The sequence below is a fragment of the Leguminivora glycinivorella genome, chromosome 7 (genome assembly GCF_023078275.1).
Source record: "Leguminivora glycinivorella isolate SPB_JAAS2020 chromosome 7, LegGlyc_1.1, whole genome shotgun sequence".
In the NCBI taxonomy this organism is placed as follows: domain Eukaryota; kingdom Metazoa; phylum Arthropoda; class Insecta; order Lepidoptera; family Tortricidae; genus Leguminivora; species Leguminivora glycinivorella.
In genome coordinates this window covers 16,429,079-16,662,245 of record NC_062977.1, presented here as the reverse complement: position 1 = coordinate 16,662,245, position 233,167 = coordinate 16,429,079, and the positions used below count along the sequence as shown (strand labels likewise).

Sequence of the window (233,167 nt, the reverse complement as noted above, 5' to 3'; positions counted from 1 at the left end):
ATGAGAAAAATATATTTATTTACATGATCATATTTACATAATTATACGCTCATTGACAATTGCCATGGACTGTCATCGCAACCAAGTTACAGCGAACATGAGCATTTTCAGAATTTGTGTCCCCCCAATTAGCAAAAGTTGTTAACAAAAATTAACTCGCTGTCAGTTTTGTGGCTACAATTAAGCATAAAATCTGTCTAAAAATTTACTTTTTTCACATTCTGAATATAGATTATCGCTTAAAGTTTATGTAATTAACACAAAAACCATGTTTTTATTGAAATTTCACGATTAATTATTATCGTCACAAAACTGAGAGTGAGTTAATTTTTGTTAACAACTTCGCTACTTAATTGGGGGGTCCCAAATGCTGAAAATGCCCACATTGCTGCTGAGAACATTAAATAGTTATTTGTTATACAAGGGGGCAAAGTTGTATTTTAACGCCGAGTGTGGAATTGAAAAACGAGCAAGTGATAGGATTCTATAGTTCGAGAATAGAATCCTGAACTTGCGAGTTCTTTAACACACGAGAAGTAAAATACATTTGCACCCGAGTGTAACACAAAATTTTCCCCTCACTATAGCGAGGAAACTACAACGCAAAAAATGCGTTTATCACTGCTTCCAGTAGTTCCACAGGTGGTAAATCATCTTTATTACTAGATTCACCTATGTACTTTCATCAATTTTAAAGCAGTTAATTTGACTTTATTCAAGGTTTATTTACCCACTAGTGGATAAAATGCGTTTTTACCCGATGGTACGTGTTTCCGAGCTAGTGAGGGGAAAAATATATTACGGGGTGGAAATTAAGAGTAACGTCATTAATTAATGATAACCAATGAAATATTTTTCTGGTTTAATTTATCGCAAATATAAGATTTAGCATCGCAAATATAAGTTTAATTTATCGCAAATATAAGACAAGCAAACGCATCTACTTACGAGTGTCAGAACTCAGTCAAAGCGTCTAGGTACAAGTGGAAGTCAACGAGAACATAAAAGGCAGGTACATATTTCTTATAACAGGTAAAAAATGTAACACGCTCGGCCTCTATAGGTGCCCCTACAATTAAATCTTATTTCTTGTCTCTAAATATAGCCCTATGGGTCTAGCCTAGTCAGTAGTGAAACCCTGCTGCCGATACTCCTGGGTTCAAATCCCGGTATTGGCATTTATTTCTGTGACGAACTCAGGTATTTATTCCTGAGTCATGGATGTCTTCTATGTATAATAAATACAATATCTGGGCGACCGAGCTTCGCTCGGTTCTATTTTAATATATCACGTCTTTAGATAAAAAAAACTCTTATAAATACAAAAACAAAAAAAAGGCAAAAAACAAAAACTTAATTTCTGGCCGGGATTCGAAACCCTGACACCAACGATCTATCTGCGTACATTAGGCCGACCTCGTACGACTGAGCTAAACGGAATCAATGCGCGCGCGGCGAAATTAACGACCATATTTTACGTTTACTAACGCGAAAGAAAAACTCATGAAAACTCGAAAATTCGCGTTTTCCGGAATCTAAGGCTACGCTAGATCGATTTTTCACCCCCGAAAACCCCCACATAACAAATTTCAGCGAAATCGTTAGAGCGGTTTCCGAGATCGTCGGTATATATAAATAAATAAATATACAAGAATTGCTCGTTTAAAAGTATAAGATATGTTGTCCTATATAAGTATGCACATCTTTGCCTAGCACCTAAGTACAACCTTTGCTTAATTTGTGGCTAGGTTAACCTGCGTAAGGTGTTCATAATATGTATTTATTCACCTCAACACCTTTCCCTTATCCAATCGGCAACAGAACGTCCGCAATCTTCCGTTTCCAATAACCTTCATCATCCTACGACTCGGCGGTCCCTTTCATCTCGGCAGTAAAACCTTGTATCGAATTTTGGAAATGAATTTTTCACCTTCTTAAATTAGAAAAGATATTGCAGAGGATTCAGCTGTTGAGTTTTATTACTTTTATTAGTCGCGTGTCGAAGGATACGACGATTTTAATTTCAACTCATGAACATTCTGAAAACAGGAGGTTTTTTATACTTCAGTCGATATTTTCACTCCCAAATCTGACAAAATGTTTTTTTTTAATTCGATCGATACCTAGATATCTCATATTTATTTTGTGTAACAACAGGTGACATTGAAATATGGGACGAATAATAGAATCGGGCGAAATACTTATATTTTTGAATAGTTATTTCAATTTGATGTCTCGCAGTTCTCTGTCTCTGATCTACTCGCTCATTAATCGGTTTCTTCAAGAAAGCAGAAACAATCTAGAATCAAGGAGCTCAGCTTACACACGTTGGTACTGAGTAAGTTAAAAATGTTTAGCAATAAATCCACCCAAGGCCAAGTCGATTGCCGTTCAGAAGGCTTCTCCACAAAATGAATTGGACGATTATTTACATTAATGTCGCGATGCCTTTACAGATGCCATGAAGTTGTTTATCTTTATTTTGCAGGCTTTGGCTGTATTACTGTGATAACACGAGTGGTGAAACATGACACTTTATCATTTTATATTTTATTGTTTAGTTGTTCAATGTAGCATGTATAAATAAGTACTAGTGTGGGTATGTTAATATGTACTGGTGCCGTAGCCGAATGGCATTTCTGCGATGCGAAACGAAAACGAAACGCCGCGAAAGGTAGTCTGGCTCTGTCGCGCCAATACGCAAGAGCGTTACGTTTCGTGAGCGTTTCGTGAGCGTTTGTGCCATTCGGCTACGTACCCTGTACTGTTAAAAGTTCTGCAAACTTATGTAAAGAATCTTAGAATATAATGAATTGCGGCTTTTAAGCTAAAAGTCACTAATTGAAAAAATCTTGTTTCAATAGCAGTCCCTACACCGTTCTATGGCTTTTAACTTGACTTGGAATTGCAAGAGAGAGTTTTATTTGTCACCAAAACATAATAATTACAAAGATGAGGTAATATAGGTTAAAAGGTTATAAATAAATTAAATGTAATATAGGTCATACAATCTACGACTAAAGATAAGTAAAAACATTTTTTAAATACGACTAAAGATAATTAAAAACATTTCTGATTCTCGTACCTAGTTAATTATTTTTAAGGGTAAATTTATTCGAGCTGTTGTTGTGTTATGTTAACTTTCCCGGATTTGCTTATCTCTCCTTTATTTGAAGGTACTTCATAAGCCACTTTTATTTACATTTGTGCTTTATTAAGTTAGAAAGCCGTTGAAAGAAGCGGAAATTCAGGTTACGACGGATTAATTTTGTTCTTAAAGGTGCTGACAAAACAAATAAACTGATACAATTTTTAACACAATCATATACCTACTACTTACTTTAACTTCATAAAGATAATAAGCACATAGTAAGTACTCGTAGTTGGGCTTTGATTAATTTTTATTTAATATTGACAATCTTTATACTAATAATCGTACCTAAATTATTTAGCGCCACTTATTAAATACTATCATAACTACACTGATAATGCCTACAACTTTTTTTTTAAATGTGTATTGACGTGATATCATGATATTAAAGTAAAGAAATATGTCAGTTGCTCTTATAATTAAAATTTTGAGAACACCTCGACTTAGTGGAACGATTTTTATGAAACATAACTAAGAACACTCCCGACTAATTCAGCTTTCAAACAAAAATAAATAAATCTAAATTTATCCGTTCGGGAGCTACGATTCTACAGACAGATACGCATACAGACAAACAGTCAGACAGACAGACACGTCAAACTTACGTCGTTTTTGCGTCGGGGGTTAAAAAAACACGCAAAAATATTTGGGGAAAATATAATTTTTGCCACATCCAGGCTGCGAAACAGCACCATCTAGTTTTATCCCTAAAAGGCCTATACATTTCAGAGGTACATTTTTTTGTATAGGCTTTGTCATCAACATCATTCCCTTGCCCTTTTCCCATTATTTGGGGACGGCGCAGCAGATCATCTTCCTCCATTCCTCTCTATCAGCCGTCATTGCCATACTAATCTTTCACTCTCAATACTCTCATTAATTATTATTGTTCACACATTCCATCCATCTTTTCTTAGGCCGTCCACTACCATTGTATCCATCCACCTTCATCTTTACCACTCGTTTTATAACATTGTTTTCATCCCTCCGCATTGCATGGCCATACCATGCTAATCTACTTCCTCTCACCTTCTCTGTCACTGACGCCACAGTATAATAAATAGTACTATCGTACAGTATGGCCACTCCCGCTCCCCGCTGAAAGTGCCGCCCACCCCCTGTCGGTTACCTGACAGTTGCCGCCTGTCAAAAACGCGAACAGTCGACCTAGGGTTTCTGATTTCTCGACCTATTAGAAGTCTCGAGTTTCGAGAAATCTCGAGCCCAAAGTCTCGAGTCTTCTCGAGTCTCGAGTCTTTTTTTATAAATGGTAAAATTTTGATAAAATAATAAACAACAATATGATTAGTAGTTTTTATTGCACCACACTATTATAAAAAATGCGTAAGAGCAATAAAAATCTTCTTTGAAATAAACATAAATCAAATTTTAACAAGAAAACTACAATTATAGTCTTGAAAATAATACCTAATCCTTTAACTTCCCCGCCTGTGCACGGGTTAAGTAAATTAAAATGTCATGTATTAAATCATAATGTCATTGAAATTAAACGTTTAAAATAACTTCTTCTTCTTCCTCGTTTCCTCATTGCCGAGGATCGCGACCACAAGTAGCGTGTCTCCATTGAACGCGGTCATAAGCCATGTGGACTGCACAGTATACGCTGTCGCCACACGATTTCTTCACACAGTCAGACCATCTCTTACGAGCCCCACCCCAAGAATGTTTACCATTAATTCGCCATATTATGCATTGGTGCTCTCATAATGTGTCCGAAAAATCTGAGGGTCGCTCTTGGCATATTTTGGAGAGCCGTGTGGTGATATTCAGTTCTTGCAAAATAGAGATGTTTGTTAGTTCTTCTAGCTTTTCAAGTTATACTCGTAGCAGTCTTCGCCAGCACCACATCTCAATAGCGTCAATCTTACACAAGAGATCGAAATAATCGCACTTTATTTTGACGTCGGATTCCTCTGTTCTTCCAAATCTTGTTGAAATTAGCCATAGCACTCTTCGCAGGTTATCAATGACCCAAGATACATAAACGCGCTGACTTTTTCGTAATGACGAATAGCTTTTAAATAACACGAGGCTGTCAAAACTAGCCAAAGTCGCTGCCAGCTTACGTTGGAATGAGAGGTTAGATCGCTTTATCTCGTTATAATTTATGGCCGCCGTTCGACACCGTCCCCACCGCCTCGCGATGAGACCGGGCAGAAGGTAAAAAGTTGCATTTCACTTCAGGTCGTACTTTACATTCGGGACTCGAGACGTCTCGATTACCTGTCATTTTTTTCTCGTCTCGAATGAAGCCGAAATTCTCGAGAAGTCTCGAGTTCGAGACTCTCGAGCAGAAACCCTAAGTCGACCTGTCACATCTCACTCATACAAGCATGGTACGCGTTCACCTACACGAGCTTAGACTGTGTGCTAGGAACGCGCCTCTTTCATATATGTATTTAATCGCCAGTGTCCGAGGTGTGCTGGCGCTACTCTCTGTATAGGCTTTGTCAGTCCCGGTATATAAACATTGTATGCATTTTATTCTAACATTATATAATGCTCAATATTCCTTAATGTAATTTAAAAATGTATTAACGTATTTCGATATATCTAACTACGAATACTGATATAATAATTTTAATTTTAATATACCATAAAATAATTATGTACCTACCTAAATCAATTGTGACGTGTAATATGTAACAATCTGGGCAACTCGCTCAGACAAAGCTCGCTGGGCAGACGACATTGAGGCCGTGTCGAGCAACTGGCTCACAAAGGCACAAGACCGAAAACGGTGGAAGAGGTTAGAGGAGGCCTATACCCGGAAGGGGTCCTAACCACTACTATACTTATATTAAAAATTAGTTTATAAGGAAAATTTTAAGTGTTTATGGAATAAAAAGGCTTTTTATTTTATTTTATTAATTTATAATATGTAGCAATATTATAAATAAATGAGTATGAGTATGAGTATATCGTCCTTGCTACCAATAACATCCTTATTCCTTACATATGCACCGACCTACTTTTGTTAGAAGGTTTTCTCAAATTAGAATAAATACCAGTTATGTAGAGAAAAGCTTCTCGCCTCTGTGTATGCAGTAGATTTTTTAAATATAGACCTTATCCTGTTGAACTTGAGTTTGTTATTATAACGAATGATTTTTACTTGTCTGTATACAGTGGTGAAATAATCGTATAAGACCATTTTTTTCAGTTTAGGGCAGCTGTGGGAAAAGTTCACCTGCGGGCGTAGCACACAAGTTTTATAAACTTTATCGCATCGGTGCGAAAAGGACGGCCTGCACGGGAAGCATGGTCGCGCGATAGACGATAAAATATCAGGCCGTCCCTATCGCACTTACAAATAGTGCGATAGGGACGGCCTGCTATTTTATCACTTATCGCGCGACCATAATTGCCTGCCTGATGTTATATCGTCTATCACGTGGCCATGCTTGCCTGCCTAACACTATTATATTAAAGAACATTACGAGTAAGCCAATGTACATACTTCCATGAACTAGAAGTTTTAGAGTATGGACGTATGTTTTAACCTCTCGCATGCCTCGATTATTTTCTTCATATTGGTTTCCTCGTATGCGGATTTGGCATACGAGAAGTTAAGTGTCAATAAGTTGTATTTAAACAAATTGTGACTTTGTTTTGGGCTTTCCATAACTACCTGCTGCTGAAATGACAATCGTTGACGCTAGACGCCGATTGAAACGCAGTCATGCTCTGTCGCGCTAACGGCCCAGCCACGACATTGGTCTAAGCGCGACAGCGGTGAGCGGCGGCCATACGTTGGAGGAAGAAACAGCAATGGGACTTTTCATTCGCACGTATGGCTGCCGCTCACCGCTGTCACAGTATAATAAAGAGTACTATCGTACAGTATGGCCACTCCCGCTCCCCGCTGAAAGTGCCGCCCACCCCCTCTCGGTTACCTTACAGTTACCGCCTGTCAAAAACGCCAACAGCCGACCGGTCATATCTTACTCACACAAGCATGGTACGCGTTCACCCACACGAGATTAGAATGTATGCTAGGAACGCGCCTCTTTCATATATTTGATCGCCACTGTCCGAAATGCCGCTGTCGCGCTTAGACCAATGTCATGGCCGGGCCGTAATACGGAAGATCGATAGAGATAGCAAGAGTTACGATAACGATATTATCGTTAGTGTTTGTGCATTTGACGTACCTAGAACTGTCATCAAAATTTGTTTACCTATCTACGTTTTTATGTGATCGGCGCACTTCTCACATGACTTTTATTTTATTTTGCATACACCAATTGGCATGGCCTTATTTAAAAGTCGCAATAAAACCAGTTTCAAACTATAACAAATTTCCAAATCAGGCTCACGTACAGATTTGATGCAACGGCACACAAAGCAACAAGTATGCTACGCGCTACGATGTGCTACAAAGCGTAGCGCAACAATTCTATGATCATATCCCTATAGGCCTATATTCTATAAAAATATAGTTTTAGTCGTTGTTCACTCACTTTTATTTACATTTTAAATATAAAGATATACCTGTAAGATACTAGGGGATTATCATATAAATGGTTAGAGTAAGTTATCCGTAAAATTATTTCGAAAAAAGGGATGAAGAAGTTGAAAAAGAGAGATAGGGATAGCGATAGCGATAGCGATAGCGATAGCGGCACCTCTGGGTCGTCTTCCATCTGAAACTTATGACAGACTGTCTTAGAATAGTGTCTCTAGCACTTGAACAAGGGCATATCTCTCTACTCACGAGTAACTCCACATAAAATTCGATTCTACATAAAATTCGGCTCTACATAAAATTCGGCTCTACATAAATTCGGCTCTACATAAATTCGGCTCTACATAAATTCGGCTCTACATAAATTCGGCTCTACATATAATTCGGCTCTACATATAATTCGACTCTACATATAATTCGACTCTACATATAATTCGACTCTACATATAATTCGACTCTACATATAATTCGACTCTACATATAATTCGACTCTACATATAATTCGACTCTACATATAATTCGACTGCGATTGCGATTGCGATAGCGATTGCGATTGCGATTGCGATAGCGATAGCGATAGCGATCATGAGCGGATTGCGCGCGCATCGCGCGCTTCCCGCCAGCGTCCGGCGGGCGACACGCCGGCCGCCTGCGGGCGTCACGCCGGCGTGTCGCTCCGCTGACGCGACGCCGACGCTCTCGAAACGCGCCCGTGTGGCGGAGGCTTAAAGATAGACATATTTTTTGTAGATCTATGAGAGAGACAAATTTCACCATACATTGTTTTGATAGCTCAAAACGGTTTGGGCAGCGTTTTCGATTAAAGCTCTCGGCCACTTGATTAGGAAATATTGTTATATTTCAACCAATTCAAACAAAATCTCAACAAATTATATACTTAAACCTTCCTCAAGAATCACTTGAAAAAACCGCATGAAAATCTGTTTAGTAGTTTTTGAGTTTATCGCGAACACACACAGACAGACGCGGCGAGCGATTTTGTCTTAAATATAAGGTGTAGAGATGCGATTCAATTCGAACTTTCACATAATCTTTAGATACGGCAAATTAGCTTAAATACGATATAAATATTTTTTACTAAATACATATCTTCCCCGCCCATGGATACCAGAAACACCAGAAGGCAAACAGGAACAGGAAGGTATGACCAAGTCTTATCGTCTTTTTGTGTATACTTAACAACCCTACCCAGCCCTACACCGACTTGGGAAGTTGGGATTCATTTATCTCTCGACTAAAACTTTGCCAGATGTGTCCAGATGTCGCCGCTGGAGGGACAATTAACTTGTCACACCTAATGTTGTATGAGGATCATATTTTTGCTACAAAACTAGCATTTCTATTATTTTCTATATACATATAATTATAAATAACCATGTAAAGAGTACACCATAAAATATAAAGACTTCATTATGACCTAACTAGCTGTTGCTCGCGGCTACGATCGCGTTAAATTCTAAAATTACAGAATACTCCAACTTTCACCCCCCATTTTAGCGAAGTGGGGGGATAGAAAGTGACAAAAGGTAGCCTATGTCACTCTCTATCCCTTCAACTATCTCCACTTAAAAAATCACGTTAATTCATCGCTCCGTTTTGCCGTGAAAGACGGACAAACAAACAGACACACACTTTTCCGTTTATAATATTAGTATGGATGTACCTATGTATCTAACTTTGTCAAAGTGGACCCCAGGCAGGCAGGACAAGTAATATGATGATGATGAACACCTATCTAGTATCTAACTTTGTAGAAAACGCCCGTCACAAAAATCTGTAATACGTTATTTTTGATCAACTTTATCTCCCAATAACACGCAAAATAAATTATTTCAACCTTCATTCACTCCATCACCGTATAATGGTTGCTAAACTTAATATTATAGTCAATCTAGTAGATCGCAGCATGCATGAAAGAAGTCGCTGAACCGAAAACATCTGCCCAGCGAAGTATAAGCGACCAATACGTCTTAAGTTTAAGGGGCTCCTTACGGTTTTCATCGATTTTTGACAAGTTTTGAGTTGAAACTCCTTGCACTACAGATAGAATTATAAGACAAACGGCTATTAGTTCTTCAATATTTTACCTCTATTCGTAATCTAGAACCATATTTTGAATAAAATGAATACTTAAAAAAATATTTTAAGCGGGTTACTCACGTATTAAGTCGATATAGCGTTCGACATGTTTCGGTTCAATTTCGAGAACCTTTCTCAAGAGTAGCGACACCCCGCCGCCCGCCGGCCGCTATATCGACTTAATACGTGAGTAACCCGCTTAAAATATTTTTAAATATGTATGAGTCTTACGGGAGTTTTATAGTTAAAAATGAATTACTTATTTTTTTATGATTTTTTTAAACATGGTCTAAAAAAACACTTTCTTTTCGAAATTTCATTTTAGTGAAGCGTCTTACATACATGAAATCGGTATGCTTGGATTTATCTTTGACTTTTCTAAAAATTCAAGAGAGTTTTTAATTTTAAACTAATATAAACAAAAGTTATGACCAAAAAACCAGTTTTTGGCCCTAAAATTGTTCAACTTTGATGCCAAATATCACAGAAACAATGAGCTGTGAAATAATTATGTAGATACTATTGTATAAAGACGATGCTGTTAATTTTTTAAAGACGATGCTGTTAATGATATGCTTTAGGAACTATCATAATATCAATGGATTCAAAACGAAGGTCATTGGTGCAGGATACCCCCTTAAATTTAATGAATGCCTACATTAACGCACCTAACCTTGGTCGCTCGAGCGAGTAAATCTTTCATCTTTTAGAGGTTAGACCTAAATCTATATCAATAGTTTTTATATTTTATAATACACTAGCGAACCGTTCTGGTTGCGTAGTTTTAAAGATCTTAGAAGAAACAGCGAGAAGTGACTTTATTCACTCTAATCACGTAAAAATATGTAATTATTTGGTTTTAGTAACCGTTCGGCACTGTTCAGTTTCTTCATACAATGAAGGTCAATTCCATGACATTTACACTATTGAGTATAACGTATTCTAAAATGTCAAAAACTGGCTGTAGAGGAGTTACTGTGGGCGTCAGTTTGAATGAACTTATGAGCTTTGAACCAAAGATATTATTTACTTGTGCTATACTGAAATATTTATTTATTTTAATTATTTATTATTCAAATAGGTTACTGTAAGAGAGTCGGCCTATCAGTGGAGAGCATCCAAACATTTAAACAACGCTTTGAATCAATATTTTTTTATATTTTAGGAGCTAAGTACAACCGTTCACTCTCAATCGCTGCTTCTATATGAATGCCCCATTGAAGTGTCGTTTTCCTTGACGTTCTTATACTGTTCCAATTTTAAATCAGGGACTGCCAGTCAATGAGAAACCAAAAACACATATCCCTCCCCCTTATGTTAAAAGCCATTGTTCAAATACTACACCCTATCCTATCCTATTCTATAAAACCGGTTGGCCCTACCTAAGCCAGGCCCCCCTAACAAAAAAAAAAATCTCCTAACACCCAATAGTGACAGCCTCATTCAAGGTACAAATCTAACGCTCTTTGCGTGGTTGCCTGGTCCACGGTTGAGACCGAATACAAAATAATTTTACTATGGTTAGGAAAACCAATGGCAAAAACCTTGCCCATCGACTAAACCCTTTTATTTTGAACTTTCTGACAGACGTAATAGAAACAAAGCACTGTGGCAAAGAAAAAATAAACACATACAAAAAAAGAATACAAAATAATTTTACTGATTTAGGTGACGACGTAACAGCGTGGCTCCGTTGCGTAGGTAATATAATAAATGTGCACCAACTGATAGTGATAAGTAACAAAGAAGTAAAGACCTCGAAAATCCGCAATAAATTAAATATAAATATTAAGGACACCTTACACAGATCAACTTAGCCCCAAACTAAGCAAAGCTTGAACTATGGGTGCTGATGTAACTATCTTAAATCGCATGTCGTCTAAATGATCTTTTACTAAATATATTTACCAAAGTTTAGTCTAAATAAGCACAATTGTGCGAAAACAAGCAGATAAGAAGGCTGAAAAGGCCAAGATGGAGGCTCAAAAGCAATGCCTAAACTTTGTGCCTATAACTTGGAAATACAGGAACAGTCTAATTTAAGCAAACCTATTTCATCCCTTCCGGAAGGAGAGGAAGTTTGTAATCGGTTTGTTAGAATGCCTGCTAAAATTATTCAGGCGCACTAGAATTAAATGAACCGAAATAGTGATTAGTTCTATCTATTTGGTTTCATGAAATTTGTTTCAACAAATAACTGGTTACTATGATTTAAAATTTAAAATGGCTCAGATTATAATTAAGAAAAAGGGCATAAAAATACCAACAAATATGTATCTGTTAAACTAAAAGCATTTATTATATAGGCACTTTGGCAATACATTCCTACTATTGTACCAGTTACCAAGGTAGAGTGCATTAGGGTAATTCCGAATGACAAAAATGCTCTGGTAATTCCGAAAGGGGAATTTTGATATTCAATGGAAATAATGGTGATTTTTGTACGACTTTCGGAATTACCCTAGTGCACTTATTATACTTTCAGACAGACAGACAGTTGTTGGCAACATTGGTATTGGAAATATTCCTAATTCAAAATAGTTTCCGATTGTTTACTTGTTTCCATGAAAACAATACATCTGTCTCTTCTAAATTAGTCTCCAAAACTGTCGGACGTGTATCTAAATTTTTCCTACCATGGCCTGGTGGCAGTGCCTGCGCAATATGCAGTGTATTTGCCATATGGTCCTTCTTTGGAAATTTTAACCAGCACCTAAAAGAACTTCCTGAAAGACATGTGAGAAATTTGAAGAGCGGCGCAGTTCCTAGAAGAAATGCAACAAACCATCATTCCTTCTCGCCTAAAACTGAACATCATGAAGTAAGCGACGCAATTTATATAGAAAATGTGCAGTAAGTAGGTACATATCCCTACGTCATATTTTTCTCGTCGCTACCATATAAATTCTTGTGACGCACTTTCAAGAAAAGATGTGTTAGTGTTGTACGTCATTTTCTTCGTTGCATAGAAGCACATTCAGATTCATGTGACGCATTACAAGAAGAGATGCATTGAATATTGTATTATACATCATTTTTTCTCGTCGTATTGAAGAACGTTAAAATTCATGCGACGCATTTACAAGAAAGGATGCAATAAGTATATACACCATTTCTTCTCGTCATATTGAAACGCATTAAAATTCATGCAGCGCAAATGAATGAAAGAAAAGATGGCATGAGTATGATACACCATTTTTTCTCGTCACATTGAAGCAACTTCAAATTTAAGCGACGCAATCTTAAAAAGAAAAAGTGAAACTTTCCTTTTCTTTCGTCGGCTTAAAAAACAAGCGTCGTGTTTCGTCGTGCTCAACTATTGAACGCATCCCTTCGTGCTCGTGCGGGCGGCAGCATTGGGCAGACATCGAGTTCGTCGACCAATCGCAGCGCCGTACTTGAACGCAACAGCGGGCCGTCAATCAAGCATAGTGAAGACGCCATTATTTCGTTTGCATTTGAACAATTTCGCGAATGTTTTGTGTAATTTTCGTGCATAAGTATTAATTAGGCTCTCTAGTAGTGTGTTGTAATTATTGTTTAGTGATTTTGTATTTAATCTGTGAAAATGTCTGAAGCTGAATGCCATAGGCGACGATGGACTAGAAATATTTGACTCATTCCACGTGGACCGCACTAAAGAAACGTTAAACTCAATTTTACTTAAATTTGACCAGAAATTTAACGAATGTAGAAACACCACCGTCGAGAGATATAATTTTTTTACAAGATTTCAAAAGGAAAAATCTTTAGATGAGTACGTCACATGTCTCAACAATTTAGCAGCATCATGCAAGTTTGAAGATCTGAAAGAGTCGCTCGTAAAAGACATGTTCGTCATAGGGTTACGAAATAGCATCATTAAAGAAAAACTTCTACAAAACGACGAGATAACCACAGTGAGTGAAGCAGTCCAAATTGCGAAAACTCTGGAATTGTCAAGCAAAAGGTCTAAGTTATTAAACGAAGGTAATCATCAGGCTCAAGAAGTGCAAGAGATTTCCAACAATAGAACCTCAAAACATCAGTCAAGATCGAATTTCAGAAATAACTCCCAAAATGGACAATCAAGAACACGATCAAGATCTAAATACAACACTCGAGTTGGTCGAGACCGCAGCAGTTCAACGCCAAACAACAGCAACTACAACAACGGGACCTGCAGAAGATGTGGCCAGGTACACCGATACAAATGTCCAGCGCAAGGCAAGACTTGTGTCATTTGTAAAAAGCAAAATCATTTTGCTCAATGTTGTTTCAACAACAAAAATAAAAAAGTAAGTGCTGTAACTTCTAGTCATAGTAGTCATACTTGTTCAGAATCAGACCCTAGTCAAAATTATAAATTATGTTATGCTAGTCAATCTAATTTTATCATTGAATCTATTAATACAAATGTAATGTCTACTCGAGAAAAATGGAGCGTAAATTTTAAATGTCATGATTTTGTATTAACTTGTCGACTTGACACAGGAGCAGATCCAACTGTTATATCCATTCACACGCTAAAACGCCTAGAAAAGGCTACGAATATAAAAATTCAAATCCAAAGATCGCATAATAACATATTCTCATTTTCAGGACAACAAGTAAAAAATTTAGGTACTATCACACTGTCGGGTACTTTCGAAAATGGAAAACTGGCTGACATAAACTTCATAGTTCTGGATTGTGAATGCTCAACCATTCTGAGTGCAGATACGTCTGAAGAACTTGGGTTCGTCAAACGACTATATGAAGTGACAACTGACAGGTCAGTAAAAACTTTGTTGGACTCTTACTCAGACACTTTTGAGGGTTTAGGCTGTCTGCCTCAGAAGGCACATTTACATGTTGACACAAATGTTCCACCGAAAGTTTGTCCTGTCCGTAGAATTCCATATGCTTTACATCCAAAACTTAAGACAGAGTTAGATAGAATGGAGGAGTTACAGGTCATAGAGAAAGTTACAACTCCTACAGATTGGGTAAATGCCATAGTTCCTATAGAAAAATCGAATGGTCAATTACGCATATGTCTAGACCCGAGACCTCTTAATAAAGCCATTAAAAGACCTCATTTCCCATACCCTACATTAGATGATTTACGTTCTAAAGTAGCAGGTGCGTCAGTATTTTCAAAGTTAGATGCTAATTCTGGCTATTGGATGATACCGTTAGATGAAGAAAGTAGTAAACTTTGTACATTTAATACACAGTTTGGCAGATACAAATTTCTTAGACTTCCATATGGTATAAACTCAAGTGGAGAAATATTTCATAAAATAATGTCAGACATATTCAGTGATTTGCCTGGAGTACTTATTTTTGTTGATGACATCCTAGTATTTGGCTCAAATCAAAAAGAACATAATGAAAGGTTAGAAAATGTTTTCAGAAAAGCTCGAGAAGTAAATTTAAAGTTTAATAAATCAAAATGCATGTTTGACAAGTCAGAAATTACTTATGTAGGTCATGTTTTTAATAGAAATGGCATTTCAGCAGATAAATCTAAAGTCGAAGCCATAGTCAAAATGCCACGACCAGAAAATGTCAAAGACTTGCAACGTTTTCTGGGAATGGTAAATTATCTAGGCTCGTACATACCAAATTTAGCAAATGAAACTAATCTACTCAGAAGTTTGCTTAAAAAACAAAATATTTGGCAGTGGACAGATAGTCATGAAAAAGAATTTATAGAATTAAAAAGCCTTATCACACAGTCACCAGTTTTAGTTCATTATGATGTTAACAAACCTATAAGAATGTCAGTAGATTCATCAAAGAGTGCAGTCGGTGCAGTCATATTTCATGGAAAAAACCCAATTGCTTATTCATCAAAATCACTTACAAGCGCACAGCAAAATTATGCTCAAATTGAGAAAGAACTTTATGCAATTGTATATGGTTGTAAAAAGTTTCACCAATATATATATGGTAAAACCATACAAGTAGAAACAGATCATCAGCCCTTAGTCACTCTATTTAAAAAACCTTTGTCCGATGTGCCAGCTCGTCTGCAAAGAATGATGATTACATTACAGGCATATGATTTAATTGTGTCATACACAAAAGGTACTGAAATGTATGTTTCAGATACATTATCAAGAGCTCCAATATCATCTGGCCCCGTAGCCGAATGGCATTTCTCCGACGCCAAACGAAAGCGATACGCCGCTGGCTCTGTCGCGCCAATACGCAAGCGCGATAGAGATAGATATCTACTAGCGCTTCGTTTCGTGAGCGATTGTGCCATTCGGCTAGCCACCCAGGTAATATAGAGAAATTTGATGCTAATGAGTTAGAAAATAACGGTTTAGGCCCAGTTCTACAGATTTGTATTACAGATTTCTATCTCTACAGACTCCCAATTCTACATAATTTAAATTTTACAGAATCTTGATTCTACATATTCACAATTCTACAGATTCCCAATTTTACATAATTTAAATTTTACAGAATCTTGATTCTACACATTCACAATTGTACATAATTGGTATTCTACAAAATTTCAATTCAACATATTCGTGATTATACAGACTCCCATTTCCTCAAACTCCCAATTCTACAGATTCCCAGTCCAACAGATTTCCAGTCCTACAGATTCCCAATTCTACAGATTATAACTATTAGTACGGCCATATTTGAAAATATGTATACTATTTTCAATTTTACTCTAATACATATATTTATACAATATTATTAAATATTATAATAGCACCATAAAAATATGATATGTTATTTGAGTATTGTTGCGGACTCCTTTCTACGAGTGTAACCTGCGTCACTTACCTTTTTATAGACATATATGTTCTGTTATGAATTTAATTATTTTTGACTTTGACATGTGTCGTATGAAAAAACTGATACGGAAAATAAACACGCAATATGTATGAAGTCGTTTATTTCGATCTTAATAGTTACGTAACGTAAATATTATCGTGTTGCCGCGAGTCGGCAACATAGTGGTCCATCGAGCCGCACGATCCAGCGCCGCGCCGCCGTTTGACTCCCCCAGCAAACTGAACCGAACTGAACTATGTCGGGGCCAGTCACGAGGAGCCGCGCCAAGAACATGCAAGAGCCAGAACCGGAACCGGGTACGTCCGCTGAAAATAAAGAACCGACCACGTCTACCCCTGTCAAAGATAATTCTTTAAGAGTAAGATCGAAGACAAGCACTGTCAGCCACAATATATCTGAACGAGAACAAACCATTCGATCTAACGTTAGTAGCGTAGTCGTTAGAAAGAAGGAGGCTGAACTAGCAGCCGCGAAACGACTAGCTAAACTAAACTTAGAACAAACCCTCATACAGAAAGAACTTGAAGTAACATTGGCACGTCTAGACGCCGAGGGAAGCCGTCGCTCGCAATCAAGCCGCACTAGTCGTAGCCGCGTTCAAAAATGGTTGACAACGGAGCTACACGCCCACGAACAAGACGAACCAGCCCGTCGCTATGAACCAGCAAACCACGTGGAACGTCAACAATATGTCGAACGAGTTCAGACACGTAAACCGCCAAATGAGGAATTTATCCATGCCCGTCCCGACCCTACGGTTTCGGATATACAACTACTAGCTCGAGAGATAGCTAATCTTCGCCGTCCAAGCGAAGTAAAAGACTTGCCTTACTATAATGGAAACGTGAACGAATGGCTTTCGTTTAAAGCAGCCGTTGCAGACACCAGAGCCTCGTCGACCGAAAACGAAGTCATCTCCAAACTCCGCCGTTGTTTAAAAGGAGAAGCTCGCGTCACTGTCGCCGCGCTTTTAGATACTCATGTTTCTGTCGCCGAGATCATGGAAGCCCTCGAACTACGGTTTGGCTTACCGGAACTGATACTCCAAGAGGAAATACAGGCACTCAAAGACTTACCTAAGCTTGTTGACAACACAGACCAGCTCAGTAAATTTGCCTGCAAGGTTCGAAATTGTGTCTCAACTATCAAAGCCCTTAAAAAGCCTGAACACCTACACAACATGGAGCTTTTACGAACCCTGAAACAGAAGATACCCCACCTCAAGACTCGCTGGCTTAGTTACGCCCTAGAACATGAACACCAGACAGAACCTGAACTTGTCAAGCTGTCAGAGTTCTTAAAGAAGGAAGCCCAAACTACCTCAAAGTACTGGATGCACGAGACTACCCGCACTGCAATAAAACCGATGCAACAGCACAAGACTCATTATGCGATATCTGAAGATAGTGATTCTGATCCTGAACCTGAACTTTGTTATGCTTCAAGTCAGCCCAAAGCTCCCCTAGAAATGTTATGCCTATACTGCAACTCCAAGACTCACCTTCTCAAGAACTGCGAACAGTTTCTCCGCCTGTCGATTGATGAACGCTGGGAATGGGCGAAAGAGGCTAAGGTCTGCTTTAAGTGTTTGAAGTCTAGGCACCATAGAGAGAGCTGCCGAGCCCGCCCATGTGGCACAGAGGGATGCCGGATGTCTCACAATAGACTACTTCACTCTCCAACACCTCGTCAACCCGATTTATCAGCCTTCGTACACCCATCAACATCGAGCCCTCAATCAAACCCGGAGGTAGAAACTGAGAAACCACCACAAGAGACAACGGCTTGTGGCAGAGCTAACAAATCTCGGGTTCTATTAAAATTTATTCCTGTCCGAATCCAAGGACCAATAAAGTCCAAATTAACTTACGCCTTTTTGGACGGAGGAAGTACACTAACTCTTCTAAAGCAAGATCTCGCAAATGAAATTGGCCTGAAAGGGATCGCCGAACCAATGAGCCTGACTGGAATGAACGCGACCGCCGATCATCACGGATCTCAACGTCTTGACGTAGAAGTTACTGGACCCTCAAATGTGCCACTAAAATTATACGACGTCAGAACAGTTGAAAAATTACCGATTTCACCACAAACTGTTGCCAACATCGACGAATACGAACATCTAAAGGACCTACCCAAGACTGGGCTATGCTATGAGTATGGAGTCCCAGAGCTCTTGATCGGCCTGGACAACTGGCAGGCGACCATTACGAAAGAGGTTCGTAAAGGAAAAAGAACCGAACCATTAGCCACTCTGACTCCACTTGGGTGGGTTGTGCATGGATTTTCCCATTCACACACCAACACTGTACATTTCGTAGGCCACACTGACGAGGATTTACATCGATTGATTGAAGACTATTTCAAAATTGACGCTCTAGGGGTCACGAATAAGATGAAGTTGAATGAAGATGATGAACGAGCCATTGCGATTCTACAAAAGACAGCGAGAAGGGTAGAAGATGGCAAAAGATGGGAAGTAGGACTTTTATGGAAAGAGGATAACCCTGTAATGCCCAAGAGCTTTTCCCACGCCTCAAAGAGATTATTATCTGTAGAAAAGAAAATGGATAAAGACTTGGTGTATGGCCAAAAATACAAAGACAACATGGACAATTTTTTGAACAGTGGGTATGCTGGTCCCTGTGAGCCAGTTCAATCGCCAAAGAAGTGGTATCTCCCTCATTTTGGAGTTACTAACATTAACAAACCAGGAAAGCTCAGAATCGTGCACGACGCTGCCAGTAAAGTGCAAGGTATATCACTGAATGACAAACTGCTCACCGGACCCGACTTATTACTCTCACTGTTAGCAGTCATTTTTAAATTCAGAGAAGGCGAAGTAGCCGTATCTGCGGATATAAAAGAAATGTTTCTTCAGATCCGTATAAGACCAGAGGACCGTCCCGCTCAACGCTTTCTTTGGAGAGAATTTGACAGAAAAGGGCCTATGAAGGAATTCGAAATGAAATCAGTAATTTTTGGAGCCACTTCTTCGCCAGCAACTGCAATATATATAAAAAATAGAAACGCAGAAGATTTCACTGAGGATTATCCGGAGGCTGTGGAAGCAATAAAGACCCGATTCTACATGGATGACTATTTACACAGCTTCCATTCCGTAGAAATAGCTCGTAAAATCACTAAAGAAGTTGCGCATATAAACAAGGAAGGGGGTTCACTTTAACACAATGGGTATCGAACAACGAAAGCGTTATGCAAGAAATTGAAGAAAGCAAAAGAGGCTCAGGAGGCGTTAACCTCGATTTCAATGTAAATGTCAAAATTCTGGGACTAAGATGGAATCCGTGTGAAGATACTTTTGGGTTTAATTTAAACCTGACAAAATTGCCCACCGAAATTATTGACCACACGCGAAAACCCACAAAGCGAGAAGCGCTAAAAGTTGTCATGAGTGTGTTCGACCCACTTGGTCTTTTGACGCCTATTGTCATTCAAGGAAAGATCCTTCTTCAACAAATATGGCGATCTGGAATAGGTTGGGATCAAGATGTGCAAGATGACGATCATCTTGCACATCTATGGAAGCGTTGGATTGGTCGTCTTATTAATGTTTGCACATGTAAAGTTCCACGGCACTACGCACCAGAGCCTACTAGTTGCGCTATTGAACTGCATATTTTCTGCGACGCCAGCGAGAAAGCATACGCATCAGTGGCGTACTGGCGTTTTGTACGAGAAGATGGAAAGATATGGGTTGCGCTTGTCACCAGTAAATCCCGCGTGACCCCACTAAAACCAGTCTCTATTCCCAGGCTTGAACTTCAAGCTGCTGTTCTTGGGACACGACTTGCTTGTGCAATAGAGAAAGATCATGACACCATTAAACCCGCTAAAAGGTATTTTTGGACTGATTCCTCAGCCGTAATCTCATGGATTAAGGGAGACCCGAGAAACTACAAAACCTTCGTTTCTAATCGGTTGGGTGAAATCGCAGATAATACGAATAACAGAGAGTGGAGATGGCTTTCGACGTCACATAACGTAGCAGACGACGCTACCAGAGAAATTGAAAATTTAGATCCCGAACACCGATGGTTCAAAGGCCCGTCATTCCTATACCAACAGCCTGAAAGGTGGCCCTCTCACAGTGAAGTTGCTGCACCAACGAGCCTATTGGAAATTAAGAAACCTACCTACGATGTCCTCCCAGTGAGTGCATATACTACTACATGTTTGCCTGACATCACCAGATTACCTAAATGGCTCAGACTCATCAGAGCCACAGCACATGTTTTTACATTCCTGGAGAGTATTCGAACGAAGGAACGTACTGGTCTTAAATTGGAACATATCAAAAGAGCTGAAGAGGCATGGGCAAAGCAATCTCAAAGTCAAAGCTTCCCGATTGAATTGGAAGATTTCAGAAATAATAGGCCTTGTGATAAGAACAGTCGACTACATGACTTGTGTTCATTCATTGACAATCATGGATTATTGAGATTGCGGGGAGAGCCGGCGCTGTTAACGAAGTAGATCAGAATCTCACTCAGCCCATTATATTGGACGGCAAACATCCATATGTTAAATTACTTATTATGTATCACCACGAGCGAGCTAACCACGGAAATAATGAGACTGTTGTGAATTCCTTACGCCAGAAGTATTGGATTCTCAACTTGCGCCCCAGCGTGAGGAAGGCTGCCAAATCTTGTCAGTTGTGCCGAATTCGCAAAGCCCAACCGACGCGACTTCCGCTTGGAGATTTACCTCCAGCTAGACTTGCACATCATCACTCACCATTCAGTCATTGTGGCTTAGATTATTTCGGACCCATGATGGTGACTATTGGACGAAGACACGAGAAGCGATACGGTGCTCTGTTCACATGCATGACGAGTAGAGCTGTGCACATCGAGTTGGCCGCATCATTATCTGCTGACTCCGTTATACTAGCTTTACGCAGGATGATAGCGCGCAGAGGATCGCCAATGGTTATTTATTCAGACAACGGTTCGAATTTCCACGGAGCTGACACCGAAATCAAGAGGTCTATCAAGGCAATCGATCAAGGCTTGATTAAGGATTTTCTCCTCAATAAAGGGATCGACTGGAGCTTTATACCACCTGCATCAGCCCATATGGGAGGGTGTTGGGAACGACTAATTCGCTCTATCAAGAGTGCGCTGAGCATAACCCTTAGAGAACAATTCCCAACAGAAGAAGTTTTGAGAACTGTGCTAACCGAAGCGGAATGGACAGTGAACACGCGCCCTCTGACACATGTTTCAGTGCATCCAGATGACCGTGAGGCTATAACCCCGAACCATCTACTCCTTGCGGGACGAAACAATATGCCACATTTTGGAACTTTCACTGACCAAGACCTAATTACACGAAAACAGTGGCGAAAGGCCCAAAGACTTAGTGATGTCTTCTGGAATCGTTGGGTCCACGAATATTTGCCAACGTTATTACCCAGATCACATGTTCGCGAACGACCGAACCTAAGAGAAGGCGATGTGGTTGTTATTGCCGATCCAGGATTACCACGCAACATCTGGCCAAAGGGCATAATAATTAAAGTGTTCACAGGAGCTGATGGACGTGTACGAGTCGCCGACGTCCGCACTGCCGGGGAGTGCTGCGGCGCCCCGCTGTGAAGATCGTCCGCCTTCCGACTGATCCTGAATGCGCTTACTCGCGCATTGCCGGGGAGTATGTTGCGGACTCCTTTCTACGAGTGTAACCTGCGTCACTTACCTTTTTATAGACATATATGTTCTGTTATGAATTTAATTATTTTTGACTTTGACATGTGTCGTATGAAAAAACTGATACGGAAAATAAACACGCAATATGTATGAAGTCGTTTATTTCGATCTTAATAGTTACGTAACGTAAATATTATCGTGTTGCCGCGAGTCGGCAACAAGTATGTTGTATCAAATTAGATAAAAAACTATTTCTTTAGATGAATATAATTACTGGCTGTCATTTTGAAGGATGCTAATCTGTAGAGTTTAAAAATTTAACCAAAGTTTTTCATCTGACTACAAAGAAAGCGGCTCTGTTTTATAATAGATAATAAATAAACTAAAAAATCTGTGCATTTAGGAATTTGTATAATTGGGAAACTGTAGAGATAAGAAACTGTGGAATAAAGAATTTGTAGAATTGGGAACCTGTGTAATTGGTTATCTGTTAAATTGGGAATCCGTATTATAGAGAATCTGTGGAATTGGGAATCTGTATAATTGGTTGTCTCTTAAATTGGGAACCTGTGTAATTTGTTATCTGTTGAATTGGGAATCTGTATAATTGGTTATCTGTTAAATTGGGACTCTGTAGATTAGAGAATCTGTAGGATTGGGAATATGTAGTCATGGGCCTAAACCAAAATAACATCATTTGTCAAGTAAAGTCACTCACTTCAAACTTAGCCATAACTGAAAATAAATTAGAACAAATTAGAAATCATACTAAGTCAGATTTGACTCTTGTAAAATTACAGGAATATTATTTTGAAGGTTGGCCAAATAGTAAAACTCAATGTGATCCTATAACTTTACCATACTGGAATATTCGTGATGAAATCCATGTAATTGATGAAATACTATTTAAAAATCAGTCTGTGATCATACCAAAGTCAATGCGTTCTGAAATATTGAATATTTTACATGAAGGCCACATGGGTATAGAAAAAACAAAAAATTTGGCCCGTGGGTTAGTTTTTTGGCCAAACATATATCATGATATAGAAATGAAAGTTAGACAATGTGAAACGTGTATGATGTTTAGTCCAAATAAAACAAAAGAAACTTTATTGTCACATGAGCAACCAAGCCTACCATGGCAAAAGGTGGCGACAGATCTATTTGATTACAATAATAAAAAATACCTACTAGTCGTCGATTTTTATTCAAATTACATAGAAATTGCTCAATTAAATACAGATTCTAGAAGTCAGACTGTAATTCAACAGTTAAAGTCAATATTTTCCCGGCATGGCATCCCATTGCAACTAGTTAGTGATGGTGGTCCGCCATATAATAGTCAAGAATTTCACCAATTCCTCAATGATTGGGACATTGAACATATTAGGTCAAGTCCTCACCTTTCAAGGTCGAACGGATTATCTGAAATATCTGTAAAAATAATAAAGAACATTTTGAGAAAATGTCAAAATTCAGGTATAGATTTTCATTTGGGGTTGTTACAATATAGGACAACACCTAGAGGAAATTTGAAGTCACCGTCCGAATTACTCATGTCAAGAAAGCTTAGAACTAAGTTACCTACAAGTCTAGAAAGTCTAAAGCCCAAAGTCATTACATTTGCAGATCATTCTAAAAATAAGTCAGAAATATTGGCAAAAAGAGAAGCATACTATAATAGGAATGCATCTCCGGCACAGGAATTTCATGATAATGACATAGTCTATTTCAAGAAAAATCCTAGTGATGTAACATGGACAAAAGGCACAATTATGTCTAAAACTAAGTTTCCTAGATCTTATTTTGTCAAAAAGTCAGATGGGACAGTGTATAGGCGGAATTCTCAACACATTAAGTTGTTTAAGTCATGTCTGTTAGGATCAGAGTCTGATTCTAATAATGATGTCGAGTCTAAGTCCAACAAGGTCAGTCAGTCATGTAGTCATAGGCACCCGAGTCAGCCTGGTCAAGTATTTACAGACAGAAATAGTCAGTCAGTCAGTCAGTACAATAAAATGTCATGTCATGTTCAAAAAGAGAAAGAAAAGGGAGATACAGGTTATTATATCCCAGATTGTTTGTTATTTCAGTCATGTCAGTCAAGTCCAAAAGTTAATGTAGATGTCAGTTCAGAGTCGAGTTGTAATGCTAACAATAATGAAAGTTTCAGGTCTAATCAGTCTCATGAAAACTTGTCAAGTCCAATCACTAGTCTAAATAATGAGTCTTTGTGTCAGTCGTCAGTAATTAGTGATATAAGTAATGATGTAGATGATGATGTAAACTGTGAAAACTTACCTTGCATGTCAACAACAGAGAAACAGATTGAGGAGCCTCGATACAGTTCTAGAGGGAGATTGTTAAAGAAAATAGACAAATTAGATTTATAAGTGTTTATTTAATAAGTTTGACATGTAAACATAACATAATAAAATAATATATTTATTCTAGAAGAAGTAATGACGAGGTTTCCACTGATGTAAATTGTAATTAACGTGTAAGTTTCACAAATGTTTAAAAATGTTGACTGCAATGCTATGTATACTAATTGTAATGTATTTGAAATAGGATAATGGAATTTGATACTGTGATAATATTTCAATTTAATGATAATTAATGCTAATGTTTGCCTAGCGTAAATAGGTTAGCTGCCAAATGACAAAATAATGTGAAATGTCAAAAGTAGCTGTCAATGTCATCTGTCATATTATTTTCTTTTTAAAAAGGGGCATGTTGTATAGTCTATGGTTGGTCTGTGGTCGCATGAGAAGAAAAAAATAAAAATTGTCTTTGATCTGAACTGGTGTTTGAATAGCTGCGCTCCCAATTCCCAAAATTGAAATAAATTAACTAAAGCCATCCATGGTCAACGCCTATCGCCAAGGAACAATACACTGAACAAAAAGAGGCCATCGCAGCCCGAGGCCGTGCCAAAGCCTCTATAACTAGGCTGAAAAATAGTTTAGACAATAACGCGCTATTAAATTCTCCCGTTTAACTTGTACAAGCTAAGCGAACTAGGCTAATACAAGCGTTTAGTGAGTATGAGCGTCTTACAAGCAAGATAGCCTCTCTCTTCTCTTCCCCACCAGCCACTTTAGCTACCGACGACGAAGAAGTAGAAGAAAATTACGTCATGCTGCTGGCGCAGTTAGACAGCATTATAAATACTATTCGCCAGGGAGACAGCCAACAACCAACGAACTCCAGCAGTGACGCTACTACTGGGAGTTCTCCAAAACCGAACCAACTTAAGCTACCTCGAGTAATTATATAGACATTCACAGTTGTTAAGCAACACGTAGCTGCTCTGAAGAATTTGGGTGAGCCTGTTGACAAATGGGACAACATAATCATTTGCATCCTCGCAAGGAAGATTGACCAGCAGACATACAGGGCTTTTCAATTGGAACGAAAAAGTGATGTGTCACCTACGGTAAAGAAGTTACTAGGTTACGTTGAAAAGCGTGCCCTAGAATTCGAAAACACGGACGTGCAGAAGGGGCCCTCGCAGAGATTTGTCAGCCATCATGTAGCTGCAAAAGAAAAGCCAGCTGCGCATCAGCCTCCGCTACAATGTTTATATTATTCTCCTACCTCGGCCTGAGTTCATCAACAAAGAGATGGCACACATCCAACCTGCAGTGACTTCAGCCAGTGCAAGTACTTCAGCATCGAGCCTTACAACATCGGGTGCCGCAGCAACAAGTACTTCAATAACATGCACTGACACCGAAGGCCCTACACTAGTGCAGATACCGTTCGGAGTGATCATCGCTGGACGCACGCAGCTGTCTGCAGTAAATTGTAATAAGAAAATTCACCTATTCCCACCGAGTTGCCTGAGTTGAAAGCTGACCATACCAGCGACGCTCTGTGCCTTACAACCACAGTGCATAACCCTGATCTTTATGAAACAAAATGGCAATCGGTTATGCCTAATGTAGCCATCGCTAGTTTAGTAATACTCCGTAGTGACAGTTCTCCTCCCCTCGAGTGGCCCATGGCGAGAGTGACCAACTTGTTTCCTGGGAAGGACGGTATAGTACGCGCCGTAGAGGTACGCTTGCCTAACGGTCATACTCATAATAGGTCTATTACAAAAATATGTGTACTGCCTATAGACACATAGCCAAATTTAGTTTATGTATAGAAATATATACATATGTGTCTTTCTTATAGTGTAAATAAACAAAGGGTTTATTTACATTACTCAACTTTGTTGAATTTATATGCACGCGGTCTTTGTGCAATTTAATTTACTTGTTATTGTAATTCTGTTATCTCATATAACATGTGTTATGTTAAGATTTATCGATAGGAATAATATGACTTTAAAATATTGTCATACAATGTAATGTGCATAGCATTAATGTACTTTATTTTAACTTTTTTCTAGCATAGTAGTTATACTTCTAGAGGTAGAATCTTTCTTGTGCATTTATGTTAAATGTTGCTCACGTTAATATGCTTTTAATTTAACTGAATTTCATTTCACTCTAGAGGCGCAATAATGTTGGCAACATTGGTATTAGAAGTGTTCTTAATTCAAAGCATTTTTGATTGTTTACTTGTTTCCATAAGAACCAACATCTGTCTCTTCTAAATTAGTCTCCAAAACTGTCGGTCGTGCTGACCAAATAAAACCAATTTTCTCCTTAACAAGAATTTAATTTACAGTCCACTTACCATGGCCCTTACATAGTGTATTTGCCAGTCCTTTTATACACATCACACACAAATAAATACCTTCAAAAGTACAAAGAACGGGAACGTAAACAACTCCGATGTTTTTGATTATTCAAACAGATCCAGGGAAGTCACATTGTACTGAATTCTTAAATATCTTCACAAACCAACTTGCCAGAAATATATATACAAGTTTCTAAGACAATGACAATACTATCCTATATAGGTACATAAATTTGGAATGGTGATTTGTAGAGATGTTTGTGAACTTGAACTGTACCTTCCCGTTTGGGTCCTTTTGAAATTTCCGTCATTTAGATTTAGACCGATGTTCAACTCGGGTCGCTTTGTTTCTGTCTATTTATTTAAGGGGCCCGTAATTAAATGACCCTTGTCACTGAATGGGTAAACCGTAGACCCATACGAGTACAATGTAACAAAACGGGACCTCTAGCAAAATGCACAATCGTTGACACTCCGTGGCGAATAGCCGCCTTTACACAGACGCTATATCGCGCGTGATACAGCAATTGCGTATGAAAGAATGCGCGTGTAATGCCGACGGAAGGGGAAGGGAAAGAACGCGTGATTGTGTGCGCTGGAGCGGGCGCGCAATCGCGTGGTTGATGTTGTCTTTACACGTACGTTCATTCGCGCGCGCAAGATGGCGGACATACGCTCGTGGACAATGGCAATTAGTGGTTGAATTACTTGCTCTTTACAAATCGATACTATTAATAAACAATAATAGCGCGGTCTATCGCGCACGATTAGCCTTTAATAGCGCGCGTCGCGTCTATCGAAAAAGACGCCGTCAGGCGATTACGCGACGCTCGCGAGACGCTAGATGTGGGGGGACCTTTACACGCACGCTCTTCCGTTCTCAAAAACTTCGACGCGCAATCACGCGCGAAGGAACGTGAACCTTAAAAACTAACAACGCAATCGCGCTTTTTGTGCGTTGATTGCGCGCACAGGCTTAACCGCGCGCTATCCTGTACGCTCCGAGAACGCGCGATAGAGCGACTGTGTAAAGGCGGCTAATGATACGCAACTGGAACTACTGTCGCGCCAATATGGATGAACGACGGAGGAAGAAAACTACGATATGATATAGAGCGACAAAGATTGCACTCTTGGCTACAGACTCTGTGCTTGTTTGTCTACTGGCTGCTAGTTGGCCGAGGGGTTTGTTAGGATATATAAATGATGTACGAGCACGCTTGAGTTTGCTCAGCTTTTTGACAATTTACTGTACCCACAGTTATTTTTGTTGAAAAAAAATATTAATAGGACACTATTAATATTTCCCTTCTCGCGGCTCAATAGAATTCAATCTCGGCTGCTCGTGTGCGGTCCGTTTGTTAATTTAGAAAGGCGGCATTTTGTGAATATCAAAGGAGTGAACCTACTGTACTTGTACTAATATATTCTGTACTATTATGTATTCATGCATCATACAGACGCATGCAGAGAACCCAATTTCTACTGATTTTTAAATGTTACTCGAAACACCCATCTTAAAGGCCGACAACGCACCAACACTCCTGGTGTTTCGGGTGTCCATGGGCGGCAGTGATCGCTTACCATCAGGCGACCTGTCTGCTCGTTTGCTACCTATCCCATAAAAAAAAATGATTAGGCTACTACCTACTAATAACTACTTAAGCACGCGGTTAATTGTTTTGTGCAATAGATGCAACGTTGAAGGCGATCACAGAATAAATGTGGCTTAAAATAAAGTAATCAATGATCAGATTTAATTTAATTCTGATTTTCCAACAAGCATTTCTAACAGTTCACTGAAAAAACATACAAAAAGTAATTTTAAAATGCAATGGATTAAAAATTAGATACCGAAAAAAAAATGCAGAAATTAAATGGGTTTAATCAAAGATTTCAAAACTAAGGATAAGGCGATTCAAATAATATCGACTCAATATTGGACGCTTGACTTGCATTTGTGCAGAGCGGTATTGGTACCATATTAATAAATAATAATGAGAGTACCCGGTCCCTTATCTAGCGACGGGCTGCAAGTAACAAATGTAAATTAGCAAATTATATACTTTCCGTGGTATCATTTGCTATGGCCCTGACGGAAGATAAGCGTTGGCCCCCCAGGCTAATACCATGCTGAGTCAGGACCATCTTCGTGGCAAAGATGCGTTTCCTACTTACCTTAGTGATGTTATGTGATGTGTAAATAATTTTCTGTTGTTGATCTGTATTTATGTGTAGTTTTTTTTTATTTTGCCATGAATATAAATATTTTTATTTCTAATTAGCTAAATGTCTAACATCATGCAGGCTGATTTTTAGGGTTCTGTACCAAAAAGGTACAAAAGGAATTTATGGCGCCGCTCTGTCCGTCTGTCACATTACTTAATTATTCGAGAACTGCTTAAGCTATCAATTTGAAATTTGGAATAGTTATGAACATTGTTAACCTCTACAAATTGAAGATACATATTTTTTTAATTTATTAATATTAATTACCGACCGGTCTGGCGCAGTCGGTAGTGACCCTGTCTGCTACGCCGCGGTCCCGGGTTCGAATCCCGGTAAGGGCATTTATTTGTGTGATGAGCACAGATATTTGTTCCTGAGTCATGGATGTTTTCTATGTATATAAGTATTTATATATTATATATATCGTTGTCTGAGTACCTGCAACACAAGCCTTCTTGAGCTTACCGTGGGACTCAGTCAATCTGTGTAAGAATGTCCTATAATATTTATTTATTTATTTATTTATTTAATTATAGAAAATGGTCAAAATGAAAAGGGGGCAAATTGTAAATTTCAAGTGAAAGATCAAGTGGGGTATCGTTACAAAGAGCTCAAAGTGTACATATCAAATCTATTTTTTATATTTTTTTTGTTGTCGAAAAATAATTGTTTTTTGAATAAAAATGCGAAAAAAATACCGTTACCTCCCCAAAATTCATGAAATTTTTAACAAACATGGCTATTATAGTAAATATTACAGGAAAAATAAAATCAACAATCAATCTAAAAAACCTTTCAGATTTTCATTAAATGTTGGGGTTGGTGATATAGTAACAGTTGTTCAGTTTATTATATTATACACCCCGTGAATTATTGAAGTGACTAAGAAATACCCTGTACTGCTATCTATTTAGCTATTCCGAATTCTTCATTTACAAAAGTTTTTCGAACGAGTACCACGTCCTGAGAAATTAATATACAATTCAATGGCTATAATAGAGAAGTTATGCAATACGGTGTCTGCACGGACTCATTTTATCTTCCGTAATGGCTTGCTTAGGGCGATTAGGAAAGTTCGCTCCATTCCGTTTTTAGGTTTGTTCAGCAGAAATATTCAAATTATTTAACTTCTGTCATCATCGTCCTTGCGTTATCCCGACATTTGCCACGGCTTGGGAGCCTGGGGCCCGCTGTCATAACTAATCCCAAGATTTGGAGTAGGCACTAGTTTTACGAAAGTGACTGGCATCTGTGTGCGTAGCCGAATGCACAAACGCTCAAAAAACGCTCACGACAATATCTCTTTCGTAGCTATCTATCTCTATCGCTCTTTCGTATTGGTGCGACAGAGCCAGACTGCATTTCTGCAGCGTTTGGCGTCACAGAAATGCCATTCGGCTACGGGGCCTGACCTTCCAACCCAAAGGGTAATTTCTCTTCTTCCTCGGTTCCTCATGGCTGAGGGTCGCGACCACATACAATACAATACAATACAATTTATTTATTGTTCGAATGTGAGTGGTTATAAATGATGATAGGGTTAGTATTTTGTAACATCACAATCTGCCAGAATTTGGCGTAGAACACTCTTGACTCTCAATATGCATGTCATTAAACCAATTAAAAATAAAATTAGATACCGCAATGTCAGATTTGAAATTCATAATAAGAAAATAAAAATTGTAAAGAAAATAATAATGATAGGTAAATGTCATGCATACAGAAAAGTGGCTCGTATAGAATTTTCATAATGTTAAAAGAAGTAATTAATCGTTTTAATCGTTTTATTAATCTCCTTTTAATAAGTGGTGCACAATAAAGTATATATTATTTATTATTTATTTATTTATTTAATTATAATAAAATACAATAAAAAAATACACGTTAGTGGATACAAAGTGTTCACCAACTGAATAGAACATTTTTTGTAAACACCACTTAAATAATTTGGTTTTGAAACCTTGACAATCTATGGATTTTAAATCATTTGGCAAGTTAAAGATGGGGTAGACATGAGGTTGTTTTTTTGCGCACCAAAGCTCTTCATTGATCACGGTCTTCTGCAGTCCTAATAATAGGCGCCTGTGTCAATCCCTGGTAAGCCTTCTTACGCCGTGTCTTGCATGGGCGACGGTCGCGCGACCGTCGCCGTCGCGTCTCATACTTCCATATCGATAAGGTTTGATTTCGTATGCGTCGCATCGCCGTCGCGCGATCATCGCGCGACCGTCGCCCACGCAAGCCACGGCGTTAACGCTGTCCACCCAGCAGGTAAGGGTAACTAGGCTTTATTATTTAACTTCTGTATTACCAGTATAATTCGTAGTAAAAGAAAATGTCTTAAAATTCGTACAAAACGGACAATAATTCAATTTGCTTTATTTATATGGCTCTTTTGACCTATCCAAGTACATATTTAGCGGGATCCCTTTCTTTCCCATAAACTTATTGGTCATAATTTCGTTAGTCAGAAGTTGTTATTCATATATTTTGTGGTCATAAACATCACTAGTCATAATTTTTGTTACTAATAACGTTTAATGGTTCTAACAATAACAACAAACCATAATATTGGATATCATAATCTCAAAAGTCATAAAGTTGATGAGTATAAAATTGAAAAGTATAACAATAATTATTCAGAAATATTATTAAGCATATATTTTGAAGGCCTACTAATTGTTCTGCATATATATTTGATGTCTAAAATTCCTAAAGTATATTATATTTCCGACATACATATAATTACACAGAAAATGTTTATACATAAAATATTATTTATGACTTCAAAACAAAAAGTAACCCTATTCCTCAGGTAGGTCGTTAGTTTCCTTTGATTCCTTAGAGCGGAAATAGGAGCCCCGCCGGGGCTCCGTCTACTCATAGGTGGAACAAATATTTTTTTTAAAATAACCCTTTTCCCCGTGTAGGTTCGTTAGTTTCCTTTTGTACTTTAGAGTGGAAATAGGAGGCCCGCGTAGCGGGGCTCCGTCGACTTATTGGCGGAACAAAATTGTTTCAAAAAGCAACCCTTTGCGTCATGTAGTTAGTTTCTTTAGTTTCCTTTTGCTAGTTATCCTTTGTCCTTAAAAGCGGATATAGAAATTGTCGACGTCAGCTCCTTGGCGAGACCGTTTAATAGGTGCCATGAAAATTTAATAAATACTGAGTAAGTTAGTAAGCCAAATTACAACTTACGAAAATGCAGACGAACCTTTTTTTGGGAAACAATAGAGATCCCATTGAAAGCTAATAGTGAAGAAACACATGGTTATTAATCATTATGACTTGTGATAAAATCCTTAGAACAATTATTCCGAATTTTAAGTTTATTTCCTTCGACATTATGGATTTGTACAACTATGGACTTTGATTATTATGACTAATAAATTTTATGACTCACAACTATTATGACACAATTATGACTTTCAAAAATCGTAAATACAATTTCTGAAGTTTAATTTTATGACTAGTGATAATATGACTAAGAAAAATTATGACGGAAAACGTTATGGATAGTAAAAATCGGATATAAAAAATTATGGGAACCAATAGAGACCCTATTTAGCACCTTATTAAATTATTCAAATTTATCTTTGCTCTGCAACACTAAAGATGAGCACGATGTTGGGTTTTATACTTTTGAATGTCGTTGTTAATATAGGTAAGTATAGGGTTCATTGGGGTAATTTCGAAGCACAAAAATGCTCGGGTAATTTCGAAAGGGGAATCTTCATATGATGGAAATAATGGTGATTTTTCTGTGACTTTTGAAATTAAACGACTTTCAAAATTACCTCAATGCACCCAAATTACGTTTGTAAGGACGTTTCTCAACTAGATCTGGCTAAAATGAGCTCCAAGCGTTTTTGAACTTAGAATCTTAAACATTAATATACATTACAGTGCGAAACTTTTGTATTGGTATAAAATATTAAAAAAAACTGAAATGACAAAATTAACCAAAATAAATTCAACATCGGCTGAGCAGAACTTATTTCATTAATCGGAATTGATTTTAAGCAATGCGAGCTAGGTCTCGTTTTATTTGAAAAGTTTCCTGATACGTATTTCAGTAAACGTCAACGTTTTCCCACAATAGAGCGTTCTCTTCGTATGATAAGCACCAGAAGCCTACTGCACCACAGTGACATTCTGAGTTGATATTACAGGTGCCGTAGCGGAATGGCATTACTGCGACGCGAAATGAAAACGAAACGCCGCGACAGGTAGTCTGACTCTGTCGCGCTAATACGTAAGAGCGATAGAGATATATATCTACGAGCGTTTCGTTTCGTGAGCGTTTCGTGAGCATTTGTGCCATTCGGCTACGCACACTGGGTTGATAAGTAACATTTACTCAGTTATGATTTCTTTGTTGAACAGGCAAAATGAACGGCAAAGTGTCACTATCAGATGACAGTTGTCAGTGTGGTGAAACAGGACACAGCTTTTTATCTATATACTTACGTATAAATGCATATTTCCTGACTGACTGATTTATCACTGTAGTGCCGATACTACAAAAGCTAGAAAGTTGAAATATGTACACTAGGTTGCATTTATGAATTGTACAAGAAATAAAGAGGCATTAAAAATCCCTCCCCTAAAAGGGTTAAAAAGGGGATGAAATTTCCTATGGGGGCTCAATTTTATTTTGAGTTAGGAACTTGAACTGAAGTGAAACGGTATTAAAACTAAATTGGAGAAAATTCAATTTAACATTGCTCGAGTTTCGCCCCTTAAGGGGATTAAGATGGAAATGAAAAGTGTATATGGGGTTTAATTTCATTTCAAGTATATTACTAGGTATAAATATCCTAAATTAATTCATACATATCGGGAAATAAATCCACGCGAACGTAGTCGTGCGCAACAGCTAGTCTGTATTTAAACCTTTCTCTCATACGTTTGTGGTGCTTCATACTTGAAAGGTCCTTATGTCAGAAGTATAAGGACCCCTTTACTGTGAATATGGTACACTCTTGGGTCAACACGTTCGTTTTTCGTCGCGTTCCTATTGTCCGATTCTGCTTTCGCCAGTTATTCTTTATTCGTCACGATCGTCGATGATCTTTCTCAACTACGGTCAATTTCGTTGTTTATCTTTATCTTCATCCATCTCGTTATTTACTCGTCATAATCTTCTTTGGGCACATTGGCTGTCAAATCTATGTTTTTCGTGTTTTTTCGTTGTCTTCGGTCGGTACTAACTTACGAGTAGAATGTGACCAAAAACGAAATTACGAAAAACAATTGAGAACAAAAAAAAACAAAACAAACAACAACACACACACACACACACACACAAACTAGTTTAGGTTAATTAGTTTAGGTTTAGTGAAGTACTTAGGGTCCGACTGAAAACCAGCGTTGCAGTAAAAAATTACTGCAACATTATGCTGAGTCGCGCCCCTTTTTAATATCCATGTTTGACCTAATTATTTTAATTTTAACATTGTAACATTGTGAAATTTGTGATATTAAATAAAGCCATTCTATGTCTATGTCTATAAAAATAAGAAAAAGGTCAACAACTCGTTATGGTCATGACGACGATCGATCGTGATGACGGTAATGACTGCAGACTAAGTTGATGAATGAAGAATGACTGACAATAGTAGAATCGGACAAATTTAGGAACGTGACGAAAAACGAACGTGTCGACCCAGAGTATACCGTGAATATGGATAAAATCATACCATTCATACCTAAGTATTCTGTTTTGTTGCTGTTCCACGTGTAACCTTGCACGCTTAAATGGAAACAATTATAAACGATTATATTTAATTATGCGCATAATTTCTACGGTTATTGTGCGATTTTGGCTTGTTTAAAAGGTTGTAAGCAAATTATAAACCTATAATATTGCGATTCCAAAAATGTAAAAATTGTGAAGTTTGGTTTTATAGGGTCTCAAAAAAGATCGCCCTGTAAAATTATATTTTTGCATTTGTGTCGCTTAACTTCAAACTTGGGTAAATCCATTCTGCTATAAGGCTGATTATCTATCAGATCAATATTATATTTTTTATATATTCAACCTTAAAGTACAATGGATTTACCCAAGTTTGAAGTTACGCGACACATTTTTTGTTGCACAGTATTTTTAGGACTAGGTACATGATGGCCCTGAACTTTGATTCACGTTTTTTTTAAAATTTTGCCCGATGAAGGGTTAACACACACAAAAGAAGGGTTATTCACGTTGCTCCATTCATTGTACTCATGAAATAAAAAGCCACAAATGTATACAAAATAGTTGATAAGTTCCAATTTCCGTTGCGGATAAAGACGTAAATAGTGTAAATACCTCAACCGCCGACCGCTCTTGTTCTTAAAGTAACCTTCGATGTGATTTCATTCTTTAGTATACACTTGTTTATTTCTACTTATGATTTCTTTAATGACAAAGGTTCGCGTAGGTCTACTGTTTGATTCTGAACAGTTTTTTTCGCCAGGAGGCGATACGGAGGCACCAGGTCTTTCTGACAGTAAACTCACAAAACTCCAGCAATCATACCGTCCCCTTACTGCAAATACCGACTATGTGCAAAAAAGTGATTTTGAGATAATGCGATTTTAATGTTTGAAGGTACGATTTCATATGAAAACATGAAAAAAATTACTATTTGTATACAGCATTCTACAGCCTGAATTGTTTTGTTTAATACTTAATCGTAAAAAATATCCAGGCTGTATTTGATTGCCGATAAAACTACGATTTAAAAAAAATAGTAGCAAACTTAGTTGGTTTTTCCTGTAGAAATAAAAAATTGTATATTTCTCTTATTAATACATATAAAGCAGTGTTTCCCTTTGATTAAGCTTTGCTTTTCATACACTTTACTTATGATTTACAAAAAAAGAAAAAATATACAAAAGTTTTGAACTTATTTCAAAATATATTAAATATTCTCAATAACATAGGCGGTTTTAGCTGCAGGAAATATAGCTGCTCTAATTTTATGTTACAAAACTTCACTTATCATTGTTAATTGAAGTGGTACGTTTTTAATAAAAAGTTTTTTAACATTACTAACCATTAATAATAATTTATTTGAGGTTTTGAAGGGTTTTTCTCAAAAAAAAATTTTTGAAAAAAATCCTCTTCAACCGGTTTTAGGAGATTTTTCACAAAATACTTTAACCGATTTCAGTAAAATTTAACAAGAAGTAACGCAATAGCATTGTCTTGAAATCACAAAAAGAATTTTACAAATCGGTTGATGCGTTTTTGGGTAATACCATAATATGCATAGGTACTTACTACATACTAGTTCACTGTCTCAGCAATCCGAAGTCCGCCATAATTTATGTCCAAAATTTATGATACCTTTGTCAAAAAGTCGGCGTAAGTCCATTTTCTTGAACGCAGAGATAGCTAGTTGTTTATCGAGCTTTAGACCGAGATAGAAATAATTGGTATGATACGTTAAGAGGTTTGAGGTGGTTCTATTGAACTGGAGTTCAATTTCTGGCGTTGATTTCCTTGCCTTGTGCTACATCCAGATCTCGACATGAGCTTGCACTAAGCTTGCCGAGTCGAATCTCATTAATTCGCCTTCTGCATTTCTTATGAAACTACGTCCATTAGCGACGCGTCGAATCGGATTCATCGTTCATTGTAAATGTATGCTGGGCTCGATTCGACGCGGCTCGACTCCAACTAAGTGTCTTCAAGGCTTTATGCAGCCTTTGTCACAGAGATTTCATACCTAAAGAGTACCATGGGTGGTTTCAATCACTTAATACTGCTGTTGGTGAAGTGGTACACAGTTGTGACATCTGAAGTCTACTTGTACCGTAGATAAGTAAAGTAAAGTAAAGTTAAGTTTATTCATTGTTAACTGTGTACATAAGATGGTATAATATACAGGAAATACAGTATCAACAGTTGCCAATTTTGAACGTACAATATTCTTAAAAACTACTGACTATATTAGCTTACTGGCTAACTTATAATTATTACCCGGGATATTTCAGAAAAAACTCATTTAGGTTGTAGAAAACATTTTCTATAAACCAATTTTTTAACTTAAGCTTATATCTATTACCCTCCTCAACTGGTAAGGCGTTAAAAATAGATGCTAGATGTCGCTGTATGGGAATCAGCAGCGATGAAGATGACGTTTAATAACTTTATCACTACTTTACGTCTACAAACCAGTGACTTTGGCGCAGTGAATTTAGTTTCGTAGGCCAATTCCACTTCGAGTTGTTAAAACAACGATACATGTTATGCGATTACTCACAGACGTCTGAACCGATTTGTATTATTTATCGTAATTCAAAGGTTAATTTAAGGTTTTTTGCCAACCAACTTAGGTTACCAAATTAAAATTAGTATGAAATAACTTTGCACTAATGCAATCCACAAGATTTTATGGATAAAATGCAACTCTCTCGTCCGTTTTCGAAGAACTAAGAGAGCCTTTGCCAGTCGGTGAAGTGTAAAATAAGATTTGATTTAAATGTAACACTGTAATTAGTAACGGTCATCGAAGTTATGAAACATAAAATTACACTAAATTCGATTCCTTCAGCTTAAACCGTTTATGTTATTGTATTTTTAAACGATTTAAAAAAAAGGAGGAGGTTCTCAACGCACTTTTTGCTAATCACGAGAACATCATATGAAAAACGAAGCTTTATTTAAGACAAACAATGGGTTATATGTATAAAGAAGAGAAATATGCAAACATTTATTTCTACAGGAAAAACCAACTAAGTAGGTATTCGACTGTTTCATTAAATCGTATTTGATCGTCAACTAAATAGATTCTGAATATATATACGACAAAGTAGTAAACAAAAAAATATAGGTTTTAAAATGCCATACACATAACGTACATTTCTTCATGTTTTCATATAAAACATGCCTTCAAACTTTAAAACCGCATTATCTCAAAATCGCCTATTTACACATAGTCGGTATTTGCAGTAATAGACCGTTATCCTTTCCTTCGTCACATCACATGCAAAACCAATTATAGTCCCTATACAACTTTTTGGTAGAATGACATTGCTGATGTTTGTAAACTAACATCTTCTGGAAGAACATCTTAAAGACTTTTGGTGTATTTATCCTGGCTTAAAATAAAGAATTTTGTTGATAGTTTTATTTGCAAAAATCAAATATGTACACATTAAACTTTTTTGTAGAACATAAGATGGCTACTTTAACAAAATGTTTAAATGCAAAAAAACACTATACACCATTAAAAGGTTCTACTTGGCGGATAAAGCATAAAAGTTTATATTAAATATTCATATCACATTCTAGCAGTTTATAATGCAACAAATTGACCATTAAGTAACTTTATGCGAAAGCTATCTTTTGAATGCAGCGTCGTATCAATACATGGGTTTTAACATATTGTAGCCCTTGAAAACCTTATTCTATAGGTGCTAAAAACTCGATTTCGTCAAAAAGTCACTTAGTCGGTATTTGCATTAATGGGACGATACTATCAGATCGACATTTATTTGATTGGTAGATTTTGAAGGTTGAAGACCTGGGTGCGTAGCCAAATGGCACAAACGCTCACGAAACGAAACGCTCGTAGATATCTGTCTCTATCGCTCTTGCATATTGGCGCGACAGAGCCAGACTACCTTTCGCGGCGTTTCGTTTTCGTTTCGCATTGTAGAAATAAAACGCCATTCGGTTACGGCACCAGTATCGCCGCCTGGCAAAAACAAAACAAACTCAGAAAACTCTCATTGAATACCGAGGCAGATCGTATATACCTTTAGGTACCGTAACAAGAAAATCATAATTATGTATGGGGTCCTACTAATTTGTATAGTACAGTCAATGTCAGTTCCTTTCGCTTTTGCGTCCGCTCGCTGTGTCTTTACTCATGAGTTCCGTACACGGCTGATGAAATATAATAATTACTTGATCGGAACCAGTTCCATACAGGTAAAAAAAAAAGCCTCGTAGGGAACCAGTTCCATACAAGTAATTTAAAAGCCTCGTACGGAACCAGTTCCGAAACTCCGGTTCTGTAGACGGCCGAAGGGGTTTCTGTACCAGCAAAAATTAACTGCAGTAGTTTTGCGGCTTATAAATTTATGATTAAGAACTGCGCAATAAGAGCGATCATAAAACTCCTGCAGCAAATGTTAGAAAATTTAATGTAAGGTGCATTAGGATAATTCCGAAAGTCGTCTAATTTCGAAACTCGCACAAAAATCACCATTATTTCCATCATATCATGATTCCCCTTTTCGGAATTACCCTAATGCACCTTACAATTAAAAATGATTCTTTGCAAACTTACCAGCCTGTCTAGCCCAAATGACACTCGTTAACGCTGGACGCCGATCAATAATGCAGTCTGGCTTTATCGCGGCAATACGGAAGATCGATAGAGATGCCACCGATAACGATGTTATCGTAAGCTTTTGTGCATTTGGCTACGTACATACCCTGTAAAGAGATAATTTGTATTAGACAATACAAGACATAATACAGAGCAAATAAAATAAAATAATAAATAATAACATACTCTAAGAACAAATTAAATTATTTTCTATGAAAATATTTTAATTTGTATTTTAAGAAGTCACACTACTATCATACTTCATAAACATGAAATAAATGTCATATATAAGGTCCTAATTTATTAAATGCAGATATTTTTACAGCTGATAGTACTCGGTCTCTGGAGTATATTAAACCGTGAAACATTATAGCTTTTACGATCTTTTTTTGGAGAAAACGGAAAAACAAATTTGCTACGTAAAAACACCCTGTTTATGTGATTATTAAATGAAAACTCATTGAACAGATTCTAGTACCTCTTTTACGTACCACTTAACTGTAACTGGCCACTTCAATGACATGTGCAGTTTTCCCGCCGAACCTTTACGACATTTACAACAAACAATTGTTGACATGACAGACAGTGTTATTGTGACATGTGATAATGCGCATGATGATTTTTTTTAGACGAAATTATAATTAATTTTTTTGTTAGGAAAATGAAATCAAAAAAGTTACATGAAAAGATTTCTTAATTTATATTTAAAGTTAATTATTTTAATGTAAAGTATCATGTGTTAAAATATCTGCAACTAATAAATTAGGACCTTATATAAAGAAAAAAAAAACCATCGATCGCATTAAAAAAATCATCGATTCCAACTCGGAACACTTGGAGGCCTTGGTCACTTTTTCTTTGTATATGACATTTATTTCATGTTTATAATAGTAAAATACTTACTTGGTAAAGGCAGCTTTTGTCTTCCGTTGTGTCTCATAATGTGCGTCCGCAGATTTCAGCGCGAACTTTCAATTAATGGTAATCCTTAATCTGATTAAAGGATTGAAGAAGCGGTCCAATGATGTCCTTTGTGTACAATCGAGTTCAAAAATATGTGTACATTTTTCACCTTATTGCAACGAATTAAAGTCAAGAAATGTACACATATTTATGAACTCGACTGTACTTAGAATTTATACTCGTAATACTGTATTTACTGAAATAACTCTATTATAAACATTAAATAAATTTAATGTCATATACAAAGAAAAAATTACCAATGTCTCCAAGTGTTCCAAGCTGGATTCGAACCAGCGTACTCCGTTAACCGGACGGATGCCTGAACCATTCGGCCATCGGCCACGAAAGTTAATGTTTATAGTATAATAGTAGTGAAACTTAAGTTCTGAATAAAAAAAAAAGTGGATTATTGTTATACATTTTTTTTTGTTTTGTTTCTACTTAAAGAAAGTTGTTTGAATCCTAACAAAATCATAATGATCGATATATGTTGAATTATTAGTGGTAAACTTGTTTTTTTATTCTAACTTTCTTTATCCTGCCACGTTTTACCTGCTACCCTGTCTATTGTAAGTCGATAAGAAGATCGGTAGAACAGGTCAGGGAGCTATGTAAGAAGGCGGATATCGTAGCTCTGCAAGAGACGTGGCTACTTCCCCATGACCTTGGCTTCGTTAACGAGATAAGTGATGAGTTTGCATGCCACGCCAAATCGTCTTAAACTTAAAAATATAAATTAAAATATTTCCTATGAGGAAATAGTTTCATTTGATCAAAGGAACTTTATTATAGTTTGTTATAAAAGAAACTATGAATTTCAACGTATATAGTCAACCAATTGTAACCCTAGGCCACTCTACAACCATGTCAAAATGACAAGCAGGAAGAGATTTCTTACAATCTGATTTATAACGTCATTATGACATAGTTCTACAGTGGCCTAGGGTTCCAATTGGTTGACTGGCCTATTTATCCTCCTGGGTCCTGGTGTATAAGGTTTGAACTTTTACAAGAATAAAATAAAGTACAAGGTTCCAATTGATTGAGTTATTAACTACTATACTGTAAATTGAGTAGGTATACGTCTTTTATAATGAACAGTCCTACCCTTACCTTAACCTAAATATATTTACAGTCTTTGATGTGCCATGGAAAAACTTGCTTCAGTAATTTCAACGCTACAATGGAGTTGATTTTTAGTATAAAAACGGTTCGATGTTTTTTTGTATTTTTATACTAAAAATACAAACTGAAACCCTTCTTTCTAACGTCCCTGTGGTCAGATAATAAAATAATACTTACTCCACACGTGATCGTAATCGACGCAAGTCCGCGCCGTCAGCACATCGTTATAGAAACCCATTATAGCATAAGCACTAAGGTAAGTTCTCTTGGTTACGATCACAATCCCACGAGAAACGTTCTTCTAATAAAATTTATAATTTATTGGGTGCACGTAACATGCTTTCTCAGTTTTAAAGCTGCAGTAAAACGTCATAACATGCGCGTCAGTGCACGACAGTGCGCTTTTCAGCCAGACTGTATAATTTTTACGTGTTCATGAATTATGGAGGTTTAATACAGAAGATAAAATATCTATGTCCATTTCATTGGTTGCTGACAATAAAGACAGCATTTAAGTCAATGGCGGCATCGGTGATAATAACCGAGTAGCAGAAACCATAGATTAAATATAAGAAGATCATATACCATCCCATACATTAAAATGCGACCGCCTAAGAACGCGCATACACTACACCAGTTACACCACACATAGATGGTGAAAATGTCTTGTAGCTTTCGATTATACTTCTAGATGGCGTTATGTGTCACTTTTGACATACATTTATGGCTCGGTGGTGACACTTAACGCCAATCTACAAATAATCGATGGCAACAAGCCATTTTTTTGTGGCGCCATCTATGTGTAGTGTAGTGTATGCATGGGATGGTATGATCTTGTTATATTTAATCTATGCAGAAACGGATACTTATAGATCATGCCATAGTTGGTATTGCCATGCTTTTGAAATTTTGAGTTGACAAAGTCATCATGAGAATATACGATGTTCTTGTATAAATGGCTTCTCTAGAACAGCAACTATTATGGGCAATTATAGAAGATCATGGTAGTGTGATTGATAAGATACCTACCCTGTACCGTTGCTTACTCTTAACATTTTCGGCAATGATGGACCATTATCGCCATTCTGTTGGTTCTTCGGGCAATCATCAAAAAAAGTGGCAGGCATGATTGTGCGCGTGTTCAGACGATCTGCCGATTCTCTATTCAATATGAATGCCGATGGTGGGGCATTCCACGAGAATGTCACTTACAACATGCTTTTGCCTTGTATGGCAGCTGTTTTAATCAAACCAAGTCAAAGAAAGATTGTCAAACACAACTTCGCTTCGCTTTCTTAGCGTTTTCAGAAGTATTAGAAGAATTATATGTCATAAGCGACATTTTCGTGGAATGCCTCTGGTGGAGAAATAAAATTAAGATAAAAACGTTTATTTTCAGGCAACTACTGGCTTATGGACGAATACCCTAAAATTAGACTACTTCGGAGCCATTCATAAACTTAAAAAAGGGTCAAGTGTCAACATATGCGCTGTCGACCCTTTACACGTTCCTAATATATGAGTATTGTGAAAAGAATTATTGTAGTAAAATTTTAATAATAACAGAACCGTGAAAGGACTTGGCGTCTAACCAAAATCTGTATTCATATTTCCAGCACAGCACAAGCTTCAGTATTCATATATTTGCAAAATATCCTGTCTTGGCAAGCTGCACAAAGGATTGTACATTCATATCAAACCCAATTCAAGTATTAAGGCACTGGATATTAAACTTTGTTAGCAGATTTAACAAAAATATACTTAATATATACGTTAACCTTTGTACCGTACGATATGTTCTTTTATTTATTATTTAAAGTTAGTGCTAGGATAAACTCCATATTAAAATGATAAAAGCTACTCTGGGTGAAGTATCCTATCAGCCGCCATCTCATAAGTCATTACACAAAATGCGGCTCAATGCTGATAGATGTGACTTCTCCCTTATATATAGATACTGCCGCGGGTGAGAATTAGATCGGTACCTAATTCATTTTGAAATATCTGTCAATGAAGAACAAATACAAGTATGTAAGTACAATAAAAAAAATACAATTCAATGAAATCTCAAATAATTACGTGCCTACTCCTATTACGCTTCACGCGGCAGGATACTGAAGTAAATAAATCACTCTAAGACCAAATTAAATTATTTCATAGGAAATATTGGGTTGGTAAGAAAGTAATGAGCGATCGATTGAATTCCACATAAAATTTTTGAGAGAGTTCTAGAATCTTCTATGGTCGAAAGTATATAAAGGGCGAGTCGCACAGTTTCTCGTCAGTCATTCACTAGCTGTCGCTTAGGAAGAAAATGGACGAATTAAAAGTGCATGTAAGGCATTGCTTACTATATGAATTTCAGTCTGGCCATTCAGCCGCCGAAGCAGTGCGTAATATATGTCAGCGTGTTGCTCCTGAAGTTGTGTCTGAGGCCACGGCGAAACGATGGTTCCAGCGGTTTCGTAGTGGCGACTTTTCATTATCAGATCAACCTAAGTCTGGTCGACCGGTGAAGATTGATGTAGCTAAATTAAAAACCTTAATTGAAGGAGATCCGAGGCTAACGAGTCGTACTCTTGCTACCGAGTTAGGCTGCTCTCATGTCACCATAGAAACAAATTTACACGAGTTGGGAAAAAACTACAAATACAGTGTTTGGATACCGCACGAACTTGATAGAGATCAACTAAACCGCCGTGCCGATATCTGCATACAACTTCTGTCTTTTCGCCGCACATTCAACTGGTTGGACCATCTTATCACTGGAGATGAAAAATGGGTCTTATATATAAATCACACACGCAAACGTCAGTGGCTAGCTCCAAACGAAAAAGGAATAGAGGCACCAAAAACAGAGCCTCACCCGAAAAAAGTTATGCTGTCCGTTTGGTGGGATATTCATGGTATTATTCACTGGGAACTCCTACCAAGTGGAATGACTGTTACCGCATCAGTATACTGTAATCAGCTTGAAAATTTAAACCAAAAAATCTGTCAGAATCGTCCACAGCATGCTAAAGTTTTTTTCTTACACGACAATGCTCGCCCACACATTGCAAAAGTGACTCGGCTATTGGAGCTAGGTTGGAAAGTGATACCTCATCCACCGTACTCTCCAGACTTGGCACCTACGGATTACGCATTGTTCAGATCGCTAAGCAATGCATTGAATGAAAAAAAGTTCGATGATCAAGCCCATCTACGACAGTAAATAGGTGAGTTTTTTGAATCTAAACCTAAGAACTTCTTCGCCGATGCTATTCATTCTTTACCAGAACGATGGAGACAAGTAGTAGATAACGAAGGCCGTTATATTTTTGATAAATGATTAAAATAATAAATTAAATAAAAATTACAATATTGGTTATGATTCGCTCATTACTTTCTTACCAACCCAATATTTTAATTTGTGTTTTTTAGTAGACATACTACTATTATTTTAACTATAAACTGAAATAAATGTCATATACAAAAGCGCCATAAGCCTTCGGTAATTGTGTCATATACTTGAAAATTTCGACCCTTGCCGCCGTGACCGGTTGACTGAGTGGTTTAAGCATCCGTGGCTATCACGGAGTACGCTGGTTCGAATCCAGCATCGGACACTTGGAGGCCTTGGTCATTTTTTCTTTGTATATGTCATTTATTTCAGTTTATAGTAAATAAATCAGTTATGGATCTTTTCTGCATTGGTTCATATATGTACAAATGTGCATTTTTTCAAATAAAAAATATCTAAAAGTTATCTGCGGAGTCTTGACAGTCCACTTATCCGACGGTAAACGACTTTTGAGGTCATAAATGTCATAATAAACAAGATTTCAGTCAGACCCCACATGGAGTAATGCTGTCACCCTTGGGCAGGAGCATCTGGATATCAGCTTGCACCATTTGACTCGGTCCAGAGACGCGCTGCGCGAATTGTCGACGATTCCAAACTTATAAGCAGTATTGAGCCCTTAAGTCTAAGGAGAAAATTCGCCTCCTTATGTGTATTCTATCGCCTGTACAATGGGTTGTGTTCTGAGGAACTGTTTGACATGATGCCAATGTCCACTTTTCATCATCGCACCGCTCGCCATCGACAGGGCGCTCATCCACACATCTTGCAACCTAAATGGTCGCGTACCGTGCGGTTTCAGAGAAATTCCCTCCCGGCTCCGGCTGTGGAATGAGCTCCCTGCCGAGGTATTCCCGATGATGGGGTTCTTCAAAAAAGGAGCGTACAAGTTTCTAATGGGTCGGCAACGCACATGTGACGCCCCTTGAGTTGCAGGCGTCCATAGGTTACGGTGACCGCTTTCCATCAGGCGGACCGATACCTGTTTGCCACCGACGTGGTATAATTTTTTTTTATTATGGGGCCAATGCTGAAATCGCAAAAAAATTTACTGTTTCATACATTTCGACTGTCGTTTCTATGGAACAGCCAAGTTTTTTTTCGCGATTTCATCAGCATTGGTCCCATAATAAAAGTTGTTCATTATGACCTCAAAATCACTGCAAAGTTTATATAAATAAATATAAGGTCCTAATTTATTAGTTGCAGATATTTTAACACATGATACTTTACATTAAAATAATTAACTTTAAATATAAATTAAGAAATCTTTTCATGTAACTTTTTTGATTTCATTTTCCTAACAAAAAAATTAATTATAATTTCGTCTAAAAAAAATCATCATGCGCATTATCACATGTCACAATAACACTGTCTGTCATGTCAACAATTGTTTGTTGTAAATGTCGTAAAGGTTCGGCGGGAAAACTGCATATGTCAATGAAGTGGCCAGTTACAGTTAAGTGGTACGTAAAAGAGGTACTAGAATCTGTTCAATGAGTTTTCATTTAATAATCACATAAACAGGGTGTTTTTACGTAGCAAATTTGTTTTTCCGTTTTCTCCAAAAAAACATCGTAAAAGCTATAATGTTTCACGGTTTAATATACTCCAGAGACCGAGTACTATCAGCTGTAAAAATATCTGCATCTAATAAATTAGGACCTTATATATAAATATAAGTATTTAATGTAATCTGTTTACTAAGCTCAAAATTTTATGTACAGCGAGTTTTATGTGTACAAGTATGTGTAATATAAATTCGTTTTGCCCTAAAGTGCCTAATGTTGTATGAATATTGAATATCCATCGCTGATGTGTCTCACTAACGAGCTTCTTGATTAGCCTGTTAATATGAACGTAATGCTAATGACGGTAAGTATACATGCATTCGAAGTACATAGTTTACTATCGATGTAGGGAAAAAATCAAATTATTTTATTAAATATTTTTTGATTTGTTTTTTTAAGTAGTAACACTACTATATATAAATTATAAACTGAGATAGATGCCATACACTAAAGAAAAAGCGATCAAGCCCACTGGTGGCGAAGCCGGGAATCGAACCCGGGTCTCCAGCTAACGCGGCTGACGTGATAAACCGCTACACCACCTCGACCGCCGAGGTACCCGTCGAAATTTCTCTAGTGTATGTTATCTCTGAAGGCTAGGCGCCTATGACCAACTCCAAGACCAATTCTTTAGTGTATGGCATCTATTTCAGTTTATAGTTTACTATCATTATTTTATGTTCTAGTATAAGACTTTCTTCTGACGTCAGTAAATAAACATACTGTACATTGCGATTATAAATAAACTAGCATTTACCCGCAGCTTCGCTCGCGTTAGAAAGAGACAAAAAATAGCCTGTCACTCTCCAATTAAAAAATCACATCAATTCTTCTCTCCGTTTTGCCGTAAAAGACGGACAAATAAACAGACACACACACTTTCCCATTTATAATATTAGTATGGTAATAATAGTAGGTAAGTAGGTATGGATAAATATATTGGGGGACACCTTACACAGATCAACCTAACCCCAAACTAAGCAAAGCTTGTACTCACGGTGTTAGGCGACGATATAGTTACCTACTTATACACACTGTTTTTATTGAATTCCGTTAACTTTAAGGGATGGTTCTTTAGATCAAATACAATTAATTTCTTTAAGAAACTAGCGTATTAACTCTTGCGGTTATCGAGTTATTAATAGTATTTTATGCAACAGGCGTTTAAAGGAGGTCAAAAAAGACGAGTGGCGTGGGTAACAATTTGAGGCGAAGCCGAAAATTGTTATTAAGACGCCACAAGTATTTTTTGACTCAGTTAAACACCGTTGCATACAATACTTTTTCTACGACCATGCACTTACTTTTTAATAGTTTTCTAGAATAACTTTCGTGAAATTCGCACTGTTCACTGTATTTTGACTTGTCCTCTGTAATGATCCTGCACTAACCCTGTCACTCGCACTCCCCCGCGCCGCCGCCGCCAGCCCCCGGCGTCCCGCGCGCCGCCACTATATCCCTTAAAGGCTACCTAACAATACTTTAAGAGCTATATCGTATGCGTGGGTGCGCAGGGCGCCGGGCGGGGGCGGGCATCTTTTATGTAGGGTTTTAACGATCTGTGCACGACACTGTAAATGACGAATAACAGTTCGGGAGGAGAAAAAATTATTACTGAACATGTGTGTTGTCAGCCTTTACCACTTCCCAATGTTATTCCTTAGAATATTATTCTTAAGAGTCTCTCAAACTAATTACTTAATTCATTTATTATGAATGAAAACGACGAAATTTTTTTTTGCGAATTTAACTAAAATTGATTACAGGTTCCGATATCAGATAACAAACCTATTACCTTATATATAATATAGCCACTGAAATGAAACAAAATACCTACAGAAATATTTTGACAAAATACCTACAGAAATATTTCGACGACTAGTCTGGCGTAGTCGGCAATTTCTAATGACAGACGGCAAATGATTCAAATCCCGGTGAGGGTATTTATTTGTGAGAACACAGATATATATTTGTTTTTGAGTCATGGCCGTCATGGGTGGTTTCTGTATATCTTACTTTTAGCTACTTACATATATGCATCGATTTAGTGTTCAAAATCCCTATTTATATTTTATTTGTTTATTAAAATCATATTTTGTAACTATAAGAAATTTTATATTAAGCGTGCGTATAATGAATCTGCTGGCGCATACAATTCGATTAACTTCTCTCTTGGAAACCTCCATATGAAACCAATATCCGATACAATAGAACGATTAACGTTACCATTTGTGTGCTGTAAATTAATGATTGATGATAAGTAGGAGTTTAGAGAGCTGCAGCTGGGCACCCAACTTAACCGCTGCTGCAATAATATTATTATTATATCTGTGAGAAAATACAGTCGCAACAGAAGTGATTAAGCGGAAAATATTGATTTTTAAGCCAGATCGGAATCTAAGTAAAATTTAAAACTCTTTACTTATACCTACCCACCCACACGGGTGTATGCAAAATTTTCTGCTTAAAAATCATAATCTGCGGACACAAAAATAAAAACATCTAAATTCTGTTTCAGTCCTTTGTTCATGCCCACATCCCTTTTAATTTGATTTAATCTAAACACATCAAAGGTCAAAGGGAATTAAAGCCGACCTCATGTCACAATCATACCTAATATGTATGTACGAGGTCTAAATATCAACTCCGGGTCCCAGGCGGGATAAAGTATTGAATAGTGAAAGGATTTGCTTCCGTCTGAGTGCTTCCCAGCCGCGCTTGATATCGAGACGACTAACTTCGTAGAAATGAATATATTTTTCCGTAATGCCTTCAAATTTTCCTATTTAGAGATGTTTTGTAAATGAAAAGCGACCTAATATTTCGTCTGGTTTTCATTTAATAGTGATACAAATTAACACTGACAAAAATCTTGACCTGACTGAACTGACCAACAATCAAGCCAAAAGAATCGACATTCGGTTGTGGCGTCAAGTACTATCACAGTATAATAAAGAGTACTATCGTACAGTATGGCCACTCCCGCTCCCCTCTGAAAGTGCCGCCCACCCCCTCTCGGTTACCTCACAGTTACCGCCTGTCAAAAACGCGAACAGTCGACCTGGCATATGTCACTCATACAAGCATGGTACGCGTTCACCTACACGAGCTTAGACTGTGTGCTAGGTACGGTCCTCTTTCATATATATTTGATCGCCAGTGTCTGAGGTGTGGTACAGTCAAGTGTAAAAATATGGGTGCGTACAACTTATCAAAAATATGTCCCATAGCACTTTATGTCGGCGGAATAAGGTCTCGGTACATATTTTTGAGCGGATAAAATCGATACGTATTTTTGCACTTGACTGTATTATGCCAATCTACTCCCACATACGGTCAGTTCTATCACTTCTAACTGATCCAATTAGTAGCGTCATACCGTTTTGACGACAGGAAGTATCTTGGAGGCCAAAGGTTACAGGTAAAGGTTACAGTCAATTTACACGTAATGCCACCCATTGGCATTTCTGCGACGCGGAACGAAAACGAAACGCCGCGAAAGGTAGTCTGGCTCTGTCGCGCCAATACGCGATAGACATAGAATAGTTACGAGCGTTTCGTTTCGTGAGCGTTTGTGCATTCGGCTATGCACCCTGATCCTATAACGTTACCACTAAAGGCTACCTCAACCCATCCGGTCTCATGAGTATTTAGATACACAACGATGATGCGGCAAAACGCTACAAAGGTAGGAAACTAGAGCACACATGCTTCGAGCTACGCCAGTGTAATCTATGTATATTTAAATAATCCTAGCTCTTAGCTTAAACACAATATCTACTTAGATACTATTGTGATAACTAATAGATAATTATCACTAGTTTGTACCTGGAAATCCAATAGTAAATTAAAATGAACGTATTTTTATGTGTAACAGGGTAGACACAGGCAAAAAAGGCAAAACACTAAACATTTCTTGATACAATATTTATAAGAGTCCCAGCTAAAAGGTGAATCACTTACAAATACAAAATATAGTATTTCGCAATGCAATTTTTCTAACGGGGTGGCAACGCGCATGTGACACTGTTTGAGTTGCAGGCGTCTATAGGTAACGGTGACCGCTTTACATCAGGCGGGCCGTATGCTTGTTTGCCACCGACGTAGTATAAAAAAAATGCAAATTAATAGGCCACCGAGAAAATATGTCCACAATAATTTGATTTGAAAATATTAATTGTACCTACAAGTAAAATATAAAACCACACGTCAACGCAAAATGTGCAGGTATCGACCAATCTCTCTAAGTCTTTCAATTCCCTTAGCGATTCGATTTGCCTCGGTCTATCCTATGCATATATTCCAAGCTTCTGTGAGGAAGAACAATAGTCCTATCAGTGAAGAAATGAACATTAATTAAAAATTCAGGAAGTGATAACATTAAGGATATGAATACTTTAAAGCGACGATTTTGATAATATAATCAGTCCGCCCATAAAGCGTACGAAACAAAGTCGTTTTATTTCATTGTCACGCATGGGAGGGCTTTCATTAGGACCCATCCCCGCCGCACTACGAAAACGCCGTATGTACTTTTAAAACATCATTGGATTTTTCACCTTTTGTCAAGAACAATATGCTACAATACTGTTTAATGTTTTAGATGTAGTTAGAAGTAATGTTCAGTGTAGAATATTGCGGGCTGCGACCGAAACAATAAGCTTTGTGTCGACGTCCCGCGAGCCGCAAGCAACGAGGCGTTCAGGCCTGTACCTAAGAACACAACTGATATAGGTATCGTAGTTATCTCTCTCTATCTTTCTTCAATATTGGCGCGACAGAGACAGTTGAGCATCGTTCGCCTCGGAGCATCAGCGATTGTAACCTTTTCTATGGACCCTGGGTAACGAACCACCAGCGATACGCCGAAAATTAACATTTATCAATCTTTTCGTTTGTGCTTTCCGTTTTCAGCGTTAATTAAATATTTTGTTACGAGTCTGGCCTACCTTTATACACGGTGTTTCCGGTATCACTCAAAACCTCAGACACCCCAACTGATTTTTATTTTTTTAAACTCATCTAGAGTATTCATCTTTTAATCTGATCGTTACTTTTTTTTTAATTGAATTTTTAATTTTCTGTACAGCTCTACTTGACTTTTAGCTCTACACTCAATAAAATAATTGCTAACTACCATCATAAACCATAACACTATTTATTTGTGTACGTTACTGCAACGACATAAGGTTTACCAATAGACAGCTAAGATGTCACTGTAAAACACTTTAAAGCTTTGTCACAGTAAACTTCAAATTGGACAGGTAATCGCAGTAAGCAAATAAACTCAATATTCAAAATGACAAGGTTGTAATTAGGTACGAGTTCAATTTGTTATGACTTATGATAAACATTAAGATTAAACTGACAAACAATGTCAAACTAGTAGCGGAAAAAATAATCGTCCAAGTAACCGGCCAGTATTAATACCCCTAAATACTGAAAAAAGGTAAACAACCTCTAGCAATGCGATATACACAATGTTGTATTACGAGTACAATAGAATGGGCACGTAAAAAATAATTAATAATACTAATTTAAATAAAAATATTACCCCCATCAAGATATAGCTCAATCGATTCTACTCTCGATTCTGAACAAACTGTTTTCAGGTTTTTAGTGTTAAGTGAAACACGGTGTAGAAACAATAAGTACCTACCTACCAAATATTGTTGTAAAATATTGAATGTGAAAATTCAGTTATCTGTTCCAATATAACATTTAGTTAAGACAGAACGGACAGAAAGATAAGACTAGGTACTTAAGACACTCTTTTTTTAGACAAATTAATTGTATTTGACATTTAAAGAACCTTCCCTTAGGCCGTTTTCACATTATCCGATCCGATATCGGATGTCGGAAGGATTTCAATAGAAAAAATCCAAGATGGCGCCTGTAATGTATGGGATATCGGTCCGACATCCGATGTCGGATCGGATAATGTGAAAACGCACTTAAAGTTAACAGAAATCAATGATAAGTTGTAGAAGCACAGAGGGCAACATGAGGAACAAAAACGTGAATGCATCATTAACTTTGTTTCTTTTTACTCTTTTCTTGAAGAGTGTTCTTGTAATGTCAAAAGTCGCAATCAATAAACGTCGGTTCCTACTTCGATAACTTTTATTTGCAATCCGGTGGACACAAAGTTAATAAACTGCCTATAATAAATAAAGTGCCACTTTCCGCGTTTACAGAGATCCTTTCTGCGAATAAACATTTGAATGAAGAATCTGTATATAAATTGGTACAAAGTTTCTGGGCTTTTTCGCGAAAGAAGATTCAAAACCTTTTTTCCAAAATAGGTAAATTCAGTGGTTAGCCTACTCAGAATCACGAGCCCTTTCGATCTTATTAGGTAAAAAAATCGTCCTAAATTTAATTTTTCCACTTCGTTACCATTTTTCAAACATTTTGTACAGCGATTACAAAGTGTGTGAAATAATTCAAAATTTTAGGACCATTTTTTGTCTCTTGTTTTTGTCCTAGATCGAAAGGGCTCTAAGAGATTCTGAGTAGGAAAAACATAAAATTTATCTACCTTAAATTTTTTTTTTTTTTTTATCGCGAAAATGCCCGTCTTACAAGTTACAAGAAAACTGACTCAAAGATGCCTCTTTTTAAACAAAGATGGATAAAATACAGAAAATACAGGAAGTAGGATTTTTTTTTTTTTTCTCTTGTTTTGTAGATTTAACTGACCCGGTATCTGTTAAATCTGATTATGAGCCAAACTTTAGGGAAGCAAGCAAGCGCGGCATTTTTAGATAATAGTTGTTGAACGATAAGTCATCTCAGAAGTCGAAGTGCACCTCATCATAACTTCAACTCGGCGATCTTTGAGCTCTTTTAAGTAGCAAATGGTGCTCACCATTAAGACAGAACCCGCTCTCGGCACCGATCAAGCTTGACAACCTTCATTAGGTTTCAGTTCTACAAGTATTTGTCAAAGCGGACCCCAGGCTCTCATGAGCCGTGGCAAATGCCGGGATAACGCAAGGAGGGTGATGTTATCGTTATCATAACTTAAACTTGGAAAACTTCGAGCTGTTTTAAGCAGTAAAATGCAAAGAGTGATACATTACCTACAGCTGAGAGAACCCGCTCTCATCACCGATCGAGCTTGGCAACTTTCATTAGGTTTCTGAGTTCTGGCTGAGCTGAGAGACGAGTAATACAAATCTATTTTACGTCCCTTATTGAATCCAGCCGCTATAGCAAATTACAGGGCGCGTCGCCTGATTGTCTTTGAAGTGAAAACTGAATTTAAGTACTAACTATGACATTATCGTATCAGATGAAATATATTTAAGGATAAAGCAACCTCTTAGATTTAAGAATAAAGCTTATATTTCAAGTTTTTTTGGTATGAAGGGTGAGATTGGGAAGGATAGTGACATTTCTAGCTGTTACCTAGATGAGTTTGTGGCGTTGATGCAGGTGATGATGGTAATGATGCATCACTTAATAAGGCAATTAGATACTCTTTACTTAAATGTATAAATACCCAGATCATTATTCATACATTATTTAAAAAAAAAACTTGATTTACTTGATTTAAAGTCCTAATTATTTTCCCCATGTGGCGCAGAGTCACCTATTTCTGTCTTGCCGAATTTTGAATACGAGTCAGCTGTGATTTTAATTCATAAAAAGATCGTACGCATTTGCGACATGCTCAGTGACTTTCTTCTTCTTTCTCCTAGACCGTTAGTCCCATTTACTTGGGGTCGGCCCTCCTCGCTTCCAATGCTTAGTGACTTTACATCATTTTAATGACATTTAGGGCCACTTGAAAATGAAGGGGTAACCCACCATTTTATATGGAATTTGACAGTTGACAGCCCACTAACCCTTTTTTTTTACGAGGGGAAATGCGTTACGCATGCCATCCCAGGCGCAGGGACCGGCCTGGGATGGTTATGTGGGACTCCATATAGGCTAATGAGACCCAGGGTTTACCCACTAAAACCCCTCGATTGCCGCCTCAGGGCTATAGGACGAGGTTGCAGGTACGTTTCGGCACTCCTCCGCAACCTCGCCAGGGTGCGTAGCCGAATGGCACAAACGCTCACGAAACGCTCACGAAACGAAACGCTAGTAGATATCTATCCCTATCGCTCTTGCGTATTGGCGCGACAGAGCCAGGCTACGTTTCGTTTTCGTTTGGCGTCGGAGAAATGCCATTCGGCTACGGGGCCAGAGACCACTAACCCTGACTTAAGTGGTTGGTTCAAGTGGGCCTTAGTATGAAATAACGCACAAAAATATAATCTCTGTTCATAAAGAATGTAGCTACGTATAAATTTAAAATCTGTGTATTTAGAGGTAATAGTATTTTTAGATTTAGCAAAATATTATTATTTATGTTTATGATGCGCGTTATGCAATGAATCTCAATGAAGTTCATAAAAATTTATGTATAGTGAATAAACAACGAGTCTGTAGGAAATCTCTATAGTAGGAAATAATCTTTATTTACATGAACTTATTTACACAATTATACACCGTGTTTCACTTAACACTAAAAACCTGAAAACAGTTTGTTCAGAATCGAGAGTAGAATCGATTGAGCTATATCTTGATGGGGGTAATATTTTTATTTAAATTAGTATTATTAATTATTTTTTACGTGCCCATTCTATTGTACTCGTAATACAACATTGTGTATATCGCATTGCTAGAGGTTGTTTACCTTTTTTCAGTATTTAGGGGTATTAATACTGGCCGGTTACTTGGACGATTATTTTTTCCGCTACTAGTTTGACGTTGTTTGTCAGTTTAATCTTAATGTTTATCATAAGTCATAACAAATTGAACTCGTACCTAATTACAACCTTGTCATTTTGAATATTGAGTTTATTTGCTTACTGCGATTACCTGTCCAATTTGAAGTTTACTGTGACAAAGCTTTAAAGTGTTTTACAGTGACATCTTAGCTGTCTATTGGTAAACCTTATGTCGTTGCAGTAACGTACACAAATAAATAGTGTTATGGTTTATGATGGTAGTTAGCAATTATTTTATTGAGTGTAGAGCTAAAAGTCAAGTAGAGCTGTACAGAAAATTAAAAATTCAATTAAAAAAAAAGTAACGATCAGATTAAAAGATGAATACTCTAGATGAGTTTAAAAAAATAAAAATCAGTTGGGGTGTCTGAGGTTTTGAGTGATACCGGAAACACCGTGTATAAGAACTTAAGGTTAACTTGATAATTAAATTAACTTAACAAGTTAACCTTAAGTGTTATAAAATTGTGTAAATAAGTTCATGTAAATAAAGATTATTTCCTACTATCAAATGGATATGAGACAGACTTATATTGACCGGGATATAGACCGTGATTACCTTTTTGATTTTTGTCGAGCTCCCGATATTTTGACACAGTTGCATGCATCATGATCACGGATAATATGAGATATTTAGTTACCTACATAAACTTTTGTTTTAATCCAGCGTTCTCAGCTTCATTACAACAGTTCCTAATGTTCCTATATAATTATCATCATTGGTTCCTATCCGTAACCACCTACCACTCTTAACTTTCGGATACATAAGATAAGGGACATTTGATTAACAATACAAAAGCTACTCAATATAATCAATACAAAAGGTACCTACTCAATATATCAATAGCTCCTTATTAATATAGCACTTTGCAACCTAAATGGTCGCCCACCGTGCGGTTTCAAAGGAATTTCCTCCCGCGGACGCTCCGGCTGTGGAATGAGCTCCCTGCCGATACACCATCCGATGAACTACAGTATGGAGTTCTTCAAAAAAGGAGTGTACAAGTTTCCAATGGGCCGATCCCTGCGGATATACCATCCGATGAACTACAGTATGGAGTTGTTCAAAAAAGGAGTGTACAAGTTTCCAATGGGCCGGCAACGCGCATGTGACACCCCTTGAGTTGCAGGCGTCCATAGGTTACGGTGACCGCTTTCCATCAGGCGGACCGTATACCTGTTTGTATTAAAAAAAACATCTCATAGCTTAATTATAAATCTATCAATTGTTTGCGACGAACAAAGCGTTGCATTTTAATTAAAACGTAACATTTCAGAATCTTGTTTTTCCAATAAAATAGTATTTATTTCTACTTTTTTAAATTTCCGGTTCGAACTATGGCACTTTTGTAGTGCAGAGGGTACACGAGGCATTTTCAATTAGTTCGTCTGTTAGTTCAGCTCAAAGCTACTAAAGAACTTTCTAGATAGCTCGTCTCTTGACAAACACCGAGGGGAGATTGATAATAGAAAATAGGTAAGTACTTAGGTAGGTATTCGCTAAGGGCCACCCGCTTAACTCAAGGTTAGTGGGCTGTCAACTGTCAAATTCCATATAAAATGGTGGGTTAAACTTGGGTAACCCTCCATTTTCGATGGTTCAAGTGACCCTAAGTTAAAGAGAATATAATACTCCCCAGTGCTTTAAAAATCAAATTCAGTAATAAGCACGTGTTTTTTTTTTTTCAATAGTTAATCTGTGAGTTTTTTGTTCTGTTTTATTTATTTTTGATACCTGGAAACAGTGGAAACTGTTCAGTGTTGTGTAATTGCATGACTTTGGTGCCAAAAGGTGATGAATATTCATACTATTACTGTACATGACTGTTTCAATTATAGTAGGAGATAGGGCATAGCGAATGATATTCCGCTTTGTGTGGTAGGGCACAGCACAGCGGATACCATCTCGCTCGAATCTAGAGCAGAGCCCAACTGGGGAAGTACCTCCGCCTTACAGAAGACCGCAGTCAAATAGCACTAGACCCTACTCATAATGTTGTGTTCCTGCCGGTGAGTAAGGCTGCCAGAGCTCAACGAGGGTGCGGTGTGCTGATGACGGAAGGATCTACAGAACTGCTTAATTTGTTCCGTCTATTGTCCTTTTGAGTCGTCGGCAACCCGAACCCTCCTTGGAACTTGTACACTCTTTTTTGCTGTGTACTTAACACAGCAAAAGGGAGTGTACAAGCTTCTAATGGGTTGGCAACACGCATGTGACACTCCTTGAGTTGCAGGCGTACATAGGTTACGGTGACCGCTTTCCATCAGGCGGACCGTATGCTTGTTTGCCACCGACGTAGTATAAAAAAAGGTACAAACAGGTACCACTCTATATATACATTTATTGAAATATTTTCAACACTTAATTTTCCTGACACGTGTTGTCAATGAAAGAGGCGCGAGTAAGTAAGAAAATTAAATAAAGTAAGAAAAAATATATATCGAAATAAATACCTATGATTTTTTTCTGAATAACAACACATACACAATAAGGATACTGAATATTAAACCTTGATAAAGAAAACGTTTTCATTAATTTGATTGTTATTTTAGAAGAATCAGAATGGTTTTATTTTCTTCTATTACAAATTCGTAGAAAAGATTGTCATGTTTAGCGTTATGGCTACCGCCACCGCCTTAGAAATTCCCCGAATAAATTAAAACAAAATTTGAGACGACAAAGCGGTTAACCACTTTTGTAAGTCGAAAGAAAAACAAACTGGAGAGTCAAAGTTTTCACCTTTAATTTTTACGGCGGCAAAGCGCCGAAGTATCGAAAACATCCAATACCTACTAAGTTAATATAAATTATAAGAAAACATCGTTAATATTATATTGCACTAGCTTTTGCCCGCGGCTTTGCTCGCTTCAAATTCGAAAATTGCGGAATGCGGAATGCGGAATGCGGAATGCGGAATGGATTGGAAACTTTCACCGCCTGTTTTAAGGAAGTGGGGGGTCAGAAGGAGGCGAAAAGTAACCTATATTCTCCATCCCTTCAAGTATTTCCAGATAAAAAAATCACGTCAATTCGTCGCACCGTTTTGCCGTAAAGACGGACAAACAAACGAACACACACACTCTCCCATTTATAATATTATAGTATGGATTTGAAAGTGTGTCTGTCTGAACATCTGTTAACTCATTACGCTTAATTTTGACACAAAGATGTATTGAATCCCGGGGAGAGACATAGGATATTTTTTCTACAGAATATCACCCCTTAATGGGGTAAAAAATATACTGCAGCCACAACGAAAGTTTTAGGCATCCCCTGTTAATTGATGTGAGCAATTTACACATATTGCATTATTGCCTTCATTATTTATCAGGCGCCGTGTATTCTGAGTTTAAGCAGATGATGAAGTCGTGGGTAAAGACTAAGTAAGCTATATTTTATCGCTGACTATTGGCGCACGTGTCAAAGCAAAACTGTGTAAATATTTCCACATAATATTATAAATGCTAATATTGTTATTCAAAGCATAATCTGCTGCGCAGCGGTTGTTTGCCAATATCGAGGGATGAGACGTGTGTGAGACAAAGTGCCGTTGGAATTCAAATAAGAAACAAAGCATTGACGTTTGGGTATTTTGCGTTTCGAATTGTTGAAGGACATTCTACACATAAAGACGTATTTATTGAAACTTTAAGGTCGTACATACATACACATATCTCTCTTAGTGGATATACGAATACATCTCACCTGTAAGTTTGTCACTTTTTTTATATCCTTCATGGTTGTGATTACCAGTACGAGTTACTTCATAATATAATCGTTCATACTACGAAGCTTTTAAATTTGCCGCTTTGAAGTGTTTCATGCCACCCCACCTGGGAACAGCTAAGATTGATTACTTCACGGAGGATCTTTGTTAAAATGAGTCTTTGCTAAGTTTCTTTAAAAAGCCTCTAAGGATTAAAATAAAATACAAAAAAATATTCAGTATGAACGTAAAAATAATAAGAAACCTGCTTTCAAGTATCTACTTACTTCCTGGAAAATGGATTGGTTAATGGTGGAAACACCTGCTGCCGTAGCCGAATGGCATTTCTGTGACGCAAAACGAAAACGAAACGCCGCGAAAGTTAGTCTGGCTCTGTCGCGCAAATACGCGAGAGCGATAGAGATAGATATCTACGAGCGTTTCGTTTCGTGAGCGTTTGTGCCATTCGGCTACGTACTCCTTAAATACAGGGTCCAGTTTTTTAAACAAATGCCCTACCCTGAAAATGTATTAACCGCTAACGTGGGTCGTAGCCACACAAACAAAGGAACCTTTGTGGCACAATTAAAACTGAGACAATTGTACTTGTCAGAAATATATGTAGGTAGGTAAGTACCTATTTAATCAAAGAAATGGATCTCTTTTCTCATCTTTTACATCAAAGCGCGTGCCATGTCCTGATGTCGCGAACAATATATTATAACAATATAATATATATTTAACATATCGATACCTTTGGGTTCAATTGGCATAAAGGACAAAATGCAGGTTTTCAGGAGAAGCAAAAAACAACTTTTTTTTAGAAAAATGTTTATATCTTTTTTGTTTTTTGACCTATATTTGTGACGTATATAGAAAAATATGTAGATTTTTAGTATCCTTAACCTAGTGTAGCAACCGTAGTGATAATCTAAACGGTTTAGAAGTTAGATGGTTGTAAAGGACACGTCAAAATGCTATGAACGTCCTTTACACCCACGATTTTTTTGAACAATTAGAGTTGATAGGGTCGTAAATGACGGTCTTAGATGATTTTTATACAAATTCGGGGCGTAAATGTAACCGGAATGGTACAAATGGCAACTGTTTTTAGCTTAGTTTACAATTGAGAAACTTGAAAAATGTATCAAAACGTAGTTAATATGGCATAGAATAGCCAGAACAGTGTTACAGTGTATATTTATCTAAATATTTAGCAAAGACAGAGAACAAGACTATTTTATATCCAGTTTTGCAATAAAGAAACAACATTTGCTTAAAAACTATCTAATATTTTGGAAAGTTATTATTTTAGTACTCGCCGCTGTCTCAATAAGTTACGCATTCAGTATTTAATTCTAGCAGGGAAACGCTTTCATAGTGTAAGTAAATTTAAAAACACTTATGGTAATCACGTAAACTTTAATCAGCAACTGTGAACAGTAGACTATATTAATACGACAGTAATTTTAAGTCTAAAGTAGAAAGAAGTTCTAAGAATAACTAAAGAGTTAATTATTTATTTATTTATTTAATCTTTATTGCACAAAGAAAATACAATTGTACACAAGGCGGACTTAATGCTATAAGGCATTCTCTACCAGTCAACCTTCGGGCAAAACAGAGAAATTGTAGGCGGTGCAACATTAAATTATATTAAGAACAAAATAGTTAAGTTATTTGCACAATATTATTAAGCTAACCTATATGTAATATATAAAAGAATAAACATACTTACACACAGACAATAATATACATACTATACAATATATTTAAATACATAAAAAAAAAATACATACATACATATGACATCAGATGAAACTTACAAAAATGAAATACTAAGGATTTGTCATTCTACCAGCAAAGTACTTAATCAGGGATTTTTTAAATGCAAATCTATTCGGACATTGTCTAAGTTTGACTGGGAGACTATTCCAAAGACGAGACACCTGAACGGAGAAAGAATTGGACATAAAACCTGTTCGGTGAGATGGTATTGACAAGGAAAGGTTGCCAGAAGAGCGCAGTTGGCGAATCCGAGAAACACCGTAGTAGTTGAAGAAGGATTTAAGATATTCTGGAGATTGAGGATCGTTAATGATAGAAAAGAGCGTGCAGAGCATGCGAATGTTGCGACGTACACGTATAGGGAACCAGCCAAGTTTAACACGGAAAGATGATACATGGTCGTATTTACGAAGACAGAAAATGAAACGAATGCAGTTGTTAAGTAAACGATCTAACTTGTTCAAGAGCTCTACATTTAAGTCGGGATAACACACATCGCCGTAGTCAATTATGGGTAGAATCAATGTCTGCACTAACAGTATTTTTGTTTTGATGGGTAAGAAGTGCTTAAGTCTATTAAGGTCATGTAGTGATCCAGTAACTTTACGGCATATTTCAGCTACCTGTGTTTTCCAACTCAAGGTACTGTCCAGATATACGCCCAAGTCTTTTACGCTCCGGCTGTATGGTATGGGAGTACCGTTAAAATAAACGGGGCGTGTAACTTCTATTTTCGAGAGCTGGCGCTCGCTACCTATTATTATGGCCTGACACTTGGATGAATTGACAAACAAATCGAACTTCTCAGACCATCGCTGGATGTGCAAAAGATCGAGGTTTAATTTGTCAATAGTAGCAGGTAGATCAGTAATGCTACAGTGGTCATAGAGTTGCAGGTCGTCAGCGTAGAGATGGTGCGAGCAGCGAAAGTCCGGAGTAATGAAATTGATGAAGATGGAGAAGAGCAGTGGTGAGAGGATACCTCCTTGAGGCACTCCCGTGGCCAGGTCACACCATTCCGACAGAGTGCGATCCACCCGTACCGCTTGCTGACGCCCGCAGAGATAGGTCGAAAACCACTTAAGGGCACTAGACGTCACGTTGAGATGTTCAAGAAGGGCAAGGAGAATCTGGTGATCGACGGTGTTAAAAGCGTTAGAAAAATCTACTAGGATAAGTACAGTGACCATTTGGTTCTCCATGCCACGCCTGATGTCCTCGGTCACCTTGAGCAACGCAGTACAGGTGCTATGGCCCCGCCGAAAACCTGACTGAAAGGGGCTGAGCAGATCGTGTGTAAAAATGAAATTTGACAACTGCTTGTGAGCAACGGCTTCAGCAATCTTCGACAGAAATGGGAGTATGGAAATTGGCCGGAAATGGCTAACTAAAGATGGGCTATTTATTTTTGGAAGAGGTATGACGAACGCTCTGCGCCAGATGGATGGAAATTCTCCACTAGAAAGCGATGAGTTGATGATATCAGTCAGCATAGGAAGCACACAGTCAAGAACAGATACTATCATATGCCGACTGATATCATCACAACCAACTGCCTTAGACTGAATCGACTTGATGATAGCCCTGACCTCCGATTGGCTAGTAAGTGAAAAGGAGAAAGGGACAGTGCCAACTGAAGGTAGAGCCAAAACTTCGAAGAGAGTGTTAATTTTGACATTGTCATCAACGGAGAGGGCAGACGAGAAATGCCTGTTAAGGTCCGAAAGTGGGAAAGAAGTACTATCAAGGTGACTAACAGGTTTTCCCAGACCGAGAGACTTTAGAAACTTCCAGGTGTCAGCCATGGAAGATGAAGTTACATTTTTATGGATAAACTGCCGCTTTGCTGACCGCACCAGTTGGTTACACCTATTTCGGGCAGTTTTATAAAGTGTCCAGTTTCCGTCAGTCCGGTTACGCTTAAAATTTTTAAAAGCACGGTCTCTTTTTCGCATGGCCATGCGCACACCTTCAGTTATCCACGGCGCCGGAGGCCGCTTGACTCGAACCCTGTGCAAAGGCGCATGCTTGTTAAAAATATCTAGTATTGCAGCATTAAAAAGAGATACTTTCGTTTCAGTACTAGTAGTATTGAACACTGGGGACCAATCGATTGCCGCGGCGTCGCGGAGCAACGCATCGGAGTCGACTTTAGCGAAATTACGCAAGTATATAACGGCAGGTTTACACTTTCCCGGTTTGATATTATAAGATGCAAATACTAAGTCATGGTGAGAGAAACCGGGCGCAAGAAGCTGACCGTGCTTTATAACATTATTAGGAGCAGAAGTAAGAATGACGTCCAGCCAGGTATCGGAGGAAGCAGTATGGTGAGTTGGACTTAGGGGCAAAATAGAGAAATTGACAGACTTAATTAAGAATTGCAGTTTACGACTTTTTGGAGTGTCTTTGCAGAGATCTGTGTTAAGATCACCCATAATGACATGATGCGTGTAATCGGAGCTCAATGATTCTAAAACTCTTTCTAGATCAGAAAAGTAATCGATAGTAGGGGGGCAATAGACTACACCCAGTACGGCCTTGACTCCTTTGACATTCACCTCAAGAAGTATCCATTCCGCAGAACCAGAGTATAGAGAAGGAGACAAGCTCAGAATTTTGTACGGAATGCTACTTCTGAGGTAAATGGCTACACCGCCGCCGCCCTTACCCGTGCGATCGTTTCTAATTAGAACAAAGCCGGGCAAAGCATAGGAAGTAGAGTTAAGGGTGGGCTTCAGCCAGCTCTCCGATACAAGTACAGCGTGAATGAAGTCAGTCTGAAAGGTATCTAAGAGGTCTGTGAAGTGAGAGGGAATGCTTTGGGCATTGATATGGCACACGTTAAAGTATTTGGAGTTGAGAAATTCACGTGACAGCAAAGTGCCCAAATTATAAGAAGTGTCGAGAGAGTTAAGTGAAACAAAAGACGAGCTATCATTGCTGGCAGAATAAAAAGTTTCATCATCATCAGACATAAATATAATAATAACAAGGACCATTTAATACTAGACTGATATAGCCCATACAAAAAAGCGTACCCCTGAAAAAAGCTTAGTTTTTGCTTTAAAACTAGATGGCGTTGTTTCGTAACCCGGGAGTGGAAAAAAACATATTTTCACACATATTTTTACTTGTTTTTATATTATACTATGAATAACTATCAAAAAACTTTATTTTAATATCAAAATATTGGCTCAAAACACAATTTTTACAAATTATATTTTTTGGTCGGCCTCGACGTAGTTGTGATCGCTTCGCTGGCTAAGTTTGTTCGCATGTTGTCTAATTATTGCCAAATAAAATGACTAGATGACGTTGGTGGACTAGGAAAATGTCACATCCGTTTCGTTGTTCATTAATATAATATACTTAGTGATAATAAACCTATATGTTGAGCTCAAATACGTTCAACAAAACGCAATCATTGTGCCAACAGATGTGACATCTGACATCCATGTCACATCACAAATGTCATTGTATGATTTATTGAATATTCATAATATATGGATAATATTTTAGAATCGCAGCAGCAATGCGAGTAGAGATACATAATTAATAACTGTATAAATTAATAATTGTATGACCATTGACCAATGACCTCATACATAAAATTACCAGTTTAGGTGACAGAAGGCGAATCCAATTTGTAAACATTAAATGTGCTAAGGAAAAGAATCTTTCCGATTTTCAACGGGACACGGCTGAAGGGGCGAGCTGGTTTCGACTGCGCCCATGCATCTCAATTGTCCAGAAAGTTCATTCGAAGATCATTTTGCTTATAATAATCTGAGTAATCACAGTGAATGGTTTGACAGTATTTCAGCTAACATGTAGAGAGACTTGCTAGCTTAGTCGGTCACGGTCAGGCTTCGTCTTGGACACAACGCGGATAGTTAGGCCGCCAGGTGTGGCACTTTGGATTACGTTTTTATAATAAATTAATGATAGTTTGTATTGTTTTGGTAATATATTTTCTACTCGTATACTACTCGTTTGGTACTCGTATAAACCTAAACTGAGATAATAAATGAATAAAAGGAAATAATTAGTGAAACTCTGACATAAGTAATAATTAATGAGACTAAATGCGTTTTCACATTATCCGATCCGATATCGGATGTAGGACTGATACCCCATACATTACAGGCGCTATCTTGGATTTTTTCCATTTAAATCCTTCCGACATCCGATATCGGATCGGATAATGTGAAAACGGACTAAGACAATAGATACCTTGTTAGTGTTATATACCTATGCCTATGTATATCCCACCAAAAACATTCTGTAAAAAATAGCCGTCTCGATGGAGCTGCTTGTTTATCTCTAAAAAGTAATGAAATCTACATAGAGTTCCTTACTGCGATTTCTTTATTATTATAGTTAACTAGCCTTTGCCCGCGGCTTCGCTCGCGTTAAATTCGAAAATCTCTCCACAAACTTCCATCCTCCATTCTAAGGAAGTGGGGGGATATAAAAAGAGACAAAAAGTAGCCTATGTCACTTTCCATCCCTTCAACTATCTCCACTTAAAAAATCACGTCAATACGTCGCTCCGTTTTGCCGTGAAAGATGGACAAACAAACAGACACACACACTTTCCCATTTATAATATTAGTATGGATGTTGTGTGACTTGGCCGTTGAAGTGTAGCGGTGCTGGCGACAGATTGGTGCAATGGTGTCATGGAGCACCTGGTTATAAACTTCTTTATACCCTTGTGTATAAAGAAGTTTATAAGTTTCATATTCGATGGTCCGAGCTAAGGTTCGTAAAGCCATGAAGCCGAGCTGATAATTATTGACGCTAAACGCCGATCGAAACGCAGTCTGAAATGGGTGATAGACGTACGATACGAGCAAGTATGCGTACTTATGGCTCGACGACCTTTTTCGATTTTGTGTCACCCTAAGTACGCGTAAAAACCGCCGCGCATAGTAGTCGACCATCCAACGCGTACTTGCTCGTACGCCTATCATTCACTTGACGTCGCGCCAACACTTATGGAAAAAGCGGGTTTTCGACAACTACCAATAAGATTTTAGACATTAAAAAATCTTCAATAATACTCAACTGTTTCGGTCGCACTCGTTCAAATATAGGATAGGATTGGTGTGAGCGAGACGGTCAGGAGATTGATTGTCAACATGATATCTATCATAAACACCGTTCGAAATGGCCTCATTAAAATCTAAATTTTAAATATATTGAAAGTAATATTACTAATCATTGACGTCACGCTCAAAATGAAAGAGATAGAAAATTTGACAGTATGGTACTCTTTTGCATGATTTTCATAATTCAAAATAAGAACGATGGCTTGCGTTGTAAACAGGCTGTAAACAGGGACTGAAACATGACACGGGCCCCTATAATTATAGCGTCATCTATATACTTTTCACTGTATCACTTGTAATGCCGTTGAACAACCGCGTGCGTATTTAAAAAAAAAACGACATTTGTATTCAAATGACACTCTTAGTGACATCTAGTGACATAGATTTACGGCTGCCAACGAGGTACGGTATTTAGTATGGACTCTGCTGGTCCTTTATAATCGTCCTTGATAATAATATACGAATATATACTTAATATAAAATGTATAAACTAAAATTCAAAAGTAAAACTACGCCTAACTCTGCTAATCCTGCCGGTTGCTTAGTATGAGAAAAAAAAAACATTTTAGAATAATGAAGTAAAATTACACACAGAAGCCATGAAAGGAACTAAGAATTACATTTAGTAACACACAGGCGGTAATAACAGTGACTTAAACACAGTCAATCTGACAGTGACAGACGTCAGATCAAGTAAACTCGTATACCTGTATTAAGCTTCTGTACCGTTATTTGAAGCCTATTTAATATATTGAGAGACAGCGATACTGTTTGTAGATGCGTAGCGGTTCACAGCAGGTACCTACAGCTGAACACCTGTAAACAACTTGCAACTCCAGTTTTACGATTCAGGTTTCCCCTTCCCCCAGGCGACCCGTGCCGTAGGGACGGCAACGATGTTTCATCATTGGCGTTCTGTTTGTCGGAACGTTCGGTTCACTACAAAAAATTCTTAGAATTCTTTAATTCTTGGAATTTTTTGTAAGTTTAATCAAAAATATCGTTTTAGAAAACGGTTTTACCGTTCGTTTACTATTATAAATTAAATGTTTTAGAAGCTGAGCACCTGGTCGATTCACTTTGAGCGCAGCGTGTCGCGTAAGTAAGCGATTTTTTATTTCTTTTTCAGTTATTTTTTTTTTCAGTGAATCGATTCGTCTTAAGCACGGAACAGGTCAAGAAAGTAAAAATTGAAAAATGATCTCATTGTCCTCTTTGAGACTAAAACAGTCCTTATTAAAGTCGTAATTGACGCGATCAGTGTTTGTTTTGCCTTGCGGCCGAAGATGAGCCTGTGCTGTGACCTGATAATTTCCGTGCGTGCCCATTGTGGTAGGTACTGTGCTGCGGGATAAAATTCCTTTACAATCTCTTTAAATAGATCGATATTCTGTAACGGAATTCAGAAATAGATCAAAAGTCGAAAGGTAAAGCCTATAGCTGCCGGACTTGGCAAGGGCGTCAATAAATATGTATTGATTCTAAGTGTCATGTTGGCTTTTATATCCGATCCCTGTGTGCCTTAAAATCGACTTTCCGCTCTAAAGAAAGGTAACTAACAAACCTATATCATTAGCGTCTTTGTGGAACAAAATGTTCCGTAAATAAATATGGGCAATTTTAAATGCACAGTACGGTATCGTCAGGGATACCTCTGAAAAATGTAGTTTGGTAATGTTCTTATGCCTTAATCAAATCTAAGCCGCTTGCCAGTGGAAGTAAAGGATTAGCATACGAGAGAGTCACTCTTTAATTCTTAACTATAATAATAGCGTTTAATAACGCAAGGCGAGCGTATTTGATTAATTTGATTACTTGGCTGCTGCTTAAGCAGAGTAAAAGGATGCATCATTGCACTAGCTTACTAAAAACTTCTTACCTGCGCAAGGTGTGAAGAAATTTACAACCAGTATGTTTTTATTTTGTGTATAGGACTATACACAAAATAAAAACATATATAAGGATATAAAAGGCTGGTATAATAATTATTATTCTGTGGAAGCAGGCATGAGTGGAAAAATTATCAAGTGTTAAGACGGTGTAAAAGCACTAGTCTGACCCAGTAGGCAGTGACCCTGTCTGCAGAGCCTATTGTTCTGGGTTCGAATCCCAGTATGGGAATATATTTGTGTGATGCACACAAATAGCGGGACGTAGTTGAACGAAAGAGAGCCATCCTCTGAAAATAGCCTTTTATTTGAATGGCTTTTCCCTTTTTACGTTGAGATTATATTCAAATATGTTTGTGAATTGGATCTTTTTCCTTTTACTACGTCCATTTTTTCCCGAGTTACGGTTGTATTATTATGTATTTAAGTATACATATGCCTATAATAAGAGTATTATGTCGCCTTGCTACCATAGTACAAGCCTTCCTCAGTTTTTGGAAAAATAGATTCCCCAATGGCTATTTATTTTGGTACCGATAATAAATTTCCCGCTTATTAAGGCTTATGAGTATTACTATTTATCTAGATAATAAACCGGCCGTCTGCGCAAGACGTGCATCTTCCAATTTTCATATTTCCCGCCTGCGCAAGGCGTGTGAAAAATATGATTGTTAAGACAGCTGAAAATTTTGCAGTCTGCGCAAGGCTTGCAATTTTCATGACTCAATTTTCTGCCTGCGCAAGGCGATTAAATATTTTATTTAGCCTGCTGAAAACCTGCCGCCTTCGCAAGGCGCGTGTTAACATATCCTGCGTCACAAGCAGATCAAGCAGATGTGGTATAATAGGTATAATACAATTAGCATGGTTCTAAAGCGGTTTTTGTCGGCCTACGCAAGGCGTTTTTGAAACTTACGTGTGATGGAGGAAACAACACAAGATGATAACGCCTCCTAAGCTTAGTACCAAGCCCTTAGTTTGTTAATTACCAAGTCATTTTGACAGTGGTTATATATTTCTACTGCGGAATCACTTCCCAGTAAACATTAAATAGTCTCGAGAAGACTTGTCAAAGCGGACCCCAGGCCTTCACAGGCCGCGGCCAATGCCGGGATAACGCAAGGAGGATGATGATGAGTCTGGTGAAGACTAAAAAGATTATCACAGTTATTGCTGGTGACTTGATAAACGTGGTTTCCTTTTTAGTGGGAACTTTTTCCACTATATAGTTATCTACTACATATTTTATCCTTGTCGTTAACGACGTTTGAAACACCTAGCTCACGCTGACGCGGAGTGGGTTGACACGATAATATTCAAAATTAACCACGGTTTTATCAGCCTACTGATTTAGGTTTTAAAGTGGGATTTGAGGTCATTTAATCATTTAAGTAAACCTGTTGATAGTGTTGATGCATATCAAGGCCGCAGTATTCTTTGGTTCAGGATATTAACCGTTTCCCAAACATCTTAAATGGGTTATTCATCTATTATTTTAATCAAATAGTTATCTAGCCCGCTGGCCGCTCCGGCGCCACATGAGGCCAATAATCTAAAGATCAGATTGCTTTGGACTGTTTTAGGTCATTCATTTGTTCAGTTAAGCCCACGTGGGTTGAACACATTTTAAGGAATTGGCTATGTGGATGAAATAGCAAAAATTTTTGCATAGTTTTTCGCTATGTAATAATGCAGTTGTGATATGTTATTACATATTTTGAGGCTCCAGGAACGACCTGAAGCAATGTTACAAAGAAGAAGAACCATTACATTAAAATGTGTTCACATCCTCATAAAGTAGCACGGGGTGACTCGTCTACTCATTATTTAGTCTGAATGAAACAATACGTATTTAAATTATGAGTTTTAGGTTAAGATTACCGCCATAACACGTTTTTAAAAATAAAAGAGGGGAAAAGGACACCTATGTAAGAAGTGATAAAATGTATGGGGTAATAAACCCACCTACAAACTTAAAACGCTGTCATATTACAGCTTTTCATCAGCATTTTAAATAAAGTAACCTCTATGGTTAATAAATATATCACATTCATTGGGTATTCGGAAAACTATTTCTCATACCTAATCATTGTTTTTGGTAACAATATTTTGCAGGATAAGTACTTGATGTGGTTTCAAAATGATTTTAATACTCATATAAAGATGGACCGTCAAAACAATTTTTAAAGCTATGCCGAATAAGCCCATGACCCATGACCCATGGGGTTTGATGAGTATCTCAAAATTTTGTTTGGAGCTCAGATCTCGGAACTACAGATCTAGGTACCTTAACCTCAATATCATATTCTTCATTACAAAACCAGAAGGCTATGTCATGCCATATAATGGAATGATTATATATCTTTATGCTTCCAACGAAAATCACGGGTCTTACCCGCATACATACGTATCCTTAAGGAGAAAAATATTTGATTGTAACATCTTGCGCTTCCATAAGCTGGTTACCCAAAACAAAAAGGCATTTATATACGAAGAAAATTCTATCATCAGCATTGGCTACTACATGTGTACAAATTACAAATAAAACGCTTCGCACACGCGCGTCTAGCCGCCTAGGCGTTGTTAGCCTATGGCAAATCCTTGGCTTAACAGAAAGTACATACATATTGGGTAAATAGCTAACAAAAAATATTAGGAAACTGGGAGAGAACTCTCCAGACAAAAAGTCTAAGGTTAAGTTGTAGCCTGTTAACCAAGGCAATTAAAAGTTGAACTGTTGTAGTACAAATACTACCAATTGCACAGGAGGTACTTTGTTTAGGACTGTATTCATACTTGGATTCATTGACCTTAATACGTATACTCATAATGTATAACGAATGACTAAGTTATACTTATACAAAGCCTCAATAGTCTTGTTACTTGATATACTTTACACTTCCTTTCTGGATGATAGATTCGTTTACCAAAAGAGTATCTTATGCTTAGGAGATTTCAATGATGAAAAATTCACAAGTGTGCTTATCCTCACTATATGATAATAAGACTTTTTAGAATGATTAGATTATTTTTTTTAGCACTTACCAAACGTGCCCAGATTATTATTTCCGTTAATAAAATTGGAACCACGTTACACATGGGTTCAGTATGGGTTATACTCAAGAGGCCAAGAATATTTCCGGCATACTAGAATGCTCGGGAAAATTACTAAAATTAGACTTCATAAAACGAATTAAGTACATCACGAAAGAACCATGATTGTTGGAACATTAGTCATACCATTGGTATTAAGGTTTTCAATAGCTGCGCACATTAGTGTTATACACTTTTAAAGTTGTAGCCGATTGAGCGAAATTTTTCTTCGCTACCAAATTTTGCCATGTCATAGCCATAAGGCAGTAATTATAATATTCACTGTCTATTATGTAATGCTGTAATTGCCAGAAATAAATAGTGACTATTTGGATAAGGCATTAATGAATGGATCAGTTCCTTAACTGTTTTCTATCTTAATCAATATATTAATATAATGTACCTATGTCATGTCGATTATTCTATGATACTGAAAAGAGATAAACGAGTTGCGAGGAATTTGACACACAATCCAAAACTTAAGTTTTTCGCTTTTACTTACCCTAAAAGAAATGATACTGCAATAACCCTACTTACTGGCAATTGCAGAGTCGGGGTCAAAACATTAAAAACATACTAAGATTGGATATAATAATGAAATAAACGTAAACATAAGTCATGACCTGACCTTGTTAGGGGGATGAAATAAAAAAGTAACAGGTTTTTTCATAATTTATTTTAATATCATTATGGGTCCGTAATCCGTATACATAATAGGTATATAGATAAAATTTAAAAATGTTTCAAACATTCCTTACCGACTAATAATAAGTTACAATAGAAAAATAGGTCACTGTGCACTTATCAATTCAGTCACTGCAGCTGCTGTCAGCTGCAATTCACATTCCTCCATATAGGTACACAAGGTATCTGATGTGTGAAGTGCACTTGAAGTTGTTATTTCCATTGGCGATTCAATTAATCACATTGGCGTTTCTTGACCACCAGGCGAATACAGACACGTCTCAATATATTAAATAGGCTTCAAATAACGGTACAGAAGCTTAATAGCAGCGTTTTACCTTACAATAAAACGCATATTAAACGAAATACCTTATTTGAAGCCTATATTTTTAACTACGCCTGTGGCTACAACACTCAGTTGCAATAAACCAAGGCACATTTATTTTCCCATTTGAGGGTATTTTTTGTTCGCTGCTAGTAAACAACATTTTTAGACTATTCAGTTTCGAAGATACGTCTTTATTTCATTTCACATTTGAATTTATAAATGATGCAACCGTTTGGTAAGTGGTATATTGCAACTTCGGTTAAATTAATATTTTGAGAACCAATGATGAAACATCGTTGCCGTCCCTACGGCACGGGTCGCCTGGGGGAAGGGGAAACCTGAATCGTAAAACTGGAGTTGCAAGTTGTTTACAGGTGTTCAGCTGTAGGTACCTGCTGTGAACCGCTACGCATCTACAAACAGTATCGCTGTCTCTCAATATATTAAATAGGCTTCAAATAAGGTATTTCGCTTAATATGCGTTTTATTGTAAGGTAAAACGCTGCTATAAAATAATAAAAGAAGTGCAAAACCAGAAATTGTTTTTAAATATTACACTTAAAACGGTATGAACAAAAATTTTAAGTTACCTGCAAAACTGAAAAAGTGAATTTATACATTGTAAACAACGACGGCTGCATAAGATAAACTACATGAGACTTGCCGTATATAACTAACTAAACATTGCGCTAAATCTCGATTGTGTCGTAAAACAACACTACTGGCCTAGGCTATCGGCTTTTCACGACGAGACCGGCCAGCGTTACTGCCGTTGCCGGAGTCAGCGGCGACGGGTTTACTCTGCTCCTCGGCTGCCTCAGCATCGGGGGTCGATGTAATTTGTGGTTGCCGTACGATGTGATGTTCTCTGAGACGCTGAATATCTTCGTCCGACTCGATGCGTTCACGCACCCCCGTGGACAACCTAACAAAAATATTCCCTTCGAGCGACCAGCAGCACTTCATGCCGAAAGCTCTTCGTGCTTGACTAAACAGCTCTTGCCGATGTGGAGTAAGGAACTCGGATAAGGCAAAAGAAGTTCCTTTGAGAGCCGTCTTTTTCTGCCAAATAAGGGATTTCAGACTCAGGTCTTCAAAGCGCACAAGAATTGGTCTTGCTCGGCCATCAGACAGCTTGCCCAGCCTGTGGCAGGCCCTAAGAGAAGCGGCTGTGACATCGGGGATCTTCAGTTGGTCTGTGATAATACTGGTGATAGAAGTAGATGTGTTTTCACTGGAGTCCTCCGGCACGCCTTTGAAAAGTAAATACTTTCTTCTGTGCCTCATTTCCAATATGTCTTGAGAACGACTGAGAGAATTTATTTGGCTGCCCAGAAGTTTCAATATGCCCAGTGTGTATTCTTTAAAGTTGGAAAATTCTTCACTCAAGGTACTCACGGTTGCTCTGGCCGCTGGTGACTTAAGTTTGGCCTCGAACTTTGACATCATCTTACTACCTACTATGTTGATTCATATTTTTGATAATTTTAAAACAGAAGATTGTTATTTAGTCTAAAACCTGTTAAATAAGAATAATCTTAATTATGAGTTCAATCCTAGAAATATTATAGTCAATGCTTTAAGTACCTGGGTACATAGCCAAGTCACCAAACGCTAATGCTCATTCGCTAGCGAAACGCACCTGTTATTGTCGCACTAAATGTTAGTATAGTCTACTGTTAAAGTTTACTGCCGGCGTAACTGAATGGCAATCGTCGACGCCAGACGCCGACAAAAATGCAGTCTAGTGCAATACGCAAGAGCGATAAAGATATATAGCTACGAAATAGATATTATCGTGAGCGTTTGTGCATTTGGGTACGTACCCTGATTACCATAGTGTTTTTTTTATTACCTACAGTAGCAGTCGCCGCAGTATAATAATACTACGAAAGCGTTTCCCTGCTAGAATTGGCTGAATGCGTAACCTACTGACTATTCAGATAGCGGCGAATACTAAAAAAATAACTTTGAATTTGTTGCCAAAGTATTAGATAGTTTTAAGCAAATATTGTTTCTTTATTACAAAACTGGATATAAAATAGTCTTGTTCTTTTTTGTTGCTAAGATAGCTTAGATAAATAATAGGTACACTGCATTAAACTAATGTAGCTTTTCTATGCCATATTAAGAGGCCTTATTCCTAAAGACGAGCGTTTTTGGCAAAATGTAACCTTTTTCATTCAAAATTATAAAGAAACTATAAATGATTATTAAAAAACTGATAATGTTCCTTAAAGAACATATCTTAAGCTAGGTAATAATTAGGTAATATTTTAAAATATGTCTTTTTATACTTCAAAAAAATCAGTTTTTTCGGAAGACGTTTTCAAATTTCATAGTGGGATAACTCGTTTCGAATCGTGATTGTGCTGTTAAAAATGTCATTTGGGGTAATAAATGATCACAATCCTATTTACTATATCCTATACGAGGTAATCAACTATTGACATTTTAAGATTTATTTGAAATGGATGATAAATAACCTTCCGTGTCTTCCCCATTTTTTCGATAAAAAGAGGTTTACATTATATATTTTTCCTGCGGATCCTGCGTATATTATAACTCGTAAACAAAAATATCCTAAACTAGAACTTCTTGTTGACATAATAAAAAAAAAAACATACATATAGGACATACCTTTCTGTCGATAGACATTTTTTTAAAGCACCTAAAATTCGAATAAAATACACTGTGCTGACACGGGCCCGCTCAGTCTGCGCCGAGCGCTCGTAGACAACGGACTTGCGTTCGATCGTCCGGCTCTCCTTGCTTTCGTAAGCAGCTAGATAGTTCCGAGAAATGCTGTATACTGCGACTAAACAAATCTTGATCCTGTCAGTGGCAAACAAGCATACGGTCCGCCTGATTTTTATACATGCAATTTTTTGCATTTCAGATGGTTATATGGATTTTAATTTTTACTTGAAATCTGATGAGAGTTTGAATTTTTACTATATTTCGGGACCAGGACGAGGTTCTGGTTCTCATGATGGAGTCAGGAGATGGTCAACAGAACTGCTATTCTCACATAACTCCATCTCATTGGAACTCGATCTAGATGAGGTCACCATGATTTGGGTGGTCAACAGAACTGCTATTCTACTCATCGGAACTCCACCATGTTTGGGCTCATTGGATTTGGGCTGATTAGTAGGAGGTAGGGCATAGCGAATGATATTCCGCTTTGTGTGGTAGGGCACAGCACAGCGGATATCGTCTCGTTCGAATCTAGAGCAGAGCCCAACTGGGGTAGTACCTCCGCCTTACAGAAGACCGCAGCCAAATAGCACTAGACCCTACTCATAGTGTTGTGTTCCTGTCGGTGAGTAAGGTTGCCAGAGCTCAACGAGGGTGCGGTGTGCTGATGACGGGAGGACTTACGGAACTTACTTGTTCCGTTTATTCGTCCTTTCTCGAGTCGTCGGCAACACCTTCTGACAGCCCGAACCCCCGCACTTGGTTTTGATTATCAACTTGAACTGTTGATAATCAAAACCAAGTGCTTTTCGAAAAACTCGCGCGGCTGAAGGTGTTGATGTCATTTCAAGCCAGTCTTCTCCGAACACAGCCGTCCTTGAAACGTTGGAGGGTTTAATATGTACGCGAAAGTTTTTAAAAATAATGATGTGTAATAATCGTAATTTAAATCAGTAACTTGTTCCGTTTATTGTCCTTTGAGTCGTCAACAACCCGCGCATGTGCTGTGTACACTGTTTTCTAATGAACGTTGACACTGTTTGAGTTGCAGGCGTCCATAGGTTACGGTGACCGCTTTACATCAGGCGGGCCGTATACTTGTTTGCTACCGACGTAGTATAAAAAAAAAATCGATCTATATGAGGTACAAGGTCTCATGATGGAGTCAGGAGATGGTCAACAGAACTGCTATTCTTCTCATCATAACTCCACCATGTTTGGGCTCATTAGATTTGGGCTGACGAGCAGAATCGATCTAGATGCGGTCCAAGGTCTCATGATGGAGTCAGGAGATGGTCAACAGAACTGCTATTTTACTCATCATAACTCCACCATGTTTGGGCTCATTAGATTTGGGTTGACGAGCAGAATCGATCTAGATGAGGTCCAAGGTCCCATGATGGAGTCAGGAGATGGTCAACAGAACTGCTATTCTACTCATCCTAACTCCACCATATTTGGGCTCATTAGATTTGGGTCGACGAGCAGAATTGATCTAGATGAGGTCCAAGGTCTCATGATGGAGTCAGGAGATGGTCAACAGAACTGCTATTCTACTCATCGGAACTCAACCATGTTTGGGCTCATTGGATTTGGGCTGACGAGCAGAATCGATCTAGATGAGGTCCAAGGTCTCATGATGGAGTCAGGAGATGGTCAACAGAACTGCTATTCTACTCATCATAACTCCACCATGTTTGGGCTCATTAGATTTGGGCTGACGAGCAGAATCGACCTAGATGAGGTCCAAGGTCTCATGATGGAGTCAGGAGATGGTCAACAGAACTGCTATTTTACTCATCATAACTCCACCATGTTTGGGCTCATTAGATTTGGGCTAACGAGCAGCATCTATCTAGATGAGGTTCAAGGTCAGGACTGTCAGGAGATAATTCAAGTCCTGAAGTGTGGTTCTGGTTACTTATAGTTAAGGGGCGTTCATTAATCATGTCATATTACATTTTTGGCCTATTTTAAACTGGCTGACAATAATAATGAAATCCTACTTACTGGCCTAAAAATCTTATCTTACTTGACTAAAAGTGATTTAATATTGGAATGGCTTGACTAAAAGTGATTTAATAATGGAAAGTGATTTAATATTAAAATTGGAATTACACAGAAACTTTACACTGGTGAGCCACAGTACACTATTTTTTGGAAAACTTAGAATAGGAATCATTCCTTCCATCACTCACACATAGACAACTTTCAAAATAACAGCAATAAATTGAAAAAATAAGGATTAGAAGTAAGGTATTTCACCTACTGTATCGTGACGTATTGAATGAATGACATCTCAGACATCTGACATTTGCGTTCCGTTTCGCACGACGGCAAGATTAGATAAACTGGATACATAAAGGATACTTGTCAAGAAAATTTAACAACAATAAGTTCAACACTGTTTATTCAGAGTACTTAACGTAATAACATTGAAATAAAAACAGAAATCTTACAACTACTTAATTATAATATTGAATCGACAAACAATAACGATTACAAGGAAACTTAAAAAATGCCACCGAAAAAAATCCCTATTGTTTGCACACAATGTAAAAACACAATTAAGACTAGGCAGTTCTTAAAATGCTTATCATGTAAAAATGTTTATGATGTAACTTGCACAAAGGTCAATGAAACTCAATTTCGAAGTATGTCTAAGGAAAGTAAAGAGCTCTGGCTATGCACTCCTTGCACCAAAGCTAAAGAAATCATGGAAAGGTCAAAAAAAAGTAGCTCTAGTACATCGCAGTCACCCTCTCCACTTTCTAAGAAAGATAATAAGAACAAAAAATATGACATTACACTATCAACTAAGAACTCCTTTGAGTCTCTGCCAGATGAAGATGATCTAAACTCATCATCAAACTCTGCCGAAGATTGCAGCAAGATAAATAGGAGCTGCCCAGAGATTGGCGAAGGTCTTAGGGACAAAATTGAAGTTCTACAAACCAAAGTCGATGACCTTCAAGAAAAACTAGTGATAGCTGATCATGAGATAGAGAATCTGCTTGCTGAAAATAAATCCCTAAAAAATACTATTGATAATTTAAAAAGCAAGGTCATAAACTTAGAAGTTATTTGCAAGTCCAGCACGAAAAAAAGCAAGAAAAATCAAAATAAGTCGACCCTGATCTTTAAGCCAAATGCAAACGCGACTAGGCAAAATGATAGTATTGATGAGCTGATTCCGGTCGATAAACCTCGAACTGTTACTGATATGGTCAACGACCTAGAACAGAGGGAAAAATCATCGGTACCACAAAATGGTGAAGATATGTCTAAGTTGTTGCCGCAAGAGGACGCTCACACAGCTAAAGAGTTAAAAGGAATGGACGACCCCGGTAAAAAATCACTGGCAAATGATGATGCTCTACAGGAGGACCCTAATAACATAGAAATTAGCAGAAAGAAGGCCAATAAAATATGTATGATTAGTTCTCACAAGTACAATAGAACCTTAGAAGTTGCCAATTGTCACCTAGGTGAAAACTATAATATGTGCCACTATCTCTATCCGGGTGTTGGGATTCGTACACTTTTTTGTGACCTGGAAAAGAAGTTGGTAAACTACACAAAAGAAGACTACTGTATAATTTTTATTGGTGAAGAGGATTTCAAATATTCCCAATGTTATGACAATTTAGTGCTCTATATAAGGAAGATAACTACCGCATTAATGCACACAAATGTTATTGTATGTTATCCTACTTACAATATTGGTTATTTTAATAATATGTTTAATTCTAGAATAGAACTGTTCAACCAACTATTGTACAATGACAATTCAAAGTATAATTATGTATATTTATTAGATAGTAATCGTAACTTAGCCTATGATCACGAAATGTTTTACTTTAAGTCGGGTCGCATCAACAAGTACGGTATTAATATAATTTTTAATGATCTAATGACCCTTATACATTTAATTCAGAATGATAATAATGACATCTCATTACATGACCATTGTTCGTGTCAAAGCAGCCTAAAAGAAGTAGAGTTTTTTCGTGAATAATGATTACATAATTTCTGACATGAATGGTTCTAATAAACTGACAATTTTCCATCAAAATATAGGGGGACTATTAAGTAAGCTAGATCAGCTTCAAATTGTAATGAGCGATTTCCACACAAAAAACCAAGAGATAGATATAATTTGTCTTAGTGAAACGTTTCTAAAAAAAGGTTCAGAAAAAATGTCAACATAGAAAACTACGCACAAGGAGCCTTTTATAGTAGACACAAATGTAGGGGTGGAACTGCTATTCTTGTGAACAAAAATTTACAGTTCAAACAAATTGTGTTTGAGCCAAAATTGGTGTCAGATTATTATTTTGAATCCTGCGGTATAGAAATTATTGGTTTGGATGTAATAGTCATAGTAATTTACAGAATTCCAGTACAAACAAAATCCCATGTCGGAATATTTTTTCACAAGCTAAATAAATTATTATTTCAGCTAACCTCCAAATACAAGAAAAAGAAAATTGTAATTTGTGGAGACTGGAATATAGATGTGTTAAAAGATAGTCCTCACGCAAAAGATTTAAAAAGTACATGCCATAATTATAATTTTACATTGCACATTAATTCGCCCACTAGAATAAATACATGTATCGACCAGATAGCTAGTAACATAGAGAAAGTTAAGGTAGCTACACATCAATTATGCTTATCTGATCACGATATGGCTCAAACTATCACTTTTAGGGTAAAGCAAAAAAATATATGTCAAACATGGTTTGAATACAAGAGAGATTTTAATAAAGAGAATATTGATAAGTTCATACAGTGTATATCTGCGTTATCGTTCTACGATGTTATGTCTTCAACTGACCTAACGGAAGCATTTAATTCTTTTTATGACATAGTGTGTTTGTTTTATAACTTATGCTTTCCAATCGTAAAGGTCAAGATGAATAATCTCTTCAGAAGAACTGCATGGTTAACAAAAGGACTACGAAAGTCATGTCACACTAAACGAAAACTGTATTTAAAATATAAATTTTCCAAGACAAATAAATCAATTTATAAAAATCAACTAATACATTACAATAAAATTTTAAGAAAATGTATTTACAAATCGCAAAAAATTTACAATTCAAACCATATATCTTGTAGTAAAAATCAGTCTAAAGCTACATGGGACATTATCACAAAAAAATTTGCAAGCATTAACAGTTATAATGAAATTGATTATTTAAATTATAATAATATGACATTTAGTAAGCCCGAAGATATTTGTAATTTAATGAATAATTATTTTATTGACATAACTTTATCAAAATCTAATCCAAATGGCAATGTGTATAATGTAACAAATAATATAAATAACTTTCCTTCTACAATATTTTTAAGACCAGCTGATGCCCAAGAAGCTTTCAAAATCATAATGTCCCTTAACAATTGTAAGACGTCCGGATATGATGACATTACAACATACATTCTCAAGCTAAGCGCTCTATGGATATGTCACCCTATAGCCCATATAATCAACCTATCATTAGACCAAGCGGTTTTTCCCGAACAGTTAAAACTGTCTGTGGTAAAGCCCTTATTCAAGAAAGGCGACCGCAAAGATCCCAATAATTATAGGCCCATAACAATTGTTCCAGTTATTTCTAAAATAATTGAGAAGGCAATGTGTGAAAGGCTAACGGGATTTCTCGAAAGAAACAAGTTATTGCGACCAGAACAATACGGTTTTAGAAAAGGTCTTTCAACTGAACTGGCGTGCTTTGATTTTATCAGATATGTAACTGAAAGTCTAAACAACAAATTACCTGTATTGTCAATATTTCTGGATTTAAGCAAAGCGTTCGACTGCGTTGATCATAGTATACTACTAGCCAAACTTGAGTATTATGGTATTAGAGGATTGGCGAATAATTGGATAAAAAGCTATTTGTCACATAGAAAACAATGTACAGAAATACTAAAAATTGAAAAGGTCGGGAAAACCTTTACAAAAATTAATTACCGTTCAACAGTTCGTGAAGTTAAATCAGGTGTCCCTCAGGGGAGCATCTTAGGGCCTCTTTTATTCTTAATATACATTAATGACCTTCCTCTAGCCATCTCACATAAGTGTTTACTTTTCGCGGACGACACAACTTTATTAGTAAGGGGTGAAGACGCTGATTCCTACGAAAATACTGTAAACAATGCGTTAGCTGACATAAAAAATTGGACATGTAACAATAATCTAGATATTAATATGACTAAGACATTCTATATTCAATTTCATTCGTATAACAGTGTGCCAATTCAATTAAATATAGATTATAATAGTGTACCTATATCAAAATGTGAAAATATAAAGTTTTTAGGATTAATTATAGATGAGCATCTAAATTGGAAGGAACATATCAATAACGTTTGCAGTAGATTAGCCAGATTCGTATTTGCATTAAGAAAACTGAGAAATACTGTTAGCATGGAAGCAGCACTCACTGCATATCATGGTGTTGTGTCGTCTGTGCTCAATTACGGGCTATTACTGTGGGGTAATTCGGTGGATGTCGACAGAGCCTTAATATTACAAAAAAGTTGTGTCCGTGCAATCATGAATGCGTGGTTTGATGATCATTGTCAGCCGCTCTTTAAGAGATCAAATATATTGCCACTGCCATGCATGTATATAAAAAAAGCATGTATACTTGTAAAAACCCGCCCAGATTTATTTAAAATGAGGTCAGAATTTTTCTGCAGCCAGAGATCACAATATCTAAATCTTTTACACCAACCTCGATGCCACTTAGCCATTTACAAAAAGAACGCATATAATATGTGCATAACTCTATATAATGCCTTGCCAAATAGTATAAAACTTTTGAATGGTACGCAATTTAAAAAGAACTTGACTAGTTTTCTCTTGGAGCACTGTTTCTATAGTGTACAAGAATATACTGACTTTAGTAAGCGAATGGCGCAATAAAATCACCCTCGTGCATCTTTTGGTCCGGCAGGGGTACATGTTGGCTGTCTATTTCACCCGGTTTCTCGTCCTGTAACAAGGGAAAACATAGTTAATTTCATTTATTTCACATATATAATTATTTTTTAGTAATCAACGGGTACTCTCATCTTTTAAATCTACAAAGATCCAAGTATCGTATAAAGTAAAAAAGATTAATGACTTACCCTGTAGTCTCGACGAACACTTGAAGACGGTCTTTTGTAGCATGATCAGCCTTTTCTGGGTTCACAAAATCTCGATTTGTAAGTTAAAATTAATTTTTATTTTTAAGATAATTTTACAAAATGGAGGATAATAAAAATGAAGAAGGAGCCAACTTCAAAGGTATGTGTGGCTACCGCCAATATCGTGGAATGAATGAGGGATGGATGGTAGTGGAACGGGAAGGAAGCATGAACGAATGAACGGAAGTGACTGAATGGAATATTGTTTTATTTTATAATTTTTATTTTTACATCCTAGTAATGATATATTGAATTTTATAAATCAATTTGAATTTTTTTAATTGTAATTTTAAAACATATTGAAATATTGAATAATAATAATTGTGATTAACGTGAGATTAACTCTTTTAATTATATTTAGTCGTTGACATACTTTTTTATTTATATAACAATGGAATGAAGTTAATTATTATTGTTGTTGAATGTGTAGATTTTAATTTTGTAATTTTTTAATATTAGTTATATATTTTGTATAATTAATAAATTTAATACTTAGTTTTAAGAAACATTTGCATGTCGTCATGACGATGACTGAATACTTTTACTTGTCTTCTTACACGAACATCTGTACCTTAGTTATAAGTATTCTAGCAAATAAATTTCTTATTCTTATTCTTATTCTTATTCTCTATTCTAGAAGGTACTGGAATTCCTGGTAAGCTCTTCACTACAACTCTTGAATAAAGGCAATGAGCCGACATTCGTCAATGCTAGGCGAGGTGAGGTCATTGATATAACGCTAGCGTCCAACAACGCAAGTAATAAAGTTAGTTCATGGCATGTCTCTGGGGAGATTTCTTTATCGGACCATAGATATATATGCTTTAGGTATACCACTAAGATCAAAGTAGAAGTTATACTAAAACGGAATCCCAGGAATACCAACTGGTTATCGTTCAAGGATGACCTTAAGGCGGACCTGGGAAACCCCAATGGTAAGCTAAACTCTATTATTGACATAGAACTTGAAGCTGACAAAATAGGGCAAGCCGTCCATACGGCTTGGACAAATAACTGCCCGGAAAAGAAAATCCTGGCGAAGAAGGTACCCTGGTGGAATCCGGAGATAGCAAAACTCAGGAAAGAAACTAGGGCTGTCTTTAACGATGCCAAAAGAAGTAATGATTTTGAGCTCTACGCGCGAAAACTCACAGAGTATAGCAAGGCAGTGAGAAAAGCGAAAAGGAAAGCGTGGAAAAACCACTGCGATCAAATCGGTTCCATTCCGGAAGGCATGAGACTCACGAAGGCACTAGCCACAACGAAGTCAGTCCCACTCACCTCTATTAGAAGGAGTGATGGTGGAATGACTGAAACGGGGCTAGAGACCCTCAAGGTGATGTGTGCCACACACTTTCCAGGCTCGATAATAAATCAGAGTGTACCAGACGATGAACCAATTAGTGTTACGGAACAGTGCACTCGCACGACCAGGCATAATTGGGACACGTCGAAAAAGGTAGTAGACCACAACAAAATACAATGGGCATTATCGACATTTCAGCCATATAAAGCCCCGGGGCCAGATGGAATCTACCCCATACTACTACGAGAAGGCGCTAACGTACTTATACCCCACTTGAGTAGACTGTACAAAGCGTGTATTGCCTTCGGACATGTACCACGTGCATGGAGGTTAGTAAAGGTAACATACTTGCCCAAACCAGGCAAAGAGGATTACACAGAAGCCAAATCATATAGGCCCATAAGTCTATCATCATTTCTCCTTAAAACTTTGGAGAAACTGGTGGACAGACACATCAGGGATGGTCCGCTCAAGAGACATCCACTACACCGCTTGCAATGTGCATACCAGCCGGGCAAGTCCACGGAGACAGCACTACACCTGGTGACAACTAGAGCGGAGCAGGCCATAGAAAACAAAGAACTATGTCTTGCTGCATTTCTGGATGTCGAAGGTGCCTTTGATCGCACCACATATGGTGCAATCAATAATGCTGCACTCAAACATGGCATAGAACCTACCATCTGCCGCTGGATAGGTAATATGTTGAACAGCCGGCTAATTAAGTCCTCCCTCATGGGGGAAGAATTACTAGCCACAGCAACAAAAGGTTGTCCACAAGGTGGGGTTCTCTCTCCGACTCTATGGAGCCTGGTAGTGAACTCACTTTTGGAAGAACTAAATAAGGGCCCAGTATATACAGTGGGTTATGCAGATGATTTAGTGATACTCATAAACGGGAAATTCCCGGGAACGGTGTCAGAAATCATGAATACAGCACTGAGGCAAGTGGAGAGGTGGTGTAACCACCAACAACTCTCCATCAATCCAGGCAAAACAGTGGTAGTACCGTTTACCAGGAAAAGGGCCCTTACTGGCATGGAGCAACTAAGGCTCTATGGAAGGGTACTTGAACTTTCCAATGAAGTGAAATATCTAGGGGTAACACTAGACAAAGAACTGAACTGGAAAAGACACGTCGAACTGACCACAGCCAAGGCACTTAGAGTGTTTGGAATGTGTAGGTCAGCTTACGGCAAAACATGGGGTTTAAACCCAAAGGTACTAAGGTGGATCTACACCATGATGGTGAGACCTATAATCCTGTACGGAAGCCTGGCCTGGTGGCCAAGGACATTACTGAGCACATGCAAGGATGTCCTCATGAAGGTACAAAGGACAGCATGCATGGCTATAACGGGTGCGTTCAGAACGACGCCAACAGCAGCATTGGAGGTACTATTGGATCTCCCGCCGCTACATCTAGTGATACAGTCTGAGGCACTGAAATCGCTACACCGGCTGGCTTTAACAGGCCTCTGGAGCGATAGCATGCCGAAGACTAAACACACAAGCATGGAATACAACAATTCTATGGGAAGGCTGATGAGTATGGGCTGCGACAAAATGCAACCGAAATTCATCTTCCACAAAAACTTCAAAACCAAAGTCCATACTAGAGCCGAATGGAAGGAGGGGCTGGAGACACCCACCCCTGATGACAACACCATCATCTGGTATACAGACGGGTCCAAGATGGCATCTGGTACGGGCGCAGGCATCTATGCAAATGACTACAGTGGTAGTATCAGCATGGGCAATTATGCCACGGTCTTCCAAGCCGAGACATATGCAATAATTGCCTGTGTACATGAGAATATAGTTAGACATGACAGACGGACAGACAGAGGCACGAGTGATCCAATAATTCCTTTTTCCTGTTTGAGGTACGGAACCCTAAAATAATAGCGCCGAAATATGATTTTTTGTTTACTACCGTTTACCACTACTATCCATACAGTGTACAGTCACCGGCATAAATAAGTGATGATTTCTGTACCTTGTCATATACTCTTTGAAATGTCATACGAAATTGTCGAACGATCTATAGCGACTAGGTATAGAAATCTCATCACTCCTTTATGACGGTGACTGTAGCACAGAGAAACAAAAAAGTAATATGTTTCAACCCCAACCATCCCCCTTCTCCATCATGATGACAGTTTTTACCCCCTTAGGAAAAGAGTATCCAAAAACGCTGCTGAAATCACTTTTCTCTTATTCTCTAATTTCAAGTCTATAACAAAAAAAAATCATCCCCCTACAAACTTGCACCCCATTTTTATGCCCTTATGGGTGGAAGTTTTCATAATCTATTCTTATCTCTGGTAAACTTTAAAAAAGAGTCCCCATGTAAAACCAAAAGAATTGTTACTAGCGATTAAATTCAAAACTATCAAGATTATTCTTGCCTGTGTTGAAACACGCGTTGCGTTGCCGGTGCTCGCGTACCGAGCGTCAACGCCATCTCTCGATGGCTATTTCACGAATTTGATGAGCGCTCAAAGGAATAAGGGCTCTTAAGTACGTTTTGATACATTTTTCCAGTTTTTAATTGTAAACTTAGCACAACATTTGTAGTACCATTTCGGTTACAATTCCGCCCCGACTTTGTATAAAAATCATCTAAGACTGTCATTTACGACCCTATCAAATCATGGGTGTAAAGGACGTTATAGCATTTTGACGTGTCCTTTACAACTATCTATCTTCTAAATCGTTTAGTTTATCACTACGGTTGCTACACTAGGTTAAAGATACTCGTAATCTGCATATTTTTCTTATACACGTCACAAATATCGGTCAAAAAAACAAAAAAAGTGGGTTTATCTTTCTCTTGAAAACCTGCATTATATGTCCTTTACGACAATTGAACCCAAAGATATCGATTACAGTTGCGGTTAAAATATTTTTAGTGCTGGTCGTAAAGGACGAAGAACAAAAAAACTTGTCCTTTACGCCAAACTTTACCACACTACTATAGAAAGTGATCCTTAAAAAGTAAGGGCTTAAAGGACAACAATATATATCAAGGTGACTTACGTCTATATTTTTATTTGTAGATTTCCTTTACGACACAAATAATAATTTATAATTAATGACTTGATATTTACGCCCCTTCAGAAAAGCTATTTTTGCAAGTCCATAGTAGATAATCTTGGCCGTAAAGGCAACTTTTTAAGAGATATCGAAATTTTAACTACACAGATCGATAGCGCTTGAAATTTTGAACAAAACTGTATATATAACTCATTTTCGCCAAAATGTCCTTTACGCCAATTGAACCCAGAGGTATCGATATATTTTATCTTTGAACCAGAGCCGTCAAAAGCGCGATATAACCTAATTTTTGTAGTAAACTGAAATGAAAGAGCCTCGCTTTAAAGGAAAATTGAGTATGCCCGAAAAATGAATATACATTTTCACCATTGGCATGAGCTTTATCGAACAGTAGGTAAGTGCAGGCTTTGTAAAGTAAGTTTATATTTTCATTGATTTTTCCCGCACGGGTATCTAAAGTTTATTTACATACAGGGTGTAAACCTAATACGGGTGAATGTCTTAACGGTTGTGAGTATACGACATAAGAAATGTAATTAGATATTTTTTTTATTTAAAATTGACATCAAACAAAATAATTCGGCCCGCAATGTAACGGAAACACACTCACGTTAAATGCTCGTTGACAGTTGTCATTGCTGCTGGGATTCTTTTTCAAAAATTCATGATGAGGTGAAAATTAAGAGTAACTCATAGACACTTTTTGAATCACCATTAATGATAACACTAATGAATTAAATGCCTGGTTTAATTAATCGCCCGTATTACGTTTACACGCTGTATACTGACGCATGTTTACCAAAAAGGAGTAGACAAGTTACATCAAACGTGGAGAGTAGGAGTTACATCAAACTGCTCAATTTTCTTAAACCACCAATTTTCAGAAGCGTTCGGTGACACGGGAAGATAATTACATGGGTGTTCCACATTTCTGCTGACTAATAGGAAAGACTCATAGCTATTTAGATGCAAGCACATCCAATGCGACCGCATCCTCCCTAAGAATGACCCAAAATAGCAGTTACCTTCTTTAGACAAGTTTCAATAGCTATGCTTAATACATTTAATGGTCCTTTGAAACTTAAAGGAACTGTCCTAGCATTCAGTCCCTAATGTCCAAAGGGTTCACGTGATTTATTCTCTATCAACATCAAACTAGTTACGATTCCCTTTGGGTTACGAAGACAAACAACCTTGATACATCTTAAGTGATGTGTGAGAACGGGAAATGTATTTGCAAATTAAGTCAGTACGGTTAGGGTTGAATGCAAGACAATCCATGTTTACATCATCATGTGTTTACCCTGACAGATCAACGGTGAGAAACTGACTGATGTCTCTCAGACCTACTGCGAACGACCGGTCCGCAAATTCCGGGTATCTTTCCCTGACGCCTCACATTATCCGATCCGATATCGTATGTAGGAAGGATTTCAAAGGCAAAAATCAAAGATGGTGGCTTAAGTGTATATGGGATATCGGTCCTACATCCAATATCGGATCGGATAATGTGAAAACGCACTTTGAGTAAGAAAAATATCTACACCTTGCGAACTTCGTAAACCCACTTGCTTGGCGCGAGTTACCTAAGTTTTTGGCATATTTTTAATTCCAATCAACTCACTACCTCCCACAAAATAAATAACTAGATGCCGAGGAGAGATATAATGTTGCCGAAAATTGTATGACTACATTAGCAGGTACAATTACCGCGTAGTTTTCAGTTCGTTAGTTGTATACCGAGTACACAATTAATTAAGCGTTAGTGTAAAATGCAAATTTCCGGCAACAAGCCGCCACAGTCGTCTTTGTACGCGAATCCACAGAGGAATTAACTTACAGAGCAACTGTTGCATACAAGCAGCGAAGCATGTTCTACGCCTCGCTAAGCTCTAATTTGCTTTGCAAGTCGCAAAAGAGCATCCCTCTCGCACAGCTACAATCCGGTCAGTATACGGTCGAGTTCACAAACATCTTTAGTCCGTTTTCGATATCAGATGCCGAAGGATTTCAATGGAAAAAATCCACGATGGCGCCTGTAATGTATGGGATATCGGTCCTACATCCGACATCGGATCGGATAATGTGAAATCGCACTTACACGCTAAAATTGAAAAACACAGTTCATTGCGTAGGTATAAATCACTATCGGCGATAGATTTCCAATCAAATTGGTTGATTCTTCTTCAAAAAATGCATGCAGCGGCGAATGCACGGAGTGTAACAGCCGCAGGCAATCATGTCATTGCCAATTTGATTCGGAACACGTCACCAATAGCGATATAATTAAGGTGAGTAGGACAGTGTTTTTCAATGAATACAATATTACTCACGAAAGTTTAATGAAGGGGTAGGCAGATTTTTTTTTAATTATTATTATGAATGGGCTTACTCTTGACCACAGACTAGCCAAAGGCAAAGACGTGGCCTACGATGGAGTGAGCTCGCCCAGAAGATGCCTGTTCACCCTTGATTTGAAGGTTGTCGGGTTATATGAGCTCGGAAATATTCCACTTGAAACTGATTAATTGCCACTGCCAATGTTAGCAATCAGGGTTCAAAGAAAACAGAATTATGACCATGCTATAACAAGTTTCCATCATCTACGACACCCACGGAAGGAAAAGGGGTGGTGAAATTCTAACTTGTCACCACACGGTTCATACATATAAACTGTTTAAATACTCGGACATGGCCTCTGGCGTCTGTATGCGCCGTGTTTGGAATTATAATATAAAATGGAATAGTAGAATTCTATGGTTACTTGAAGCTTAATCTCTGTAAGTTTACTTCTCTGTGGTACTCTTGACATATGAAACTAATAAAACTTACGCGAGACGGATTTCTCGAGACAAATACCGCATGTGATGTATCATACCTTATTGTAACACCTGTGTTACTCATATTTCTAACATGAAGAGATATTTGGTTAGTATAATATTTGTATTTTGTATTATATAATTTATATGTTTGTACACAAACCGTAAGTACATACTACAAAAAAAATGATATGAAGGTAAATATGGAAAATATTTTGAATAGAATAAGTACGAGTACATAATATGAGCACAGATATTTGTTCCAGAGTCATGGATATTTTCTATGTATATAAGTATTTATATGATGAATACTTTTGCATGTTAAATTGTATCTTGTTATTTAATGCATGTTAATTATAAGGTGTCTAATAAATAATTTTTGGAATCTGAAAAAAAAAAATATAAGGTGTAATGTTTTGAAAAGAAGTTGCCCGCCGAGTTTCTTGCCGGTCCCATAGTGGATACCCCCCTCCCAACTGAGGGGGGACTGAAATCTTCTCGAGGCTGAGGCGTAGGGTTAGAGCCGGCGTAGCTTTATTTGATGTTCATAAGCGCATTGTAATATGCCTACTTGAAAAATAAATATTTCATTTTCATTTTCATTTTTTCATTTTCAATTCAGTCTATTAGTGTCCTATTTTACTGAATATAAGCTACCCGTCTAGTGGACACTGTCCACCCATTGTGCTTTAGTGGAGCATTCACCCTCTCAACTGGTTTCGCGCCATTTACGGTTGCCAGCTAGCGACAATCAAACAATACAACCACGACCACTTTGTAGACGCGTAACCTGAGTTTTCTTTTGTTAGAAAAATATATTTAAAATAAATAAATATTGAGCTAATTCCGAAAGTCGTCTGATTTCGAAAGTCGCATAAAAATCACCATTATTTCCATCATAATCAAGATTCCCCTTTCGAAATTACCTGAACATTTTTGTCATTCAGAATAACCTTACCTGCACCTTAAAGGACATTGTTATACAGATTGACTGAGTCCCACAGTAAGCGCAAGAAGGCTTGTATTGCGGGTACTCAACTAAGACAACGATATACATAACATACAAATACTTATAAATCCATGACTCAGGAACAAATGTCTGAGCTCATATTTATTTCAACTTCATTTCAAAAAAAAAAAAAAAAATGCATAACAAATAGCGGAATTAATGCCAAAAGGCATTCTCTACCAGTCCACCAAATCAAATTACCTTTATTAATATTTTGTGTAGGAATGATGTAATTTCTCTTCCATTTGCATATCTCATTTATTCTTACCTACAACAATTTTGGGAAGCAAATAGGTACTTCGTATTTAGTTACTTTATTATCACTACGATTAGCAAACTTATTCGAAAGACTGATTTTGTATTTGCCCATACTAAAAATTGTCCATTATTCAGTTTTTCAGTCAGTTTTGTTACTCATATATCCTATCGTATCTAGATTTAATTTATTAAAATTTGAATCGGGCTGTAAGTTCTGGATGTAATAAACTTTACTCTTCATCAAAAAATGTAAATTCAAGGAAATGTCCTTCAATTTTATTCATTTAAACCCAATTTTGCCCTTTATCCTTGAAGTTGTAATCGAATTCCTATCAGATTTAAAAACGCTAACTTATTGTTTTACTTCGGCAGCCAAATTGATAACTTCTTTAATTCGATTGGAAATTGGTAAAAACTGGCCTATATATTTTTGTGAAATTTCGTGTACTTTAAACGCTCCTATGTATTGTTTAACTTTAGTATAGGTAAATAATAAACTGTACACGTATTATTGGAGTCTTTTAATTATATCCGGATCATTAATAATACTGTTGCATACTTTTACATAAGTAAACAAAAAAATTCGTACTATAGCATATACATGTCTTCCACTTGACTGTCATACTAAATAACATTATATTATAACAATTCAAAACTAATTGATTGTTACACTTATTATAGAAAAACGATCAGTAATAGTTATAAAATATAATGTATACAATACAATAAGTTTTAGGTTCAAAAATATGTGTCTGAAAAATCGAATATAATTTATATACGTAAATAAAATATTATGCTTTGTCAACCAAGTCTGTCAGTAAATAAGAACAAAGAAAACTTCTTATTAATTGCTAGAGAAAAGGTTACACTTATAATTACTGACATACATTTTTAAGTATTCTTATCAATTAAGGCACATAATTACGTACATTTTTCTTCTTACGTAAGAGAATTTTTCTTTAAAAAAATTGATTTATGCAGAATACGTCAGTCAGGTAATGTGTCGGTCTTGCAACGTCGCTATAATAAAGGTGCATTATACTGAAATATTAAAAAAAAGAAAAATCATCAATTACTCAAAAACTATCCCGAAACCAGCTTACTTTGTATGACTTTTTATTTTCTAAACATGGGCAAACAGGAACACGCTGGCAAAATTATTTGGGTTCCTCAAAGCACCCTGTATATTTCATTTTTTACCTATTTAAAACGCGCGTACTAAACTGACGTCCAGTTATATGAATTATTACTTATTAACTTCCATGTACCAGACACATACACAAATCAATTATTCGACATAATTATGTTGTATAATAAGTCAGTTATTGACACGTACAACGTAGTCAAAAATTGTATATAAAAAATACCAATATAATAAGTATCTAAGAAATATGCAAGGATGACTAATTAAACTAAAATACAATATTTTAATAAATACACGTTACGCGATCGAGTAAGACCTTTTATACAAAATCCGCTTACTCCTACAAAACTTCCGCTTAAATTTCCTTCTACTAGTAATAGCTTTAAACTTCTCACTCTGCGATATCACATCCACAAGTTGCGTCCACTTATCATCAGGGTCATCTGGAGGTCTATCATTGACTAAGATTATAGGTTTAATGAAATGACGAGTTTCGTAAGCCTGGCTCACGTTGGAAGGGGCCCTGGATAGGTCCTTATGCACTGAGTTGCTGGGTGATGGTCGAGGGCTGTTTTTCCCGCTGGATTGTTCCCTCTTTGCTCGTTCGGCGGCTAAAGCTTCTTGTCTTTGTTTTAAATGGTTTGCGGTGATTGCTGCTTCCAAGTCAAGGCGCTGGAACAGAAAAAATTGAAAATTATATAAATTACTTTATAACCACTTGCACCAACGAAAATGGAGGGTTAACCCACCATTTTATACGGAAATTGACAGATGACAGCTCACTAACCCCGAGTTAAATGTTTAGTGCAAGTGGGCTTTACTGTTACAGAACAAAAGTCGATAAGGCGATAGTTTGATACAAATTATAAGAAAAATAGCCCTTAATACCTGAAATACGGTAGTGACAAGTGACAATTAAGATTTGCTACTTTAACCTATAAAGGGTCGCATACACGGTACGATTCATCTTTGCTATGCACCCGTTACTAATTAAGGTGCGACCACAGCGCTGCCTAAAAAACGGTGACGGTACGGAATCGCAGTGACGCATCGTATCCGTACCGTTTTTACCGCATGGTCCACAGACCGCTGATTATAATACGCAGACGGTAGGTACGGAAACGCAGTGACTTTCGTATATGGGACACGGTGTGGGGAGCATGCAGTAAAAATGGTACGGATACGATGCGTCACTGCGATTTCGTATACCGTCGCCGTTTTTTAAGTCACGGTGTGGTTGCACCTTTAATCGAAACGACCTACTTGGTACCTACTTGAAATTCTCTAGAAGCCTCTGATTTAGGAGGAATTTTTAACATACTCTGTTTTAGTTCTTTTTCTTTTTATCTTTGGATATAATCGTAGCCGAATGAAAGAATATAACGCAACATACAGTAGAAAAAAAGTTCGTAAATTATAAATCCATTTTTAAAATTGAGTACTTAAAGTGACTTCATTATTCCGTTTCGTAGGAGTAAATGATCCATCGTAACGTGTATTGCTTCGTGTACGGCTCGAACGTAACGATAAATTGCTTCGTGTATGGCTGGCAATTTCAATGCGATCGATCGCCACGATATTCGTCCAGTCGATCAAAGCGATTAATCGTACCGTGTATGGGGCCTTTAATAGGGACTGCACTGTCATATTTTTTGCAATATGTTTAATTGAATCTTATCACTGAGCCATAAAGTCGTCTGTATCGAAAACGGTCCACGTGAGAGGGCGACGAGATTGGTCTGGTGCCTCACTCGCACAATGTCTATAATGTGCATGTGAGACACCAGCCCAAACTTTGTCCTCTCATGTGGCCGAACCTGGGACCGGAAATATAAAATCTATGGACCAAACAAACTTTTTGGCCAATATTCTCTGTCCGGTTTAAGCCAAGTCTTTATTTTTGATAGTGACTGTCACTAATAAAGTTACCATTATGTTACCATTATTAATAAATTAATTTAGTTTATATTAAAGTAGCTAACAAACCGCCGCGCTAACATCTGTTTATAATACTGACAGTTCATGAATGACAGTAATTAGTTGTGGCAAAAATGTCTCATATAAAAGACCTCGTGATTCGTGCTTTTACGTTCTCTCTAATGCTAAAAAAATGAGGTATAATGGTAATCGCAGGTAATAATCGTTTCAGCTTAAGACGAGAGTGAGCGACATCATTTGCCATTTCTGTCACACCTATGCACTGTGATTGCCAAGCGAGGTGCGTGCGCGCAGGAATAAAATGTACCTCATCTCTTTGAGACGCCGCCTTAATCTAAACAAACAATACTCATATCTTGTGAAACACGAATCCAAATTTACATTCACAGCATGAATATTTATGTATTGAAACTTTTACGCTTGTTGAAGAAACTTAAATAAAACAGATTATAACTATGGCAACATTACTTCCATATACTTACTTGTATCTCTATTCCTACAAATTGTATATTTAGACTGTTGTACACAATACAGTAATTATTACTACTACTACTATACTTTTTGTTCAGGTTTTTGTAGAGGATTATTTGGAACTTATTTACAGACCTTTTATCTTTTAGACTTTGTATTATGACTGTGGGTATATGTCTACCAATACATCTGCCACCAACAACATGGTAATGCCAAGGAATGACACTGATTCCGTATTGTTAGGAACGAGAGCTCGTGCGCGCCTAAGAATAAATCAGATGCAGTGGTGTGGTCTCATCTCAACACAAGAAGTCTATATGGCTTGTTGGGAAGCTAACCGATGTCACCGGGGCCATCAGCTACACGTATTAAGATAGTTAAATATTTTGCATACATAATAATATTTTAGGGTCTGCTTGATAAATTATTTATAACTATAGATATTGCACAATTATTGATCAATCCATCATTGATAACTCATTAAATATTATTTGTACATAAGTATTTAATTTGATAACTAGAAATATTCAACTGGCAAAAACATTATTTTGAAGTATTTTTATAACATGTCTACAAAAGAGTATGAAAATAAATAATTTTGTATATGAACAACTAGATAATTTGAAATATTTATTTATGTTCACAGTATTACAATCAGAATATGTGGACATATGCAGTTACTCAATCCTATCAAGTGATGGTACTTAATTTGATATATGGATCTATTCAATAAGTTTCCGTAATATTTTACCGTGCAAATGTTGATAACTTAAAATATGCAATATAAGACATTTGTTTACCTAAAAGATGTTATAAGAGGAACACGTTTTTCTATTGATCAATTGAGTAAAATATTAAGTAACCGCTTAAAATTAGCTCGTTGTGATCTTAGCTGCACTTACAGTTAATAAAAAAGTTTTCTGCATACACCGAAACAAGATATTTATACATTTTAGGCTTTTATTTTCATCTTTTTTTCAGATAAGTATGGTTTATTACACAATTAAAACATTAAGGCGGTTTATTAGATTAATAGTCATGTTCATATCAGTAGAGGTTTATTTTATTGGTATGATCATGACTGACATGATTTACACTACACTTGTTTATAAGGAATAAGTGATCATCTTGGAAGGTCAATATAAGTACACTTAGTTGGTTTTCAATAGATATTTTGACATAGTATGATTAACATTTGATGTTAATAATTAATTACAATTGAATACAGTTTTACTAAAGAGTTTACACATAGGCTCAGGAGTATGTGTAACTTGATTGCTCCATAATTTTAGTTTGAACCTCATAATGTCCTTCGATGTTCAAATCCTATTACGCATTTGATTTCTATTTTGAGCGCCAATTGACATTTAAATAAATATTCACATTTTAACAGAATAGCATTGAGGGCTACGCTTTGATATCTCAGTTTATCATTTTTTTTTATTCTATTCAAACAATTTACTATTTGTACAAGTAGGTTTATACGATTATGCACTGTGATTCGCATTTGAACTTTATTTCATATAAAGACATGTTCAAATGTTAGCGGAGGAGCTTAATAAGTCCATTTTGATATCTTAATTTGTTCGGTTTTGCACGCTTAGCATAATATTTCACTTAACTTGATATGTCGTTATATCATAGCATAACATTTCACTAAACTTGATATGTCGTTATGTCAAAATGCAAGTTAAGAATACAATGATTGTGACAAAAAGCATAAGTAAATATGTCAAATGATGTACTATGTTATAAATTTTAGCGAAGTTTAACAGTAAGACATGTTCATGTATGAACCGAGAAGTGAATGACTTATTGGCCAAGACTACCACGCAGTGGGAGCCCCTCGAGTGAAACCGAGGATCCGGCAGACCTTGTCGGCGATGGCGGGATAATTTAGACTCATTTTTGAGAGACTGGTCAGATGTCGCACAAAACCGAGAGGAATGGAAAAAGAGGGGAGAGGCCTTTGCCCAGCAGTGGGACACAATAGGCTCATAATAATAATATAAATGACTAAGACTTATACAATAGATGCCAATATAATTATTCGTGACATACACATAATAACAATAAGACAGAAAATCATACAAATGGCCTCATCTCAGCGTGTTGCTGGGGACTATTCTGCAAGTTCTGTATTTCAAGTTCTGCTGATAAGTCAAAACAGGTTTCTCATAAAATAAAGGATAATAAAAACGGAAAAGTTTGTATATTGCTCATTTTGATTCTTTCTAATTTGAGGGGATCACTTAGTTAGAGGTATAAAAAATTAACAAAGATTTAAAATAAAAATTAGGTAAGTAGGTAACTAATAATTTTAATAATTCTACTACCTCAGAATGAATGATTCTGCGAAACCGTTATAGCGTAGGTAGGTATGTACATAGAGTTTGCTGATTATTAATAGAAATGACGGTTCGTTAGCACAATGGCAATAGAATTAGCATTTCTGATTACCATTATATAATACTGAGAAAGTATAGGTACCTAAATATGAATATAGAATTTAATTATTAAATTCGTAAGATAACTTCAGCGAATTTAAAAAGGTTTATCCCCCCACCACCACCCCTTTTCTTCCCGTGGGTGTCGTAAAAGGCGACTATGAGATATGGGTTAAATTGTGGCGTAGGCGAGAGGCTGGCAACCTGTTACTGCAATGTCACAGTTTCGCTTTCTTTCAACCCTTTATTTGCCAGGAAGCTTTGGTAGTTTCGTGTGCTCTGCCTACCCCTTTATGGGATACAGGCGTGATTGTATGTATGTATGTTATCCTATCCCAGATATCAAGACTAATTTCAAGATAGGTATATTTTCATGGAATACTAGTACTAGTATACGTACCTACTACTTTTTTAGTTCCAAAACTTTTCCCGAGTGGACGCTCGCTTGGAGCGTTCTGAGGATTCTACAGAGTGGGGCCTGTAACAAAGGCGAAGAATTGAACTGTAGGCTATTCTCCTTATACTGATCAACATTTGTTCAGTGACTTTTAAAAAATATGAAGTCTTTAAATTTTCAATTTTTCATACAAAATAAATATTAGCTTCAATGTACGCCATTATTGTTGTCATTGACGTTGTCTGTCACACTTTAGACTTAACAGAATTCGCAATACATTACCTCTTAGAAAAAACTTTCAAGGGTGATAAAAATCAAAATACAAGTTATTTTTAAAAGTCGCCGAACAAATGTTGATCAGTATAAGGAGAATAGCCTAGAGTTCAATTCTTCGCCTTTGTTACAGGCCCCACTCTGTATTCTAGGTTATACTTAATTCCATATATTCCCATTTTTACTGTTTCATACTTTGCGACCGGTCTGGCGCAGTTGGTAGTGACCCTGCCTGCTACGCCGCGGTCCCGGGTTCGAATCCCGGTAAGGGCATTTATTTGTGTGATGAGCACAGATATTTGTTCCTGAGTCATGGATGTTTTCTATGTATATAAGTATTTATATATTATGTATATCGTTGTCTGAGTACTCACAACACAAGCCTTCTTGAGCTTACCGTGGGCCTCAGTCAATCTGTGTAAGAATGTCCTATAATATTTATTTATTTATTTATTTATTTATTTATTTATACTTTACGCACCTACTTAATTGTAGCATTTGTAACTAACCATATTAACCCCAAGCGCGGATCCAGCTTCGTGCCCAGGGGGGGGGGGGTCACGTGGTAAAGGCTCAGGCCCCAGAAGGGGGTCACGTGGTCTATTTGTATGGCCAACCTAGGCTCCAGGGGGGTCATGACCCCCATGACCCCCCCCCCTGGATCCGCGCATGATTAACCCTAAGATCAAAGGATGAGCCACAAAGTTTCAAAATTAGATTAACATGAAATCTCTCGCAAACCTAGACGAGGTAATTTAATTTCCAAATTTTAGGAGCAAACGTTTTCATTAGTAGGTAATTAAATTATCTACGTTTATAAAGTGGGTAAGGTGCCTACTTGAGTGTCCCAACTTTTAGGTTTGCCAGTTTAAGCGCATTTTTAAAATTATCTACTTATATTAATAGAGTAGGTAATTAATAAAATAATGTATGTATGTATGTATAAGCTTTATTGTACATAAAGGAAACAAAAGAGACACAGTTACAGAGTCAGTAATATACAATGTAGGCGGACTTATCCCTTAATGGGATCTCTTCCAGTCAATAATCATACATGATCCTAAATATTGTAAGAACAATCATGACTAATGCTTATATAATTATACTAGCTTTTGCCAGCGGCTTCCCTCGCGTTAGAAAGAGACAAAAAATAGCCTATGTCACTCTCCATCCCTTGAACTATCTCCACATAAAAAATCACGTCAATGCGTCGCTCCGATTTGCCGTGAAAGACGGACAAACAAACAGACAAATACACTTTCCCATTTATAATATTAGTATGGATTTAACAAAAACTTACAAAAATATAACAAAACGATAATATAAAAAAAAAATATATTTTTATGTCACCTTACCATTTGTATAAAACCACATCCAAAATTAAATAAATAAAATAAACGTCTAAGAGTACCGAACTATAGTACTAGTACGTACTCCTTTACATATTCAAAGAAACGTTTGTTTTCTTTCCATTTAATACTATACGTAGGAGGTTCCTTTCACACGCTAGTATCATCTACTAAAACAATTTACAACTCTTAAACAATAATCCAAGAATAGACGATAGTTAATACTAAATACTAGCAAGAATTTATGTGCCATCAACGTCTTTCGACGACAATAGTACCGCAAACAACGAAACAAACAGCCATGGAGTTAATACTAGAGATGCCATGAATTCGCTATTCGGCCACTTTAACGAATCTTGCTACTATTCGGCCGAATATCAAATATCTGATATATCGTTGTTTGAGTACCCACAACACAGGCCTTCTTGAGCTTACCGTGGGCCTCAGTAGATCTGTGTAAGAATGTCTTATAATATTTATTTATACATACATAAATACAATAAATAAAAATGGCAACTTAATATAGAGATAGATAGTATTTATAATTAGAAGTACCACGCCACCAGTGACACCGAAGGTGTTGTTAACTTGTTACACCTACCTAAGCAAATTGACATACTCTTGTACCTTCGGTGTCACTGGTGGCGTGGTACTTCTGGGACACCTTGTACAGGATTTCAAATAAGGTGACGAACCCAATCATGGACAGTTTAAGAAAAAAATTCGCCAGTTTTTGATATTTCACTGATAAATGTAAAAATTCTACCGCCAAGCGTGTTAAATCTTGAATGTCCTATCCTTCTTCTACATTTCAAGCGTATTGCAGAATAGATATTCCTATTGGTTTCTTCATAGTTAACAAATTAAAACTAGGTGTTTTTTCTCCAATTATGGACGGCAGTTCTCCAGTAATGGATCCCCCATTATGGACAGTGAAATAAGTTTAAAATTTTACTTTTAAAGCCAACTGATATGCAATGAGTCAATTTTATACACCATAAATACAATTAGTTTGGGTTATTTTAACATAGGATTGTTTCTTGTAATTTTTGGTTTTGTAAATTGTTCCTTGTCCATCATAGGAGGTAGGCAGTTTTTCGGGTCCAGTAATGGACACTTGCAAAATAACATCATTTCTTTATATCTTTGGAGCAACAAACTAGTATGTTTTATACCTTATATCATGCTTAATGCAGTAAGTAAAACGCATTCAAGATTACACCGTGCGTTATTTTTTTATTATTTTATACATGAACTCATCTCTCTTAGCAACATTACTAAGAATTCGTCTTGATATTTTTTTCAGTAAACTGGTGAATTTTATCTTGTCTCCAAATCCTTCAGAAATAACCGAATTAATTGAAACTTCAAAATTAAACAGCTCTACAACTCTAGTTTATGGTACATAGCCGTCAGTTTTTAGAAACGTATTTTAGATACTTATTTTTAAGGATTTGTGTTTTTTTGTCCATAATGGCATCACCGTCCATTATGGGGTATTTTACCTTAATTTTATTTTTATTTATTTATTTAAATTTATACTCGAATTATAAATACTATCTATCTCTATCTTAAGTTGCCATTTTTATTTATTGTATTTATGTATGTATAAATAAATATTATAGGACATTCTTACACAAATCTGCTGAGGCCCACGGTAAGCTCAAGAAGGCCTGTGTTGTGGGTACTCAGACAACGATATATATAATATATAATTATACTTATATACCTCTACATAGAAAACATCCATGACTCAGGAACAAATATCTGTGCTCATCACACAAATAAATTCCCTTACCGAGATTCGAACCCGGGACCGCCGCGTAGCAGGCAGGGTCAGTACCGACTGCGCCAGACCGGTCGTCATGTATAAATACGAGTAAATGAATAAATATTATAGGACATTCTTACACAGATTGACTGAGGCCCACGGTAAGCTCAAGAAGGCTTGTGTTGTGGGTACTCAGACAACGATATATATAATATATAAATACTTATATACATAGAACACATCCATGACTCAGGAACAAATATCTGTGCTCATCACACAAATAAATGCCCTTACCGGGATTCGAACCCGGGACCGCCGCGTAGCAAGGCAGGGTCAGTACCGACTGCGCCAGACCGGTCGTCATGTATGTTTGTATTATGTGAATGTAAGGTACCTATATTTATTTATGTATTCGGCATATATGTATGTGTGTTTGTGTTGTTTTTCTCTATACTTTTTGTTCTTGCACTGCATGTTAGCTTTTGTTTCTGTTCCGTTTTTCCAGCTACCCTAAGGTTGTCTGGAAGAGCTCGCGTTTAGCTACCGTTCAGTTAGGTACACTTCCTTAAGGGGCTCCATACGGTTTTCATCGATTTTTGAGTTGAAACTCCTAAATTTTCACAACAGATAGACCAACGGCCATCGGTTCTTTAATCTTTTATATCTCTATACGTTAGAGCCATATTTAAAAAAAATACTTATTTTTTATATTTTGTTAAATATGCTCTGAAAAGACACTTTTATCGAAATTCGATTTTAGTGAAAATACACGAAATCGACATGTTTGGATTAACCTTTGACTTTTCTATAAGTTCAAGAGAGATTTTAACTTTTAACTAATTAAAACTAAAGTTATGACCGAAAAACCAGATTTTGACCCAAAAATTGTTCAACTTTGATGCCAAATATCACAGAAACAATGAGCTGTGAATTGTGAGATACTATTTTGTATAAAGGCGATGTTGTTGATATGATAGGTTTTAGAAACTATATGGTATTCGGCTAAAACCATGCACTATTCGGCACATCCCTAGCTGATACGCTTTAAAACGTGTTTCCGATGGCAGTTAAATTGGAATCGTCGAACAAAGCCACTAGTGATGGTCCGATTGGCGCCGCTTCTGCTTCGAAACTGAGCCGATTCGAACTTTAGATTTAGCTCTAGATTAGATAGGGATCGGATGTGTCCGTGGCAAAATTGACGACGTGGCAAAAGTAAAACAAAAAGTTTGAAGAGAAGTCAAATAATCATAACTTAAAATATTTACGGAGGACTTTCTACGCAAGATTTTGTTGTGATTAGAGGATAACCTAACCACAAAATTAGAATTTTGAAAAAACCACCGACCGCGACATAGTGGACCGATTTTCATGAAACATGGCTAAGAACACTCCCGACTAACTCAGCTTTCAAACAAAAAAGACTAAATCCGATGCCACAGACAGATACACACACAGACAGACAGACAAACAGACAAACAGACAGACAGACAGACAGACAGACAGACAGACAGACAGACAGACACGTCAAACTTATAACACCCCGTCGTTTTTGCGTCGGGGGTTAAAATACACAATAATGGGGTTAAAAAATACACAATAATAAATATCCTCCTCCACCCGATGTGTCTATCCGTTTTATTAAATAATTCATTTTAAACTCAAGTAAATACCCCCTTAATAAAAAAGTATTGTGTATTTTTTAGTAAAACAAGACCTGGGGGGTTACCATGACGTACTAAAGACGAAAGAGAAAAATTAAATTCCATGTGGCGGTTTTATTAGCGATCCGTGATATGAAAGATCAGGGGGGTTACCTTGACGTGCTAAAGCCGTTCAGTTTAGGTTGAGAGAAAGGGACACAGCTATAGCAGTTACATAGCTCCGTCCCTCTCTCTCAACCTAAACTGAACGGCTTTAGCACGTCATGGTGGTAACCCCTCCTGATCTTTCATATCACGGATCGCTAATAAAACCGCCACATGGAATTTAATTTTTCTCTTTCGTCTTTAGTACGTCATGGTAACCCCCCAGGTCTTGTTTTACTAAAAAATACACAATACTTTTTTATTAAGGGGGTATTTACTTGAGTTTAAAATGAATTATTTAATAAAACGGATAGACACATCGGGTGGAGGAGGATATTTTATTATAACCCCCCAGGCCCCGTAGCCGAATGGCATTTCTCCGACGCCAAACGAAAGCGATACGCCGCTGGCTCTGTCGCGCCAATACGCAAGCGCGATAGAGATAGATATCTACTAGCGCTTCGTTTCGTGAGCGTTTCGTGAGCGATTGTGCCATTCGGCTAGCCACCCTGATCTTTCATATCACGGATCGCTAATAAAACCGCCACATTGAATTTAATTTAACCACTTATCCCAAACGTACGGGGAGCTAAAATGTTCCGCTACACACTTGTCAAGCTCAATAACGCGCTCTACTTAATTAGTTCACTTAGCTGAGCGAGCAAATATTACAAGCGTCACTTAATTTACGAGTGGGTTGGCCGTGGCAACCCAGAGTAGCGTCTTTTGAGCATCGTCGTCTTGTCAACTGTATTTATGGGTAATGTTCAACGCAATATTTACACAACTACGCAGCGAGCTACATAACGATGACGCCGAAGCTCAAAAGACGCCTATTAGATATAACACAGAATAAATGAGTGTGCTACTAACCATAAAGTAAGCATCTTACAAAACTAAAATTTTACATTGGGTTTTCAGGGTCAAATTGTTTTATCCCTTTCTAATACATGGCTGTTAAGAAGGCCTACCAGAAATTAACATGGGCGCCTCTATTATTAGGACTGCAGAAGACCGTTCTGAATGGAGAGCTTTGGTGCACAAAGTAACGACCTCGTGTGGTCGCGCCCCTCAACCATAAGGAACCGATGAAGAAGAAGAATACATGGAACTTTCCTTTTCGACTATTCAGGGTTGTCAAAAGCTTTGAAGTTCGAAGTTATATCTGTAGTAGGACATGGAAAGGGGCACCAAGGTGTTACAACTCTAATAATTGCTACCGTAAAACACCCTATTCTCGCCTATCAAGCATAACTTCGCCTAAATTTAAAACTTTCAATTATCTAGTAAACTTGGTATCAAATGTGACATATTAAACTACCATATCTATTGCAAAATTTATTTGTGGCAATATTCCTGCAACAAACTTTTGTCTACCTACTGCCTATTCACTTTTATAGTGCCTTAAAGAGTGGTGGGTGTGATAGATATTTTCATTCTCTCGAATACTTTTGTGCCCAGCGCCACATGGTGAAAAGGTGAGTCCACAAAATTAATCAGTCTGTAATCGAAATTTAATGGTCTTTCACGTGAAATCATTAGTTTTCACATTTCACTGTTATTTAAAGAGATATCTTATAAAATATCGCTAGCTAGGTCAAAATGCCATCGTCCTTCCAAACTTCACCTACCCCTAGGGCTGTCACTTACATGAATAGAAAAATTAGACTGTGCTTTTTACTAGTTAATATTTCAATATTGTTAGTAATCTACAAGGTGCACCGAGGAACCCGCATAACTTTAACTACGCGTTTCTGAGGCCAAAAAAAAGGAAAAAAAAATGAATTTAAAAAACATTTTACAAAAAAAAATTTTTGTTAAGTTCCTCAGACACGCCAAAAAAATACTCGTTTGGCCTCAAGTAGATGATATAGCTTTTGTTCTTAAGGAAGACATCGCCGCTTTGTTGGCTTTTGCCAAAGGAAGATCGAAGAGGCAAACTACATTCTTCCTTTGACTTTACAAATCATAATGTTTTATAGGTAGGCTCATGATAGAAACAGTGTTTCATTTAGTAAGATAAAATTCGCCCGGTAATTTTCATCGGAGCAAAGAACTTTTTTATTTTATTTTAAATGTCAGACTGTAACCATTGGTATGTGTCTAGTAAAGATTGCTGTTAATTATTTGTGTAGGTACATAAAACTGTAGTCTATTCCATTCAAGATACACCGAAACAAAATCACCACGTGATGTGATTCGGCCATCCTGCTAACTAATGGTGTGGCACCTGAGGCATGTGATGTTTTTGTCGTCATTTTTTTATTATAATCGTTCTATCTTGTATTTGTAAATACACGCAGTATTTTAATGTGTCGTGATACTAAATATATACATATATACCTATTAGGTGGTGATACTATGGTGGTGATACTAGACGGGAAAAGAAATGGGGTGGGTGTAGTTCTGGATAGAGAACTTAAGAACAAGGTGATGGATGTAAACAGAGTGAATGATAGAATGATTTCCGTGAAAATAGAATGGTCGATAAGATGATAAAAATGAATGATATGGCGGAGATGAATGAATGCTGGAATGAAATGGCTGTAAGTTTAAGAAGTGTGGCGAAGGACGTACTTGGTGAAACAAGAGGGAAAGGAAAGATTGATAGAGATACATAGTGGTGGAATGATGATGTGCAAATGGCTCTGAAAGAAAAGAAGAATGCTTTTAAAGAATGGAAAAGTGTGGAAGAGGGTAATGATAGAGAAAAGGAAAGCAAGAGGTCAGCTTATTTAATAAGTAAAAAGAAGGCCAAGAAAGCAGTCGCAATAGCAAGGGCCAAGGTCCAAGATAAGCTTTATAAACATTTGGAAAGCCCACAAGGCCAAAAAGACCTTTATAGAATAGCAAGAGAGCGGGAGCGGAATGCAAGAGATATCAATCACATGAAATGTATGAAAGATGAAGCAGGAAAGATTTTGACAGATGACAAGAGCATAAGAGAGCGCTGGAAGAACTATTTCAATAAACTTATGAATGAAGAGCATGACTGGACAGGCGTGCTAGAAAACGCTAGAAGTAATATCGGTATGGTGAAAGAGATTACTGTAGAAGAAGTAAGGATGGCAGTGCAAGGTATGAAGAATGGAAAAGCGGTTAGGCCAAACGATATACCTGTGGAAGTATGGATGATTCTGAAAGCGGATGGTTGGAAGTGGCTGACTTTATTCTTCAATAAGTTGTTGCAAGAAGAGGCGATCCCTGATGAATGGTGTAACAGTGCTTTGGTGCCCATTTTTAAGAATAAGGGTGATGTACAGAGTTGCAACAACTACCGGGGAATAAAGCTGATGTCACATAGTATGAAAATATGGGAAAGAGTGGTAGCGAGACGAATAAGAAAAGAGAGTGAGGTAACACAGAATCAATTTGGGTTTATGCCGGGTCGGGGAACCACGGACGCCATATTCGCACTTCGCCAACTATGCGAAAAATACAGAAGAGCAAAAAAGAACTTGCACATGGTGTTCGTGGATCTGGAAAAGGCATACGATAGAGTTCCTCGTAAGGTTTATGAGTTCCACCAGGTGGTGTATGAGAGAGAAGGGAGTGCCAGAGAAGTATGTGCGGCTTGTTCAGGCGATGTATGATAGAGCTAGTACTCACGTCAGGTCTGAAGCTGGAGTCACCGACAAGTTCAATGTGGCGGTAGGTCTACACCAGGGGTCGGCTTTAAGTCCTTATTTGTTCCTCCTGGTTATGGATGCTCTGACATCGGACATACAGGAGGAAGCACCCTGGTGTATGCTGTTCGCCGATGACATTGTTCTTGTTGGGGAAAATGCTCTTGAGGTCCAGAGCAGACTGGGAAAATGGCAAGAAAGACTGGAAAGTGTGGGACTGAAAATCAGTAGAACCAAAACGGAACATATGTTCTGCGATTTCGGTGGTCTATCCAGTTTTTCCCCTATTGCCTTAGATGGTGACCTACCAGTCTGCTCCGACTTCCGGTACCTTGGTTCATTATTCCAAAATGACGGAAGCATCGACCGCGACGTGAAAAACAGAATAAATGCGGGATGGATGAAATGGCGACAGGTCTCAGGGACAACATGCGATCGACGGATGCCCCTTAAACTTAAGGGGAAAATCTACAAGACGATTGTGAGGCCTGTTGTATTGTATGGATCTGAATGCTGGGCGACAAAGGTGGAGGATGAAAGGAGAGTGCACGTAGCGGAAATGAGAATGTTGATATGGATGTGTGGAGTGACCAGAATGGATCGGATCAGGGAATGAGTATATTAGGGGAAGTTTGAAAGTTGCGCCTATAACGGAAAAGATGAGGAGTGGCAGGTTGGCGTGGTACGGCCATGTTATGAGGAGGGATGAATGTCATATAGGCAAAAGAATGTTGGAGATGAAGGTTGATGGATGGAGAGGGAGGGGTAAACCCAAACAACGCTGGATGGATTGTGTGAAAGAGGATATGAGGAAGAAAAATGTGAGTGTTGAGATGACGAAAGATAGAGGAGAATGGAAGAGGAAGACGTGTTGTACCGACCCCACATAACGTGGGATAAGGGTAGGAGGAAGAAGAGAGAAAGAAGAGGTGGTGATACTATGAATAGTATGAATCTTGATATATAGGGACTATAGGGAGGTATGTAGTTACTACGATAGCTAGGATAAATCGAACGTGTTGGATTACGTCTCACGGATTGGGAGTGGCAACGATGTGAAGGTATAATTGGAGCCAAAAAAATATAACATGGAAATGGAATGCTTCGCCCATACAGTTGTGCAACGTGATTTATCTATTTTCGACCTTTAGATCAGCCATTTTTTTCTGTCGAAAATTCAATTAATATTACTTATTAAAAATATTTTGCCATTGATTTTGAAATACTTATATTTAGATGAACCCCAAAAATTATCTTTAGTTTCAGACATTTGGGTAGGTAACATGATTTTTGACAACCCTGAAGTACCAGCGTGTTTTGTATGAAAACTCTCCGGATGCCTTCCTATCTTTGCCTATGATGAACATTTGTGCTTATTTATACCTTAATAACTCCTGCATACGATTCAATATAAATTATGTAAATCATATAGAGGGTAGAACTTAAATCTGATGTCATGTGCCTCTGTTCACTCATAATTGATAGGGTAGGCAAAGTTAGGCAAAAAGTCAAAACTTTGCCTACTCACTTTAGGCTCGAGTTTTAGGTAGATATATACATACAATTGAATCGTTTTTGTATTAAGCTTAGGTATTGCCACATTATATATCATTTTGACACTAGTGTTACCATAAAAAATATTCAGTTAAAGAGGAAACTTAAAATATATGAGAAAAAGTAGGCGAAGATATGGTGTTTTACGGTACTGTAAAATCTTCGCTGGTCTCAGGTCTTCGTAGTGGTGGTAGTAATAATAAGCGGACTGTAGTTTGGTTTTAATCCGAATTGTGCAAAGACAAAGAAAAGTGGTACAGTGGATAAAGTCGTTGGAGAGCCGAGCGGAACAAGCGAACAGTAATAACCGGTGTCCTATCATTTGACCAAAACTTGTTTAGCAAATTGACACTTGACAACCAACTACTGGCAAAATTATATTTTGGCAAGTCTTCACTTAACAAAAACATTTTTGACAAATTATTCTCATACCTAACCAAATATTTAACTTACAAAATAACATTTTATAAACGATATTTTTGACAAGTTCATATTTAAAACCGAAATAAATTACACATATGAAAGAAAAAGTGACCAAGTCCTCTGGTGCCTGAGGCTGGAATCGAACCACCAGACCAGGCACAGAGGACTTGGTCACTTTTTCTTTCATATGTGTAATTTATTTCGGTTTTAATTTATATACATAGTAGTGTGACTACTTTAAGACAGCACAAGTTGAAATATTTTCAATAGATTATAATTTAACTTGTGTTCATTAGAAGTTCATATTTAACAAATATGTTGACTAATAAACCTACGATTAGCCTAATAATGTTTGCTGTAATGTATTATTTGACAAGTGAATCTGTAATAGTAATTTATAATATGGGTCAAATGAAACACATAATAGCGAATCAAATCATACCTATTAATGTTTCATAGAAAATCTTTACAATATTTTTTTACTCAATCCCTGCTTTTTGGAATGCTACTACAAAGTAGATTTGGTTAGAACTATAAATCTCACAAAACCGAAGTAATACTAGAAAAGTGGGTTAGGTTAGGTTAGAGCTTTGACCTTCACAAAACCGAAGTAATACTAAAAAAGAGGGTTAGGTTAGGTTAGTACTGTGACCCTCCCAAAACCGAAGTAATACTAGAAAAGTGGGTTAGGTTAGGTTAGAACTGTGACCCTCACAAAACCGAAGTAATACTAGAAAAGTGGGTTAGGTTAGGTTAGAACTGTGACCCTCACAAAACCGGAGTAATACTAGGAATGTGGGTTAGGTTAGATTAAAACTGTGATACACACAAAACCGCACTGATACTAGAAAAGTTGGTTAGGTTAGGTTAGAACTGTGACCATCACAAACCAAACTGATCTAAAAAAGTGGGTCGATCAGTTTAGCCTAGGCTAGAAGAAAAGTCTGGAACCCAAAGGGGTTACAAGGGTAGGGGATAACAATTTATTACATGACATTTGGTAAATGTATCAATTTGTCAAACATACTATTAGGTAACATGAAAAATATACAATTGATAGTTTATTAAGTAACACATTGTACTAATAATGTATTAGTTACTAAATGATTATTTGTCAAGTAAGTTTTTGTAAAATGATACATATGCGGAATAACATATTTGCCAATTACTATATTGATGAAACGTTTTTTGTAAAATGAACATTTGCTAAAATTGTTTTGGTCAAACATTAGTGAACCGTAATAACCGTAAGTTTTTAAAAAGCCCTAAAAAGCTGTCAGATTTGAATTTTGAATATTGCCATTTGTAAATAGTGATTTGAAATATGATTTTAGTTATACATTCCAATGAATATTTTATTTGAAAAATATGCAAGTAGTATAAATGAATTATATGCTACGTAGTAGGTAATGCTGAACGTAACGAACCGGAACCGCCAAAATACACAGTATTTGTCCACTGGGGTGGCCTTTACTGTGAACAACACAGTCTCTAATTATTATGCGCACAATAGGTACCTACCTATAAAGGTCCAACCCCCACTGGAATTGTTCCGGAGTGTACTCCTGGTACGTTTTTATTTTACAAGCTTTTAAAGGCAAAATGATAAACAGGGTAATTTTTTTATAACATCGCCTGCGGCAGGAACAAGAAGGATTATGTTTCATATGTCATTTTTTATAACAGCTTGAGCATTTAATCGCGTATGACTACATATTCAACTGACCTGCTAGACAAGCATGCTCGCGCGATAACTGATAAAACAGCAGGCCGGCCCGGCCCTATCAAAACTTACAAATGGATCGATAGAGTCGTCCTGATTTTTTATCATTTATCGCGTGACCATACTTGCCTGCCTGGTCTCGGAGAAGACCACGGGGACAACGCCGTTCCTAGTAACGTTGGAGGTCAGTTTATAATATGTAGTCATAAGCGATTAAGTCCCGATTTAAAAATAATTATGTGTACTTACTAATCGTGAAAGTTTAAATCAGAACTTGAACAAGACAAGTACTCTACCTAACTATTTTGGGAATACATGCGTGAGTTAATGTATGTATGATCTAATTTATAGACCAATATAGGTACTTATATTTTCTGTATCTTAAAATTACATTGAATGATTACAAATCATCAAAATTATTGAAGGAATGTGCAGCAATCGAATTTAATTCTGAATAAGTATTATTATGTATATTAAGTAACAAATGAGCCATACTCACTTCCGGAGAATTTATGTCAAATGATTTATAACTTAAAGGAACCAAATGAAAAAGCGTTAAGAGTTTTTTGTTTTAAGTTTGTGAAATTTTTGACATCGTGTGACCTTGATACTCAGCGCGACCCGTTCACACTCGGATTTTTATTCAAGAGATAAGAAAAGCAATGAACTGGATAATAAATTCCGCTCTTTACCTGTCTTCACCCAGATTTCGCAGTAAATGCTAATGAAATTTACCGTCTGAGCAATGTTATCGTTTTGCCGTTTCGTAGGAGCCTTTATTACGCTCCATGCTGGGCCCCTAATGAATTAGCTTTAATGAAGGCTTTTTCATGAAATCGTCTGACTTACTCAGGTTTTTTTTTATTTATGGCTTCCTCTTCCGCCTTTTGGCAGGAGGGATTTGGCCAATGACGATGTTTAGGACATGCACGGTAAGAAAGTGCGATTTACAAAAGCTCAATAAGATCATTGTGTTTGCTGCACATAGACCGAACCATAAATTTTAGACGTTTTCCAAGACTTGATATGGTAAACGTTGCGGAAAATGACACTCACTGTGTGCATGAAGTGAACAGCGCCACCTAACGGTTACAAACTAGAACCAAAAAATACATACATTTTCCATACTTAGGAATCATGCCTACTTAGCAAACAGTCCTTCTGATCTACTTTTAAGAACCAATTTGTACAAGTTTTTGTTCATTAAAATAAATAATTATTATTACATACATTTTCCGTGACGTACGCGATTGAGTAACGCATGGTACCTAGAGACTCAGGTAAAATAATAAGAGGCATTAAGTGAACTATCCTGTAGTTCAAACAAAAAACGTTTACGTTGAACTAAAATACGTACGTATTGAAGTACTGATCACGAATCATCAACGGTAGTGTGACAATATCGTTGTTATGTAATAACAAGATATTTCCTAAAACAGTTTTAAAAAAATACACTAATTATGGTGACTTTTTAAAATTTCCTGATTCCAAAAAGATAAACCAACATTAACTAAAAGGAATATATACATATATATTTCAACAGTTCAGTCTCTTTTCACCTCGCTAAGTTTATATTTACTATCAGTGCTCTCATTAAAATGTTATAGCTCAATGAACAATTTTATTGCACATGCATGTAACGATGATCCAGGGCAAGCGACAAGCGAAGTATTGAAATAAAATGAAAATATAAACTTGGTAAATATAACTATTATTATAAAAAAATATTGGTTGTATTGAAGCTCAAGTGTCAAGCTCAAGAAGTGTCTTGAGATGATGCTGCATAGGGTAGACGCACGCTCGCCCGCTCCGCTGCGCGTCACACCGAATTCTCCGCTCCAAGAGTCCTAACTAAAGTATTCTAAAACTCAACGTATTATAAGGCTCAGACCATACAATTCACGAAACGATTTATGCCATTTAGTTTTATATTATTTTCAAGAGCAACAATTTTCTTTTCACCACACCAACTGTTAAAGGCTTACTTTGCTATTCGAAAACAAATAGCAAAATTGCATTTTATCCACAAGAGTGCAAAGTAATTTCATACAAATTTTAACTTGATTTCTTAAGCTGATTGGTAGAATTTACCTATAAATGATGATTTTGAATCATAAATATTGGATAAATTGATGGATTTGATTTAGATTGATGTTTTATAGTTAGTATTTTGTTCGTGTTGGTGTGGTGAAATTTTCTTTATTCTTTTACTAAGGGTGACAGGTTACCGTCTCACCTCCAACGGACCAAGATAAAAGCGGGCGCAGCGGCAGAAAGTGCCAAAATTTTGAAACGTAATAAATGCAAAAGTCTTGGCAAAGAATACCTTTTTGTACCCTTTGGCGTAGAAACTCTAGGTCCATGGGGTCCCAGCGCGAACAAGTTGTTCACAGAAATCGCGAAGCGGCTGGTTGAGGTAACTGGTGACCGAAGAGCTGGCGACTTCCTCGCACAACGTATCAGCATTGCGATACAGCGAGGAAATGTCGCCAGTATCCTTGGTACAATGCCTCAAGGGCCTATTTTAGACATTAGCTAGCTTTTAAGTTTAGTCTTAGTTTCTTATATAATTATGTAAATATGTTCATGTAAATAAAGAGATTTAAAAAAGGGTGAAGATATAAACTTTGAAATGATTTGAAACACCCATCGTCGCTTCGCATCTGGCGTCAGGGGGTTACCATGACGTGCTAAAGCCGTTCAGTTTAGGTTGAGAGAGAGGGACGGAGCTATGTTACTGCTATAGCTGTATCCCTTTCTCTCAACCTAAACTGAACGTCTTTAGTACGTCATGGTAACCTCCCTGTTTTCAAAAGTGAGCCGATATTTCCCCAAACTCGTAGTCGTATTTTAACCGACGCCATTTAGGATTTCAAAACAAGTTTGGACAGATGGTATCGTTCATCCGAGAGGCAAGTTAGACTTTCGGCCCGATTCGAACAAGTGAAATAGAACAGTGACGTCTTTATTCGAAGAAAAGAAACGATGTTTTTGATACATTACATATTCAATCAACATCGTATCTAGATCGATACTCCAGCGCTCTGCCAACTGAGCCACCAAGACTTCAACCAAGCCAGCGAAATTTTCCACTACTAAGGTACCCGAGTCATCTACCGTAAGAGTGTTAAACTTCTTGCAACCGGAGTTCCAAGTTTAAATTCACCAGTTCGATGCGCTACTTAAAACTTTTAATCGTATCGATGCCGTTAGGCAACTTGACTTGAGACTTGACACTTCGGTAGATGTCGTTGATTTCAGTAGTGGAAAATTTCTCCCAGTCTTGGTGGCGTTGGCAACTTATCGAAAGTTCAAGTCTCACCCAAGGCAACATTTTCCAATTTTAAATTTATTCTAAGCTAGATCGATTGCAGACGTTTCTGCTAATCAGAAGTTAAAAATCGTATCTAAAGTCAATTTATTGCCATAATTTAAAGTTCGAACTTAAATTTAATCTATGTTCAAACAGAACTTCCGTATTTCAACTCCCAGTTCAAACTTTAAATTATGGCAATAAATTGACTCTAGATACGAGCATAGATAACAAGATCATACCATCCCATACATTAAAATGCGACCGCCTAAGACCGCGCTTACACTCCACCAGACATAGATGGCGCCACAAAAAAAATGCCTTGTAGCTTTCGATTATTAAATACTTGTAGATGGCGTTAAGTGTCACTTTAGACATAGATTTACGGCTCGGAATTGACACTTAATCCCAATCTACAAATAATCAGTGGCAACAAGGCATTTTTTTGTGGCGCCATCTATGTGTGGTGGAGTGTAAGCGCGTTCGTAGGCGGTCGCATTTTAATGTATGGGATGGTATGATCTTGTTATATTTAATTTATGGTTTGAGTGACTGGAATTTTGCTTGTAGGTTGTACCTATCTATATATTATTTTACATACTTTCCATAATTATTCTCAATACTACCAGGGGCGGCTCACTCCGCGATCCTTTCACCGCGCTACAAGTACATGCCGGCGGCCGCGAGTTCGCGGCCCATTCACTGGCGACGACCGCGCGGCGCAATAGAAATCAATGTCGTCTGCACGCGTGCGGCCCGTTTGTTAATGTAGGTAAGAATTTAGAATGGCGGCATTTTGTGAACATCAAAGGAGTGAGCCTTCTGTACTTGTACTATTATATATTCTGTGATACTACTACATTTTTAAAGCTAAATAGCAATGAAGTTAGTTAGTATCTTAACATCACCACTCCAGTCATTTGTTAACATATAGCAGCTGTAGCCAAGACAATATAGTTATTTGTTATACAAGGGGGCAAAGTTGTATTTTAACGCCGAGTGTGGAATTGAAAAACGAGCAAGTGAAAGGATTCTATAATTGAACCACGAGCGAAGCGAGTGGTTCGAGAATAGAATCCTGAACTTGCGAGTTTTTTAACACACGAGAAGTAAAATACATTTGCACCCGAGTGTAACACAAAACTTTTCCCCTCACTATAGCGAGGAAACTACAACGCAAAAAATGCATTTATCGCTGCTTCCAGTAGTTTCACAGGTGGTAAATCATCTCTATTACTAGATTCACCTATTTTTATCAACTTTAAAGCAGTTAATATGACTTTATTCAAGGTCAAATTACTTTACTCACTAGTGGATAAAATGCGTTTTTACCCGCTGGTATTAAGGGACAAAACACGTGTTTCCGAGCTATTGAGGGGAAAAATAAATAGTACAGTCGTTGGCGCCGCGTATCGTCGTTACCTCTCTCTATCACTCTTAATAAAATTGATGCGACAAACCGCTACGGAGCGTCAAAGATTTTACTCTTAGCTACAGGCCCGTCAAATAAATTGTCCATGGCAGCTTTAAGACGCTACGGGAGCGAAAATGCTAAAATGGAAAGGAGTCCCCCTTTCAATTTTGAAATTTCAGTTAAATATACTAGTGTTATTAACTAGATTTAACGAAAAAAAATTCATTCAGAACAACTCGGTTAAAAGATATTGCGAAAAAATCTTTAAAATCAAGGTTCCGCTCTCGACTGTTTCCTCCTTCAAAACTTATTTCAACGGAACGAATTTTTTTGGCTAATTGTTACCGATCATGAGTATCACACCTTTTTTGAACCATGTTGAAATAAAAATTTCTAGTCTTTGAAAATAAATATAGCAAAAAAAATCAAAACGGTCCGACACAGATAAAAATAATAATAATCTGTGTTGAAAAAATCATTGCTCTATCTTCAAAAACCAGGGAGGAAATAGTCGAGAGCGTTTGTATGGAGAATTGACCTGTATCGTATTAATAAGGTGGTCTTCACATATGGATACTGATATCTTTCGGGTGATTCCGGAACCATTCGGCTCAGCAATGCAACGTAGGAATTATTAAAGTTATAGCTAATGAGGAGGCACACTCAAAAGTTGTGACAAATGGCGCCACCCTATTAGCCCATTGCACAGATATAAATAATTTGATACGTGCGAGCGAGAAAACGATATGTTCTTTCTCTCTCTCACATATGAATGACAGTGACATGCCTAGGCACTTGCACAGGCGCCGCCTGGCGGGATAAAATGTCAGTGTGCCTCCTCATTGTTTTGACAAATCTAAATAGACCTATGAATAAGGAATAAGGAACATGGAGATCGACCATACGTGCTGTCATACTTCGATTTTTTTCAAAGTATAATCTATGAACGGTAGTAACACCTGGGTGCGTAGCCGAATGGCACTAACGCTCACGAAACGCTCACGAAACGAAACGTTACGCCGATATCTCTCTGTCGCTCGTGCGTATTGGCGCGATAGAGATAGACTAACTACTGCGGCGTTTCGTTTTCGTTTCGTCGAGCGATTGTGCCATTCGGCTACGCACGCTGTGCGGAAAGATAAGAGTCGTGGAATATAGGGGAATTTGACTCTTTTCGCTGACTATACTATTAGGTATTATGTAGTATCTTTTTTCCGCGGCTTCGCACGCATTGAATTTGAAAATTGCGGAATGTTCCATACAACCCCCCCCTTCCCTTCAACTATCTCCACTTAAAAAATCATCAATTTCTCGAGACGTTTTGCCGTGAAAGACGGACAAACACACAGACACGGACACTTTCCCATTTTATAAAAGGCGAGACGACTAAAAAAAACTAATTAGTCCGTTAGTTACATTATCAAAGAATTTTAGACACGTATTTTTTCCTTTTTTCTCGTAAACTTTGATGCTCTATATTTTTGTATTTTTTCATTAATTAGAAAAAGCGAAAAATATGTGTTCAGTATTAATGGACGATCTAACTGATGGACTAAACAGAATGCCAGTTTTTTATGTAGTCGTCATCCCTATTATAGATGGATGTATAGTGAGGATGACCAACGGTGTGATAACCGCGTAAATTGAAACTGGGCGGTTATTGGTCGCGGTCTGCGGCCGTGGCTTCGTTAGACACACGCCGGTCATTAAGAGGGCATGCGATCACAGAGAAAAGATAAAAATGAGGGATGTTCTTTATTACTTAGGTTCCTATTAAATCTATGCATTGCATATGTATGTCGCAATTAAAAAGGTAGTCGTTACAAATGACGTCGTAATTTACCAACAAAAAAATTATAGGTTTGTGTGATTGTGGAACTTCGCTGCATACATACATAATAATGTATAGCTTACACATGCGATCACAAAGAAAAGATAAAAATGAGGGATGTTAATTTTTTTATTGGTTACCTATGGGTTGTTGACAAATGAAGCTGTAATTTACCAAAAAAAACTAAAAATAATCTTAAATATCTTTTCATCACACCCGCACTTTAAATGTGCTATTGCGCGCAGGCGGAGAGTGAGTTATAGAAAAATCGTTCTCCCAAGGGAATAATGAAATTTCTTGTACCGTACTTAACTTTTTTACATCTATTTACATATTTTTTACATTGTGAGTGTGATGAAAAACATTGTGTGTAACTCGGGGAGTATGAATATTACTAACTCGAGTCTTTAAATCGCTCCGGCAAGCCGTCGCGATTTAACTTACTCTCGTTAGTAATATTCAACTTCCTCCCCTTGTTGCACAATGTACTATAGTCCCAATATTTCACATGTTTTACCAAGCAAACCTACGAATGTCAGTAAAATATTAAGTGTTTCAAAACATAAAATAACAGCTTAACGGTTCAGGCTATTACTTTTATGTTTATAATGTGTCAAGCCGGCAGCAGATAATGTGAAAAATCATAATGCACTGAGTTCCATACAATTTTGCAACTGTCCACACACACTTAGTATGAATTTTCAGATTGATGAACTCTCCTTTTTTAGGTTATGAATTTTAAGACTGTCTGTTGTTCCCGGCCTTATTCAATCCATGTACAGCAAATCCAGAGTCCCTTTAAGTATTGAGGCTGCCAGTGCCAGTGCCACGTTTGGAGCTTCGCCAAACTATTATCATATTATAGAATGGGGATCTAAATTCTGTTTCCCACTAAAAGTATATAAAATTTTTACTCGTAGTTATATAATGTACTAGCTCTTGCTCGCGGATTCGCTCGCGTTAGAAATCTCTCCATCCCTTCAACTATCCCCACTTAAAAAATCAGGACAATTCGTCGCTCCGTTTCGCCGTGAAAGAGGGACAAACAAACAGACACACACACTTTCCCATTTATAATATTAGTATGGATGACGGAAAATATTGTATCCACTTACTTATTTCTCATTGCTAAGATTGTGACATAAACACTCAATCAAATTACAGTCTGCGTGTCACGAATGTGTCTTGTTATTTCAGTCAGTCACAGACTGAGACTCTCAGTACAAGAAGTACCTACTAACGTCACAGTATAATAAAGAGTATTATCATACAGTATGGCCACTCCCGCTCCCCGTTGAAAGTGCCGCCCACCCCCTCTCGGTTACCTCACAGTTACCGTCTGTCAAAAACGCGAACAGTCGACCTGTCATATGTCACTCATACAAGCATATTACGCGTTCACCTACACGAGCTTAGACTGTGTGCTAGGAACGCGCCTCTTTCATATATTTATACGCCAGTGTCCGAGGTGTGCTAACGTTGACCGAAGGAAAAGCATTTCTCACTACATCTGTACAAACCAGACCTGCACGGGAAGCATGGTCGCGCGATAGACGATAAAATATCAGGCCGTCCCTATCGCACTTACAAATAGTGCGATAGGGACGGCCTGCTATTTTATCACTTATCGCGCGACCATATAGCATGGTCACGCGATAGACGATAAAATATCAGGCCGATGTTTTATCATTTATCGCGCGACCATACTTGCCTGCCTGGATTCAAAACGAGCTAGCATTATAGTTGAGTAAAAAAACCGTGCTATCAACATTATCAAGAACTATATAGAATAGGTATGTATATTGTATAACCCTTTTCAACTATGAAAATCCGTCGTCAAATTGGCTTTGCGCATAATTTTGACGTTAATGAATTTGCAGTCTATTAGTGGTCCGTTTAATATCAAATTTACCGACAAAATATTAAAACCATCAAAATTATTAACTCACTACATACAAGTAATTGGTGGGGGTCGTTCATACGGCCGATTACCAATGGGAAGAGGAGGGGCATGAATAATAGTTATTTGTTATACAAGGGAGCAAAGTTGTTATTTTAACCGAGTGTGGAATTGCAACACGAACTAGCGAATGGATTCTAGGGTTGAACTACGAGCTAGCGAATGGATTCTATGGTTGAACCACGAGCGAAGCAAGTGGTTCGAAAATAGAATCCTGAGCGAAGCGAGTAGTTCAAAAATAGAATCCTGAGCGTAGAGAGTGTTGCAATAGGTACACACGAGGTAAAATAACTTTGCAATCAATCAATCAATCAATCAAATAATTTATTTGCCAGAATACAGTTACATTGTGTTGGTGTTACATAATTTTGTGTTCAGTGTATTCGGCCCACATACAGGCATGCAAATGTTGATTTAAATATAAACCTAACACATAATTTACCAAAACATTTTGAAATTAATAAACTAACATAATACATTCATTATACATTATGCATCCCGTGTGTAACAAATAACTTTTCACCACACCAACTGGTAAAGGCTTACTTTGCTATTCGAAAACAGATAGCAAAATTGCATTTTATCCATAAGAGTGCAAAGTAATTTCATACGAATTTTAACTTGATGTCTTAAGCTGGCTGGTAGAATTTATCTATAAATTATAATAATTTTGAATTATAAATATTGAATAGATTGATGGATTTGATTTAGTTTGATGTTTTATAGTCAGTATTTTGTTCGTGTTGGTGTGGTGAAAATTTTTGTGTTTCACTCGGTGGCAAAGTTTGTTTAACCTTCGTGCCTTGAAACCCTCGCAACGCTCAAGATTCCACTTTTTGAACCACTCGCTACGCTCGCGGTTCAATATTGGAATCTTTCGCTTGCTCGGGTATCAATATTGGCACGTGCGGTTAAACAACAACTTTGCCCCCTTGTAAAACAAATAACTATTTATTCTCCTAGGGAATAAAATTGCCGCCTTCGTGGCAACGTCAACTTAGAGATGTTTAAAGTTTAAGTTTTAAAAGTGTAGGTAAACTAAGTGTATTTATAGTTTATCTAATCTATCCAGGTGATCTGAGCTGGGTTAACAAAGTTGAGTACAGACTCACGCCGTGTCTTGTCATACTTGGAAGTATGACGTATATCGATAAGGTTTGATTTCGTATGCGCATCGCCGTCGCGCGACCATCGCGCGACCGTCGCCCACGCAAGCCACGGCGTCACATATTTAGAAAGAAAATCTGTAATTTCATATAGGTACCTATTTTGAAATTAAAGGAAAAATGGAGAAATTCACACCTCCGGCAGGACTCGAACCTGCGACCTCTGGCCTTGCGGGGGGTGTTTTCATATACCTAGTTTAATTCGTCATTGCACACAAGTTAAAACACTTATTTCCAAAGTTCTAAAACGAAAAAGTAAATTATATTTTTATCAAACAATTTCTTGTATTTTAGTTGACAATGTTTTTATAAATTACTGCTAAGTGTACTCTTTAAAAAACATTCGGTATATAAATTCTTAGAAAGACGAAGACGGTTTCCTAGGTTTCCACGTGTCTGTCTGGGGCAGGCAAAAAATAAAGTACAAACCTTTTTTGTTCAATTAGAAGAAGGAAAGAAAAATGTTTAGCGTTAAACGTGTTTTGTCAAGCAAACATAGCCGCTTTGATTCGTCACAATCGCTTACACTTAGCTAGCTCTCTCGCTCTTCTCTAGTGCGACAGGGCCAGACTACGACCGTCTCAATCGCCACGTAGCGTCAATGATTGTCACTTTGGCTAGGCCGGCAGAAATAAATAAGTAGTTAAAATTATAAATTGAAATAGATATCATACACGAAATAAAAAACGACAAGGCCCACTGGTGGCCGAGCCGGGAATCGAACCCGGGTCTTCAGCTTACGCTCGGCACTAACGTCTTCACCACTAGACCACCTGCCCGCCGTGGTACCCGACGAAATTTACTATTAAATATTTATGTGTATGTTTATTTTAAACTCTGATAAGGACTAGTTTTAGGAATCGCCTTTTAGTTTGACCAACTCTAAGGGCGAGCAATTAGTGCTTGCACTCTTCTCTAGTACGAACTACGACCGTCTCAATCGCCACGTAGGATTACGATATAGCGAAATAGTTAAAAGCTGTAACTTTAACAAAAGGTATCATTATCGTCATATCGTCACATAAAATGCATACGTGTTTCGCTTCATGATGTTGCGATAAGACACTACCTAGTACATTTTAATTTATAAATCACTTAACTCCTAAGGACCAAGGTCCCACAGTACTTATTCAGTTCGATGAAATTTAAATAATATTCAATTGGAACAGAGTAGCATTTGTTTTGTTTCGTTAAATTTTCAAACAAAACCAAAATTAATTCTACTCCCTGGACTAAAGGTTCATATTTCAGTGGCAAATTCTGGATTTTTCATTTGTATGGCTGGGCCTTAGGAGGCTGGGTTTATGAAACATAGTCTTCTCCGCGTATGTTTGCGATAAATTAAAAAAGTGCTCAGTGGCTTTTCATTCGGATTTCACCAACAAATATATTGATATTTAAAATTGCAAACGGCCCTTAATCGCGTATTACTATGTTTTAAACACTAACCTCCGACGTTCCGTTGTTTGTTCGTTGTTCTGACGTTGAGTCTGCTCCGAGACCACGGGGACAATGACGTCCTTGAAACGTCGGAGGTTAGTGTTTAGAACATAGTGTTTAAAACATAGTAATACGCGATTAAGTCCCGTTTGCAATTTTAAATATGTGTATAAATCGTGAAAGTTTAAATATAATTATATTGATTCTTGATGATGGTATTGATAAATTGAATAAGACAATGTTTGACTGACTACAATAGAAAGTGCTGCCAAATCCGTTTGAGATCACATTAAGTTGGCTTTTTAATCGATCTACAAAAAAGGTTGCAATAACTTAAGTCTATCTTTTAAGGTATAATAAAGAAAATGTATTGTTATGTATAGAGTAAACTAGGACCACTCCTTTGACCGCTCTAGTATTGGATGGTACGTCCCACCTGGGGCCCGTTTCTCGAAAGGTACAGGCCTTGTATTACAAGTGCGCGAACTGTCAAATCGTATGGGTTGTCATGGAAACACACTTGTAACACAAGGCTTGTGCCTTTCGAGAAACGGGCCACTGGTGTTTGATAAGAGCTATTTCAAACCTATAGCCAAGTGTACAATATTTGACGATGTGTATCGTTATCGTAGTTATATCTCTATCGCTCTACCGAATGGACTAAACGAGCTCCAACACTGGCTATCTTATCTTTTTTTAATATCTTTAAATGAGAAGTTCTTGTGTATCAGTGGCGGGGCGTGAAAGTTTTCGTTGGTAAAGCCGGAGGGGTTTTTGGAATCTGTTTTGTATGGGCTTCTACAGATTCTAGAGAATTTTAGGGAACCCGTTGGGAATCGAGTTGTATCGACGCTCCGCCACTGTTGTGTATCCACGAACGCTGTAAAGAGTTCGAAACGTCGGGATGTATTTTAAATTCATTATACGCGATTTAATCCGTTTCCATAGTTTTATTTCTTGTGTATTTATTTATTTATATATACTGGCGATCTCGGAAACCACTCTCGATTTCGGGTTTTGTTCTCGGGGGTGCTAGCTTTGTCTTAGATCCCGAATAACGCGAATTATCGTGTTTTCGAACTTCGAGCGAAGCTCGGTCACCCAGGTACTAAGGGCCACTTGCACCAACGAAAATGGAGGGGTAACCCGAGGGTTAACCCACCATTTTATATGGAATTCGACAGATGACAGCCCAAAAACCCTAAGTGGTTGGTGCAAGTGGGCCTAAATGTTGTATAACATCGTGTCACAGGGATTTTTTTTTATTATTATAAATGGGCTTACTCTTGACCACAGACTAGCCAAAGGCAAAGACGTGGCCTACGATGGAGTGAGCTCGCCCAGAAGATGCCTGTTCACTCTTGATTTGAAGGTTGCCGGGTTATATGAGCTCGGAAATATAGCCGCCGGCAAGGAATTCCACTCCTTGGCAGTGCGCATAAGAAAAGAAGAAGCAAAGCGCTTCGTGCGGATTCGTGGAATATCCACCAAGTAAGGATGGAGACCTGCCGTGCGTCTAAGAGTCCGATGGTAGAATGGGGACGGATAGCGTAATGTCAATGCCATCGGGCCAACCATCACCATCGCGCCATCACCAACGCGCACCATCAGAGCCCAAAGCCGCGAGACCTTCCTAATTTTCTCGAAGATAAAGTCAGTATGACATAGTATTGACAAACATATAACACTTTAAGGATTATGTATAGTTAGCGATAATTAACATTATTTTTACCTTTTTTCCCAACGTTTCGACCAGGTACTGGCCGTGGTCGCGGCAAAAAAAGTAAAAATAATGACGTTTGATTTATATCTACATATTAGCTAGTTCGGCCCGATGACCATTTTTTGCTACAAGATTAAAAAAAGAACACAGACATTCCTAAATTCTCAAGGCTCATTTTAAGGGTTATAAATTGATAATCGCCATTTCCTGACCATTCACTCCTGCCGTAGCTTGAGAAATTAGGGTAGGTAACTGTTAAGCGTCTGGCGTCTGGCGTCTGGTGGTGTGGTGTCGGGTTAAGAATTTCACCACCCCCTTTCTTCTCGTGGGTGTCGTAGAAGTCGACTGTGGGATATGGGGTAAATTGTGGCGTAGGCGAGAGGCTGGCAACCTGTCACTGCAATGTCACAATTTTCATTTTCTTTCAACCCTTTAATTGCCAAGAGTGGCACTGAGACTTTTAGTAGTTTCATGTGTTCTGCCTACCCCTTTTAGGGGATACAGGCGTGAATGTGTGTGTGTGTGTGTGTGTGTGTCTGGTAAAAGTTAGGAAGGTCCGGCGGCTCTAGGCTCGGTATTGGTGTGACAAAGCCGATTGTGTATCGTTTGCTAAAAATGTCAACTAATACACTCTTGGCTAGATGCAGTTGCCTCTGAATATTAATTATATCGCCTTTAGGTATTCGTAGTGCAACTTAATTGAATTCAGTTTCAATTTACTGTTCAAATACAATAGCTTCGCCAATTAACCACAAACGTAACTAATAAATGAAAATTGTAATAATCGCTTTTGTCTTAGTGTGGTGTTTGTATTTTAGTAAAGTGTCTACAGCTGTTTCATATTATAATTATATCATATTATTATATTATATTATTTGATACACTCCAGAGCGCACTACAGTGCGTACTGTACATATTGTCGACAAACCCAAACTCACAGGCGGTATTGAACCCTTAAGTCTAAGGAGAGACTTTGCCTCCTTATGTGTGTTCTATCGCCTGTACAGTGGGTTGTGTTCTGAAGAACTGTTTGACATGATGCCAACGATCACTTTTCATCATCGCACCGCTCGCCATCGACAGGGCGCTCATCCACACACCTTGCAACCTATTTGGTCGCGTACCGTGCGGTTTCAGAGGACTTTCCTCCCACGAACGCTCCGGCTGTGGAATGAGCTCCCTGCCGAGGTATTCCCGATGAACTACAGTATGGGGTTCTTAAAAAAATTGTGTACAAGTTTCTAATGGGTCGGCAACGCGTATGTGACACCCCTTGAGTTGCAGGCGTCTATAGGTTACGGTGACCGCTTTCCATCAGGCGGGCCGTATACCTGTTTGCCACCGACGTGGTATTAAAAAAACACTAGCAGCTGATAGCTGATACGTGTATTTCACTGCACTTGTTTTCTATAGTTACTGTTTATATTTTAGTTTTAAATGTTTATCAAGTCTGTTTTTGAAACTGTTCACTGAAGGAGCACTTATCACTGTTTCTGGTAGTTTATTCCACTCGCATACGACACGGTTTGATAGGAAGTGGTTTCTAGAATTGCTTGTGCTGGGAACGCGAGTAATTTCATATTGTTTCAGTTTTTATAGTTAAGGTATTTTTTCTTTATTATTTTTCGTGCACGAGAAGCTACAGTTTAAAATATAAATAAAGGTAAGATGAGTAAACAAACACTGGGACAGGACTAACACACGCGTGAGAAATTATCATACTATAAACTGATTTTTTTTATGTATGATATCTATTTTAGTTTATAATTCCTTACACGTATCACAGCCTAATTATGTTCATAGAAACTTTGTTCCTAAGGAAATAATTATCCCTGCCTTTTAATAATTACGGCTAGGTACATGTAAAAGGCGTGGAAAGAGTAGTAGTGGGGTGTATGTGAACAGAATAGTACATTACGATACAAGTGCGTAAAAAAGGAAATTCGTAACTCGTGTCGATTTAAAACGCTCCCTTCGATCGTGTTTTAATTTAATTAAAACACGATCGAAGGGAGCGTTTTAAATCGACACGAGTTACGAATTTCCTTTTCGCATGTGTATCGTACGACGTTTTTCAGTACAGATGGCCACTATGAAGTTTCGGATATAATGAACCACTTCTCGCACTAGTGAGTAAAAAAAGCACCATCTGTACTGAAAACATATTTTTCAGTACAGATGGTGTTTTTTTTACGCACTAGTGCGAGCTGGTTCATTTCTTGTCAGGTCGAAACTTCGGATGGCCATCTGTACTGAAAAACGTCGTACGATACACGTGCGAAAAGGAAATTCGTAACTCGTGTCGCCACACGTTTCGAACTTCCTTTTATACGCACTTGTCGCACTTGTATCATAATGTATCTACTTTTTGGGGAATAATCGTGCAATCATAATATTATGGATGGTAGTGATGTGCAAATCGCGGAAACTTTCCAAAAAAATCTTACATTTCTTGAAAAATTCACGAAAAATAAAGGGAATTTAAATTTATGAAATGGAAAGTTTCCGTCCATACAATTGTCCGTACAAAGTATGAAAAGTTTCTGAAGTTTTCCTATGTGAATATTTCAGAATTTTGGAAACTTTACGTCGGCACATCAGTAATGGATGGACATTTAGTGTAGATCATGTAAAAAAGTTACATTTCTACCCCCATCTAAATAATTGCAGAAGTTTAGTGAATGTTCATTGTCTGTAGTTATAATTTGTCTCCAATTATATACCTAACTGAAGTTTAATTTATTTTAAAGTACAGTCAGTATCAATAATTCGTATCATTGGATAAAAAAATCCGAAAGCATCGTTAGCCACAAGCCATTCCTTTTTGCTCATTTTATTTTTATTTATACAGCCGTGGCACTGAAACTTGGGTAGTTCATGTGATCTGCCTACCCCTTTATCGGATATGTATGTATGTTAAACAGCCGTTTATAATTCTAAATGAAGATGTAAAGACATATTGATTATACTAAAGAATAGTAGATATTTTTGACGCATATAGTATGCACGTTGTGTTACTTGTGTTTCATGCTGACTGCACTACTTACATTGTAATGTTTAACATAAAATAGTTTTTATACTTTGATAATTAATTTGAACAATAGGAATATTAGATACATTAATGCACGTAAAGCCAGAGATAGTAAACGGGGTGTGTCTGCCTCCAGCTACTATCATACCCCCCGGGGCTGTAACGTAATGAGAACATTGCCTACTACAATAACTTGTCATATTTAAATTACCTGCTAAACTAGCTTCTATACGTTACATGATATAATAAACATAATTTTACTTTCCTTTTTTGTTACCGAAAATGTATAGAAATTTGGTAACAAAAAAGGAAGGTTTCATACAAACAACCTAGGACATTTTGGGAAACCTAGTGGATCTTGCTCAGCATCATGGACTCTATCAGCCTACCAATTTTTATCAAAATTGGAAACGTGATCGAAACGTACAAACTTTTCGGCATACATCAGTAAATGCGGGTTATTTGTAGTGACATCTAGCGACAATCACGCGTCAAATTATCAGTACTACGCCGCGTCGCTACGCCGTTAGGTCGTAGCGAGTGTCAAAAAGTCGTAGCAATGACCACTCGTAATTCGCAGCACTGTAAAGCGGGCCACAGACCACCTGTTCTAACTGCACAGTTTTAATTGTTCAGTCAAACTGTTCAGTTAAAACTGAACTAATGAAATTTCGATTAGATCATCAGTTCAACTGCGTTCAAAGATTTGCCTACACACGATGCCTACATATGATGAAGCGTCACGCATACAATTAAAATTTTAACATAGAGTTTGACCTAGTATAGTAGTGATAATCAAAAAGTCATACTCATGTCTTATTTCCGCTATTTAACATAGTATTTACATACGACTACGGAACAAATCAAATTATTTTGTTGAGTATTTTTTGATTTGTTCTTTTTTCAAGTAGTCACACTACTATATATAAATTATAAATTGAAATAGATATCATACACGAAAGAAAAAGCGACAAGGCCCACTGGTGACCAAGCCGGGAATCGAACCCGGGTCTTCAACATACGCGGCTAACGTCTTCACCACTAGCGGCGGGCGGGCGATTGGTCTAGTAGTGAAGACGTTAGCCGCGTAAGCTGAAGACCCGGGTTCGATTCCCGGCTCGGCCACCAGTGGGCCTTGTCGTTTTTTCTTTCGTGTATGATATCTATTTCAGTATTTACATATTTATACCCATTTTTTAGGGTTCCGTAGTCAACTAGGAACGACCACGGGCCCTATGTCGAAACTCCAAAATAATAAGGGTACATTTTTTTTAAACGTCAGTACAAAAAACCGGCCAAGTGCGAGTCGGACTCGCCCACCGAGGGTTCCGTACAAACTTTTAATGGTCAAAATAATCTAATACTACTCATACTCATTTATTTGTAACGCCATTTTACACGTCAAGATTTGATTTAAAAAAATAATATTCATGCAACAATAATACTTAGAAAATAAATAGACAGAAGATTGAAATTACAAAAAGTTAGGCAATATTCACATAAAAAATTAACAAAAATATTTTTCTAATTAGGTAATAAAAAAATTGTCATAAGTGTAGAACGGGTGCGCGACCAGCCAATTTTTTAAGCAATACTTAAAGTTCGACACTCTAGGTACTTCAACCACATATTGCGGCAATTTATTATAGACGGCAGGGTCCATCACATGTGTTAACTTGTTGGATTTCGCCAATATACGGTCGATACCTACTAACTTTCCGGCATTTAGAGTGTTGTACTTGGAACACATGTTGTTAGTGTTGTGACAGAATATATTCAAGTACAGAAGGCTCACTCCTTTGATGTTCACAAAATACCGCCATTCTAAATTATTACCTTCATTAACAAACGGACCGTCCGCGAGCAGCCAACATTGCATTTTATTTCGCCGCGCGAAGGTCGTCGCCAATGAATGGGCCGCGAACTCGCGGCCGCTGACATGTACTTATAGCGCGGCGATAGAATCGCGGAGTCAGCCACCCCTGGTTTTGTATGCTTCCAAGTTCTCTCTTACATAAATGGCTACCCGCATGATAACTATTGCAAGCAGTCTCAGGATTCTTATTTTTTAAAGAGTTCTTTGGCCGGGGTGTCTACAGGTACCTGAGTAACGATCCTGATAGCTCGTTTCTTAAAGCGAAAGACCCTCTTTCATTCAGCACAACGTCCAGTCGCTAAGAGCAAGAAGAAGTATTGCATAGAATTCATCGAGGGAACCGGCCCCTTACCCTTCTCTTTGTAGGGAGTAGTCACGTGCGATTTCATGACTATTGGGATAAATCGGATCAGTTTGACCCAAGGAACAATTTTGCCAAGCAGCATCGCCACAGGCAAAAGTGCAAAGTCGCGGGCCTTACTTATCCTACTGGTCACCAAACACGAATATGGCAAAGGGAAAATGAGCATAGTTTGAAAATTATAAGTTCTAGCTATATACTTCCAAAGACAGTATTGTAGAGAATTTTATAGAAAATATACTTCTCTTAGACGTTATTGTTGTAGCTTTTACGGTTTTCATGGAAATATAAAAAAACTGAAAACAGGCATACAAAAGTGGGGAGAAGGAGGGGAAACATTGACGCCTCGGCGTGTTTCTACTTCAATTTTTTCTTATAACCCTATAAGCTATATACATGCCAAGCTTCATGCTTTCTGCCAGACGGGACTATACATTCATACTAATGCTCTGTTAACGCTCCGCACTATTCAAGTATTTTCCCATTAATATGAACTATCAACGGCGTGGTCATGCGGCCCGAAAGATTAAAATGCACAAAGTGAGTCTTTTTGAGATTTGAAGCTAAGCCATTCCATGCGAACCATTGACGCCGTGGCTTGCGTGGGCGACGGTTGCGCGATGGTCGCGCGACGGTGATGCGACGCATACGAAATCAAACCTTATCGATATGGAAGTAGACGATGCGATGAGACGCGACGGCGAGTTATAGTAGTCTTTGGCTAGAAGTATAGGTACTCTAATGAGCATTATTGTATTTAGCGCCATCTCTCGGCAAAATTTACTAAGTAATTTACGCGACTTGAGACTTGTGTGAACCTTTAGGCATGGAAAGTCACATGAAAAGTTGTCGAAACTAATAATAGATGACGCTGCATTTGAATATATTGACTGATAACTCTACTAAATTGAATATAATCTAAGGTAGAGCAGAGTCTAACTGGGGAAGTACCTCCGCTTTACAAAAGACTGCGGTCAAATAGGACTAGACCTTACTCATTGTTGTGTTCCTGCCGGTGAGTAAGGCAGCCAGAGCTCAACGAGGGAGGACCTACGGAACTAATTAGGATAATAGATTGTCCTTTGAGTCGTCGGCACCCAGGCCCCTTCTAAGTACAGGTTTTTACAAGTTTCTAATGAGTCGGCAACGCACATGTGCCACTCCTTGAGTGGCAGGCGTCCATAGGTTACAGTGACCGCTTTCCATCAGGCAGACCGTATGCCTGTTTCCCACCTACGTGGTACAAAAAAACTGTCGACGAATTCACCTTAAACATTAAAAACTAAGTCAAAATCGATTGATTCGTTCGGGAGCTATGATGTCACAGACAGACATGTCAAGCGTCAAACCTTAAATTATTATAAAACACTCCGTCGTTTTTGCGTTGGTGGTTAAAAACAAGAAACTTCCTTCAAAACTATAATAAAACACAACTTTCTATGAAAATTGGTCAAGTGCGAGTCGGATTTCGACATTTCCATACAAACAGGTCATGAGCGCCTGACGAAATGTAATGGCAACGTACACTAAATTTCGTACTTAGATTTCGCGTATATTTCGGAAACGATAAGAGATAAAGCAAAATGGACTTCTGATTTTGGTTGTCGATGGCACAATTTTTTTGTTTTCGTATATACACCTTTTTTTGGACCTATGTGGGCAATATTATGGTCAGTGAAGTTCTAAACGGTCTTAAGCGCCTCCTTTTTAGTAGGAACTTAAGTCATTTTGGAAAATGATTTTTTTTTTAACAATTTCTATAACAAACGAAACAGAAATTAATTTCTTTATACCTGTCCAACGCGATTACAACATTTTAAGACGTTTAGTAACTACTTGCAGCGGCAGTGAGTGAAATTCGTAATCTGAGTTTTTTTCTCTTAAGTCCGACTTACGCTTGACTGTAGATTTCTAATAGGTTTTCCTGTAATCTACAGGTAGAGGGCTATCTCGTGTATTTTTTTGAAAATTTTACGCTAAGTAATTTCGGAGATAAGGGGGGGGAATGGTCATTTTTTGCGTATTTTCTTAAATTACTTCTAAATTACCAAAATAAAAAAAATAAAAAAAATATACTTCAAATTCTTATAAAATGTTCTTTCATTTGATATGTAACACAATATAGTTTTAATAACTTTGATTTTTAATTTTCAATGTTACCCCCCAAAAGTGGCCCCTGTGATTAAATTTCATTTAATTAAATTACATGTCCGTCTTTGGGCCACAGGTTTACATATGTGTGCCAAATTTTAAGTAAATCGGTCCAGTACTTTCGGAGAAATCGGCTGTGACAGAGGGACAGACAGACACGCGAGTGATCCTATAAGGGTTCCGTTTTTCCTCTTTGAGGTACGGAACCCTAAAAGTACATTATTTTTCGTGAATTTGTACCGCATCAGAATTAATAAAATCATCCGTGGTCGTGCTGTATAGTATCACACAAAAAAACGTAGACCGAGTCAAGCAAAACAGTTTGGTGAGACCTTTCATATTGGCTATGACAAAGAAAACAAACTGAGGAACACCGCACCCTCAAAATAAACAATAATATTAATTTCCTTTCGCAACGCAATAAGCCAGCCTAGTCAACATGTCTAGTAAATAGGGCCCGTAAACAAGTCGCCAACGCTCCATAGTAAGCAATATGGAACTGTACCATCCTCCTTGCGTTATGGCATTCGCCACGGCTCATCGGAGCCTGGGAAGTTTAATAACTAATTTATGAATTATCTAATCCTAACTAATTCGTAGCATACCGAAGGCTTTATTGGAATTTTAGCCCTTTCCTCACGATTCTTTCCTTCACCGAAAAGTGACAGGCAAATGACATTTTGCACACAAGTTTCAAAAAACTCATTGGTACGAACCGGGGTTTGAACCCGCAACCTTGTTTCACGCTTACCACTACGCCTCCACCGCTTTATTTAGATACAGAACTGCCTGTGTTGCAATATTACGAAAGAGCAGTACTGGGTACGTAGTCGAATGGCACAAACGCTCACCAAACGCTCACGAAATGAAACGTTCGTAGATATCTATCTCGATCGCTCTTGCGTATTGGCGCCATTCGGCTACGGCAGCAGATAGCTCGAGTATCGTTCGCCGCGAAGCTTTAGCGATAATAATCTTATTTATTTTCACTGGGTACGCTATCAAAATTCGCTCGCAGATTTTAAATCCAAAAATAAAACACGTAAACACTATAGATCACCGCCTCACCTGTCATAAATTTATAAACTAACATGAAAACTTAAACAAGCGGTACATTTAATGGCGCACTTGACTTTGTATATATAACCTTGGCGCAAAGTATCTACTTCCTCATCCATGAGCCGTGAACTTCTAGAGGTTCAGAATCTTTTCGACGCCAGACTAGATTATGAGGCTGATTTAGACGGTAGGTACCAGATCTAGCAGTGAGACATATACTGTAATTTCAATAGTCCGCAATGTACCTATTTACAATCGCATGCGATATCGCGCCGTCTAGTTGAGCCAAAAAGTTCTTGTTAAAAATATTAAATCGATTTCAAGTATTATGTTGTTAAATGTATAAGTTGTGCTAAGCTTATTTAGCATAATTTCATAGAAGTAATATTTACTTGCATCGGCAGAGCTATCATAATCGATAACAAACTTAACTTGATATGACGTATGACTACGTTGGCCGTCAATTCTGTCTACATATTTGTTATAAGGTGGATGTACCACTGCTCGACAGGTTAAGGGAAAATATTTATGTGTTTCGTGATATTACGATAATTTACCCATCTATACAAAACATATTCATATTTTTTGGGAGATGTGACCTTTAACTTTGTTAAATGCAATTAGTTTCATACAGTGATAATATAAAAAAATCTCAAAATTAAATAAAACATAAGTCAATACGCTTGTCCGAATAACTGACAGGTGCTTTTGCTGGCAGTCCTAATAGATGACATCTAAGTATGATTCAGGAAAAACAGTAAAAAACAAGTGTTTTGGGTTAAAATATACTACAAAATTGAATAATTTAATAAAAAAAACGTATTCTGTTGATAACATTTACTTTTTACGTGTTACATTTATGTAATAAAATATGTAATTTACATTTATGTAATTTCTTTGGTGCCGAGGCGATGGACGAACCCCTTAACACATCTTCTATGGCCTTTTCTAAGTCTTCTTGAGAATATCTCTTCCACTGACCTTTATCAGGCGGCATTTCTGAAAATATACCCAAAGTTTTGTGAAAAATGACATGTCAAGCACTACCCAAAGAAATTATACAGATTTCACTACATTTAACGAGAAAACATATCAATAAAACCGTAAAAGATATACAAAAAACTGTCTATGTGCATGTAATTTGTTTTTTTCAGTAAAGTTAATGTGACTTACAGAAAAATATGCTGATAATATGAAACTGTAAACGATTCGTTTTGGCTACTTTAATCGTGATATCCTGAAAAAACGGCTCGACAAACATTGGGACTTGGAAAATAACGTAACAGTCCCAATAAATGCCAGCCGTGTCGAGTTTTAGACTTGCGACGGTTTTCAGTCCTAATAAATGACACGCTTGTTTATCACAGTAACAATGAACGAAATCGACATTTAATTACTTAAATATCTTCCCGCACATTCTAGCACCAACACAATTATAGAATATGTTCACAACTTACCGTGAAAGTATTTCAAATAAGTCAGCAAATACGAGCAAAGCTTTACCAAATCGCTAACAAAATTGAGAGATTGATTGCTCATGACAATGTCATCACATATATTATTCATTAATTGAAAAAAGTTTCTATATTTTATAATATGGCGTATGAAATGTGAAGGCTACAAACATTTCTCATCTAATAAATCTAATTGCGATGAATGTAACGGTAATCTTATCTTATTAATCGCTATTTAAACCATGGGTGACGAGTACTAGTACCGCGTCGAGCACTAGTACATCCACCTTACGTATGTTTTTATCAAAACTCCTGGTATTTTTTTTTTGGCTAAAACAAATACAAACCTGTCTAAATCTATTGATAACCCAAAATTATATTTGTCAGCTTATTTATGAACTAAATATTATATCAAATATCATAGGTAAACATTTTTTTATATATTTAAATATAACGATTCGTTATATTGACGACATAAAACCTTGCCTTGGTTATGAACAACTACCTAGTATGAACACTGCGACTCTCCAGTGTCTTTGAGGACCAGAGAGACAGTAACACAAGTAACACAACATTACATTTCCGTGGAAGACGTGAGAATGGTAATGGTCTAAGAGCCGGAATAAGGAATTTGTATCCTCATACGTACCTTAGTTGTGACGCTTTGGCACGTTGTAAATATATTACGTAGAAAAATGTGTGGTGTCTTTTCTTAAAACAATGTTTTTTTCCGTATTCCGTCCGTCCGTCCGTCCGTCCGTCCGTCCGTCCGTCCGTCCGTCCGCGGATAATCTCAGTAACCGTTAGCACTAGAAAGCTGAAATTTGGTACCAATATGTATATCAGTCACGCCAACAAAGTGCAAAAATAAAAAATGGAAAAAAATGTTTTATTAGGCTACCCCCCTAACATGTAAAGTGGGGGCTGATATTTTTTTTCATTCTAACCCCAACGTGTGATATATTGTTGGATAGGTATTCGAAAATGAATAAGGGTTTACTAAGATCGTTTTTTGATAATATTAACATTTTCGGAAATAATCGCTCCTAAAGGAAAAAAAAGTGCGTCCCCCCCCCTCTAACTTTTGAACCTTATGTTTAAAAAATATGAAAAAAATCACAAAAGTAGAACTTTATAAAGACTTTCTAGGAAAATTGTTTTGAACTTGATAGGTTCAGTAGTTTTTGAGAAAAATACGGAAAACTACGGAACCCTACACTGAGCGTGGCCCGACACGCTCTTGGCCGGTTTTTATATTTCATGTAACTGTTCTGGGTTGCCTTTTAAAAATTTGGTCTAGACCATGACTGACAAGTTATATATTTTATAAAAATTGGTTAATCTATAGCGAGACCAACTTATTAATATTAATAAGGCAATAAAATTGGTAATAAAAATATTTGTTCCTAATTATTCTCTCCGTACGTAATTTTCGAGAGCTAGTGTCCACCACCAAATCCTGATTATGAGTTACCAAAGTGGGCCTCAGACTCTCAAAAGCAGTGGCAAAATGCCGGGATATCGTTAGGAAGAAGACAAATACGAAATTTTTGTGGGAAACCTATTTGCAAAGTGTCATATTACCTATCATTTCATTCTTATCGCAAATGAATAACGTATGAGTGTAAATATTCCTTGTCCCGTATCTCCTACTATAACAACACGAACTATGGTATGTTGAACCTAATTTGTATGCGGTTGCGGTTGTGTGTCTACGCATTAGTGGCATATGGCTGGGATTATACCTGACACGTGCAAACTGTGCCGCGATTGTTCTAGGCTAGCATTTAGACAACTAATCAATTAGAACTAAATTCAAATTCCAACATATTAACTGTGTTAAAACATGTGATGACTCGACAAACTACCATTTAGCGTTTGACTCTTATGATTAACTACTTGCGGTTTCGGTGTTTAAGCACAATTAAGTAAGTTTTAAGAGGTGAGTTAAGTATTTAGACTAGGCAACTAACTTACAAGACAACAAAGTTTTCTTACTAGATTATTAGCTATAAAATGACAAAATGTAGGTACACAATGAGTATTTTAAATTTAAATTATAGGTGACTGTTTTATGTGTGATTGTGTTTAATTTAATGTGTGTAATAATTCCATATTTGAAATAATATGTTGTACCTAAATACTAAAATACATTACGGAACTTTTGATTGTAAAATAAAAGTAGTGGACTCACAGACAATATAATTATGTACCTAATTTTTAGCTTACTTTATGACTATTACTCTATGACTTTCTCCATAATACTAAAAAAAAAATATAGGTGCATATACAGTTAGGCAGGTAGTAAGTAGTAGGCAATGCACAAATAGAATATTCTTAAAATTTCCTTAAATTAATAAAAAAAAATCACGTAAGTTGCCATTGAGAACATATGAAATGTTCTCAACAGCTGATGATCGCTTCGTTTGATGTTTGACACACAGGCGTTTATTATGAACTCATAAAATCCCATACAAATTGACCTTTAAGATTAGAAATTAATGTGCGCAGAACAATACCGAGATCTTTATTAAATACCTAGCACGTGAAAATTTAGTCGAACGGGATAAAATATTTTTTTTTCACCTTTTTTCCAACGTTTCGGCCAGATTGCACTAGCCGTGGTCGCGGAAGACTGATGTCCCAGCAAAGTGTCAACAGAGATGAAGAAACAACACTACCCGATATTTTATCGAGTTCCCCAACAAACAAAATATCCTTATAAAATCAATCTATAAGGGCTAAACACTCATAGTAGTTTTAAAATAGCATTTATTATGCCAGAGTTCCTTATAGCGGCTCATTATAAGAGAATTTGGCCTAATAGTACATTTACTCTTATAATTTGGCCATGTATACGTTAATAAGTCAAATTTATATGACTGCAATAAGGGTTTAAAAATATTTACTCTTATAGTAGCTCATTATAAGAGGATTTGGCCAATAGTACATTTACTCTTATAACTTGGCCATGTACACGTTAATAAGTCCAATTTATATGACTGCAATAAGGGTTTAAAAATATTTACTCTTATAGTAGCTCATTATAAGAGGATTTGGCCAATAGTACATTTACTCTTATAACTTGGCCATGTACACGTTAATAAGTCCAATTTATATGACTGCAATAAGGGTTTAAAAATATGTATTCTTATAGAAGCCATTTAAAATGCCTTTTCGCTGTATAATATTCAAAGCACTATAAAAGCTTTTGTTATGGTCAATTATTCTTATAAAAGTAATGCATAAGATAACTATGATGCTTTATGCCTCATAGGAGCATATTATAAAACGACTATCCAGCAAACAAATTATAGCATTTTATAAAGTGTTTAAAAGAATTAAAGCAATACATTTTCTCATATACAATAATTATAAAGGCATTATTCTTGAAAGTGTCGTATTAAAAGTTTTTATAAAACTTGATTCGTCATTTTGAAAATCCAGCGAATGTGAACAATCTGATCCCAACTTATCGATTAGTGGTTCCGTAGAGGATGCCATTATGGAATAATTATAAGAATATTCAGGCAAGCAGCAGTGACAGTAATACAGGTATATCGTTAAATGATGAATTGAGTTTGGATTTAGCCTAATAATTATATTTTTTTGTTCTTATTTAAGGTGTCTGTAGCTCTGCGGTGAAAAATGTTAAGGTATATACAGCGGGGCCGCGGGGCAGATCTCGACTGGAGGGCAAATGTAACTGGTCCATTGTTTCCATGTTTTACAATGTTTACATTATTAAATAGAGTGTCCACCGGTTATATCAGACTAGCATGCACTCGGAGGTGGCCAATTATACATAACTGAGCGTATAAGAGACTATTACTAAGGCACTCAGTTTTTTTATCCATCAGTACCTACTAATATTAATTTTTAAGATTAACTTTATTAGAATAAGTTCCAAAAGTGTATTCCTTACTTTATGGACTTTGGTCTGAAATAAAAAAAATCTTTTATTGCGGATTATCATTGTGAATGTTGGACGATCTGAATAAGTGAATACAATGTTCGGCTATTTTAAAAAGAAACCGATTTTATATGTAGTCCTTTTGGGACTAAGACAGATTAAAATTGAGGACAAATAAAGACAAACTCACTGTTTTTAAGATATTTATTTATGTGCAACGAAACCAAACCGAAACAAGTAACTTTATAAGATTAATATTTTCAGTTCTATTGCTCACGATGTTGCTGTTTCAATGAGTCTACATACTTCAAAATATTAATATATTCTTCAGAGCGCCTACACGGTGGTAGAAATTGTCATTAACCTATCAGTATATTTCTAAAATAATAAGTAGTTTCCTTTATCGAGGTCTTCATCAAATTCACAAAAGATATATTGATTTTCGTTTTCTTGTTTTGAATTATCAGCGCCATCTTTGCTTGGTGTGATTTTCTTACAACCTAAACTATTTCCTGCGTCCTCTTCCATTTTGCATGTTTTTTGATCCACCACTCCGGGCTTATTTTTGGGTGTAAGTAATGATTGTGACTGATTTTCTCCATCAGAATATGTGCCGTTTTGTAGTTCATCTGTAATATAAAAAAAATATTTGAAGTCTTAGGCTAGGCTGTTTATAGTTATCGACACAAAGTCCATTGTGATGGCGGTACTGAAATCGTCTGTGGTTTTCAGTAGCACTTACTTACTAAGAGGAGGAGAAGAGTTGTCATCTTCACGTCACTAAAAACGGCTGACTATGTATCTCATCCACAGATTCTGTAACAATAACCATAATAATAAATATCAAATAGAGTATTTGACTCAGCATTTACAATAAATCAATGGGAAGTAATAAAATAAGGCACCAGACCAGAAGATTAAATATTCCGAAGCACAAGTTTGTTTTAAATTGAAAATTCTAGGTATAACTTCCTAATGAAATATTGAAAATATCAGTATTACCTGACATGCTGCGGACTACACGGTTTTATTTTGTTCTATGCCGGTTAATCAAACCAAACCTTTATCAAAGCGTTCCCCAAAATACCGGTTTAAAAAGAACGGTCTTTCGAACAAAAATGCAATTTCAAAGTTTTGCGCCAAATACATGATAACTAGACAGCGGATTTCAGGTAGCGATTTAAATATTAATATGGATATGACTAGTGCAATTTTTTAAATACATGTCATGTGGTTTATAATCTATTATTCTCTTTATTTCTTTCAAGTCTTAGGCTAGGCTGTTTATAATATGAATATAAAAGTAAAATACAAAACCACTTACAAAACAATATAAAACACATATAAACACATTATAAAAAACCTAACCTAGGGTGCCGCCAGCAGCGGGGCAGGGCCCAAGCTGCCGGTGGTTAGGGCTGCAGAGAGAGGAACCGTCGAACTATCCGCGCTGTGTCCAAGATCACCGCCTTCTGCATCTGGCCCTTGATCCAGCCACCTAGCGAGAGTCTCTTAAGATGTTGGTCGAGACTCTTCGCTATGAGACCGTTCGCTGAAACGACTATCGGAACAATAATCGTTGATTCAACATCCCACATGGCGGTTATCTCGTGAGCCAAGTCTAGGTACTTACTGGATTTGTCCTTCTCGGCTTTCACGAGATTATAATCTATTATTATTACCTACATCGCACACCACAAACTTCACTGAATAATTAGATTAAATTAATGTTATTTTTTCAACAAACTACATTTAAAAAAAAGTATTTTATTCTAAATAATGGACTTTCAATTTAAATATATATAAGAAGCGAATTATTTTCATTTTTATTTTCTTTGAGCCATAATAGAAGTTTTTACTGTGCAATGCGCAGAAGAAATATTAAAGAAATAAGTATAAATAAATATTTTTTTTATTTTTATTTATTATCATTATAATTTTTGCCCAATATTCACAAAAGCATCCAAAAAGGGTTTTACTTTTATGTTCCCATACATTTTTTCGTGTGTAGAAAAAATAATAAATATTGTATGCGAGTCATATTCATATTAATATTTAAATCGCTACCTGAAATCTGCTCTCTAACGATAACGTTATGAATTTTTAACTGGTATCCGTTACAAATATTTAACTAGATGGTAAGGTTCGGGATTTCACTAATTGTGAGAAGGAACCCTAAAGATATATAAAATGGCGAATCTTAAGTAACACCGGTGGCTATTATAAAGTGTTTACTCTTATAGAGTATTTGTAAATGATGTGCTTACTGCTTTTACTCTTATAACAGCCTTGCTTAAGAAATGTCAAAATTAATTAACCGCATTTTTAGTACAAAACCGTTGAAATACAAGGGCGCATTAATAATACAACACATTTTATATCACATTTCACCATGAAATTGGATTCCCACACAGTTTTCATAATAAATAAGCAAATAATTGTAATATGTAAAAGCTAACTTACCGTTTACTAACTTGCAAAATGGATGACTTTATGATGATGTACACATAAATCACTACGAAAAGCACAATAAACTTTTAAAACAGCATCCTGTTTCGCCGTTATGAGTTTTACTCCCTTATATCTGATGATCACAAAACGTGTACAAGAGCTATTGCCCTTATAAAAGCTTTGAATATGATTCTTACAAGTATAATTGCCTTTATTAAAGCTTTAAATATGATTCTTATTAGTACATTAGCCTTTTAAAAGCACTTTTCTTGCCATTATAAGGTTAACTTTCTTATTGCATGCCATAATAAAGCACGTACAAGATAAGAAAGCTAATAATATAGTCGACCCGTGTGTGACTTCAACAAAACCGGCCAAGAGCGTGTCGCTGTCTCGGGCCACTCTCAGTGTAGGGTTCCGTAGTTTCCCGTATTTTTCTTAAAAACTACTCAACCTATCAAGTTTAAAACAATTTTCCTAGAAAGTCTTTATAAAGTTCTACTTTTGTGATTTTTTAAAAATATTTTTTAAACATTTATGGTACAAAAGTTAGAGGGGCAGGACACTTTTTTAGGGTTCCGTAGTCAACTAGGAACCCTTATAGTTTCGCCATGTCTGTCTGTCCGTCCGTCCGTCCGTCCGTCCGTCCGCGGATAATCTCAGTGACCGTTAGCACTAGAAAGCTGAAATTTGGTACCAATATGTATATTAATTACGCCGACAAAGTGGTAAAATAAAAAGTGAAAAATAATGTTTTGTTAGGGTACCCCCCCTACATGTAAAGTGGGGACTGATTTTTTTTTTTCATTCCAACCCCAACGTGTGATATATTGTTGGATAGGTATTTAAAAATGAATACGGGTTTCTGAATATCGTTTTCTAATAATATTAATATTTTCGGAAATAATCGTTCCTAAAGGAAAAAAAAGTGTGTCCCCCCTCCTCTAACTTTTGAACCATATGTTTAAAAAATATGAAAAAAATCACAAAAGTAGAACTTTATAAAGACTTTCTAGGAAAATTGTTTTGAACTTGATAGGCTCAGTAGATTTTGAGAAAAATAGGGAAAACTACGGAACCCTACACTGAGCGTGGCCCGACACGCTCTTGGCCGGTTTTTTTATTAGAGGAGCGATTATTTCCGAAAATATTAATTTTATCAAAAAACGATTTTAGTAAACCTCTATTCATTTATAAATACCTATCCAACAATATATCACACGTTGGGGTTCGAATGAAAAAAAAAATCAGTCCCCACTTTACATGTAGGGGTACCCACCCTAACAAAACATTTTTCTACTTTTTATTTTACCACTTTGTCGGCGTGATTGATATACATATTGGTACTAAATTTCAGCTTTCTAATGCTAACGGTCACAGACATTATCCGGACGGATGGACGGACAGACATGGCGAAACTAAGTGTTCCTAGTTGACTACGGAACCCTAAAAATGTGAACAAATCGCGAGAATTTAAAGTCATATAATTCTTACGTGAAGATTTTGCCGGATTGCCAGGTCGTTCATTATTGATATTGCCTGTACAGTAAACTAAATGAATATTCTCAAACAATATGCATCGGACTATGTTGCAAACTCGAGAGAGACCGGAAGGATGTTATGAAGGATGCTGCTATGGCTATTATTGGAATAAGTTAAACTTTGAAACTTTACTGCACTGTGCTACTGCAAATGTCATATATGTGGCTTTCTATGTCTATAGGATCTATAAGTATATTTCAAATGCAATAAGGTCCATTCCATCCGGAATATTGACAGAAATTCTGCTAGACGTTAAATTTTCGTGAGATATACTCAAATTTGTACTCAGGTTAATATATCGCGATTGGCGATGTCGACATATACACAGAGTCTAGTCGCGGCGAGCACTCATGCCCCCATATGACTCAAATCTTGGCGCCAATCGTACATACATAGGTTTAGTTACATGAACATATTTGGGCGTTTTCCAAATTAAATCCCAAATATCGAATTTCATGTTTGGGCTCATTCTTCTCAGAATCACGAGTTGATTTGATCCCGACGATACAAAACTGTGTCCTATTTTTTTTCCTTTTACGTTGGAAACTCGAATTTTGTATGGAAAATTTGGGACACATTTTTTAGGCCCTTGAGGCATTCTACGACTACCAAGGATACTGGCGACATTTCCTCACTGTATCGCAATGCTGATACGTTGAATTACGTTGTGCGAGGAAGTCTCCAGCTCTTCGGTCACCAGTTACCTCTACCAGACGCTTCGCGATATCTGTGAAAAACTTGTTCGCGCTGGGACCCCATGGATCTAGAGTTTAGAAGGTACAAAAAGGTACTTATTCTTTGCCAAGACTTTTGTATTTATTACGTTTCAAAATTTCGGCACTTTCTGCTGCTGCGCCCGCTTTTATCTTGGTCCGTTGGAGGTGAGACGGTGCCAATGTGTCTACGCGGGTAGCAGTAGGTACAAAAATAATTATATTAAAATATTTTAAAAACAGATTCAGGTAAGGAGCGCCACATATATGTGTATTCGATACACGTGTTCAATCAATATCTATTTAGAGGTTGAACTGAAATACTAACCACATAACCCACACTATGGTGACATTATGAATTTCAAATGAATTAGTCAGATTTAGTACTAAATTTAACAAAATCCTGCATCAATCTGTGAAAAGCTGGAGGCGTACTCTGATTGGTATAGCTTTCGTGAATTTACCTACCTCTGCCGCAACCTTTTATGTTTCAAAATACATTACTTGATAGCATATACGCCACGGACATTCATTCACTATTCATTGTAGTAGAAACATTCTACTACAATGAATTAGGGCTTGTGATATTCTACTAGAAAGTGAACAGCACACTAAAGCGGTTACTTACTAACTAGAATCAAACATTGCATACTTTTGTTTTCCGCAACGTTTGCGCATTCGAGTAACGCATTCTGAAACATCAGACAAGCACGATAAAGGCTTAGCACTAAATATTTATAAATTTGGGATAGAACCCCGACTCGCACCAATGAGTTTTTCGGAACTTATGTGCGAAATGTCATTTGATATTTGCCAGTCGCTTTCGGTGAAGGAAAACATCGTGAGGAAACCGGACTAATTCCAATAAGGCCTAGTTATCCTTTGTGTTGGAAGTTCCGATGGCTTTCGTAAAAACTAGTGCCTACACCAAATCTTAGGATTAGCTGTCAAAGTGGACCCCAGGCTCCCGTGAACCGTGGCAAATGCCGGGATAACGCAACGAAAGGAAAATGATGATGTGGGATAGCCTATTGTGACAGGCTTTATAAAATGGAACGAGAAAATGAAACAACTATTTGCAACTTAACGCAATAACGAAAATTATAATACATATTATATTCTCATTGGTTAATCTAGAATATACATATTCGCAAGACTTTCAGATAATATTTCTAATCGTATAACAATGCAAGTAAAAGTCGTATTTTACACCCCAAAGCGTCGAGCTCATTTAATAATTTTAAACGGGCACTTATCTCCATTAGGTACGCCCTAAATTTTTACGATAGCCCAGAAAACGGGGTCATTACCGTTTCAAATATTTACAAACAGATCTTTCTTTATCATTGCGAAACTTAATTAGCGACGCAATAAAGGGAAGGAAGCGTCTAAAAGCTTCAACCTTCGTAACAGAATAAACGGGATGCCAATAAAAGTTAAAATAACGAAGCAAACGTGCAATCAGCGACGCTTCAGGTGACCTGGATAATGGAACCGTTTTGTGTCGATGTGTCGACGTGATTCAGAATGTGCGTCACAATAACTCGATATTGGGCACAGGGTTGGCGATACTGAGATCATTTTTAATAAGTATTTGAATGAATTAACCATTGGACGGCAGTAAAAAACAACTTTTTTAATTGACCTAAGAGTCCTCTCTCCATTTTAGAGCCAAAATCCGGGCAAACTGCTTTCTTATGCCCGGATGTTTTCATGTACAGGTCGCAATCCTCAACCGATTCTGGTGCAACATGTGTTAGCAGGTGTATCAGTTGTGTATCATTTTAGTTTAGGTGGTTTGCCAATTTGTATGAAGGACTCAATCATATAAGCACTTAAAACCATCGTATGATGATAATGTAAATTGATGACTGAAGTAAGTGAGTAGGTTAGTCTGTGCGGAAAAGCAACTGTAAAATGTATGGTATTAAATATATTCTACGAATATTTTGTTTCTAAATATCACATATTCGGATCAGCCAGTTTAATACATTTTTAAAGCTTTCCTACAAAGGAGTCTAGGGAATGTGGCGTTTTTCGGCGCGTCACTAAACTCCCGACATGACAAGCCGTTACCGCCTGGCAGACTGATAGTATACGGGCCGCTTTAATCTTATCGCGAAATCCATAACTCACAGAACTAGTTAGCCAGTTATGTACTGATAAATAACTCTATTACAGTGTCCCATTTGCTGGGCAAGGGCTCTCTCCCCTACTCCATCTATCTCGGTTTTGTTAAATGTTGGAGATATACCTACCTATAGAATACATCCAAACAAAAAATATTTGCACAGTAAAATTTTCCTTCAAGTCAAAAAGTCTAAAATTTGAAAATGGATCATCTTTGCCGAACTACCCACAAGAATGGAACATTATTTAATTTAGGTTTAAGTGGTCTAGCTTGCAAATCAGACTTGGAATTGTTGTATGAGGAACTCTGAAATGCAATTAGTCAGTAATTTTCTAGATCCTCGGCTGGTTTAATAAGTTTCTGACTGGCTATTATCTTGGGATGGTTAAAGTTAGAGGTAGTGTTTATCGTTTATCGACAATGGTCTAAGGCGGCGAGCGGGGCGGCCGGGCTGCGCGTAGCCATGCCACGTACTTTTAGAAGCGGCGGCAGGGCCTAGGAGCGGCCAGAACGTTTTCATATTTAAAAACATGTTTTTTACTGTCGAATATGACTCTAACGTGCATAGAATGCTTTAATTAGTCAATTACGTCTTGTACAAGAGAATATGTGTGAGACTAAGTACATGGAATTTATTTTATGGCTAGTTAAATGATACTTAATATAAATAAACACTTAGAAAAAAATTAACAGTAAATACGAATAAATACTATACAAAAATATGTTTGAAAACATTATTACATACTACATACGCGAAAGTACAATTCAATTTTCATTAAATAAAGGTTTTGGGTTCAAGACGCTCATAATAAAAACAAAATATTTTGTTTCGCGCGGAATCGCTAGCCCCATCTAGCCGCCTAGGCCGGTCGCGCCGCTGTAATGTCGTGGCGGTGCGGGCGCGGCGCGCTACAGTTGTTTGAGTCGCGCGCCGCCCCGCGCGCCGCTCCCGCGGGTAGGCCCGTAAAAACCCGCGCGCGATTTCGAACAGCGGCAAGGTCGTGGCATGCCTCGCGCGCGCTGCGTTTTTGTTTTTGTGACTTACCGCTTGCCGCTGCCGCAAGACGCCTTAGACCATTGTCGTGGCTAGGCCGTTAGTTGTTCCTAGCCGGAATAATAAACGTTGGTAGGTACATCAGTCGAGTCTTACATAATGCATGAAAATAGTCACGTGACTTTTGTTAGCATTTGTGTCATAACAATATCGTATATTATTTCAGCCTCTATACGTGTCCCAGTGCTGGACTTATGCTTCCTCCCATGTGTCAGAAGGCAAGTCCCTTTGCTAGAATATGTGGGTTGGGGGACTTCACATACCCCTTTGAATGTCTTCACAGATGTTCCTCGAAATACTTTTCTTCACCGAAACGCTAGTGGCAATTGTGGCAAATAATATCTAATTATATTTCTTACATAATTCTGAAAAAGTTGTTATGTACGAGCCAGAATTTGAACCCGCCATTTCCGGATTGAAACTATTGAAAGTCCGGCGGCACCATATCCACTCAGACACTGCTTTTGTTATACCTATCGACACAATTTTATTATTAATTAACATCTTGGCTAAGTAAAGATGTCTGTCTACTACCTATTTAATCTCGTTTGTTCAAAGTTTAACATCTCCCACGGATATAAGACACAACCTTAAACCTGTAGGAATAATCCCACGCGAACAGTATTTGGCAGTATTATTTACAACTTGAGTATCCTTAAGGACTTGTGAAAGGAAAACTTGTGTCAACAAATCTCTCGACGACCCCATTTTCGCTATATATCCGACAAGCTTATCTGTAAACTGAAATAAATGTCATATACAAAGAAAAAATGACCAAGGCCTCCAAGTGTCCGATGCTGGATTCGAACCAGCGTACTCCGTTATAGCCACGGATGCCTCAAACCACTTCACGTCGAAATTTTCAAGTATATGACAAATCTAAGGCGCCCCCTCGAGGTAGAACGAACTAGTTCCCTCCTAACTGAATCAAACCATGTGATTACGAGTTAGCGAAGAGAGATGGCGCCATATATCTAAGACCAAATTAAATTATTTCATAGGAAATATTTTAATTTGTGTTTTTTAGCTTATCTGAAATTAAAATACAAACACAAATTAAAATATTTCCTATGTAATTTAATTTGGTCTTAGTGTGAAGCTTATCTGTATTGTCAATATTGTAAAAATACGTGATTATTTATCCGGGCACTATCTGTTCTTTGGTATTTATTTATTTACTTGGAGTTTACAGTAAACGGCCATAAAGAATGCACACCGGCCGTCTTCGTAGAGCGTTGTCTCTTTCTTGCTTATGTGACGTTAATTGTCTCTTTCCAAAGACCGATGTGGATTCTTTATGGCCGTTTACTGTACCTATATTAAAAATGTAAATATAAAAATAACGATAAGCCATATGTATTTTATGCGCCTGTACTTTACTTATAAAAATAGAAAAATATACATTGATAGATCGTCACTACTTTTAAAAAAACTTGTATCTTCGTCTGTCAACGAAAAGAAAATTGTAGTAAGTATGTATGTAATGCATATAGACTTACTACGTTTTAACTTTGAGGAGCAGCGTGAGATACGAGATTTTTTCAAAGTTGTGACAAGATAATATACTTACGCATTTATTTTCATTAATTTGTTTTTCAGATTATTGGCTTTCAAGTGATCTAAAAAACAAACAAAATAATGGTAAACAGTTTAGTAAATGAGGATATTTTTATATCGAAACTTTTCTTTCTATGTTTTCCTTTGAATAAAATATAAATTAGCATAAAATAATATAAGTTTATCTGCCTTCTGGCGATATTATCCCTACTGATAAAACAGCGAAAACAATTTGGAAAACAACAAGCATGGGGCATATTTAAACACAGAGGGTTCCGTTTCAAACAAAACGTTTCCTTTATTTTACGTATTTCCATTAGGCAGATAGCCTAGATTAGCATATAGGCAGATTCCTATTCTGGCAAATACCACATGTCAGTCAGTAAAAAACTAAGAATACTGTGTATTCTTTATTACTAGAGTGAGACAAAAACATTCTATTATGTTTGAAATTAGACACCTTGGGCTACACCATAGTGTACAGTCGCGATCAGTTAAATCTACATACACATTACAAATACACACACGCTCTTGTGCGCATAATATTTGAGTCGCGTTCATATATATATAATCGGGTAACTCTGTAGATGTATCTGAACGCGGCCATAGGTACTAGGTATTTTAAGTGTCATTCTGCAACTTCGCCAATAAATAAATAATATAATAACCCCAACCGTCCGAATCCATCACCACTAATAAACGTAGCCTGTGTACGATCCTTCTATATCCTTCCGGGAAATCAGGAGAAACCAATCAAACACATTAATCCAATTTAAACTGTAATCCTTCTTCAATTAAATCATACAAAGTGCACAGATGGTCACCGCTTGAGTGTTTGTTTAGGAATGGATCAAATCCCAACGGAAGTATATAAAAATGGCGCCATAGCCATGAAGCTCATGAACCAATCAGAGTCGAAGACATTTTTAAATGCCACTCCAGCGATGACCAATCACAACAGTACAAAAATCGTTTTCTTACTCTTTTACCATAATTGTTACCGGAAGACAAAGGATTAAAAATTAACATCATCAACAATGTTGCCAGTTTAATAATTGATTGAATCCAATTGCTAACAAATTCGTCCATCCTGACTAAAGGTCACGTCCTCGTGACTTATATAAAAATTAAATTAATTTGTTTTCTAAAATTCAAACAATTATTCAGCAAATAGGCCACAGTGGCAATTTTACATATCAACAATGCATTTAAGATTATAATTATTAATATGAATTCACTAAAGCATAACACGATTGTAATTAATTAGACATGTATAGTCTCTAAATGTCGAATCACATATAAAAACTAAAGATTTTATAAAGAAATACAAACTAAAGTAAATAATACTTTGATATGACATCTTTCATTTATGACAATATACTGAGTATTTATATTTACACAAATTTATTTATTGTATTCATTTTTTTTATTGTTTTATTATTTTTATATTTTTCTTTTTTGTACAATATCTGTTATAAATATTCAAGACTCCAGTGAATCAAAATAAATAAATTATAACAATCGAAAAAACAAACTTAAATTAAATAACTTATTATAGTTTTCATGTCATCTTTCCTGTAAATATCCTTCCAATATCATTCCATTATCCTTCCAAAATTTTATCACTAATTATCCTTCATTATTGTTTTACTTTTTACTCATCCTTAACAATAGACTTTTCTAACCAAAGCCTATATAAATTATCATTCTATTCCCAACATTAATATGCCGTTAATCAATCCTTCCGCTTTTGATATTTAATCACCATTCCCAAATAACTCGCGTACCCGAAGTACATATATAATTTATTCGCAACTATCCTTTTCCGTTTCCTCTTCACTAGATTCACTATCATCCGTTCCCTTAAAACTTAACCACGGGTGTACCCTCTCTACTGGGTGCACCCCTTTATAAGTAGCTTTACCCTTCCTTTTTGTCAACGGTGTATCCTCCACCATATACCGATCATTGGGTAAAACTTCGACTACTCTATAAGGACCGTAACATTTAGCTTTCAACTTTTTACTTTTTCCGGGGCAAAGCGTATTTCTTTCTACTCGAACTAAGTCCCCGACAGAGAAATTACGTGGCTGGCATCTATTTTTATCAAATCTCTCTTTCTGTTTGATTTGAGACTCTATTATGTGTTGATTAACATCTGTTCTAATATTCTCAAAGCTAATCTCTTTCTCCTTTAACAACTCTTCATCATGTAAAACTGAAACTATTTTTCCTTCCGTCATTCCTCTTAATTTCAACCCAAAAAGAACCTCGGCAGGAGTTTTCCCAGTTCCCTTGTTAACCGTATTATTCAATCCCCATTGTACATCTATAACTTTATCATCCCATAATTCTTCACTCCTACCGTGATTCATTGCCGTGAGCGAATTAAGAATGGTGCGGTTGTACCGCTCCACTTGCCCATTTGCACGTGGAGTGGCAACCGCATTCATTACATGATGAACGCCTAACTCTTTCAAAAACGATTTAATTTTCTTCCCAGTAAATGAAGAATATCTATCAGTTATAAGTCTTGTTGGTAAACCAAACGTTCCGAAATATTCCCTTAAAATTTTGGTTGTAACAGTAGCTTTCGTACTTTTAACTGGTTTCAAAACAATAAACTTCGTAAAAGCTTCAATGATCACCAATAGATAACGATTTTTCGATCTACTAGGATTAAAAGGGCCCAAATGGTCAGCATGCAAGGTGTGAAATGGAGTAGACAATTTCGGTATTGGGTGTAAAAAACCTGATTTCTTTCCTGAAGGTGCCTTGCTTAATGCACATTCCAAACATGCCCCAACATACTTTTTTATAAATCTTCGCATCTTCGGAAACCAATAGTTTTCGCTAACTTTTTCGAATGTTTTGTCAACTGAGAAGTGACCTATGTCATCGTGACACGTCCGCAAAATCTGCCATCTCACACCCTTGGGTACTAACCATTTGGGTCCATCGGAAGTTACCTTAAAAACATTATTATTTTTCAAACAATAGTTATTCTTGACCTCGACCACATTGTTATTATTTGGATCTGATAATATGTTTTTTATTCTTTTTACTTCATCGTCATCCATTTGAACTGTTTTTAAAAAAATGTCGTCTATTTTAAATACCGTGGGAAGTTCTAAATTATCAGCTTCATCTGACACCGGATTTCTGCTTAAAGCATCTACGTGCATCATACCTTTTCCCGATTTATATTTTATGTCACAGTCGAATTCTTGTATTAAGCTCCACCAGCGAGCAACCCGTGGTAACATATCCCTCTTTGTAAACGTAGCTCGTAACGAATTACAATCTGTTACAATTATAAATGGCATCCCTAGCAGATATGTTCTAAATTTTGTCAAAGATGAGACCACCGCTAAAGTCTCCAATTCATATGCCGAAAAGTGTTGCTCCTCTGGAGAAGTCTGTCGACTATAGTATGCAACCGGTTTTAAATCTCCCCCCTCTTGTCTCTGTAACAATATCCCTCCTACTCCCCATTTACTAGCATCAGTATGCAATTCTGTATATAGAGAGGGATTGTACAAAGCCAAAAGGGGTCGAGATACCAACTGTGACTTTAACTCTTGGAAAGCCTGTTGCTGTGCCTCCTCCCAGACCCAAGGTGTGTTATTTTTTAGCAAAGTTGTTAGTGGTTTAGCAATTGTAGCGAAATTCTTTATGAACTTCCTAAAGAAACTCGCTAATCCAATAAACTGCCTAACATTGTGCACACTCTTGGGTACAGGGAAATTATTAACAGCATCAATTTTTTTTGTTCCGGGTCTAATACCATTTACGCATATTTCAAAACCAAGAAAATCTACAGATGTTTGAAAAAAATTGCATTTCGTCAATTTTAGCGTTAAACGTGCCGCTCTTACGTTTTTTAATATCGCTTCTAATTTCTGTAAACCTTCATTGATAGTCTTTGACGGCACTAGGATATCGTCCATATAGGCAACTGCAGTATTGAACCTAAGGGGACCCAGGGCTTTATTCACCGCGCGCTGGAATACAGCGGGTGCATTTGCTAAACCAAACGGCATCCTATTAAACTCCCACTGGCCATCTGGTGTAACAAATGCAGTTTTAGACTTAGCGTCCTCACTTAGTTCAATCTGGTAGTAGCCACTTGCTAAGTCTAATGCCGAATAGTATTTATTATCCGCTAGCCTATTCATTTGATCTTCCATACATGGCAATGGATAGTGTTGTTTAATGGTCTTCTTATTGAGTTGCCTATAATCTATGCATATTCTTTTGTCTCCCGTCTTTTTTCTGACCAAAATTATAGGACTCGCATATGGCGAGTTTGACTCGCGAACAATTCCAGTATCTACTAACTCGTCTACCATCCCTTGCACTTCCTGCCTTTCATTTGCTGACATACGATACGGTCTGTATACTACTGGTTCGTTATCCGTCAAATCTATACTCATTTTCTCGATATCAGTACATCCTAACTCCTGTAAACAAGTGGCAAAACAGTCTCGATAACTGTTTATTAAATCAAGAAGTCTGACTTTATCCGTTAGAGGAATATCCCCGACATTTAAATCATCTAAAGTAAAGGGCTTAAACGGCTCAACATTGCAATCAATCTCATCAATTTTGTGAATACCAAAAGATTCTAAAACGACTTCCGCCCTAGCAATTAATTCTCCCGACTTGAATTGTATTGGTTTTGATATGGGGTCTACAATAATTACGCCCTTCCCTTGTACTAATTTATAAACTCCTTCTCGTAAATAATATTCTTTGCCTGTCTGTCCCCTGTAACCCCCGTTTATATAAAGAGATCCATTGTAGCCGGTATCGCAACAGACATCAACATGCCCAGTAGCATGTACTGTGGTATCTCCACCAACCTTCAGCTCTATCCTACCTTTACAATTCTGTTCGGTTGAGTCCACAAACAACAATTTATCTTCTGTTTTTATAATTGTCACGTGTGGCTGTTCCGTTAACGTCTGACCTATTAGGACTGAGTACTTTAGAAATCTGTCCGGTACTACCAAACACGTGACCTTGAATTTAACATCTTGTACTTTAATGTCAGCAGTACATGAACCAAGGGACTTTACCAATCCTTCACCAAATCCTACCATAACGTTCAATTCAGAGGTGTCCCACTGTTTAAAAATGTCCTTGGCTGCACTCTCGCGTATTAATGTTAATTCACTACCCATGTCAATAAACGCGTCAATTGAAATATCATTAACAAAAACATTTTGGACATACTTGGAATTTGATTGTTTTGACATATTTACAACCATTACAGTCTTTTTTGGTTCATTATTTGAATTTTTCATTTGTCGAAAGCATTCTACATCCGTGTGGCCAACTGCCGAACACTTGGTACACTTCTTAATTGGTTTAGGACATTTTGAAACAGGATGACCCTCTTCCTTGCAGTTATAACACCTAATTGGTGGTTTATTTGCGGTGTTGGGTTTAAACGAGGCTTTGTTATTTCCCCTTTTAAAGTTAGAGTGATCGGACTTTTGCATGTTTACTTTCCTTAGGTACGCTAATAACTTGTCACAATCGTCGAATTGTGCGGCTTCCGCGCCCATCCGCACCGATCTATCGTCTATGCCATGTACTATACATTCTACCGCTCTTCTACCGGTTACTACATCTAATCGATTTATTAAAGTTATCTTGTCGTAAAAATATGTCTCTAACGATTCACCGAATTTGGCACGCCTATTAAGCATATCCAACATCATCTGCCCGTAATTTTCATTAGCCGGAAAAGCACTTCTTAACTTTTTCTGCCAATCTTCCCAACTTAACAAGACAGTCGGCAAGCCCTCATACCATTTCTTCGCGACACCTACAAGTTTTGGTAGATCGTAATGTATGGTTTGCCTCTCTGTCCAATCATATAGAGCCGCAGTCTCATTTACCTTTAAAAGCCACTTATCAACGGTTTGATTTTTTAAGGCAGGGTCGAATTCGGGAATGATATTGTTGTTTGAAAAAGTTTCTCTCTTAATTCTACTATTACTGGTCATGCACTGAATCATATCTTCAAACTTGGTCAATAAATCCCTATCTCTACCCCGTTCGTTATATGAATAATCTTTAACCGGGCTACGTGATCGATAACTTCGACGACGGTCTCTATATCTTTCACGAGGTGTTTGACTAGATGTACGTTCATCACTACGTGAAGATCGATTACAATGTACAACAGCAAAACGATGCGCACTCTCGTCCCGTGTTCGAGTCACCCTACCACGTGACGCCCCCCGTCGAACCCTACTGCGACCCCGATTTAACCGGTCTCGAGACTCTCCACGTTCATCTACAATGGGTGATTGTCTACCCTGATCGCTCCTCCTAGATGCCCTGCTACTGGTCCTGTCTTCACGACTGCGTCGATCCCGCTCGGGTGTCCGGAGTCTCCTTCGTCGGGATTGCTCGCCTCGACTACCGGTACCATCGCTTCTCCCACCACATGGGAGAATCGGGCTGCGCTGACGTGGTCTGGATTGCCTTCCTTGATCCGACGTACATGAATTCCGAAGTCGTGATCTTGATCGCTGATCGTCATCCCTTCCTCTTGAATTCCACCGGCGTGATCTAGAACGCCGCACTTCATCCATAGCACTGAAAAATCAATTGACAAACCGATGACCAATTCATAAATAAAAAATAAGTTATATTACATGTAGCAAAATGAATTATTTGACGTCACCCATACATGCCCTCTGTAGGTGTCCCCCACAGGCGACTCCCATGTGTCACCCACAGATGACCCCCATGTGTCACCCACTGGTGACCCTCATTGATGTTCCCCACAGGTGACCCCCATTGGTGTCCCCCACAGGTGACCCCCATTGGTGCCCCCCACAGGTGACCCCCATTGGTGTCCCCCACAGATGACCCCCATTGGTGTCCCCCACAGGTGACCCCCATTGGTGTCCCCTCACAGGTGATCCCCATTGGTGTCCCCCACAGGTGACCCCCATTGGTGTCCCCCACAGGTGACCCCCATTGGTGTCCCCCATTGGTGTCCTCCACAGGTGACCCCCATTGGTGTCCCCCACAGGTGACCCCCATTGGTGTCCCCCACAGGTGACCCCCATTGGTGTCCCCATTGGTGTCCCCCACAGGTGACCCCCATTGGTGTCCTCCACAGGTGACCCCCCATTGGTGTCCCCCAACTTAATAACCGCCTACACACCAAGACGTGTACCCACAACGGTTTAGAAGTACAAAAAGAAAGAAGAAAAAAGAAAAAGAATACAAGAAGTCTTGCAGCAGAAACTAAGGTCTGATTTAGACGGCGTGCGAACTCGCATGCGATTCCAGTTACATTGCGAACTGTTGAGGTTACATACAATTTTGCACAGCCATCAAATACCGCAATGTAATAAAACTCGTATGCGAGTTCTCGTACCGTCCAAATGGGCCCTAATACGAATAAACAATATTTTATTCGAATCATATCTACGTACTGCGGTACTGCTACTACCTTGATTATTTGTATGTTTAAGTACCCTCGTTGTAGGCGACAGGACATGTTGCCGCCTACTCTAACTAACTCCTTTTTACTGTTTTTACTGACAACCTTTTACCAGGGGCGGCTCACTCTGTGATTCTATCGCCGCGCTACAAGTACATGCTGGCGGCCGCGAGTTCGCGGCCTAATCAGGGGTTGCGCGCGTTCTCGCGGAACGCACGTTCGCACTTTCTATTGTTACTTTACGTTGCGAATTTTTTTTAAGGTTCATATGCGTTGTCCTCGTGTGGAATGGCTAATAATGTTTACTTAAATAAATATCTTGAATAAAATAAATACCATAGGACATTTTTACACATATCTACTATTGATTAAATCCCCCGGAAAGGTTCAATAAGGCTTGTGATGATGAAACTTAAACAAAAATATATAAATACTATATATATACCTAGAAAGTACCCAAGACCTGAATATAATAGTATAACATTTTATTGAGTATTAATTTGTTTTAATCCATAGGCAACCCTATCGCCGAACGCCGCGCACGTGCGGCTCATTTCTTTGTTAGAATTTTGTAGGCATTTAAAAAGGCGGCATGTCGCGAACATCAAAGTAGTGGGCCTTCTGTACTTGTACTATTATATATTCTGTGCTTTTACTAACCACCTATGCCTAGAGCGTGCGAAACTTAAATATCAGATTGATCCCAAGTTAGGGATAAAGTTGTGGAAAAAAAACTGACCAATCACAAAGCAGAAATTCATCTCAGTGGGATTCTAGAATATTCGGAAGCGACATTGGATGCGCGGGAGTTGCTATTCTACTCTAACTAATATATATTTTATCCCTTTCTTGTTCTAGATAGTAGTACTGGAAAGTTTTAATGATTACATCCTTTGTGGAACATTCTGAATACTAAATTCTACCTTATCACTCAGACATGAAGTCGCAATTAGTTTAAGTAACTACTTGAAATATTTTTTTGTTAATTACTCTGAAGTTATTCAATATTATCAAAAGTTATTACTCTTAGGGCATTAAATATGTGTTTCCACAAAAATCTGTAACACTATCATATTAATTAAAGCCGTATTGTAAAAGGTATAAGACAAACACGACATTATTTATATGGCGCTATCTATCCTTTTCTTGCGCCGGAAACAATTGTCTGCGCTTGCGACCTTCGTCGCTATCGCTGCGTTAGGAATGTTATGCTTTAGATTATAAAAACTAACGGTATTTCCAAATAGTGAATGTAGTTAGCTAAACTATTAATATTATAGAGTTTAATTCACATCTCATCAATCACCTAGGGCATTTAGGCCCATAAAATAACAAAAACCTACTTAAACCTCAATGGCTATCAACAATGTACACACCAACACAATTAGTATCCATACCTTGTGAGCGTTAAGTGATCCTTGCTTCTGAAATTTGTACGATCCTTCTATATCCTTCCGGGAAATCAGGAGAAACCAATCAAACACATTAATCCAATTTAAACTGTAATCCTTCTTCAATTAAATCTGATAGCAATTTCCGCACGAGAACAGCCGGCCTAGCCAAATGACAATCGTTGACGCTAGACGCCGATCGAAACGCAGTCTGGCTCTGTTGCCACAATACGGAAGAGCGATAAAGATAGATAGCTACGGAATAGTATTTTATACAATTTTCAGTCGAGTACCATGTTTAGGCCACGAAGCTTGCCGAGTGGTCTAATAGTACGGTACGAGAGTAAAAAGCTTAATTATATCACTATTGTATACAATACTTTTTCTATAAGTCATCATCTTCATCATAAATGGACGAAAAATATCATCATTCAAGTCAAAATTAATGTTAATAGCGTCGTTCACCGTTGTATCAACATCGAATTACCTGGCAACCAATTGTTTGTAATAACCGTCTCTGATTGGTCGACAACGCGATAGATAAAAAAAAAATGTTTCAGATGCAGAAAAATTTGCCAGGTATCTCAAATTCGAATAGAACTTGTATGAAGTTCTATTTTTGAAATTTTTCAGTTAACTAAAGTGAAGTGTAATGAAATATTAAAGTCAGCACGTATAGTTTAGTCTGTGGTGTCCTAATTGACAGATTAAAGTCGACGAGTAGAAAAACGTGAGAAAAACTATATTATAGTGAGCGTTTGTGCATTTGGTTACACAGTGTACACTGTTCTCCACAGCGCCCGCACATTATAATCCAGTTTCATAAACAAACTGTCAAACGATCAGTTGATCGAACGTGTCGTGTTTACGTTTCGGCAGACGGTGTGTGAATCAGCCGAATGTTTGTGGAACGCCTAACCGCCGATGTACTTACTAGCTCTGCCTATTACCGTAACTTACAGCGTGGTGTTTGGGATTTATAAAATATGATGCCAATTTGATTACAGTATGTTTATACATGCAGAGGAAAGCGGAGATCAAAGCCTTTGTTTTACCAACCCGAAACAGGATGGACAAACCATGACAATGGTAGCGCCATGTCATTAGGTACCAAATATTTGAATGCCTGTGGGTTAATGGGAAATGATGGGGAAACCCATCGGCTACGCTTCTACGAGCCCCGGTCGGGTTCTTGGTATGTTTGGGAAATGCTTCCAATTTTATCACTAAACTGCGTGGATAAAGCATCTGTCACGTTCGGCAAGTATGTCAGTGTAAGAGTGACAGGTGTCTTATCCACGCAGATAAGTGATAAAATTGGAAGCATGATACGCCGGCTGGCAGACAGGTCGCGCGATAAATGATAAAACATCAGCCCGTCCCTATCGAACTTTCAAATAGTGTGATAGGGACGGCCTGATGTTTTTTTCATTTATCGCGCGACTATACTTGCCTAGTCCAGGGTACGTAGCCGAATGGGAATGGGACAAACGCTCACGAAACGAAACGCTAGTAGATATATATCTCTGTCGCTCTTGCGTATTGGCGCGACAGAGCCAGACTACCTTTCGCGGCGTTTCGTTTTCGTTTCGCGTCGCAGAAATACCATTCGGCTACGGCACCAGGATAAAACAAAGATGAAGGAGTAGTACAAAAGAGGATCTTGTCACAGTATGGGACAAACTCTAAAACGACCACCAATACGACCATCCTCCACGAAACCTTTAAGACCCCATTTAATGCCAATTACATTACGTTGCAATTTGGTTGATCAACGGAATAATTTGCAGGTACTAGTTATTCTGCAGTTGTATTGAATGTAGCAATGTATTGCATAGCTTCAGAGTCCTTAAACTGTTTAAATGTGGATTAACTTTGTGTAGGATATTAATTCGTGAGCTAAAACTTTCATGATACCTATCTGATACCTGTCAAATACAAAATTACTAATATTATAGTATCCTATTCACAACGCGTCCTACTTTTGCGCACAACTGCACACTGACAATATAAGAGATGCGAAACGTAGCTAGTATACGTATTAAAAGAACACCAAAGTTCTCAAACTTGACTAGGCCACTACTCCACAGCTCGGCAAGGCATAGGAACATCACTCCAGCTAGCTACACCTACTTTGATGTTGCGTCGGTTTAATTAACAATTTGATTGGGCTAAACAATGCCGAGTTTACAATATTACGATAGAATTTACATAGTTTGATTACGAATGCTCGGTAGCGTATGTCGTAAACGCAAACAATGGGAATCTGATCAAATTACTGTTGTGAAAATAGGATTAAAATACGAGTAAGGCGCTTAAGATTGCTCTTGCATATTATCAGAAGAATATTATTCTATATTAAATGTAGAAAAAAAAGTTTGGTAGCCCAGCGGTAAGAGTATGTGACTTTCTATCCGCAGGTCGTGTCTTAACCCTGGCCAGTCACTTATGGGTAAAGGGAAACATTATGAGATAATCTGCATACTTAAATCCACAAAAAAAATCAAAGGTGTATGTGAAATTTCCAGTACGCTTTAGACCAGCAAGGGGACTATACCACAAGCCCTTTCCCGTTGAGAGGAGACCTGTGCCCAGAAGTGAAGTGAGTAGTGACAAAATAAATGTAGATAGAATTATTTGTTTTTTCTTTCAAAAGGAATGCTAAATTAAAATATGGCTACAAAGCTTTTATGGTAGTATGTTATGTATACATATACACTACATAATTTTAACATCACTTCTTCATAGTAAATACGACTAAAAAGATGTTAATTTAGATGTTAAGTTTAAGATTATTGTGTTTATTTATATCGAACGAGGGTTATCTTAGGCAAATAGACACACAACGGAACAGGTGAAATAAATAAATCTACGTAAACTCTTGATAATCTTGATCTACATATAGTACAATTCGACCTGACTGACGCCGTAAGAAACTGATGAGAGGCAGAATTGCTTAAAACATTTTGTTATTTATACTGTCTACTATTATTTAGAGTATGTCTAGGTAGGCAAAGCAAATTTTTTTTTTAATCTTATTTATTTTATAAGCCATACATCTAATTTGATTAAGTCGGCTTAGGCAAAGCAAATGTTTAAAACGAAGCTTTATCGAAATTCGTAATATAACATTTTACGCAAATAAATGAGGGTACACTGACTTTTCGAACTACCCGCACTTGGCAAGTTGATAAACAAAACCAAGTGCGGGTAGTTCGAAAAACTCGCGCGGCTGTCAGAAGCTATTGATGTCTTTTCAAGCCAAGACAGTCATCTTCTTCGAGACCAAACGGGGACAAAGCCGTCCTTGAAACGTCGGAGGCTACGTTTTAATGTAGTGTTACGCTAATGTTAGGCTCACTTGCACCACCGAAAATGGTGGGTTAACCCGAGGTTTAGGGCCCATTTAGACGATACGAGAACTCGTATACGAGTTTTACTACATTGCGGTATTTGATGGCTGTGCTGAATGTATTTAACCTCCACAGCCCGCAATGTAACTAAAATCGCATGCGAGTTCGCACGCCGTCTAAATCAAGCCTAACCCAACATTTTATATGGAATTTGGCAATTGACAGCCCATTAACCTTGAGTTAAGCGGTTGGTGCAAGTGGCCCTTACTATGTTAAGTTCCGATTTAAAAGTTATTATGTGTAGGTACGCGAAGGTTTAAGGAAAAAAAGGGAAACAATTTCCAAAAATGAATGGAAATAAATTTACGTGAACGAAGTCGAGGGCAACAGCTAGTTTATTATATTTTACTGAAATTGAATACTCATAATATGATATAAAATACATTATCCTTGTATCAGTAGACGGATCACATGACAAGACCTTAGTACTAGGTTGAGCTGGGTACGGTCCGCAATAGAAGTTGTTATTCTCTTTAGTCATTGTTGTCCACTGAAATGCCTACAGCCGCAGACTATGTATACTTAGGTAACTATTAAATGATATACCTATTTTATTGTAAATTAGTAACGGTAAGACGCCAGTTTTTGGTTTTAAAGCCTTTTATTACCTAGAACCAAAGACATTATGTAACTCCGTATAGTAGACGGATAAAGTCTAAAAAAAAACGTACCTCAAAACCATAATGAAAAAGGAACGGTGGCCAAGATGGCGTTACACCTTTGGGGAACGCTCGGCTAGATGGCGCTAGTAAAAATATTTGACATTTTAACACATATCAAGCTAAGAATATGTGCCAAATTGTCAAAGCTAAGGTTCAAAAGTTTTAAGCCTGAGTCGTGAGATGGCAGTCTATGCACTGTGATTACACATTTTACTTTGACAGTAACTCTCTATAATACTCAATCCTCTTTGCCTAGAACCTAAAACTAGTTGCCTTCACACAGGGTCAATTTGTTTGCCCAATAGAAAAACATAATTTGTATAATACCTACATATTTTTGTTTAAACGCGAATGGTTACCCAAGAAGTCATTTCACTTCTACGACCAAGATTTGAACTTATCATACACTTGGAACTTGTTACATGAACACAACGTCCGAAATCGGTTAGATCATTCTCGATTTACTTCGGTAATAACTATTCCTGTTTTTTTTTTTTCATTAAAAAAAGTAAATGTCGAAGTAAAATGTGTAATCACAGTGCATAGACTGCCATCTCTTGACACAGGCTTAAAACTTTTGAACCTCAGTTTTAACAATTTGGCCCATATTCTTAGCTTGATATGTGTTAAAATGTCAAATATTAATATTAGCGCATCTAGCTGAGCGTCCCCCAAAGTTGTAACGCATTCTAGGCCACCGTACCTTTTTCTGTATGACACTGAGGTGCGTTTTTTTCTTAGACTTTATCTGTCTATATGGAGCTATATATGTCTTTGGTAGGTATAACAAAATATGATAGCTATTCACTTTCATTATGTATGTAATATCCAGTCCCTACCTGTTGGGAAGTGGCAGAGCGCGGCGGAGTGGTTGATGGGAATTTCAAATAAAATATGATGATCACATCAGTCCTATTTATTAATAGAGATTACATGTTTAAAACGTGTTGCCCATTAGGCGGCTAGAGACGGAGAGAGCGAGTGACAGTTATTGACAGGTTGTGTTTGACACATAGCACAGATTATAAACTAACATAGGTAAAGGGTGGACATTTCAACATTTACTACTTTATTAATACGCATTTTTATGACATCTACAAAACTAATCTATAAAACAATTTCTTTGAATTTCGTCTAATATTTTCTAAGCTAAACGAAAACCTACATGATTATATTCAAATTACCTTATCTTTTTCCAGAAAAACCTCGAAGGAAAAGAGGACAGGGGAACCGTCCTACAAGATGTGATTACGAATGCGTCCGTCGGTTGTATCAGAAACTGTTTACCTCCAATAATAGGATTTTATACAACTAGGGAACAAATCAAATTATTTTACTGAATATTTTTTGATTTGTTTTTTTTTCTTCAAGTAGTCACACTACACTATATATAGATTACTAACTTTTGCCCGCGGCTTCGCCCGCGTTAGTAACAGATAAAAAGTAGCCTATGTCACTCTCCATCCCTTCAACTCTCTCCACTTAAAAAATCACGTCAATCCGTTGCTTCGTTTTGCCGCGAAAGACGGACAAACAAACAGACACACACACTTTCCCATTTATAATAAGAGGATGGATAAATTGAAATAAATATCTTACACGAAAGAAAAAAACAGCAAAGCCCACTGATAGCTGAGCCGGGAATCGAACCCGCTGAACACCCAGCTTACGCGGCTAACGTCATTACTACTAGACAACCCGCCCCCCGTGGTACCCGACGAAATTTCTCTAGTGTATGTTATCTTTGATAAGACTAGGCACTTTTGACCAACTCTAAGACGTTATGACGTTAGCCGCCTAAGCTGAAGACCAGGGTTCAATTCCCGGCTCGGCCACCAATGGGCATTGTCGTTTTTTCTTTCGTGTATGATATCTATTTCAATAATATATATAATTAATAATAGGATTTATTTTGTAGTATATCCCTAATTAACACTTTAACAGTATCTAACTTATAACGTTACTATCTGCACGTACCTATGTCCTATATGTGAATAAAATAGCATGTAAGCAATAATTTACTATATAAGGTATGTTTAGTTTTACTTGTCTCTCTCTCCTGTATTGAGTATCGACAATACAACACACATCATCCATAATGACCAGTTTTACTTAACCTCAAGTCCTCCATTCAACCCTCCAACTTCATTCATATCTCAATTTTTTCTTTGGGTATAATATTTTATCATAACTTAGCTCTAAAATGGAATTTGGATTATGCATGATTCCTTATAAATTCGTGAGTTACCTATGCAAAGATCATAAAATGCAAAGAGGTATTGAATCGAAGCGGCTTTATATTCAAAAAGTTGAATGTCAAATGTGAAGGTTGAGTTGAGTGAGATGTCCCTTAATATTTATTTATTTTATATATTTAAACGGACGATTCTTGTGATCCAGGGGATAAACGGCTGATTTTATAAGTATCTTAATATGGCATTTCGATGTGATATGACAATTCGTCACTACTTTTAAAAAATCTCGTATCTCACGCTGTTCCTCAAAGTTAAAACGCAGTAAGTCTATATGCATTCCATACATACTACAATTTTCTTTTCATTGACGGACGAAGATACAAGTTTTTTTAAAAGTAGTGACGAATTATCACATAACTAGCGGCCCGTCCTGGCTACGCGCGGGGACTAAATCAAAATGGTGATAGTAAGTTATCCATAAAAGTTACACGTATTCCGTCGCAGACTTTTTTGAACCTGCAGGGTTAGCACATGATTGCCGCGTGAGTATGTCGCCGCGAGATAGACTACCCGTCCTTATGTCATTAATACAGTTAGAAGAAGACTTGTCATCTATCTCGCGGCGATATACTCTCGCGACAATCATGTGCTAGGCCTACTGACCTGACGCAGACCTGTATTTGAGAACAATTCGACTATACATTGTTTTGTTAAATCTTAGTGGTACTACCAAATCATACTTATATTTCAATCAATTTAAAGTATTTAAACCAAACCCTTAACAAGCAATATTCTTAAACCTTCCTCAAGAATGCATATACGAAAACCGCATAACAGTCCGTTTGAGTTTTTCGCGATCACACACACACACACACAGACGCGGCAGGCGACTTTGATTTATAAGGTGTAGTTATCTACAAGAGAATGTAAACAAAAATTTCAATGTAGAAGTTGTGGCAAATCCTAGAGATTTTTTCAGTCACAGACTCAAAGAGAAAACAGAAATGAGGAAAAATCAACATCCTTTCGGTTGCAGCGAAATGCATCAGCAAAATGCTTTTAGCATCCGACTACTCGCAAAAGATAATGGCTTCACAGATTAGAACTTCAGCTTACTAATCATGCAATACACATACCACAAGCTAAGTAATACCTACATGACGCAGCGGAATGTTATAGGTATTTTATATAGTGAACTATTGTCTTGCAGACACTTTTTTGGCATATATTTGATTCGTATAGTTCATGGCAGAAATCACGTTTGGCAGAAACACGTTACGCAGAATATGCTTTGGCATAAATCATTTCGCAGATTTTTATAATACGAATCGTATGTCGTCATAAAGTTGATGAACATAATAGTCTTCTAGTCGAATAGTAGGTACTTTCGCAGATAATATTTGTGCATAATATTTAGGCGGCATAAACTTGCAATTTGCTTTTTCATAGCGAGTCGGATGTGTTAGGGATGTAAGATAACCTAACACTCCTCCTCGCTTCCCTCGTCGTCATACCTGAAGGTGGCTCTGGCTCTGGGACAGTAGTTTCTTTTTGATGGCGTGTCATAATTCTGCTCTTGTAATACATAGTATGCTATACCTTCGATTATTATGGTTCATAAAATTATGCTAAATCAAAGTCGACCAAAGTAATGTTCTGTAAAACAATATTCTGCCAAATGTGTCGTATGTTGGTAGAAATAATGCCAACTAAGTTTTCTGCAAAATTACCATTCGACCGAAAGTTTTTCTGCGTAACATGTTATGCGAAGTGTATTTCTGACCAGGCCACAAATTATAGGAGGTATATACACGTCACCCAATCTCAAGTTGCTTCTAAACCACGCTTACGGATCAAGTCGTAAGTACATTCACACATTTTACAAAATACTTAAATTGAATTTTTTTCTCCTACAGAGCCGCCATTCATAGAGTCTGACCGGAAAGTGAAGAGTCGTGAAATGTATGGGGTCTAATACATTCCACGACTCACGACTCCTCACTTTCTGTACAGACACTAGTATACAAGGGGTTTGCATTGCAATTCAATGAGGAGGCACACTCGAAGCTTGTGACAGATGGCGCCACCTTCAAGTCCATTGCACAGACAAAGAATTTAATACGTGAGAGTGAGAAGAAGATATAGTTTTCTCTCTCTCACACATATGAACGACAATGACATGCCCATTATTACACTTGTACAGGCGCCGCCTAAAATGTCAGTGCCCGGCGGGATAACATGTCAGTGTGTCTCCTCATTCACATTGACAAAATAGCTTGAACATGTTAAATCCATTAAACTGCAATTGAAATTCCTATCTTTTTTGTGCCAATGTTTTTATTTCAATGACATACAAACACAACTATTAAATATGCGTTTGTATTGTTTATATTTATCAAGAATAAATGATTTGTATTATGATAATAATAATGATTTGTATAAGGCGGAAATTAGTTTTTCACACACACAAAAAGGGACTTTGCTTTTTTGCTACGAGGGAGCAAACTGACAATTTTCTGTTCGAGAACTTTGTTGTCAGTACAGAATATTAACGCAACGAGTTTGCATACCTTTAAGAGGCCGTCAATGTCAAAAAGTAGAAAATCGCAAAATTGGTAGTTTTCTACGTCTGGTTTTAGTCTCAGGATATACTTATTGATAAGATCAGTACTTGTTTTAAATTGCGCGTCTTCTTATCTACAAAATCAGTAGTTGACATCAAGGAAAAGTTACTCCCTGAATTAATTATGAGTGTTTTCCTGACGCTCGTTTAAGAAAACCCGCAAATAGTGGTCACGTCTGAGTTAGCTCATCTCAATTGTGTATGCTTTAGACTGCTAGAATTGATGTTGTCGCATTATTTATATCCTAAACTAAAAATTTAGTAGTTTACATGTGTAATATCATGCTACTAAAATACAGTAAATGGAAGTTAAACGAAATCAATTTCTGTCTGAAAATACTTCGAATCAAATGGCAATTACTTCGAAAACCTTTTAGGCAAACAAAAGGCTTTCTTGATCATTATAAACTTTAAGTATGTGTATGCAAAATAGTGTGTAATACAAATCAGGAAACACTTCCAATTTTAGATACATACTTACTTAAAGTTGTAACTAAAATGCGGTCGGCCCCTGTCGGCATCTTCATAAATTTGAATATGTACGACCGTGTTTTAGTTTTAAAATAATGTTATTTTATAAGCTAGATAACTGGACTACAGAATTATTACCTTTTCGTATTTTTCCTTACAAAGAGAACGAATAAAATCAATGTTGAATATAAACTTTCGTAAATTTTCCATACAAACGTCAAAACTGCGAACAGATTCTGTGGAGTCAGACGCTCGTTCGAGCTCGTTCGGAGCGGACGTGTCGCCAAATTTGCTCCAATGACATTTGTTTTTGACACTAGAAGTTGTATACGGATACGAAAAGATTGCCAGTGCTTTAAATGTGTTCAAAAGTAATAAGGTAAATAAATACGTGACATGTAAAAGAGTCTCAATTTAAAATTGTCTTCTTTTGTTGTTTACGACTTATTATTGTTGAAATATTCAAAAATATATGTTACTTTAATAGAATTATAAGCAAATTAGGTATTTTTTGTCTTCTAAACTTTATTAAAATGAAAAAGTTTTAAAATTAATTTTAACTCGTTGGACTTTATTTTCATTATACTGGTCACACTATTTAGTGTGTCAGTGTGTGTGACATTCTTCCGCGAAGAGACATTCAGTGTGGCGTGTGAAAAAACTAACAGAACTAATCATTATAATTATATTCTATAAACGATTATTTACGTAAATGGCGATTTTATTATAATAATACATTCTCTTATCACAAAATTGTTCTGTCAAGTAGTAATAAATGCTTTCGTTTGATATTTTTTTAAATAATTGATGTTTGTTTAGATTTTCTGTTCGAGTAATTATTTTATATTATATATCTCTGCTTTGACAGAAATGCATTAAAAAAGTAATACGTAGTGTATTACATTTTTCTTATGTCCAACATAATTTTTAAATGGTGTTTGCACACGATACACGTAACCTTAGATTCAGACAACTTTAACTAAATTTCGAAAATTATTATTTTAATTTTAATAAAATAGGCTTTATAATTAGAATAAATAAAGCACTTTTTTTTAGACCAGAGTTATACTCTGTCAAACAAGTCTGTCAGTAAATAAGAACAAAGAAAACTATATGCGTCCTTTTCTTTAGGGTGCTAGAGAAAAGGATACCTATAGTTTTATTTGTTCTTATTTACTGACAGACTTGTTGGACAGAATACATTTTGATTTTATATGGTGTTTGCACAAATAAATTTTGAAAAAGAATCGGAGTGAATTCGTGTGATATAGTAACACTAGATTGACACTGTTCGCAGTCTAAACACGCGGCAGCGTGTCAAGCCAAGTTCAAGTAACCGAACTGGCAGACAGCATCGTGTGTAATATTACACGAACCATTTGGAGCCTCTTTGGGCGCCCTCACAACTCAAAACTATTTCACATAAATGTCAAATTTGGCTCTTAAGTATATTGATATTTGCGACATACATAATTATTATGTGCATATATAACATTAGGTGAATATAAAGGAAACAATCTGAAACTGGTATTTCTTTATACCTTTAGTAGAATTTTTCACGTAACTGGTTCTATTAGGACATTTTACTTATACTTAGTGCCAGTAACGGGTCCATATCGGGTCGCATACCTATGTTTTAGTTATATCTTCCATGCGCATACCAACTTGCGGCATAATCATCAGTGCGCACTGCGCATACATATGGAAGATCATATTTTTTTAGCCCTAGTAATTAGTTTCATACTCAATAGATGTCATTTGGAAAATGCATGTGCGCGCTACTGTTTCAATATTCCATTGAGAGCCCACGTGACTCCCTTCCTTAATCAGCATAATTTACTCAAAATGCTGCATCGTCGTAAGCTTCATTTGGCTTGTCTACTCTTCGGAGTCTTGAAGTATAAATCGCCTGCATATCTTTTTAATAAGTTATCTTGTATTAAGCTTAGCGACCGCCGTCAATGTTGAATCCATTTGCTGACGCCACGCCACGCTTCGGCAGCTTTCTGAGGAAGTTATAAATACCAAAGTTCGAAGTGTTGGAATAACATTCCGCCGCCCTTGAGGAATCTGCAAAGTATTCACACTTTCAAAACAAAGCTTAAATAATACTTGCACAGCCACCAACTTAACCAGGAAACCTGTATACATGACACAAGTTGCCTGTAGATTACCTACTTATATTTCTACTTGCCACTTAGGTCAAGTTCCATTCGCATTATCTTAGCTCTTCTTGTAATTCTCGCCCTTTATGATTCTTCCTATAAATAAAATATAAATAAAATAAATATAAATATACATAAATATTATAGGACATTCTTAATACACAGAGTGACGGTAAGCTCAAGAAGGCTTGTGTTGTGGGTACTCAGACAACGATATATATAATATATAAATACTTATACGTGGAAACTGTATAAGTGGAATCGCAAGGGACCGGCTGTTTAGTTTCGCTTATCCAGGTTTTCCATTTATCCAGTTTTCCACTTAACCAGGTTCAAATAAAACGTTTTCTCACTTACAGAGGCTCTCGCTTATAGAGGTTGTCGGTGCTAGTAATGTCGCTTATAGAGGTCAAATGAATATGTATCTTTTATTTAATATGCATGTAGATATAAATAAACAAAAAATGGTTTTGTGATCCTGACTTCAAAAAGCAATACTGTAAATAACCTACAATACTGTTATACAAAACAATATTTTTCCTTTGTTTTGAAGTAACTTACTTATACATAAAATCACTCCTAATATATTTTATTTATTCAAGAGAAACCAGTATGGTTGAATAAATCAATATACCGTACCGATTGTACTTTAATGAAAAAATCAGATTTTTTTTAATTTATCCCGAAGAGATAAATACTTGATTGTGTGCTTAGGCATTGCTTATCCAACAGCACGGTACCGCACCGCAGATAAAACTAAACTGAACGATGTGTAATCTCAAACAAAATATATTATAGTTTAAACACAAACCATAATGTTAACGAAATAAACTACCCTCCTTGTGGCGGTTTATTGAAAAAAAAATTATAACGCCAAGCTTTTCCACTCATAGAGGTTTCGGAGACGACTGCTTCCAGTTGCAGAGGTAAAAATAAGAAATGTACGAAAAAATGGATTCCGCTTATAGAGGTCCCAAAATTACTCTTATAGAGGTAATTCGGTCCTGAGGGACTGGGACCGAGAACTTGGGTCCACTTAAAGAGGTTTTCCACTTACCCAGGTTCCACTTATCCAGTTTCCACTGTAATACATAAATATACATAGAAAACATCCATGACTCAGGAACAAATATCTGTGCTCATCACACAAATAAATGCCCTTACCCGTATTCGAACCCGGGACCGCGGCGCAGCAGGCAGGGTCACTACCGACTGCCCTATGTAGCTATGCTGCTCCTATGTAGTTAAATGTATAATTTTGTGTGTAATTTGATAAAATCCATTTTAGTTTTGCAAGAATTTCACCACCTCCTTTCTTCCCGTGTGTGTTGTAGAAGTCGACTGTGGGATACGGGTGAAATTGTGGCGTAGGCGAGAGGCTGGCAACCTGTCACTGAAATATCACAATTTTCGTTTTCTTTCAACCCCTTTTTGCCAAGAGTGGCACTGAAATTTGAGGAGTTCATGTGCTCTGCCTACCCCTTTATGGGATACAGGCGTGATTGTATGTGTGAATGTGTGTACATAGTTTCGGTTGCTGGAAACCACTGGTCCCGTCTGGCTCAAAATAGAAGCTGGCACGAGATGGAGGAGGCCTTCGTCCAGAAATGAATGCTCCCCAATTAAAATTAGGTTTAAGCTTACTTATATTCTAAGTCTTAAATTAATATAAATTTTTATGGCTATTTTTATTTTTTATTTTATTTTTATGTGTGTATTAGTTTTGCAGTTCTTTCGACTTGTTTTGTTTGTCACGTTAATGCACGTAGCTACCGCATTACACTGTGGCGCAGCACGGGAAGCATGGTCGCGCGATAAATGATAAAACATCTGGCCGTCCCTATCGCACTTACTGATAGTGCGATAGGGACGGCCTGATATTTTATCGTCTATCGCGGGACCATGCTTCCCGTGCTGGTTGCAATGGCTGGTTTAATGTTCAGCCAAGCGGTGTCTGACTCGATATGATGGTACGATACAAGTGGTAATATTTTTAATACCAGTTTTAGGTTAAAAAGCCTATAGTACTATTTAGTATAATTAGTGTTTTTGTTTTTTTTTATATATAATGTAACTTGCTTCTATAATCTATATGCTTCTGTAATTTTCTATAATGTATGTTTTCTATAATTTTTGTGACCTATCGCGATTGTTTCACCGGATGGTCTGATCGGAAGATTAGACCATTAGCATCGTCTTCTTGTTTACGTCTTCTTATTGTAACGTTTATTTTGTGTGTGTGTTAACGAATGAATGCATAAGAAATAATATTTTATGTTATAAATTGTTATAAAAAAAATTGAGGACTGGCCATTGAACTGGGCACCCTTTAGATCTCAATGATTTTGTCGTTTACGTCAACATTATCAACAACCAAGGCATACTTATATAATATTGAACTTGGCTCACATTTCACATTAATGTTTTTGATGGGATTGTAACGTTACAACTGATCTTCAGTAAAACTATAGACCTGTCTTAAGTTCCTCTATGAGGGTCACTGACCTCTTCCAGTAAATTGCGGTAGTGTGCGAAAAGTATGTTGGTGAGTGTGACGTGCGTTAGTGTGTGTAAATGGGGTAATTTGACAGATACTGAATTTTTACCCATCGAACCGGCCTCTTAAATGTCTGTCACATAATTAATAATTTACATCATGAGCGTTAACATTTCAATACCTACTATTTAATTATCGAAATCCCTCGCTACGCTTAAAATTCAATGTGATTGCCATGCCCACAATATTGCTGCCGATATACAAATATAACTATACTCTGTCAAACAAGTCTGTTAGTAAATAAGAACAAAGAAAACTATAGGTATCCTTTTTTATAGCATCCTAAAGAAAAGGATGCATATAGTTTTCTTTGTTCTTGTTTACTGACAGACTTGTTTGACAAAGTATAATACGCACTTACCTACAAAAATATTGACAAAAATGTGCTAACTCTTTGTTGCGTTAGTATTTTACACTGACAAATTAATTCTACGACACAAAATATTGTACCTATGGTAACACCACATTTGGAGATACTTTTGCATTCGATCGTAAATATAATAGAATATGCCCAATAAAACAACTGAACAAGCTTCGTTAAACTTTATTTGATGTCTTAAATGTTTGTGTCACAGAACACATTTGTACATTTATTTAGTCGCATACATCTGTATACTCCACAACTATTGTTACTATTTACAACAGGGGAAGACAATTAAGTATATAACTCCGTATAGACAGATAGGAAGAAAAAGGCCAAACTCAGAACTATAAAGAAAAAGGTACGGTGGCTTAGATGGCTTTACACCTTTGGGGGGTGCTCGGCTAGATGGCGCCAATATTAGTATTTTACACTTTAACTCATATCAAGCTAAGAATATGGGTCAAATTTTCAAAACTGTGGTTCAAAAGTTTTAAGCCTGTGTCGAGAGATAGCAGTATAGGCACTGTGATTACACATTTTACTTTGACAGTAACTCTTCTTCAGCTAGTAGATATTCCGTGCCGCGACCGCATTATTTACCGCATGTTTGATTTGAAGAACCACTGCAATTATTACAAAGGGAGAACCTAAGGGCACAGTACAAGAAAGAGCTCTATCTACAGTATGGCCACACCAGCAATAAACTCTGAACTAATGTAGATACTTACTACAATTTAAATACACGTGACTATCAAATTAAACAAATATCGTGACTATTATTTTGAAAAATCTTATCTCACACTGATACTTAATATTGAAACGCAGTGCCTCTACATGGACTTCATACATAGTTACTATATTCTTCTTTTCATTGACAGAAAAACAAAGTGATGCTCTCCAGCAATGTATTTAAATACAAAATGCAAATACTTTGGTTTTTTACCTATTTCAAATAAAAATACAAAATAGTTTTAGAAAAAGGTATTTGAAATACAAAATGCAAAATAGGTATCTTCAAAATACCTTTATTCAAATAAAATACTTTTTTGACATAAGGTAAAGCTTTTATTCTAAAGATGTGTTTAAAACACAGAATCACCAGAGAGCCCAGAAACCTGGCTCTATAGAATTAGCACGTTAACAAGTGAAGCCAAAAATTGGCTGTCTCCATTTATAAAATTTACCTAATATTATAAAAATCTAATGAAAGAGTTATAGGGGAAGGTTGCTATCATTGGACCACTTCGCTGCTCTATATATATAGTCGGTGGCAAAGTTCCTTTTACCTTCGTGCCTCGATACCCTCGCAACGCTCAAGATTCCACTTTTTGAACCACTCGCTACGCTCGCGGTTCAATATTGAAATCTTTCCCTTGCTCAGGTATCAATATTGGCACGTCCAGTTAAACAACTACTTTGCCCCCTTGTAAAACAAATAACTATTATTTTTTCAAACTCGGTAAACGTAACAGTCAAGACGCTAGCTCTTTTGAGAAATTAATCGTATTTAATCTAAAGAACCTTCCCTTAAAGTTAACGGAATTCAAAAAAGTAAGTAAGTAAACACTTTATTGTACAAGAAAAGAATACAACACATATAATTTAAAATAAAAACAGGGTGTATACTTAGTTTGCTAACTGGACACCACCGACTAGTCGGGGCAGAGGTAGACCAAAAAAAACGAGGCGAGATGACCTCGACGTATTTTGCAGCGGCTAGCCGAAGCAGGCGGCAAAACGTGATGGGTGGCGGAAGAAAAGAGAGGCCTTTGCAGTGGGTCACAAAAAAAATTGTTTGCTCTTGCCTGGGGGTTTTTATCTAGCACGACCACAACCCATGTCGAAACTCCAAAACCATGCAGAGTGCGTTTTTTAAAAATGTAAAAAAGTACCTACAATTTTTTTTTTCATGAATATGTACACTGTACTGTAAACACCACAATCAGAAAAGGTATCCGGGGGTGGCACATGAGGAGCCCACGACGGTCCTGGTCAGTTCCATGTCGCTAACAGGTCCGGGTCCTCCATTTCAGTAGTAGCTAGGTGCTCCGCATTCCTGTGATAATGGTGATTTAGTCAATGAACATTAATTAACAGTTATTTGTTATACTAGGGGGCAAAGTTGTATTTTAACGCCGAGTGTGGAATTGAAAAATGAGCAAGTGAAAGGATTCTATAGTTGAACCACGAGCGAAGCGAGTGGTTCGAGAATAGAATCAAACACGAGAAGTAAAATACATTTGCACCCGAGTGTAACACAAAACTTTTCCCCTCACTATAGCGAGGAAACTACAACGCAAAAAATGCGTTTATCACTGCTTCCAGTAGTTCCACAGGTGGTAAATCATCTTTTATCAATTTTAAAGCAGTTAATTTGACTTTATTCAAGGTCAAATTACTTTACCCACTAGTGGATAAAATGCGTTTTTACCCGCTGTTATTAAAGGACAAAACACGTGTTTCCGAGCTAGTGAGGGGAAAAATGTTTTTTCATCGCACTCTATTGCTATTTTGCACTTAATACATGCCAAGTTTCGCTTTCGCTTTCTCCCAGACCGGACTGTAGCTCCGGTTAAAAAGCCGTAATATAAGTAGTTCTCGAGATATTAAGTTATGTGACAGACGGACGGACACACAAGACGGACGGAACGGCACCATAAAGGTTCCTTTTGTACCTTTTTGGTACGGAACCCTAAAAAACCGCTACTTGCCTCCTAGTCAAATCAGCTTCCCTTTAAGAACTGTCAAAACGAATTTTAACGTTTTGCTAATATGAAATCGAATTGAGTGACGTCACGTTCAACTGATTTACTTTATATATTTCTACCTGACGAATTAAATAGAATTTGTATTTAAAAATAACTTCTATCCATGTTTTCCTTATATTTATCTGATGCTTTATTTCATGCATGGTATTAAATATTTTATTTTAAGTACAGTCAAGTTCCATGTTGTGTAGAAATGTGTATTTTTTAAAACTGCTTTCAATGTCTGGTTATTTGATGGAAATACAAATGAATACATCAATAACGTATACCTACCGTTAAGGTTTAAGGAGTTCCCTCAATTCGTCATGAATCCAATATCCGACTACCTATAAGAAATCGAGTTTGACAAAATTTGAGTTAAAAACTCAATATGCTTAGCAAACAAAGATAATATCCCTTTGTGTCGTCTTTGAGAAGTTTCGTTCTGATCATCATAAGCAGTTCCACTGCACCAACCCCAAACTCAAGTAATTTTGGAGAAAATAGGCTGTGACAGACGGACAGACAGGCGCACGAGTGATCCTATTAGTCCTGCGGCGCTGGCTATATTTTGGGCCCTAAGTTAAAAAAATATTAAAGTCGATTTTGTTTTCGTTTATAAATACATTGATAACATATAAATTTAACATTTCGTTTTGGGTCACATTCCTAGGGTGCTTTTTTAGTAATTTGGTAATTTGTGGTTATAATTTTTAATTTGACCTAATGTGGTAAAAAAAATATTCGAGAAAAAAAATGTAACTGTATTGCATTTAGAATAATATTTTTAGCGTGTATACGTAGTTTGGGTCAATTTACTCGAGTGCTATATGACAATTTGTCATACCTAGCGAAACAGACACAAAAAAATATTCATGTTAAAAAAAATAAGAAACGTCGCATTGCCTCCTTTAAATATATCAATAAACTGAAATTGTGTTTTCCTACTCCAGTGCTTGATAAAATTTGCGATAATTTAGCAAAAATAGGTTTTTACCATTCCAAAAAAATATTAAAGTTACTAGAGTTCTTATCTTATTAACTAAAAGACAAGATAAATAAGATACGTGAATTTGGGTAAGTTTAATAGAATGCTTCGAAAAATAATACGGTATTAATATTTGCGTTCGATCAAGTCAAGCGAGCGCAGTGACGCGGGTAGTGTAGGTATTATGATACCGACCGCGCGGCCGTGGCGCGGCAGCGGGGAAGGGCAATGACCTCTCTCGACATTCGACAAACCGCACGTTGTGTACAAAACGCCAAAATTTATTTCAACTGTGCGCATCACGCTATTTAATGCTAAGCCTGAAAGGGTTGTATTTGATAAGACTACTAGAGTAACAATTTTAACTTAATATACCTATTTTCCACATGCGTCAGTAAATAATTTAATTTATAAATAATAAATTTAGTATACATCGTGGAATCTACTACTACTACTGCCAAATAAAATAATGCGATTTATCATCTAAGTACTTTAGACTTATATTTAAGCGTGTCACTCACTATGCAGGTAGCTGAGCGCTTATCTTTCAATATGAATCCACATACATAAAATATATATAATTCAATGAGCTAACACACGCGCCGCCGATTATTCATATTTTATTTTGAAGTACATGTGGGGATCGACGTTGGTACGTGATCATATTATATCGTAAAATGGTGAGGAATTTATATGTAGAAAATACAGGATTATAAAGCAAAATACAGGATGTACTTTTTATAACCGGCAATATTTAACGTGGTGAAGTCATATAACTGATATCGAATACAAAACACTAAACGCCCAATGGACTTGCCTTGCGTGACGTCACTTAGTGTTTTTAGGGTTCCGTAGTCAACTAGGAACCCTTATAGTTTCGCCATGTCTGTCTGTCCGTCCGTCCGTCCGTCCGTCCGTCCGTCCGCGGATAATCTCAGTAACCGTAAGCACTAGAAAGCTGAAATTTGGTACCAATATGTATATCAATCACGCCAACAAAGTACAAAAATAAAAAATGGAAAAAAATGTTTTGTTAGGGTACCCCCCCCCCCCTACATGTAAAGTGGGGGCTGATATTTTTTTTCATTCCAACCCCAACGTGTGATATATTGTTGGATAGGTATTTAAAAATGAATAAGGGTTTACTAAGATCGTTTTTTAGGGTTCCGTAGTCAACTAGGAACCCTTATAGTTTCGCCATGTCTGTCTGTCCGTCCGTCCGTCCGTCCGTCCGTCCGCGGATAATCTCAGTAACCGTTGGCACTAGAAAGCTGAAATTTGGTACCGATATGTATATCAATCACGCCAACAAAGTGCAAAAATAAAAAATGGAAAAAAATGTTTTATTAGGGTACCCCCCCTACATGTAAAGTGGGGGCTGATATTTTTTTTCATTCAAACCCCAACGTGTGATATATTGTTGGATAGGTATTTAAAAATGAATAAGGGTTTACTAAGATCGTTTTTTGATAATATTAATAGTTTTGAAAATAATCGCTCCTAAAGGAAAAAAAAGTGCGTCCCCCCCCCCTCTAACTTTTGAACCATATATTTAAAAATTATGAAAAAAATCACAAAAGTAGAACTTTATAAAGACTTTCTAGGAAAATAGTTTTGAACTTGATAGGTTTAGTAGTTTTTGAGAAAAATACGGAAAACTACGGAACCCTACACTGAGCGTGGCCCGACACGCTCTTGGCCGGTTTTTGATAATATTAATATTTTCGGAAATAATCGCTCCTAAAGGAAAAAAAAGTGCGTCCCCCCCCTCTAACTTTTGAACCATATGTTTAAAAAATATGAAAAAAAAATTTTATAAAGACTTTCTAGGAAAATTGTTTTGAACTTGATAGGTTCAGTAGTTTTTGAGAAAAATACGAAAAACTACGGAACCCTACACTGAGCGTGGCCCGACACGCTCTTGGCCGGTTTTTTAGATAAAAATTAAACGAAATCTTTCCTCAAATTACTATTAAGCCAATCTTATCCTATCCTACCTGTCGTTTAAACAAAGATGAAATTAAATAACTTAATTCTTTGCATGTTAATTTGGTTAAATATAACTTATATATTTTCTTTAAGAATATCATATACTTTTAAATGAGCAATTCTTGTATATTCATTTATTTATCAATTCTATATTCTATTCTATTTTTCTATATAATATAAAGCTGCAACCCGACTGACATTTTTCCAAAAATAGCCAGGAGATTTTGCAGGTGGCAGTATTTGGTGTGGCTGTGGTAGTATAGAGGTTGATCTTGCGACCCCGGAAAAATCCGACCGTCGGTCTACCGGTTCCGGGTAAAAAAATGTTGAACGGTCTGGCCAAACGGCAGGAGATAGCCGGGGGGTGCTAGACCAAAATGTCATAGAGGACCCTGGGCAGTTTTTGACGCCGTCATTTTTTTTTCAAAATGGCCGACTTTTTTTGAAGATTTTTCAAGTTTGTCGTAGAGTGCTCAAATTTTTGTTGTAGAATCTCCAAGAGGCCTTGATTGGAATGAAATAAAAGAAATTGAAAAATACTACAAATGTGAGAAAACTGGCCACTTTTGTTTTGTATGGCAACTTTTAAACGGTAAGAGATAGCCGGGGCTGCTCGACCAAATGTCATACAGGGTTTTAAGTAGAAAAAAGTTTCATTAAAAAAATCAATATGGCTGACTTTTTTTTTGAAAAATTTCAAAATGGTCCTAGCGCGCTGAGATTTGTCACACGGGTGGACGGCCACCCGAAGATTAGCTTCGCTGAAATTTGTTATGTAGGGGTTCTCGGGGTTGGAAAATCGATCTAGCGTAGCCTTAGGTCCCGGTAAACGGCGAATTATGGAGTTTTAATGAGTTTTTCTTTCGCGTTAGTAAACGTTAAATATGGTCGTTAATTTCGCCCCGCGCACATCGGCTGCGCTTAGCTCAGTCGTACGAGGTCGGTCTAATGTTCGCAGACAGATTGCAGGTGTCAGGGTTTCGAATCCCGGCCAGAAATTAAGTTTTAATTTTTTGTTTTGTTTTTTTTTTGTTCTTGTATTTATAAGTTTTTTTTTCTAAATACGTGATATAATAAAATAGAACCGAGCGAAGCTCGGTCGTCCAGATGTTTTAGGATATTATTTATTGATTGGCTGCAAGAAATGCCTAGGAGTATTGGCCGAACGGTAATTAACAAAAATTACACAGTCAAAAGGTTAATTGTCATTAACCATTAAAAATTAATGAACGCCAATTGTCATTAAAGTTAATGTATTTCGAAAAATAACAAACAAATTATCATCGTAATTAAAGAAATCGTCACGGTGAGTTCGTGGGTGAGCAGTATCCAAGATAGAGCTGACACTGGCTCGGCTGTACCTAGTAGAACTCAGGTTTGGTACAATATAGAGATTATATAAAGACACGCTGTTTTGGTATGACTCATCATGATAAACGCTTGGGAAAGTAGTACCTAAGCTTTAGCTCATGCTGAACCCTCAGTCCTGTTAGCGTAGCCAGCGTTTTTGGGTATCTCTTTATGATATCACTGAATGATTTGTTTTGTTGATTTTTACGCTGGGTGACGTTTGCTCTTAACGCGGTTGTACAAAATGGCCGAGGCGATGCCAGTCACGGACGTCTGAAAACTGTCACGACTTCGAAACTAGTCTCCAAAGTACTATATAAAAAGTTTTCACAAAACAATAGTTAAAGCTTTTGAAATGGTTGATACTGTAGGTATCTCGAAAATAATAGATACATCATTTCCTTATTGAGGAATTATACTATGAAATAATAAAATCATCCCCTATCAAAAATAAACACGCCAGTGTTAAAGCCTGTTAAAGGTATGGCAAAAACCATCGTTTTGAACTATGATTTTAATATATATCCATAATTTTAAACAGGCCTATCACAGCTCTCGTTAAATATTACTTAGATACGAGAGACTAATACGATTGGTCGGCCGAAGGCAAGACAACTCATTGTGATTCGCTGAGACGCTGCTGCAAAAGAATACAAATAGATAAACCTTTTCATTAAACTTAACTATCTTATAATTTAATCTGGGGGCACGGCAGTACCCCCGCCAAGTCGAGCACGAAGCCAACACTGCCGTACCATCCTTTACTGGAACCATTTCGCCGCATTTTCAGGCCCCTATTTGAGAACCTCTGGATAAGACCGGAACGCAGAAATTTTCGTCGTCTAGTAAGCTATAATAACATACTTAAAACTCAAAATTGCAAGTCTGTACGTCGCAACACGGGTGGATAGCCGCCCCAAGATTAGTATACAAAAAGAAAATTTCTAAAAATTCAAAATGGCTGCCTTTGAACGCCAATTGAAATTTGTATGGAGGTTTTTTTAATCGCCATAGCTCCGTAACGGTAGGAAAAAGGTTAAAGTGCTTGAACTAATGTTGTACAGTTATCTTAGGTCCATCGAATGGCATTTACGAAATTTCAAAATGGCCGACTTTGAATTATTTTTTTTTATCTTCGGTCCGAGCGCGGTAAAATTTGGCACGTGGTAAAAACGGGGGCCAAAAATAGGAATGAGAATTTTTTTTTGGAAAAGTCAAAAACGGCGGCGAGAGGGGACAAAGTCAAATTTCCCAAAATCAAAGTCGGTCATTTTGAAATTGTGTAGTTCAAGCTTTTTTGACCTTTTTCCTACCGTTACGGAGATATGGTTATTAAAAAAAATCTTCCATACAAATTTCAATTTGCCCACAAAGGCCGCCATTTGAAATTTTTCAATAATATCCTTTTTGAATACTAATCCGACGGCCGTCCACTCGTGTGCCAAATCTCAGCGCGCTAGGACCATTTTGAAATTTAAAAAAAAAGTCGGCCATTTTGAATTTTTTTTAATACAACTTTTTTCTACTCCGAGATCTGTATGACATTTGGTCGAGCACCCCCGGCTATCTCTTACGATTTAAAAGTTGCCATACAAAACAAAAGTAGCCAGTTTTCTCACATTTGTCGCATTTTTCAATTTTTTTTTATTTCATTCTAATCAAGGCTGCTTGGAGATTCTACGACCAAAATTAGAGTGCTCTACGACAAACTTGAAAAATCGTCTAAAAAAGACGGTCATTTTGAAAAAAAAAATGGCAGCGTCAAAAACAACCCAGGGTCCTCTATGACATTTGGTCGAACACCCCTTGGCTATTTCCCGCCGTTTGGTCAGGCCGTCCAACATTTTTTTACCTGGAACAGGTAGACCGACGGTCGGATTTTTACAGGGTTGCAGGACAAACCTCTATACGGCCACACCAAACACTGCCACCGGCGGAACCTCCTTCTGGCTGTTTTTTGAAAAATGTCAGTCGTGTTGCAGCTTCATATTACACTAGCTTTTGCACGCGGCGTCGCTCGCGTTAGAAAGAGACAAAAAGTAGCCTATGTCACTCTCCATCCTTTCAACTATCTCCACTTTAAAAAATCACGTCAATTCGTCGCTCCGTTTTTCCGTGAAAGACGGAGAAACAAACAGACATACTTTCGCATTTATAATATTAGTATGGATAGATAAATGTAAGTAAAAAAAATACATACGTATTTTGATTACCATTTTTCTAAGGTAGGGTTAAATTCGAAACCAATTGAGGTAATGTCGAAAATCTGTAAAAAGGATACTAATGCCATATAATGAGAATAATTACAATAATGACTACCGCAGTCTCACCACCTGTGTTTGCACACACGCGCGCGCACAGAGACACACGCGGCGGGGGACTTTGTTTTATAAGGTGTACAGATATATTATGCCGCCGTGCGCTTCGTGTCCATTATAAATGAAAATTAAGGAAAATATAGGAAATAATATTCAAGTTACAATTTATTGTTTTTGGGTTTTGTATCCATTTGCATCCATAAATATTTCCCGTCATAAAAATTACACCCTGTATTGTGGAACTAAAAACTGAAATCAATAGTTACAATAATATAATCACGGTGTATGAATAGGAGCGCCGGATCGAATTAGGTACTTCAATATCGGGACAAAAGGTTCTGGAGTTTCGAGGATTTCGTAGGGAAATGTAAAATAATAGTGCATTAGGGTAATTCCGAAAGTCGTCTAATTACGAAAGTCACATAAAAATCACCATTATTTCCATCATATCAAGATTCCCTCTTCGGAATTACCAGAGCATTTTTGTCATTCGGAATTACCCTAATGCACCATAATAAAAATTTACGATAGTTTAGCTAGTTTACTTCGTTTATTTTAGATAGTAGACCTTTACGTGTTTTCGACATTTATAATTGGTCTGTTTTCGTTACTAATGTAATAAAGTTCTTAAGGTTACCTACTATGTATAAGTTTTAATTGGGAAGACTTACAAAAAAATCGGGAGAATCCCGCCAAAGCCCGACCCTCTGGCAATCTTAAATTATGTATGACTGCGCACGAGAAGTAGGTACCTACGCCTCGTGTCACAGCGCGGCGTCGCGCCAGCGGCATGCGCCAACCTGATTGGCTATCGGTTGCGCGCCACACAGCGCAAAAATTTAAAATACTACTCTATTGCGTTGCGTTTTATTCTGCCAAATATTGAAAACCCATGGATGAAAGTGACCCAAATTAAAAATGATGACTTGATATCATTTTATAATAATATAGACGTCAACTTATTAACATGAAAATTTTTTTCAGGCTTTGACAGGGTTTTTATTAAAAAAAAATTTTTTTTTATATATAAGCAATGGATAAAATGTGACACACTTTAAGAAAATATATATATAATAATGTCCTGAATGGTATAAGACTTCACTTACCAACTCTAATATTTTGTTAGGTGTTTTAGGGCCAATATTAGACATTTTTAAAATATCATTAAACCCATGGATGAAAATGACCCAAAATGCATATGTACATCGGCAACCACGTTGTTTTTATATAGATACAAATAATTTCTTCTCGAATATTTCTTTGACTGAACACTGCTTAAAAATAGAAATACCTAAATTTCGAGCTAAGCAGGTACCTAGGACGACCCAAAATATTATTTTTATATTTGATCAATAGTCTAAAAACTATATGCAAAAAAGAAGCAACGTGAATATTATCGAAACCTCAAAAGCTATCGCTACCCGACTATACAGTAGTGAGAAACGGGTGATTTCAATCTTGATTACAATTAATATAATTCCGCGTTAGGTATATATACTTAAGTGTTGTAAATACCTACTTACTTTTCAAAAAATAAAATCGACTAATAAGATAGTATGTAGAGCATACTGTTTAATATTTTTTTATCCAAATTAGTTAAATAAATATACACATTTTGTTGATAACATTTCTTATTAGGTACTATTATATTCTCTAGAATCTTGGTAGATACTAACGTATTTTCAAATCATCTCCTAATTAAATAATATTATTATCTCGATCATGCAATTGTTCTTACACACAAATGCTGAATGCATTTAAATATCAACAACTTTAGTCGAAAACACACATTACGGCCTCGTCCAATAGCTTACCTACCTGGAACCGATCTACATGAAAATATGGAAGATCCTTAAGTGGCAGGTGGATGGCCTTGGAGCCATCTAGGTACATGAACCATACTCGCCTATACATACGTAATAATTAACTATAAGTACTGTGATATATCCTTCCACACAAAAACGTCCAGTCGAATTTGGTCCTTGATGAAATGACATGAGGTATATGTATGATTGGAGTCTACTGCCGACTAAATGGATACTGATCTACGCATTTGTTAACGTCAATTAAGAACCGATTGTGACTAAGGCCTGCCTACGTTTTAGGGTCCCCCCACATCTAGCGTCTCGCGCACGTCGTCGCCTCTCCAACGCTCGCGCGGCGTCGACGCCGCGCTCCCGCAGCGCCGACGCGGCGTTGCGGCGCCTCTCGAACGTCGACGTCGCAGTTAGTCCTGCGGCGCTGGCTATATTTTGGGCCCTAAGTTAAAAAAATATTAAAGTCGATTTTGTTTTCGTTTATAAATACATTGATAACATATAAATTTAACATTTCGTTTTGGGTCACATTCCTAGGGTGCTTTTTTAGTAATTTGGTAATTTGTGGTTATAATTTTTAATTTGACCTAATGTGGTAAAAAAAATATTCGAGAAAAAAAATGTAACTGTATTGCATTTAGAATAATATTTTTAGCGTGTATACGTAGTTTGGGTCAATTTACTCGAGTGCTATATGACAATTTGTCATACCTAGCGAAACAGACACAAAAAAATATTCATGTTAAAAAAAATAAGAAACGTCGCATTGCCTCCTTTAAATATATCAATAAACTGAAATTGTGTTTTCCTACTCCAGTGCTTGATAAAATTTGCGATAATTTAGCAAAAATAGGTTTTTACCATTCCAAAAAAATATTAAAGTTACTAGAGTTCTTATCTTATTAACTAAAAAGACAAGATAAATAAGATACGTGAATTTGGGTAAGTTTAATAGAATGCTTCGAAAAATAATACGGTATTAATATTTGCGTTCGATCAAGTCAAGCGAGCGCAGTGACGCGGGTAGTGTAGGTATTATGATACCGACCGCGCGGCCGTGGCGCGGCAGCGGGGAAGGGCAATGACCTCTCTCGACATTCGACAAACCGCACGTTGTGTACAAAACGCCAAAATTTATTTCAACTGTGCGCATCACGCTATTTAATGCTAAGCCTGAAAGGGTTGTATTTGATAAGACTACTAGAGTAACAATTTTAACTTAATATACCTATTTTCCACATGCGTCAGTAAATAATTTAATTTATAAATAATAAATTTAGTATACATCGTGGAATCTACTACTACTACTGCCAAATAAAATAATGCGATTTATCATCTAAGTACTTTAGACTTATATTTAAGCGTGTCACTCACTATGCAGGTAGCTGAGCGCTTATCTTTCAATATGAATCCACATACATAAAATATATATAATTCAATGAGCTAACACACGCGCCGCCGATTATTCATATTTTATTTTGAAGTACATGTGGGGATCGACGTTGGTACGTGATCATATTATATCGTAAAATGGTGAGGAATTTATATGTAGAAAATACAGGATTATAAAGCAAAATACAGGATGTACTTTTTATAACCGGCAATATTTAACGTGGTGAAGTCATATAACTGATATCGAATACAAAACACTAAACGCCCAATGGACTTGCCTTGCGTGACGTCACTTAGTGTTTTTAGGGTTCCGTAGTCAACTAGGAACCCTTATAGTTTCGCCATGTCTGTCTGTCCGTCCGTCCGTCCGTCCGTCCGTCCGTCCGCGGATAATCTCAGTAACCGTAAGCACTAGAAAGCTGAAATTTGGTACCAATATGTATATCAATCACGCCAACAAAGTACAAAAATAAAAAATGGAAAAAAATGTTTTGTTAGGTACCCCCCCCCCCTACATGTAAAGTGGGGGCTGATATTTTTTTTCATTCCAACCCCAACGTGTGATATATTGTTGGATAGGTATTTAAAAATGAATAAGGGTTTACTAAGATCGTTTTTTAGGGTTCCGTAGTCAACTAGGAACCCTTATAGTTTCGCCATGTCTGTCTGTCCGTCCGTCCGTCCGTCCGTCCGTCCGCGGATAATCTCAGTAACCGTTGGCACTAGAAAGCTGAAATTTGGTACCGATATGTATATCAATCACGCCAACAAAGTGCAAAAATAAAAAATGGAAAAAAATGTTTTATTAGGGTACCCCCCCTACATGTAAAGTGGGGGCTGATATTTTTTTTCATTCAAACCCCAACGTGTGATATATTGTTGGATAGGTATTTAAAAATGAATAAGGGTTTACTAAGATCGTTTTTTGATAATATTAATAGTTTTGAAAATAATCGCTCCTAAAGGAAAAAAAGTGCGTCCCCCCCCTCTAACTTTTGAACCATATATTTAAAAATTATGAAAAAAATCACAAAAGTAGAACTTTATAAAGACTTTCTAGGAAAATAGTTTTGAACTTGATAGGTTTAGTAGTTTTTGAGAAAAATACGGAAAACTACGGAACCCTACACTGAGCGTGGCCCGACACGCTCTTGGCCGGTTTTTGATAATATTAATATTTTCGGAAATAATCGCTCCTAAAGGAAAAAAAAGTGCGTCCCCCCCCCCTCTAACTTTTGAACCATATGTTTAAAAAATATGAAAAAAAAATTTTATAAAGACTTTCTAGGAAAATTGTTTTGAACTTGATAGGTTCAGTAGTTTTTGAGAAAAATACGAAAAACTACGGAACCCTACACTGAGCGTGGCCCGACACGCTCTTGGCCGGTTTTTTAGATAAAAATTAAACGAAATCTTTCCTCAAATTACTATTAAGCCAATCTTATCCTATCCTACCTGTCGTTTAAACAAAGATGAAATTAAATAACTTAATTCTTTGCATGTTAATTTGGTTAAATATAACTTATATATTTTCTTTAAGAATATCATATACTTTTAAATGAGCAATTCTTGTATATTCATTTATTTATCAATTCTATATTCTATTCTATTTTTCTATATAATATAAAGCTGCAACCCGACTGACATTTTTCCAAAAATAGCCAGGAGATTTTGCAGGTGGCAGTATTTGGTGTGGCTGTGGTAGTATAGAGGTTGATCTTGCGACCCCGGAAAAATCCGACCGTCGGTCTACCGGTTCCGGGTAAAAAAATGTTGAACGGTCTGGCCAAACGGCAGGAGATAGCCGGGGGGTGCTAGACCAAAATGTCATAGAGGACCCTGGGCAGTTTTTGACGCCGTCATTTTTTTTTCAAAATGGCCGACTTTTTTTTGAAGATTTTTCAAGTTTGTCGTAGAGTGCTCAAATTTTTGTTGTAGAATCTCCAAGAGGCCTTGATTGGAATGAAATAAAAGAAATTGAAAAATACTACAAATGTGAGAAAACTGGCCACTTTTGTTTTGTATGGCAACTTTTAAACGGTAAGAGATAGCCGGGGCTGCTCGACCAAATGTCATACAGGGTTTTAAGTAGAAAAAAGTTTCATTAAAAAAATCAATATGGCTGACTTTTTTTTTTGAAAAATTTCAAAATGGTCCTAGCGCGCTGAGATTTGTCACACGGGTGGACGGCCACCCGAAGATTAGCTTCGCTGAAATTTGTTATGTAGGGGTTCTCGGGGTTGGAAAATCGATCTAGCGTAGCCTTAGGTCCCGGTAAACGGCGAATTATGGAGTTTTAATGAGTTTTTCTTTCGCGTTAGTAAACGTTAAATATGGTCGTTAATTTCGCCCCGCGCACATCGGCTGCGCTTAGCTCAGTCGTACGAGGTCGGTCTAATGTTCGCAGACAGATTGCAGGTGTCAGGGTTTCGAATCCCGGCCAGAAATTAAGTTTTAATTTTTTGTTTTGTTTTTTTTTTGTTCTTGTATTTATAAGTTTTTTTTTCTAAATACGTGATATAATAAAATAGAACCGAGCGAAGCTCGGTCGTCCAGATGTTTTAGGATATTATTTATTGATTGGCTGCAAGAAATGCCTAGGAGTATTGGCCGAACGGTAATTAACAAAAATTACACAGTCAAAAGGTTAATTGTCATTAACCATTAAAAATTAATGAACGCCAATTGTCATTAAAGTTAATGTATTTCGAAAAATAACAAACAAATTATCATCGTAATTAAAGAAATCGTCACGGTGAGTTCGTGGGTGAGCAGTATCCAAGATAGAGCTGACACTGGCTCGGCTGTACCTAGTAGAACTCAGGTTTGGTACAATATAGAGATTATATAAAGACACGCTGTTTTGGTATGACTCATCATGATAAACGCTTGGGAAAGTAGTACCTAAGCTTTAGCTCATGCTGAACCCTCAGTCCTGTTAGCGTAGCCAGCGTTTTTGGGTATCTCTTTATGATATCACTGAATGATTTGTTTTGTTGATTTTTACGCTGGGTGACGTTTGCTCTTAACGCGGTTGTACAAAATGGCCGAGGCGATGCCAGTCACGGACGTCTGAAAACTGTCACGACTTCGAAACTAGTCTCCAAAGTACTATATAAAAAGTTTTCACAAAACAATAGTTAAAGCTTTTGAAATGGTTGATACTGTAGGTATCTCGAAAATAATAGATACATCATTTCCTTATTGAGGAATTATACTATGAAATAATAAAATCATCCCCTATCAAAAATAAACACGCCAGTGTTAAAGCCTGTTAAAGGTATGGCAAAAACCATCGTTTTGAACTATGATTTTAATATATATCCATAATTTTAAACAGGCCTATCACAGCTCTCGTTAAATATTACTTAGATACGAGAGACTAATACGATTGGTCGGCCGAAGGCAAGACAACTCATTGTGATTCGCTGAGACGCTGCTGCAAAAGAATACAAATAGATAAACCTTTTCATTAAACTTAACTATCTTATAATTTAATCTGGGGGCACGGCAGTACCCCCGCCAAGTCGAGCACGAAGCCAACACTGCCGTACCATCCTTTACTGGAACCATTTCGCCGCATTTTCAGGCCCCTATTTGAGAACCTCTGGATAAGACCGGAACGCAGAAATTTTCGTCGTCTAGTAAGCTATAATAACATACTTAAAACTCAAAATTGCAAGTCTGTACGTCGCAACACGGGTGGATAGCCGCCCCAAGATTAGTATACAAAAAGAAAATTTCTAAAAATTCAAAATGGCTGCCTTTGAACGCCAATTGAAATTTGTATGGAGGTTTTTTTTAATCGCCATAGCTCCGTAACGGTAGGAAAAAGGTTAAAGTGCTTGAACTAATGTTGTACAGTTATCTTAGGTCCATCGAATGGCATTTACGAAATTTCAAAATGGCCGACTTTGAATTATTTTTTTTTATCTTCGGTCCGAGCGCGGTAAAATTTGGCACGTGGTAAAAACGGGGGCCAAAAATAGGAATGAGAATTTTTTTTTGGAAAAGTCAAAAACGGCGGCGAGAGGGGACAAAGTCAAATTTCCCAAAATCAAAGTCGGTCATTTTGAAATTGTGTAGTTCAAGCTTTTTTGACCTTTTTCCTACCGTTACGGAGATATGGTTATTAAAAAAAATCTTCCATACAAATTTCAATTTGCCCACAAAGGCCGCCATTTGAAATTTTTCAATAATATCCTTTTTGAATACTAATCCGACGGCCGTCCACTCGTGTGCCAAATCTCAGCGCGCTAGGACCATTTTGAAATTTAAAAAAAAGTCGGCCATTTTGAATTTTTTTTTAATACAACTTTTTTCTACTCCGAGATCTGTATGACATTTGGTCGAGCACCCCCGGCTATCTCTTACGATTTAAAAGTTGCCATACAAAACAAAAGTAGCCAGTTTTCTCACATTTGTCGCATTTTTCAATTTTTTTTTATTTCATTCTAATCAAGGCTGCTTGGAGATTCTACGACCAAAATTAGAGTGCTCTACGACAAACTTGAAAAATCGTCTAAAAAAGACGGTCATTTTGAAAAAAAAAATGGCAGCGTCAAAAACAACCCAGGGTCCTCTATGACATTTGGTCGAACACCCCTTGGCTATTTCCCGCCGTTTGGTCAGGCCGTCCAACATTTTTTTACCTGGAACAGGTAGACCGACGGTCGGATTTTTACAGGGTTGCAGGACAAACCTCTATACGGCCACACCAAACACTGCCACCGGCGGAACCTCCTTCTGGCTGTTTTTTGAAAAATGTCAGTCGTGTTGCAGCTTCATATTACACTAGCTTTTGCACGCGGCGTCGCTCGCGTTAGAAAGAGACAAAAAGTAGCCTATGTCACTCTCCATCCTTTCAACTATCTCCACTTTAAAAAATCACGTCAATTCGTCGCTCCGTTTTTCCGTGAAAGACGGAGAAACAAACAGACATACTTTCGCATTTATAATATTAGTATGGATAGATAAATGTAAGTAAAAAAAATACATACGTATTTTGATTACCATTTTTCTAAGGTAGGGTTAAATTCGAAACCAATTGAGGTAATGTCGAAAATCTGTAAAAAGGATACTAATGCCATATAATGAGAATAATTACAATAATGACTACCGCAGTCTCACCACCTGTGTTTGCACACACGCGCGCGCACAGAGACACACGCGGCGGGGGACTTTGTTTTATAAGGTGTACAGATATATTATGCCGCCGTGCGCTTCGTGTCCATTATAAATGAAAATTAAGGAAAATATAGGAAATAATATTCAAGTTACAATTTATTGTTTTTGGGTTTTGTATCCATTTGCATCCATAAATATTTCCCGTCATAAAAATTACACCCTGTATTGTGGAACTAAAAACTGAAATCAATAGTTACAATAATATAATCACGGTGTATGAATAGGAGCGCCGGATCGAATTAGGTACTTCAATATCGGGACAAAAGGTTCTGGAGTTTCGAGGATTTCGTAGGGAAATGTAAAATAATAGTGCATTAGGGTAATTCCGAAAGTCGTCTAATTACGAAAGTCACATAAAAATCACCATTATTTCCATCATATCAAGATTCCCTCTTCGGAATTACCAGAGCATTTTTGTCATTCGGAATTACCCTAATGCACCATAATAAAAATTTACGATAGTTTAGCTAGTTTACTTCGTTTATTTTAGATAGTAGACCTTTACGTGTTTTCGACATTTATAATTGGTCTGTTTTCGTTACTAATGTAATAAAGTTCTTAAGGTTACCTACTATGTATAAGTTTTAATTGGGAAGACTTACAAAAAAATCGGGAGAATCCCGCCAAAGCCCGACCCTCTGGCAATCTTAAATTATGTATGACTGCGCACGAGAAGTAGGTACCTACGCCTCGTGTCACAGCGCGGCGTCGCGCCAGCGGCATGCGCCAACCTGATTGGCTATCGGTTGCGCGCCACACAGCGCAAAAATTTAAAATACTACTCTATTGCGTTGCGTTTTATTCTGCCAAATATTGAAAACCCATGGATGAAAGTGACCCAAATTAAAAATGATGACTTGATATCATTTTATAATAATATAGACGTCAACTTATTAACATGAAAATTTTTTTCAGGCTTTGACAGGGTTTTTATTAAAAAAAAATTTTTTTTATATATAAGCAATGGATAAAATGTGACACACTTTAAGAAAATATATATATAATAATGTCCTGAATGGTATAAGACTTCACTTACCAACTCTAATATTTTGTTAGGTGTTTTAGGGCCAATATTAGACATTTTTAAAATATCATTAAACCCATGGATGAAAATGACCCAAAATGCATATGTACATCGGCAACCACGTTGTTTTTATATAGATACAAATAATTTCTTCTCGAATATTTCTTTGACTGAACACTGCTTAAAAATAGAAATACCTAAATTTCGAGCTAAGCAGGTACCTAGGACGACCCAAAATATTATTTTTATATTTGATCAATAGTCTAAAAACTATATGCAAAAAAGAAGCAACGTGAATATTATCGAAACCTCAAAAGCTATCGCTACCCGACTATATGAGGGTTCCGTTTTTCCTTTTTGAGGTACGGAATCTTAAAAACCAAAGTCATAATAAGTGTCTCGTTCAAATTTGAGGAGTTCCGTTCTGATCATCATCAGCAGTTCCACTGCACCAAATGTCACTGTTCGGTACAGTCGACTACAAAGAGATGTATCCATTTTTTCACCTTATTTCGATGCAATAAGCTGAAAAAGTGTATACATCTCTTTGTAGTCGACCGTACGTAAACGCATGCTGTTCTTATAATAACACAAAAACCAATATATGTATACCTGAATAAATTAAAGTTATGGTCTTTGGGAGCCTGGGGTCTGCTTTGACAATCAATCCCAAGATTTGGCGTAGGCACTAGTTTAACGAAAGCGACTTCCATCTGACCTTCCAACCCGATGGGTAATTAGAGCTTTATTAGGATTGCCCGGTTTCCTCACGATGCTGTCCTTCAGCGAAAAGCTACTGGCAAATATCAAATGACATTTCGCACATAAATTCCGAAAACCTCATTAGTGCGATCCGGGGTTCGAACCCGCGAGCTCTAACGCGACCACTGTTCTGAACGTAAATGCATACTGTTCTTATAATAATACCAAATTAAGTCACAAGTGTGTCGTCCAGATTTGAGGAGTTACTTTATGACCATCATCAGCAGTTCCACTGCACCAAATGTCACTGTTATGAATGTACTTAAATTAAAGCTATTCTCATATAAATACCAAATTCATTATAAGTGTGCCGTGCAGATTTGAGGAGTTCCATTCTGATCCATTTTCATCATCATCAGTTCCATTGCACCGAGTTCCACTGTTCTGAACATAAATGCATGCTGTTCTTATAAAAATACCAAAGTCACTATGAGTGTGCCTTTCAGACTTGAGGAGTTCCGTTCTGACCATCATCAGCAGTTCCACTGCACCAAATGTCACTGTTCCGTACGTATATGCATGCTGTTCTTATAAAAACACAAAAATCACCACATGTATGCCTTCAAGATTCGAGGAGTTGCCTTGATTTCTCCAGGATCCCATCATCAGAACTGGGTTTTGATAAAAATAGGACTAATCTCAAATCTGTATACATATATACATTCAATCAAAAAAAAATGAAATCGGTCCAGTAACAACGGAGAAATTGACAACATAAAGAAACCGGTCAAGTGCGAGTCGGACTGGCCCACCGAGGGTTCCGTATCCGTACAAACTTACAAAAGTTAAAATAATCTCATGTATCTCATATGTACCTATAACTTTAAAAATTTGACTATAATTACCTATAGGTATCGGTGAATTCGCTAACTAATTTGCGCGACCTGTTTAGTATGTTAGTTTTTCAGGGATAATTCTTTCTTAATGTTAACTCATTTGCATAGTTTAATCTTTATTTAGAAGAGATTTTTTTACGTATAATCTCGTATTCATTTGTAGTTCGATCTGTTCGATAAAATCCGCAAGGGTGGTTAAATTGAATTTTAAATCTGATTAGTTTTTAAAACCGAAATAAATTACACATATGAAAGAAAAAGTGACCAAGGCCTCCAGTGCCTGAGGCTGGAATCGAACCAACGTACCCTTCAATCGCGGCAGATGCCTATTTCCGCTCAGCCACCCAGGTCAGAGCTGCTGAGGTCGAAATTATCTCTCATATGAGTAATCTATACAAGGACTCGCAGCGCCCTCTGACCATCCCTAGAACCTTCCTTCCTTAACAGATTTGAGGCGGCGGTTAAAAATAGTTTTATATGTACAATTTGAGCTTTTTCATACGATACCCCACTTGACGTAGTAGCTTGACATGATTTACAGTTTGCCATTAGAAGTTAAAAATGTTCATACCTGTTCCAAATTTCAAATCGATAGCAAAAGTACCTAGTTCTCGAGATATTTAGAAATATGACAGACAGACAGACATACGGACAGAGTGGGACCATAAAGGTTTCTTTTGTACCTTTTTAATACGGAACCCTAAAACCAAAAAAAATACAGACGAATTGAGAACCCCCTTCCTTGAGATTTGGAGCGGCGGTAAAGTTAAAGAAAAACATGAAGCCTAATAATTATATAACCTCCTTTATTTTCGATAAAAAAAGTCTGTTAAAAAATAAACTTTTTTAACAAAAAATAAAACCGCCTTCAAAAATAAGCGCGTGACAAAACACGGAGAAACTAAAAAGCAAAAAATAATAAACCTTTGAATTCAGATTTCTTATCGTATTGCAATAATCTAAACATCCAAATTATAAACAAATCAATTATTTTTGCAGTCGGTACCAGACCTGTTCGTCGCCTTGCTCTGTTTGCCCCACCCAACTCATACGCAGGCTGGCACCGACTCCAAAAATAATTGATTTGTTTATAATTTGGATGTTTAGATTATTGCAATACGATAAGAAATCTGAATTCAAAGGTTTATTATTTTTTGCTTTTTAGTTTCTCCGTGTTTTGTCACGCGCTTATTTTTGAAGGCGGTTTTATTTTTTGTTAAAAAAGTTTATTTATTTGTTGATTTTTAGTGGTTCCTATTGATATTATATGTATCAGGCCGAATACATGTACACTAGTGAAAGAATTATCCTTTAACTCCTAACCATTGAGGAGTTGACCTTCCATCATCAGCTCAGCCACATAAAATTATTACCATCAGGCGTAAATACTGGTTTACCTTTGAAAAATACACTGAAAACATTACATGTGCCTATAACATTTGAAGAGTTCCCTCGATTTCTCCAGGATCCCATCATCAGACCCTGACTTGGTGCCAATGGGACCATCTCGGGGTTATACCCGTTCGATCAAAAAAAAAATTTTGAAAATCGGTCCACAATTCTCGGAGATATCGAGGAACATACATACAAAAAAAAAAAAAAAAAAAAAAAAAAAAAAACATTCAGTCGAATTGAGAACCTCCTCCTTTTTTTTTGAAGTCGGTTAAAAAGGGACATAACTCTTTTCAACTAATCAGTTCAGTATTTTTTTATGAATTCAAGCTTTTATTTTTATAAATTCTATCTATATAATATAAAGCTACAACCCGACTGACATTTTTCAAAAAATAGGCAGAAGGGGGATTTGAAGGTGGCAGTGTTTGGTGTGGTCGTATAGAGTTTGGTCCTGCGACCCCGGATAGATCAGACCGTCGGTCTACCGGTTCCGGGTAAAAAAATGTTGGACGGCCTGGCCAAACGGCTGGAGTTAGCCGGGGAGTGTTCGACCAAATGTCATAGAGGACCCTGGGCAGTTTTTGACGCCGCCATTTTTTTTTTCAAAATGGCCGACTTTTTTTTTTGACGATTTTTCAAGTTTGTCGTAGAGAGCTCAAGTTTTGGTCATAGAATCTCCAAGCGGCCTCAATTCGAATGAAATAAAAAAAAATTGAAAAGTGCTACAAATGTGGGAAAACTGGCCACTTTTATTTTGTATGGCAACTTTTAAACCGTAAGAGATAGCCGGGGGGTGCTCGACCAAATGTCATACAGGTATCCGAGTAGAAAAAAGTTGCATTAAAAAAAAATTCAAAATGGCCGACTTTTTTTTTTTGAAAAATTTCAAAATGGTCCTAGCGCGCTGAGATTTGGCACACGGGTGGAAGGTAGCCCCAAGATTTATATTCAAAAAGAAAATTTTGAAAAATTCAAAATGGCGGCCTTTGAGGGCCAATTGAAATTTGCATGGAGATTTTTTTTTTAATCGCCATAGCTCCGTAACGGTACAAGGAAGTGAAAAGTGCTCAAACAAATGTTATAGAGTCACCCGAGGTCCATCGAATGGCATTAAAAAAAAATCAAAATGGCCGACTTTTTTTTTTTGAAAAATTTCAAAATGGTCCGAGCGCGCTGAAATTTTGCACACGGGTGGACAGCCACCCTAAGATTAGTATACAAAAAGAAAATTTTGAAAAATTCAAAATGGCGCCCTTTGAAGGCCAATTGAAATTTGTATGGAGGTCTTTTTTTTAAATCCCCATAGCTCCGTAACGGTAGGGAAAAGGTTAAAAGTGCTTGAACTAATGTTGTACAGTTATCTGAGGTCCATCGAATGGCATTTACAAAATTTCAAAATGGCCGACTTTGAAATTTTTTTTTTTTTATTTTCGGTCCGAGCGCGTTCAAATTTGGCACGTGGTAAGAACGGGGGCCAAAAATAGAAATGAGAAAAAAAATTTGGAAAAGTCAAAAACGGTGGCGAGAGGGGACAAAGTCAAATTTCCCTACCAGTTTGTATGGAGGTTTTTTTAAATCCCCATAGCTCCGTAACGGTAGGAGAAAGGTTAATAGTGCTTAAACTAATGTTGTACAGTTATTTGTAGTCCATCGAATGGCATTTACAAAATTTCAAAATGGCCGACTTTGAAAATTTTTTTTTTTATTTTCGGTCCGAGCGCGTTCCAATTTGGGACTTGGTAAGAACGGGGGCCAAAAATAGAAATGAGAAAAAAATTTTTTGGAAAAGTCAAAAACGGCGGCGAGAGGGGACAAAGTCAAATTTCCCTATCAGCCTGAGGGAGCGTTCCACAGCCCAACGGTCATTGCTCCGGTCCAAGTTCCGAGCTGCGTACAGACAGTGCTCCCAAGCAAGAAAATATAAGTAAAAGTGTCTAAAAAGCGACGCGGCGGGCCGGAGGCCGCAGGCCGGAGGTCCAACTTCCCTACAAATCCTACAATCCCCACAGTAACTACGCGGAGGACCGAAGGCCCGGAGCGTGTCTGACAGGCTCCCAAGTACGCGAAGGCCGCAGGCCGAGCTGCGGGCAGAGTGCTCCTAAGCACGCGAAGGCCGCAGGCCGAGCTGCGTGCAGACTGTGCTCCCAAGAAAACAATAACAAAAAGTATCTAAATAAGCGAAGCGGCGGGCCAAAGGCCCGACGCGGAGCTTCGAAACCCAGCGAAGGCCGAAGGCCGAGCTCCGCGTAGGGCCGAAGGCCCGGAGCGTCCCTGATCGGCTCGCCGGCGGACCGGGAATTGGAGCTTAAACACGACCCAATAGTAAAAGTGTCTTGAGAAGCGAAACGACGGGCCTACGGCCTGCAGCCTCCGGCCCGTCGTGAGCTTCTCAAGACACTTTTACTATTGGGTCGTGTTTAAGCTCCAACTTACCTACAACTCTCACAGTAACTACGCGGAGGGCCGAAGGCCCGGAGCGTGTCTGAGAGGCTCTCAAGCACGCGAAGGCCGCAGGCCGAGCTGTGGGCAGAGAATGCTCCCAAGCAGAACAATAAGTGAAGTGTCTAAAAAGCGACGCGGCGGAGCCGGAGGCCCGACAGACTGTGCTCCCAAGCAAAACAATAACAAAAAGTATCTTAACAAGCGAAGCGGCGGGCCGAAGGCCCGACGCGGCTTCGAAACCAGCGAAGGCCGAAGGCCGAGCTCCGCGTAGGGCCGAAGGCCCGGAGCGTCCCTGATCGGCTCGCCGGCGGTCCGGGAAGTTGGAGCTTAAACACGACCCAATAGTAAAAGTGTCTTAGAGAAGCGAAACGACGGGCCGGAGGCCGCAGGCCGCAGGCCCGTCGTGAGCTTCTCAAGACACTTTAACTATTGGATCGTGTTTAAGCTCCAACTTCCCTACAACCCCCACAGTAACTACGCGGAGGGCCGAAGGCCCGGAGCGTGTCTGACAGGCTCCCAAGCACGCGAAGGCCGCAGGCCGAGCTGCGGGCAGAGAGTGCTCCCAAGCACAAAAGGCTAAAGCAAAAAAGCAAACAAGTAAAGCAAAAAAACAAACAAGCTAAGCAAAGAAACAAAGAAGCAAAAAAGCAAAGCAAAAAAACAAACAAGCAAAGCAAAAAAAAACAAAAAAGCAACAAGAAAGACCGCGGGGCCCTCGGGCCCCGCGCACCTTTAAAAAACTAGTCTATATAATATAAAGCTACAACCCGACTGACATTTTTCAAAAAATAGGCAGAGGGGGTTTTTGCGGGTGGCAGTGTTTGGTGTGGTCGTATAGAGTTTGGTCCTGCGACCCCGGATAGATCAGACCGTCGGTCTACCGGTTCCGGGTAAAAAAATGTTGGACGGCCTGGCCAAACGGCTGGAGTTAGCCGGGGAGTGTTCGACCAAATGTCATAGAGGACCCTGGGCAGTTTTTGACGCCGCCATTTTTTTTCAAAATGGCCGACTTTTTTTTTTTGACAATTTTTCAAATTTATCGTGGAGTGTTCAAATTTTGGTCGTAGAATCTCCAAGCGGCCTTGATTCGAATGAAATAAAAAAAAATTGAAAAATGCTACAAATGTGGGAAAACTGGCCACTTTTATTTTGTATGACAACTTTTAAACCGTAAGAGATAGCCGGGGGGTGCTCGACCAAATGTCATACAGGTATCCGAGTAGAAAAAAGTTGCATTAAAAAAAAATCAAAATGGCCGACTTTTTTTTTGAAAAATTTCAAAATGGTCCTAGCGCGCTAAGATTTGGCACACGGGTGGAAGGTCGCCCCAAGATTTATATTCAAAAAGAAAATTTTGAAAAATTCAAAATGGCGGCCTTTGAGGGCCAATTGAAATTTGAATGGAGGTTTTTCTTTTAATTACCATAGCTCCGTAACGGTACCAAGAAGTGAAAAGTGCTCAAACAAATGTTATACAGTCACCCGAGGTCTATCGAATGGCATTAAAAAAAAATCAAAATGGCCGACTTTTTTTTTTTAAAATTTCAAAATGGTCCGAGCGCGCTGAAATTTTGCACACGGGTAGACAGCCACCCCAAGATTAGTATACAAAAAGAAAATTTTGAAAAATTCAAAATGGCGCCCTTTGAAGGCCAATTGAAATTTGTATGGAGGTCCTTTTTTTAAATCCCCATAGCTCCGTAACGGTAGGGAAAAGGTTAATAGTGCTTGAACTAATGTTGTACAGTTATCTGAGGTCCATCGAATGGCATTTACAAAATTTCAAAATGGCCGACTTTGAAATTTTTTTTTTTATTTTCGGTCCGAGCGCGTTCAAATTTGGCACGTGGTAAGAACGGGGGCCAAAAATAGAAATGAGAAAAAAAAATTTGGAAAAGTCAAAAACGGTGGCGAGAGGGGACAAATTCAAATTTCCCTACCAGTTTGTATGGAGGTTTTTTTTTAAATCCCCATAGCTCCGTAACGGTAGGAAAAAGGTTAATAGTGCTTAAACTAATGTTGTACAGTTATCTGAGGTCCATCGAATGGCATTTACAAAATTTCAAAATGGCCGACTTTGAAATTTTTTTTTTTTTTTCGGTCCGAGCGCGTTCAAATTTGGCACGTGGTAAGAGCGGGGGCCAAAAATAGAAATGAGAAAAAAAATTTTTGGAAAAGTCAAAAACGGCGGCGAGAGGGGACAAAGTCAAATTTCCCTACCAGCCTGAGGGAGCGTTCTACAGCCCGACGGTCATTGCTCCGGTCCAAGTTCCGAGCTGCGTACAGACAGTGTTCCCAAGCAAGAATATATAAGTAAAAGTGTCTAAAAAGCGACGCGGCGGGCCGGAGGCCGCAGGCCGGAGGTCCAACTTCCCTACAAATCCTACAATCCCCACAGTAACTACGCGGAGGGCCGAAGGCCCGGAGCGTGTCTGACAGGCTCCCAAGTACGCGAAGGCCGCAGGCCGAGCTGCGGGCAGAGTGCTCCCAAGCACGCGAAGGCCGCAGGCCGAGCTGCGTACAGACTGTGCTCCCAAGCAAAACAATAACAAAAAGTATCTTAACAAGCGAAGCGGCGGGCCGAAGGCCCGACGCGGAGCTTCGAAACCCAGCGAAGGCCGAAGGCCGAGCTCCGCGTAGGGCCGAAGGCCCGGAGCGTCCCTGATCGGCTCGCCGGCGGACCGGGAAGTTGGAGCTTAAACACGACCCAATAGTAAACGTGTCTTAGAGAAGCGAAACGACGGGCCGGAGGCCGCAGGCCGTAGGCCCGTCGTGAGCTTCTCAAGACACTTTTACTATTGGGTCGTGTTTAAGCTCCAACTTCCCTACAACCCTCACAGTAACTACGCGGAGGGCCGAAGGCCCGGAGCGTGCCTGAGAGGCTTCCAAGCACGCGAAGGCCGCAGGCCGAGCTGCGGGCAGAATGCTCCCAAGCACGCGAAGGCCGCAGGCCGAGCTGCGTACAGACTGTGCTCCCAAGCAAAACAATAACAAAAAGTATCTTAACAAGCGAAGCGGCGGGCCGAAGGCCCGACGCGGAGCTTCGAAACCCAGCGAAGGCCGAAGGCCGAGCTCCGCGTAGGGCCGAAGGCCCGGAGCGTCCCTGATCGGCTCGCCGGCGGACCGGGAAGTTGGAGCTTAAACACGACCCAATAGTAAAAGTGTCTTAGAGAAGCGAAACGACGGGCCGGAGGCCGCAGGCCGCAGGCCCGTCGTGAGCTTCTCAAGACACTTTTACTATTGGGTCGTGTTTAAGCTCCAACTTCCCTACAACCCCCACAGTAACTACGCGGAGGGCCGAAGGCCCGGAGCGTGTCTGACAGGCTCCCAAGCACGCGAGGCCGCAGGCCGAGCTGCGGGCAGAGAGTGCTCCCAAGCAATTAATCAAACAAGCAAAGCAAAAAAACAAAAAAGCATAGCTCAAAAACAAAAAGCATAAGCATAGCTCTAAAACAAAAAGCATAAGCATAGCTCAAAAACAAAAAGCAAAACAAAAAAAGAACACCGCGGGGCCCTCGGGCCCCGCGCACCTTTAAAAAACTAGTTAATATTATATATAGCTGCAACCCCACTGATTTCATATATAGATGTTTTATTTGGAAACGGTGGGGGGTAGGGGGAGGGTCGATACGGGGTTGTATAGAGACGATCGACGCGTGGTCCGGAAAAATATGGATTTTCGTCTCCGACTCCTGGGTCAAAAAATGTTGGACAGCCTGGCAAAACCGGGGGAGATAGGTGGGGGGTGCTCGACCAAATGTCATAGAGGACCCTGGGCAGTTTTGGAGGCCGCCATTTTTTTTTCAAAATGGCCGACTTTTTTTTTTGGTGATTTTTCAAATTCATCCTAGAGATTTGAAATTTTGGTCAAAGAATCTCTGGGGGGCCCTGATTTCAAAAATAAAAAAAATTTTTGAAAAATGCTACAAATGCGGAAAATTTGGCCACTTTTTTTTTGTATGGCAACTCTTAAACGGTAAGAGATAGCTGTAAGGTGCTCGACCAAATGTCATACAGGAGCCCGAGTAGAAAAAAGTTGCATCAAAAAAAATTCAAAATGGCCGACTTTTTTTTTTTTTTTTTTTTTTTTTTTTTCAAGTTGGTCCGAGCGCGCTCAAATTTGGCATGCGGAGAGGTATGGGCCCCCAGATTACAAATGTCAAAAAAATTTTTTCGAAAATCCAAGATGGCCGCCGTTATGGCAAAATCAATTTTTCAAGTAATTTCGCGAGCCCGAAGGGCGAGCTTCAGGGTGGGAGGCCGAAGGCCGACCCGCGGAGGGCCGCAGGCCCGGAGCTCGACTTTAGGCTCCCACCCGGGCCAAATCCAAGTAATTTCAGGCGAGGCCGAAGGCCTCGCCGCGGGTAGAAAGTGCTCCCATACAATTTCCTTACAAAAGTGTCTAAACAAGCGTAGCCGGCGGGCCGAAGGCCCGACGGCGGAGCTTCGGAGCCGAGCGAAGGCCGAAGGCCGAGCTCCGCGTAGGGCCGAAGGCCCGGAGCGTCCGTGATCGGCTCGCCGGCGGTCCGGGAAGTTGGAGGTTACACACGACCCAATAGTAAAAGTGTCTTAGAGAAGCGAAACGACGGGCCGGAGGCCGCAGGCCGCAGGCCCGTCGTGAGCTTCTCAAGACACTTTTACTATTGGGTCGTGTGTAACCTCCAACTTCCCTACAACCCCCACAGTAACTACGCGGAGGGCCGAAGGCCCGGAGCGTGTACGAGAGGCCCCCAAGCACGCGAAGGCCGCAGGCCGAGCTGCGGGTAGAGAGTGCTCCCAAGCAAAACAAAAACAAAAAGTATATAAATAAGCGAAGCGGCGGGCCGAAGGCCCGGAGCGTCCCTGAGAGGGGCCGGCACGTGAGCCCGGCGGGCCGCAAGGCCCGCGGGGCGAACCCACGCGGTCAAACTGCTCACCCCAAGTGCCTTAATAAGCGTAGCGGCGGGCCGAAGGCCCGACGCGGAGCTTCGGAACCGAGCGAAGGCCGAAGGCCGAGCTCCGCGTAGGGCCGAAGGCCCGGAGCGTCCCTGATCGGCTCGCCGGCGGTCCGGGAAGTTGGAGGTTACACACGACCCAATAGTAAAAGTGTCTTAGAGAAGCGAAACGACGGGCCGGAGGCCGCAGGCCGCAGGCCCGTCGTGAGCTTCTCAAGACACTTTTACTATTGGGTCGTGTGTAACCTCCAACTTCCCTACAACCCCCACAGTAACTACGCGGAGGGCCGAAGGCCCGGAGCGTGTCGGAGAGGCTCCCAAGCACGCGAAGGCCGCAGGCCGAGCTGCGGGCAGAGTGCTCCCAAGCACGCGAAGGCCGCAGGCCGAGCTGCGTATAGACTGTGCTCCCAAACAAAACAATAACAAAAAGTATCTAAATAAGCGAAGCGGCGGGCCGAAGGCCCGACGCGGAGCTTCGAAACCGAGCGAAGGCCGAAGGCCGAGCTCCGCGTAGGGCCGAAGGCCCGGAGCGTCCCTGATCGGCTCGCTGGCGGACCGGGAAGTTGGAGCTTAAACACGACCCAATAGTAAAAGTGTCTTAGAGAAGCGAAACGACGGGCCGGAGGCCGCAGGCCGTAGGCCCGTCGTGAGCTTCTCAAGACACTTTTACTATTGGGTCGTGTTTAAGCTCCAACTTCCCTACAACCCCCACAGTAACTACGCGGAGGGCCGAAGGCCCGGAGCGTGTCTGAGAGGCTCCCAAGCACGCGAAGGCCGCAGGCCGAGCTGCGGGCAGAGTGCTCCCGAGCACGCGAAGGCCGCAGGCCGAGCTGCGTACAGACTGTGCTCCCAAACAAAACAATAACAAAAAGTATCTTAATAAGCGAAGCGGCGGGCCGAAGGCCCGACGCGGAGCTTCGAAACCGAGCGAAGGCCGAAGGCCGAGCTCCGCGTAGGGCCGAAGGCCCGGAGCGTCCCTGATCGGCTCGCTGGCGGACCGGGAAGTTGGAGCTTAAACACGACCCAATAGTAAAAGTGTCTTAGAGAAGCGAAACGACGGGCCGGAGGCCGCAGGCCGCAGGCCCGTCGTGAGCTTCTCAAGACACTTTTACTATTGGGTCGTGTTTAAGCTCCAACTTCCCTACAACCCCCACAGTAACTACGCGGAGGGCCGAAGGCCCGGAGCGTGTCTGACAGGCTCCCAAGCACGCGAGGCCGCAGGCCGAGCTGCGGGCAGAGAGTGCTCCCAAGCAATTGATCAAACAAGCAAAGCAAAAAAACAAAAAAGCATAGCTCAAAAACAAAAAGCATAAGCATAGCTCTAAAACAAAAAGCAAAAGCAAAACACAAAAACAAAAAGCAAAAGCAAAAGCAAAAGCAAAGCACAAAAAGCAAAACAAAAAAAGAACACCGCGGGGCCCTCGGGCCCCGCGCACCTTTAAAAAACTAGTTAATATTATATATAGCTGCAACCCGATTGATTTCTAACCTCTCCCTATTTCTGGAAAACGGCTGAACCGATTTTCATGGTCGATGTGTCGTTGTATAGAGGGAGTCGGGAGACATATGGGAAAAATACGGGATCTGGTCTCCGACTCTTGGGTCAAAAAATGTTGGACAGCCTGGCTAAACTAGGGGGGTTAGTTGGGGGGTGCTCGACCAAATGTCATAGAGGACCCTGGGAAGTTTTGGAGGCCGCCATTTTGTTTTCAAAATGGCCGACTTTTTTTTTTGGTCATTTTTCAAGTTTGTCCTAGCGACCTGAAATTTTGGTCATAGAATCTCTCTAGGGTCTAGATTCGAATGATAAAAAAAAATTTTGAAAAATGCTACAAATGCGAAAAATTTGGCCACTTTTTTTTTGTATGGCAACTCCTAAACCGTAAGAGATAGCTGTAGGGTGCTCGACCAAATGTCATACAGGAGCCCGAGTAGAAAAAAGTTGCATCAAAAAAAATTCAAAATGGCCGACTTTTTTTTTTTTTTTTTCAAGTTGGTCCGAGCGCGCTGAAATTTGGCATGTGGAGAGGTATGGGCTCCCAGATTACAAATGTCAAAAAATTTTTTTCGAAAATCCAAGATGGCCGCCGTTATGGAAAAATCAATTTTTCAAGTAATTTTCGCGAGCCCGAAGGGCGAGCTTCAGGGTGGGAGGCCGAAGGCCGACCCCGCGGAGGGCCGCAGGCCCGGAGCTCACCTTTGGGCTCCCACCCGGGCCAAATCCAAGTAATTTCAGGCGAGGCCGAAGGCCTCGCCGCGGGCAGAAAGTGCTCCCATACAATTTCCTTACAAAAGTGTCTAAACAAGCGTAGCCGGCGGGCCGAAGGCCCGACGGCGGAGCTTCGGAGCCGAGCGAAGGCCGAAGGCCGAGCTCCGCGTAGGGCCGAAGGCCCGGAGCGTCCCTGATCGGCTCGCCGGCGGTCCGGGAAGTTGGAGGTTACACACGACCCAATAGTAAAAGTGTCTTAGAGAAGCGAAACGACGGGCCGGAGGCCGCAGGCCGCAGGCCCGTCGTGAGCTTCTCAAGACACTTTTACTATTGGGTCGTGTGTAACCTCCAACTTCCCTACAACCCTCACAGTAACTACGCGGAGGGCCGAAGGCCCGGAGCGTGTACGAGAGGCCCCCAAGCACGCGAAGGCCGCAGGCCGAGCTGCGGGTAGAGAGTGCTCCCAAGCAAAACAAAAACAAAAAGTATATAAATAAGCGAAGCGGCGGGCCGAAGGCCCGACGCGGAGCTTCGAAACCCTGCGAAGGCCGAAGGCCGAGCTCCGCGTAGGGCCGAAGGCCCGGAGCGTCCCTGAGAGGGGCCGGCACGTGAGGCCGCAAGGCCCGCGGGGCGAACCCACGCGGTCAAACTGCTCACCCCAAGTGCCTTAATAAGCGTAGCGGCGGGCCGAAGGCCCGACGCGGAGCTTCGGAACCGAGCGAAGGCCGAAGGCCGAGCTCCGCGTAGGGCCGAAGGCCCGGAGCGTCCCTGATCGGCTCGCCGGCGGACCGGGAAGTTGGAGCTTAAACACGACCCAATAGTAAAAGTGTCTTAGAGAAGCGAAACGACGGGCCGGAGGCCGCAGGCCGTAGGCCCGTCGTGAGCTTCTCAAGACACTTTTACTATTGGGTCGTGTTTAAGCTCCAACTTCCCTACAATCCCCACAGTAACTACGCGGAGGGCCGAAGGCCCGGAGCGTGTCTGAAGGCTCCCAAGCACGCGAAGGCCGCAGGCCGAGCTGCGGGCAGAGTGCTCCCGAGCACGCGAAGGCCGCAGGCCGAGCTGCGTACAGATTGTGCTCCCAAGCAAAACAATAATTAAAAGTATTTAAATAAGCGAAGCGGCGGGCCGAAGGCCCGACGCGGAGCTTCGAAACCGAGCGAAGGGCGAAGGCCGAAGGCCGAGCTCCGCGTAGGGCCGAAGGCCCGCAGCGTCCCTGATCGGCTCGCCGGCGGACCGGGAAGTTGGAGCTTAAACACGACCCAATAGTAAAAGTGTCTTAGAGAAGCGAAACGACGGGCCGGAGGCCGCAGGCCGCAGGCCCGTCGTGAGCTTCTCAAGACACTTTTACTATTGGGTCGTGTTTAAGCTCCAACTTCCCTACAACCCCCACAGTAACTACGCGGAGGGCCGAAGGCCCGGAGCGTGTCTGAGAGGCTCCCAAGCACGCGAAGGCCGCAGGCCGAGCTGCGGGCAGAGTGCTCCCAAGCACGCGAAGGCCGCAGGCCGAGCTGCGTACAGACTGTGCTCCCAAGCAAAACAATAACAAAAAGTATCTTAACAAGCGAAGCGGCGGGCCGAAGGCCCGACGCGGAGCTTCGAAACCCAGCGAAGGCCGAAGGCCGAGCTCCGCGTAGGGCCGAAGGCCCGGAGCGTCCCTGATCGGCTCGCCGGCGGACCGGGAAGTTGGAGCTTAAACACGACCCAATAGTAAAAGTGTCTTAGAGAAGCGAAACGACGGGCCGGAGGCCGCAGGCCGCAGGCCCGTCGTGAGCTTCTCAAGACACTTTTACTATTGGGTCGTGTTTAAGCTCCAACTTCCCCACAACCCCCACAGTAACTACGCGGAGGGCCGAAGGCCCGGAGCGTGTCTGAGAGACTCCCAAGCACGCGAAGGCCGCAGGCCGAGCTGCGGGCCGAGTGCTCCCAAGCACGCGAAGGCCGCAGGCCGAGCTGCGTACAGACTGTGCTCCCAAGCAAAACAATAACAAAAAGTATCTTAACAAGCGAAGCGGCGGGCCGAAGGCCCGACGCGGAGCTTCGAAACCCAGCGAAGGCCGAAGGCCGAGCTCCGCGTAGGGCCGAAGGCCCGGAGCGTCCCTGATCGGCTCGCCGGCGGACCGGGAAGTTGGAGCTTAAACACGACCCAATAGTAAAAGTGTCTTAGAGAAGCGAAACGACGGGCCGGAGGCCGCAGGCCGTAGGCCAGTCGTGAGCTTCTCAAGACACTTTTACTATTGGGTCGTGTTTAAGCTCCAACTTCCCTACAACCCCACAGTAACTACGCGGAGGGCCGAAGGCCCGGAGCGTGTCTGACAGGCTCCCAAGCACGCGAGGCCGAAGGCCGAGCTGCGGGCAGAGAGTGCTCCCAAGCACGCAAAGGCTAAAGCAATAAATCAAAAAAGCATAGCTCAAAAACAAAAAGCAAAAGCAAAACACAAAAACAAAAAGCATAAGCATAGCTCAAAAACAAAAACAAAAAGCAAAACAAAAAGAACACCGCGGGGCCCTCGGGCCCCGCGCACCTTTAAAAAACTAGTCTATATAATATAAAGCTACAACCCGACTGACATTTTTCCAAAAATAGGCAGAAGGGGGATTTGAAGGTGGCAGTGTTTGGTGTGGTCGTATAGAGTTTGGTCCTGCGACCCCGGATAGATCAGACCGTCGGTCTACCGGTTCCGGGTAAAAAAATGTTGGACGGCCTGGCCAAACGGCTGAAGTTAGCCGGGGAGTGTTCGACCAAATGTCATAGAGGACCCTGGGCAGTTTTTGACGCCGCCATTTTTTTTTCAAAATGGCCGACTTTTTTTTTTGACGATTTTTCAAGTTTGTCGTAGAGTGCTCAAATTTTGGTCATAGAATCTCCAAGTGGCCTCGATTCGAATGAAATTAAAAAAAAATGAAAAGTGCTACAAATGTGGGAAAACTGGCCACTTTTATTTTGTATGGCAACTTTTAAACCGTAAAAGATAGCCGGGGGGTGCTCGACCAAATGTCATACAGGTATCCGAGTAGAAAAAAGTTGCATTAAAAAAAAATCAAAATGGCCGACTTTTTTTTTTTGAAAATTTTCAAAATGGTCCTAGCGCGCTGAGATTTGGCACACGGGTGGACGGTCGCGCTAAGATTAGTATTCAAAAAGAAAATTTTGAAAAATTCAAAATGGCGGCCTTTGAGGTCCAATTGAAATTTGAATGGAGGTTTTTCTTTTAATTACCATAGCTCCGTAACGGTACAAAGAAGTGAAAAGTGCTCAAACAAATGTTATACAGTCACCCGAGGTCCATCGAATGGCATTAAAAAAAAATCAAAATGGCCGACTTTTTTTTTTTGAAAAAATTCAAAATGGTCCGAGCGCGCTGAAATTTTGCACACGGGTAGACAGCCACCCCAAGATTAGTATACAAAAAGAAAATTTTGAAAAATTCAAAATGGCGCCCTTTGAAGGCCAATTGAAATTTGTATGGAGGTCCTTTTTTTAAATCCCCATAGCTCCGTAACGGTAGGGAAAAGGTTAATAGTGCTTGAACTAATGTTGTACAGTTATCTGAGGTCCATCGAATGGCATTTACAAAATTTCAAAATGGCCGACTTTGAAATTTTTTTTTTTATTTTCGGTCCGAGCGCGTTCAAATTTGGCACGTGGTAAGAACGGCGGCCAAAAATAGAAATGAGAAAAAAAAATTTGGAAAAGTCAAAAACGGTGGCGAGAGGGGACAAAGTCAAATTTCCCTACCAGTTTGTATGGAGGTTTTTTTTTTAAATCCCCATAGCTCCGTAACGGTAGGGAAAAGGTTAAAAGTGCTTGAACTAATGTTGTACAGTTATCTGAGACCCATCGAATGGCATTTACAAAATTTCAAAATGGCCGACTTTGAAATTTTTTTTTTTTATTTTCGGTCCGAGCGCGTTCAAATTTGGCACGTGGTAAGAACGGGGGCCAAAAATAGAAATGAGAAAAAAAAATTTGGAAAAGTCAAAGACGGTGGCGAGAGGGGACAAAGTCAAATTTCCCTACCAGTTTGTATGGAGGTTTTTTTTTTAAATCCCCATAGCTCCGTAACGGTAGGGAAAAGGTTAAAAGTGCTTGAACTAATGTTGTACAGTTATCTGAGATCCATCGAATGGCATTTACAAAATTTCAAAATGGCCGACTTTGAATTTTTTTTTTTTTTTTTTTTTTTTTTTTTTCTTTGATCCGAGCGCGTTAAAATTTGGCACGTGGTAAGAACGGGGGCCAGAAATAGAAATGAGAAAAAAATTTTTTGGAAAAGTCAAAAACGGCGGCGAGAGGGGACAAAGTCAAATTTCCCTACCAGCCTGAGGGAGCGTTCCACAGCCCAACGGTCATTGCTCCGGTCCGAGGTCCGAGCTGCGTACAGATAGTGCTCCCAAGCAAAAAAATATAAGTAAAAGTGTCTAAAAATATAAGTACTTACTAAGACTTGCGCTGCACTAGGTCGTTCCCTTAGTATTAAGTTTATAAGGTTCTGACGGAAGATCAGCGCTGCGGCTTCCGTAGCATGTATGCTGAGTCAGCGCCTATTCTATACCACAACTGACATTCCACGACCAATACTTCAGTTAAATTAATAAGTGTCCTAATTATTGTACTTTTTAGTATTTCGTCTTTCTTTCTTTATTTTTTAAGTTTATAAGGTTCTGACGGAAGATCAGCGCTGCGGCTTCCGTAGCATGTATGCTGAGTCAGCGCCTATTCTATACCACAACTGACATTCCACGACCAATACTTCAGTTAAATTAATAAGTGTCCTAATTATTGTACTTTTTAGTATTTCGTCTTTCTTTCTTTATTTTGTTTTGTGTTGCAAAATGGTTGCAAAGCATGTAAGTTTGTGGTTGAATAAAGAATTTATCTATCTTTCTATCTATCTATCTAAGTAAAGTGCCGCGGAGGCCCGACGCGGAGCTTCGAAACCAAGCGAAGGCCGAAGGCCGAGCTCCGCGTAGGGCCGAAGGCCCGGAGCGTCCCTGAGAGGGGCGCCAACTTCCCTACAACCCCCACAGTAACTATGCGGAGGGCTGAAGGCCCGGAGCGTGTCTGAGAGGCTCCCATCAAGCACGCGAAGGCCGCAGGCCGAGCTGCGGGCAGAGAATGCTCCCAAGCAGAACAATAATGAAAGTGTCTAAAAAGCGACGCGGCGGGCCGGAGGCCCGACGCGGAGCTTCGAAACCAAGCGAAGGCCGAAGGCCGAGCTCCGCGTAGGGCCGAAGGCCCGGAGCGTCCCTGGGAGGGACGCCAACTTCCCTACAACCCCCAGTAACCACGCGGAGGGCCGAAGGCCCGGAGCGTGTCTGAGAGACTCCCAAGCACGCGAAGGCCGCAGGCCGAGCTGCGGGCAGAGTGCTCCCAAGCACGCGAAGGCCGCAGGCCGAGCTGCGTACAGACTGTGCTCCCAAGCAGAACAATAATTAAAAGAGTCATAATAAGCGTAGCGGCGGGCCGAAGGCCCGACGCGGAGCTTCGAAACCCAGCGAAGGCCGAAGGCCGAGCTCCGCGTAGGGCCGAAGGCCCGGAGCGTCCCTGATCGGCTCGCCGGCGGTCCGGGAAGTTGGAGCTTAAACACGACCCAATAGTAAAAGTGTCTTAGAGAAGCGAAACGATGGGCCGGAGGCCGCAGGCCGTAGGCCCGTCGTGAGCTTCTCAAGACACTTTTACTATTGGGTCGTGTTTAAGCTCCAACTTCCCCACAACCCCCATAGTAACTACGCGGAGGGCCGAAGGCCCGGAGCGTGTCTGAGAGGCTCCCAAGCACGCGAAGGCCGCAGGCCGAGCTGCGGGCAGAGTGCTCTCAAGCACGCGAAGGCCGTAGGCCGAGCTGCGTACAGACTGTGCTCCCAAGCAGAACAATAATTAAAAGTGTCATAATAAGCGTAGCGGCGGGCCGAAGGCCCGACGCGGAGCTTCGAAACCCAGCGAAGGCCGAAGGCCGAGCTCCGCGTAGGGCCGAAGGCCCGGAGCGTCCCTGATCGACTCGCCGGCGGTCCGGGAAGTTGGAGCTTAAACACGACCCAATAGTAAAAGTGTCTTAGAGAAGCAAAACGATGGGCCGGAGGCCGCAGGCCGCAGGCCCGTCGTGAGCTTCTCAAGACACTTTAACTATTGGATCGTGTTTAAGCTCCAACTTCCCTACAACCCCCACAGTAACTACGCGGAGGGCCGAAGGCCCGGAGCGTGTCTGACAGGCTCCCAAGCACGCGAAGGCCGCAGGCCGAGCTGCGGGCAGAGAGTGGTTCCAAGCACACAAAGGCTAAAGCAAAAAAGCAAACAAGTAAAGCAAAAAAACAAACAAGCTAAGCAAAGAAACAAAAAAGCAAAAAAGCAAAGCAAAAAAACAAAACAGCAACAAGAAAGACCGCGGGGCCCTCGGGCCCCGCGCAGCTTTAAAAAACTAGTTCTATATAATATAAAGCTACAACCCGACTGACATTTTTCAAAAAATGGGCAGAAGGAGTTTTTGCAGGTGGCAGTGTTTGATGTAGTCGTATAGAGGTTGGTCCTGCGACCCCGGATACATCAGACCGTCGGTCTACCGGTTCCGGGTAAAAAAATGTCGGACGGCCTGGCCAAACGGCTGGAGTTAGCCGGGGAGTGTTCGACCAAATGTCATAGAGGACCCTGGGCAGTTTTTGAAGCCGCCATTTTTTTTTCAAAATGGCCGACTTTTTTTTTTGACAATTTTTCAAATTTATCGTAGAGAGCTCAAATTTTGTTCATAAAATCTCCAAGCGGCCTTGATTCGAATGAAATAAAAAAAAATTGAAAAATGCTACAAATGTGGGAAAACTGGCCACTTTTATTTTGTATGGCAACTTTTAAACCGTAAGAGATAGCCGGGGGGTGCTCGACCAAATGTCATACAGGTATCCGAGTAGAAAAAAGTTGCATTAAAAAAAATTCAAAATGGCCGACTTTTTTTTTTTTTGAAAAATTTCAAAATGGTCCTAGCGCGCTGAGATTTGGCACACGGGTGGAAGGTGGCCCCAAGATTTATATTCAAAAAGAAAATTTTGAAAAATTCAAAATGGCGGCCTTTGAAGGCTAATTGAAATTTGAGTGGAGGTTTTTCTTTTAATTACCATAGCTCCGTAACGGTACAAAGAAGTGAAAAGTGCTCAAACAAATGTTATACAGTCACCCGAGGTCCATCGAATGGCATTAAAAAAAAATCAAAATGGCCGACTTTTTTTTTGAAAAATTTCAAAATGGTCCGAGCGCGCTGAAATTTTGCACACGGGTAGACAGCCACCCCAAGATTAGTATACAAAAAGAAAATTTTGAAAAATTCAAAATGGCGCCCTTTGAAGGCCAATTGAAATTTGTATGGAGGTCCTTTTTTTAAATCCCCATAGCTCCGTAACGGTAGGGAAAAGGTTAATAGTGCTTGAACTAATGTTGTACAGTTATCGGAGGTCCATCGAATGGCATTTACAAAATTTCAAAATGGCCAACTTTGAAATTTTTTTTTTTAATTTTCGGTCCGAGCGCGTTCAAATTTGGCACGTGGTAAGAACGGGGGCCAAAAATAGAAATGAGAAAAAAAAAATTTGGAAAAGTCAAAAACGGTGGCGAGAGGGGACAAAGTCAAATTTCCCTACCAGTTTGTATGGAGGTTTTTTTTTAAATCCCCATAGCTCCGTAACGGTAGGAAAAAGGTTAATAGTGCTTAAACTAATGTTATACAGTTATCTGAGGTCCATCGAATGGCATTTACAAAATTTCAAAATGGCCGACTTTGAAAAATTTTTTTTTTTTTTCGGTCCGAGCGCGTTTAAATTTGGCACGTGGTAAGAGCGGGGGCCAAAAATAGAAATGAGAAAAAAAAATTTTTGGAAAAGTCAAAAACGGCGGCGAGAGGGGACAAAGTCAAATTTCCCTACCAGCCTGAGGGAGCGTTCTACAGCCCGACGGTCATTGCTCCGGTCCAAGTTCCGAGCTGCGTACAGACAGTGCTCCCAAGCAAGAAAATATAAGTAAAAGTGTCTAAAAAGCGATGCGGCGGGCCGGAGGCCGCAGGCCGGAGGTCCAACTTCCCTACAAATCTTACAATCCCCACAGTAACTACGCGGAGGGCCGAAGGCCCGGAGCGTGTCTGACAGGCTCCCAAGTACGCGAAGGCCGCAGGCCGAGCTGCGGGCAGAGTGCTCCCAAGCACGCGAAGGCCGCAGGCCGAGCTGCGTGCAGACTGTGCTCCCAAGAAAACAATAACAAAAAGTATCTTAACCAGCGAAGCGGCGGGCCGAAGGCCCGACGCGGAGCTTCGAAACCCAGCGAAGGCCGAAGGCCGAGCTCCGCGTAGGGCCGAAGGCCCGGAGCGTCCCTGATCGGCTCGCCGGCGGACCGGGAAGTTGGAGCTTAAACACGACCCAATAGTAAAAGTGTCTTAGAGAAGCGAAGCGACGGGCCGGAGGCCGCAGGCCGCAGGCCCGTCGTGAGCTTCTCAAGACACTTTTACTATTGGGGCGTGTTTAAGCTCCAACTTCCCCACAACCCCACAGTAACTACGCGGAGGGCCGAAGGCCGGAGCGTGTCTGAGAGACTCCCAAGCACGCGAAGGCCGCAGGCCGAGCTGCGGGCAGAGAGTGCTCCCAAGCACGCGAAGGCCGCAGGCCGAGCTGCGTACAGACTGTGCTCCCAAGCGAAACAATAACAAAAAGTATCTTAACAAGCGAAGCGGCGGGCCGAAGGCCCGACGCGGAGCTTCGAAACCCAGCGAAGGCCGAAGGCCGAGCTCCGCGTAGGGCCGAAGGCCCGGAGCGTCCCTGATCGGCTCGCCGGCGGACCGGGAAGTTGGAGCTTAAACACGACCCAATAGTAAAAGTGTCTTAGAGAAGCGAAACGACGGGCCGGAGGCGCAGGCCGCAGGCCCGTCGTGAGCTTCTCAAGACACTTTTACTATTGGGTCGTGTTTAAGCTCCAACTTCCCTACAACGCCCACAGTAACTACGCGGAGGGCCGAAGGCCCGGAGCGTGTCTGACAGGCTCCCAAGCACGCGAGGCCGCAGGCCGAGCTGCGGGCAGAGAGTGCTCCCAAGCACGCAAAGGCTAAAGCAAAAAAGCAAACAAGCAAAGCAATAAATCAAAAAAGCATAGCTCAAAAACAAAAAGCAAAAGCAAAACACAAAAACAAAAAGCAAAAGCATAAGCAAAACACGAAGAGCAAAGCACAAAAACAAAAAAAGAACACCGCGGGGCCCTCGGGCCCCGCGCACCTTTAAAAAACTAGTTTAACCCTTAAATGCATGACCTTGACAAAGATTAATTCAAATTTGTATTTTGACATGCTGTCATTACAGTCAAAAATACATACATACATACATACATACATACAATCACGCCTGTATCCCATAAAGGGGTAGGCAGAACACATGAAACTACTAAAGCTTCAGTGCCACTCTTGGCAAATAAGGGGTTGAAAGAAAACGAAACTGTGACATTGCAGTGACAGGTTGCCAGCCTCTCGCCTCCGCCACAATTTAACCCATATCCCATAGTCGCCTTCTACGACACCCGCGGGAAGAAAGGGGGTGGTGAAATTCTTAACCCGTCACCACACAGGCAGTCAAAAATAGATGATGCATATATACATCGCTGTGCATTAAAGGGTTAAGTCGTTTTTCCTCTATTGTTGGCATTGTAGATACACAGATATTTTCAATTTTGTTAAACTTATTACCTGGCTCTCAGATTCTCCGCTCATTGTAGCTGCTTCCGTGAACGTCGGCGATTCTTGACGTTTGGGTTCCGACGCGCCGTCATCATTAAATCTGCAATAATAATGATCACGAATAAATCAGAAGTTTCCAATCATTGGCGTGTGCAAAGGGCTTGGCACTAATAGTTATTTGTTATACAAGGGGCAAAGTTGTATTTTAACGCCGAATGTGGAATTGAAAAACTAGCAATTGAAAGGATACCTGCGTTTCACGATAAAATATCAAGAGCCAACACCATGACAGCTCCTCGAAACAATCACTAGTCCTTGTTCCAGGTAGCCCAGGAGATCCGAAAATTGGTCCTGGACAAATCGGCCTTGGTCCGATGAAGAATCACTGTAACATAAAAAATAAATGTGTTAATTTACAAGAGAAAATGCTTGAGTTGCTAAAAAATCCCTCAACTCTTCATGGATTCCAACATCAGAACAGCGCAGGTTTCGACATGTCACAAAAGAACGCCACCTCAATAAGTCAATACGTAGGCAACAGAACCCTAGGCGTTACGGGGCCCGAATAGAAGGGGCAAACTAAGAAAGAGGTAGCGCAATATCATTTTTAAATTTGTTTTAGAATAACGTCACTTTTATTCGAAAACTTTTTTACAAACCTATTTAAGTGTAGAGAAAAAAGTTTTGTACCGAACCGAACTTATCCAACGACCATAAGGTAACGGGCCCAATCATGGACAGTTTAAGATGAAATTTTGCCTATTTTCGATATTTCACTGAAACATGTAAAAATTCTACCGCTAAACGTGTTAAAACTTGAATGTCTTATCTTTCTTTTACATTTCCAGCGCATTGCAGAATAGATACTCCTATTGGTTTCTTCATAATTAACAAATTAAAACAAGGTGCTTTTTCTCCAATCATGGACGGCAGTTCTCCAGTAATGGATCCCCCATTATGAACGGTGAAATAAGTTTAAAAATTTACATTTAAAGCAAACTAATACTCAATGAGACAATTTTATATACCCCAAATAAAATTAGTTTGGGTTATTTTAACATAGGATTGTTTCTTGTAAATTTTGGTTTTTGTAAATTGATTCTTGTCCACGGAACGGAAGTACGCAGTTTTCCGGGTCCAGTTATGGACACTCGCAAAATAACACAATTTCTTTATATCTTTGGAGTAACAAACTAGTATGTTTTATACCTTATCTCATGGTTAATACAGTAAGTAAAACTCATTCAAGTTTACACCGAGTATTATTTTTTTATTAATTTATACATGAACTCTACTCTCTTAGCAACCTTATTTAATGAGAATTGTTACTAATATTTTTTTTTTCAGTAAACTGATGACTTTTATCTAGCCGCCAAATCCTTCAGAAATAACCGAATTAAATCAAACGTCAAAATTAAGCAGCTCTATTACTCTTGTTTATGGTACAATGCCGTCAATTTTTAGGAACTAATTTCAAATTATTATTTTTAAGGATTTGTCCATAATGGTATCACCGTCCATTATAGGGTATTTTACATTATACCAAGAACCATTTAATACAGGACCAGCAGAGTCCATACTAAATACCGTACCCCATTGGCAGCCGTCAATCTATGTCACTAGATGTCACTAAGAGTGTCATTTGAATAAAAATGTCGTTATTTAAAAAAAACGCACGCGGTAGTTCAACGGCATTACAAATGATACAGTAAAAAGTATATAGATGACGCTAGGGGCCCGTGTCATGTTTCAGTCCCTGTTTACAACGCACGCAAGCCATCGGCATCGTTCTTATTTTGAATTATGACAGTCATCCAAAAGAGTACCATACTGTCAAATTTTCTATCTCTTTCATTTTGAGCGTGACGTCAATGATTAGTAATATTACTTTCAATATATTTCAAATTTATATTTTAAATGAGGCCATTTCGAATAGTGTTTATGATTATGATAGATATCATGTTGACAATCAATCTCCGTCTCGCTCGCACTAATCCTATATTTGTACGAGTGCGACCGAAACAGTATTATTTGAAGATTTTTGAATGTGCAAAATCCATGAAGAATAGAGATAAAGGAGCAACCTCTTTAAGTATCAGAAGTGCACATATAAAAGAAAAGATAGGTGGCGCTGCAATCGCAGGTGCATAAGGGTTTGACAATCTCTTTGCCTTCTCGGTAGTGAGTGACCCCGCCTACGGAGCAAGAGGTCCCTGGTTCAAATCCTGGTGAGACCTTCATTATTTTTTCTACTAATATTTTTCTTGAATTATTTTATTTTTTTAATGTCCAAAAATATTTTTTTGTTTTGTTACAACTTTTTTAAATTTCATTTGTAAGACTTACAACATTACCGAAGAATCCTAAGATGGGGCAAACAATGTAAAAGGGCTTAAGTTAACATTTGTATGAATAAAACAATAAATAAACACAAATAAAATACACAAAAAGAAAATTAATGTATAAAAAAAAAACAAAAAGCAGAAAGATCGCTGTCAGAATCGAACCCGAGAACATCTGCGTACGAAGCCAGCGCACTACCACGGGACTACGTCTTGACTTGCTCAGTCTGACGAAATTAGCCTAGAGAAAAGAACGTCTAATATCATCTCACATCGCTGATCATTGAGCGAGACATGCGCTCCAAGCGGAGATATTTGTAACTGCAATTATAAAGGCTCAGCCGGTCATTTTTGCGACTGTTCTACTTCGACAGACTTTCCTCCTTATCTCTAGTCTCCCTGGCAAAATCTTATTGGTAGTTGTCACAAAAACCTACTTTTTCCATAAAGCCTGGCTTCCACATATGCGGAATCGAGCGGCGTCGAGTCGAGTTTTTATCTTATACATTTGAATGCTATTCGACGCATCATTAGAAATGCAAAATTACGAAAGTATAGCTATTAGTAGCTATAAGTAAATTACGTAATAATTTATGGCAGAAGGTCCTTTAAGTATTAGGGACTGAATAAATTAACCGACTTGGTATTACAGGGATCTCAACTCTTTTTACGCCAGAAGAACTGTGTTGAAGGACCAGCGAGTACGTAGTTCCTGACGAACTATTGTAATATAAAATAAAATAAAACGGAAAAATAAAATTATGGTAATTGATGCGTGCCGAACTTACTGCTGTTGTTTTCTCGACAGTTCAGCGGGCGGCCACCCTTTCGAATATTTACTTGGTTCACTCTTTCTTGTGTACACTCGCGAATCGTTATTTATTTAATTAATAATTATAACTTTATTCGTCGTTGCGGATATTTTTTCACATTGACATCGAATGTCTTTTAGTTTAGCAGATTGACGTATTTTCTTATATTTTTTAAGAAGGTCGGCAAAAAGGCGGGTGACATGACAAATAAAAATGAGGTTGAACCTATCATAAGGAAGAGCGAACGGGATGGACGATATGAATGATAATGAATGAAAAGGGCGCAAACAAACTGAGTTGCGAAGACTTGGTGTTTTTACAAGTTTTGTTTTTGATGGGATACATCAGCGATTGTTAATATACCTAGATGTCTAAAGAGCTCTCAAAAATGACCCCACGAATATTGTGCCACGGTAGGCGGGGCGGTTTAGGCGTATAATGTCCCACTCGCAAAACGTCTCTTGGTCCCTTTCGCAAAAGGTCCCTTTTATAAAATGTCCCATTGCCAAAACGGCCCTTCTGCAAAATATCCCGTTCTCAAAATGTCCCTTTATATAAATTACGTCCCTTTCGCAGAAAGTCCCTTTCACGAAATAACCCGATCGCAACACGTCCCTTTCGCAAAATGTCCCGTAAAAAATGGCTCGTACCAATGAGTTTTTTGGAACTGTGTACGAAATATCATTTGATATTTACTAGTTGCTTTTCGGTGAAGGAAAACATCGTGAGGAAACCGGACTATATTCAAGTGGCCAGTATTGATAACAATCTGTATTATTACCTCTTTAATCCATAAGAACCTGGCTATTTGCAAACGGGACGTTTTGCGAAAGGGGCATTAGGCAGCCGTGACTTTCAGCGATAGGGGTATTTTCAGAAGGGACATTTCGCGAAGGGTATGGGTCATTTTGATAACGGGACGTAATGCGAATGGGGTTTTTTGCATAAGGGACAATTAGCAGAGAAGACGTTTTGCGTATGGGACGTTATTATAGCGGAGGGACGTTTTGCGAGTGGGACATTATACGCCTAAACCATATTTAGAATATATGTTTACAAAAAGAATATGCCGTACTGTTTTGTAATATCATGTGCTAGTCGTTCCAACAAATACGTAGAAAAATATGGGATTAAGTTTCATGTGTAATTTGGCGAGGATCATAATTATTTCGATTTATTTTGTACGAACTACTTTTGAATGGGGATGATGTTATGCAATATTTTTAATAGCCATAATTGATATTTAAAAACTTTCATTTTTGTATAATTTTACCTACATAGACCAGTAAACTTGTTTGAACACGCGTACGTGTCAGTGGCATAGGAGTTCGATTATTTTGATCACAGACCTTGTGTCACCGGCATAGTGGTTTAAATGGCCAATCTGAACACATTCGTGGACACGTATGGTTAATGGTATAGCATACGCGTAGTCATTTGTTTCCTTTAATTTATGACAGATGACGTCACCAAGCGTCCTTAAACGTGTTAATTTAGAAGCTTGTAGAATAGAAATAGACGTGACCTATGGTCCGGTGTCAGTAAGGCGTATTATGATCTTGGAACCACTTTTCGGCTGGCATTTTGTTTGAAAGAAGTGTTCTATGTTATTATCTTTCGGTGGCGACATCTAAGTAATTACATATTTAAGGGCCGGTTTTTCAAACGCCAGATAAATATATCTACCAGATAAAGTTATCACTATCCTTTTCATCACACGTATAAATGACAGTGACAGCTGACATTTATCTGACCTGTACTGTACTAAAAACCAGCCCTGAAAAGGTAAAATTTATAAAATGAAAGCCTACGTTTAACACCTGTTAACAATAGATGGCAACTGACAACAATCTGAACGTGACTGTACATTGTTATACAGATATAAATTGAATTTATCTAGCCATAAAAATACTTATTATAGCGGAATATGTGTACGACATAATTATTATTTTCATATGAAGGATGTTACTTCATAACAACAATTTAATTATGTAGTTATATTTTAATATGCGTAAAATTAAAATTATTTCTGCTTGGTTCTTTAATGTATGACATAAACCCATCCCTTTTTGTGTCAAATTTTAGTCAAATATGAACAGCGAATTCTTAGCTGCCAGTACGTACAGCAAGAAGGTTTTTAGCCGAATAAAATAGCTGATTGCTAGTTAGTGACATTATATGCATTTCAGCTACACTTATCTGTGTGCATTAGTATAAAAGAGATGACTATTGTTTTGTTTACCAGTTTTGATTACAGGGCCTGTAAACGTATTGTCTTGTGTAAATGTAGGCGTAATTGTGTATGTGTGCTAAACGGTGCCAAGAATTTGAACGGTAATGTTCTTAAAAGCGGCTTCCATGTTTATCTTACTTCGTTGGGATACATACATAACACTAACAAAGTATCTATTGTCTTAGTCCGTTTTTATCCGATTCGATATCGGATGTCGGAAGGATTTAAATGGAAAAACCGGCCAAGAGCGTGTCGGGCCACGCTCAGTGTAGGGTTCCGTAGTTTTCCGTATTTTTCTCAAAAACTACTGAACCTATCAAGTTCAAAATAATTTTCCTAGAAAGTCCTTATAAAGTTCTACTTTTGTGATTTTTTTCATATTTTTTAAACTTATGGTTCAAAAGTTAGAGGGGACGCACATTTTTTTCCTTTAGGAGCGATTATTTCCGAAAATATTAACATTATCAAAAAATGATCTTAGTAAACCCTTATTCATTTTTAAATACCTGCCCAACAATATATCACACGTTAGGGTTGGAATGAAAAAAAATATCAAACCCCACTTTACATGTAGGGGGGCAAACTAAGAAAATATTTTTTTCCAATTTTTATTTTTGCACTTTGCTGGCGTGATTGATATACATATTGGTACCAAATTTCAGCTTTCTAGTGCTAACGGTTACTAAGATTATCCGCGGACGGACGGACGGACGGACAGAAAGACATGGCGAAACTATAAGGGTTCCTAGTTGACTACGGAACCCTAAAAACAAGTAAAAATATAGGTGAAATTATGTTTTTTCAACTCCCGGGTTGCAAAACAATGCCATCTAGTTTTGAACCAAAAATTGAGCTTTTTTCAGGGGTACGCTTTTTTGTATGGGCTATGTCAGTCCAGTATTAAATGGTTCTTGATTATACTAATATAATATAGCAATACCCATGACGAATTTGTGTCAAATGTCAGATTCCAAATTGAACATTAATTTTGAAATCAGCAGCCCCGAAACCTAATTTACGACACTCCCATGACGACACAAAAGTTAGGAAAAAATGGGTTCTGTAATGAAATTAATGATAATTATACTAATGGTTAAGATGTGAACTTAAAATATAGCTTTTTTGGCTCACCTTAACTATAAACTGAAATAGACCTACCATAACTACTTACATAATTTGCTAACTGCCGGACAAGCGCTTGACGAGCAGCGCGACCCAGCTGCAGCTCTTTGTTTAGCCAACACCTGTCAGGAGCCATTGCCAAATAAATATCAGCATTCTGCTGACGGGCGTCAAACTCCGCCGCTAATCTCTGCTCCTGCTGCTGCTCCTGTTCTTCGTGTCGGTTCAGCGGAGGCAGTTCACAATTCGCTTTGTTAGCTATATTGTCAAGCACACAACACGTTTTAACGATCTTAGCTGCCGCTGCTGGCTTGTAGTGCAGTTTCTCCATTGACGACAAACACTGCCAACTGATTTTTAGTCGCCCAAAACACCGCTCTATACAGTTGCGGGCTCGAACTTGTAAAGCGGTATAACGAGCTTCTGGAGATCCTACAGGTGCATCCAAAAGTCAGTGCATCCATCAGTAGTGTTTGCCTCTGTGGGTAAGCTGAATCACCTGAAAGAATATAAAAATGTATGGCTGTGATATATTGAAATATACAATTATGCTACGAGATAAAGTGTTTTGTCTAACAGTTCTTACTTAGAGTGATATTTAAATTGACTAAACAATAAATCACACGTGCACGGAAGAAGATATTACACAGAAGATACTATATTTCTTTTAGACATTTGTCAAATTTATGTCACGTTAGCTTTTTTTTAAATATAAAATTATCATATCTACGTTTTCATGATGGGTCTACACCGACGCAAATGCACGTCATTCTTGTTTATTTTAATAATGCCAACGCCATCTTGCGACGAGTAGAGGAACCAAGTTGTGCCGAAAAAAACTTGCAATTTACTCTTTGGTACGACAAAATCCCCGTCTAAGTGTCATAAACCAAACATGGCGGCCATACCCATCGACAAAAAAGTCTATATACTGTGCCATTCAGGAGAACGCATGCCTTGGTTCGTATTGTCAGGCCATGAGAGATTAAATTCGTGTAAAATTACGCAATTCATATCTTTGTAATGATATGATGATTCGAATTGCAATCTCATTCTGTCACTTTGACACAAGAGTAAAATCAAAGTAGAATCAATACTAGAGTCGTGACACGTTAGCAAAATGCAGACCAAAAGTGTGTACCAAAAGTATTGCCAGTATTACAAGTTTGACCCAAAAAAGGGAATTTAATCGTTTGCCGTGCTTAGGATTTCTACAAATAGGTGTTATTTGTGAATATTTTATCTTTTTGTTAGAAAGGCTCGGACGTATCGCGAAGTTTTGAGTCAAAGAGATTAATCAACTAACATATTTTTAAGCAATATTTTTTTTAAATATTTTTTGGTGTAGCTGGCACGACGACGACCGTCTATTAGCAAAAAAACATTTTACTTCAAGTAACAGTGAAAATGGAGATACGAGGTGATAAAAATGTCATATGTTATTTATTTCAAAGATAGAAGTCCGTTCTTTTAAAATACTCAAAACTTAAAAAATACTCCATCAAAAATAAATGTTACAAAAATTTTATCCGGTACATTGCCTGAGCTCTAGTCCCAACCTAGTACCAATCCAGATGACAGCTGCACGTATTCGACAACCCGTGATCCAATCCACTATCATTTGAGAGTCAACGTGAAACGTCAAATTCGCCATGCCGAATTGAGCCCCAGAATTATTCTGGCTGATGAGGGTAACCCATTTCATACATTGCGTCATCGACTCATCGCATGTATAACTAGCATGTTTAGGTATCGGATATAAACACACTACCCAGCGTCATACCCTTAAAATTAAATACCACTCAGTCTTTCGAATGCGAACAATCCAAAAACCTGATAACTTGTCACTTTAACTCACGTAGTGGGCTCAAAGATATCTATAGTATAAGAGATATCGTTATCCAAAAAATAATCAGGTCTTACTTAAGTCGAGACCTTAAGTCGACCATAATGCATATAATATTTGCTTCTTTAATATTCTAATAGTTACAAAAACCATCTTACCCGATGTTTCTCCCTGTTAGCAGAGTACAGCACCCAACCCACGTAGATAAACATGATGAGTGCGGGCACGACCAAACTGGCGACGACTGGTATCTTCCGCACCCACGCGTGGTATATCGCTAGGAGAAGCAAGCAGATGCCCACTAGGATCGCGATGTATCGGCCAGTGCGCTGACGCTCTTCCTGAAAAAAAAATGGACTAGGTAGTCGTTACTAGTATCCGATTCTATAGCCAAGATTACAATCGCCCCGCCGAGTTTCTTGCCGGTCCCATAGTGGATACCCTCTTCCAACTGAGGGGGGGGACTGAAATCTTCTCGAGACTGTACGGGAGCAAAATGCTAAAATGGAAAGGATTCCCCTTTAAATTTGGGAATTTCAGTTAAATATAAGTGTTATAAACTAGATATATCGAAAAAAATTCCATTAAGAACAACTCAGTTAAAAGATATTGCGAAAAAATCTTAAAAATCGAAGTTCCGCTCTCGACTGTTTCCTCCTTCAAAACTTATTTAAACGGAACGAAATATGAGAATCTGAATTACATTGAAATAATCTGTGTCGGACCGTTTAGATTTTTTGGCTAATTGTTACCGATCTTCAGTATCACACCTTTTTTTGAGCCATATTGAAAAAGGCCGTTTTTAGAAATTTTTGATTGCCTCTAGCGTCTTTTAAAATAAAAATATCAAAAACATCAAAACGGTCCGACACAGATAAAAATAATAATAATCTGTGTTGAAAAAATCATTGCTCTATCTTCGAAAACCAGGGAGGGAATAATCGAGAGCGTTTGTATGGAGAATTGACCTGTATCGTATCGTCTTAAAGCCGGCGTAGCTTTATTTGGCGTTCATATTATGCGCGTTGTAATATTCCTACTTGATAAATAAATATTTAATTTTCAATCGTTGACTCTCCGTGACGAAACTGGCTGTTTCGCGCCAATATGGTAAAGCGATAGAGAAAGAGAAAGCTACGAGCGAGTCAACGATGGCAAGCTCGGCTAGAACTAGAAGCCTTGTATCGTTATTGATATACCTAGAAGTCAAGATAAAATAATTGTGGATACAGTTAATAAATCCATCCTTGGAATCTATGCTGTCAAAGGTATCATTTAATTCAGCGCAAGCTATGACTCTCCCTGGACTTAGTTATTAGGTAGGAATTTATTCAGATTAATACATACATACATACAATCACGCCTGTATCCCATAAAGTAGGCAGAGCAAATTAACTACTCAAGTTTCAGTGCCACTCTTGGCAAAAAGGGGTTGAAAGAAAAAAGTGACATTGCAGTGACAGGTTGCCAGCCTCTCTCCTACGCCACAATTTAATCCATATCCCACAGTCGACTTCTACGAAAGGGGGTGGTGAAATTCTTAACCCGTCACCAAACGGGCGATATTAATATAACCTATAAAGCTCTTATCAATAATATAGCCTGGAAATCGGAGAAAAATTGAATTTAATCTTGAAGATGCTTATTGAGTGAATTTCCGTTCATTTCAATAGTTGAGTGCACACGCTAACAAGGATACCAAGGACTCCAACTCGTGCATATGCACAAAACCGGTAGGTACCTAGAATCGGTCTCGGTAGGGCTTAATAAGCCCTTAAGAAATTGCATATAAGTCATATATGTGAGGGAATTTGACCCACGATGCCTTAATCAGGGTGGCCAGGTGGTATAAGATATCTGTCGCCATATAGATAACTTTCACATGAAACATTAATTGTTAGGTAATATGGTAAGTATATATTTGTCATCTATATGAAAACTTACAACTGGGTGCGTAGCCGAATGGCACAAACGCTCACGAAACGAAACCATCGTAGATATCTATCTCTATCACTCATGCGTATTGGCGCGACATAGCCAGACTACCTTTCGCGGCGTTTCGTTTTCGTTTCGCGTCGTAGAAATGCCATTCGGCTACGGAGCCTGGTTATTCTTCAGTTTAAGACATATCGGACTAAGTATATTAAATCATGTACGTATTAATAATTAGTCAAGTAGTCAGTATTTATGGCTATGCGAGAAGGGTACTTGCAGCATATTAGAACCTCTTAGGCATGCAGTCCCAAATACTCGCTACTCTACTAAATTATTAACATAGCTTTAACTAGGCCTAAAGGCTTAGGTGCCATCAATATCAACGAACTTCCATACGGTACTTGAGGTACTTCATACAAATATTACGCTGAGATAAGCATGAATACCATAAAATAAGGGACAATTTTACCAACATCTTTCGCGAACTCGCAAAATATCACTTACCAGCTCCAAACCACTTATTATTTTAGCTAAGACCAATCAGGTTCTACTTAACGATATTATTTGTACGAATTTCATTAGTTACTTCATTAGTGTCCCTCGGGCCGTGGACCTCGGCAGTCAATCAAGGCACGAATTGATAGGCCATTCGAACACACCGTTGTCAGTATGAGATTTGAATAATGTTATCCTTCATTTATGTACCTACTAGCTTTTGCCCGCGACTACGCTCACGTTTTAAAAAGACAAAAAGTAGCCTATGTCACTCTCCATCCCTTCAACTATCTTCACTTAAAAAATCACGTCAATTCGTCGCTCCGTTTTGCCGTGAAAGACGGACAAACAAACAGACACACACACTTTCCCATTTATAATATTAGTATTCATATTGATCACGTTTATACTTTTGATGTAAAGTTAATTTTGATAAAAGTTTTTTCTCGGATTTGTTTTAGAAAAAGGTATGTACTTTTCTCGTATGCAAAAATATCAAAATTAAAAGCAGAGTTTAATTTGGGGCAACCTTTTATCCCTTGACTAACATCCTACAGCCTGGTAAAAAAATGGTAGAAAATAATAGGGGTGGCAACTATTATGACACTTTTGTATGAAAGAAAACAAAGTGTTGTTATGATAATATAATTATTGTTTAGTTCCATTTCTACTCTTTTTAACCCCCGACGCAAAAACGACGGGGTGTTATAAGTTTGACGTGTATGTCTGTCTGTTTGTCTGTCTGTCTGTCTGTCTGTCTGTCTGTCTGTCTGTCTATCTGTCTGTCTGTCTGTCTGTCTGTCTGTCTGTGTGTGTGTCTGTCTATGGCATCGTAGCTCCCGAACGAATGAACCGATCTAGATTTAGTTTTTTTTGTTTGAAAGCGCTGAGTTAGTCGGGATTGTTCTTAGCCATGTTTCATGAAAATCGGTAAACTATGTCGGGCATTTTTTCCAAAATTAAAATTTTGTAGGATATTTGCTAATAAACTGTACCTAGTGCTATTGATCGTCGCGCCCGTGTCTATGTATATTGGTACGTACACTTACAAGCGAACTGTACAATAAGTAAACAGCATAATTCAAATATCATTCCGATATCAGTGTTCGTCCGAATACTCCGAATTGGTCTGTGAATCACTAGTGTAAATACAGTGACTGAATATTCACCGTGGTTTCGCTTGTTTTACTTAATAGTTACCGATGAGATGCGCGTTGGGATTGACCGCAACTACGTAGCAGTTTATATATACTGTTTATGTATTATGGCTATTTGTAACATAGGCAGTCGCCATTATACACGGTGAAATTGAGTAACCCGACAACAGCGTATTCCTGTGGCCCGTTTCTCGAAAGGTACAAGCCTTGTATTACAAGTGTGTTTCCATGACAACCCATACGATTTGACAGTTCGCGCACTTGTAATACAAGGCTTGTACCTTTCGAGAAACGGGCCCCTGGTCCCATTTTAAGAAAAAAATGTCATATCAACTTCACTCCTTCATTCCTTTCTGTCTTGTTGTTATTATGTGTATTTTGTCTTGCCTGTGTTCACGAATAAATGTTTATTCTATTCTATTTTATTCTATTCCATGTAAACTTTTCTGGATTTCGTCTAGGGGATCATCCACATATTACGTCACACCAAATTTCAGGTTTTTGGACCCCTCCCCCCCCTATGTCACGCTTTTTTGTATCCCTTTAACAGGGATTGTCACATTTAGTATGACCCCTCCCCCCCCCCCCTTACACTGTGACGTAATATATGGATGACGCCTAGTTTCAGAGTTATAACCAATTGAATAAAAAATCTTTTCTTATTATTACTCAGTACAAAAGGTCTTTTTAACAGCGTTGATGTCATTATGGATAATAGTCTCACTATCCTCGTTTTTGACGTCAAACAGTGACAAGTAAAACCTTTCAAAGATGAAGTTTTTAGAAAAAAAAAACGTTATAACTCATTTATAATTCATTTTAAATGCAATGCCATTTTTATGGATAACTTTTACTTTTTATGTGAAAAAAACATATGTAACATTTTTTTTCTTTAAAAAAAGAAGTAAGTATTCGAACATTTTATAGTAAGATCATAAAAGTCTTACATTTTATTAGGCATTCAAATTCAGATAATTCTGTTATGACTGAATATACCTATTGAATAAGTAGGTACTTTTTAGGGTTCCGTAGTCAACTAGGAACCCTTATAGTTTCGCCATGTCTGTCTGTCCGTCCGTCCGTCCGTCCGTCCGTCCGCGGATAATCTCAGTAACCGTTAGCACTAGAAAGCTAAAATTTGGTACCAATATGTATAATATATCAATCACGCCAACAAAGTGCAAAAATAAAAAATGGAAAAAAAATGTTTTATTAGGATACCGCCCCTACATGTAAAGTGGGGGCTGATATTTTTTTTTTCATTCCAACCCCAACGTGTGATATATTGTTGGATAGGTATTTAAAAATGAATAAGGGTTTACAAAGATCGTTTTTTGATAATATTAATATTTTCGGAAATAATCGCTCCTAAAGGAAAAAAAAGTGCGTCCCCCCACCCCTCTAACTTTTGAACCATATGTTTAAAAAATATGAAAAATATCACAAAAGTAGAACTTTATAAAGACTTTCTAGGAAAATTGTTTTGAACTTGATAGGTTCAGTAGTTTTTGAGAAAAATATGGAAAACTACGGAACCCTACACTGGTTTTTTGTATTAAGTAAGTGATAACAGAGTATTGCTTCAACTAAAAATATCTAATATAAAAGTAAGTAAATATGTACAGCTAAGTGCCCAAAACATCCATTTCATTTAAATCCTTTGACAGGCGAATTTTCAATAATCCTTCCTAAGTGCTCGGAAATGGAACTCTTTGAGCTGAATATTATACTGTCAATCAGTTAGAGTTCATTCAAGAAATAATTAAAGCTATAAATAAACATTCAATATAATTATTTATTGTATGTTGCATGGCGGCCCTGTGTGCGTAGCCTAATGCACAAACGCTCACGAAACGCTCACGATACCTAATATCTCTTTTTAACCACCGACGCAAAAACGACGGGGTGTTATAAGTTTGACGTGTCTGTCTGTCTGTCTGTCTGTGTGTGTCTGTCTGTGGCATCGTAGCTCCCGAACGGATGAACCGATTTAGATTAAGTTTTTTTTTTGTCTGAAAGCTGAGTTAGTCGGGAGTGTTCTTAGGCATGTTTCATGAAAATCGATCTACTATGTCGATGTCGGGGGTTTTTTCAAAATTTTAATTTTGGTTAGGTTATGTAGATATCTAATTATTTATATCGCTCTTGCATATTGGCGTGACAGAGCCAGACTACCTTTCTGCGGCGTTTCGATTTCGTTTCGCGTCGCAGAAATGCCATTCGGCTACGGGGCCTGGTAGGCCTAAGAAGCGCTGGCTGGACGTCGCGAAGCGGACGTGGAAGAGAACGATCTCACACCTCAGGATGCCGAAGACCGGGCAAAGTGGAGCAGACTGTGCAGGAATGCGGACTCTGGCGCTAGGCCGGGGAAACGCTAGGTTGAAGAAGAAGATTTTAAAGTGTTTTTTTACCCACTGCAGTGTTTTTATTTGTCATTTTTGTGTTAGTGTTTTTTTAGGTCTCTAATAAAACTATTTTTAAAATAATTGAAGATACACAGGGTGTAAACCTAATACGGGCGAACCTCTTAACGGTGGTTAGTATAGGACATAAAAAATGGATTTAGATAACTTTTACTTAACATTTAAATATTTTTTTTATCCATACAAATTATTTCGGCCCGCAACGTAATGCAAACACACTCGTGTTAAACGCTCGTTGACAGTTGTCATTGATTGTCATCGCAACCACGTTTACAGTACATTGCTGCTGGGATTTTTTTCAAAAATTCATTATGGGGTGACAATTAAGAGTAACTCAAAAACACCTCTTAATTAATGATAACAATATTGAATTATATGCCTGGTTTCATTTATCGCCCTTATTACGTTTACGCGCTGCATTGAACAACTAAGAGTATATTACGATACAAGTACGGAAGAGAAAAAATTTAAATGAGAAAGGATGCGGTCATGTTTTAAATCTACACGAATCGAAAATTGCCATTTCACACGCGCTGCATCGTACGACATTTGACAATACATACATTTTCACCACACCAACTGGTAAAGGCTCTCTTTGTTATTCGAAAACAGAAAATTGCATTTTATCCACAAGATTGCAAAGTAATTTCATACAAATTTTAACTCGATGTCTTAAGCGCCGGTCATTTTACTGATGATTTTGAATCATAAATATTGAATAACTTGGTGGATTTGAATCATAAATATAGTTTAGCTTGAAGTTTTATAATCAACTAACTTAATAACAAATACCATCGACATCGGAAATATAGCACGCACAGTTATCCAAGTAGAAGGCATTAAAATCTGCAATATATACAAACCCCCTAACAGCACCTGGCCTAATCCAGCTATACCCAGCTTAAGCCACCCATCAATAGTAGCAGGCGACTTCAACAGTCATCACACCAGCTGGGGTTATACAACTAATGATGGAAACGGAGAGGCAATCGTTGACTGGGCCGACGAAGAAAACTACTTTCTCGTGGTTGGAAACAAAGGCAGGGGGACCTTCAAGTCTGCCAGATGGGGACGCGAGTACAATCCAGACCTAGTATTTGCTTCCCAAGACACTGAACGCAACCCACTACCAGTGACGAGAACTGTCCTACAGGACTTCTCGCACAGTCAACACCGCCCCGTGTTGCTTGAAATTGGCCTAAAGACACCAATAACCCAATCATACCCTGCACTCAGTTGGAACTTCCTGAAGGCTAACTGGAAAGCATACGCTGCCCACCTTGACGATTCTGTTAGATGGATACCGCCTCTGCCAGGAAACTATGAACGATTCCAGAAACTAATACTAACAACGGCCAAAAAATATATACCCCGCGGCTATCGCAAGCAGTACATCCCATGCTGGAATGACAACACTGAAAGACTGTGGGGCGAGTTTAATCAGACTGGCGACCGAAATACTGCCCATGAACTAATCAGATCCCTGAACGAAGCACGCCAAACAAAATGGGAAAGTACGGTAGGCAGTATGAACTTTACGCATTCCAGCCGCAAGGCCTGGCATCTCCTTAAGCGCTTCACCTCGGGAACAAACAGTTCGGCTAGGTACGCAAAATCCAATCCAAGCGCTATCGCCAACAGGATCGTGAAGTTGTCAAAAATGCCCAGCGAAAAAGTGCATACCCGCCTGATCCGGAAACAGTTGAAAGAGATGAAATCCCACGCTACTTCCGATTGGAATTACAGTCGCCCTATAACTAACACTGAAGTTACTGCGGCGATAAAACATATTAAAATAAATAAGGCCTGTGGACAAGACAACATTTTCCCAGAATTCATTAAATATTGTGGTCCCCGCACGCAGCAATGGTTGGCAGCATTTTTCACGCAGATGATTGAATCAGGAAAAATCCCTGCCCCGCTTAAATATGCAAAAATAACAGCAATTCTGAAACCGGCAAAACCAGCGGATAACCCTGAAAGTTACCGACCAATAGAACTCCTGAGTGTAACATATAAGCTCTTCGAGCGAGTGCTCTACAACCGAATCGCGCCAGCGATCGAAGCACAAATCCCCCAGGAACAGGCTGGCTTCCACCCTGGCCGCAGCTGTAATGATCAGGTTCTAGCGTTAACTACACACATAGAAAAGGGCTTCGACGAAAACGTGAAGTCTTCCGCGGCCTTCGTAGACCTCACCGCCGCCTATGACACCGTTTGGCGCCAAGGACTCTTGTTCAAACTGCTAAAAGTTATCCCCTGCATCAAAATATACAGAATAATAGAGGACGCCCTCACCAACAGACCCTTTCAAGTATTCCTGGGTGACAAAGCTAGCCGAGCTAGAACTCTCAATAACGGATTACCACAAGGATCAGTGTTGGCCCCTATATTATTCAACCTTTACACACACGACGTACCTGATACCCAGTCGAGAAAGTTTACTTATGCAGACGACCTTGCCCTCGTCTCACAAGACCGAGCTATAGAGGAGACAGAACGCACCTTGCAACGGGATCTTTCCACTATGATGGATTACTTCGCTTGATGGCGCCTACGCCCAAATGGATCCAAAACTGAAGTATGCTGCTTCCACCTCAGTAACTGCCTCGCCAGTAGGGAGCTCAATGTCAGATTTGGTGACACGGCCTTGACACATAACCACCACCCAAAGTATCTTGGAGTCACATTAGATCGAAGCCTAACATATAAATCACACCTGCAGAACGTCGCAGCAAAACTGAGAACTCGAAACAGCATACTGCAGAACCTAACGGGCGCCACCTGGGGAGCTTCAGCGGGCTGCTTGAGAACAACTGCTTTAGCTTTAGTCTACTCCACTGCAGAATACTGTGCCCCGACCTGGATAAATAGCGCTCACACCCAAATCGTGGACAGCCAACTTAACCACACCATGAGACTAATTACCGGGTGTATGAAACCAACTCCTGCACACTGGCTACCGGCCCTCAGCAACATTATCCCACCACACCTCCGACGCCGTCAACACCTCCACAAAGAAGTTGAGAAAATCCGTGCAACGCCCGATCTACCTATCAACGCAGACTTAAACATATTCAAATCGCCTAGACTTAAGTCTCGCAACCCTCCAGCCTTGCTTGCGCACGAATTCCCAACTGACTGGAACGTCCAAACCACCTGGATGGACGAGTGGTCAGCAAAAGGCGTAACGTCAGATCTATTCCACATCGAGCCCCGTAAATTTCCAAGTGGTTTTAAAGAAACGCGTCGTGTCTGGTGTTCCCTAAATCGCATACGAACCGGAATTGGTCACTGCGCCTATCTGCGGAAAAAATGGGGTTGGGCTGACACTGAGAAATGCGACTGCGGAAACCCTAAACAAACTGTGCACCACATCGTTTTCGAATGCCCCTTAACTAAGTACAAAGGGCCACCCTCGGACTTCAAAAACCTCACGAGCGACGCTATCGACTATTTACGGAATGCTAAATTTAAGTTGTGATTTGCATGTAAGATTGTAAACCTGCCATACGATAAATAAATAAATAGACAAATATAAGATATATCACGATACATTTTCAGTTTAATAGTTATAATAGTAAACACAGCTAGAATTGTACGCGGCATACTCATGTCCACGCATTTCAATACGAGCGTGACCCTTCATAAATTTGCAATTCGAACAGTCATTAAATGCACAGAATATTTTAGTGGCCTGGGTTCGTAGCCAAATGTACAAAACAAACGCTTACGATAATTTCTTTATCGTAGCTATCTCTATCCCTCTTCCGTATTGGCGCGACAGAGCCAGGCTGCGATTTAATCGGCGTCTAGCGTCAACGATTGTGATTTCGGCTAGGCAGGCAGGTCTCAAGTCTGTACATTGCTAGTTCTACTCTGGCTAATGGTTTATCGAGCAGAGTGGAAACTGGTCTAATTTTGTATTTTTTTATTTTATTGTTGTTTTATTAAAAATAATTTACTATTGAAATGAAAGCGAAGGTCTAGCATGAAAGCGCCCTGTATCATACAAATGTAGTAGCCCTATTTACTTGCTTTTTTATGTATATACTCGTATAAGTAAACTTGTAGAAAATATGTACATCATTTTCTGTATTTTAACCAAAGCTCAGTATTTTATTAAACCATTTATTTTCTCTTTTGTGATAACAAAATATGAAAACGGATTATATCACGTTGGAATCTATAATTATTTTTTATTATATCCCGACACATTGCGAACCCTTTTCAGCGCTCGTTGAGAACGGTTTTTGTTGTTGTGACATACCTATTTTAAGGTGTTTTAAATTTTGATGAGCTTTTTGAAATATTATGTATAAAATCCGTAATTTTTACAATAATCAAAAAAATTAAAAAGTTAAACATTCCTATGTTATATTTAAAATAATATTCTATAATATTAATATCCAGAGAGGAAAATTGAGACTTCTTTTATCAAGCGGGTCTTCTATCCTTACCTTATTTATAAGTACCTATTTTTGAAATGCTTGTTTAAACTTTCTTCACTTTTATAAATATTTAGTATTGCAATTCAAGGCAAATATTTACTAATAGAAGAAACAACATGAAAGAGCTAAAGACTAAAAGAATGGTAAACATACACAACAAACAATTTTATGGCTATTAAAGAGCGCAGCTATGTTAGTGTGATGGGTGAGGAGAAACTCTTTTCTCGCTTGAGTGTTGTTTTTGAAATTATTTTAGAAGAAAGAGCCCGCCTCATATTGGAGTAACATACCAAGACCAGGGGCGGCTCACTCCGCGATCCTTTCACCGCGCTTCAAGTACATGCCGGCGGCCGCGAGTTCGCGGCCCATTCACTGGAGACGACCTTCGCGCGGCGCAATAGAATTCAATGTCGTCTGCACGCGTGCGGTCCGTTTGTTAATGTAGGTAAGAATTTAGAATGGCGGCGTTTTGTAAACATCAAAGGAGTGAGCCTTCTGTACTTGTACTATTATATATTCTGTGCCAAGACTTCGATGTTCAGTGGGTTCATTCTTCTAAAAATAATTTCAAAAACACCTACCTAGTTAAACACGGACCGCGTGATCTATTTAACTATTACATAAACCCCAGATGTTTACAGTAGTAGGATTTTTGTAAGTTTAAACTTACAGTAAATAAATAAATTAAAAAAAAGTTAACAAAAGTGAAAAAAACTTATGAACACTAAGTAAATATAGGATGTCAAATATCGCTGCAGAAGTGCCATGAACTCCTAACTAAGTACGAAAGCCTAAGTAGTTTGGAGTTCATGGTACTTCACCGTCGATATGTGATGTGTTAGATTATTCTTTACGTTCATGTACCTAATACCTATGTCTGTTTTAACTTCGCGTTTTTTTTTTCTTTTGCTGCAAATCATAACGGAAAACAGGTTTTCCGTATCTTTTTGTTTATGTAAATAATCAAAAGTTATTTACTAGGGCTTTAATAAACTCGTTATGAATTAATGTATATATGGATCTCCTGATTTTTTCATTATTATGGTCGTTGCATGGGGTTAATGGGTTATTAAAAAGTTATTTAAAACAAATGCCATAAATTAAATGGCGAGGTTGTGGGATTATCCTTTTTGCTGAATTATGCATGACTACGATAATTGACGGTAATTTAGAAGACATTGAAAAAAGAAGAATCAGCCAGCTTAGCAAACTTAATAAATAGTTACTTTCCTGATCACAAAAGTACCGAAACTTTAACTGCACAATGGATATATGTACCGAAGTATGTAATGTGTGTAGCTATAGACTTATCAGTAATCAAACAACCTGTAATAAGTTTCGAAATTTAGGAATAATCTAGATCATCATCCTCCTTGCGTTATCCCGGCATTTGCCACGGCTCATGGGAGCCTGGGGTCCGCTTTAACAACTAATCCCAAGATTTGGCGTAGGCACTAGTTTTACGAAAGCGACTGCCATCTGACCTTCCAACGTAACTAGGCCTTATTGGAATTAGTTCGGATTCCGATGTTTTCCTTCACCGAAAAAAAAAAAGAATAATCTAGATATAATTTGTAAACAACTTTGTATACCATGGTTTGCTATAAATGATTATCTTATCTTATCTAGTAAATAATTAATGTATAATTGCCATACCCTACCGGGGTGCCATGTGACCGGTATTGTAACATCTGTAAATGTACTTACCATGGTTTATTGCAAAACGGTTTATTGATTGATTGGTAAAAAAAAAACTTATTTGGCTTCTATTTATATCTAGCACTGTCTACTTTCATTAAAGCTTGGCTAACACTCAGTCACACTATTTGTACTGTTTATGACAAACTAGCTTTTGCCCGCGGCTTCGCTCGCGTTAGAAAGACAAAAAGTAGCCTATGTCACTCTCCATCCCTACAACTATCTCCACTTAAAAAATCACGTCAATTCGTCGCTCCCTTTTGCCGTGAAAGACGGACAAACAAACAGACACACACACTTTCCATAATATTAGTATGGATTATGAGCTCAAGTCTTTGTGATTTGACATATGATGACTTGAAAAGTATGACAGGAACTTATGAGTATTTCTGAAAAAAGTTTTTTTTTGTACTACGAGTACTAAGCCATCAAGGTTATTACTCAGTATTTTTTGCCGGAACTGTACCTACCTTGATAGTTGCCGGATTTTTTTTAAGCTTCAACCTGGGTGCCGGTCTAATTTCATTGTTCAACTTTAAGTTCATCTTCCTGTCTTTATAATTCATATTAACACCATCACGAATTGACAGACTTTCTCATAACAGCTGTACTACTCTTAAGTTGCAGGAGGTAAACAAATAACGTGTTCTTCGATTTTTGTTCAAATTAACGAGATTTAAATTCATAAGCACTATGTAAAAATATGTTACGTTTCGTACGATTTTTGTTTTATATTGTATTTTCGAGTACAAAGTATGTAGCACTAAGTATAAAAAGGCCCGAGACTTTTTTCGGCGCGTTTTTTCAAACGGTCTGCTTGCGCAATGCGTGTGCGCGTTTTTCGCTTCAGTCGCTAACTGCTGAAGGCAGACACTGCATAATCCCGCGCTTCGCCGAACTCGCGATTAAGGGGATAGGAAAAAATCAGGTCTCCATACAAAGGTAGCCCTTATTTTCCTCCCTGGACTGATAAATTATACATAATAAATAAAAAAAAAGAATATTATATACATTTAAAACATCAATCTTTGTTTCTAGCGTTAACAATTCGGACCTTGGCTTGCAGATGGCAGATGACAGTTTCGAATTGATAGCGTTTCAAAACTTTCAATGTCCCTAAAACGAAAACCATTTCTGGATATACCTACGCCTGTAGAACACAAAAATATATTTTTTAATATTTTTTTCCGTAATTTTAGTAAAAATTCTTAATAATAGTTTAAAGGGGAAGTAACGTCACATAGCTGAGTCAGAGCTGCCACTATAACCAAAAAAATCTTCCGGTTGGAATGCCACATGAGTTTGACAGTGAAGGTCTCAGGAGTCCGCTGGATGCGGGTGGCGCAGGACAGGTCATTGTGGCAATCTTTGGGGGAGGCCTATGTCCAGCAGTGGACGTGAAACAATGAAGATGATGATGATGAAACAACACATGTGACTTCATTTAGTTGATTTTTGACGTTTTTAACTTACGCTCTTTCTGCTCGAAGTAGTAATAAAAAGGGATTTTGGCAGTAAAATAGCAGTCTTTTGGAAAAATTAAAAAATATGTATATATAACTACCGGAAATATATCCTGAAGGACGGTACGGTCGACATTTGTCGGGCATGCCGCCGTCCCGGAGAGTCACTCAGGCATATCATTTCCGGTTGTTCTCATCTTGCTAACGGCGAGTACTTGCACAGACATAATCTCGTAGCCAGGATTATTCACCAGCAACTTGCTCTTCAATACGGCCTTGTGGACCGCGAAGTACCGTACTACAAGTACTTACCTGCGCCAGTTCTTGAAAATGGTCGTGCCATGCTCTATTGGGATCGATCTATTATCACTGACAGGACTATTGTAGCCAATAAGCCTGACATTGTGATAATAGATCGACTGCAACGCCGGGCAGTGCTCGTTGACATCACCATCCCCCATGATGAGAATCTCGTGAAAGCCGAGAAGGACAAGTCCAGTAAGTACCTAGACTTGGCTCACGAGATAACCGCCATGTGGGATGTTGATTCAACGATCATTGTTCCGATAGTCGTTTCAGCGAACGGTCTCATAGCGAAGAGTCTCGACCAACATCTTAAGAGACTCTCGCTAGGTGGCTGGATCAAGGGCCAGATGCAGAAGGCGGTGATCTTGGACACAGCGCGGATAGTCCGACGGTTCCTCTCTCTGCAGCCCTAACCACCGGCAGCTTGGGCCCTGCCCCGCTGCTGGCGGCACCCTAGGTTAGGTTTTTTATAATGTGTTTATATGTTTTTTTATATTGTTTTGTATGTGTTTTTGTATTTTACTTTTATATCCATATTATAAACAGCCTAGCCTAAGATAGAAAATAAATACTGGGAATAATAATAATAAAAGCCATTTATTTCCCAAATAGTGTGTTAGAAAAATACAGATTTAGCTTATGTGTACAGTTAGTAAGTATTTGTAAAGAAAAAAGAAATTAAAATTAGATTTTATGTGGGTTTGTCCATTTTTTGACGTAGGCCTCCTCCATGTTGCACCATAATTCTCTATCGGCTGCCAGACTGGCCCAGGCTATGCCAGCCTGTTCGGTTATGTCATCTCGCCATCGTCGGAGCGGATGGCCTGGCCCTCGCCCGCCATCTGGTGGGTACCAGTGTAGAACTCTTTGGCTCCATCGGTCGTCTTTGGCTCTCGCTGTGTGTCCGGCCCATCGCCACTTAAGGCGACATGCCATTTCCGCTGCGTCCGTTATATTTGTCCTCTTACGAATTTCAGTGTTTCTTACTCTATCTTTAATTTTTATACCGAGTAAGCTTCGTTCTATGGCTCTTTGAAATTTCTGTATCTTGTCAATGATCTCTTTATTTATTGCCCAAGTTTGGCACCCGTAGAGCAGGGTCGGTGTCACTACAGTGTCGATGGCTACTTTCTTTAGTGTAATAATATGTCTAGTTTGGATTTAAAGATTTGTTTGTGTGACCAATATGAGTTCCAAGCTTTCTGGATTCTACGT

At 38.4% G+C, this 233,167-nt stretch overlaps 4 protein-coding genes across 4 annotated transcripts; 3 read left to right on the top strand and 1 right to left on the bottom strand.

The window, feature by feature from the left end:
• The first annotated feature begins 16,758 nt into the window (after positions 1-16,758).
• On the top strand, positions 16,759-19,710 carry LOC125228056. Its single transcript, XM_048132502.1, has one exon. It carries the CDS (start codon positions 16,759-16,761, stop codon positions 19,708-19,710), a length of 2,952 nt encoding a protein of 983 aa, XP_047988459.1.
• A 224-nt stretch (positions 19,711-19,934) lies between these two features.
• LOC125228055 lies at positions 19,935-21,020 on the top strand. The gene has a single exon (XM_048132501.1). The coding sequence runs from the start codon at positions 19,935-19,937 to the stop codon at positions 21,018-21,020; it is 1,086 nt and encodes a 361-aa protein (XP_047988458.1).
• A 70,112-nt stretch (positions 21,021-91,132) lies between these two features.
• On the bottom strand, positions 91,133-231,020 carry LOC125227937. The gene is made up of 3 exons (XM_048132345.1): positions 230,654-231,020; positions 218,183-218,365; positions 91,133-92,024 (listed from the first exon to the last, which is right to left on the bottom strand). Exons 1-3 carry the CDS (start codon positions 230,747-230,749, stop codon positions 91,650-91,652), a joined length of 654 nt encoding a protein of 217 aa, XP_047988302.1. The 5' UTR covers positions 230,750-231,020; the 3' UTR covers positions 91,133-91,649.
• On the top strand, positions 104,295-105,830 carry LOC125227938. The gene is made up of 2 exons (XM_048132346.1): positions 104,295-104,896; positions 105,521-105,830. Exons 1-2 carry the CDS (start codon positions 104,449-104,451, stop codon positions 105,568-105,570), a joined length of 498 nt encoding a protein of 165 aa, XP_047988303.1. The 5' UTR covers positions 104,295-104,448; the 3' UTR covers positions 105,571-105,830.
• Positions 231,021-233,167: the final 2,147 nt, after the last annotated feature.

Excerpts from the sequence above, each read along its gene's own strand:
- LOC125227937 (XM_048132345.1), bottom strand. The coding sequence starts at position 230,749 with ATGAATTATAAAGACAGGAAGATGAACTTAAAGTTGAACAATGAAATT. Across the intron at positions 218,366-230,653 it reads AAAATCCGGCAACTATCAAG|GAAGAGCGTCAGCGCACTGG; the intron begins GTAGGTACAGTT and ends TTTTTTTTTCAG. Across the intron at positions 92,025-218,182 it reads CTAACAGGGAGAAACATCGG|CGCCTTGACTTGGAAGCAGC; the intron begins GTAAGATGGTTT and ends TTTCTGTTCCAG.
- LOC125228056 (XM_048132502.1), top strand. The coding sequence starts at position 16,759 with ATGTCGGGGCCAGTCACGAGGAGCCGCGCCAAGAACATGCAAGAGCCA.
- LOC125227938 (XM_048132346.1), top strand. The coding sequence starts at position 104,449 with ATGGCTCTGAAAGAAAAGAAGAATGCTTTTAAAGAATGGAAAAGTGTG. Across the intron at positions 104,897-105,520 it reads AGTGCAAGGTATGAAGAATG|ACATCGGACATACAGGAGGA; the intron begins GAAAAGCGGTTA and ends ATGGATGCTCTG.
- LOC125228055 (XM_048132501.1), top strand. The coding sequence starts at position 19,935 with ATGAGTGTGTTCGACCCACTTGGTCTTTTGACGCCTATTGTCATTCAA.